This window comes from Emys orbicularis, chromosome 17, assembly GCF_028017835.1.
Source record: "Emys orbicularis isolate rEmyOrb1 chromosome 17, rEmyOrb1.hap1, whole genome shotgun sequence".
NCBI lineage: Eukaryota > Metazoa > Chordata > Testudines > Emydidae > Emys > Emys orbicularis.
Window position 1 is genome coordinate 22,547,587 of NC_088699.1, and position 281,570 is coordinate 22,829,156.

General features: G+C 53.1%; 6 protein-coding genes across 7 annotated transcripts in view; 3 read left to right on the forward strand and 3 right to left on the reverse strand.

Moving 5' to 3' along the window:
* LOC135890796 (E3 ubiquitin-protein ligase TRIM39-like) overlaps window positions 1-393 on the reverse strand; it is a 14,386-nt gene extending 13,993 nt beyond the window's left edge. Inside the window, exon 1 of the mRNA XM_065418225.1 lies at window positions 1-393. This exon is cut by the window's left edge and continues 45 nt beyond it. Coding sequence (XP_065274297.1) covers window positions 1-381 — 381 coding nt within the window. The 5' untranslated portion in view covers window positions 382-393.
* A 7,752-nt stretch (window positions 394-8,145) lies between these two features.
* Window positions 8,146-9,364, reverse strand: LOC135891085 (C-C motif chemokine 3-like). Its single transcript, XM_065418575.1, has 3 exons — window positions 9,289-9,364; window positions 8,844-8,958; window positions 8,146-8,260 (listed from the first exon to the last, which is right to left on the reverse strand). The coding sequence occupies exons 1-3, from the start codon at window positions 9,362-9,364 to the stop codon at window positions 8,146-8,148; spliced, it is 306 nt and encodes a 101-aa protein (XP_065274647.1).
* Window positions 9,365-25,553: 16,189 nt separating this feature from the next.
* HIP1 (huntingtin interacting protein 1) lies at window positions 25,554-158,057 on the forward strand. The gene is made up of 31 exons (XM_065418527.1): window positions 25,554-25,679; window positions 109,617-109,680; window positions 113,526-113,668; window positions 114,872-114,928; window positions 119,682-119,762; window positions 125,613-125,689; window positions 126,099-126,160; window positions 133,267-133,407; window positions 135,800-135,857; window positions 137,384-137,459; window positions 139,654-139,788; window positions 141,066-141,163; window positions 142,470-142,542; window positions 144,357-144,540; window positions 145,233-145,321; window positions 145,652-145,768; window positions 146,062-146,163; window positions 146,475-146,669; window positions 147,186-147,333; window positions 149,112-149,198; window positions 149,973-150,080; window positions 150,168-150,304; window positions 150,639-150,749; window positions 151,437-151,495; window positions 154,129-154,222; window positions 155,349-155,449; window positions 155,773-155,878; window positions 156,511-156,634; window positions 156,861-156,922; window positions 157,147-157,258; window positions 158,047-158,057. The coding sequence occupies exons 1-31, from the start codon at window positions 25,554-25,556 to the stop codon at window positions 158,055-158,057; spliced, it is 3,138 nt and encodes a 1,045-aa protein (XP_065274599.1).
* A 33,247-nt stretch (window positions 158,058-191,304) lies between these two features.
* Window positions 191,305-206,491, forward strand: LOC135890729 (nuclear envelope pore membrane protein POM 121-like). Of its 2 annotated transcripts, none has more exons than XM_065418131.1 (12): window positions 191,305-191,400; window positions 192,073-192,228; window positions 194,129-194,209; window positions 195,023-195,194; window positions 198,155-198,246; window positions 199,317-199,387; window positions 200,150-200,274; window positions 200,673-200,775; window positions 201,441-201,617; window positions 202,053-203,744; window positions 204,563-204,691; window positions 205,177-206,491. In XM_065418131.1, exons 1-12 carry the CDS (start codon window positions 191,336-191,338, stop codon window positions 205,269-205,271), a joined length of 2,958 nt encoding a protein of 985 aa, XP_065274203.1. In that variant the 5' UTR covers window positions 191,305-191,335; the 3' UTR covers window positions 205,272-206,491. The 2 variants fall into 2 exon arrangements, with proteins under 2 accessions (XP_065274203.1, XP_065274204.1); XM_065418132.1 differs by having other exon boundaries at window positions 191,306-191,400; window positions 201,438-201,617.
* A 9,556-nt stretch (window positions 206,492-216,047) lies between these two features.
* On the reverse strand, window positions 216,048-222,277 carry NSUN5 (NOP2/Sun RNA methyltransferase 5). The gene is made up of 10 exons (XM_065418418.1): window positions 222,185-222,277; window positions 221,089-221,211; window positions 220,828-220,999; window positions 220,298-220,406; window positions 219,703-219,841; window positions 218,862-218,977; window positions 217,696-217,874; window positions 217,255-217,459; window positions 216,721-216,879; window positions 216,048-216,165 (listed from the first exon to the last, which is right to left on the reverse strand). The coding sequence occupies exons 1-10, from the start codon at window positions 222,275-222,277 to the stop codon at window positions 216,048-216,050; spliced, it is 1,413 nt and encodes a 470-aa protein (XP_065274490.1).
* A 12,634-nt stretch (window positions 222,278-234,911) lies between these two features.
* Window positions 234,912-275,810, forward strand: LOC135891040 (maestro heat-like repeat-containing protein family member 2A). Its single transcript, XM_065418528.1, has 41 exons — window positions 234,912-234,942; window positions 239,804-239,946; window positions 240,657-240,785; window positions 241,808-241,970; window positions 242,100-242,198; window positions 243,866-244,017; window positions 244,386-244,529; window positions 245,691-245,780; window positions 246,280-246,358; window positions 247,110-247,183; window positions 251,716-251,835; window positions 252,182-252,292; window positions 253,050-253,188; window positions 253,734-253,774; window positions 254,056-254,197; window positions 254,810-254,862; window positions 256,850-256,957; window positions 257,199-257,318; window positions 257,758-257,880; window positions 258,383-258,535; window positions 259,616-259,642; window positions 260,050-260,172; window positions 260,565-260,644; window positions 261,176-261,290; window positions 261,444-261,539; window positions 262,319-262,423; window positions 262,775-262,898; window positions 263,899-264,020; window positions 264,477-264,629; window positions 265,152-265,306; window positions 266,007-266,151; window positions 266,795-266,991; window positions 267,763-267,897; window positions 268,686-268,800; window positions 269,906-270,052; window positions 271,636-271,818; window positions 272,047-272,202; window positions 274,065-274,202; window positions 274,556-274,658; window positions 275,067-275,132; window positions 275,572-275,810. Exons 1-41 carry the CDS (start codon window positions 234,912-234,914, stop codon window positions 275,808-275,810), a joined length of 4,938 nt encoding a protein of 1,645 aa, XP_065274600.1.
* The last annotated feature ends 5,760 nt before the right edge of the window (window positions 275,811-281,570 follow it).

Genomic DNA, 281,570 nt, shown 5'->3' on the forward strand with positions numbered 1-281,570 from the left:
CCGGTGTTCCAGGGACTCTCGACACACCACACAGATGGCCTCCCCGTCCTCTTCGCAGAAGAGCTTGAGCTTCTCCTCGTGTTTCCTGCAGAGCGCCTCTGGCTGCCCCTTGGCCGGCGGCTGCCCCAGCTGCTTGATGGTCTCCACAATATTGGCCAGCTGCTTGTTGGGCCTGACGTTGCTCTTGTGAAAGGCCGCCCGGCACTGAGGGCAGGACCCGGGCCCGCTGGCCCCGAGCCCCTTCTCCTGGCAGTAGGTGGCGATGCATGCCCTGCAGAAGTTGTGCCCGCAGTCTATGCTCACGGGGTCACTCATGTACTCCAGGCAGATGGAGCAAATTGTCTCCTCCTGCAGCTTCTCCAGCGGGTTCGCCAAGGCCATGGTGGCAGCTGCTGTGTGGCAGTTTCCGGGTCACTTTCACTTTCTCACTGCCCAGGGGAGGAGTCACATTACTGGTGGGGGCGGGACTATGCTAATACCATGAGCTAGCTCCAGCCCCGGGGGAGCTGTTACACTCGCTCTAACAGCCAGCGGTGCTCAGATCAGAGACCTGGCCAGCCAGGGCAGTAGTTAGAGCAGCGTTGGCTGTCAGTGCCACAAAACTGCACTCCGAGATCTCAGAGCGGGGCTCATGGTGCCTGGAGGAGGATGCTGCCTTACGACAGATGAGTGGCTGATTCCAATGACCCGGCCAGACAGGAAAATTCCTTTTGGCCTGAGGGAGGCTTTTTTAAAAAAGTGATCTTGATAATATGAGCAATTTGGGAACGGCTGAGACGGTAGCGCATCCGTGCACTAGGTTAGTCATGTGTCTATAACTGAAAAGCCAAATGAGGTCTGGCTATGCCTCGATCCCTGTGATTTAAATTCAACGTGGGCATTAGTCAGTGAACATGATTGAAGCAAGGGGTGGCAGATAAGAAAAGACATGCTGGGTATCAGACAAAGAACCGGCATTCTGCAAATGAACTTAGACTGGTCAAGCTCCAATTAGTGTATTTTAATTAATCACTTGAACATTATGGGCCAGAACCTCAGATGGTGTAAATCAGCATCCCTCCATTGAAGACAAGGCAGCTGGGCTGATTTTCACTGGCTGAGGATCTAGCCCTGAAGGTGTCAGCGAATGCTTTTAGGTACTTATTGGGCTTCCAAAGGGCTTTGAAAAGTGCTTTACCCTGATTTCTAAGGGATGCTGCAGTGAGAATGGATGACGTCATAATGTGAGCGAGGGACCACACACTGCACAGTGACCAGTGTCGGTGGCATTGCAGAGAATGAGAAAACGACACATAACACCCTATGTAAAAGTCAAAAATTGGTCATACAGAAATTCTCTAAATTGGACATAAATTGAGCATGTTCAGTTTAACCAATGAAGCAGATGAAATAAAAGCAATAGTCGAAGTGCCCACTTCACAGGATCAACAGGGATGGGGGAGAGTGGGATGATAAGCTATTAAGCAAAATCTATTCTGTATGGGCGCTAAGGCCCAGAGCCACAAAGGGACTTAGGTGTCTAAACCCCAGATTTAGGAGTTAGGCACGTAAACCCCAGATTTAGGCACCGCTGTGATCCCCAAAACTCCTCCTCGGCTGCCTCAGTCGCTGCTGGTGAAGCTGTTCCACTGTGGATAAACATGTGATGCTGGGTAAAAAGGAAGATAACTAGTTGCACAGATCCGGTCCCCACTCTTACAGAGTTGCAATAAATCTTGTACAAGGTATGTCAATGGCCAAATTATACATTGTTCAGTGTGATTATCCTGTTTAACTCTATGTGTCGCCCTTGTAGCTGAGGAGATGAATATTGGCTACGTGTTTGTATCTCAACTATGCCTTGTTCAGGGGTGACACCCACCAGGCAAATTTACATCCGGACTAGCCATCCCTGGTTTGATGGGCCATTATCTACAATCAGCTGGGCCAATGAGCCTCTCCTGGAGACATTTCAGGCAGTGGCTGCCCCAGGACTCAAGGCATGTTAGGACATGTGATCCAAGACTCCATCTTTGGCCAGTAACTTTCCAGGCACTTGGGCTGAAAGTATAAAAGGAGACTGTGACATCACTGCGTTGTCTTCAGGCCTGTTCCTCACCTCTGGACTCTGATTTTCTAACAAACGGAAGCTTTGGACAATGGCCTGATGACCCCAATCCGTTTGGGTGAACCAGAGAGACTAGCAGACGTCCATCCCTGCTATGAACCTGATCTGCAGACTCTGAAGTCACTTGTAATGTATGATTCCTTTAACCATTTAATTGCTCTCTTCTTTTCTTTTTAGTAATGAACCTTTAGCTTGTAGCTCCTAAAGGATTGGCTACAAATGTGGCATTTGGTAAGATCTAAAGTATGTACATGAGGATGGATCTAGACTGTTCTCAGTGGTACCAGATGACAGAACAAGGAGCAATGGTCTCAAGTTGCAGTGGGGAAGGTCTGGTTGATATTAGGAAACACTTTTTCACTAGGAGGGTGGTGAAGCACTGGAATGGGTTCCCTAGGGAGGTGGTGGAATCTCCTTCCTTAGAGGTTTTTAAGGCCTGGCTTGACAAAGCCCTGGCTGGGACGATTTAGTGGGGGTTGGTCCTGCTTTGAGCAGGGGGTTGGACTAGATGACCTCCTGAGGTCCCTTCCAACCCTGATATTCTATGATTCTATATATACATTGACCTGGGGGAGTGGCTGATCCTTTGGGATTAGGGGAACTTTATGTATAGTGAATCTGGTTTTCAGTAACCGTTCACCATGAAGACCAGCTGTCTGGGTGGTGATAGGGCCTGGATTGCCTAAGGGGACTGTGGTTTTAGTGTCTTGTTCACCAGAGTGATGATACAAGAGCTCACTTTGGTTGCTGGCTTGGTGAATTCTAATGTGAGAATAACCCCCAGTTTTGGGGGGTGTCTGCCCTGTTTCTTGTGGTCTGCCCTGAATTTGGCAGCTGAGACCCACAATAGGCACGGTCACCAAATACTTTAAAAGTAGGTGGCTGAGAGAGAGAGACTGTATAGCATGGTGGTTACGGTACCCACCTGGGAGGTGGAAGACCCAGGGCCCCATCTCTCTGCTCCAGTAATTTTTTCATTATATATCCACAGTGGAACAGCTTCAACAGGAGAGATGGATTGATGGATGGATGGACACCCCCCCCCCCTCATCAGAGTGTCCCATAGCCCAGTGATTAAAGCAGTGTTTTCTCCAGGAATTGAAATTGGGGGGGGGTGTTCGAATTTACAGGGGGGGGGGGTCAGGGCTGATGAGGGGTGAGACCGTGAGGGTGAAGGTGGGCTTTATGGCACCATAGTAAAAACTGAAAAATGTTTCATTACCATTTTATTAGATTTAACTCATGTTTTAAAAATCATCACACAAATTAAAGTTGGCTACTCAAGCCTTCTATGAAGCACTACGTCTACATCCTTCTTGGTTTTTTGTTATAATTTTGCACAACTTTGTTAATGAACTTCTTGAATGCAGTGCGTGCATCTTCGGTGGCTTCTCGTGTGTTCGGTACTTCCATTCCTTCAATTGATATGCTCATTAGTTCATTCACATGATCAAGCAGAAGGCGACTTCTTTCAGAACACAAAATTCTATTCAATGATGAAAAAGAACGCTCAGCTTTAGCTGTTGTGACTGGGAGTGGCAAGAGATGAATTCCTACTTCTTCGTCCCAGGAAACAGAGCATAAAGATCGGGTCAAGCCACTAGTGATGATAAAAAAGAAGTTGAAATCAAATTCGTTCATCATATGATATTCCACTCTGTGTTCAAATTCTCTATTCTGTCCTGAGCACATGGCAGCCCCATTGCTAGTAATGCCTCACTCCACTCAACTGTTGGTGTTTTATAGGACGGGGATCTGTAAAAGCTACGTAGAGGTTGAGTAGAATCTAGAAGTCGCTGTTGTAGATTTTTAAGACTCAAGTCTGTGTACTTTTTCAGTTGTCTTAACAAACACTTCTTGTCCTCTTCACTTAAGTATTCAATATAAATGCCTTCATTAGTCAACCTCTGGACTGAAGTCTTTGCTTCTTCCAGTACTTTTTCAATGGATAGCTCTCTGATTTATCCAAATATAGCTTCTATTGCTGGACAAAGATCTACTACTGTTGTAGCAGATGCCTGGATGGCATTGTTTAATGACCCAAGTGGTTTCAACAGTAGACTCACAAGAGAGAGAATGGCAATAGTCTTCTCTGAACATAGTAGCAAAAGTAATCCACCAGCCGCACTACTTAGATACATCCCATCTTGGTAGATACTTTCCAAAGCCAGTAATAACGGCTGGAGTAATTTTAAGACAGGGGTCGGCAGCCTTTCAGAAGTTGTGTGCCGAGTCTTCATTTAATCACTCTAATATAAGGTTTCGGGTGCCAGTAATATATTTTAACGTTTTTAGAAGGTCTCTTTCTATAAGTCTATAATATATAACTAAACTATTGTTGTATGTAAAGTAAATAAGGTTTTTAAAATGTTTAAGAAGCTTCATTTAAAATTAAATTAAAATGCAGAGCCCCCCAGACTGGTGGCCAGGACCCGGGCAGTGTGAGTGCCACTGAGAATCAGCTTGTGTGCCACCTTCAGCACGCGTGCCATAGGTTGCCTACCCCTGTTTTAAGACAACAGCCAAGGATCGCTCACAAGAAAGCCAGAGGGTTTTCCCAGGTTGGACTAATTTGAACTTCAGTCCCAGTGTATCGTCTATATTTTCCAAGATATTCAGTCTTTTTGGACTCTTGCTGAAAAAAGAATATAATGAAGACATTAAATCTTAGCTTTTTAAATGTCTTTTGAAGAGTCTGCAGCTCGTACTAGCGCTAGTTGGAGTAGATGGCCTCTGCAGTGTGTATAGGAGAGATTAGGGTTACACTTTCTCTGAGCAAAGCTTGTGCTCCACCATGTCTTCCGGAGAAGTTTGCAGCTCCATCAAATGCACAAGTAGCCAACTGTTTGGGGTCCAGTTGACAAGCATTTAACTCTTCTAAGATGTGGGTTGTCACAGATGCAGCCGATGTGTCTTCTATAACTTGAACATCTAGAAATGCATCTACTGGCCTACCACTGACATCAAGATAACATACATAATGATTCAATACTTGATGTGCATTTGCATTGGCGCAGTCATCAGCCATGTATGCAAATTTTTTGAATGTGGTGAGAGAGTTCTTCAGTTTTTCAACTGTTGAGTCTTTCACTGTTGCAGAGTTTCTTGCAGAAAGACAGTGAGCATTTGCTGGTCTTGTTCGGAACCAGTGTTCAACTTCAGGATGAACAAGTGACAATGCACTTAACATTGGCCTCCAGTTTGTAGTGTGTGGTATCTCTTGCTTAAATAGAAAGTAGGATGCCACAACCATGTGTGTTCGCATGAACTGTGTTGTGTCTCCAGCATTCTTAACAGCCTCATTAACACTCACCGGTGTTGTCCTTAGTCAGTGGAGACTCAGAGTTCAGAGGTGCTCAGAGTTCACCTCCCAGGTGGGGGGCCAGAAGGCACCTTGCTCGTTCCTCCAGCTGCTCACCGTTTGCTCGGGCCATTGTTGTTCATTGTGCCACCGTTCACTCCATTGATTTGCTGCCAATGGCCCTGCGCTGTCACCTTCTGCTGCCACTGTGACCTCTGTGAGTTGGTCTCTTGAGGTTGCACTCAGCTCTCAGTGATTTCAGCTCGCGGTGGGGGAACCTCGCTGCTAGTGCAGGCTGGGCCGTCTCTTCCACAGAAACACTGTCCCACAGCAGGTCTAAGCACTTAGACCTGATTATCAGTGATTTCAGCTGTAGTGGTCACTTAACAAAACAAAAGACTCTCTATGGAGCCTCTCTTGATGCCCTCAATCAGCTCAGGCTAAGTACAGTTCTACTGCCCTTTACTCATACAATAAGAACAACATTTAATTACCCCCCCCCCCCCGCATTCAAGTGATTTGTAACCCAACCCCAGCCAAAATCTATCACTTGGGCAACACCGCTCTGTTTGCTGGATACCTAGGTAGATTAGGTGTGAATGTAAATACAATCTGGTCCTTTCCTCCAGCCCCCAGTTCATCACTAGCTGTCAGGGAGAGCTCCTTTAGACTTTGCTTACAAATCATCATTTGAAATGATTAGATTGGCCAACATCACCGAAATGAATGCACTGACATTGTCATTAAAAACAGCAGCTGTATAAGGAAGCGAGTCTATGTTCATACTTTTCAAATGTATGATACTTTTTCAGATACACGTATTTTCTCATACACTGTCTATGCTTTTAAAGTATGCATTAATGTTTCAATTTCAATTCAAATTTCCAAACAATCACTACATTGGCAACACTGCATGTAACTAGTTCACAAAACTGAGGTGCGGGGGTGTTGGGGAAATTCAGGGGGGGTGTAGGGTAATCCCTGATTCTGAGGCAGCAGCAACCCTATGCATCATCCCACGGAGTTCATATGCAGCAGTGGCTGTTTCCGGTGGTACTGATCTATTTCCCATGCTGCTAGGTGTAGCTTCTTAACCAATTTACATGCCACCTGGAGATCCTGGCTTGGCAGCGTCCATTCCCCCATGTAGATGCAAGGTGGCACTACGAGACAGAGGGTTTTTAAAACCAGCTTTCCAGTGGTTTGTGATCTTTCACCACAGGAGTCTGTCTTTCCTCTCTTTCCATTAAGAGCCAGAGGCCATTACCAGCATCTCCTCTTTGATCTGGTTGTAGCTTCTTTGTCTCCGATCCGCGAAGGGACTTAGGTGTTGGAACGCTCAGCGTCACCTCACTTATAGTCACCTAGAAACATCTCAGGAACAACATTGCGATCCGCAGCCCTAAGTTGGACACTCAGGCTCCCTGTGCCCTGACGGGGGGAGAGACACCCCTTGCCTGTGAGCCGCAGGACCCAGCACACTAGGCAGGGAGTTCCCTACGCTAGCCACCGGGAGATGCTGATCAGAGCTAGGCACCTGCGTCTGGGCTGCAGGAAAGCTATAGCTCTATTTAGCGATCCACGAATGGGAACCCGCTGCCTGGAATCAGGTGGCTCAGGCACCTATGTAGTTTCTTGCGGGAACAAGGGAGGCGCCTGCCTTGCTCCACCCAAAGTGGCTAGAGGAGGAGGCCCCCATGCTATAACTTTTAGTCCAGCGGTTAGAGCACTCACCTGGGGGGGGGGAGTCCCAGGTTCAATTCCCCTCCCTGCCCGAGAGGGACAAACAATTTGAACCGGGGTCTCCCACCTCTCAGGTGGGTGCTGTAACCCAGTAACCCAGGGAAACAAACTACATTCAGCAATCTGCAGCACCTGCACCCTCGGGATGGGTCTTAGCAAGAGTTAAATATTGGCAGCACCTTGCCGCGCCTCATCCTGTCCTGCCCCTTCCCCTCCTCTGTCCCATTAATTCTGCTCCTCAGTTGCAATGCGTGCTCCCTCCCATGCAACCATAAATGCTCCCAGTGCTCAAACTGACTCCACAGTGCAGCTCCAGACCCAGCCTGTTGCACGGGCGCCCGCCTCCCAGCCAGAGAGAAAGACGTCCAGCTGTTTTGCGTGCAGAAAGATTTACTAGTCATGGCGCCCTCAGAAGCCTTCAATAGCAGCCTTAATGCTTATGATTTACTCATAGCACAGTAGTGCCTAGAGACCCTGATCCGGTTCGGCACCCTCTTGTCCTCGGTGCTGTATAAACACAGAGTAAGACACCCCCCACCCCCGCCCAGAAGAACCTCCAGTCTAATGTCCTGGTCCTGCAAACACATGGCATTTGCGTAGCTTTAAGCATGTGTTGTCCCACTGACTCCAATGGGACGAGTGCTTTCGAGTTAAACACGTGTTTGCAGGCTTGGGGTCTGAATAGAAAAGACAGAGGGGATGCCTGCAGCAGGAGAATTAGCCCAAGAGTTTCCATTTTTTGTTTTATTTTTCTTTTTTTGTAAAATAAATAATAAACTTAAACCCAACAAATACAAAGGAGAATAAAATAGTTCACAGTTCACATGCCAAATATATTAAAATTCTCTTAAATACAATTCAGAGCCATTAGAATCTTTTGCAGTTCAACGCTAATTGGGTCAAATAACCCATAAGGATTCAAAGGCTGAGAGCAGGTAAAGTGCTTCCTGGAAATCCGTTTGGGAAGGTGCTTGGCAGGAAGTGATGTCAGCCCCTAGGCTAAGGGTGCCTTTGAAACGGCTTCCCTCGCTCTCAGCTGCGTCACCATATCCTGGACCCATTTCTCATCTGGATTGGTGCATAATGCTTTGCCTTTGATGGTGGTGAAGCTGCAGAGAGAAAATCCCAGTTAGAAAAGCCTGGTACCTGCTCTGAAGGGCAGCGGGGGGAAACGGGGCTTGTTTTCAGAGCAAACACATGACGGCCGCACAGGGGATGAATGGTCCTAATGACACAATGGCCAGCTCTGCTGGCCCATTGGATTGCTGGGTGTCCACCCACTGTTCACTACTAACAGGTTTTTCAAAAATCTTCAGCCAATCAGAAACCAGCTTATTCATAACGCTCGGGAAGAGTTTCACTACAATTGGCTGAATTTCACCAAAAGGTTCTCTCAGCCAGTCAGAGGAGGAAATCCACCCTCCAGCCCCACCACTGCTTCCCCAGCTGTGACACTGCCCTATAGCTGTATGGGCTCAACATCTGGGGGCGGGGCGGAGGGATGAAAACCCCCTTGAGCCTAGCCTGTTTCTAATGGAGAGAACCATAAAACTAGCCAAGGGCTCAGGACTGTCTCTCTCACAGGCTGCGCTCATGATATCTCAAACTACTCGGTGCCCCAGGAGGCACTTTCCTGTGGGGTGGGGTGGGGTCTCCTGGAGCATATGGTATCTGGCTGGGTATTATACTCACATCACAGCCGGCTTGGAGCAGCCACTGCTGGTGTATTCATACTTCACCACGCGGCTCCGCGAAATTGGGTTGGGAGAGTATTTATAGCAGCAGACCCCTGGGGTGTCGAGTGCCTCTGAAAGAGAAGACAAGAGAATCATGGTTGGTCTTTCTCATCGCTGGCTTGGAGAGCTCCCTTCCTGTAGGTGCAAAGGGGCTCCTGCTAACCCCTAGCTCCGAGGGAGGTTCCCAGAGAGATCTCTGGGCTGTCTGGCGTGGGGGCTACCTCGCATCATGGCTTCATCCTTCAGTAAGGCAGCGAGAAGGGGCAAGCCTGCCTCTCCTTACTGGCAATGAAAACTCAGAAGGAGCGTGTGCCCAGGCATTGCCTGCTGTCACTGTCTCGCTAGCCTGGGGAGATGTTGGGGAAAGCGGTCACAGCTCCACAGAGTGAACTTGGACTCACGTGGACCAGCAGCTGAGGCCTGCGAGCAGAAGGCAGCAATGAGGAGAACAGCGAGGGCAGCCACAGAGACCTTCATGTTGCTGTCGGGTGGGGACGAGCTGCAGGAGCAGAGCCAGAGATGGGATTCCTTCAAACCCTCCTTGTGCGGCTGACACCGAACCCTGGATTCTTCCCTCTTTTTATGGGGGGAGACACTGAGCGATGGTGTCAATGCTGTCACCTCCCAGGAAATGCCGTGATAGGACAGTGGTGATACAATGGAACAAAGTCTGCTGAATCAAGAGAAGCAGAAGAGGGAAGTGCGGACTATGACTGGGCAATTCCATCCCGTTGCTGCAAGGCATGGTGCAAGTGACAGAGGAAAAAGGATGTGAGCCCATTCAGCACCTTATCCGCTGCTTTTTCTTTTAAATCACCCACCAGTCTTTACACGGAGAAGAGGCCAGGGGGATGCATGTCTCGTTAGTAACTAGCAGAAATATGGGACCTTTCATGTAGAAGTTGCTGGATCTAATGAAGCTATCAATCAAGGGTCATTACCTTGTAACAGCTTCTTCATGCTCTTAGGGTATGTCTACACTACAGGATTAATCCGAATTTATATAATTCAAATTTAGGAAACCGATTTTATAAATTCGAATGTATTCGGCCACACTAGGCACCATTAATTCGGTGGTGTGCGTCCAAGCTACCGTAGTAGCATCGATTTCCAGAGCGTTGCATTGTGGGTAGCCAATAACATCTAATTGCCAATAACATCGAATTGCGGCCACACTAACCTTAATTCGGATTAACAATACCGATTTTGACGCTACTCCTCTCGTCGAGGAGGAGTACAGAAATCGAATTAAAGGGCTCTTTAATTCGAATTAAATGGCTTCGTTGTGTGGACGGGTCAAGCGTTAATTCGAATTAAAGCAGCTAAATCCGAATTAAAGTCGTAGTGTAGACCAGGCCTTAGTTCTAAGAACAGCATCTGCATCACAGAAGAAACCAACTCAGTCAGCCTTCTTGGTGACAGCCCCAGCAGAGACACCAAAATCCCATGCCTCACAGAGGCTGACCTGTCCTCTCACCACTTGAAATGCAGGTCCCTTCAGACCAAGGTTGAGGAATGTGGGGGACGCTTGCCCTGACATTCTGCATACCTACCTTTGGCACCTTCTCCCATGAAAAGAGAAGGGGACCCCAAACACCATTCATGTTCAACTACTACTTCCAGAGGAACCAGGGTTGAGTGGTTGGAGCACAGGGCTGGGAGCCAGGAGATCTGGATTCTGTACCCACTTTGCCACTGACTCATTGTGCATCTTTGGGCAAGTCATTTCCCTTCCCTGTGCCTCACCTTTCCCACTTGGCATTGCAGACAATCCTACAGACCTGTCACCCAGGGGGCAGTGAGGCTCAATTCTGTAAGTGTTTATAGAGAGCTTTGGAAGCCTTGGATGGAACAGTCTAGAGAAAAGCAAAATATGGTTATGCTGCAGCATGTGGTTAGCTGCCAGCAGGTGTATCATTGCTCTCTGGGCAGTCACAGATCTCACTGAAAGCTTCTGGGTATGCTAGCTACCCTTCATTCAGGTTAAATGGAGAAAGCAACTAAGCTCCTTTATGGAGTAAGATAGCTGAAACAATAGAAGCCACCACTCAAAGCACTGACCTGAGCAAGAACTAACTGAGGGATAACAAGAGGGGTTTCCCTGGAAACTGATTGAAAATGCCTGGGCTGAGCCTTCGACTGGATTGCAGCTGTGTGTGTCAGAAGGAGAGAGCCAGAGAAGTGCTAGTAGCATGGCCCTGAGAGGAAGCCAAGAGAGTGAGCTTCTTTTGGGCAGAGAGCTGGCTGGAAAGGCAGGCTTGGAATTATGAGCAAAGAAGCTGCTCTTTGTTCCTATTGTGCTGAGAGAAACAGGCCATTGTGTGCGTTCTTTGTAATTAAACAAGATTGCACCAAAGAAACACCTGACTGGATCCTTAATTTCTCCTCCTAACAAAAACAACCAAGCTAAGCCCTAAATATTGGAAAACTGTTCAGGTTAGAGGGGCAATGATATTATCATAATTTTGCTCACCCAAATATTATCCAGGTGAAACTAGCGCAGCAGTGAGGTGCTCCAGCCCTTTCTGAGTCTACCAGGAAAGGGTAGTTGAATGATGCATAATTCAGCTTCATGCTTCATGTCTCCTTACCCACCAACTTACTGGGAGAACCTGCCCGCCTGAGTGCACTCTAGGTAGACTGACCTTGGGACACCCAGATGCTGGGTTTTCCAAGAGGCCTCAGGGAGTTAGGTGCTTGCCTCCCATTGGAGTTCAAAGGGATTTGGGTGCCTCCTTAGACTAAGCGCTTTGGGGCAGGGACTGTGTGTTTGTTCTGTGTTTGTAAACAGCATCCAGCATAACGGGGTCCCAGGCCATGACTGGGTCTGCGAGACACTATCGCAATACAACTATTTCATAGTAATAGGTCCCTGAGGCTACTTTGCAAATCCCAGTCAGAGTCTTAGGGTACGTCTACAAGCCTATATAAGAAAAAGACCCAAAAATTGGGACTGTCCCTATAAAAACATCTGGTCACCCTACACACAATGCACAGTCAACCTGTGGAACTCCTTACCAGAGCATGTTCTGAAGGATAAAGCTATAACTGGGTTCAAAAAATAACTAGATACGTTCCTGGAGGATCGGTCCATCAATGACTATTAGCCAGGATGGGCAGGGATGGTGTCCCTAGCCTCTGTTTGCCAGAAGCTGGGAATGGGCGAGAGGTGATGGATCACTTGGTGATTGCCTGTTCTGTTCATACCCTCTGGGTACCTGGCACATACCCTCTGGGCCACTGTCGAAAGACAGGATACTGGGCTGGATGGACCTTTGGTCTGACCCAAAGTGACCGTTCTTATGTACATAGCAGCAACAAAGCAGGGATATGTGTGTGGAGAGTTACCACGTAACAGCTGTGGAAGGAAAGTCCTCACAAGTAATCCAAATGTTGGTTGCGGATGTTTATGTGCATTAAATTTTATTCCTTAAGAAATCATCTGGTTCTCTCCCTCGGTGATTTGACTCTGCGTGATGAGTTCTGAAAGGACCGAGCACCATGCTTCGTAGAATGAAGTGCAGGGAAAAAGGGGGTTTATTAGTCAGACCTAACACCATCTCTGCACCCGTGACAGCTGTCCACCCAGGAAGTGCGGCAGTTAAAAGAGTCTCGGTGACTCTGCGATGGTTTTACCTTGTGAGAATTCAGCTGCACGGGGGAGCTGACTGTTGATTGTGCATCAGCCCTGATCTCTCGGAAACCACACTGGCAGCACTGTGGGTACTCCACCCACCGGGGTGAGCAGCAGGCTGGCTTCCCCACTGTCCGGGCAGCATGCCAGCACTGGGGCAACGTAGCAGCAGTGCAAGCAAACTGCCCCAAGAAGTGCCGTATCCTCCCCACCTGGCGGACCCTTCCCGAGGGCACCTCGAGGGGCCCTGATGACCTGGGTCCTGTGACGGAAGGATGCTGTCACATGACTTGCCCCCTGTCGTCAGAGAGGCTGATTCTATAGCTCTTCTCTTCCAACCCCTTGGGGAAACCCCATTCTTCTACTACGCCAGCACTTGGGCCCTGGAGGAACTGGACAGCTTCCCTATCTCGAGGGCCCAGATGCCCTATGAGTGTCCCCTAGGGAGCCCCCCAGCACCCTCACATCTCCAGGGAGAGCTGAGCTGTAGCAGCACAGTGCCTAAGGCACAGTCACTCTGCTGAGCTCATTATCAGGGTGGGGGTGGGGGTGTATTCACTGCCCTCCTGAGTCAGAGTTTCCTTGCTGAGTTGACACCCAGCCAGATTCCTCTCACCCTTATTTGGCCAGCATGATCCACTGTCATGCCATCCACGTGGGGCTGGAAAGAGCGTGGGATTCTGCCTGCCCATTGGGTGTGATTCAAAGTGCTGCCGGTCACTCTGAATGGTCTGGGAGGCAGCTGTCTGAGAGATCTCCCCCTTCTCATCCTGTCCTGGCAGATATGCAGAGAGATTCTGCTGCCAGCCCCTAGGGGTTAAACTCTCCACACCCAGCAGTAGGATTTACTCATTGAGCATCCTGGTCTATGAAACTTGCTGTCTGCCAGAACACAAGTCTGGCAGCCTTCTGAGTGTGGTATAGCCAAGTCAGCATTTGGCGGTGATGTATACTGTGATGGTAGGAGTCACCAGGTGGCACTGTTACACATAGTTACACTGCTACACATAGTCATACAGATGCTTGTCTTTTCTTGAGTGAGGTGAGATTTTTTGAGCACTGCCAATAATTAATTCATTTCTATTAATATAAAGATTGTATACTTAGATTGTTTCTTACATTAGTAACCAGTTATAGCATCATATAACCTTGCTATATATGGACATAAAACATCTTACTATTCATATAACAGTGATATCAGGCAGTTATTGTATGAAGACTTGCATTTAGATACAAAATATTTGCAAATATATGTCTCAAAAGAAGCATATTTCCTGAAGCTTATGGCCTCTATAGAAGCTCTGTGTGGCTCGAAAGCTTCTCTCTCTCACCAGCAAAAGCTGGTCCAATAAAATATATTACCTCCTCCACCTTGTCTCTCCAACAAAGGTTTAAAACACTTCCAACTACATGTGTTTTTCCTAGGAGGTTTCCTGAATGAAGATTTTTAGAGTGCTGTGGTTATAAAATTCATTTCAATTAAGTTATTTCTACAATTCTCTGTGTGAGTTTACTCAGATTTATTACTCTGAAAGCCCACTCTCCACTCCTTTCACAATCAGATCTCTTCCTAAAACATGAATGTTTTACAAAATCTGTTTTCTTGATATAAAGATCATATCTATACCAAACTGGTATCATATACAAGAGGGATGTGTCCTAGGCTATGATAAGACACTCCGATCTTTCTGGTTACTTTTCCCCTAGATTTACAATCTACCATCTGCAGTATATTTACAGTTTGTAATTACAGACTTGTATCAAACATTCTGTACCAGGCACAGTAATTAACTTATATACATCTTTCAAAACATAGTATAAAACAAAACAGGATAGAATATTAAAGTCAAATAGAAGTTATAAAGCTGCATTACAGAGTCTGTGTAAACACACACTTTGAGGTAATAAACATTTTATGGCTATAAAGCCATATTTACCTTCTCTGATATTTGCTTGTCCTTGGAAAACAAGGTAGAAACCTCCTTGCTTGAATGTGTCATATAATTAAATAAACAAAACATATATGCATGTGAGGAACGTTTCTCAAAGCACCATATTTATGAAAATAATGTGAAATATATTGTAAACGTCAGTAAAGGCGCAGGCAAGTTGAATGACCCAATATTTAAACATTTGTATTCATTTCATTTTTATATCAATATCAAGGTCTCTCCCTATGGTGGGCAAAGGGAGCTGGGGAGGGAAAGGAGGCAGGGGTGTATCACCCAGAACAATAAGTGGTGCTTTCACCACCTGCCGTGTCACTTTGCGTGTCTGAATGCCACGTTGGCTCTGACACCAGTACACAGCCTGCACGGGGCTGTGGGACCCACCCTGGTAGCTAGATTCCCTTTTCTGCTCCAAGTTACTCCAGCCTCTGAACAACTTCCCAGCATGCCCCCTGCCCTAGAGGAGCTCCGCGGACAACACCCCACTTAGATGCTGGCCCTGAGTTTCTGGAGAGCCTGCACTTCAAATCCCTTCTTTTTTAACAGGGTTTGCAGGCGGTTTTTTTCCTTTTTTTCAGACTCTCTGGTCATTCCTGGTTACACAGAGCAGGGGGTTCCGAGACGGGGTTTTTGTTGCAGTTGCAAGCTGTGATGGTCCTCCTTTGTCTCTTCCTGGCTGGACAATGCTAGGTGCTTAGAGCCAGTTTCATGTAAACAGCTGGCCTGAGCAGTGCCTTCCCTGCCTGATTGCCTCACCACACTGCTGGGAGGTGATGCCCTAGTTGCGCTCCAGTTACAATTACAATGTTCTACTCATGCACACATCCATTACCATAACCTGGATATAGATCTTCTAATGTCCAGCAAGATCAGGACATTACAAGCTTCCATACAAGACCTTACCTGACATATTTCTATACACAATAACATTGTCTACAAGCAGTGGATTCAATTTACGGTTGCCACTAGGGCTGTCAATTAATCGCCGTTAACTCACGCGATTAATTCAAAAAAATTTATTGTGATTTAAAATATTAATCCCAATTAATTGCCATTTCAATCATACTGTTAAACAATAATAGAATACCAATTGAAACGTATTAAACATTTTAGGGTTTTTTTTACATTTTCAAATACACCTCTACCCCGATATAATGCGACCCGATATAACACGAATTCGGATATAACGTGGTAAAGCAGCGCTCCGGAGGGGCGAGGCTGCGTACTCCGGCGGATCAAAGCAAGTTCGATATAATGCGGTTTCACCTATAACGTGGTAAGATTTTTTGGCTCCTGAGGACAGCGTTATATCGGGGTAGAGGTGTATATTGATTTCAATTACAACACAAAATACGAAGTGTATAGTACTCACTTTACATTATTTTTTATTACACATATTTGTGCTGTAAAAAAGGTAAACAAAAGAAATAGTATTTTTCAACTCACCTCACACACGTACTGTAGTGCAATCTCTTTATTGTGAACGTGCAACTTACAAATGTAGATTTTTTTGTTACATAACTGCACTCAAAAACAAAACAATGTAAAACAAGTCCACTCAGTCCTACTTCTTGTTCAGCCAATCGCTAAGACAAACAAGTTTGTTTACATTTACAGGAGATAATACTGCCCGCTTCTTATTTACAATGTCACCTGAAAGTGAGAACAGGTATTAGCATGGCACTTTTGTAGCCGGCGTTGCAAGATATTTACGTGCCAGATATGCTAAACATTCGTATGCCCCTTCATGCTTCAGCCAACATTCCAGAGGACACACTTCCATGCTGATGATGCTCCTTAAAAAAAAGGTGTTAATTAAATTTGTGACGGAACTTCTTGGGGGAGAATTGTATGTCTCTGGCTCTGTGTTTTACCCACACTCTGCCATATATTTCAGTTATAGCAGTCTCGGATGATGACCCAGCACATGTTGTTCATTTTAAGAACACTTTCACTGCAAATTTGACAAAACACAAAGGTACCAATGTGAGCTTTCTAAAGATAGCTACAGCACTTGAGCCAAGATTTAAGAATCTGAAGTGCCGTCCAAAATCTGATTGGGACGGGGTGTGGCGCATGCTTTCAGAAGTCTTAAAAGAGCAACACTCCAATGCGGAAACTACAGAACCCGAACCACCAAAAAAGAAAATCAGCCTTCTGCTGGTGGCATCTGACTCAGATGCTGACAATGAACATGCGTCAGTCCGCACTGCTTTGGATCATTATCAAGCAGAACCCGTCATCAGCCTGTACACATGTCCTCTGGAATGGTGAGCGAAGCATGAAGGGACATATGAATCTTTAGCGCATCTGGCACGTAAATATCTTGAGACACCAGATACAACAGTGCCAAGCGAATGCCTGTTCTCACTTTCAGATGACATAGTAAACAAGAAGTGAGCAGCATTATCTCCCGCAAATGTAAACAAACTTGTTTGTCTGAGCAATTGGCTGAACAAGAAGTAGGACTGAGTGGACTTTCTAGGCTCTAAAGTTTTACATTGTTTTATGTTTGAGTCCAGTTAATTCTTGTACATTATTCTACATTTGTAAGTTCAACTTTCATGATAAAGAGATTGCACTACAGTACTTGTGTTAAGTGAATTGAAATACTATTTCCTTTGTTTCTTTTTTGCAGTGCAAATATTTGTAATAAAAAATAAATATACAATGAGCACTGTACACTTTGTATTCTGTGTTGTAATTGAAAATCAATATATTTGAAAATGTGGAAAACATCCAAAATATTTAAATAAATGGTATTCTATTATTGTTTGACAGCACGATTAATCACAATTGATTTTTTTAATGGCTTGTCAGCCCTAGTTGCCACCTTTCTAATGACTGGTAACCAGACTGTCAAGGCCCCACCCCTGTTCCACCTCTTCCACCAAGGCTCTGCCCCTGCTCTGCCTCTTCCCCAGGCCTTGCCCCTGTTCCACCTCTCCCCCCCCCCCGATTAAAAAAAACAGACATCAGGGCTTATCAAATGGCACCCGGCGACACAAGCTGAAACCTGGACTGTCCAGGTGAAACCCAGAGAGGTGGCAACCCTAATGCAATACTTATGGGGAGGGTTCAGAACCCCCGTTATCACCTTGAGGTGTCTGGACCTTGATTGTCACAGGGTGACAGATCGGATGAGGAGCTGGGGGGAGGTATTGGGAACCAGTGGGGTAGGGGGGATACAGATCAGATAAGGAGGCAGGATGTGGGTGGAGAACTGGGACTAGCTGGGCAAAGAGATGGGGGCAAGAAGCCAGAAGGCACGGACACTGAGACTGGGCAAGGCGCCTGTGGCGGGAACTAGGCGGATGGGGAATGAGGGGAGGAGGGGCAGACTGGAGGCCAGGCTGAGGTAGAGAGACGGATTGGATGAAGAGCTGGCGGGGGAACTGGGACTGATGGCCAAGAGATTGAGCCTGGGATGAGAAAGCTGAGGAGTGGTGCTTTGGGCTGGCTAGGTGACGAACAGGGGACTGGGATGAGGAGCCAGGGGTGAGGCAGAGACAGGGACAGGTCGGAGGGAATGGGGCAGACGGGATCACACTGGGGAGAAATGGGCAGCAGAGCCAATGCCCACAAGCGCACACTCCCCTAGAGTTGGTGTTAGTTACATGTAGAGGACAAGCTGGCACAGCAATCGCTAAGGGTCGCCAGCAGATGGCGACCGTTTCCTGCCTTTGGGCCAGCGCCCGGCCCAGTAACCAGCCCAGCCTACTGGTTTGATGTCGCTTTCTGCAGGTCCGAAGGACAGCGGCACCAGTGGGGCTGTGGGAAGGGCCTGTCCCCTCGCCCTGAGGCATGCCGCAGGGGCCAACAAGACCCCCGCAACCTCTCTGTCATGCACGCTCTGCCTGGTTTGGCAGGGGAGAGGGGGGCTCCTGGGACAGAGGGGATGGTATCCACCTTCCAGTGTTTCCCCAAAGGAGGTTACGGGGACAGGGTCGCAGGACAGATCATAGGAGCTGTGGAAATTAACCCTTTCTGTCCCTCTACTACAAGCCCTAATGGTCTCTCAGGTCGCCCTCCCTCTCTCTCAATCCTTTACCCTCCTCTAGCCCCTTTAAGGTGAGGATCTCAAGGGGCTTCACAAACCATCATTAACTGACCCTCAAGCCTCCCCTACCTCGGGACATTTTACATGTAGGGAAACTGAGGCACAGAGCAGTGACGTGGTACTGCTCCCTGGGCCAGGGCATGGCTCAGTGTCACAAGGCAAATCAATCCCAGAGCCAGGAACACAAGCCAGGAGTCTTGACCCCCCAGTCCCCACATCTAACCGAGGGTTGCCAGTTTTGATTGGACGTATTCCTAGAGGTTTTCTCACATGACATAATCTTTAATCAAAGATGAATATTTAATTCCCGGTGACTTCAGGACAATCCTGGAGGGTTGGCAACCCCAGTCTGACCCCTAGGCCCCAGTCATACCCTGTACGCGGTGGGACCTAGGCCGTGTCCTTGGGAAAAAGAGGAAGGGCTGTAGATCCAGATGGACCCCTGCAGCCAGGAAGGGAGGTGTCAGGGGCTTGCCCCTGGCTGGTATCCGAGGGTTACTGAGGCTAGCAGGCAGGGCTGGAAGCTTGTCCCCTGGGTGGGGTGATCAGGGAGAAGGATCTGATACCCTGTGCACACAGACTCAGCTGTAACAGAGGAAGGACTGTGGTTGTCTCTCTCTGTTTTCTCCCTGAAACAAGGAGGATCTGTGCTGTCTCTGAGCCGGGGCCAGGCCAGGGGAGGGAGTGCATAGAGGCAGCACCTGGGAATCTCACAGCTCTAGAAGGGGTAGGGGGCCAGGTAGGGGGCCTGGCTGGAGAGCAAACTCCTTCGCTCCCAGGATGTTAGCAGAGCCGGTCTCCACGGGGCTGCTTCTACCTCACCCCGATGTTATTTTCCCAGCTCCAGTCACTTCCAGAGGCTTTTTTGACCAGCTAAACTCCTCCTCCTTCACTCAGCCCCTCTCTGCCCCTTCTGCGGCTGCTTTATGTCTCCCTTTGCTGCGGGGGGGGGGGGAGGAGTGTTCTTTGGGGTAAACCCAGCTGTGATCAAATTGCCAGTCACCCCCCAAATCAGAGCAACCTAGCTGGACCAGGGCAGAAGGGGCGGCAGGCAGCGAGGGGAGAGTCACATTAATGAATCCTGCTGCCAGAGAGGAAATAGCTGGTTCAGCTCCATGGGACCTGATCCTGCGAGGCACCGAGCGCCCTCCTCGTCAATGGGAGTCAAGCACTGGAATGAGTTCATGTGCATCTCCTGGCCTGATCCTGCCCCAACCAGGCCCTTTCCTGTCCCTGAGCACTGCATCTGCCCTGGGAAGGGGTGAGGGGCAAGGGATGATCAGGAGGCTGGTAGGGGATGCAGGCGGCTGTCAGCCCTTCCCAGACCAGGACCCCATGTCGTGACAGATACAAGTTTAACCCCTTCTCACCCCCCCCATAAGGAGAAGGAGAAGGAGAAGGAGAAGGCTCATGCAGAGGGTGACCAGATGTCCCATTTTTAAAGGGACGGTCCCGTATTTAAGCCCTCCTGCAGGCGTCCCAACTTTTTCTTAAAAACGGGCAAATTGTCCCGTATTTTCTGTCTCTCTCCCCCTCTCCCCCCCAATCAGTACTGGTGGGTCCTGCTGCTGGCTGGATCCCTGCTCGCCAGCTGCCCACCCACTAGCGGTGAGTGGGGGGTCCCAGTGGCTGACGATGGGGGTGGGTGTGCAAGGCTGGTGGCAGGGCGAAGGTGCAGCGCAGAGGGAGGGGCCATTCCCCCTGCTGGTCCATCAGCGCAGCCCCCACTGCGTGCCAGCGGCCAGCAGGGCCCCGCCCCCCGGTCCTGTTTCCGGCCGGGGCTAGCTGTGAGCTGCGGTGGCTGGTGAGTGCAGGCAAGTGCCAGGTGACAGCTGGTTACGTGTCACCTCTGCTGCCCACCCATCGGCCCTTTGCGTGCTCCCCCCTCCCTGTCCTCTCTCTGCTTTGCTCCTTTGCCCCCACAGCGAGGCATGTCTCACTCCTAGCGCTGTGCGGAGAACCAGCCCCTGGTCAGAGTGCTCAGCTCACCAGCAGCCTGGCCGGCAGGCTCCTTCCTTCCCCTACTGCCTCTGGCTGGGCCGGTGCCCTGGGAAAGCCCAAGACCCTCCGTCCCGGGGCACTGGCCAGGAGGAGTCAAGTCCTGCATGTGCCAAAGCCCCGCAGAGCACTGGCATGGGGCAGCAGCTCCGCCCCTCAGCTAAGCTCTGGACTGGCGGCGGTGGGGTGTGTGTGAGCGATTTCCAGTCTGTTCATATCCCAGCCCTGCTCACTCCACAGCAGCTCCCCGGGCAGGGGCTTAGCACCCTCTTCACCCCCCTCCCCACTCTGGGTCCTGCCCTCAGGGAGCCTGAGGCTGCTCCCTCCCCTAGGCACCCTCCCCTGCTGGGCCACCTCTCTGGCAGGGTTCGCTGAAGCCCCTGCAGTCCGGTTCCCTGGGTCCTGGTACACAATGCAGCCTTAGGGCTTAACCCCTTCCGGCCCATGCTGCAGCCAGGGGACAGGAGGCGACTGGGTTATGTCGGTGGCCAGCAGCAGCCTGGAGGTGTTAGCTGCCTTTCGACACTGGGCAGGAAGGGACAAGCTGCTTCCAGCCACATGGGGGTGGGGGGAAGAGATGAGCTCTGCAAAGACATGGGTCAGGTCATCCCTTCCCCCCTCCCCTGCAGCTGGAAGCAGCTCCCATCCCTTCCCTCACGCAAAGTGTCAAGAAGCTGCTGCTGGCCACATTCTGGTGTGAACCTGGCAGAAATCTGGGGAGGGGGGGCATGTGACCCTGCATGCCCCTCCACGTGTTATCCCAGGAAGACGTGGTGCCAGGTACCAGGAGAGGCAGGTCTGTCCTGGGGGCCCAGCCAAGCATGGAGGGTGGAGGGCACCAGGCAGGGAGGGCTGGTTGGTCGATCGGTCATCCCCCCTGTGTGAGAGAGGTGTATGGGAGTGTGTGTGTCACCTCTCCCTGTGTGAACCCTTCTTAAAGCTCAGAAGGGAAATAAAAAGAATCTAACTAGGCAGTATTTCTTTTTAACAGGGGCTCGAATACGAGTAATTTTACCAGGTGTCCCGTATTCAGCTCAGGGAAATATGGTCACCCTACTCATGCCTCACAGCACGGGAGCCATCCCACTGGTGATCCTGGCTTGAGGAATTGCCCTTCTCCCAGCAGGAAGACATTTGAGAACCACCACGCTGGAGCATTAAGGGGGAAAAGTGGAACCTCTTTGGAGCCTAAGAGATGGGGTTTCCCCTGCTTCCCCATCCCCCCATCAGGAGCTGCTTCATGGGAACGAGCTAGTTAGGGGCCAGCGCGCAGGGTCAAAGGGCACAGTCGTGTGAGGCGCTGAAGTCAGTGGTGGCTGAGCACTGGATCAGGCCCTAAGAGAGGATTGGGAGGGACTCGTCCACTAACCTAGAAGCCAGGCCCATACCCACAGAGACTCCCCAACCCAAGCCCCTTCACCCCCAGAACTCAGACAGACACCATGGACTGGCTGCATGGAGCATGGACAGAAGAGGAGCTGAGCATTTGTGGGGCTGAAACCATGAAAAGGGCCATCAGTAGGAAACACTTAGATCTGAAGGGGTGACAACCAACCCCCCCCCCCCCACCCGCCTGCCCTCTCCACTTCCACCCAGGGCGCTTGCTGTGTCATCTGCTGGGGGCACATGAACCTTAGCCCCTCTGCTGCTGACTGGGAAAATCATGTCACCAGCACATCCAAGAATATCCCCAAACCACGCACCAAGCTGTCCTTGAGCATCCTTGGTCTGCCAAAGAGAAAGGGGACCTGCTGCATTGCAGGAACCTCTCTGGATCCTGAGCTGAGCAGAGCAGCCCGGCTGGTGCCACAGCGTGAAGGCACGGTCCAGCTCAGCCACTCAGTGGATTGGTTTAGGCAAGCAGCACCCAACTTTACCCCCCCCCCCGCCGAGAGCCATATTAGCAACTTGCCAGAAACTCACAGGTAGCCCCATGTGTATGAAATGGACCAGATTGCTGCGGCCTGCCTCCTCTTTAATAAACAGGTGCAGCTGACAGATGGTACAGATCCCATCATGCCATGCTCCTCTCCCCTGCACCCGAGATCAAGATACACCTCCCTCCCAAACCTGCATGCGGGGACATGTGGTCTCTGCGGGCCATGCCCAGAGTAGGCTGCATGTGTGCACTCTGTGTGAAAAGGATGATAGTCAGCCAGGTGGAACGGTCTTTGCTCTCCTTTGTCAGGTACTTTTCTCCACCTCTCCTCCTCGTCGCTGTTCAGCAGTGACTTCGCCTCCTCAATTATTAATCCTCTTTTTGCAGCCCCAGCTGTGGCTGGATTAAGCCCATTAAACCTCCTGTGGGACTGGCCCCAGAGAAGGAGGCAGGTTTCCAGGAAGCGCATTAGAGACAGAGGACAGACAGGGAGCCGAGACAAACAGAAGGGGAGGAGATGGCCTCTCTGAACAGCCTCCTCCATTTCCCATCAGCTGTGGTATCGGTAGCCAAGGCAGAAGCAATGATGAGTAAAAGGGGCATCATGTGAACCATCTCCCTGCAGATTGCACCAGCCGAGCTGGAGCCTGGGAGAGCATGACTCAGGATGCATTTTGGCTGTGAAATTAGCCATGGGACTCAGCCAGCTGGGGAGAAACATCTAGAACGAAGCCCAGGACAATTTAGCTCTCAAATCTGGATGTCTGACAAAGCATGCTTGACCTTTCTTCCCCCTTGGCTGTCCCCATTGCTTTTGGTAGCAGAGTAAGGGGATTTGGACTACATGGCTGTCCCCTCGGTCAGGGAGAAGCTGCTGATCTCATCTGACTTGCACTTTCAAATCCTGGGGGTTCTGACTAGCTGGTGTGTCTCTGATGAAGTCACCGCTGTTCCCTTGTAATCACCACTGATTAGCAGATGGGATGACCCATCCCTCCTACTCTGCTCAGCCAGCGGTGCTCCATAGTGCACTGTGGCCATGTGGGCACACGGCGATGGCTGTGGGGCAATTCTCCCCTTTACACCACTCTGGTGACATAAAGAAGGCAGAAATGGCCCCTGAATACCCACTGCAAATGGGAGCTCTCCAGCTGGGGTAAGGTTGCGCAGCCCCACTCCTAGGCCCCAACATAGTAGTGGGTGTGTCAGAAGCATGCTACAGGAGTGTCTGCTGCTCTCCATGCTGAGGTACAGCCCTGCCATGGCAGTGTAAATGGCCCAGGGACATCTCCATGCTCCTGACCAGGACTTTGGCACAGCTCTAAAGTAGGCTGTCGGCAGAGAATCCATCCTAGGTTTTACACAGGGCCCAATGCATGCTGGGAGTGTAGTGACTGCTGTGTGAACACTCATGCAGTGCATGTAAGTCTGATAAAGCTCATAGGGCTGGGATCACTATAGAGTCTAGAGTTTTCAGTAATCTGGGAGGAAACATAGAAGAAGTCAGGGTCTTCGCCCATTGAACTCTCTGCCTCTTGGCTCTCCACCAATGAATGTGCATCTCTGGCATCCTGCAGGATGAAACCTCATTCCTTCTGGGACCGATTTGAGTTGTGAGTTCACTCAGTGTGTTTTTTATTTGCTATGAGCCACGGGCAGGGGCCAGGCGTGGGACCTGTTACCGTTTCCTCCCTCTGTTCCTGCGCTGGGGCTTTACTAGGGTAGAATACATTTTAAAAACAGTTTTGTTTCCTTTCTAGCTTGTCAAAGTGCCCAAAGGCCTGGGGGCAGAGGCATCACATTTATGAGTGGTTGGTTGATCTCTTTCTGCCTGTCCCTGCCTGTTTCCTCTGTGCATGTCTGCATCACTGTTTCTCAAAGGCTGTGGCTTCCAACCAAAGAGCAGCTTAGTCAATAATACTTTGAGATTGTAGGAGCGGGGGACACGGGGGTGGGGTGGGGAGGTGGAGAGGCACCGCTGCCTGCTCAGGGCACTGGGCTGGCACTGGTGCCCCCAGAAGGGGCCTAGAGCAGCTCATGTCCTCTGGTGGCTGGGATCCTGTTGGAGGGCATAGGGAATGGCAGGCTTGGCTGAGAATCTGTACAGCCACCCCACAGGGCTAAGCATCACTATCTGTGTCTAAGGGCAAGGGGGGATGCTGGGGACTGGCTGAGGTACCCACAGTGCTCCACTCCTACTGCCCTGGCTGATGTACCCACAATGCTCTACTCCTACTGCCCTGGCCCGGTACCCACAATGATACTGCTCTGGCCGAGATACCCACAATGCTCTACTCCTATTGCCCTGGCCAAGATACCCACAATGCTCTACTCCTACTGCCCTGGCTACCTACAATGCTCTACTCCTACTGCCCTGGCCAAGATACCCACAATGCTCTACTCCTACTGCCCTGGCCAAGATACCCACAATGCTCTACTCCTATTGCCCTGGTCAACGTACCCACAATACTCTACTCCTACTGCCCTGGCCAAGCTACCCACAATGCTCTACTCAGGATGGCCTGACTGAGGTACCCACAGCGCTCTACTCCTATTGGTACAGCTATACGCTGGCTGTACATGGTGGACACGCCCAGCAGCCAATGAGATGGCCTTCTTTGACTGAGGGGCCCTGATTTAGGTATCCGGGGCAAGAAAAACAAGGGGGTGGGGTGGGGTGGGGGGGTTGATTGGCAGAAGGTGGGTCTAGGGGGCAGGATCTGGAGGTAAGCAGCAGGGGCCGGGGCCAATGAGTGAAGAGTAGGCGGGGTAAGAGGAAGGTCTGTAAAGCTGGGGGCGGGTCGAAGGTGCAAAGGGCCAATGAGCGAGGAGGAGGCGGGAGAAAGGGGCGGGTCTTGGGGGGGCAGTTCTCTTTGGAGTAGCAGCTGCCTAGACCTGTGAGCATGGAGTAGGCTCGGTAAGGGGCGGGACCGTGAGGCTCCGGACGGGTCCCACTGGGAGTTCAGTTCGAGTAGCATTCGCACTGGCCAATGAGAGGCGGCAGGGCCGCGGGGCGGGAGGCGGCTCCCGGGGGGCGTGGCTGCCGTGTGAGCGGCAGGGGCGGGGGCCAATGTCGCGGGCGTGGGTCCCGCTAGCGGCGGGTAGCGGCTGCGGGGCGCGCGGCTGGCGGGCCGGGGCGAGCCGGGATGGACCGGGTGAGCAGCTCCATGAAGCAGGTGCCCAACCCGCTGCCCAAGGTGCTGAGCCGGCGCGGGGGTGGCGGCGGCGGCGGCGGCCTGGAGGCGGAGCGCGAGGGCTTCGAGCGCAGCCAGGTACCGTAGGTGGGACCGGGAAGGGCGGGGCGCCGAGGAGGGGAGGGGGGATGAGTGAGTGGGGCTGGTTGAGGGGAGGGGCGTTGAGGGGGCTGGTGGAGGGGTGGGGATGTTGTAGGGGTGGGGGACAAGGGGAGATGGTGTTGAGCAGTGGGGGCTTGGGGGAGTTGGAGGGGGCATTGGGGGGATGCTGGGGGATGAGGAGTAGGGGTATTGGGGGGCTGGGGGGATGAGGAGTAGGAGCATTGTGAGGAGTGGGGGCATTGGGTTGGGGGATGCTGGGGGGGCTGAGTAGTGGGGGCTGGGGGGCCTGAGTAGTGGGGGCATTGGGGGGATGCTGGGGGATGAGTAGTGGGGGCATTGAGGGGTTGGGGGGATGCTGGGGGGGATTAGGAGTGGGGGCTGGGGGGGATGAGGAGTAGGGGATTGGGGGGCTGGTGGGGGCATTGGGGGGGAAGCTCTGGGCCATGCAATACCAAGATACCCAGTTCCCCTGAGAGCCAGGGGGATGAGATACCAGTGGGCAGAGAAGGCAAGACACAGACATGACCAGTTTGGGAATCCAGCCCCAAATGCTGTCCCCTCCCCAGTCTGTCTGTCCATCCATCTAGGTGCCTTCTCTACCTGCAGTGGCTGCTGATAACCAACTGCTGTTATTCATATGCACTGAGATGGCACCATGCCTTTGCCCGGAAGAGCCTGATCTAAATTAGACCTGCAATAAACAGACAGATGAAGCAAAGGGAGGGGCAGGGGAAGAAGCAGTGAGGCCCAGATATATAAAAGTATTGTTCCATCACACAGACAGCGAATCATCTACCTTCTGGTATTTTTAAGCATGCTCTGAGATGGGGCAGAAGCTGAAAGTCTGAAACTGTAGCTCAGATGTGAGAGGCACAAGTTTAGGAGAAGAGATGATTTTTGACAGACAGACACAAGCGCAGCAACTGGAGTCCACAGTTGTTGCAGTGTGTCAGAGCAATGAGAAAAAGAAGGCAGCTTCCTGGCCCCTTCATTGGGAGAGTTTTGCTCAAGTTAGGGGAGTCAAGTGAAGGAAGCTAAGATTAACCCTTGGTCTATCCTACATAGGACTAGCTCAGGCAGATCTTATTGGTCAAAGATTTCAAGTTTCCAGGAGTTTTATCTACAGTTGGATGTTTCAAAAATTGTAGCTGAACAGATGCTACAGTGGTGGGTAAAATAATGGCAGCCAGGGTGAAAATATGTGTCTATAGGTCTTGTAAAGATGAGCGTAATGTCCTTTAAAAGGAGAGATTCCCATCTTGCAATTAACTCCAAATGCATATGCCTCACTGGTAATGCACACCAAGGTGCCCTCTCACATTTCACCTGTATCATTACATTGGTTTCCAGAGCAATTCCAGATAGGCATTAAATGTCCCTTAACCTTCAAGGCTCCTAGCTTTCATACAATGGCCTGTTTAATGGAATCAGTGATGCTTTTGATTCTGAATCTTCCCCGTTGCTTCGAAGCATTTATTTCAGTAGCTGTTCCACTATGCAGCAGGATTTATTATATGCCTTTTGCTTTGAAATGTCTTATACCTTGAGATTTGTGCAATTCACTAATATTCTAAAAGAAAACCCCACTCTAGTTATCCTTGTAGGGGGCATTTTTTTTCTTTTTTGCACAGCATGCACTTTGTTTTGTATAGACTAGAGGGTCTTGTGTTGGCTTAAATAGCATTGCACCCCCATATAGGCAATGCCAATATGCTAGCAGATTGTTATAATCTGAGTAGCTCTGTAATTGTGTATGTTAATATACATAAGGAACCATGTTCCAACGCAAATTACAACGTCCCCGCCTTTCAGCCTAAAGTCATGAGCAACCAGCACAGAGTGGCATGTGGTCTTTGTAGCTGTAATGCTTCTTGGAACAGGCAGGTTTTTCAGAAGGTTTTCTGGAAGAGAAGAGGAAGGAGACCTGGATGCTAATTGGGTGGCTGCTTTAGGCATAAGTGGGTCGGGGTGGCATGCAAGAAGGCTCAGACTCGGAAGCAGCAGAAAGTAACAGAGGGATCGGTTGGGAGAGATGCTTGGCCAGCCCAAAGGGATTATGTAGCAGGAGAGCAGAGCAGAGTCAGGGGGAGAGTGCTGCAACTGATGTAAAGTATCAGGGGGTAGCCGTGTTAGTCTGTATCTACAAAAACAACAAGGAGTCTGGTGGCACCTTAAAGACTAACAGATTTATTTGGGCATAAGCTTTCGTGGGTAAAAACCTCACTTCTTCGGATCCAAAGAAGTGAGGTTTTTACCCATGAAAGCTTATGCCCAAATAAATCTGTTAGTCTTTAAGGTGCCACCAGACTCCTTGTTGTTGATGTAAAGTAGGAACTTTGGGGAAGCTTCCCTATTGCTCTGCTCTTCGTGGAGTCGTTTGCACCAGTGCAAACTGCTACCATTTTGATCTAGTAGCATTTTATACCCACTTGCACTCACTGGTGTAAATGATTGCACAAGGGGCAGGGCAACAAAGAATCTGGCCCTCTGTGGGGAATAAGAGGTAAAGCCAAGGCAGAGATTTGAGGAAGGAATGGAGGTAGCGCAGGCAGGGGATTGGGATTGCTGGTCAGAGCAGTAGAAGAGGAGGGGATCTGGCCAACAGTATTATTTGTATTATTGTTGTGGCTAAGAGCACCAGTCGTGAACCAGGGCCCCAGTGTGCTAGGTGCTGTACAAACACAGAACAAAAAGACGGTCTCTGCCCCTGAGAGCTAAGTATAGGACAAGACACGAGATGGATAGACAGACCGAGGGGGGAGTGCAAGGAAATAATGGACAGTATTGATCAGTGTGGTAGGCTGTGGTTTCAGCACACAAGCAGCCTAACAGTTGTCAAAAACTGCCTGTGAAAGGATGGGATAGAGGGTGAGACCACAGAAAAAGCAGTAGTGGTTGCTGAGGTGGGAGACAACCAGAGTATGGGTTAATGTCCTGATGGTAGAGACATAGAGTAAGGCTCAGTGTTGGATTTATGAGGTTTTGAGTAAGGACTCCTGTTCTATTGGAAGCTACCTAGAAAAAATACTTAAAGCCCTAAATTTGGAACCGGGACTAGCTTTGCAATCTAACAGGTCCTAAAGGGGATTGAGTGCAATCATCACTCGAGACCAGTGTCTCCAGTGTGATCCAGAGCCTGTAGAAAACAGTGAAGCCTATTTATTTCAGATTTGAAAGCCTTTATTCCAACTAAAGTGCTGTGTTTCACTAAATGGCCTCACTCTGCCCAGACTAATGGGGTCCTTTCATCAAATATGTAGTATAAGTATTCCCTTGAGAGCCTCTTCTTCCCCACAGAGAGTGAACATTACTGGACGGGTAATGGCGCTAATACTTGTATGTTAGTGCAGATAGCAAAGCATCAGAAGATGGTAATTCATGCCATCAACAACAAAAGTCTGTGCCAAACTTGGAACATCTGTATCACCTGAGTTTCATTTTCTTGAGGATATTATAAGTTCTAAATGGGAGGACACAATATGTGAACATCAGGGTCTCAAGCACAAACTAGCAAGGTCCAGAAAGCTGGTTATAGGACCAAATTATTCAGCATTTGTTTCTAAGCAAGTACTTATCAGCACCGAGCAAGATGTTGTCTCTTTTCCTGTTCTTACTTGATCTTTCCAAATCTTTTGGTAGCTGGAAATCTCAGGGCACTGTGATGGAGACTCTTTAACTCCATGACAGGATGCATGATCCCATTCCAGTTTATGGTGAAGTCTCTGAAATATGCCAAGATGACTGAAGGTTAACTATGATTTTTCTAAACACTGGTTATTCAACACTTTTCTGATCTGTGCTTCCAGATTTTGCATAGAACCTGATATGCATTTATTTGAAATAGTGATTTTTTTTTAATACAAAAGTTTTATCTGATTCCCAAGACGTTTATAAAATCAAGGTTTACCTGTATTTCTGTATCCCCAGCTCACTCCCAGTGTACCTCAGTATCTGCCTTGTCTTCTGGCAGCAGAGCATTTACGAAGAGGAGTATCCCAAGTGGAAAAGCCATGTCAAAATGGTTATTCTGTCCTGTTGGGTGACTGACATCTGTTTCTTGTCATGGCTCATCCTATGTGGTGTGGGATCAGTATTGGGGTACTCTGCGAATATGATGAGAATGTTTCATTAGCCGCTACACAAGGATCCTGAATTTAATAGTTTTTCCTCTGACAAAGCTAATTTGTTGCTTTTGGGCCAGATAGGAATGAAGCTTGTAGTGGCAGAAGTGCTGTCTCCGTTTCCCTGGCCTTGGTAGGTGAGTTCCTCAGGTTGCTTTGTGACGCAAACATAAAGATAGATCCAAATAACTTTATTTTTACACTGTTTCAGTGCGTGTTTGCCAACTCTTGCTGGACTTCCTGCTGGATGAAAGAACCTCTCCTAGAACAGCTGAGATTAGACTGCCTGCTGTGGCTTTTTACATACCGGAATGGCCCTGCTTTTCTTCAGCCATCAACACAGATGGTTTTTAATGGAAAAGCTGAGCAGTAGAGACATTGAGATCCTATAGATCCTGCTGTTTTACAGATACAAAACCAGATAGGAGTTTATAATTGCATGTGGATGTGAGGGCTTTTAAAACAACTGCCTAGCTTAACGTCTGTATTTCACTTGTTTGGATCTGCTAGTGCTTGTTACAGCTGCTGAAATGGAACAAATTTTAAGAGCTGAGCAACAACACTGGCTGGGGGGAGGGGACCAACAAAAAAAATAATGAATCATGACATATGTTGTTAGAAATGTTGTTACTTGTGTTTCCTGTAGCATTTAATTCAGTCTGACATCTGTATCCTCTGGAAATGATTCTTTTGCTGTCAAGGAGTCTGCTACAGTAGTAACTATTCCGGATGAACCTTTAAAATGCTTGTCAGGGTTAAAGCTCTAGCGGCAAGGTTTGAAGCTAAAGGTCTGGAATCTCCTTGGTTAGGTTAGGCATAGCACTGCAATCTAATCCACTGTGATTTCCCGTCTCCCTTCCATTGCATTTGTCCTCAGGGGATGCAGTTGTGATGCTGGGGACAGAGAAGTGATTCATGCTCTGTACTAACTGAATTTTTGCCTAGCAAACTAGCAGAGACAAGATGTTCAGCTGTTGGATAAGCCAAATATTTAACAACAACAAAAAAAAGAGAGTGAGAATGGAAGAAGGATGCATGTGTGGTGGGCAAGATGCACGCAGATGGTGCTACATTCTGAGATATACCACGGAGCAATAAAGGATCACAGAAAACTCCAGGTGCTTCTCTCAGGATGGTACCAATTACTCTCAAAGGAAAATGGATACAAGGAGATAACGTAAGTGAGGAGGGGGAAATGTGCACTCAGAATAGCAACTTCACTTGACAGAGCAGCTTCAAAACATGATCTGCTTTTTGCCTACATTTAAATGACCTGTCCTTCAAAGCAGTGGTTTTCTGAAGGATTTGTGTTCTGTTACAGGAGCACTGCATTTCTACACAGACTGTTTAAACCTCAGCACACCACTCTAATCACAAAAGCCTTGTCTACACTGGTGTTTGCAGTGTTGCTGCAGCTGTGTTAGTCCCAGGATATGAGAGAGACAGGAAAAGTTATTACCTCACCCACCTTGTCTCTTTTGTCCATACAGGTGCATTGAGGCACTTACAATTGGAAAGATATGCTATGTATCAAAGACACAATGTATTTGCCCCTGGGAGCTGTGCAGGGCGTTGTAGGGTAACAATCCCTGCAATACTTGCTGCAGGTATTGTGTATGGACTTGGTGCCCTGTATGCACCCAATGCATCACTGTTGTCACTTGCACCAGTTCTCACACACCAATGAATGTTCCAGTAGTGCAGCTGTCTAGTGTAGACAAGCCTACTGAGGAGAAGCAGGCTCCTAGGCTTTGTCCACACTACACCCACATTTCCTTCTCTGTATCACAACCATGGGAAACTTTAGGAAAATACAGCTAATGAAGGCAGAGCCTTCCTCACATGATTCAGGTTGGCCCTTTTAAACACAAGCACGCTGCAAGCCCCAGGTGAAATAAGGGTAGACACCCACTCCCAGTTGTTCTTTCTGTCTAGCCTTAATACCAGGGTGGTTTATTCAAGTAGGGAAGGAAGCAGTGGGAAAAGATACTACTTCCCCAAGGCAAGCCTTCCTCCAGAAATCTGGAAAAATGGGATTTCAGGCCTTCCCTCAGAATATATAGGAAAGGCGCTGAATAGTAGAGGGAGAGACAGAGTGGATTGTAAGCTGTTTGGGGCAGGGACCTCTTTTTGTTCTCTGGATGTGCAATGCAGTGCCCAGCATGGCGGGGTCCTAATCCGTAACTAGAGCTCCTAGGCTCTACTGCAGTACAAACAACAATAATCAACACTAATGACTGTTGACAATTTTGGATGAGAGACAAATCTAGAAGACCTTCACTGAGCTTGTGGACCACCATAGGGCTTGATTCACCGTTGCCGTGCACCACGTTTATGCTGGTGCACTGTGGTTGTAAAATGCTGCCAAATCGGAACAGTAGAGTTTTACTCCCCCTGTGCACTCACTGTGCATTGGTGTAAATCACTGCACAAGACACAGGACGATGGTGAACTGGGCCGCAGGCTGAAAGCTCTGCTGAGAAGTGAGGAACTTTTCTGGGTTGTAAAGTAGCTACCATTGCATATGTAGTCACTAGAGTCTGTTTACTTTAAGAGAAAACTGGCTAGCAAATTAACATCTGACCCTACGTGAATTTCAGGAGTCCAGTCAGCTGTCAGTAATGCATCTCCAGGCTAGAAGTACAGTTGAATCCCTGAGTATGGCCTGATCTACACTTAAAAGTTAGTTTGACATAGCTACAATGGTTGGGGTTGTGAAAAAATCACACCCTAGAGTGCCGTAGTTAAGCCAACCTAACCCTGCTGTAGATGTGCTGTGTTGACCTAGATACCACCTCTTGGAGAGGTGGATTATCAACAGCAACAGAAAACCCCCCTCCATCGCTGTAGCAAGCATCTGCACTATGGCTCTACTATGGCACACAGCAGTACCACAGCTGGGTTGCTGGAGCACCCATAGTGTCGACATGCCCTTTGTCTGCACTGCGGGCAGGAGGTGTGATTGCAGCCTCAGCTAGATCAAAGCTAGCTTGAATAACAGAAACAGTGTTGCCACAGTAGCATGCATGGTGGCACAGGCTAGCTGCCGTAGTATGTTCTTGGGTAGGGTTGTACTTTGGTAGACCAAAGCTAGCTCAGGAATGTCTACAGGTGCTGCAATCGCACCTCCTGATTGCAGTGTAGACACAATCTTAAAGTTTTAATTTCCATTTAGAAGACATACTGAAGTGCATTTTCTCTGTCCCTGTCCTGTTTCTCTCTTTACAATGTATTGTTTGACTGCTGTCCCCCTGGGATCCTTGAGAGGACAAAATGTGCCTCTCATAAGGCTATCCCTCACTGAGCAAAATCATGTAAACAAATGTTTATTGCCCTTAGACTGTAAGGTCTTTGTGACGAGGACTTATTGGTTGGCTCAGTTCGCATGTTGTACATCACTGTGTGCACTTATGGCACTACATAAATAATGATATATTGCATCAAACATCAATCTGGCATCTGGTTTAGGAAAGAGGGAGCAGGCATGCATACAACATTAATTGCTGGGACAGGAGTTTAATGTGTCCATCTTGCAACATAATTCATTTTACAGGGAATGTAAGAGAGAAGATGTCTTTTGGTGTGATCCTTGGAGAATATAGAGTAAGAACATGGTTGGCTGGAACTGGAGTGAGGATGAAGAACTGTTGTTCCTGTAGAGGGAGCCTGCTTTGTCACTGTAAGAGCTGATGTGCTCTGAATGTGAATGTAAGGGCTGGTCTACACTGGGGGGGGATCGATCTAAGATACGCAACTTCAGCTACGAGAATAGCGTAGCTGAAGTCGACGTATCTTAGATCGACTTACCTCACATCCTCACGGTGCGGAATTGACGGCCGCGGCTCCCCCGTCGACTCTGCTTCCGCCTCTCGCTCTGGTGGAGTTTCGGAGTCAATGGGGAGCGCGTTCGGGGATCGATTTATCGCGTCTAGACGAGATGCGATAAATCGATCCCCGATAGATCGATTACTACCCGCCGATCCGGGTAGGTAGTGAAGATGTACCCCTAGTTGCATTGGATAGGGGAACTTTGAGACATAGTGTTTGAGCACCTTCCAGTCGTGCATGACTAATATCCGTCACATGTGGTTTGTTCTTTTGCTGAGTGTTTGTGAAAGTGTCCCATTGCCAGTGCTTGATTAAGGCCAAGAAGGGGTGTTCAGTATCTGTGTCCATTTTGGTTTGGGGCTATCTTCTTAGAGTGCCAACAGCCCATGGTTTTTTGTTTGTTTTTGTGGAGGGAGGGAGGGAGGGCTGGTACCTTTTTGTTAGTCAATGGACTGAGATCACTAGCTTGCTTCACATAGTCACTCGACAGCCGTTGGATGGTGGTAACATTTGGTGCTACTGATGTGTGCATGGTTCAAGCTGGTGATGGAGAGGTAGAAGCCAAGTATCCCCTTTCCTTTCTCTTGAACCATCCAGTCCTTGCTGATTCTTTTTAAGTGAAAATGGCATAGACTGAAGGACTAGAAAGTGTAAGAGCTTTGTTCTTTGTTTTAAGTCTGTTGATCACTTTAAAAACCCGGTAACACAACTGTAATGCATAGAAGTAGCATCATTGCTGATTGGCTAGCTCAGGTATCTGGAGAGCTTCACCTGTTCTAAGCTATGAATTCTCCTTTAGAGACCCAGAATTATTCCTCTACCAGGAGCAACTCTGTTTCAGAGCCTGCAGCAGAGAAACCTCTTCCTGTTCTGCAGTTCAGAGGATGTGGGACTTTGGAGTCCCAGAGGGGGATGTGGTCAAACAGTTCACAAGAAGGTGTGAGTATCAGTAGGGGGAAATTAGTTTTCTTGTCAGCTGTTTGAAATGGGCCATCCTGATTACATTGGCCTCATTACCCTGATTTTTCCTCCCTTGGTATTCTACTGTTGAGAATAGCCCACTTCCACTGTAATTGAATTGGCTCGTTAGCACTGACCCCCCCACTTGGTAAGGCAACTCCAATTTTTTCATGTACTGTGTATTTATACCTGCCTACTGTATTTTCCACTCCGTGCATCTGATGAAGTGGGTTTTAGCCCACGAAAGCTTATGCCCAAATAAATTTGTTAGTCTCTAAGGTGCCACAAGGACTCCTCGTTGTTTTTGCTGATACAGACTAACATGGCTACCACTCTGAAACCTGCCACTCCTGAATGTTCCCCTTTTCTAGTGAATGTCCAGTTTCAGAGATCCATCTTCCTCCACTGCTTGCTGACTGAGCTAGGGGAGAAAGGCAGAAATTTCTCTAAAGTGTAGTGGGGTTGGCACAGTGTACAAAACTCAAATAGAAATACCGTCTTCATTCCAAAAGGCCACATTATGCCATCCTTACTCACAGTGAGTAGTACATGTTTGCCCATGGATTTCAGTGGAACTAGTGGGTAGTAAATGGGAGTGAGGGGGGAGAATGTACTCCATCACCATTAATATTCTGTACATGTGCATCTCCCTGATGTGTCCTCCCAGTCCAGCTTTGGCACCCTGCACTTAATGGGCTGCATTAAGAGAACACTTGCACTCAAAAAGCTGATTTGGAATCTCCCAATTTCAAGGTACACATGAACGTGAAAACTATCCAGGCAAAAAGATTTGAAAGTAGTTTCAGGTACCATGCCTGCCCCTGAGTCCTTCTGCCAACATCTCCAGTTTTTCAGTCAAATTTCCCTATATTTAAAAAAAAAATTCCTCTGGTGCTGTGCAAAAGACCCTCACAAACAGCATAAACAGACTGACTGCGCTGGAGAAAGTGGGAACCTGACTAGACACAAAGTGATAACAAATGCACTAAGTAAACTGAATAAAAAGAGAATATTTGTGATTTTTTTTTAAGTATTAATAATCGAAGGTGTTACTTATAACCACGGAAGGTAAAATCTTATGACATGGAAGTGTGATTTCTTTTTTTAAGTTGGTGGTCTAACTTTAATTTCTTTAGTAAAAAACTTGAAAGCAGCTCACTGCAAAGCACGATGGCTGGGCTGGAGAGTGCTGTCCTTGGTTGCCTTTGCAGCCAAAAACAATAATATTTAATAAAATACTGTATGGGGGAGATTACTGTCTCCCCTGCCCCTCTTCTTTCTCGTCTCATGTGCATAATGGGCCAAATTGTCTTCCCACTTGGCCCTGAGCAGCCCTGTTAATTGGAGTGGACTTGCGTGGAAGAGGTACATTGGCACAAAATGGGCCCAGTCACAGGCATGATGGGAAATACTGGTTTACTGCTAGCAGAACATTTTAAAAACCTGTTCTTTTCTCAGTGGTTCAGATGCTGTAGCTATCCATCAGTTTTGCTAAGAACATCAACTCTTACACAGGAAATGAGGCTCCTTTTAAAGTGCCAGAGTGTTACTATATATAGCCTTGGCGAGCAGATATTTAAAGAATTGTGTTGACACTTGCAGAGAACAGGGGAAAAAATAGCTCTTGTCTGTGGAAAGTGACAAATTAAGCCAGATGAACCCATCCTAAGGGAGTAGGTGATACAGTGGATTAGTTCACTAGACTTTCACCTTTGGAAAAATGAGCTCTTGCGATCTGGAGGCTGAATGCCCTCAATTTCCAGTGACTTAAATAGAAATTGAGGGTGCTTAGGACTGGAATTGTAGTTGGCTTCCGTAACTAATGAACATGAGTCATCTGGTCTGTTTTGAGTCCCTGTTAGAGATTTATTTATATCCCAATGGTTTCACTAACGTGAATGAAAATATTTTAATTCTTAACAATTTACTGTAACATGTGGCTTCTTCCCCTTTTCCTGTGCTTTTGGGTGCTTTTATATATATGCAGAGCTCACAATGAATTTTTTACATACTGATGCACTCTGGAAACTAACACGTGCTGTGAAAATCACGGGTCTGATCCTGCTCCCCCTGAAGTCAAGGGAATTTTGCCACTGACCTCAGTGGGCGCAGGACTGGGGCCTGTATTTTCAGGCTGTTGTTTGATTAGTGCTGCTATAGTAGGGCATGTGATGTGTCTGTATTTGAGTGAATTTCAGGCCATCTGGTAACAGGCAGAGGTCCTCTCACAGTGAATACAAGGGTCTGCAAAATGATAGTGACCGCCTGAGGCCAAGGGAAGTCTGCAGTAGTTGTGAAAAAGCTTTGTCATAGAGTTCAGCAAGTGCAGTTTGAAATGAGCCTGAGGTTCTGATAAAGTAGGGATCAATATAAAACGTTCTAATGGTGACCGGTTTAAATTGGATGGATTCTGTATTCAAGTAAAGGATTTTCCAGTGAGTAGTTCACTGGTTTAATGAAAATAGGAATTGCTTCTATTTCTTCTAAAACTTGGTAGCAATAAAGACCATTTATAATCCTCAACCTCCTTGTTGTCCATTTTTAGTGACAGTTCAGCCTTGCAAACTAGACTAAATGATTTTTCTCAAGGTCTCTCTGAAGCGGAAGATGCCATTTGCTCTTCAGTATTTCAGCCGGGTTTGCCAAGGCTGCAGGGATTTATTGCCAGGCACAGAATGGAAAGCAGTGTTCAGTGGTAAAAGGAGGAGAGAGTTAAAAGATACACATTGATTCTAGTGAGTGCATCAGCCACAGAGGATGTGATGTGCCTGCTCACTGGGAGCCCAGGATGAGAGGGAACTACAGGTAGTTTTTATATAGGAAATAAACAGTTTCCCTTGTTGTCCTGACCAATCTGTATTAACGATGCTTGTCACAAACTCTGCTCTTCCTCTGCATGACTGCTGTCAATTGTATCTGCCAATGGAGTGTCCCTTCCCCCACCACACCTGGACTCATGCAGGAATGAGATTGTGCCCCACAGCTAAGTTGCCTGCTGATCTGAGCATTTTAGCATCTCATTGGAGCCAGAGCAAGAGCAATGTCAGATAAAAACAACCCTTACAGGATGGGGAGTGTGCTAGAATTCAGGGTAGCTTATTTTGACTGCTGTGGAACTGGAAACAGCCATCTGTGTGTTCTCTCCAATGCAGACAGTTGAAAAGATCCTGCAAAATATGATGTGAGGTACTTTCACAGCGATAGCTAAAGCAAACACATGAAACACATTTGGGACATTTAGTCCTTAACCTTTGACTTTTCAGATAGTCCCTGGGCAGTTCCAGGGGACACAGGAAATCAAAGGAATGGGAATTGGATGAAACTGGATACATACCTGGCTAGGAAATCCAACAAGGAGTAATGAATGGTTCAGTGATGGGTGGAGTCCCTGAAGGTCTGCATGCAATACTAGATATTTTCAGTACTTGAGGAGAGAATGAAGAATACACCAATCAGATTCACAGTTAATGCAAAACAAGGAGGACTCACAAATATGTTGGAGGATAGTATCAAAATACTTGACAGCAGGATCACAGAGGGGAGGATATGGGTGTTCTAGTGAATGTTGCCACAGAACCAGCAAATGCCCTATTGCTGTGTGATATTGACAGGCATCTCACAGAGCAACTAGACAACTGTTCTGCTCAGTCCTGGCTAGGCTTCACTTGGGCCCCACATTCTTTTTAAAAAGACATAAACAAAATGGCAAAAGTTCAGAATCCGAGGGGCAGCCGTGTTAGTCTGTATCTGCAAAAACAACGAGTCTGGTGGCACCTTAAAGACTAACAGATTTATTTGGGCATAAGCTTTCAGTGGTAAAAAACCCACTTCAGATGCAAAAGTTCAGAGGAGAGCAATAAAATGTTTGTGAAAGAAGACGTGAGGAAAGGGCAAGGGAAGGGGAGCGCAGGCTGGAGGAGATGACGGAGGTCTCTCTGCAATATAGAAAGGGGACGGGGATTAGTTGTTCTTATTAGTCTGCTAGGACAGAACTGGAGCTAATGGGCTTAAGCTACAGGGGGGAAAACTTAGGTTGAATATTGAGAAAATCTTTAACTCTGAACAGTTCAGGGAATGGAACAAGTTTTTGAAGAGGCTCTGGAGACACCATGACTGGAAAGATTCAGGGTGGAAAATACACCCCCATCTATGAGGGATGGCTTTGTAAGAATGAACCAATCCCAGCGGGAGGGGATGTCTAGGTAATGTACTCTATATAAGGGAATCTGATATTTGTATATACTCTTTCTGGGTTCATGTATGTCCTCTGGGATCTCTTTGCCCTAATCCAGGGCTCCATGTCAACACTCCTCTGAGAGTTGGACCAGGCTCCTGCTGGAGCCACTCATTGCTGCTCTAAGTGCTTGCCAGAGCAGGTGACTCTAGCCTAGGAGGTCTAGGTTGGTAGTTGGTTATATTAAGTCGCATTGTTTGACCCTTGGAACTGTTTCAGATTTCAGCCTCCTCTCGTGTGGGTTGAACCTTCCAGGGTTTGTTCTGCTAAGTGTTAAGTTGCATATTTGCACTGGTTACTCTGAGTTTCCAACTGCAGGGGTTGGACCTATCACTGTATTTGGGACTCTTGGGGAGACAGTGTGGGCCCCTCAGGTATTGGCACCAGCAGTTCCAGTGAGATGAAACATTGTCGGAGAAGGATATTGTGTTTCCAGTTCCTGTAGCTGTGGGTCTCTTTGTGTGTCTGAGAGGGAGTTCCTAGTGTGTAATCATGGGTTTGCTTGCATGTTACCCAGCCAAGTCGAAACACTAATAGAGGGCACCATTATTCAATTGCCTGGCAGTGTTAGCCCAGTAGGTGCAATGGAGGGTGTGAAGGTGCCATTGGGCACCGTAACCAAAGCAGCACTGCTCATGAAGCTGTAATGCAGGTAGTATTAGTTTCCTTTATAATCCTTTTTTTTTTTTTTTTTAAACATGCCTTAAGGCTGTAAACTGACTTAAGGAACAATGTGTTTAGATTAGATTTTTCTTTTTTTCCCCCCTTGCATTTGTAAATATCTGACTTTAAATATTTCAACGATAAAGAAAAGAAGAAGGCACAAGTTAAAGCTGCTATTCCATCCTTCATAGACTTTAAGGCCAGAAGGGACCATCATGATCATCTGTCAGACCTCCTGCACAGTGCCTCCCCCACCCACTCCTGTAGTAGGCCCAACAACTCTGGCTGAGTTTCTGAAGTCCTCAAATCTTGATTTAGACTTCAAGTTACAGAGAATCCACCAACAGCCAGGCTGTTGACCACAACAAATTGTCAGTCTCTTGAAAGTTTTGTTACAGTCTTAGGTGTCTACACTACCACTTCTGTCAGTTTAACTGATGTTGCTTGGGGGGGGGGGGGGGTGGAAAAAAAACACCCTCCTGAGCGACATAAGTTACACTGTCAGAAGCGCCGGTGTGGACAGCACTATGATGGCAGGAGGGCTTTTCCTGTCGACACAGCTACTGCCGTTCGTGGAGGTGGTTTTATGATGTTGACGGGAGAGCTCTCTCCCGCTGACATAGAGCAGCTACATGAGTACAGTGGTGCAGTTGCATCAGTACAGTCGTGCCACTGTAAACTCGCTAGTGTAGGCATGGCCTTAGCTGAAAAACCTGGTTTATTTGTCGTTCCCTGAAGGTAGGGAGCACTGGTTAAAGCCACGCACAATACAGTATAGGTTTTATGCAAATTTATCTTATGCAGTTCTGCCAGTGTAACTCAGTCCTGGCTTCCAGCATCTCCTGCTGTTCCAGTCCAGTCCCTTCTGGACTAGATTCTAATCCAGGAGTTTATACTGACTCATCACCTTGGTAGGTATCTAAGGCCGTGTCTACACTATGAACTTTTCCTGACACAAGTTATATTGGCATAAAGGTGCCACAGTTAATGCAGGGAATCCTCGACTTCACGACGTTTGACCTACAGTGAACGGCACTTACGTTTCTCAGTTGACACCCTGATTCGATTTACGACAATGGTTTCGACTTTATGATGCTCTGTCCCGCAATGGAGTGAATTGTGGTTCCAAGTTACGACGTTTCGACTTACGGCGCCATTTTCAGGAACCAATTGTGTTGTAAGTCCGAGGACTGCCTGTATATCGCTTGGCTCCTTGCATCAGCACTGCGCGTGCTCACTAGGGGTGCTCGTGTCATTGCACGGTGCGGTGCAGCATGGGTAGGTAACCCAGTGGGCAACCTGTCACTGCGTGATGCTGCAGAAATGAGTCACGCCGGGTGACTTGGAGCAAGGGCTCAACTTCCCAGCATGCAGCTGTCTCCTTTCCATAATGTCATCTATATCCCGAAATTTTTGTGCCTTTTATAACAATTCCTCAAACTGCGTGAGCCTTGTTGCCGTTCTCCCTCTCTGACTGAAGCATGGAACCTGCACAGCTCTGTGCTATTGTCATGAGTGTTGCAAGCACAGGACCCACCATCCTCTGGTATTTGCAGAGCTACAAGAAGAACTGAGTCAACGGGGAACGTGACAGTTTTTTGGAGAACAGATTGCTCTGGAACATAGCGAGAATCCATTAAAGGTTGTTGGCATTCATGGAGCAGCTGCAAATGGTGGAATGCTGCTTTTGGGCCCAAGAAACAAGCACCGACTGGTGGGATTACATCGTAACGCAGGCTTGGGATGATAAGCGGCGGCTGCAGAACTTTCAGATGGGCAGGACTGCATTCCTGGATCTGTGTGCTGAATTCACTCCAGCCCTCAGAATGAGAGCTGCAGTGACAGTGGAGAAGCAAGTGGCAAACTTGCAATGCTGGACTGCTGCTGGTCAGTGGGAAATCATTTTGGAGTTGGAAAATCCACTGTGAGGGCCGTTGTCATGCAGGTGTGCAGGGCCATTAGTTGTCTCCTGCTCTGCAGCGCTGGGACTCTCAGCAACGTGCAGGCCTTAGTTGATGGATTTGCTGAAGTGGGATTCACGTACTCCAGTGGAGCAGTAGATGGCATACATATCCCTATTTTGGCACCAGCCCTCCTTCTCATAGGGTATGTCTACACTATGGGAGTACTCCGATTTTACAGAATTCAACTTTTGGCAAACGATTGTATAAAGTCGAGTGCATGCAGCCACACTAAGCACATTAATTCGGCGGTGTGCGTCCATGTACAGAGGCTAGCGTCGACTTCTGGAGCACTGTGGGTGGCTATCCCATAGTTCCCGCAGTCTCCCCCGCCCATTGGAATTCTGGGTTGAGATCCCAATGCCTGATGGGGCAAAAACATTGTCGCAGGTGGTTCTGGGTACATGTCGTCAGGCCCCTCTCCCCCCCCCCCTCCCCCCCGTGAAAGCAACGGCAGACAACTGTTTCGCGCCATTTTTTCTGGGTTACCTGTGCAGACGCCATACCACGGCAAGCATGGAGCCCGCTCAGCTCAAGGCAGCAGTTATGAGCATTGTAAACACTTCGCGCATTATCGTGCAGTTCATGCTGAACCAGGCGAGGAGGAGGCTGCGACGGAAGCGCGGCGATGAGAGTGATGAGGACATGGACACAGAATTCTCTCAACCGCGGGCCCTGGCACTTTGGAGATCATGCTGTTAATGGGGCAGGTTCATGCTGTGGAACGCCGATTCTGGGCCCAGGAAACAAGCACAGACTGGTGAGACCGCATAGTGTTGCTGGTGTGCGACGATTCCCAGTGGCTGCGAAACTTTCGCATGCGTAAGGGCGCTTTCATGGAACGTTGTGACTTGCTTTCCCCTGCCCTGAAGCGCCAGAATACCAAGATGAGAGCAGCCCTCACAGTTGAGAAGCGAGTGGCGATAGCCCTGTGGAAGCTTGCAACGCCAGACAGCTACCGGTCAGTCGGGAATCAATTTGGAGTGGGCAAATCTACTGTGGGGGCTGCTGTGATGCAAGTAGCCAAAGCAATCACTGAGCTGCTGCTACCAAAGGTAGTGACTCTGGGAAATGTGCAGGTCATAGTGGATGGCTTTGCTGCAATGGGATTCCCTAACTGTGGTGGGGCGATAGATGGAACCCATTTCCCTATCTTGGCACCGGAGCACCAGGGCAGCCAGTACATAAACCGCAAGGGGTACTTTTCAATGGTGCTACAAGCACTGGTGGATCACAAGGGACGTTTCACCAACATCAATGTGGGCTGGTCAGGGAAGGTGCATGACACTCGCATCTTCAAGAACACAGGACTGTATAGAAAGCTATAAGCAGGGACTTTCTTTCCCCACTGGTAGATTGCCATTGGCAGTGTTGAAATGCCAGTTGTGATCCTCCGGGACCCATCCTGCCCCTTGCTCTCTTGTATACCAGCCACCCGGACAGCACCAAGAAATGATTCAACTACCAGCTTAGCAGGTGCAGAATGACAGTTGAATGTGCATTTAGTAGATTGACGGGACGCTGGCATTGTTTACTCACAAGATTGGATCTCCGTGCAAAAACATCCTAGTGGTTATAGCTGCCTGCTGTGTCCTGTATAATATCTGTGAAGCACGGGGGGGGGACATTTCTGCGAGGGCGAAGGTGGAGTGGCTGTCTACTGAGGTTGAAGAGCTAGACACAATTGCTATTAGAAAAGCTCAACGTGGAGCTATACAGCTCAGGGAGGCTTTGTTAAAGTGCTCTTTCAGTGAGTCACCGTAATGTGTCGTGGTGTACTGTGCTCTACCTGACCCTGCTGTTTTGGGGCCTGTTAAGAATTGTGTGGTGCTTGCTGTACATCTATGAATATAACACTAACAATGCACCTATTAATTTTGTGGTGCTTGTTGTACATTTATGATTATTACACTGTGTTTGTCACTGATCCTATGAGTTGTTATTGCACAGTGTGACCCAAGTAAGTGGGTGTTTTCAGTACTGCTAGGCGCTCTGCAGCGTATGTTGGGAACTAATAACGATGGATTGTTTTCCAAAATATAGAATTTTGAGTTATAAAATCAATGCAAAGAAAAGACTGCAACTTAAAAGCAAATACATAAAAAACTTAATAAGTTAATGGAACAGAAGTTAACAGAGGGAAGGAACATTCATGTCCATTTTATCTGCACATACACTGACCTGTGAGTGTCATGGTTGCTGTATGTGAAGCTGTGGTTGTCCTCAGTGTCCACCGGGGTGGAGTGGTAGGAATAGAGATGCAGCCCCTGATGCCATGTGTAATGTTGAGAGGCGGGTAGGGAGGTGCCATAATGGAGTTCTCCATGGACTGCAAAGGGAGGCGAGTCTGTGATTGTTGAACCTGTAGATTCACAAGCGTGTGCAGCATCTGTGTTTGCTGCTAGAGAAGCCCCATTATGTCTTGGTACATCTCCCTCTCCTTTTGCTGCTGGGATGCCTTCTTCTGTCTGCTCTTTTCTTCACCAGGCTGTCTGCAATATTGATCCCCAGGGCTTTGTGCTCACAATCTGATGCAGCACTGGCTTGCAGGATCTCACTGAACATGTAATCCTGAGTCCTCTTCTTTCTCCTCCTTATTTGGCTCAGGCGTTCCATGGGTGTGGAGGGGGAACCCCTCAAGGCCACAATGGCAGCAGCCTCAGGTAAAACACACAGAGTAGAGTTGTCAGTAGAGTCACAACAGGAAGCAAAAGTTAAGATTCAGAACTTCCATCCCTTGCTCCCCTAAAGTTTTACACAAGACATGCTGATTGACACTTCTGCTTTGGAATGCTTGTGCACGGCACCACTCACGGCACCAGGCCTGCCAGAGGCTAGGGAAGTTGCTCAGTTGCATGAAACTATGAGCCATTCAGGCAGTGGCACTGAATACTGGCACCATTTTCCACAGGCAGTGGTGATTTTAGCGGCTATCTCACTCTTGAGGGAGACAAAGGCACAGAGAGCCCAGCTGCTGCTGCTGTCCTGAAGCTGGGTGGGCCTGCATGCTGGTAGCCTGTGCACTGCAATGATGCCTACAAAAGTTATCGCTGAGCGGCATGGGACAGTGTCCTACCGCAGAGGAAGAAGTAAGGCTGCCATCCCTAGAAGCTGTGGGGAGAGGATTGCAGAGCACCTCCATGAACGTTTCATTGAGAATAGCAGGAGGATTCAAGGGACATCCCTGTGCGCATAAACAAATTGCCCTGCTTGGCCCCTCCTGCCTAAGTGTGCAGGGGAATGATAACCAGATAACACTACCTCTCGTGGTTGTCCCACTGCCTCGTCTAATAGTAGGAAATTACTGAAAAGTCAATAGCTGTGTCCCATTAAGTTGGGGACTCCATCAGTACATCATTGTAATGGGAAATACACGTACCTGAGGTTCCTTCCTCTGTATCCGGCTCACCCATGTTCCACTGACTGGACTGCGGTGAAGTCTCAAACGGGTTCTGGCTCACGGCATAGATGGATCCACCAGTTGCATGTCCCGCCTCTTCATCCTCACTATTCACAGCAGGGGTCAGTGCCTCCGGCTCCTCCGAGTACTCACGTTGGGGGGAGGGGAAGGGAGTGGCGTCTCCGCCAACTATGCATGCAGCTCTTTGTAAAAGCAGTAGGTCTGCAGCTTGGCATTGGATTGACTGTTGGCTTCCTGATACGCCTGCCGCAGTTCCTTCTCTTTCATGCAGCACCGCTGCCGATCCCCGTCTTGCCCTGTGCAATGTCCTCGTTTCTACGGCTGGTCCGTAGCTGTGCCTGCACAGCCTCTAGGCTGGAGTGCACTGGCATGTGTAGCCAGCATGGTCGTCTGGGCAGATGCACATAACAATGGAGAGCAGCTAGATGTACCTGCCAAGATGGACAATCAGGAAAAGACATTTCAAAAATTCCCAGGCTTTAAAGTGAGGGGGCTTCTGGTCTCTGTGACCTCTGGGCAGTGGAGTTCACAAATGTGACCAGAGCAGTCAGTGTCTGCTGGAGTGTCGTCGACATAGGTAACGCAGTGTCCGTGCCTCTGTGGGAGGTGGAGTTCTACGTCCCTGTAATTGGGTGTCTAGGAGGGTTGGAGACAAATTTAAGTGTAGACACGTGCCCAACTAGGTCGCCGCAAGGCGGCTTATGTCGACCTCACTTGGTAGTGTAGACCAGGCTTGCGTGCCTCATGGTAAGGAACTTCACTTCATAAGTGTTACTTGTTCAAGGATCCCAAAGTGCTTTGGAAACTCTAATTAAGCTTCACGGCTCTCCTGTGTGATAGGAAAATACTTGTTATCATCCCCTTCTTACAGATAGAACAACTGAGGCACAGATCCCTTGCCTACACTAGGGACACTTGAAAATTTCCCCACGGTTAACATCAGTTCAGCTCAGTGTTTGTAATGATGAGAGTCCTAGGGCAGACTGCTCTTCGATTACTCCATCTGTCCATCGTTGGTACTTATCTGATACACACCCACCCACCCCGCCCACCCACATTACTGCAGTATCTGAGTGTCTCACTATTTTTAATGCACTTGTCCTCATACCACCCTTCTGAGGTAGGGAACTGCTGTTATCTGTTTGAAGATGGAGAATGAGGCACAGAGAATCTAAGGGCTAGTCTGCACAGTGGGCGGGGGGGGGGGGGGGGTTAAACTGGATTAAGTTGAGTTAATCTGGTTTGAAGATGCTTGCATACACACGATGCAATTCATATAGCGCACTCACTCCACATTTGTCATGAACTCTGAAGTCCTCTTTCAAAGTGACTTTGGTCTGTTGTTCGTGTGCACACAGTGCTGTTGCTCACTACTTTGTAGTCTTCCAACTGCTATCCCATGCTGCCTTGTGGGCATCTGTTACTGACCCAGCTGTGTACCTGCTGTGTGCCCTACACTGCTGTGGTGGCAAGTTAACTGGATGTCCTCTCCCCGTTTTAAAAACTGGTGTGGGGCCAGAATTTGTTCTTTTGCTCCTGGATTTGAGTATATCCGCATTGCTGCGACATTACTCCAGAAGCCGTACAGCATCCCTTGAGAAGCTGCTTGGAGATCTCATCGCCATCTGGGGAGAAGTGTTGGGGCAGGAAGCCAGCCGCCAGAGTAAAGATCTTTTTGTGGCTATTGCAAAGCCGTTGTCCGTGAGGACACAACCGGGACGCCAACAGTACAGGATGAAGAACAAACAGCTCAGTAGAATGTACATTAAAACCAAGATCTGACAGTGGAAATGGGACCTTTCCTTTTTTGAGGAGCTAGACAGGATTTTGCTCAGTGACACCACTACCGACCCCAAGAAGGAGTCCCAATTCCTAGCCAGAATCCCAGGCTGGGACTGAGGGGTCAGATCCTGTCAAGGGAACCTCGTCATGTCAGTTATCTTTAAAATTTCGTATTATTTTTATTATGCTACACTGCTGTGCTAGCTTCTGTCTGGGTGTCCCACGGCCACAGCCATTTTAAGTGGATGTGATGTAGAAGCTTTTCTGAACCTCCAGCCCCTGCCCTCCTCCCTCTCTGAGCCCAAACAATCTGTTCGCTCCCCAACTCTGTCTTCAAAATGCGGCTGCTCTGTCCAAGCAATTGACCTCTCTCTTATGCTAAAGCCCTGACTATCAACTGTTTTTAAGCCCATGCTCCAGAGGACACCTGCCTATGTATATATTTTTCCTTTCATTTCCTTCATCTGTCCTGCCCAACTAATGTCGGGGTGGCCAGCTTCCAGATGGCAAAGGCGACCCGCTTCTCAATGGGTATGGAGCACCACATGTCGGTACGTTGTCACTGTAGCTCCAAGGCTGCATGTATGCCTTCACCATCCTGAAATTCTCTCGTCACTGCTGGTCATCACAGGTCTGCAGAATGATCCTTTTCACCTACTGATGCTGGTTTTCCAAATCAGAAACATCGTTGCATGGTGTGAAGCTGCTCCAGGAACAGCTCCTGTAGTAGTAGTTGTTCAGTATCGGCCTTTTCCTCGTCTTCATTCTGCTTCCTCTGCTGCTGCTGAAACTCCTGCTACTGCTGCTGCCACATCATCTGCTCATGCCGTGGTGGGCAAAGTCCAAAACTGAATCACCTGGCTTTGAGAGCTGAAATACAACCCAACCAGCCTCTGCATACACATGGTTGTCAGCGTAGTGGTGCTGCTGGGTCCATGCTGGCTGATAGCAATTTGAAAATGGCACTAGCCTGCTTGATTTCCACTCTTGTATGCAGTGTAATTGTAGCTGTGTTGGTCCCAGCATATTAGAGAGACAAAGTGGGTCAGGTAAGATCTTTTATTGGACCAACTTCTGTTGGTGAGAGAGACAAGCCATAAATTCGGTCTCTCTGTTCAGACTATGATTTTAAGTGTCTAGCAGAGTTATGAATTTAAGCTTCCAGGCTTGCCTTTTGAAAGTGTTGTGCAGGTTTCTTTTGAGGATGAGGACTGAGAGGTCAGACCTAGAACGATCCCTTTGTGAAGTGTTCACTCCCATGTGTTAGGGTGTTTTTGTCTTTTATCATTTTCCTGTGTGAGTTCATTCAAAAGCGTAGTGACTGGTTTCACCCACATAGATGATGTTGGGGGCATTTAGTGCACTGGATGAGGTACACCCTATATTGTGATAGGTATGTGTAGGACCCATGGATCTTGGAAGGTGTGTTGTGGGAGGTGTTGATCATTGGCGCAGTGGAGATATGTCTGCAGATTTTTTTATCTGTTGTTCTGGCAGGGTCTGGTGCCGCTTTGAGTTATGTCCCAGTCTGTGGGGAGCTTGTGTGGGGGGTGTGGGTTATGCTTGCTTGTGATGATGAGCCTGGAGAGGTTGTGGGATTGTTTGAAGGCCATAAATGAGGATTCAGGAAAGATTTCTTTCAGGATGGGGTCCCCATTGAGTATGGGCTGTAGATGTTTGATGATACCCCATATGGATTCTAGTGTGGGGTAGTAGGTGACAAGTAGGGATATGCAATCAGAGAGGGGTTTTATTTCTGTATTGAAACAGATTTTCTTGGGATATTTGGATGGTCATTCCCCAAGCAAGCTCCCTACAGACCAGGACATACCAACTCGAAGCAGCGCCAGACCCTGCCAGAACAACAGTTGCAAAACCTGCAGACATATCTCCACTGCTACAATAATCAACACCCCCCACAACACACTTTTCAAGATCCCCGGGTCCTACACATGCCTATCACAATATAGGGTGTACCTCATCCAGTGCACTAAATGCCCCAACAACAACTATGTGGGTGAAACCAGACACTCGCTACGCTTTCGAATGAACTCTCACAGGAAAAGGATAAAAGACAAAAACACCCTAACACTTGTGAAAAGTGTTCAACCACAAAGTGATCCTCTGTCAGACCTCTCAGTCCTCATTCTCGAAGGAAACCCGCACAACACTTTGAAAAGGCGAGCCAGGGAGCTTAAATTCATTACTCTGCTCGACACTAAAAATGATAGACTGAACAGAAACCCTGGATTTATGACTTATTACAACAATCTGGACCCCACTAATCACCTCTTTTTGTCCCATGACCGCAGAGGTGTTAACAGGCCACTCGGCCTTGAATGGTCCTTTACAGTATGTGCTATCTTCTTATGATAAACAATTTGTTCCAGACTTCCATTTAGCTGTGACCTTTCCCAGACCCGAAGAAGAGCTCTGTGTGGCTCGGAAGCTTGTCTCACCAACAAAAGTTGGTCCAATAAAAGATATTACATCACCCACCTTGTGTCTCTGGTTTCCACTATGTATCCCACAATACACAGCGAGAAAAATCCCAGAATGCACACACTCAGCAGCAAAGCAAAGGATAATGGGATACCCTCCAAGAACGTCCCATGCTTAGTACAAAGAAAGCTGCCACCATGTGTACACAGTGATCCAAACTGAAAGAGGGCATGGCCATCCCATGTGCACACTGTCAGTGCAGCTTGCATTTGCATGCGCGTCAAATCTATCTGGTTTAACCCTCCATGTAGACAAGTCCTAAGTTACTTGCTCAAGATCACACTGGAAATCTGGTGGAACAGGGATTTGACACTGGGTCTCCTGGGTGCCAGGCTACTGCTCCTACCGCAGTACACCGTTTGCACCAGGTCTGCTAGACCTGTGCCAGGCTGATCCTAACATTGCTAACACCAGAAGGAATTTTTAGAAAATGTCCCTAGTGTAAATAGAGCCAGCGATGTTAAATGGCTTGCCAAAAGCCACATATAAAGTCAGTGAGTTTTGTGTCTAAGGACGTGCAGCTCTCACTAGACTTCATTCCTTCCTTGTAGGGTTTATCTGCGGGAGACTTTTTTTTTTTAAATTTCCCACTGTTGCTACCACCAGTGCTGGTCTCTCGGTGCTAGCAACATGGAGAGCTGTCGTGTGGACTGGCTGCTGCCACTGTAACTACCATGTTGTCTAACCCTGCTCAGGGCAGGTCTAGACACCATGGTGGCTAAAACACCAGTGTCGTTTGTGACGTCATCAGAAACTGTCCAACTCAGGTATTGTAAAGGTTCTCCTCCAAACTGAAGTAGGAAGTTGGGGTTTGTTTGTTTTGTTTTGTTTTTTGTTTTAAACACACAAACAAATAACCCTGGTTCATTATTAAACTTGATTTCTAGTTGCAGATCTGAGTGAAAGGTTTGTGGTTTCTGCAATTGTCCTAGGAGTTTCATAGCCTCAGGCTCTACTTTTGCATGCTCTCTGATTGCTAGCTCAGTTTCAAACAGTTCCAATAAGACCACAGCTGAGTGGCAACCCTGCTGTAAGCTGTGGTCTTGCCAGATTCTCCAGAACATGGGTGGCTGCTGATCCTGCTGCAGTGAGTCCTCTGTAAAGGGTGCTGCATTCGAGTTTGCAGTTCTCCAGGGGCTGTCTCAGAGTACAGCTTTCACTGCCTGGCTCTCGCTTTGCAGAGTGACCTAATTCCTTTGTAGTACGGCTGCAGCCCATAAAAACTGTGCGAATAGCTCTATTATTCTGGCAGCTGTTATCGGCAGCCTCAATTTCTCTGCAGTGGAAGATGGCACATTAAATATTTACCATGCAGAAACAAGGCAAGTCACAGCAAACAAAGGGATCCATTGCAGAGATGGGATTCTGTCATCAGGGCCATGCTAGCAACTTTCTATGTATTGTTAACGGGGTTTTTTATTCTATACAAGCAGCTTGGAGCTCTGTAGAATCAGAATATCAGGGTTGGAAGGGACCTCAGGAGGTCATCTAGTCCAACCCCCTGCTCAGAGTGGGTGGCATTGCTTTTAATTTTACTTTTCAGACGTTGGCTGGGAAATAAGGGTTTCTAAGACATCATTTTCACATTAAAATTAACAAGAGCTTGGGGTATTATGAGCCCGAATGGTGTCTGAAGGTGCTTGTAACGGTATAGCAGGGGTGAGTAAATGTGCATACACTGACAGCAAGGAGTCCGGTGGCACCTTAAAGACTAACCGATTTATTTGGGCATAAGCTTTCGTGGGTAAAAACCTCACTTCTTCAGATGCATAGCACGAAAGCTTATGCCCAAATAAATCGGTTAGTCTTTAAGGTGCCACCAGACTCCTTGTTGTTTTTGTAGATACAGACTAACACGGCTACCCCCTGATACTTGTGCATACACTGGGCACTGTTTGCAGGAAACATCAATTACGTTCATTGGTTGTTAAATGTACCACGGTGTTGGATTTCCCATTTTCAGTATGGGATAGCCACCCATAGTGTGGTTAAATTTAAATACAGTGGTGTGAAAACGCTAATGCCCAATGTATGATTAGGGCCCTACCAAATTCACGGCCATGAAAAACGCGTCACAGACCATGAAATCTGGTCTCCCATAGGGTGACCAGGTGTCCAGTTTTCCACTGGAACACCCGGTTGAAAAGGGATCCTGGTGGCTCTGGTCAGCACCACTGACCAGACCTTTGACTGTCGCGTTGGCAGCTCCAGACGGTGGGGCTGGCAGGCTCCCAGGAAGCAGCCACCATGTCCCCCCGCTGCCTCCATCCCAAGCATCACTCCCACAGCTCTCATTGGCTGGGAACCACGGCTAACGGCAGATGTGGGGGCGGTGCCTGTGGACGGGGCGGCGCGCAGAGCCACCTGGCCGCACCTCTGTGTAGGAGCCAGAGAAAGGACATGTCACTGCTTCCAGGAGCTACTTGAGGTAAGTGCTGCCCGGAGCCTGCATCCCGTCCCGCACCCCAGCCCCCTGAGCCAGCCCAGTGAAAATGAGCAAGTGAGTGAGGATGGGGTGAGCGAGTGGCAGAGGGAAGGGGGGAATGGAGTGAGTGGGGGCAGGGCTAGGGTGTTCAGTTTTGTGCGAGTAGAAAGTTGGCAACCCTAGTCTCTCAGATTGGGGGTTCTGACCCAAATTGGGGGTTCTGTGGGGGGTCACAAGGATATTTTAGTGGGGCTGCCCTTACTTCTGCACTGCCTTCAGAGCTAGGTGGCCGGAGAGTGGCGGCTCTGAAGGCAGCCGAGCACTAGTAAGGGGGCAATACCACACCATGCCATCCTAATGCACTGCTGCTTGCGGAGGCTCTGCCGTCCGAGCTGGGCTCCCGGCCAGCAGCCTCCGCTCTCTAGCTGCCCAGTTCTCAAGGCAGCACTGCCGCCAGCAGCAGCGCAGAAGTAAGGGTAGCAGTACCGCAACCCCCCCCCCACACACACACACAATAACCTCGCCACCCCTCCACAACTCCTTTTTGTGTCAGGACCAACTCCTACAATTACAACACCGTGAAATTTCAAATTTAAATAGCTGAAATCATGAAATTTGCGATTTTTAAAACACTATGACTGTGAAATTGTCCAAAATGGACCGTGAATTTGGTAGGGCCCTATGTCTAATGTAACCCACAGCCCACAGTCTCCTCTTCACTATTGAGATGTAGCCCATGGAGATTGAAGGTTCCTGCAGGCAGTGCTCCATCATGGTCTGAACAGCTTGGCCACTCATACTATGAAGGAGCATTGTGTGTTGAAATCCATAGTCTCTCTGGACTGAATTGCTTCTGGACTGAATTGCTGTACTAAAAAGGCTGGGATTGATCTGCCTCCTCTTATGCAAATTTGAGGTAGTCATAGGGTTCCTGGCAAGTTCCCAATTTGGTTCTTAACTGGGCAAAGTTTGTGTCCCTGCAATGTGGGAAATAAAGTAAGAAATCAGACAGTACTTGACTCCGACTTGGTTAAGTATTTTTAAATCGCATGCATCTGGCTGGTGGAGTAGCTTTGTGATTGCCCACTCTATTGATGACCTGAGGACCTTATGATCACCCCCTTTTATCATTAACCACTGATAATGTGGCTCCATGTCCAATTATGTTTGCTGACTAATTATTCTTGCGGGCCACACTGATATACAGGATGACCTGCAACAAGTGTGCTGATAGCAAAAATCACACTGTTTCATGGTAACATAAAAATTTTTGGAAGCCCTGTTATAATAATAATTAAATAATAATTAATGGAGATATCCCATCTCCTAGAACTGGAAGGGACCTTGAAAGGTCATCGAGTCCAGCCCCCTGCCTTCACTAGCAGGACCAAGTACTGATTTTGCCCCAGATACCCAAGTGGCCCCCTCAAGGATTGAACTCACAACCCTGGGTTTAGCAGGCCAATGCTCAAACCACTGAGCTATCCCTCCCCCCCGTTAAATGGCGGCAAAGAAAGATTTCTTCTTTTCTTACTGTAGTTTTTGAAAAAAATCTCATGTCGTATGGCAGCCTGGCTCCACTTGGAAAAATTTGGATCTTTACGCTGTGAGGAATTTTCTGTTTTCTTCACAGGCAGAAACAATCATGTTCCTGCTGCATTTGCGGGGTTTAACTGCTTTTGTAGAGGCAAATCCATGTCTGGAAAGGGCAAAGTTGGATATTTCTGAGTTCAGGGCAGCTTTGTTGTTGTGCTGCATTTTCTAGGGTCACTTTGTCCTGTGTTATGTAGCTTGGATATTGGCTCTGGTTGGCTAGAGTGTAATCAAGTTGGGAGATGTTAGGTCTATTGTTAAAACCCTTGCACAAGAATCTATCTCTGGATGCTGTTAGTTTCTACAGTTATCACCCTGTTTCTACTCTTCCCTATTGTGAGTGGTTAATTGAGAAAGTGGAAATGAAACAACTTTGGAGCCATCTGGAATCAGCAGCTTTCCTTGATCCCTTTTGCTTTGTCTTTTGGCCCAGCTATGGCATGGAGACAGTACAGGTCTGGTTGGCCGGTAATCTCCTGATGTACAAAGGTCACATTCTTTTAGATCAGATACCATTGATCATAAAGTTTTGTTGACTCACCTGCAGCCCTGAGTTGGGGGATCCATAGAAAGAATGCAACCATACTGGAATAGGCTAAGAAGTCTTAGAAGGTGGTTTATTATTATTTGTTTCCATTATGTATTAGGCGCTTTCCAAACACTTGAGAACAGACACTGCTTCAAGGAGCTTTAAGGTTTGGGGCACTTGTTCTGTTAAAGGCTCTTTCCCCCATGCAGGAGGTCATGGGGCAGTATTTTTGCCATCCTTCTGTTCAATGTGTATGGGAAGCTGTTGTAGGAGATAACTTGAGCTATGGAGCCATCAGTGTGCTGATGACACACAGCTCTGCCTCACGTTCATCAGACCTAGCTGGTGCACTGCCTTTGCTGTCAAAGTGCCGAGCCAAGATTGGGACATAATGAAAGCAAGCTGGCTAAAGCTTAATCTGGATAAAACAGAGGTAATGCTAATGGGTTGGGGAAGGATGGGCGGCGTTCCAGCCTCCATTTATTGAAGGGTCTTAGCTACCCATCTTCTAAGAACTTTGTGATTTGGATGGAATTACAAGATGCCATCTGCGTCTGGAGTTGCCAGTGGTGTAGGTAGCCAGAAGCATCTCTTTCTCTCTCTCTCTCTCTCTCTCTCTCTCTCTCTCTCTCTTTTCCCCCTTATCTGCATCTGGTTAGATATTTGCAAACTCTTCTCTTGATACTGTGATCTTGCCTTGGCTGTGGTCTGTGACTTTGTGGCTTGCAGATTAAATCTCATGGCACTCTCCATGGCGCTTCACATGAACACCACTCTGGGCTACATTTGGTGCCAACTATGCCAACATTATCCTCAGAGAACCTGTTACACCGATTTTTCACCAATTGCATTGGGCGTAAGTCAAGTTGTTAACTTTGTTCTATAAAGCCCTAAATGATTTGGGACTCAGCTATGGGCGAGATCCCTTACTCTACCTCACTTGCGTGCAGATACAGAAGTTGAAGCTTCCCTGGATTTAATCTAGTGGAGTAGTCTCAGCTCTTGACTCTAGAATTCCTGTACCTAGCTGACCCAAAAAAGGTCATGTTTGCTGATTTTTGTGATGCTCGTCTCTCGTTCCAAGTTTTCTCCTTTCCTGCAGTTATTGCAGTGCCATTTGGGCTCTTTTTATAAATCAAAAAAGAAATGTGTCTCATGACCTAAATCATGAGGAGGCCAAATATTCTGGCATTTTATATCTAGCAATAGCAAGGCATTTGACTTATATATCCCAGACACAAATATTTTTATAAACCAGGCTTGTCCAACTTTGAAATGACTAAAGCGCCCACAAGAATCCACTGCTACAAATGCCTAGTTAGGAAAGGCACATAACATATCTTTTCTAATTTAATCAGATTTTCTTTCTTTCTTCGGTTTCCTCACTACTCCCTGGGGTTGGGGTGTGTTTTGAAGCCATCTGAGAGGCACTAAATGTTTTCTAGCCTGCATTGTCCCAGCCTCATCCACCCAGCAGAAATAATGTGAAATTATCTGCTGTGTCAGTCTTGGCAGAGCTGTGTGTCTGTTCACTGGACAGGAAGGTTCATTGAAGGCCCTTTGCTGAGAGGACAGTAATGAAGGAAGATTGTGTTGGTCCCCCCACCCCTTGTTAAACAGCAAGAGATGGGAGAGGTCTGCTTGGAGAGAGAGTGGGGGACGCTTCTTGATCTTTGGCTTAGGTCCATTGTAAACTGCATCTGTGTCCTCTCTCCAGGGCAGTATCCTGTCTTTCCAAGGCATGGACTATGATCAGAACCCTTTCTTTGCCACAGCCTCGGCCTCAAACGTTGCCACATCTAAATTGTGCTCCACATCTAAATGTTCTTCCTTTTTAAAAAAAACTGAAGTGTCTGGTCCTTGTGGTTGCAAAGAAAACCAGAATGCGAAATAAGTGTAACTGATAGTACAGTGATGTCTGCAAAAAGCCTGAAACAGTAGCTCTATCAAGAGGTGAATTGCTTCCATCTGTTTGGGGGGCAGGGGTGAGGGGGGTGCTGGCCCTGAAGCCTAATAATGATGATGCAAATGTCAGCATTAACTATTTCACTGCTGATCATTGTTAGCAGAAGTGTTCAGTGCACACGCCATCCTTATTTACTGAAGATGCAGAGATTGGGGTGGGGACAGTTGAAGCAGCTGATTGCCGGTAAGGTTTGTCTGCGTGGAGAACTAGGAGTTCATGCCCCAAAACTCATGTGCCCAGGGGATGGAAAGAGAATTGTCCTCTGATGGGGGAAGCTGGAAGGAATGCTAATCGGCTTCTCCAGTGCAGTTAAACATCATCACTATAGAAATCTGCAGCACCTGGAGGATTCACCATGTGGCGGCACCATAAAATAAACTGAAATTAATAAACAGATAAAAAGCCCATAGGAGGTTGAGCTGATTGCAGAATTCACTTGCATATTTAATTCTGTTTAAAAAAACCAAAACACATGGGTCCTTGTTTATTGTCTAAGATATTTTCTTCTCTTACTGTTAGCATCCTGTAAGCCCAGAAACTTCCATTCTCTATCTGTCTAGTGTCTCTTGCCATCTGCAGACAGAAAAATGTGACTCCTGCTGATTCCCATATCAATGGGTGTATTTAGAAAGTGAGGCTTTCCAGCCTTGGCTTGCTGGGGATTAAGTTGCTGAGTTTGCTTCCATGTACACAAGAGTGAGTGAAGTGGAACATATTTCACTCCTGCCTCTTGAGTGGAGCAGTAAATTTCTTATTCTGTAAAGTAGCAAAAGCTCTGTGTGGAGTTGGTATGGGAAAACTTCATTCTGCTTCCACATTGCACAGATCAGACATGACTAGAGCTCATTACCACAATACTTGCATTTTGGATTCCTTTCCAATCCTACAAGTTAATAACATTTCTGTGCTCAGCATTCTACTCCTAAGCAGTGTGGACCACCAGTGGAGTTCCTCGGGCTGCAGCACTATTGGGAGGCTTGAAGATAAAGCTCAGTGTAGACACAGCAGTGAGATCCAAAACCCTTGTCATATTAACTGCAAAATACACCAATTTACTGTGCAGCAGGAATAAAGCACTGGTTAAAAGAACCTCAGTACAAAACTAGTATAAATCCATCTTGGGAGGCATCATCAGTGTAGTAAGGTGCTTTGCTGTGTGAAAGAAACGTCTTCCATCACTCCAGGTTTTAGCTGTGTTCTTCACTGAAGGAGAAAAAGGATGTGAAACCATCAGTTGTTAGAATGCTCATGTTGATTTTACTTGTTAAGGAGAGAGTATGATATTGCCGATCAGACACACTCTGTTAGTGCCAAGGTGAAGTATCTGAGTCTCAATTAGTCCTTGTGTGCTATTGTATGTTCAGCGTTTCTGAAGCAAGGAAATGGGGTTATGCAGTTTTTAGACTTTGGTGTGTGTGTGTGTGTGTGTGTGTGTGTGTGTGTGTGTGTGTGTGTGTGTGTGTGTGTGTGTGTGTGTGTGTAAAAGTAAACAACTGCTTTCTCTGCTACACTAATGGCTGGTTGCTAACATTTAAGTTCTGCCTAGTGTATACTGCATTCTTCACCGGGGTATCTAGGTGCCGTACAAATTTTCAAATGTATTCACACAAGGATCTCTCTTTTTTTTTCTTCTTCTTCTCTTTACCCTCATCAGTGGGAATTTAAAAATAATATTGTTGTCCCTTTGACTTGAGGTGTTAGTTGAAGTTCAGGACCTTGCAGGGTTGTTTCTATTAGGAGGAGAAATTGGGGATCTGGGTCAAGCATATTCTTGATGGTCTAGGTCAGTGATACTCTGACCTTACTGGTTCAGGAGCTAAATTAGCGATCAGCATTACGCAAAAGAGCCACAGTCGTGTGAATTCATTGTTTCATTTATATAGTACTATACACTGTAAAACCCTGTTTCACCAAGCCTCCTTTATCCGGCTCTCTGTATTAACCAAACCACCAGCCGCCCAAGGCTGACAGCAGCTGGGGCTCGGGCTGTCAGCCCTGGGCAGCGGGAGCCCCGCCATGCGGGCCTGACAGCAGGAGTCCCGCTGCTCATTCTCCGGTTTATCCAGGTTTTTGGTTATTCGATCTGGCCCTGGTCCCAATTAGATTGGATAATTGGGGTTCTGCTGTATTCATATATAACAGTATGACGGGGACATATTTAGTGTGTATCTATTTATATATGTGTGTGATATATACATATTATAATATTATATACATTATATAATACAATATTCTTTTGTGTGTGTATATAATTCTCACAACAAAATGACTCAGTATTATTATTATATGAACTACAATTGATTAATAACATAGTAAAAGCATCCAGATTGGTTAACAATTAAATCATACAGTGTTTTAATATCATGTGCTGAAAGAGCCGCAGGAGACACGTTAAAGAGCTGCTTGCGAGACTCAGTCTGAGTATCATTGGTCTAGGTATACTTAATCATGCCTCTGCACGGGGGGGATGGGACTAGATGACCTGGGTCATTTCTATGAGTCTGTGACTGATGTAATCTTGTTTATTAACAAAAAATATACACCCAGTCCTGTTTTTCTGAACTTGGTAGAAACATCAGCAGGCAGTTTCCTTGCTAAGAAATCCCCAAGTCTGCTCTTCAGCGAGTTCTGTACCCAAGAAGCTGTCAGTCCACTCAGCTTAGCTCTGACCTGCTGTATGGTCTAGTGCTTTGGGCAGTAACCCTCCAGCCCCAGCTATTTGTTACTCCTTCTGTTGAGCCTGAAATAGTGTGTGGGCTATCTATGGACTTTAACAAGGTCTATGATTCTTTGGATCCAAGACTCACCTGTTGGTAGCCATTAGAACCTTTCAGCATAACAATATTATTTGGGGAAATGGGGGCATTTTGTCTTGTAGGTGTTTAGGTTAGTGGCAATTCTGATTTCCTTTGGCAGGTCATTCCACAATGTTGGGCCAGTTGTGCAGCATGGCAGGGTGGTGGCATGATCTGCCAATTCAGTATGGAATAATCCCTTCTAAAAAACCTGAGGTGGCTTTACTTGTGCACCCGTGCTTCCAAGTGCTCTGCAAACGTAATGGATTTACTACACTGGCTGGGCAAGTTACTGCCATTCCACACCCTGAGCCCAAAGACCCCAGAAAGAAGAGAACTGCATAGAATGGGCATTCCCTTTAGGAGAGCCAAGGTGGATTGATTTCAATCACAGGGATGTGAATCACTGATTTTAGTCATGATTTAAATCAGCAGGCAGGAAACTTTGATTTAAATAATTGATTTCAATTGTGTTTTTGCATTTGGAAAGGTTGATTCTCATTAGTTGGTAACCATTGAAACAAGTTGATATGTAATTAAATACAGCCCTTACGCTAAATTTGATGTTTCTTTTTTGCTAACCAGGAGGATATACTATGTCTATTTACATTTATTTAAGTAACCATATGGCTTACCTTACATTTATTCCAATTTTTAATTTTTACATCTTTTATTATGTTAGAAAATGGTGAATGATGCATTTTTTATTGACTAGATGATTCGTTTTTTTACTTCCAATTTGTGTCAAGCTCTATTTGAATGGAAATTGAAATTCAATTAAAATGCACAAAAACAGCATTTTAATTTTTTTGTTAAGTAATACTACCTTAAAAGTGATGGATACATAACATTTTTTTATCAAAACACGTTTTGCATTTAAAATTAACTGATTTATTTAAAAAAGGCAGTATTGTCTGTATTTACTGAATTGAACTGATTGTTTCTGGTCACCATGTCCTTCAGGATTTTAGAACTAGTAGATCTCACCCTCTCACGCATACTTTTTATTTGTAGATTGGAAGAGGAAAACAAGTTTACTGCTTTTTCAACACCCAGTTGGTTCCTTAATTTTGAATGAACTAGTCATTGACCTGAACTAGTTGAATAAATTGAAATGAAGAAAATATTCTCTCTGCGCCTGCAGAAGAGGCTACTGCTGTGAAAAGCTGGGTTAGCACTTCAGCAAACTCTGGTTCTAGGGTCTCAGCTAGTGACTCCCACCAGTTGAGTGGTTTGCCTTTCTTTAAGCAGCGAACATGTATTTCTTAATATTATTTTGTTGTATTTCATTGAAATGATTTTAATAATAAGTTAAGGCCTTAACGTAGGTTGTTCATTTCAATTTTAATTTTAAATTGGTTTATATTTTTAAAAAACTGTGCTTAATTTAAATGTAAAAAAGATTTAAATACAAATATCTGATTTTAATATTTGTATTTTTAAAATCCATTTTTTTATTCACCCTAAGGAGAGCAGAACTGTTGTGTGTTAGATTGTGTTCCCCCTGTATCTCTAGTGTTTTGCTTTGAGAGTCAGTGTTGTATCACAAATGCATGGTGAGTTGAGGACTTGTGTGAGCTGGCTGTTTACATTTCATTTCTAGATCAGCTGTTTAATGTATGTTTCCATGAACAGTCTTTCTTTTGCTTTCTTTCTGAATTGCTCTCTAATCTCTTCCTTTGGTCTCCTGCGTGTGGTGTCCCTTTGTTTGTTCAGTGAACTGCATATCTGATGAACAGGAGATTCTGTCTGTGTTGCATGATGGGATCTTGCACTTGTCTCTCTCCAGAGCGGGCTATGTGGAGAGCGAGAGAAGGGAATGCTATACCTGAGGCGACAGCTCTGTAACAAACGAAAGCAGAGAATACTGGCTATATGACTACAAATGATCTTTCCAAAGACTGATTTAAAACCATGAGCTCATCTGGAAGGGCTGTCCTGACACCAACTCCTCCTTTGCTTTTGCTTTGCTAGCCTGCAAAGGGAAAACAGCTTTATTAGTTTGGTTTCTTGCCACCATTGGCCTGGATCTTCCTCTCACCCTGTGAGAAATGGCTCTGGGGGAGGACTCTCCCCAAGGGCCTCCTCACAGAGTTCCTCCCCATCATTCCATTTAACGTGGGCTGAGGGGGGGATGTGTGGCTCCATGAAATAGACCACAGGACCCCCGGATCCAAACCTTCCAGATTGCTGGCAAGGTGCAGGAGTTAAGGCCATCTGCATGGAGGCTGTGCCTCCATATCAGATACACTTCCTAGCCACGCAACCCGTGTCCCCAGAAGCATGACTGCACCGGAGTTGCTCTAGCAGGGAACTTCCCAGGGCACCTGCACCATGGAGGTCCCTGCCACTATACTATCTTTTCTGACTATAGTCAGTTGGGGTGGGGGGAGACAGTGTCTTCCCAAGCCTCACTGCTTGTTCTCCGCTCCTTCCTTTGCTATCTCATGGAGTCTTTCTGTGGATTCAGGAGAAATAGAATGCCTAGGTAGCAGGAAGAGATCTGAGCACACAGGGTCTCTGTTGCATGATCTTTTGCATCCCAGTGTGCAGAAAGAATAGCAAATATGGCAGGCAACCAGCTTGGCTTAACAGTGGAATCTTCGGTGAGCTTAAACTCAAAAAGGAAGCTTACAAGAAGTGGAAATTTGGACAGATGATTAGGGAGGAGTATAAAAATATTGCTAGAGCGTGCAGGGGTGTAATCGGGAAGGTCAAGGCACAATTGGAGTTGCAGCTAGCAAGCAGGGCCGGCTCCAGCATTTCTGCCGCCCCAAGCAAAAAAAAAAAAAAAAAAAGCCGCGATCGGCGGCGGCAGTTCAGCGGCAGGTCCTTCGCTCCTAGAGGGAGTGAGAGACCTGCCGCCCCCGAATTGCCGCAGGTGCCGTCCCTCTCCCTTGGCTGCCCCAAGCACCTGCTTGTTAAGCTGGTGCCTGGAGCCGGCCCTGCTAGCAAGGGATATGAAGGGTAACAAGAAGGGTTTCTACAGGTATGTTATCAACAAGGAGGAGGACAGGGAAAGTGTAGGACCCTTACTGAATTGGGGAGGCAAAATAGTGACAGATAATGTGGAAAAAGTTGAAGTACTCAATGCTTTTTTTGCCTCAGTCTTTACAGACAAGGTCAGCTCCTAGACTGCTGCATTGGACAGCACAGTATGGGGAGGAGGTGAGCAGCCCTCAGTGGTGAAAGAACAGGTTAAGGACTATTTAGAAAAGCTGGACATGCACAGGTCGATGGGTCCAGATCTAATGCATCCAAGAGTGCTGAGGAAGCTGGCTGATGTGCTTGCAGAGCCATTGGCCACTATCTTTGAAAATTCGTGGCAATCGGGGGAGGTCAAGGACGATTGGAAAAAGGCAAATATAGTGCCCATATTTAAAAAAGGGAAGAAAGAGAACTCGGGGAGCTACAGCCTCACGTCAGTCCCTGGCAAAATCATGGAGCAGGTCCTCAAGGAATCCATTTTGAAGCACTTGGAGGAGAGGAAGGTGATCAGGAACAGTCAACATGGATTCACCAAGGGCAAGTCATGCCTGACCAACCTGATTGCCTTCTATGATGAGATAATTGGATCTGTGGATGTGGGGAAAGTGGTGGATGTGATATATCTTGACTTTAGCAAAGCTTTTGATACAGTCTCCCCCAGTATTCTTGCCAGCAAGTTAAAAAAGTATGGATTGGATGAATGGACTATAAGGTGGATAGAAAGCTGGCTAGATTGTTGGGCTCAATGGGTAGTGATCAACAGCTCAATGTCTAGTTGACAGCCGGTATCAAGCGGAGTGCCCCAGGGGTCAGTTCTGGGGCCGGTTTTGTTCAACATCTTTATTAATGATCTGGATGATGGGATGAATTGCACCCTCGGAAAGTTTGCAGATGGAGGGAGAGGTAGATATGCAGGAGGGTAGGGATAGGGTCCAGAGTGACCTAGACAAATTGGAGGATTGGGCCAAAAGAAATCTGATGAGGTTCAACAAGGACAGGTGCAGAGTCCTGCACTTAGGAAGGAAGAATCCCATGCATGACTACAGGCTGTGTACTGACTGGCTAAGCAGCAGTTCTGCAGAAAAGGATCTGGGGATTACAGTGGACAAGAAGCTGGATATGAGTCAGCAGTGTGCACTTGTTGCCAAGAAGGCCAATGGCATATTGGGCTGTATTAGTAGGAGCATTGCCAGCAGATCGAGGGAAGTGATTTTACCCCTCTATTCAGCACTGGTGAGGCCACACCTGGAGTATTGCGTCCAGTTTTGGTCCCCCCACTACAGAAGGGAGGTGGACAAATTGGAGAGAGTCCAGCGGAGGGCAACAAAAATGATTAGGGGGCTGGGGCACATGACTTACAAGGAGAGGCTGAGGGAACTGGGGTTATTTAGTCTTCAGAAGAGAAGAGTGAGGGGGGATTTGATAGCTGCTTTCAACTACCTGAAAGGGGGTTCCAAAGAGGATGGATCTAGACTGTTCTCAGTGGTGGCAGATGACAGAAAAAGAAGCAATGGTCTCAAGTTGCAGTGGGGGAGGTCTAGGTTGGATATTACGAAAAACTATTTCACTAGGAGTGTGGTGAAGCACTGGAATGGGTTACCTAGGGAGGTGGTGGAATCTCCTTTCTTAGAGGTTTTTAAGGTCAGGCTTGACAAAGCCCTGGCTGGGATGATTTAGTTGGTGTTGGTCCTGCTTTGAGCAGGGGGTTGGACTAGATGACCTCCTGAGGTCTCTTCCAACCCTAGTAGTCTATGATTCTGTGCTCTAGGGAGGATGAATCCAGGTGACTAATTTAAAGCTCTGATTAGCAACTACTACTTTTAGGCTGGGCAAATGATGTGTTGAGAATATATGTGCTGATAATGAACTGCTATCTGCGCGGCGTTGAAGATAAAATGGTGAGTAATGAGGGAAGGAGCAGTGACGGCACTATCCAGATTCTGCATACAATCTCTGAGTAGCTGAGTGGTTTTGGCTAAAATGATCAGCGGTGAGATCTGACTAAGTGAGTAGTCACCCACGAAAGCTTATGCTCCAATACGTCTGTTAGTCTATAAGGTGCCACAGGACTCTTTGTCGCTTCTTTCAGCAGTGAAATGTGTATGTTACCATGTAAATTGCCATAGACTACACAGGAGAGCTAGGTGGGAAACTGTTTTCTCATCCCGTGAGCATTTTCAGGATTTCAAAAAAGTTTCCCATCCTGAATTGGTGCAAAAAGTTTAAATCTTGAAAAATTTTGCAAACCAATAATTGAAAATAACTTTCAAATTGGGTCAACTGAAATGTTGATTTTGACCTTTTAAAGATACAGTTTACTTTTTTAGTATAACTTAACTAAAATTTCCAAATGAAAAGTTGCTTCACATTAAGACAAAACTTTGTTTTGAAAATGTCAAAGTGGATGGTTTAGAGTAGACAATTTAGAAACTTTTTTTCTCCATTTTTTTTCAAAATGGGAAATTTTGTCAAAACCAACCCTTTCCTAAAACAGTTTCAATGAATCCCCCAACTCAAAAATATTTTGAAAATACAAAATTTTCATCAGAAAATTCCTGACAGGCTCTACTACAGAGTTAACACTCACTGAGAAAAATACGGGGTGGATCACATCTCTCAGGGCAACTTTTCTGTCTGTCTGCAGACTCAGTCAGGCAGCACTGTGTCTGGTCCCATTTGGAAGGTTTTCTTTGCAATATACCAGTGTGACTTTTAAATGAAACATTTGAGTTAGCCCCAGCCAAATTTCTTCAATGCCACTAGTTACCAGCTCCGTGTGACTACTGGGTTGGTGGTGTGCCTTTGATTGTTGCTTCAATCTGCTATGGAGAGGTTTTAGGGCCATCTAGGGAGAGGGGCTATAGATGGGTTATTAGACTCACTCCAGCAGGGAAAACTAATTAAAAAAGAAATGTGACAGAACCAGCATGCGCTGCCTGAGTCATAAATACCCAGGAGCTATGATCCATTTGTATTTAAAAGTCTAAACCTAGTTCTCTGATTATTTCAGGAAATTAAACTATATATATGCAGATTTGGTATCTCTTGTCTACTACTCATCTGATGAACTGTCTGAGGCTAGTTAAAACTGAGGGACATTCTCTTGTGCACTTCGCTAAACCACAGTAATTTACAAATAGTGCAAGTCTTAGGCAGACCTCATGGTCCCCAGCACTCAGTTTTATCGGCCTTACTTTCTGTTTCTTTATAGAGTGTAGAGTGGAACCAACTTTTAAATCTACATCTTTATAAGGTCAAATGATGGAATGCTCCTTTTGAGCATTCCACCCAAAGTGCCTCTCATCCATTTTCCACATCCTGTTGGATGGCATATGGATGTTTTCCACACCCTTAGCAGGGTTTTCATTTTCTACAGCAAGAGTCCCAGAGCTGGTACTCAAACTAGATGCTTTTGCTGCATACAGGTCTGGTAAATAAAATGGAACACTAATGTAAGTTTCAGGCCAGTAGTATTTTTCCATTTTTGGGAAAGGATAATGTGTCAAAAATAGGGTTTAGAATGGACTAAACTTGTAACTTTAAGGGGTCATGACTGATTCCCAGATTCAGAGTTCATAGACCTTAAAGCCAGCAGCTGTGAAATAAAGTTTCCTTTATAAATTTTTTCCGTGTCATTTGTTTTCCTGAATTACTTTGTATCCCACCCTGGATCCTCTGTAGCGATTCTATCTCAGTGGCAGCCTCCTGTGTGTGTTTAGGATTTTTAGCAATTGGACAAGGGATAGTCTGTCAGGTGAACCCAAGTGATGCCAAAACATTCGGTTTACAGCCAGGCCCTCTCCAGCTCTGCTTTGGAAGATCATTTGCTCTGCATGTGTGCAAAGCTTTACCTGAACTCAGATGCATTCTCTGAAGTGTGTGGCCAGTTGCTTGGGAAAGGGGAAATAATCACAGTTCAAAGCAAGGATCTGTTAATAAGATCACCGTTCACAGGTGCCAGTTTGTGAAATGAGTACTTTTAAAAGCAGCAGGGATGAGATGGTCTATGCTCACCCCCAGAATGGGATTGAAAGTCTCATTGCAAGGGTGATTTGTACCCCAGAAGTGTAAAGCCGCTTGTCTTAGATGTCTTAGAATGTCCCTTCTTGCCTCTCCCCCTCCTTAGAGAGCATCCGGTCCTGGGAGTGCAGAGTTGAGATCCTCACATAACTTAGTTGAGCTATTGAACGGGATAATTAAATGACTACGTGAAGTATGCAGAGTCCCTGGAATGTGCAGCCTTGCAAAAGCGCTTGTTTTGAGCTTTGTAATGTTAGAGAGTTCACACTGTGCTGAGACCCCTTTTCTGTCCACCCTGGGATGTAGGAACTAGTGTCTGGCTTCACTTTGAGCAGCTTTGTACTAGAGAAGTATTTAGTTTCTCCAACTTGCTAAGCGTGCCCTTAGCATCACTCTTCTAAACCGTGGAACTGAATTATTTATGAGTAGCCAGATTCTGAGCTGTTCACCCTGAACCATCACACTCCCGTTAGCCGACACTTCCAAGGAGTGATGGGTTTTAAGGCTTGAATTGCAAGTGCCAGGGAAGCCAGAGGACTAATACTGAGCTCCCAGACCACTGTCTGCTGTGATGCTTTAGATTGCCTCTGGTAGCAGGGAAAAACCACTCTGAAGCTGTTCTATGGCTAAGTGGTGTGAAGTATCTAACCCATAGTGTAGAGCTCCTTAGTTGGAATTGATAACCGTGACATTCACATGCTGCAGAGCTAAAAGGCCAGTTAGTTTCAGGGGAAGAGGAAGGGTCTCTGGGATTGGAGTTCAGGAACTGCGCTGCAAATTAGGAGCCCATCTTTGGTATAGTCTCCTGCCTTGGGTGTATTTAACCTCTCTGCCTGTTTCCCCACATGTAAAATTGGGCTGCTAATATCTGTCTAATGGGGGTGTTAGATCATGTTTGTAATGTTCTGTGGGGCAAATCTCAGTCTCCATGAAGTCCATTGGAAAACTTCCACTGACTTCAGGGGGAATCGGATTAGGTCCTATATAAATACTAAATATTATTTGTTATTGTCATTGCTTCCAAACAGGAAAGATTGGACTCCAGAGTGAGTTATTTCCTTGTTGGGAGAGAAATAAGTGGAACAGACACGAGATATTTTTTCCTAGCCTTTGTGTGTTTATGGTATGTGCGTAGTTCCTGTTTTTCCTTTTAAGCAGGGGTGGATATTAACCAGCAAATCAACTCTAAAGCTGACAGCTCACCGGCTTGAGAGAGTCGCTGTGTTCAAACCCTCAGTCAGCCAGCACTTTCTCTCAGTGTCCCAGCTGCTGAGCGACTTCTGTGGCTCTTAATCTCGCCACCGAAACATTACGATAATTTCTTTTACTCAGACTCACGACGCTCATGCAGCCTTGGCTGCTTTGCAGAACGAAAGGAAATCCTACCTGAACGCCAGACTCAGACCCTCCTGCACATCTCTGCCTCATTCCATGGACAGACTGCCCTCGGCCCTTTTCTTTACTTACTGTTGTTTACCTGTAACACCTGCCATGACTGTATCGTTTTTGTAGTTTGTTTCCTTGGTGTATTTGGCTGCACATTCTGCATAGACAGTTCCACTCTGTCCCTTGTATAGTCAGTTTCTCCCTCTGTTTGTATGAGGTTTTTCACACAGCTTCAGGGGAAAGAAAAGCACTTAAAATATTGTCGTTGTAACGCCACTAGAAGTGTAGGGAGACTCAGGCAGGAGTGGTATCTGAAACTATTTTTTAACTGAAAAATTGAATTTCGCTAGAGTTCAAGTTGTTTGTGTCCCTTTAAATTGAAATAGTCTTCTTGACTCTTGCTGGACCTCACTGGCTGAGTAACTGAATCTCTTCCTATCCTGGCTTTTGTTCCCAGCGAATAATACTTTGCATTTCTGCAGCACCTTCCATCTGAGGATGCACTTAACAGGTAAGCATTGTATCCATTTTAGAGATGGAAAAACTGAGGTACAGACGTTGAGAGACATGCCCAAGGACACACAGTAAATTGGTGTCAGAGCTGAGAATAGAGCCAAGGCGTGAATTCTGATCTCATGCTCCACTAGCTTTTTTTTTTTTTTATATGCACTGTGATATGTTATCCCCTGCCCACCTTCTAGACTGTCAATTCAAAGACATCAAGATTTTTACTAGGACTTTTTATCCTATAGAAATGTCAGCAGTTCCACAAGCAGTTTTCTTGAGAGCACGGAAATGGGAAGGCCTCTCTGTGGGGGAATCAGTGACTGAAGCCCGAGTAGCTAACGTAAGGCCTGATCACTGACATCAATGGAAAAACTCCTGATGGGCATTGGATCGGACACTGTAAGAAGAAGTAGATGGCAGGCTGTATGTTTGTATGCTATGGTCTGCCGTCTGTTGAGGGCAATGGATCTGGTTGCTGTTGTTGCTTTAGAAGCCCTGCACTGCAAAGCGGTTCTGGCAGTCTCTCTCCAAACATTCCCCAGATCTTTGATAAAGAACTAACCAGCCCTCCGTTTTGGCGGCAAGCACTGCTGTGGTACTGCAAGTGCTCTTTTGGAAATGCTGACAAGGAGCCGCCTTTTCACACCATCCTCCTGGGAACTGCGACTGACTCCACAGTGTCTGTGGAATCAAAGGGGAAAGTGGTTTGAAAGGACTTGTTTCCCCATGACAGTGCAATACGGAGGAGCTTATTTCTTCCTTTCTCTCGTGCTTCTGCTTCTTGCTATGCAGAACGGGTCTGTCTGAGCTGAGCCATCTAGTCCTTGTGAGTATATTCAGACTTTACTTTCCTGGGGCTGAAAATATGTTGCTTGTTTACTATAAATATTTTTCCCGTTACCCAAATCTTATAAACCAGCGTAGCGGCCCACGAGCTCATCTCATCCTCTCATGCTGCTTCCAAAATTGCAAACTTTGCCTAGCATGGGATCCGGTTCATGCAGCTTCCTGACGCTGGGGGAAGCCACAGTGACAAAGTGCAGCCATTGTAGTTGTTCTCCAGCCAGACCAGTAACATATTACTGGTTTCAAATGAAACCAACTTTTGTCTATTCGATTTAACTCGTGTTAAGAAATAGCTACAATCAGTGCAGCTTTACGAAGATCCGTACAAAACACACATGCACACTTAGATTTAACGCAGCAGCTGCCATATGGGAAGTAAATAAACACTGGCGATTGAGTCAGCAAACCTGTCACTTAACAGTTAGACTCCTTTGTAAATCTGACAGTCTCTGACTTTAAATCTATCCCCAAAATGAATACAAAGTTATTGCCCTTAGTGAGCTTGGTTTGAGAAGGATTCCTGAGCTTGTTAGGCTGAAATCGCTTCTGGCACTTCTCCATTTTCAACCTATCTCCATACGAATCTGCAGAGACGGCTCCCCTCCCCCATAAATAGAGCAAGTACCCCTGAGGCTGTTTCAGGGAATTTAAAGGAAATTGATAGAGACCATGCTGTATTGACTATTTCCTGAATAATTCATTGCAATAATCCAATTATGGGAGGCCTGCAAAGTGGAAAAGTGAGGCCAAAGTGGAGGCCATTGATTTTTGGACAGGCGTATTTAGCCAGGGTAACCCTCCAGGGCTCATATAAGGAACAGGATGATTGCAGCTGATTACAGAAATAATACACAAGGACAACTAAATAGCATACATAGTAGCGCAGGGACGGCCAATTCCCCGCTGTGCACACCTCGGCAGGGAGCACAGCGATCAGCCCATAGCCCTAAGAAGTTTGGAAGCACATGTTTGGGAAGATATTTAACCCACATGTGTCCTTCGAAAGGTACTGTTTTTGTCTTGCATATTGTAGTATTTATGTACCTAAAGACTCTGCAAGGAAGCACGCCACTGGAACAGTATGGACTGGACTGTCTCTGCACAAAGTCCTCATAGGAGGAACGTTGCAGAAGTCAGGAAGGCTGGAAGTGGCACCTAGAGTCGAGGGCAGATTCCAAATAGCCTGAAGAGTATGGCACAAGGGATTCATAGATTCATAGATTCTAGGACTGGAAGGGACCTCGAGAGGTCACCGAGTCCAGTCCCCTGCCCGCATGGCAGGACCAAATACTGTCTAGACCATCCCTGATAGACATTTATCTAACCTACTCTTAAATATCTCCAGAGATGGAGATTCCACAACCTCCCTAGGCAATTTATTCCAGTGTTTAACCACCCTGACAGTTAGGAACTTTTTCCTAATGTCCAACCTAGACCTCCCTTGCTGCAGTTTAAGCCCATTGCTTCTTGTTCTATCCTTAGAGGCTAAGGTGAACAAGTTTTCTCCCTCCTCCTTATGACACCCTTTTAGATACCTGAAAACTGCTATCATGTACAGAACATCATCCAGAATGGACAAGCAAGTGATCACGTACGCAATATCTGAGCCTTCTAGGGGTGCGGAGTTAGTTCCATCAGTTACATTCATTTTTTAATTCTCTTTACTAAATGCTGTACTTTCAGTTTGAGCACGTAAATCAGGGATTTCCCTAATTGTCTTTGTGTTTCTTCACAAATCAGCCTCCGTGAAAAGAAGTATGACGGCATCTGACAGAAATGGCCGAGCCTGGGTGAAAGTAACATACGGCTGAGGCTTTCCCAGCACTTGGATGCTAGGAGCTGTAACCCGAAAGCACAAATGAAAGGCAAACTGCACACGTTTGGCACAGCTCAGAAATGTGAAGGTTGTTTTTGATGCCTGTTAAAACAGCACGGAAACTGGTTCACACTTCCTTCCCTTGGGCTCCCACGACTCCAGGGTCAGTAATGAGCAAGATGACAGCCCCAAGCGTTCAGCAGAGAAATGCCAATTGGAATTAAGAGCGCCGGGAAATTATACCTGGTGACAAGCACTGCTGCCCTCTGAGGCTTCATGCTGTGGCACTAAGGAAAGTGAGTGTGGGTTTCCTTTAGGTAAAATGTGCACCTCTTGTGGAAATAACTCCCAATCTACACATTTAAAGCATTTACAAATTCTGCTTCTGGAACTTACAGACATAGTGAGATAGGCGCCTTCGATCTAGCTATCGTAGGGTATGTGTACACTGGAGCTGGAGAGATAATTTCCAGCTCATATGGACATACCCGTGCTGGCTGTGATCAAGCTAGCCTGCTAAAAATAGAAGCGTAAGAGTGGTGGGATGGGCTATCCACCCTGAGCACGATCCCATCTGAAACCCTAGGTGCATACTTGAGCGCCTCCCTCGCCCGTCCTGCTGCTCTAGCCGCCGTGACTACACTTTTGTTTTTAGTGCCCTAACTTGATCAGAGCTTACGCAGGTATGTCTACCCCAGCTGGAAATTAGACCTCCATCTCATGTGTAGCCATTATACTGCCGCCTATCACCATAGTATTCAAGTGCCTTCCATGTAAAGTCAAAAGTAAAAAAAAAACCAAGGGTGAATTCCCTAGTGGACTTCATGGATTCTCTGGTCTTTCTGTCTTTTCAGGATGAAAACTCTGCTTGGGGGGAGGAATAGCTCAGTGGTTTGAGCATTGGCCTGCTAAATCTAGGGTTGTGAGTTCAGTCCTTGAGGGGGCCACTTAGGGATCTGGGGCAAAATCAGTACTTGGTCCTGCTAGTGAAGGCAGGGGGCTGGACTCAATGACCTTTCAAGGTCCCTTCCAGTTCTAGGAGATAGGATATCTCCATTAATTTATTTTATTTATTATTATTTACTGGAGGTTTGGGGTTTTTTTATTTTATTTTTTGGCTTGGTTAGAGTTTAAGGATGGAAAGGGGTGCCAGTGTTGTGAGCGTCATTCTTTGGTGGGAGGGCTTTCTCAAAGAGGAAGGTTTTGCAGCATTTCCTAAAGATAGTCAGACTCTGTATTTGCCTGATCTCCTCTGAAAGTTGGTTCTCTAGCCAGATCCCCTGGACTGAAAATGCTGATCTCTACCATCAGATCACCACCCATTCTCATTCAACAGTGGTGGACAGTTCTTGCTATCCGATGGCTCTTTGGTGACCTGTTTTGGAATGAATTGGTGGGTCCCAGTCCAGTTCTAAGTAAACTGGTTTCCCCATCACGGAAACCACAAGTGCAATTGGCACAAATGGCGCCCTGCTTGTTGACAGTTTCTGGAGACTGAATGTGCGGCGGGCCCCTCTTATTCTTGGAGTGTAACCTTCCAGGGAAAGGTTGAGGCATGTTGGCAGAGGACGGCATGGAGAGGCTTTTATGTTAGCTGCAGGGGTGGAGATGCCTTTTTTGTTTGGGGTGGACTAGGGTTGAAAAAAGAATAAAGTAACAGCTGTTGAATGTGGCTTTAATGAGTAGTTTTGTACCATGACTAAATCCGTCCACTTTAATCAAATGAGATAAACGAGCTTCTGTTCCAAACTCAGTGTTGCCTTTATTACTGCGGTGCCTACATTCCCCAGTTGGTTATGCCCATACCTGCTTTGTGGCTAAATAAAGGTCTTCAGTCTGCAGAGCTGGAGACCCTGCCCCCTTTTACCAGCCTCAGTTGCAATCTGAAAAATTAATGAGCATCACCCACTGCTGGGGAACTGGGTCACGAAAAACCTGAGCCCTTGGAAGTCCCAAAGCTATAAAACCACAATCTGTCTGCTTTGTATGTGGGCAAGGGGATTTAAAAGGAAATCCTCTTCACCCCTTAGCCAGGCAATTCATTGGCTTACTCTGCAGAGGAACCCCTCTCTGGTGAATAGCAGTGTCTCCTACAGATCGGACAGGAGGAGTCTGCTTTGTCTCCTTGCAACAGGAGCAGTAGTATCTATCTGGGGGGTTTCTGTTTTTTCTGCCTAACGCCTTTCCTCTTAAATGTTTTTCCTCCAGTTCCCTTTGCACCCTTGCTGCCCAGAGGCTTCTACTAGCCCTGGATTGGCCCTGCTTGCCGCTAGCTATCTTCCAAGTGGTTTTTACACGAAGCTTGTGTTGTGACTCTAAGAAGAATGTGTGGTGCGAGCAGGAGGCTAAAAATAGCTGAGGATCAATAATTATAGCACAAGCTGTGCTTCTGTTTATTTAAAAAAGTAATGTGTATATTGACAACACAGCAAGGTGGCTTCCCCTAGCCCTGTGCTAATACAGAGTGAGGCTCTGTGCCTGCACTCCGCCACGCTGGGGAGGGGTGCACTGAGAACTGAAGATGAGCCAAAAGCTCGCTGATCTTTCGCCTACATCTGTCAAGAGATGGGAATGCTCTGCATTTTTGCCGTTCTGGGGCCTGGGTTTATCTTCTGCTTTTTGGTGTCTGTGAGAGACGAGTTCCTGGGCTTTGACTAGCACATAGATTCATAGATTCTAGGACTGGAAGGGACCTCGAGAGGTCATCGAGTCCAGTCCCCTGCCCGCATGGCAGGACCAAATACTGTCTAGACCATCCCTGATAGACATTTATCTAACCTACTCTTAAATATCTCCAGAGATGGAGATTCCACAACCTCCCTAGGCAATTTATTCCAGTGTTTAACCACCCTGACAGTTAGGAACTTTTTCCTAATGTCCAACCTAGACCTCCCTTGCTGCAGTTTAAGCCCATTGCTTCTTGTTCTATCCTTAGAGGCTAAGGTGAACAAGTTTTCTCCCTCCTCCTTATGACACCCTTTTAGATACCTGAAAACTGCTATCATGTCCCCTCTCAGTCTTCTCTTTTCCAAACTAAACAAACCCAATTCTTTCAGTCTTCCTTCATAGGTCATGTTCTCAAGACCTTTAATCATTCTTGTTGCTCTTCTCTGGACCCTTTCCAATTTCTCCACATCTTTCTTGAAATGCGGTGCCCAAAACTGGACACAATACTCCAGCTGAGGCCTAACCAGAGCAGAGTAGAGCGGAAGAATGACTTCTCGTGTCTTGCTCACAACACACCTGTTAATACATCCCAGAATCATGTTTGCTTTTTTTGCAACAGCATCACACTGTTGACTCATATTTAGCTTGTGGTCCACTATAACCCCTAGATCCCTTTCTGCCGTACTCCTTCCTAGACAGTCTCTTCCCATTCTGTATGTGTGAAACTGATTTTTTTTCTTCCTAAGTGGAGCACTTTGCATTTGTCTTTGTTAAACTTCATCCTGTTTAATTCAGACCATTTCTCCAATTTGTCCAGATCATTTTGAATTATGACCCTGTCCTCCAAAGCAGTTGCAATCCCTCCCAGTTTGGTATCATCCGCAAACTTAATAAGCGTACTTTCTATGCCAATATCTAAGTCGTTAATGAAGATATTGAACAGAGCCGGTCCCAAAACAGACCCCTGCGGAACCCCACTCGTTATGCCTTTCCAGCAGGATTGGGAACCATTAATAACAACTCTCTGAGTACGGTTATCCAGCCAGTTATGCACCCACCTTATAGTAGCCCCATCTAAATTGTATTTGCCTAGTTTATCGATAAGAATATCATGCGAGACCGTATCAAATGCCTTACTAAAGTCTAGGTATACCACATCCACAGCTTCTCCCTTATCCACAAGACTCGTTATCCTATCGAAGAAAGCTATCAGATTGGTTTGACATGATTTGTTCTTTACAAATCCATGCTGGCTGTTCCCTATCACCTTACCACCTTCCAAGTGTTTGCAGATGATTTCCTTAATTACTTGCTCCATTATCTTCCCTGGCACAGAAGTTAAACTAACTGGTCTGTAGTTTCCTGGGTTGTTTTTATTTCCCTTTTTATAGATGGGCACTATATTTGCCCTTTTCCAGTCTTCTGGAATCTCTCCCGTCTCCCATGATTTTCCAAAGATAACCTCAGCCTAACTCGCCCATTGGCCAAGGAGACTGCTGGCCAGTCGTGGGCCCCATAGGGGGAAAGTCAGCCCTGGGCAGAGGGCCACCCCCAGGCCTACACCTAATTTATGTCCCATTTAAGCTTTGCAAGTGGTGCAGTGCTTAAATGGGACTTAACTGGTGCCTAGTTTGTGCTGGTCCTTTGCACAGGGGGAAACACCACCCTTTTAGAGTAGGGCCCTCATTTAAGAAAAAATTTAAGCACATGCTTAGCGCTGTCCTGAATAGGGCCAGGTTTTCAGAGCTCTTTAGGCACCTAAAGATGTGGATTGTCACCTAGTGGGCTGTTCAGCAGGGTCCAGCTGCCTAACTCCTATGGGAAGCAGCGAGAGTGAGGCACCCAGCTGCTTTTGAAAATTCCACCTATCCACATCTCTAGGTGCCTAAATAGCTTTGCAAACCTGGCCCCAAATGCCTGGCTCTGAGTCCTGTCTGCCGTCAAACTGTACTGAGAAGTGACGAGCCAAGGACAGTGTAAAGATTTCATGAATATTTTTTCCATCAAATACTTCCATTGGCACAGGAGTGTGTGGATTTGGCATTCCTTTGGTGGTGGTGATAGATTTCTTTTGAAAGCCTGAGACCCTCACTAGCAAGTTTATTGGAGCTGAATCCTTAGTGTAGCACAAGTCTGGAGGTATTGCAGCTTGATTCTGTAGTGAGTCAAGAGGATTAAGTTTGTCTTGGATTTCCATTGGTAAAGCTGATCCACCACTGTAATCTTGAGGAAACTGAAGAATTAAATCTGTGATATCAGACTCTGCCTTCAGTACAGTCGGGATGTTAGCTGGTCAAGCAGCAGGGGACTAGAATACAGATCAGGAGCGAGTGAGGTAGCGGTGTACAAAGTGTGTGTGTTTGGGGGGAGAGAGGGCTCTGGAGCACTGGGGGCAGTTTTCAGTCCTTTATTTCAGGAAGAAATGGAAAAAGGCGACAGGGCTGATCAAAGGTCTCAAGGGTTGTAACTAGGAAGAGGATCAGAATGTTGTTACATTCACAAGAAAATAAGCAAGTGAGAAGACGTTCAGAAAGAGAAGATGCCGCAAAACCTGTAACAAGAATAACGTTCAAACTGAAACCAGCTACTGAACGCTGCTCCATTTCCCCCTGTGACCAAGTGGGAATTTTTGGTAGTAGTTTTTATTAAGCCTGTGTGCGCCTCGGTTTCACCCTATATTTTGCATTGCTAACCACCCAGTGGAGGGAAAGGGGATTAAATTTGCTCTCAGGGCAGAGTTAGGGCATGGCTACATTAGAGAGTTTAATGTAGCTCTCTAAGGTAGCCAGTCTAAGGCCTGCTCTACACTACGGGATTAGGTCGAATTTAGCCGCGTTAGGTCGATTTTAAAATGAATGCGTCCACACAACCAACCCCGTTCCGTCGACCTAAAGGGCTCTGAAAAACCAACTTCTGTACTCCTCCGCGGCGAGGGGAGTAGCGCTAAAATCGACTTTGCTGGGTCGAATTTGGGGTAATGCGGACGCAAATCGACAGTATTGGCCTCCGGGAGCTATCCCAGGCTGCTCCCTTGTGACCGCTCTGGACAGCACTTTGATCTCCAATGCGCTAGCCAGGTACACAGGAAAAGCCCGGGAACTTTGGAATTTCATTTCCTGTTTGGTCAGCGTGGTGAACTCAGCAGCACGGGTGACCATGCAGTCCCCCCAGAATCATAGAGCGTAGAATGTTTCTACGCTCCCCCTATCATCTCCGTCCCTGAGGTTATCGCAGATTAGAAGGTGAAAAAAATGCACTCGCGGTGACAAGTTTTCCGAGCTCATGCAGTCCTCCCGCACTGATAGGGCACAGCTTAATGCATGGAGGCATTTGGTGGCAGAGGCCAGAAAAGAATAAAGTGAGCGCGAAGAGCAGAGGCAGGACGCGATGCTGAGGCTAATGGGGGAGCAAATGGACATGATGAAGCGTCTGTTGGAGCTGCAGGAAAGCCAACAAGAGCACAGACCCCCGCTGCATCCACTGTATAACGGCCTACCCTCCTCCCCATGTTCCACAGCCTCCTCTCCCAGATGCCCAAGAACACAGGGGAGGAGGGGAGGGAGGCTCCGGGCACCCAGCCACTCTACTCCAGAGGATGGCCCAAGCAACAGAAGGCTGTCATTCAAAAAGTTTGATTTTTAGTGTGGCTACAATAAGCAATGTGGCCTTGTCCTTCCCTCCTCCCCCACCCCACCCAGGCTACCTTGTCCGTTATCTCTTTTTTTTTTTTAATTAATAAAGAATGCATGGTTTCAAAACAATAGTTACTTTATTTCGAAGGGGGGAGGGTGGTTAGCTTACAGGGAATTAAAATCAACAAAGGAGGTGGGTTTGCATCAAGGAGGAACACACACAACTGTCATACCGAAGCCTGGCCAGTCATGAAACTGGCTTTCAAAGCCTCTCTGATGCGCAGCGCGCCTTGCTGTGCTCTTCTAATTGCCCTGGTGTCTGGCGCGAAACGATTGTCTGCCGTTACTTTCACGGAAGGAGGGGCGACTGACGACATGTACCCAAAACCACCCGTGACAATGTTTTTGCCCCATCAGGCATTGGGAGCTTAACCCAGAATTCCAGTGGGCGGCAGAGACTGCGGGAACTGTGGGATAGCTACCCACAGTGCACTGCTCCCGTAAGTCTATGCTAGCCTCTGCTGATAAGTGCAAAGCTCTGAAATAGGTATCTATATTTGCACAGTAATGCCCTGCTGACTTCTTTGGATGATAGACTAAGGAGTCAAAGATTGGCTAATGTGAGTTCCCGGTTAGGCCCTGTCACAGCACGCCTCTGAAAATAGCATTGGGGTATTTTTTGCCAGTAAATTGATATGAGTTTTAAAAATCATTGTCCGGGTGCTGAAATTCTACCATATCAAAAGGGAGATTATGGGCTATTGTATCAATAACTCAAGTGCAAGAGGAGGATCATAAACTCCAGAAAGTCCTAACAAAAGTAGGTATTTGGACAATACAGTGGTAGTTGAAACTGGCTCCAGTCAGGAGCTGGGTAACATGCATTGAGAGGAGCAGCTTAAACTGTTCATCCACAGAGATGGGTCTGGAAGTAAGTGTCTCTGCAGAGGAAAGTGGCCTAGGTGGCCATGGTGTGGTGATGCGGTTTGCTTAGGTTAAATTCACCCCTGTGCACGGGCCAGTTCAAGGTGTGCGAACCACCTAAATCCTGCATAAGACCAACTTTGCGCAGAGGCGAATCTCACCCACACTGCATGATGAAGGTAGAACAGGAAATAACATGTTCGCCTGTATTAAAAAGGGACAAAGAAGAATATGAAAAGTATTCTAATGTCTGTTCTGCAAATCCACAGGATGTCCTCGCCTTGGGAGCAGCCTTCAGTTTCAGGTCTCTCATCTCAAAAAAAGACTCAAGAAATACAGCAAAGATTGAGAGGGCAACAAAGATTATTAGTCACCCAGGAGGTAGGAGCCCTCCATTGGAGGAGGGTTGAAAAGGCCTAGAACTATTTTTAGATCTGGAATAGTGAAAAGTGAGACCAGAGATGAGAGAGCATAGAAAGTCATGGATGGATGGTATAGTAAAGGCCAGCTGGGCTTTCAATTTATTCCATCCCATAAAGAGGAGCACAGAGGGGCACTCAGTCAAATAGAGGCAAGAACTGTAAAACTGATCAAAGGAAATATTTTTAAAAATAACGTATGATTAACTTGTCAAACTTGCTGCCAAAGGCTATAATTGAGACAAAGATCTCTGTAAGATTCAAGGAAGGTGTTGAACGCTCCCTGCCCTTATTAATGGCAATCAGAATTTTGTGTGCCCTCCCTTACCCCCTTCCAATCTTGTTGGTGCTCCAGGGGAGGTGTGAAGGGTGGGAGAGAGGTGGGAGGGTTCTGGGTGTGTTTCTTTTCCAGCGTTTGTTTTGGCAGCTGCTACGTGGCCGGGGCCGTGTCTTTTGACCAAGATACTGACTGATCTGCATCAGGGCGAATAAATCCATAGTAGAGGCTGTGAACTTTGGGGATATGTGGTAAGGGGTCTCTGTGCCCCAGGCTTAGGGAGTAAACTGACCTCCTGCTGGGAGCAGGAAGAAATTTCCTTATGTGGTTTGAGTTGCATAGTTAGATGCATAATAAGGCTTCTCTGCTTTCCTCTGAAGCAGGTGGGCCATTGTCCGATAGGATGTTGGATGGGGTGGCCCAGTGATCTGAGGTGGAGCCCATACTGCAGTCTTTGAGTTCCTGGAGGATAGGACATCCTCAGCCTCTGCTGTTGGTTTTCTAGGGTATGCTTTCCGGATTGTTGGTAATCCATGTGCATTGCTTTCACCCCTGCCGCTGAAGGGAGTGCTAATTACAAAGGTTAGTACTGTACATCATGAGGACCAACACGAACACTTCAGCTGGAGGGAGAGCAGATGTGCCAAGAGAGGAGCAGCTGTTTTGAATTGCTGGAGGGCAAGAGGGGAAGACTGGCAACTCTCTTCAGTGAAGCTGTTTTGCAGCTGTCGCTGCCATTGTCATCTGAGCCATGGATGTAATTACAGTGTGCGTGGGGGGAACCTGCCCCTATTTTCCCAGTGGGCAGAGGAGGTCACAGTGTCTCAGCCTTCCCCTCAGCCAGCACTTGGTCCAAGGTTATTCCACTGATCTGAGAACAAGCTTCCCCCTCAGCCACCTACCCTGACCAAGAGCATGTGGCAAAAGGCCCCTGAGGCCTGGCTGGAAATAGGTCAGTGTCAGTGGGGTTGTAAGGGCATTCCCTCCCCCCTCCAAGTCACGGCTGTTCTAAATGAGCCATGCAGGAATGTGTGTCATGTAGCCTGTTTTCTGTGGTGGAGATTCCACTCCTCATGTTTAGATCCCGCTCCTTTCTGTTTTCTATGCTGACTTTAATCTCTGCTTACTTTACTGTCTCTCACATTCCCTTATTTGAATATTCACACATTTTTCAGAGCATCTTCTTTGTCTTCATGCACAGTTCTCTTTCCTCTCCGTTGATGATCTGCTGCGTGTATATGTCGACCGTTCCACCTACTTGTCCATAGCTGCACTGGTTTGTGTGGTTGGCTGAAGGACACTGACTAGAACGTACTGATTCTGAATGGCAGTTTGAGTGGGCTAGTCGTAATGGACCTCAGCCTGGGCTGTCTGGAGGAGCCAAGGCTCTTATTGGAAAAGTAGCTTTCCATAGTCTTGAAATAATGTGGCAGATTACATGTATGATCTTCAATGCTCAGGAAAACGTTGGCAATCTTTATCTAATCCACACCCCTGGTAACATAACATCTCTGAAGGGGTTGCTGGTAGTGGGGATTGAACCCAGCACCTCTGGATCGAAAATCTTGAGTCTCTACTGCTTGAGTTAAAAGACCCACTTCTATTAGCCAAGGCTGTACCATCTGTATGTGGCCCAGCTACCACTAGAGGGGGGAAGAGCAGCACACTGAGTGGGTGTGGGTTACACTCCCACCCCACCCCAGCTGGGAAAAACAGCCTGCTCAAATCCCCCTATAGGCCCCCACTTACAACATTATGCCCCTGCAGCAGTCAGTGGCGGCAGCAAGTATTGAACCTAGGACCTCTAGATCTAAAACCATGAGCATTTACTAAAAGATCCACCTCTGTTAGCTCACAACTAGTAGCCCCTGTGTGTGGCCCAGCCACTAGAGGGAGACAGAGCACCACACGAGGAAGTGTGTTACCTGCACTTTGAACGAAAAGATCCATGGTCACCAGTGAGTTTCACGGTATAGGATGTGATATGAAGAAAGTTCAAGGAAACGAAGCAATGCAGGGCATCTGTGAATGCAGGGAGCAGAGCCAATAACGAGTGGCTGGGTGAGCGTAAGTTGCCGCTACTGAGATTTAGACAAGCCATCACGCAGTGCACACTCCTAGAGGGATTTGTGCTGTGTGTCAGGCTAGTGCATTAGTATAAAATTGCATTGTGTGTATAGCACCACAAGAAAAACATATTCCAAACAATGCTAATAGTCTGACAAAACAGCAAATCCCCAGAGATTCACGCCTCCGCGCTGCAGACTCTATAATACGTGAGATGATCCCGTCCCCAAGGCTCTCATACTAACCATCCCCTGCTAGGTGCATTTCGGACATTGCCTCTACTTAGGCTTTCTAGGTGCTTTGTAGACTTTTTTGAAGGGGAGTAGGTGATTTAAAAAATGATTAATGGGGCAAATGGCATGACGATTAACCTCCCTCTGAAATTTAGTGGTGCTGCTAGAATAACCCTTGGCTTCCCCTCTCCGGATGTATGGGGTCAGGCCCAGGGGATTGGTGCGCTGTGACCAGTGACGTAGTCAGGTTCTAAGAGCGGGGGGAACAAACATTAAAAAGGCGCCCCCCCCTTGGCTCCTCCTCTGGCCACGCCCCCTTGGCTCCTCCGGCCGCTCTGCGCCCCCCCCTTGGCTCCTCCTCCGGCCACTCCGCACCCCCGGCCCTTGGCTGGCTCCTCCGGCTGCGCCGTGCTGCCCCCGTGCCCCCCCCCATGGCTCCTCCGGCCGTGCTGCCCCCTCCCCATGGCTCCTCCAGCTGTGCTGCCCCTCCCTTGCCTGCAGGAGCCCAGCGCCGGCCTGGCAGGCCAAGCTTCAGAGCGGTGCGTGGGCCCCACCCGCTGGCGCCATGGTAACCCCTAACTAAGGCGCCGCTTTTGGAAAATGTGCTGAGGGGAAGCGGCTGCTTCCCCTGCACCCCCCCCCCCCCCCCCAGCTACGCTACTGGCTGTGACCTCTCAGGTTGTTCAGTCGCTTTTTGTACCTCCAGCCTCTGGCAGTGCCTCACCATTCATTTGTCAAAAAGTAACCCAGGAGTAGGGATGCCCTACACTGCCCGGTTCTTTCTCTTTCATTGCCCCTGTTACACACCACGGTGGCCTGACAGATTCTGCGGACTCTCCCACAGCCTTCCCACAGTTGATGTATTTTTATTTTATGATTTGCCCTTGTTTTTGCCATTTGATCTTTAGATCTCCTCTTGACCCGCTAAATCTCCATCATGCAGTTTGCCTGCCCAGCTGTATGTTTAATTCTATCAGCATTGTGAATGGGAGAGAGATACTTTTTTGCTTTTCCTTGAGAAACTCTTTTGGCCTCAGTAAACTAGCATATTGCCATTTAATTGTAATGGGTTATTTTCTGTTGTGTTTTTGGTTCCTGGTTTGACACTCTCGCATAAGAGATTTTCAGTACCCTCCATGCAGAGAAGTGATATGGATTTTAATTTCTAAACTTTTTTCCCTTTCACAGTGTTTTCTAACTTATTTCCTCACATTTTCAAATTCCTTCTCCTTGAAGTTTCCTTTCATCATATAAGCCATTCTTGGGTTCCCACCATGAGCTATGAATGGGGTACGTGCACAGTGTGCTTACACAACCCCGCCCACTGTGTGTCTGTTCCAGGCCTTTAGAATCCTTTGCTGTGTACCCTGCCATCAGTGGTTTGGCCTTCTTCACAGTAGTATTGCATTGTTGATGTGATCTCATGAGAGACCCCGTAGCCAGCTATGTGCTGGCCACCCCTTTGAGCTCCTGGAAATGAAAGGGTGGCTGAGGAATAAATCAGCAGCCCACATCCGAGCAGGCTGGGATATGAATTCAGATTTTCTCTCCGATGTACTCAGTGGAAACTGGGGCTCCCCGAAGGGCACTAAATCATAGCATCTGAGTTAAGGACTCTGGGAGCCCGGCTTTGATTTTTGTGTTGGGGTGTGCATGGGAGAAACAGGCTGTCTCATCTATTTGAGTGTTCATATCCCATTGGCAGGGACGTTCCCATCAGTGCTCCAATTATTGGGGGGGGGGGTAGGGGCCCCTGAATGTCAAGTGGCGTGCTTTAAACCATAGTGAGCAGGAATTGGGCCATGCCACAGAAGTGAGGTGGCCCCTAGCAGTAGAAAGGGGCTCAGCCCCCACAACTCCTAGCCGTAATTTGAGCACTGGTTCCCATACATCCCTCCCAAACTCATTTGGGCATAAAGATGACAAATCTTTCTTTAGGGCATCATTGTGGAAGGTCTTTATCACCAGCAGCCCAGAGGGACAGCAGAGTGCAGTTCAGAAGGCTGAGATGCACTTTACCTTCCTGCCCTTTTTATGGTCTTCACCAGGCTCCAGACACACCTGCATGCTGCCGGAGAGCTGCCGGGAAGCACTCATGCCAAGTAGCCTATCAGTGTATTGGGTAGCTTCTCAGTCCTGTATCTTCTCCTACATGAATGTGCTGACTCTGCATGGAGAGGAGAAATGCAGGGCTGGCAGATGTCCGACTCTGGCACATACTGGTCTCCTGATTTCAGTCCAGGGCTGGTGGCAATATGCAGGGCCGGATTAACTCTCCTGTGGGCCCGGGGCTATTAGATTTTGTGGGGCTCCTCTATACATGTCTTTTTCCTAATTTAAAACAAAATGATCACAATTATGGCATCGAGGCTATTAACGTTATACTAAACTTGCCTTTTAATTAACAGAAAGCCGTTCTGTGGTTACATTTCAGACTTAAAACATGTAGAATAGAGTTAATTCAAAATAGCCTCCTTCTTACCTTAGAACAGCTGTTCTATTAGTTTCTTTCTGGGAGGGAGTTTGGGTGCAGGAGGGGGCTCCAGGCTGGGGCAGGGGGTTGGGGTGCAGGAGAGGGTGAGGGGTGCGGGCTCTGTGAGGGAGTTTGGGTGCAGGAGGGGGCTCCAGGCTGGGGCAGCGTTGGGGTGCAGGAGAGGGTGAGGGGTGCGGGCTCTGGGACGGAGTTTGGGTGCAGGAGGGGGCTCCAGGCTGGGGCAGCGTTGGGGTGCAGGAGAGGGTGAGGGGTGCGGGCTCTGGGAGGGAGTTTGGGTGCAGGAGGGGATTCTGACCTGGGGCAGGGGGTTGGGGTGCAGGAGGGGGTTTGAGGTGCAGGCTCTGGCCGGCGGCGCAGCAGGGCTCAGGCAGGCTGCCTGCATGCCGTGGCCCCATGCCAGTCCCGGAAGCAGCCGGCTGCTGGCACGTCTTTGCGCGCCCCTGAGGGGAGGGGGACAGTGTGTCTCCGTGCTCTGCCCGTGACTAAAACGTAGCTTTACTCATAAGTTAAATGTGTCAACAAAGTTGTGATCCTAGTTAGCTGCTGTGCTGCGTGCCATGGCCTCTTGAACTTTCACAGCAACAGCAGGGCCAGAACCTGGATCCTCTTACACCAAAAGCATAGAACCAATTAAGCTAAAGAAGAATCTGTTAGCTGTGTAGGACCTATGTTACAAAGTTGAGAAGTTCTCATACCATCCAGTAGAGGGCAGTGATACACATACACTAGAACTAGAGACATTTATATTAATATTATGTAAACTACATAGGGTAATTCTGCACTTCAAGCTGAAGGTGTCATTCCCAGTGTGAGGAGACAGATCTGCGCTAGCTCTGACTGAGCTAGTGTGCTAAAAGAAGAGTGTAGCTATGGCAAAGCAAACAGTGGGAGGGGCTAGCCACCTCGAGTACACACCTAGTATGGTGGACGGGTACTCGGGGAGCTGGCACTTGCACTCTATTTTTATGGGGGGTGGCTCAGTCAGAGCTAACTCAGGAACATCACCTTGCAGCTTGAAGTTCTGCTGTACTCAGAGACATTAGTTACTAAGCCAAGGAGGGCATTGAGGCCGGAGGACTAGCTGTTCATGTACAAACTGGGAGAGCAGAAACCGCCAAAGCTGATGTCCTTCATACTCCGGTTCTAAGTTCAGTTTACTGAATGGATTTCCCATATTTTGATATCCTACCTGCCAGCCATCAGTGGTGGGGGATTCTCCCATTCTGAGGCTGTCATCAGACAGGCTGCAGTGAGAAGGAACTTAAAAGTGGAAACTTGTATGAATTTACCTCTAAAACCCGTGATCACCTCGTAACTTAACAGGTTGTCTTCTGTACTTCCTGTGCACGTTTGGACCAGTTCCCAGCAGATTTTTGATGACAAAAGCACTCTGTGGGGTGCTTACTCTAAAACAGTGACCTACATAAAGTAAAGCAAAGCAACTGAATGCATCACAGTGTGCCTGGGGCTATGTGAAATTTCAAGTGGCTATGGAATCTGAGTGGTTTTCAGCTACAGTATACACACCGTTTTAGATCTGGAGTGAAATGGGTGGGATCCTTTACTGCAGTGGTTCTCAATTAGGGGTACTTGTACCCCTGGGGGTACACAGAGGTCTTACAGGGGGTACATCAACACATCTAGATATTTGCCTAATTTTACAACAGGCTACATAAAAAGCACTAGTGAAATCAATACACACTAAAATACCATACAGACAATGACTTGTTTATACTGTAAATACAATATTTATATTCCAATTGATTTATTTTATAATTATATGGTAAAAATGAGAAAGTAAGCAATTTGTCAGTAATTGTGTGCTATCACATTCTTGTATTTTGATGTCTGATTTTGTAAGCAGGTATTTTTTAAGTGACGTGAAACTTGGGATACACAAGAAAAATCAGACCCCTGAAAGGGGTACAGGAACCTGGAAAGGATCAGAACCACTGCTTTACTGGCTGGAAATCACTCATCTAGGAAGCTTCAGAGAGAAGTGTGTGGCTAAAACTGCTTATACTTTCTTTTTAAGCCAAAATTGCCAACTGCCTGCTGGTGCTGGTGCCTGCTTAGCTTCCCCCCGCCCCAGACTGTGTCATTATTCATAGTCCATCAAGTAAACAGCTCATCTTAGTCCCTCTGATGATCAACAAGGCTCAGATGGGAGGCACAGACACTGCCACACTCTTGGCAGGTCCAGTCAGGGGTGACTTCCTTGTCATTGCTGCATCCCCCTTTGTACCTGGCATGTGGGATGCAGATTTCGTCGCCCGGAGTGGTGCCATAGATGCATTTGTAGGCTGCAGGGAGAGGCAATCTAAATGAGGGGTGCTGTGCAATGATTTTGCAGAGCTGCCTTTTGCAATCAAGCTACGTATGCCAGCAAAAGTGGAAGAAAAATTACTGCTCTTGGTGGTAGTGTGCTACTGCAACCCAATTATCTCAAGTAGTCGTAATGAGTATCTAATTCTCATTTAGTGTTCCTGCCAAAATGTATACTTCAAAGGACAGATCCCAGTAAAACCACATACTCATGGGCTGGTTGCAGACTGCAGAGGATTATGGAATCCTCTGTTGATGTCCTACCAGGATTATGGAATGAGGATCCCGTGAGTTAAAATTAGGGGCTCTACTCCTTGAACTAAGGTTCTGTCTACACTAGAAGTACAACCTTAGTTTTGTAGCCAAGTTGTGATCTGCTCGTCAAACATGACTGAGTTATCTACATGCACGGGTCTTACTTCTCAGCCCAATTGTGTGCGTGTCAGTACCCATCCCACTTGCAGAACCATGTCAACACCAGTTCATTGTGGGGAAAAACTGGACAGCTGTCCCATTATGGCTATCACTGACTTCACTGCCAAAAAAGGTGTGTGTTTCGAGGGAGATAACTAATGTGAGTTCGCTATCTTGCTGTAAAATCCAAGTGGAGACAAGTATAGGAAGTTTTTTCCTTGATGAGGCAAGGTCCCCCCTAGATGGGGGCACAGTGTTAACTCACAGTCTGACCAAATTCTTCTTGTCTAAAACCACTCCTTGCTAATGTTCTGTGCTGGGTGCTTCAGGTGGATTCCTGAAGGTCTGTAGGAACCTGTCAACATTTACTTACTAGGAACAGAAGACATTTCATTTGATGGGACGTGCTTCACCTTGAGCAGCCATAATTCTTGTGTTTGAGCTGACGTTGAATGAGGGATTGGGGCCAGGAGAGAGGAAGATGTAGTTCTGGTATCTCTTCCAGAGCCACCTTCCCTTTAATTTTCCAGTTCATTTGCTGTGGGAGAGCAAGGGGCATTGTGCACCATCTCAAGCACCTTTGCAAGCCTCTTCTGTGCCTTTTAGGGTGAAAAAGAGCTGTGAAGTACAGTGCCAATATCCAGTTGCTGTTGAGCTGTTCTGTATGGACATCCAGACTAAGTTGCCCTCTAACTGAACTGGAGGGATACAAAGGAGAGTTATATGCCCTGATGCTAGAGAACACAGCAGTCTTGGAGGGGTCAGCTTTCAAATGAGATGTAAAATTGAGGACCTGAACGCCTGAGGACTCCTGAAGATCTCAGAACTGGGGGGATGAGGGACTAAATGCGAAGATGGGTGATTGCATTCTGCCTCCCTGGATTCTCTCTGCAGTGTGAGTGGGATATGGGATTCTTCACCGCCTTATTATTAACCATACCATTTTCTCTGGTGCTCCTCATGAACAGTAGGGAGTTTCATGGCAGGGGAGGAAGGTAGTGGCATTCTTCTTTTCCAGCTGGGGTCACTGAGGACCACTGAGCTGAGTGATTTCTCATGGTCACATAGTAAGTGGCATACTCAGAACCACAAGACTGTATTTTTCTTTCAACAAGACCATCCTTCCTTTTACTTCCTTCCTGTTCCTGCACCTTCTTTTTCACTATAAGCGGCAACTGCGGGTGCCAAATGACTGCTCTGTTTCTTCTCCACCCCTCCACCTTCCCCAAAGCAGGGGCAGCATGTCAGTGGTGGGTTCGGTTTCCTCCCATCTACTTTCGGGCTATTTTTAGGGCATTTAAGGAAGCACAATAATAAGCCTTTTTCCTTCTCTAATGCCCCCCAGCTGAGGATTTCAAAGCGCTGTCTGAACACTAATTAAGTCGCTCAGCCCCCCCACCCTAGGCAGGTAAATATTTTCTCTGTTTCTTTACTGCATTTTCTCTCCTCTGTTTGTTGCTCCACAAGCCTGCTCCTTTGAGGGATGCACCTTCCAGTCAGAAATGTTGGGCGAGGACTGTGCAGCCAGTCAGTAGCAAACTGTGTCGAAAGCATTAGGACTCTAGTAGCCAGCCCAATTGCCTCTTTGTTCCCGTGAAGATTGCTCCTGGGCTGAAGAGACCTTTGATTGTTGGCCCTCCCCACGAGAGGACATCCAGGCCACTTGCAAAAACCTAAGTGTGGGATCGAGCGTGTTCCGAGAATGCTCAGCCAAGGCATTGAGACTGGAGTGACTGTAAAAAGCCCGAGGAGTCCTTGTGGCACCTTAGAGACTAACACATTTATTTGGGCGTAAGCTTTCGTGGGCTACAGCCCACTTCATCAGAGTGACTGTGTGGATCAGCCTCCGAAGGGCTGCCCAGCCCCCTCATTATGCTGCTCCTCTGCACTTTCTCCTCCCCTCGCGTCTGTTTTTTGGCTTAGAAGACTCCGCAATAAACACTCTTAGAAGGGAAGGTGTCGTGGTATTTTATTTTGTAGCACCCCATGTAGTTTTCCTGGAAAGACACTGCTAACCCTTGCAAGCCCCTGTCTGGGCGAGTGAGTATGTGGTAAGGAGAGAGCATCTGTGCAGAGGGAGACCAAATCCATCCCACTTTTTGGAGAGCCCTGCCTCCACTTCCTGCGTCTGATTGTCAGTAGCCCCGGTCCCCTCGCCACACACACACCCGCTCACGCCCTCTCTCTCCCACCACTGGCTCTCTGAATAGCAGAGAGAGGAGCTCTTTTGTTATTCAAATCACACACTCCAGCGTGTGGCTGAGTGCAGCAGGCAGGCTCTTTTCCTCCTCCTGCTATCGGATGAGCCCCAGCGAGCGAGCAGCCAGAGCATTTCTGGTTTCCTTGTCGAAGGGGCTGTGCCATCCCTGGGCTGGTTGGAGCGCGTGGGAGTTGGTGCTTTGTTGCCCCTCACTTCGCCTTTGCTTCCAGCAGAAGCTTCCAGCTCCATTCTGCCTTTTTCTGGGCACTCCTCAGCCTGCAAGCTGGCCCTGCTTTCAGACCTTCCTCTCTGCATGCTTGCTCTGCCCCGGCATTTCCATTCGGACGGCGCTTGTTGCTGATTTGCAAGGTTGCCAGTATGGGCTTTTCAGAACCGTATTAACCGGCCGAGCCTCTGAGCATTCAGAGAACGGGGGGTGGGGGGGAAGCTCTGTCTTCTTCTTGGATATTGTGATCTTCAGGATTTCTGAGCCGGCTCTCTCCTCGAGGGTAGGGAGCCAGGAGCAGCCCTTGGCCATGGAGGTGGGCAAGATGGTAAGTGAACAGCTGCTCTTAATGCATGTTTCCAGTTCCAGCATCCCTTTAGCCTGGCCGCCCACTGAGCTCATTTTAATCCCCTTTCTCCACTTGGAGCTGTCGGAGCACCTGCCTCTCAAAGTGCTTTTCCCTTTAAGTCCAGTCCATTTAGCCCCTGTTGTGTGTGCTTGTGTTTGGGCAAACTCAGAAGACTGATAATTGTGAGAGTGCAAGGGAAGGAGGGGGCGGGGGGGCTTGTGAAGGGAGATCTCAGGAGTTTGCCTACAAGTTACCCAACTACATCTCACCCTCCAGTTCCATAGGTACTTAGTTTCTCAGGACCACATTCTGGGGGCTTTAATCAAGCAAAACTCTTTTCCAGTGGAGTCACGGGGAGTTCTTCTAGATTAAAGACCCCAGAATTGGGCTCCCATTGTTTTAATATGTGGGGAAAACAACAAGTGCCTTTTTTTTGAGGGGGCAATTGTTCTAATACAAGCCTTGTGCTCTCTGCAGTCGGGAGTTATTTTGGGATCGATCCTCAGACGAAATCTTATTATTGTGTTTGAGTTTCTGCCCCTCTGCCTGAATCAAGTGGAGTGCTGGGAATTGGGATTTACTCACCTCCACCCATCTGAACTTGTTTTTCCCTGTTGCTCTGCCTTCTAGTTTAACACCATTCAGGTTGTGCCTTAGGGACTTGAGTCTCCATGTATGGTGCTGCTGTGAGCTCTTTATGCACATTTGGGCAAGGTTCAGACACATTCTGTGCTTTGCAGAGAGATCTTTGTGTACAACAGAAGAGGGGAGCTGATCCATGGTGCCTGCCTTTTGTTCAGAGCAAAGGCAAGTGCTGGATGCAAATGTACTTTCCGCTCGAAAATAGCTTTGTGGGGTAATTACTAGGTGGTGCATTCGGTTAATACACTAACCTTTCATAGTGCAAATAATAATGGTAATCTTTGCAAAGCAGGCTTTCATTTGCATAGTGATGGTAGCTCTGAACTGGAATAGCAGGGGCCAGCGTGGGTCAGGACACCAGTGCATTGGCAGAGCTGAGTGGGGGGAGGGAGCACTGTCTGCAGCCCTAATAACTATTCTTGATCCGTCTCCCTTTCAAGATCATAAAAATCCAAACAGAGCGCTCTGAAAAGGCACTGGGGCACTTCTGGGGATCAGACCCATGGCTCCCACAGTCACCCAGCACGAGCCTTCCTCAGGGTTGCAGCTCAGAGTTATTGGCACCTATCAGCTGCCAGGCATTAGGTTGAATGATTCTTGGTACCTTAATTAGACAAATGTATGCACTATGCACTCTCCTCTCATTTTCTCACGTCTGCCTGCTGTGGCGAGGGATTCCTTTTTCTTTTAAGAAGACCTGCCTCTCGTTTGCTTCTCGGCAGAAGTTTGGGGGGAAGGAGTTTGACAAAAACTCCAGTTGCTACCCTCACAGTCTGACTGTCTGTGTACTGGATTAGATGTCAGGTTTTTTTCACATCTGGGACCTTGCATTCTTCTGTTTGGATTCAAGCTTAGGACCTGCTTAATTCACAGGCATGCTGCTCACCCACATGAATGAAACATATTCTCTAGCAAGGGGAAATCTGCAGTTACTTGCTTGAAATTTAACTAATGTGTGGTGAAATTGGAGCGTAAGGTCATCATGCACCGCTCGATTTTTACCTTCCTCTTGGAAAGGTATTTTCAGGCAGCATCCTTCAGAATATGCACTTGGTGAGAGAATATGACTGGCTACCCCAAAGGGCAAGTTTCATCCTGAGTGGAAGGTTCTGTAAGGACTGAAATATCATTTCCTTTCTCAGCAAAATTTTCCTTTGATCGTAGAATCATAGGGTTAGAAGGGACTACAAGGGTCATCTAGTCTAACCCCCTGCCAAAATGCAGGATTTGTTGTGATACCAAATTGCTGCAGAAATTTTCCTCTAGAGATTAGATTCTTGGGTACAGAGAGTTTGAGGGATCTCCACGCCAGCCTTTTCCAGTAGTGCACACCCTAAAGCCAGGGGACAGAGCCAGAACGACTCTGGCTCCTGTTGTGTCCTATAAATACCAAGAATGCCCAAACGCTTATTTTTGCAGCACACTCCAGCTACTTGGTGTGATCGAATATTGAGAGTTTCTCGAGGCTGTGGGAGACTTGTCGTTACACGCTGTGCGTAGAAAACACAGGGGACCAGTGACCTTCTGTCCTGCCAGCACAGAGATTAAGCAAAGAAGTGTTCTGTGAAAGGTTATTGTTGCATGAAATCCCCCCATAAAATACAAAACCCTGCTACCACAGAGAAGGCTTCTGGGCATGCTTGTGAACTGGCTCTGCAACACGGGCCACCAGCTTAACTGATTGGCTGCTAGTGACGTCAGACTCATATCAGTATTTAAGCAATAAGACCAATGGGTGCTTTTCTGGGGAAACAGCTGCTCAAGACGTGCAGTAATTCCCCAGGATGCACTGCCTGGGAATATCCTAGCTTGTGCCAGTCAAAAATAAGGCGCAGGTTTTATCCGTGTCTTTACTGGCTTGTTTCAGGAGTTGTATGCTGACTTCTGAAAGTTCAAAGCTGTGATGGGTAAAAACAATACTCAGCAATTGTGTCGTACTCCTAATTGAAGTGCTGTAGAAATGTTAACTGACGGATGCTCACAGGCCCCTGCGAGGTAGTTAAATATCGTCATCCTCACTTGACAGGTGGGGATGCTGAGGCTTAGAGGTTAATTGACTTGCTGTTTGGTGACAGTAGGAGTTGGTACCAGAGCCAAAAGTACCTCTGCAGATCCCCCTTCTAGGAGTTACAGCCTTACCTAACAAGTCAACAAACTATTGAGAGCAGTAAGAAATTAATAGACCATGCCTGTATCCCCCACCATTGCGGTGTTCTGGAATGGAGGGTGTAAACGGGTCTGCTCTCTAACCATCCCTCAGTTCCACTCTTTCTGCCAGCTCTCATGGTCTCCCACACACACCAGTTTTAGTCTGAATTTGGCAGTTGTAGGGGTGTATTGATACCTGTTTGTGGCCATTTGTTGCAATGTGTCTAGCAAAGTCCAAGATGTGCTCATAGCCTCTGTTGAGGAGCACCATAGGAAAGCCCATAATAAGAGCAGTGTTTAAAAAATAAAAAGTGTAGCTTGATCCCCTCATGCTTGCATGGCTTTTATGCCTTGGGTTTGTGAAGGGGGGATGGAGGGGTTGAGTTTCCTTAATGGATGAAATTTGGATAGTCTCTGTATTTGACCAGGATGCTGTGAGTCTGAAATCTCAGCTTGCCGTTCTAGTGTCTCAGCTGAAGAGGAAGAAATCTCCCTCTGGTCCAGATTTGGAGGATTTATTGAGGGCTCTGGAGTCCCAGAGTGCCGTTGTCTGGCACACTTGAGACTAGGTGCAGCCTCCACTCTGAGGGCACTGGGAGCAACATTGCTGCTTTAGAAGTATGCTGATGGAGTACAGTCACGCCCCAGCACGTTTGTTTCTTCAGAACCTAGGCGGTCAGAGGGGCAGGATAAGGTTATCTTTGGATCTAAGGTGTCTGGAGTCTCTGGTTTCTGAGATGCTTTCTGAACAGATCACGTGCTGGATTCACCCTTGGGAGCGCCGTGCACTCAGAACTTCTGCAGGACCCAGCTCAGTCTCTGGAGTCAAGTCCCACTTGTTTCCTAATTGGGGGCATTTGGGCTTCGGGAAAGTTCCTTCTCTCTGAGCTTGTATTCTCTGGTTTAGAGCTCCTGTGTCTTTGAACCTGGCTCTGTTCAGTGGGAGCAAGTCATGAAGTAAGAAATGTGCTTTATTTGTAGTACAGGTGGACCCTTCTGCTTCTAGAGGGCCTCGTGGTTGGGAAGCTCCCAAGACTAGGTGGCCTTGACGTTCTGTTTGACCTACGGCCACCTGTTAGCCTCCCTTATAAAGTTTGTGGCCCACAGGAAATGTGGCTCTGGAACTCTCCTTCCTCCTTCCTCCCACCTCTTATTCTTATGATGTGACCGCTGTTGGGAAGATGATGGAGAGCATGCAGGGACACGTGCTCATTCCGCTTCACCCAAAAGATCAAGGGCTGGTAAGGAGGCGGGTTCCGCTCTAGAATGAACAGGAATCTGAACTTGCATGTTTTTCTGGCAGATGCAGCTTTCCCCGTTCCCTTTCCAAAGTCTTGAGGAAGATTCAACAAGAGAACCATGAGCAGATTTTGGCTCTGCTAGCCCTATCCAGAGACCCCTCTGTTCATCCTCCCTCAGATCCCAGGTCACCTTTCATGTACTGATATTTCACCCAGAGCAGACGTCTCTTCAGCAGGCTGCTTGCTTTGTGGGTACTTACTGGTTCAGTTCTCTGCATAGGTTGGAAAGTACTGTTTTGGGTCCAGGAAACCTTCCAGTTTGAAGAGGCGATATTCCCAAGATTTGTCCATGCTTTAAAATGTTGATCCTGCTACTTGTCTGATCCCAGTTTCATCCTTCGTTTACTTTTTATTTCTGCTGGGGCTAGGATGATCTCTGGCCACTGTCAGGGTCTGTCTGGCAGTGCTTGCAGCTTACCATGCTTCTGTACTGACTCCTCAATCTTCTTGCGTCCATGAGGGAAAGTTTCTAATGAGGTTGTGACATATTTATTCATCAATTCATTACTCTGCTGCTTTATAAAGCATACCCAGGCTGCTCTACTTTATACAAGGAAGCACATCAGCCCCATTGAGAAGCTCAGAACTTGACTCACACAAAGGTGGCTTAAAAGCCACCCTCGCCCCATCTCCTTGGGCTGCACTTAGTCTCAGCTGGCATTTGTAGTGGCTTCAGCTACACGGTCAATGAAATCTGAGCCCTTCTGACAGAAACTCCCGAGAGAGGCCTAGACTGCAAGGACATGATGCCTTTGTGACTTCATCTTAAGTTTTTACCCACTGTGGCCACAAAATCCCACCTAAATCAATCTGTTTTGCCTCCAGTCTTTTTTCCTAAGCCTCATGATGCATCAACGGAGGCCAGATTCCATAAGCTGGAGTAAGGACACTTGTTTATTACTTGGACAGAATCCAAGCCCTTCAGTAAATTGGATAGATTGTTTGTTGCATTTCAGAAATCTAATGGCCCTAACCATTTTGGTTCAGAGACTATCACAATGGGTTAAATTGTGTATTCAGATTTATTAGGGTCTAGCGTCCATCTTTTATTATCTCTGTAACCCATCTCCTTTCCTTCCCATCACCTCTCAATTCACTGAGTGCTCTGATAACAACAATTGCCTTGAGTTCTCTTCCAGTCTGTATTCCCTCCTGATTTCTGTCCCGCCACACTCCACCAAAACTGTTCTCACTAAGGTCTCCAGAGACCTCTTCCTAGCCAAAATTTCATGGCCTTTACATCATCCTCATCTTCCTGGACCTCTTTGCTGCATTTGACACAGTCATTCATAGTCTCCATCTCAAAATCTTGTCCTCAGTTTTTGTGGTGCGGTTCCTCCATGCAATCCAGTCCAGGCTACTTACCAGAACTTGAATACCTTGCCTCTGCAGATCCACACTGATCCCTTCCTTCTTCTTTGGTGCTACTATGATTGGGCTCTGCTGAGGTTAATAAGAATGTGCAGATGATTAGAAGGGAGGGTCTTTCTAGAATTCCTCAAGGGGTAAGGATGTATGTGCTTCTTACTACTTCTTGGACAGCTGTGGATCATTCTGCGGCTCACAGACAAAGCCCACAAGTCTTACACGGCAGAGGCAATGTATACAGAAATTTCCTATTACTGGTAAGTAACCTTACTTCTCCTGATGCCCAGTCCCAGGCACAAACCTGTAGCCCTCATCTCTCGATATTGCCATGGGTTCACATCCTCCTTAGAGTGACATTTACTGTAATCATTGTTATGACCGTTCATGGGGTGGATGAACAGTTCTGTTTCACGATTCACAGTTCTCACATCTTGCATTGTCTTTTGCATTAAGACATATGGTGGTGATTGGTAGGTGAAAGATTAAATTAACCTTAGAAGTCAGTAATCTCTTCACAAGCAGCATGATATCGGAACTGAAACCCCGATATCTTCTCCACAATCTACAATATCTTCTTATCACAGGCATGGGTTCTTCTTGCCATGCCCACCCAGTTGTTTGTTTTGGAGATCTTTACCTGGGGTAAGTTAAAATGCAATGGCTGTACCTGTCCCTGTTAGAGTGCCCACCTCCCTCTGCAGTGTTTTTAAGATTCTGTTAAGCCCTGCTAAACTTAGTTGTATTTCTCGCTCTTGAGACATGCATGCACACACACCATCATCATCTTCATATGGCGAGAGTAGGATTTGCCCCAAGTGAATCTGACCGGCAGTCTCTTCTGACCCCCACCAGATATTTTCCAACACTTGCCACTGGGTTGGGGAGCCCTCTGCCCCAACTGGCATGAAGCAGAAGCATGAGCCATGTCCCAGCTCTTCCAAAGTGCCGTCGCAGATGCTGAGTCACCAGCGAGAAGTGGGGACTGCGGATTGGAAGTGCTGTTTGAAAGCCAGATGCGAATACAAGCACACTACTGCCCATGCATATCTGCCTGGCAGGATTCCTTTCAGAAATCTGCCTGAGCTGGACAGGGTCCTACCAATGGTGGGAAAAACACAGCAGCCAAAGGAAGGGTCAAAGCCCAAATACCTGTCAGGTGACCTCTGTTGCCCCGTGACAGGAGGCACTTATCTCGCTTCTCTGTACCTGTCCTCCCAGTCCCCAATTTGCCTCTCCCTTTTTCTTCTCGCTCCTAAGCTCTGCTAGCAACAAGAGCTGGTACCACGAGCAGCATTAACGTTCCTCCCTTAATCAGATGGTGTTCCAGCTGTCCCTGGAGCTTTACATGCTGGGAGCAGGGCTCAAAGGGGGCAGCTCATAGCCACTCAGTGCGGGGGCTCTTTTGGAGGCTGCCGTTTTGGTTCATTTGCATCTGCAGGCCTTACAGTTGTGAAGTAAAGATTCAGATTGTGAGCCAACCATCAGCCGATTCAGTAATAGCTGCATGAGTCTTCAGGCAGCCTGAAACCGTAGCTCTGAGAGACATGTGAGTGCCCCGCTCATCTGAATGGTGTGTTCACTCTGAAGCCTAATGTTGATTATGTACAGGTCAGCAGTATTCACTATTTCACTGCTGATCAAAGCAGGCAAGTTAGAAGAGGGACAATCATATTATGAAGATCTACAGTGAGTGGCTTCTCATTATGCTGTCTCAAGTGCACAGAGCTTGGTTTCTGGGAGGGGCCTGGAAGAATGCAATTTTTTTTTCATTTCCAAATTCATCCTGTGGCTGGGACCTGGGGAGAAATGGCCAGGAAAGAATGGTACCTTTTTGTGTCCCTCACTATTGCTGTTTCTTCTTGGAGAGCAATTGTTACAACTTCATTGGAAGGTTGTGGGTTATTCTTCATCTGCAGCAGGCCACTGTGCAGGCCACCTGCCTCTGGTCTGCTCTGGCTGCACACTCCTTCTTTCTCCATTTCCTTTCTGCTCACATTGTGTACAGGAACAGGGCTGTGCTCTTTTTGCTGCTACTGTATAAGGTCATCACGGCTGTGCTGCTGAGCGCTCTCATGCTTCATAAGACGTTCCTTTGAGGAGAGAGCAGAGCAGCTCTACTTTCCGAAGGATGAGGGAGGGCACCCCCTTAGTACCAAAAGAGCACTCCGCTCCCATTCATGTTGTTAATCATGCCGAGATTTATTCAGCACTCGATGGAGGAAAACCTTTTCTGAGACTGCGTTAACTTGGACAGCTGCCTGTGTGTGTTTGTGTGGTTTTGCCTTTTGCCGCTTATTTAAAGAGGGAAACATTAAATCGGAGAAATTGTCCTTTGCACCCAATTAAAAAGAGAGCCCCTTCCTCCCTCCCAACCTCCCCCCCCCCACACACACCTGCCCTTACTCTTAAATGTCCCTTCCACACCCAGCGCTACCTTACTCCAGTGTGATTAGAGAGAGACAGCTGTGTGGCCGTAACTGAACTGTCCTGTCTCCTTTTATTTCATAGATTATCGTTTTACTGGGAACTTCTGTGGGACCCTATCTTTCTCATGGCTTGAGGCCCCTAATACTGTGGTGTGCCATGCGGCTTGATTGAAAAATTTTCTGAGAGTTTGCATAACCTTTAGCAAGCCATTTTTAGAAAAGAATTAAGGAGAAACGAGGAGCATTACTAAGAGGATTTGCCCTGGAACTTACTTAGTTTTTCCAAATCATTTGCGATGGTGCAGGATTCCATAGTCGACATTCATTTCCTTTTTGGAATGAAAGGAGACCCGAGAAATCTCCGTGCAGCCGCTGGCTAGACCGGAACAATTCTTTGCCTAGTGGTAGATTTGCAATTCAAAGTACACTAAGCTGGTCATTTTGTGGGGTTGTGCTGGCAGATTTGAGACCTCTGCCAGTGCGTGCCATGTGTGTATGAGAGAGATCTATTTTAGAAATCTCGCTGCAATTCTGCATTGGTTGTGATCCTGCTTGTGGCTCTGGGTCTTTGCTGTCACACTAATGGTTGCTCTGAGCTTTGTCTCTTGTGTTTCCCATGCTGGATACAGATACGTTTTGACCTTGCAGCCATGGTCCCCTGCTCCGTCCTGCTGTGATGATTGATTTGGATGTGTGTATCTTCCACGTGACCTGTATGTAGGGCTGGTTTTAGGCGATGGCCACCATGTTTTTACCTTTTGTATAATTTTTATTTCAGCAGAATAGTTGGGTCACGGCTGCTTCCACACCCACTAGTTACTTCCTTCTCTGTCCCCCCAGCTAGCCAATCAGCACCCTCCATTCCCCACCATCTCGTCTGGCCCCCAGAGCTATTGGCACTGATTGGCTGGAGAGAATGGAATGTTCCAGGACATTTCCAGAAGGGGATTTCTGTCCATTCCACTACATTTATCATGTATGCAAATTCTGCAAGATGCCGAGTACCTCTACTCCCACTGATGTCAATGGGATTTAAGGTTCTCAGCACCTGGCAGGCTTTGGCCCTCAGTAGTTTATACTAAGTGAACACATGCTGGTAGAGTTAGTCTTACGGCTTGAGTCTGCCATCTTGTTCAGGTTGCCCTCACAGTTCTGATGTCTAAACTACTCAAAAAAGGACCCTGACACAGCAAATGTAATGCTGATAGACTAGAGGTTGGAGCAAGGGGGGGTGGGTGTCAGGACTCCTGGGTTCTCCCACTAGCTTGCTGTGTAACCCAGGGAACATCTCTTAGACCAAAATTTTTAAGTGTCCACTAATTCTGATGCCTTCATTTTTGTGTCCAACATGAAATGTCTTAGGACTGATTCCCAAAAGTCACTGCGGAGGCTCAGCTCTTTTGAAACGTCATGGGGAGGGGCTGAGGTTGTCAAACAAACCACATCAAAACCAATTTACCCAGAAAGGGAGAATACTGCTTCCACACACTTCCTGTAACACATGCTAATGAAGTGGACAGGAAGCAAATGCACGCAACATTGGCAACCCAACAGCATGCTGGCCAGGTTCTACACATGCTGCACCAGAGCAAGGAGTTTTAGACAAAATATTTCCTACCCTGTTTCCTGTGACTTCCTGCCTGGACTCTTCACTACAGGGTGATAATTTCTACACCTGTAGCATTGGCCATTCCTTATTCTGCTTCGGGTGTACCTGCAGCTTTCACAGTGCTTCTGGCACGCTGAGACCCCATGTACATGACAGGTATAACACAATCGGGGTCCTGCCTTGACTTGGGTAGAATACTGTTAAAAGTGCTGCTGTGTTCTGGGCCCAACAGTGAACTCACACCGGACTATAACTCAGTTCTGGGAATGTTAAGTTTTGATTACATTACAGCTCTTCACTATGTTGTAACCCTGTCCCTTGGCTCAGAAGTTGTACGTGTTGCATAAATGGAGCCTGAGTCACATGATAAGATTTCTACTCTCTCTTCCCTTTCAGGGTTTCTGAGTTGTTTGCACCATTGCCTGAAAAGAGGAACTGATTTGCAACATCTCTCCTTCATAAAAGGGGGAGGTATGCAATGGTTATGAAAGCTGCCCCACTGCAGAAGAGCTGATAACCCCCAATCTGCCAGGGCTCTCTAAACAGGTTACTGCAGTGCGGAGCATACCTTTCACGTCCAGATTTCCCCCTGCGATGGTTTTCACAGGAAACTGACTGAGATTTTGTCCAGTTGTGCCTGGATTCCTGACCACATGCCAGAAGCTCATGGTCCTGTTGTAAACATCCCACTAATAAAAGCGCTGAGCAGCTCCAGTTCCATCCCAGTTCTGAGGGGCCTGTGAGCACTTAGAAAGACTTGGGCTTCCCAGACGCCAGCACAAATGCTCCTCCGCATTAATGTCTAGTATTTAACAGCCCGGTCAGGAGAGATGCTCTCCCCAGGGAGCTCGGTCTAACAGTCAGTCTGACACACATTTGGAGTTGCCCTGGAGAGTGAAGCATCTTCTAGCAACTAGGACAGGATTAAAACTGGAGCAAGGAGCTTCCTGGTCCACAGAGCTAGGCAGGGAACTCTCCCAGAATGGAAGCAGTGGCGGTGAAGGGAGGCAGCAGGAGCAGCTGTACATCAATGAGCAAAGCCAGGCACCTTTCTGCCACTCCCGAAAATGAAGGCAGTGGAGCAGGCATCCCTTCATCATTCTTAGGAAAAGGTGCTACTATGCGGGGGATTTATTCATGGTCTGGCAGTGCCTGAAATAGCCACCTGCTCTTTGCAGTGTGGTAGCTTGCAATTGAAATGTGCTCCCCCTTGATGGCTGGCTGATGGCCTGTCAGTCAGGGAGTTGGACGAAAGGCTGTGTGTCTAGTGAGAGGAGGCTTATTTTGCTTTTAAGACCGAACAAGATCTGCTATGAGATACCTCAGCCTTTTTTGACCTAGTTTTGCAGCACTAATCACTAGGGCTAGTTTTGTACCACTGTTGCTAGCCGTGAGCACGGTGCTATCCTTGGGCTACATCCTTTGAGATGCCCCGTCTGCCTGCTCCATAGCTAGCAACTCCAGCCCCTTTGCCTTCTCACTGCAAGTGCCACACAACATTGTCCAGACAGGAAGCCTGTGGCAGTTAGGTGCACTTTGGTCCTGTGGGCAGACAGCATTTTGAAATGCGTGTGCCTCTTGAACTTGGGTGGCTGAAATAAAACCGCTCTCCTCCCAAGCTCTGTATCCTGAGATGTCCTCCCCATGGTCTGGTGGTGGTGCTTTGAGTTGGGATAAATTCTTTGCAAAACTGGCAAATGCAGCTTTGTCGCTTCCCCACAACATTCAGCTCATACCTCCTGCCAAGTGTCTGGCTTTGGAACTCTCCGAGGAGGTAGCTGGAGTCTAGAAGGGAAGTACTGAGAAGAGATGAATACTAGTAACATCCAGTGGTTTTGAGGGCCTCTGAATGCATTTGGCATCGAGTTGGGATGCTGTGCTGAATGGGAAACCCACAGTGTGTACAGGAGACAGCTGCAGTGAAAGAGCAAATGTAGCCACAGCCTGACTGAAAGGTGCAGAATGCGTAAAGCCCGACGCACCAAACCTCGTGACTCCGTAGATAATTAAAGGCAGAGGGTATGTACCTCATAGGCTTCAGCTTCACCTGAAGGTCAAGGTTCCACCAGCTTTGTATTGCCTTACAGGATGTAATTGACTGCTTCTGCCGATGTTGGCCCTGTCTCTTTCTCCAGACTGAAGGCCTTTGCCTGCTCTGGACCAGTCTGGCCGATTGTCTCGGTCTCACCCAGAAATTAGGTCTCTGGAGGCGAGATGATAGAAGTATGTAAAATAACAAAGGCCACATCATGGACCTTGCTCTGAAGCCTCAAATGCTGGTCGCTGCCAGAGCATCGCTGGTCGTGCTGTGTTCAAACATCAGAGCTGCCAATCGGCGTTGTCCTCCTGCAGCAGGTTTGTTAGGAGTCACTTCAGAGGCTCCTGGTTCCCCTCCAGGAGCTCTGTTGGAAGGTGCTGGAATTATATGAACTTCTATTTGTTACCTTGCTTCTGTGAATCGGGGCCAGGGGGGGGGAGGGAGAAGTTGCATGTGGTGTCACTTCAGGGTGGAGGTGAGTTGCCAGTTCTGCGTTGTCTTCCCTATATTGTTGATCTGTTCGGGGATCTTACTTTAAAGGAAAATTCTTCCTTACTTTAACAGGAAAACCCAGTGGGAACCAGCCCTGGAACTTTTAGCTTGGAATTTAGCTTCCAATTTGGCCGAGGGACACTTGTCATGCTGTAGGAATGGATGGCTGAGGTGCCTTAGTGAGGCACAAGATGGGAGGAATTTGGGAGGCACCGATTCCCCCTCTCACTTTTCTCCACACATCAGCAGACTGGAGAGGCCAGTGCTCCAGGGACTTCAGTCTGTGAGCTTGTACCAGCTGTGGCCTTGGGGCTTTGCCAAGAGATTTGATGGGGGTGTGACTGTGCAGAACTCTGTCTGCACTTAGTGGACAGTTCCTGTGCCCTGCTGCCCCTAGGAATACACTCAGCATTTTCTTCAGTAGAGACACTATTTTGGGGGGATGTGGGAGGGGCTGGTGGGATAAAGCGTGCCTTCCTGTGTGTTGCTGCCGATAATTGCCTCTCCGGAACCAGCTTCATACAGAGCTGCTGGAGCAGGAAGTGCTTTACAATGCTGCTCTTTCAGGGAGCGTTGAAAGGTCCCAGCCCCTTGCGGCTCCAGGAAACTCTTGGCCTTAAGAATGCCGAGTCCCATGCATGTTCTTCCTTAACCTTCCGGGAAAGAGCGCGCCTCTTGAACTGCCTTGGAGGCGAGAAAAGGAGGCTCCCTGTGCCCCAGATTCCCTGGCTTTTGCTTTCCGCAACACGCAGCCAGAGAGACCTCATTCACCAAAGCACAGCTGCACCGAGGAGTCCCTTTAGGCAAAGCTCTTTCAAAGTGATACTGTGTCTGTCAGCTGTGCTTGTGGCCTCAGTCAGCCAGGAGCCCTAACTAGCAGCATCACGCTCTCCAGCCACTGCTATTTGTGTTGCTGAGGAAATGAAAAAGGGTGCGCTGAACTGAGGTGGTGGCTGGACAGCTTCATACTTAATCCCACTGGGTCAGATAGAAATGTACAGTACCCTAGATTTCCGTGCTCCAAGCAGCCCTAGTTCATAGTGCCTCCTATCGGATCAGGTGGCAGGATCGGGGAAGGGGGTGTTTTGGCACAGCATTTAAATGACAAAGCCTGGTATGATTTTCCTTAAAACTTGCAGCCAACAGTAGCACATTGGCAACAGTGAGATTACAGTACTGGGGTCTGGATGCTGCAATCAGGGTTGAGATTTCACTCTAAACTCTATTTTCAGGTACTTGATTATTACCTTTTGGTCTGAAATTTCTCCTGCTCCTCCTCAGCCCAGTTTGAACTATTTTTGGGGGAGGGAATGTGAAGAAACTCTGTTCAGCCATATTTGAGTTAGTGGAGCAGCTCTCTAACCCACGCCCCTCTGGTCCTACACTCTGCCTTCTCCCCTCTTCAATACTTCTCTCCCACCTGCACTGAATGCCTTTTTATCACGCTGCCCTCTACAGTTAAAGCACCATCCTCTTCCTGGGTGACATCTGTCCTTGTCCCGTTGGGAGTCAGTGGGAGCTGCAGGTCCTCCTCACCTTTGGAAATCTGACTATTTATTTAGGTGCCTAGATATGGATTTATGAACCTCGCTTTAGGTTGACAAAAGCCAGCCAGTAACACTTGCAGCTCAGAGCTTGGAATGAATGTGAAGTTTAATGATCACACAATTAGATAAAGGACCTTGTCTGTCTATTTGAATTAACCCAACTAAAACCCTGGGCACACTCTTACCTCACACTTCGGGGAAACATAGAGTGTGATCCACTCTTGCTGGCCCATCTCTGATTTGATTGGACAGCCTTAGATTTCACACTCCAGTGGTCAGACCCAAACACCGGCTACCTTCCTTTGCGAAGTTGGTTTTATTTTCCTTATTCGTCTTCGTGTTTTAAAAAAGAGAGAGTGAGCAAAGTAAATACAAAAGCAGTGAATGTGAGGCTGGAACAGTCAGGTTGAAATTTCACATGCACTGAAGTCCGTTTCCTGCAGTGACAGTGTACGCACGTGAAGTCTTCTGCTGCTAAACGTAAAGCTCAGATCCTAGTGCTGGTGTTAAATGCAGGCTGTGAGCTGTCTGGGAAGGACCCTGTGTGCCCCTTGTACCAGTGCAGGAGATACCTCTCCTGAGCTGCATGAGCTAATCCCTCACACTTAGTGTTGCATTACCTGTAGTTCTTGCAGTTAATTGCTTTCTATAAATACAAGTTAGATGCGTGGAAAGGGAAGAACGGTGTTTTAAAGGTGTCCCTTGACTCCAGCTGGACCCCGCTACCTATGCTCTTCTTCCTCGGGGCATAAGCTGACTGCAAACTGAGCAGCCTAGGAGGAAGTTTCCCCTACAGCCAGGTTATTCCATAATTGTCCACTGCAGGGTTTCTTTCAGCTGCCCCTAAAGCATCTGGTGCTGCTGGCCACTATCACAATCCGGATACTGAGCTAGGGGGGCCCCTGGTATGATCCAGTTTGGTGGCTCCTATGCTGACTAGTTCCTCCCATCACCTGTCTACTGAACTGCTCCAGAGGGAGCTCAGTGTAGTTTAAGCGTGTTGACAGTGAGCCACGCTGAAAGATGCTCAAGGGAGGATTGGGTGGGTAGGCTATGAGGGGAGGCAGAAGGGAACAGTCACCACACGGTAAAGGGCAAGGCATCCCTGGAGCCGGGCAGGTGCCTCTGAAGGATGTCTGAGTGGCTGCCCAGGTCCCACAAATGCTGCAGGTTTAAAGGCACCCTAAACATTTTGACAATGTATTGCATGGGGGAATTGGATGACATTCTGCGACCTGAGTTCTACAGGAGGTCAGAAGAGAGGATCTAATGATCCCTTCTGGTCTTAAAATCTACGAATCCGTGAATCTGTACTACCTTAAAAATCCTAAGCACCCTTTCTCCCAGGCTGGCTTGCTTGTCCTCCCTCGCTGAGGAGAACAGTCCTGATGAGCCACAGTTCACCTATGAGTGCATTATATGAGACGCAAGAGGGAGAGAACCTTTGCACAGTGGTGGGGTGGGGGGCATTTCAACCCTAAAAGGAATTCCTTTGCAGTATTTGAGTAACTGTAAACTGTGGGTTAGACTGGAAACTGCTTCTCAGCTTTGACTGGAGTTTTTGCTACCTGTAAATGCTAGGCTGTTGCAAGGGGCAGAGAGATGTTTGCTGTGAGCAGCACTTGGCCGGTGCTTGTGCAGAAGGGTCTGTATGTCTGCTGTGCCTTGGGACATATGTTTTGTGTAAGTGCTAAAGCCCCCAGTGCACTCTCCTCAGTCCTTTTCTGTTGTGATGAAGCCACAGTGGGGCCATCCTGAGACTGATGATGTTAGTAACATGTGGGGAGGATTGTAAGTACATCAGGCATTAGGAGGGAATTAGTCCCACCACTTTAATTGGCGGAGTCGATAATTATCTCCTGACTGTGCTGAGCCAGCCTGTTTCTCCCATTAATGTACCGTGAGGTTAATGGAGGACAAATTTCGGCTGCTAGGTAAGAGATTGAAGTCCAGGACCTCCATGGTAGCATTTTCTGAAATGCTTCCAGCGCCACACGCAGGGCCAGTTAGGCAAACTGCAGGGTCTCAATGCAAGGATGAGACGATGGTGTAAGGGGGAGGGGTTTAGATTTATTAGGAACTGGGGAAACTTGTGGGAAAGGGGGAGCTTATACAGGAAGGATGGGCTCCACCTAAACCAAAATGGAACCGGATTAATGGCAGTTAAAATTAAAAAGGTCAGAGAGCAATTTTTAAACTAGGGCTGGGGGAAAGCTGACAGATGCGGAGGAGCACGTGGTTCGGACAGAGACATCCCTTAGGGGAGGATCTATTAATGGAGATTATCTATGTCCTAGTAAGGAGGAGAGGATGGAAGATGATAAAATATGGGTAGGATGTGATGAGAAACAGTCAAATGAAAGAGTCCCACTCAATTACATCACAACATGTTAGACAGCTAAAAAGTGACAAGTTTTTAAAATGCTTATATACAAAGGCTAGAAGACTAAATAATAAGCTAGGTGAACTAGAGGGCCTCATATTAAATGAGGATATTGATATAATAGGCATCACAGAAACTTGGTGGAATGAGGAATATCAATGGGACACGGTAATACCAGGGTACAAAATATATCGGAAGCACAGAACAGGTCGTGCGGAGGGGGTGGCACTATATGTGAAAGAAAGCGTAGAATCAAACAAAGTAAAAATCTTAAATGAAGCAAACTGTACCATGAAATCTCTCTGGATAGTAATTCCATGCTTGGATAATAAGAATATAGCAGTAGGGATATATTACTGAGCACCTGGCCAGGATGGTGATAGTGACTATGAAATGCTCAGGGAGATTAGAGAGGCTATAAAAATAAAAACATCAATAATAATGGGGGATTTCAACTCTCCCCATATGGACTGGGTACAGTCACCTCAGGACGGGATGCTGAGGTAAACTTTCTTGACACCTTAAATGACTGCTTCTTGGAGCAGCTAGTCCTGGACCCACCAGAGGTGAGGCAATTCTTGATTTAGTCCTAAGTGGAGCACAGGATCAGGTCCAAGAGGTGAATGTAGCTAGACCGCTTGGTAATAGTGACTATAATATAATTAAATTTAACATCCCTGTGGCAGGGAAAACACCACAGCAGCCCAACACTGTAGCATTTAATTTCAGAAAGGGGAACTACACAAAAATGAGGAAGTTTGTTAAATAGAAATTAAAAGGTGCAGTGCCAAAATCCCTGCAAGCTGCATGGAATGTTTTTAAAGACACCATAACAGAGGCTCAAAGTATAACCCAAATTAAACAACATCGTCAGAGAACCAAAAAAGTGCCTCTGTAGCTAAACAAGCATGTAAAAGAAGCAGTGAGAGACAAAAAGGCATCCTTTAAAAAGTGGAAGTTATATCTTATAAACTCTGGCAAATGAAGTGCAAAAATATAATTAGGAAGACCAAAAAAGAATTTGAAGAACAGCTAGCCAAAGACTCAAAAAGTAATAGCAAAAAAATTTGTAAGTACATCAGAAGCAGGAAGCCTGCTAAACAGCCCAGTGGGGCCACTTGATGATTGAGACTCTAAAGGAGCGCTCAAGGACGATAAGGCCATTGCGGAGAAACTACGTGAATTTTTTGCATTGGTCTTCACGGCTGAGGATGTGAGGGAGATTCCTAAACCTGAGCCATTCTTTCTAGGTGACAAATCTGAGGAACTGTCCCAGATTGAGGTATCATTAGAGGAGATTTTGGAACAAATTGATAAATTAAGCAGTAATAAGTCACCAGGACCGGATGGTATTGACCCAAGAGTTCTGAAGGAGCTCAAATGTGAAATTGCAGAACTACTAATTGTAGTCTGTAACCTACCATTTAAATCAGCTTCTGTACCAAATGGCTGGAGGATAGCTAAGGTGATGCCAATTTTTAAAAAGGGCTCCAGAGGTGATCCCGAAAATTACAGGCTGGTGAGCCTGACTTCAGTACCAGGCAAACTGGTTGAAACTATAGTAAAGAACAAAATTGTCAGACACATAGATGAACATAATTTGTTGAGAAAAAGTCAACATGGTTTTTGTAACGGGAAATTATGCCTCACCAATCTACTAGAATTCTTTGAGGGGGTCAACAAGCATGTGGACAAGGGGGATTCAGTGGATATAGTGTACTTAGATTTTCAGAAAGCCTTTGACAAGGTCCTTCACCAAAGGCTCTTAAGCAAAGTAAGCTGTCATGGGATAAGAGGGAAGGTTCTCTCATGGATCGGTAACTGGTTAAAAGACAGGAAACAAAAGGTAGGAATAAATGGTCAGTTTTCAGAATGGAGAGAGGTAAATAGTGGTGTCCCCCAGGGGTCTGTACTGGGCCCAGTCCTATTCAACATATTCATAAATGATCTGGAAAAAGGTGTAAACAGTGAGGTGGCAAAATTTGCAGATGATACAAAACTACTCAAGATAGTTAAGTCCCAGGCAGACTGCGAAGAGCTACAAAGGGATCTCACAAAACTGGGTGACTAGGCAACAAAATGGCAGATGAAATTCAATGTTGATAAATGCAAAGTAATGCACATTGGAAAACATAATCCCAACTATACATAGGAAATGATGGCATCTAAATTAGCTGTTACCCCTCAAGAAAGAGATCTTGGAGTCACTGTGGATAGTTCTCTGAGAACATCCACTCAATGTGCAGCGGCAGCCAAAAAAGCGAACAGAATGTTGGGAATCCTTAAGAAAGGGATAGATAATAAGACAGAAAATATCATATTGCCTCTATATAAATCCATGGTTCGCCCACATCTTGAATACTGCGTGCAGATGTGGTCACCCCATCTCAAAAAAGATATATTGGACTTGGAAAAGGTTCAGAAAAGGGCAATAAAAATGATTAGGGATATGGAACAGCTTCCGTATGAGGCGAGATTAATAAGACTGAGCAGGGATAAGGACCCGGGGTCCTGACGCCGAGGTTCACTATAATACTTCTCACTACCACAGCTGAGCAGGTGTTTAGTCCCCTCCTCGAACTCTCTGGAAGCAGATCCTCCCAGGGTTCGCAGGCTGATCTTGCCTATTATGTCATTGAGAACCTCCCCTTCCCTGGGGGTGGGCTCAGGATGCTATGGGCACCCCCAGGCTAGAGTGAACTCTGCACTGCACTCCCTGGTCCTGCGAGGGAGGACCTACTGTAGCTATTGTTGGAGAGGCAAGTACCAAGGCAGCTCCTCTGTGTGTGTTCCCCGAGCGCTGTCACTGCTGCGGGAGAGCACTGTGCCCTGCCCTGCACGGTTCCTGCTGGGCTGTGGAGCAGATCCTTCTTGCTAGCGTATGCGCAGCGCGCCTCAGGATTCGTCACCGAATTTGGTCCACTGGTTGGATCACTAGCTTTCCTGGCTTGGGCTGGGTACTGGTGGGGAGTACGGCATGAACGCTGATCCATGGCGAGCAGATTTACCCATGCTTAGCAGTGTGGGCAGGCACTAGCTCTTCAGGCAGCCTGTGGTTTGGAGACCACACTGAGCAGAGCTGAGCTGGCGCTGTTGAACTGACAGGGATGCTGCTGTGTCGGGGGACAGCTGAATCCAGAAGGAATCTGCCCCTCTCCCCGTCGTTTCACTGTCTGTACCTGGGGAGGGATGTAAAATCCCGTCCGTGCTGCCCGTTTGGTACAGCGCTAGGACTGTGCTGTGCCCCGGTGGGTGCATCCGCCCAGCACAAGCTGCGTCCCGTTAGCGGGCAGGGATGGGCAGGCCCAAGCAGTGCCTTGGCCCAATTCCTCAAGGCTGGTGTGGTCACTGGGGAGAAGCACTGCCTTGTATGGGTGGAAGCTCTCCCAAGGTGGGGGAGTTTCTTCTGGCAGCTGGGGCTGCGAGGAGGGCAGGGCTAGAGCAGGGAGCTGCCACCTTATCCTGTTTAAATCCCTCCTGTAAAGCTCACCTCCCCCGACAGATCACTCCAGTCGGGCCTTGGTTGGGCGTGTGGCAAACTGAGACCTCAGCTTTGCTGCCAAACTCCACTGGGCTGATCACAACCGCAGCCTCCTGCCTCACCCCCTTGCCAGATTCCCCTGGGGGTTGTGGCCTGTCTGCCATGCAGATTGGCTTATTCATCACGTCTGTACAGCCTCTAGCACAGTGGGGCTCTGGTCCTCGATTGGGGTTCCCAAGCATTACCGTAATATAACTGATGGGAGGCAGGGGGAAGCGTGTGGCAGGCATGTCAGAGAGCCCCAGCTGCCCCTAATGGCCATTACCCTGCCAGGCTCAGGGGCTGCTCCCCAGGGCCGGTCAGCAAGCCCTCCCTCCCACAGCTAGGGGACAGGGCAGTGAAACTGATTTGTGGAGACTCCGGAGGGAGCCAACAAAGGGTTGAGCCAAAGCTGGATCTGGGCTCTTGGGCTCTGGAAGGCAGCAGCAGAGGATCAAGGACTAGCTCAGTCCCCTGTGGAAGGCCCAAAGAGGGAAAGCGGGGGAAGGGTGTAAATGCTCGGGAGGATCTGCCCAGACTACGTGAGAGGGTGAAAGCAGGAGAGATGGGACCGTGTGAAGGAAAGAGGAACGTGGATTGACTAACCAAACCCATTCCTCTGGCAGGAGGGGTTCCCTCTTCATCTCCTCAGGGAGCAGTGGGAGCCCTGCCCCTGGAGTGGAATCGATCCCTGAGAGACAGAGCACTGGGGCTAAGTGGGACCTGCCAGATCTCTGCTCTCTGAGTCCCCTGCCCTGGGGACCCCTTGTTGGACTGGGTCTGGCTCAGACTTCAAAGCACTGCCCTGTCTTGGTTTTGTGTGCAGGGCTCTTCCTCACCACAGGGGCAGGGAGTTTTCAGATTTAGAAGTGGAGGAGCCCAGCAGGCTGTGAGCCAAGCCGTGGGTTGCGTGGCTCTCTGAGCTTAGAGGAGTGTGGCGGATCAGGAGGAGGGTGTCAGACAGACAGGTGGCCCCTGCTGCTGCTCCCTCTCCTTCCCTTGAGTCTCCCTGTTTTGGGGATTGCCCCAGGCGCCAGGTGAGCAGTGTGTGGAGGAGGGGACTTTGCCCAGTGGTTTGGGGGTTTATCTGCTTCCCTGTGCAGGCTTGGGTGGAAGCTGAGCGACAGCATCACCATTGGCTCCCCTCCTTGCCCCTCTTTGGGGAAGGTTAACGGGGTGGTTCCTGCCCTGCCTCATCTCCCAGTGCATAGTGGACAACCCGTGGCCAGGAGCTGGGTTCTCTCCTCCATCCCTGCCCCGGGCTCCATTACCCCACTTTTGCATTTTGAAGCTTACGTTGCCAGCACTAGAGAACTAGCCTGTCTCCTCCCCAATGTGCCAGGGGATCCGAGGGCTGGGTTCCCTGGGTGCCCAACCTGGACTAGGACTGGGCCCTTGCTATCCTGGGCAGCTGCCCTCTGCATTTGGCACCAACAGCATGGTGACTCCCAGCCCCAACATGAGCCAGAGCCCGCTGGCTCCATGACCGTTGTCCCAGGGCAGGGAAGTGGGTCTGACTCTGGCTTCATTTCCCTTTGCCCTTCCCTTGCCGGAGAGGGGCAGGTTTGGGGGATTATTCTTTGTAGTCTCTGCTTAATTGCCTCGTTATTGTGCTGAGCAAATGAATCCTGGCATCAGCTGAGCGTGGCCGCTCCTAGAAATGCATTTGGGAGTTGGTAGAGTCCAGCTGGCATGGGAGAGCGGCCGCGTCCAGAGACAGGCGCCTGGATCGATACCAGCCATCAACAGGTGCAGGAAGCAAAGGGAGCTGTGTACGTGGCTGTGGGAGGATTTGAATCAGCCTGTGACCCTGACCACCCCCCATGCCCTTCACAGCTAATGCTCACATACCCCTTTTCTGTTTTTCAGACCGTCAGCATCAATAAGGCCATTAACACACAGGAAGTGGCTGTCAAGGAGAAGCACGCCAGAAATATCCTTTTCAGAGTTGGCGGCAGGACAAGCGAGCGTGGGAGTCGACTGGAGACTGGCTGGAAGGCAGGTGGAGGTACAGGTGTGGAAGTGGGCAGAGAGCAGCCATCATAGCAAGAGCCCCTCATGGATTGGCGGCGACCGACGTCGCGGGGTTCCCCTCTGCTGAATGGAGGGCTTAGAGCCCAAATCCCACTGGGATCCCCTCTGCCCAGCAGGAGGAAGAGTGGGATTCCTGAAGGGAAGCGTCCGAGTGGGCAAGGGAGGGTGGTGGTGAGTGATTCTGGCACGGCACTACCCTTTCTCTCCCGGTGCTGTAGCCTTGCTCTGAGCAGGTCTGTGCCCGCTGCTGCTTGGAGTTGTGTCCATGCTTGGTGCTTCCACCACTGACATCCCCCCCGGAGCTGCCCCAATGGTAGCAATGGTGGGAAATGTTAGCGTGGAAAGGCCTAGCCAGGCAGAGGGGCCGGAGCTGCAAGGGGGAGGGTGTTGCCATTCCTCGCTGGTTACCGCCACCCTACTGAGCTTTAGTGTGGTTATAAATACCAGGTGTGCTTAAGCTGAACGGCCCAAAGGTCTGAATAGTGAAGATCCCGCTGAAGAAGAACGTATTTTGGCAGCTCTGCAGCTGACCGGGAGCCAGGAACGTGCAGCAGGTGCAGCCTCCAAATCACTCCACTTTGTAGGAAGAACTGGGGAGCGTTTTGCTTTCTGAACCCATGGGGTTCTGCATCGCCCAGCTCCCAGCTCCAGGGCCAGGCAAGTGGGGGCGGGAGAGAGTCCAGCCTAGAGGCTCTGGGGACTGGTGGATCCTCTGAGAGCTGTCGCTGAAGCTCCTGGGCCATTGCTGTCAACGCATGGAAGGGTTCAGGACAAGTGATACCTGCCAGTGCTGGGAATGGGGAGCTGGAGAGACCAGGGCCCCAGACCAGCCTGGACTCAGTGACAGACCGAATTCTCCTAGGCGCTCTGGGGACTCCGCCTCAGTGTGGGTGTGGGGGGGATCTTCCTGAGGGGGTCTCTTTGGAGGGGAGAGGGCGTGGTGCTGGAAGGGGGTCTGCTTGGTTTGAACCCCCATGGCACAGTGTGTCCCTGGCCTGAGGCAGTGATTTGGGAACGGCCCGTCGCCTCTCCCTCGCTGGGAAAGAGCAGCACGTCCCCAGCCGTTTGAAGTTCTCTGCTGCCTAGCTGAGGCTTGAGCTCTGGGCTGCAGGTTGGCTGTCTGGTATGGGGGAGCTCAGCTGGTGGGGGGGATGCTCATTCCACCTTCTTGAAGAGAAACAAGCTCCAGCGGCTTACAGGAGCAGCCGCCTTGATTTATCTGACGGTGGAATGTCTGTTGCAGCGTCCTTCCAGGCTAGCATTCTGCATGGGGCCCTTTTGTTTTTGTCTCAGGCCTGTTTTCAATGGGAAAGCTGTTAGTGCACGGGGATCCCAGGCCTGGAGATAAAGCTCCGCTGCAGTCCTGTTGGCTGTTAGCTTCTTGATGCAGCAGGCTACCTGCCACGCCGATCCCCTTTCTGCATTCCTAGTCTATAGCAAGAGTTAGCGTGGCTGTTCTGCTCCCCAAAGCATTATGCAGGGGTCTGTAGAAAACAGCCCTGCGCCGGCCTCATGTGACAGGACCTAGATGGCCTGTAGGCAGAGCTCTCGAGTGTACCAGATTTAGGGGGACATTCTGTATTTCCACTTTATCGGGATGCCTGATCCACTGCCCACTGAGGTGGGCAATGAGAAACTGCTTCACCTCCCCTGCAGAACAGCTGTAGTCAAGGGAGATCCTGAGTTCAAGCCTCATCTCTTCCATGCACTACTACTTCTACTTCTGTGCATTTCCTACCCAGGCTTCAGCCCCCTGCCTTATGAGACCGACAAGTATCAGCCTGTAAAAGGGTTTGCGCCGGGGCTCAACCCTTCAGGACAGGAGGGGAGCCACACCGGCTCCCTACTTCACGAATTAAACAGTCAGCTAGCTCCGGGCTCAGGCCCTCTGGTCCAGGGGGGCTGAGTACGCCACAGTCAGAGAACCCAGGCCCTCTGGCGCAGGGCTGGGCGAGCAAGTAGTTTGGGGGCCCAGGCCCTCTGATGCAGGGGCTGAGCACAGACAGTCAATAAGCTCAGGCCCTTTGTAGCAGGGGCTGAGCACAACAGTCAATTAGCTCAGGCCCTTGGGAGCAGGGGCTGAGCACAACAGTTAATTAGCTCAGGCCCTTGGGAGCAGGGGCTGAGCACAAGCAGTCAATAAGCTCAGGCCCTTTGGAGCAGGGGCTGAGCACAAGTAGGTAAGGGGCTCAGGTCCCTACCTGAGCGTTGGGTGAGGGGGAAGCCTGCCACCCGTGAGTGCGGGTGGCAGGGGGGGACACAGGCCCACCCACTCCACTGTGTCCCAGCCCGGGGCCCTAGCAGCGATTAGTGTCGCTGCCGGTCAGTGGGGTATCCTGACCGAAACACACTGCCATGGGCTCACAGGCCTCTGTAGCCTGACTGGGGTCAGCTACCCCCGGGCTACTTCCATTATCCCCCTCGGGGCCTACCTCGTCTGTGGCACCAGGTGCGGTCCAGTCCATCAGTGGAGCCTCCTCTTAGCCGGGGCTTGGTGGCAGATCCGGTAGCTCTGTAGGGAAATCCGGCCCCTGGCCCTCGGGCGGCTCCTCCGGATAACAGCAGGGCTGCAAGGGTTCTGGCGGGGCCTCCCCTTCGGGGTTGCTGTGGGGGAGTTCCAAGGGCGTCTCCCAGCGACGGGAGCGGACGGGCTCCGGCGGCTCCTCCTCGTAATGAGCTCTGGGCAGCTCCGGCCAGCTAGGGCATCCACCTCGGGCCTCCGAGGTATCCTGGCGGGGAGCTCCCGACCGCATGTCTGCTCCCTGCGGTGGCCGGGGCCTGACTGAGCTCTGGCTGCCGGCCTTTATACTTCCTGTCCCGCCCCGTGACTTCCGGGGGGCGGGGACAGGCGGCGGTGGCTCCGCCCACTTGGGTGCTTGCGCCGGGGCTCCCTCTTCAGGACAGGAGGGGAGCCACACCGACTCACTACACAGCCCCTCCCAATTTGACTAAGAAATTGCACAAGGTCACTGGAGGTAGAACTGGTGTGGACCCTAGATCTTTAATCTAGCACACCCAAATTTCAGCCACTCAGCCATGCTGCCTTTAGACTGACTGTGCCCAGTCTGTGTGCTTGGCTGTCCTAGCTGCAGCTACCCTTCTGTCCTCCCTGAGCCAGGAATCAAACCCAGGAATCGTGGCGTCCTCCCCCGCCCTTTTGCTCTAGCAAATAGTTGAGTAATCCACTGGCCGTGTGTGTCACATTCTCCCTCTAGTGGCTGGTCCACACAGAGGGGAGCAGCTGCTGCTTTAGCTCAGCGGTCTGGGCTGGGGATCTGAAGGCCCAGGACGGATGAGGGGCAGAAGGTGCATAGCAGATGTGTTCTGGGCAGTTCCAGTGACAGCTGGGGAAGAAAGCAGCCAGGAGAGAGGAAGAGCAGCCGCTGGTTCCAGCAGCTCTGCTGGCTGGTTCTGATTTGGAAGCACATTGTTGGCTGGCGCCCTGAAAGGATCCTGCTTCCTTTCCCCAGCACAGCGGGGCCTGTGCACTCCAGGTACCTAGTGCCTTTTGCTGATGCATGCTGGTTGTCTCATTGCGTGGGTAGAAACCTCTCCGCAGGAGGGGAGTTCCCAGTTGCTCTCTACCACTTCGCACTGCCTTTGGGATCCAGAACAGGGTGAGGGGATAACTTGGGAACAGCCAGCAAGCCTCACTGTCTCTGAGCGATTGTGGTTTGTGGGTGTCCCTGTCACTTCTGTGCACTCCGAGCTAAGGGATTGGCTTTTCCTTAGCCCGCCTCTCACCATGCATCCTGGGAACCCACCACGAGAAAGGAGCTCAGACCTTCTGGTCCGTCGTGAACCGACTCCCCCTCTCCAGCAACGCCGTGCTCTGTTGGAAGTTCTGCCACGTGTTCCACAAGCTCCTCCGCGATGGACACCCAAATGTACGTGCACGGCCGTGTCGCTAATAGTGCCAGATGGGGGGCGGCACAGGAGAGGAATACTGTGAATGCCTCAAGTCCTTTCAGCCCCTATTGGGCCAGGAATAGGAAGACCTGAGAGGCCACCTAAGTGTTGCCAACTCTTGTGACTTTTATTGTGGGCTTTGCAATATTTTGGTGTTTTTCTTAAGGCCCCAGCTCCTGGAGTCCTGTGACTATGTGAGAATCTCAGCTTGCATTTAAAAAAAAAAAATACCGGTTGCAGAGCAAAGCACAAATCCTAAAGGTCCCAAAGCCGGGAAGGTCCATAAAAACACCAACCATTTATTATTAAAAAATATTGTGATTTTAAGCTGTTCTCATGATTTGTGTCCTCCTGGAGTTGCCAATGTGCACTCGTCACTGGAAAGTGGGGGGAGTGAGGGGTGATGAACAGGGTGGGAATATGTCGGCATTTATTGCCTCTGTTCCCCCCACCCCCAGCTTTCTAGCCTGCCCCACATCATATCTGTTTCCCACCCCTACTTCCTTAAAGAGTCTGATGAGCCCCAGCCTGTCTGTCCTGCTGTGCCGTGGCCCCTGCGCGCTCCTGGGTGCTGTCAAGCCCAGCTCTGCAGAAGACCAATGGCAAGAGTAGAAAGGGTTAATGCATCACCGCCCCCCCCCCCATCCAAAAGCTGAGCCCTGGGAAGGGAGACAAGTATTCACCCCAGGACTAACCCTGCAGCCCTCACCATTCCCTGCCAGTCAGCCAGCGCTCCGCTCATCCCCATTCTCTCCTCTCCTCTCCTCTCTGCTAGAGGCCTAGGAAACCCACTCCCTCTGCCATGTGGATTTAAACAGCAGTAATGCTGTGCCTCCCTCCCCCTTCCGTCAGAGAGCCTCAATCCAGTTACAGTCAGGGACAAATTAAGCCCTGTATGAGGTGGGTAAGACGGGATGGTCCTTTCCACTGTACAGATGGGGAAACCGAGGCACAGAATATCACTGACTTGCCAATGATGACACAACTAGTCTGGGACAGAGCTGGGACTAGAACCCAGGAGTCCTGATCCTCATTTCTTGCTCTAATCACAAGATCAAACTTGCCCCACTAGCTAGAGCTTTCCCCTCTAGGGCCAGGAGCCTGTGAACGTGGCTGGCTCTCTGGCAGCTTCTGTGCCCCTTCTTTGCTCTCCAATGGCCTCCTCTCAATTTCCCTTCCAGGTCCTGAAAGACTCTGTGAGGTACAAGAACGAGCTGAACGACATGAGCAGGATGTGGGTGAGTGGCTGGCTTGCCGTGGGGGAATTTCCTGCTGGACGCCAACTGGCGCTCATGCTGGGAGGTGGTGCTAGTAAGTGCTGCGCCTCTTAAGGGAAGAACAGCAGTCCCTGGTGATGGTTTGCCAGGTACTTTGTCCATGGAGCAATAGGCAGAGCCTGACTGAAGCTAGGCAGACAGCTGCCTTCCTCCTTCCCCTGCCCTAAGGCTACCCAGAGCGTGTCTCTCCCCCAGCTGCAAGCGGTGGAAGCCTGTATCACAGAGAAGCAGTTTCAAGCTGAAGCTAGCTCCCCGTTGTCAGCGTCTCCCCCCAGAGAGACCAGGCTCGGGATCGTTGTGCCCTTGGTGTCGCGTCTCGAGGAAGCGGGGTGGAAACCAGAGATGTACAGTCAGCGCTGTTTGGAAATCAGAGCTCTGCTTGACTTTCTAAAATCTTGGCTCCTCGTTGCTCCAGAATGGCTTGGCCTAGAAATGCCAGATCTGTCTGCCTGGGTTGGCCTTGCTGAGAGGAGGGACCCAGCCTGAGAGATTGCATTGAGCTGAGTTTATTATGAAGAACATTTCTAACAGAGCTCCTGCTGCTAGGCCCCAGCAAGTGGAAAGGTGGCGAGGCTGGCCTCCAAGAAGGGGGTTGGAGAGTGGCAGGGTCACAAGTGCAGCTGGAGTAGCCCGGAGCCTGAGCTTGCCCATATCATGTGGAGGAGCGCAGGGAGCCCCAGCAGCCTAGTGGAGATGGGGACATGCAGTGGGGCAGGTGAGAGAGGCCGTGGCAGGTGGGGAGTGCAGGGAAAGGCCTGGGGTTTAAAATGTTCAGTGTGGATAGATGCCTCTTCCCCTGAACCATTGCCCTATACGCTGTCCACTAAGCCGATATGCTGCCCAGGGGCCTTCATGCACACCTCCCCTGGGCTTGCGAACGTCTGGCCAAGGGAAATCCTTTGAGGAGCCTCACAAAATCTGTAAAAAATCCTAAATGGAGCAGAGCTCCTCTCCTGCAGAGGTCAGACAGAAACTCAGGGTGAGCTGTGGGAGCTCATTTGAAATAGGTGGGGGCAGTACAAGAAATTCATAAACAAAAACCACGTGAAAGGCGAGTTATGGTTGAAAGTTAGTTTCGCTGGAGTCCAGCGAACACCCATAATATTACCCTGGCTTCACAAAAACACCCCAGCCCCTTCTCCACCCAGACGCTAGACAGGCTGGATGCTAGCAGCTAAAGGACCTGGCCACCCAGTTCTTTACTCTTTGTCCTTCACATTGTCCACCCAGCCTTAACTTTGCCTCCTGATGCACTGGGCAAAAATATACACAGAGGTCAAGATGACACAATTGTATAATCCCAATTCTCATTCCCGGGATCCATGTCCAGTCAGTTCACCCTGGAAAAGGGGTGAGTTTTGACTCTACACAGGGTGTGGACTGTTTTTGTTGGAGGAGGCTGGGAAAGGCACCAGCTCATTCTTAATACGTGAATGGCGATTATTTTGGTTTGACATATTCCTGATGTATCTGCTAGCGGTTTTCAGTCTCTCCTGAGTGACTGTGAAGGCAGGAGCGTCTCTGTCTCGAGACCCCCTGTCTCGTTGGGGACAGTATGGGTGTTTTCCCATTTGGGGTGGGGGCGGGGGTTCCCTAATAATCAGTTACAAAAGATTCCAATCCCAACAGCTAATTTCACACAACACAGAGTTTTGAGAGGGTAAGGGTCCATACTCACAACCTAAGGTGCTTTGTGAAGGCCAAATATGGCCACTGGGCATTCTGTTACCTGGCAGAAAACAAGTAAAACCCAACCAGCAACTGGGGGGAACCTATTGACTTCAGTAATGGCTCTTTGCACAGGGGGCTGCATGAACAGAGCCCTATGGAAGTCAGTGGGGCTCCACAAAGGCACAGGTGTCAGCCCCATAGGCGCTATTGCAGGACTGGGGCCCAGTACACTAGCCATGGTGCCTGCTGTTGGTGTAAGGGCTGAGATGGGACCTGTTTAGAATGAGCCATGCTTGCCCTGCAGCCCCCTCTAGCCACATCACAAGGAGTGTGTTGTCCGGTTGGATGTGGTTCAAAGCTGATGTGGGCAGATCAGGAGCCCTGTAGCAAACACAATTGGTTGTGCAGGATCCCCTTTGGGAGGGGGCGGCGTTAGGAGATTCCCCTCCCCACTGCTGAGTACAGTTATTTAATATCGTAAGATCTCCTCGGTACCTGAGCCAGGGTGGCAGGAGAGCCCACTGGGCTGCTGCCAGTTCCATAGCAGCTTGTGGAGTTCCACCACCAACCGTCCAAGCGAATCTGGCAGACGAGATTTCAGAGGGAAGACCAAGGAGCTACGTGAGCAGGTGCTGAGCCAACTGACGCCATGAAAATGCCTGTGGTTGACTTGGGATATGAAGCAGAACTGTCAGGAGAATGAAAAGCAACAAGCAGGATCCACACACTGCAGCCAGAGAGAGCAATAGGCGCCTGGGGCAGAGGCAGCCCTGTCTTAGGCTCTGTCTGGGAAGTCCTTGTCATCAGCAACACCCAGTTCTTTTGGCAGCTTTGCCTATACCATGCTTTAGAGAAATGGGCTGCAGCTAGATGAACACTCTCTTTCCACAGACCAGGGATGAATTCACTTGTTGCTAATAGACTAAACCTGTCCCCACAAAGGCTCCTGGGTGCTGTACGGTACGTCAAATAAGAAATTCACTAAGTAACAAAAATAGTTCTCTGTGATTCTGCTATAACCTCCCTCCCCCTCGCCCCCAACCCCAGCACCCTCTGTGCAGAATGGGGAGCTGGAGCTGGGAGAGGTTAAGTGGCTGTCATTAAAATGAGTCCAACAGGAAGGATTACGAATTCCGAAAAGAGGCAAATGAATTGGCAGCGTGCACACCCAGACAGACGTGCAGGCAGTGTCCTACGTGCCCAGGCGCACAGACACACACACAACTTTTTGTCTTGCTTTGGGTTCCGCTCTGTCCTTCGACAGGTTCCATTCATTGGGGTTTTCCCTTCTGGTCCCAGGGATGTGTTTGTATGATGCTAACCAGCGGGCAGCAGATTTCGTGTGCTCCCAGCACATCTCTGCTGGCCCTCCCTCTCCACACCACGCCCAAGCAACACCAGTGACTCCTCTCAGCTGGGGCAGAATTTGGCACCTGTCCTTTTTCTTTGATTGCAAATACTTTCCCATCCCCCTCCTTGGGCAGTAGGCATTATGCACTCGCTGCCTGCTTTGGTTAGCATTAAACCAGCCCTGTGCAAGTTGCTGCCATTGGAAACAGGTGAGTTGCCATCTTGTCTCTGTGTAAGTTCAGCCATTTGTTCCCTGCCCACACCTGTGAGCCTTGTGCCTCTAGGTAGCTATGGAACCCCTTGAAATGGTGGAGTATAGCACTGCTAGGGAACCAAGCGGTGGGGTTAGCCCAGAAGCAACAGATGCTCAAAGGGGGCCCACTGTGAACTGTAACCTGGCAGGCTGGGGGGCCACCTGCTCTCAGAGCTAAGCATGCACGTAGGGCCAGAGCCAGTCTCAGATGCTCCAACTCACTTCAGTGGCAGAATTTTGCATTCAGTATGAACTGTTAAAATAAATAAAAATCTAGGGTATTTCAACCCCCTCCCCTGTACCGAGGTGGTGGTTAAACCCCAGCTCTGCAGAAGCAGGAGACTTACAATTGCAACGCTGGTACCAAGGCCAGCTAGTCTGGTTAGGGATTCTGCCAGTCCAGCAGCTAACTTGGCTGAGTGTCCCAGTTATTGGCTGAATAATGCTTCATGCAGAAGGGGGCCATGCCAGTTAGTCTCTGATTGAATACATCTGCTGCACACCTCACCCTGAGACCCCCCCAGAGGCTGCCTGAGCCGGTTCACCCTGATTTTTAAACATGGTATCAAGATCTTCAGGGATATGTTGGGGGTAGAGGTCAGATATCAGAGCCTAACTCTTCTGAGCCTTATCATGCCATAGTCCAGGGTATCTACAAAGGTGACAACAGCCCACTTGCCAAGATGCATCCCAGCTTGTGGGTAATGTTCTCCTAGTGGATGGGAGGATATTCCGGATCAGTGATGTGTGGTCTGGTGTATGCCACGTGCTGTAAAGATTCATTCCCTCCTTGCTGTGAGGTTTCCCCCCCCTTCCCTGGGGTTTTTAACAACATGCTGATCAGTCTGTCTAGCAGACCGAGATGAGCATGGTATAAGGACCAATCCTTTTGGCTTGGTCTGGCACTGTCAGCGATTGTGTTGCATGCAGCGACCTGGCTAGCTTGGGAAACAATGGGGGAAATGCTATTGTGTGTGTCCAGTACTGAAACAGCAGCAGCCCTGCTCGGCGGGCAGCCAGTAGAGCCCAGGAGCTGGGAGCAAAGGGACCTTGTCCTGCAGCGAGTGCCTCGGGAAACAGGGAGCCCTGGGAACGCAGAATGTGGGCTGCAGATAGTTATTTAATGGTGTCGAAAGATTAGTGACTTGAAATGTGCAACGTACGTAAATACAGGGGGTGACGCACCCAGTGGCTGAGCCAAGTGAGCCGTTTGTGTACTGGGGCGAATAAACAAACCCAAACAAGAGGGACGACAGGAATGTATAAAGCACAGGGGGAGATTTTGTAGGCCTGAGTCCTAAAGGCGTCATGCGAATGCAGAAGCTGCCGGCCTCTCCAGTAGGGAAGGTGCAAACCTCAGCATCCCAGAGCAGCCGGGGGCAGGCTTCTCACCAGCATCAGACCCTGGTGCCTCATTTTCTGCTTTCTTCTGTTCCACAGAGTCATCTGAGTGAGGGCTACGGGCAGCTGTGCAGCATCTACCTCAAACTGCTGAGAACCAAAATGGAGTTCCATACGAAAGTAAGGCCGCTTCTCGTCCCCGCCTCCTTTCTTCCCTCCTCCCCTCCAAAGAGACCAGGCTCTTCCCACCCACATCTGATCCATTGATTTAGTTAGGGATTGGTCCTGCTTTGAGCAGGGGGTTGGACTAGATGACCTCCTGAGGTCCCTTCCAACCCTGATATTCTATGATCCATTCCAGGAAGCTGAGGTCTGGTGATGGGGTCTCCTGCAGCTCCACCCGTTCAGTCCCCCAGGGGTACATTCTCCTCTGTGAGCTAGGCTGGGAAGCAGAATTATCACTCTGGAGACATCTAGGCTGCACGCTAAGCCTGGGTCTGTGGGCTCAGTGCTTCCGTCCGCCCGGCAGTGGAAATGTGGGTTTACGATTGCTAGGCCCCGGTCACACAGCCGTGTCCAGACTGCACCACGCAGACCTGCTGACTCGGGTCTGCAGCCTGAGCACAATGACAGGGCTTGGTCCTGAGCCTCAGTGGGGCTCGGGGTCTCACCCACCCCTTAGCGGGGTCCTAGGCCCTGGGTCCTGAGCGCTTGCTGGCCTGAGTCAGACTGATCTGTGTGTGCACGTAAGGGGGGCTTGGGCTCAAACCTGAGCCAGAGCCTGGGCTTAATGTGCCGTGTAGACGCACCTTCAGTGCCCCTTGTGTCACATGCTTCCAGCCAGCTGGTTGTGCTGGCAGGACACAGAACTAATGTCAGGACTGAGCTCTGGAGATCCCAGGAGTGACCCGTTCACTAACCTCCCACCCAGGAGGCCTAGAGCTGGTCGTTGCCACCCCTTGAATTAGCACTGCATTGCTGCTGGGAGGCTTGTGTGCCCCCCACCCCACCACCTTGGCAGCATCTCTCCCACTGCTGGACGTGGCGCTCTGGCTGGGCCCCGGAGTCAGGCCTTGTCTTTCACTTGCTGGCCGGGGCCCGGCTGCCCCAGGGTACAGGACTGTGAAATAAACTGTCAGCTCCTTGTGTCGCCGCAGTGTTCCTTAGCTGGAGTCTCGGCTAGGAAATGCCAGACCCTGCCGGGAGCTGCCTGCCTTTGTCTTGGGGTGCAGTAGTCCCACCAGCCCTGCACTGGGAAAGGTGGCAGCTCCGTCCTGCTTGCTGAGCGGGGCAGTGTGGAGCAGGCAGTGGCAGGCCCCTCTGGGTGCTGAGAGCTCCCTGCAACACACACAGGTGGGAGGAGGGCTTGAGTAGCTGGGAAATGGGAGCATGAGGCCTGCCTCTCCTCCTCGGGACGGCCATGGTGGCAAATGCTCTCCAGGACTGTGTGAACATGGCCTTCGGATCCCAAAGCAGGGCCGTGGGCTTTGCAGGAGTGAGGCTGTTAGACCCAGACTCAAGAGCCGCTGTCTTGTTCCCCAGAGCTGCGGCAGCGAGGAGGCAGAGTCGCAGGGGGAAGAGGAGACCCTACTGGCTGTGTAAAGGGGCCTCATCAATGAGCTCCCAAAGCGGTTCCCTCCAGAGGGGCCCTTGGGCTACCCCCGAGGGAGCTGCAGGCAGAGCATTCGCAGCGGGAGGAATTTGCTTCCTCTCTGGCTCTGCCAGAGCTTTGGCTTTGAGGCAGGCTGCAAAGCTCCTCCTTTTCTCTCAGCGATGGGCTGAGATGCATGAGGGGTTACTGCAGTACGCTACCCTGGCGGGTTGGTGTTACTGGCCAGTTACAGACCCTAATCTTGAGAAAGTGAATGCTGCAGTGCTCAGATCCTGTGGTGATGGGACATGGGCCGTACCTCTGTCCCCCCAAGGGCACTCTCGTGGGCAGACAGAGTCCTGCATTTCTCCCATGTTTCTTTCAGTGGCCCCTTGCCAGGCAGCGCCTGTGTTGCCTTGTATCTCCCCCCCTCCAGCTCCTGCGGGGGGGGCTGAGCAGCTGGCGAACGCGAGGCCTGCTCAGCCCTTGGGCTCTCCCGGCCCATTTGCCTCATGGAGCTGGTGACTAGCATGTGCTGTGTGGGCGAGGGCGCCCGTTACGCAGTGCAGCTCCTCGGCGTGAATCCAGCCTTGCCAGGTAGCTGACTGCTGGATTTAAAGTGTAAGTGCAGTAAAAACCGCTCCCTTTGGGGAGTGGACAGGGCTGGACGGGAGCTAGTGTGATGTGGGGCTGGTGCAGTGGGGAAAGCTGTACCAGTTCCCCACACTGGGTAGAGTTATCCCGGGGTGGCCCCGAGTGGACACTCGCAGTCCGGTAGAAGAGCAGCCTTTTCCCCCCCCCCTTCATTTTAGCTTAACCCCTTCCCGTGTCATGAGCGAAAGGGGGGTTATAGTAGAGTAGCTGCACTGCTTTAAATTCACCCCGAAGTTAGATCAGAACAACTTTCCCATGTAGCCGAGGCCTAAGGCTTTGCCCTTGCAGCTTGTCTAAGGTAAAGGGAGAGTTAGCAGGTGCCTGGGTGTAACGGCTTTATGGGCGGGGAATGGAGGCCTTCTCCTCAGAGCCTTCCACTGGGGCTGTGGTGGGTCGGAGCACTCTGGACTCGCGCAGAGATGGGGCAGTCACAGTGGGACTCCATGGCTTCCTCTGGAGATGACCCTGCCCCCACAGTCCCCCTCCCAAGCACGGGACCTAGGGCAGGTTGTGCTGGCTGGATTGGCAACAAGCTCCCGGGAGGAAACGCATGTGGATTTGTGCAGAGCTGATGCCACGGAGAGCAGCCTTGTCCCTGTACAGCTGCGAAGCCTGGAACCTGTGGAGGGTGCTGGTGTGTGGCCTTCTGCGAGGTTGGGGGAAGCCTCCCATGGAGCCACTGCTCCTCTCCTGCCGTGCTCTGTGGCTGGCTCATGCGGGCAGAGAGACACGCGTGGCTTCTAGGGTTGAAGGGGAAGTGAAACCTAACCCAAGTGCCTGTGGCCAGGTGTGAATAACATGGGAGCTGAGACGCAGATGGGAATGGCCAGGTGCAGTCAGCACGGCTTTTCCTTGAGGGGGGCTGTTTATCAGCAGAGAGCAATACAAGCTAACACAAGAACACGTCCTCGGGCCCGGGGTTCAACCCAGCATGAGCAGCCCAGCCTCCCTGTAAGCATCCCCTGCCTGCTGGCTCCCAAGCCGGCCGTCTGTAATCAACCAGGGTGCCTCTGCAAGGGGGAGCTGAGCTGAGCTCCAGCCCTTGTTCCCCAGGGGCAGGCAGTGCCCAGTCCATGCCTTGCTCTGTGACTCCCCACTCAGTGCTCCGAGATCTCTTCGCCCGGCTGGATTTGTGGGTTAGATTTCATTTCAGGGGGGAAAATAGCGTTTTGGTCAAATCTGCTGCAGCTTGAATGCAGGCTGTTGTGCTGCCCTGAAGCCAGCCTGGAAATAAGATTTACTTGTGCTCATTAAACAGTGCAGAGCACCTGGTACAAGAGTTGGGGTGATAGCCCCGTGGTCCTGGCCCATTACACAATGGCTAATCCCATGCTGCCCAACCTGGCCCAAGCTCTTGTGCATTGTGAGCTGTTTAAGGTGAGTGGCTGCATGGATGAAATCATCTCTGTACGTCATTTTCTAATCCGAGTGTGCAGGTGCGCTCTGGGCTCCTGGGCTGAAAGGTGCTGAGCGAACGTTGGGTTTTATAGCTGGTGCCCTGCGGGAGGGTGGGGAACCAGCCCGGACTAGGGTTTTCCTGTCTCCGGTCTGTCTGCATCACAAGCTCCTCCTGAATCTGATTAGAATGCGACTCCTCACAGGTTTGCTGGCTCCCGGCCTGCCGTTGTACCTCCAGCCAGCTCACCACCGCTGCAGCCCTTTTAGCAACGATCTCGGAGGGTGACGGAGAGAGTATTCTAGAAAGGAGTCTGGCATGGTACTGGGAAGGAATGTGTGGATTGAGCATATCGTTAAGGCAGCTGCTTTCTTATGCCTATGATATTAAAATAAAGGATTGTCTTTTATAAAAGAATGTACCGTGCCGTCTCTGTATATGTGTGTAAAAAACGAATGCTGAGCGCTTACATAGCTACTGTCATCCCTGTGATCCCTGGATCTTCAAGTGCAATAACAGGAATAATACCTGGCTATAATTTACTTGGTACTTGGAGGGTTTCCCTCTTTAAAGCTCTGTACAAACATGCGTGCCCCCTACATTGTGGCTTTTGTATCTGCGCTGTGGTGCAGGTGAGCTCTGCAGCAGGGGCAGAGTGCAGCTGCTTCTCGGGTGTGTAAACCTCTGGGCTGCGGTCTGGGGCATGCTGGAGCTGTGAAGCTTACTGCTCCACCTGATGGTGATGGGGTGGTGGTTGCTGGTTTGGCCTCTCGTTCTCTCTCTCGGGACTCTTGATTATAATTACCTCTGAATGACTTTTTTAAAGCTGCCTTGATGCCAAGCCTATATTATCTACCCAAGATCTAAATCTAATTAGGACTGTAATTTAGTCCTCCCTGAAAACAACCTGGAGATGATAATTTGGTTACCAAGGTGGCATGTAGAAAAGGCTTCATCTTCTGGAGCGGTGATACCAGCCATCCCCTCCCCCGTGCGCGTGGGACAGATGAGGTTACAGATTCTCTGCTTGGCTCTCTGCAGCTAGGAAGATCATGTGTCCTACATGCTCCATCATCTTCCACTCTAACCCAGGAGTGTCCAACATACAGGCCAGCTGCAGATACTGATCCTACCTCCATGGCCGTATCTCTCTTCCCCAGGAGACAGAGCCGCTAGGCAGAGGAATAGAGGCGCCCTGCCTAGGATGGGGAGGCTGGGGGGCTCAGGGCAGTAGTAATGAGATAAGGAGCTGTTAGATTCTAGTCCACTGGTTTGAACCTGAAGTAGGGCAATGGGAACCAAAGTTGCTGCCTGCTACTGGCTGTCTGGTGCCTCTTTGAAGAGTTGGTGGCCTCTGAGTGAACAGGTGTCCAAAGCACAGTTAAACCTCTGAGCCTGCATCAGAGAGGCCAAGGAATCAGGGGCCCATGGGGAATGTCCCTCCCTTCTGGCCCCTAGAGGGCAGGGTCAGGCAGCCACGTGCTGCTGTTGTTTGGCAGATGTGCCTGCTGGTTCCCGTCAGTTGCCAGAGGCCTCACCTCAAGCCTCCTGAAATAGCAGCCAGTCCCAGCGCTCAGCCGTGCAGTGCCCCTCTCCCAGAGGTGGGGTCTGGACCTAGGTTGGCTGGCCTAGTGGTGAGGGTCTGCCCCTGCCTGTGAGCTACTCCCTGTCATCTGGCAGGAGTGGGAGCAGCTGTGTGGCCAGCTGGAGGAGGTGGGGGCAGCCAGCAGCAGATGGGGCGCAGTACTTGCGGGGCACGAGAGGAGGCAGCTGCCAGGGTCGCCCCAGAGCCCTTCTCCTGTAAGTCGCTGCCCAGGTCAGAGCAGCTGAGCCACATGAAGTGTGGCCTTGCTGTGAAACTTCGGCATGAGGTTGTGGTGTGCAGCTGTGAAAGCTGCTGGCCCGGTGTGCCTCGCTGGGTGGAAACTAGATGGATGTGTGACCGTTCGTCACTGTTCAGTGCCTTTGAAGCCCATCGTGTGACTGTGTATGTGTAAACTGCAGCGGCATTTTCCTGCACTGGACACTGCCCTTGGGCGCTTAGATGGGAGCCAGCGGGGTGGCTTTTCAAATCCAGAGAGCTGAGGGCGGTGAGCAGTGAGCCTAGCTTGTCACTGAGGGGGTCTGCGCACCTGGGCAAAGCATGGCAAGAGAAATACAATCCCTCTCCCACACCGTGGGGCTGTAGGGAACCAGCTCTGAGCCATCCCTCCAGTTCTGTGACCTGAGCCCCTTCCGTTGGGTGTTTGGAGATCCCTGCCGGGCGCACACAGCCACTCCTTCAAATACCCCCTGGGGCATCTGGGATCTGCCTCTAATCAGAGATGGCTACTTGGTCTCCAGTGTGGGGGCCCCTTGCTCTGACTACTCCCTCTCTCTCCTCATGCAGAACCCCCGGTTCCCAGGCAATCTCCAGATGTCTGACCGGCAGCTTGACGAGGCAGGAGAAAACGACGTCAATAACTTGTAAGTCCAGAGCACGTGAATCTGGGCACGTCCATGATGGGAATTACTCCTGCCGTAGCTGAGAACCCAGCCACAGGAGACGTAAGGGGAAATCTCCAGGAGTGGCAAAGGGCTGGCAGGGCCATGGAACCCATCAGGGTCTCTTCATGGCATTGCTGTGTGAGCCACGGGCAGAGGACAAGGCCACACTAACAGGAACTCTGGTCCCATGTGTGCCCATTGGCTGGGGCTGGGACATCCCTCCTGACCACCCCTTATAAAACAGTACTCCACAGCAATGGTTGGCTGGATTTCCCCCCCACCCGCCCCCCCGGGCTGTTGGCCAACCCCCCCCCCCCCCCCGGGGTTTGTGGGAGGGGGCTGGGTGGCCTCTGTTTTGTTTGTAACATTCTTGTGCCCTCTTTCCTAGCTTCCAGCTGACGGTGGAGATGTTTGACTATTTGGAGTGTGAGCTGAACCTGTTCCAGACGGGTAAGGCTCTCACTTGTTCTGCACTGCTGACATTCAGCTGTGGGGCAGGAGCAGCCCCCCCGGGTGCTGCGGTGACATCCCTCTCTGCCCGGCTGAGCGCAGCCCCGACGGCCAGCGTGTATGTGTGTGTGCGGGGGGTCAGAGTGTTTGGGGTCCCAGTCCAAAGCTGCTGTTCGCTCTGTGTGTGTGTCCGTCTGTCCTGCCGAGGTGCAGGAAGGGAGTTGGCTGAGGACGTCTGAGCTCATCTGTTTTCCATGCACTCCACCAGAGTTATTATTAGCTGAAATTATTTCATGTCAGACCAAATGTGCCTGGCTCCTCCCAGTCTGCCCAGCCACAGCCTGCCTGCCCTCCGTTCCAGCCGGCCGTGCCAAGCCTCCAGGAACCACCTCCACCCTGTGGCACGCTGCACTTCCTCCCCGAACCCCTCCTTGCTTTGCTTCCCATCTCTGAGTTCTCCCGGGCTTGAATGTCTTCCTTTGCCCTTAGCTCTGGGGTTTATGGCTTTCATGACTGGAGAGAGCAGCTTTCCCCTTGCAGACCCATCACAGAGATGCTGTGTGCTTCAGGGCTTGCTGTGGCGGGGGAGCGACTGGCTCGGCGATGTGCGCTCCTACGGGTCGCAGTGGAGCAGAGAGAAAATAACGAACCAGTCTCCACAACGTACACTCGGGTGCTCAACTGCCACGGGCTTCCGTGTAGCGCTGTAGGATTCTGCTTGTTGGGCTGAGTTAGAGCAGGGTGATAACTGCTCGCGCTGTGCCACGTCGGGTCTTGGGTGCGGTGGCTGTAATAGAGTGGAGGTGTTTGCTTGCGTTGGAGCAGGAGTGAAGCAATATGTCAGGGGACGGCGGTTCCTGGCTGCTGCGATTTCATCGGAGAGGTGCTACGGTTGGGTCCTAGCACGGAGGGTTCCCCAAGGATGGGCTTTAATCGAGTCAGCGTGGTGCCGCTGTCTCGCAGTGCTAAAGGCACGTACAGCCGATGGAATCCGGTTGTGCCCCAGTGTTGAAGGGCTCTGTTGCAACGGACTGTTGTGATAGGCTTTACTCCACTGGCGTTACTGCATCTCTAGCAGGGCAGTTACGCACATGTGCTGGAATACAGTAGGGGGGAGGCAGCTGTGTCTCCAGACTGCAGGTGGCCTGGGTCTGTGCTGGGATGTAGCCTGGGTGATCCCGTCGTGTCTGTTACTGGCTCACGCACGGTGATAGAGCAGGATAAGGGCAGTCACATCTGTGGGACAGGCAAGATGGTGCCCTTGTGTCTCGTGGGCTAGCACGGGTAATGCAGTGATCCTTGGAGGGCAGGCCTGGCGTGCTGGGCTGCAGTCACAGGGCCAATCCGGGGGTAACACCATGCCCCAATATATGCAACCTGCCACCCGAACGGAAACCGAGAGTAACGACAATTGAACACATGGGATCAAAGCCCAAACAGGGTGGGACTCCATAATGGGGGGGCCCGTACCCACTCCTGACAGAAACCTGCGGGGTGAGTCTCTTTCTTTCATAAACTCTGGTAGCATTTGTACAGTTTGTCACATCAGAGTCTCATTGTCAGCATCTAGCGTCGCCATGGTGGCTCACGAACACCCGTGAACCGAGCCCCCTTCACTAGCCCCGCTGTACAGACGGGGAAGGTGAGGCACAAGGCTTATCAATGACTTGCCAAGGGTCATAAGACAGGTCTGTGGCAGCCCTGGAAGCAGAGCCTCCATCTCCTGACTACCAGTCCAGGGCTTCAGCCACGTACCCTTCCTCGGTGTCTGCAAGGGAGCAGTACGGTGCTGCTGTGCCTCTGAGCGAGACAGGGCTCTGTGCGCTGGCATCTCTGGAGCCGTGCGCAGGTACTTGTCTGATCCATCAGCTTCATAGCCCCACTGGGAAGGAGGGAGGCCCTGTAATGAACTTGGCTTTGTTTTTCGGCTGCTAGCTTAAGTGAATTAAGCAGGGCTAATATCAGCTCTGCCTATTTACATCTCATTAGTGTAGCTTAGTTTCTGATTTACTCTTAAATCGCTGCTCAACTTCCCTGCTAATTACCGGGGACGTCACTTGATTATCCGAATGGGAGGGGAGGCAGACAAGCTGGTGGAAATCCAAACTGACTCCCTGCCTCCCGCTGCCTGGGCGAGGATGACATTGCTAATTGTTCCATTGTGTGCATCCCCTGCTAAGGAGAGAGCAGGCTAGCGCGGTCCCCAGGGAAAGGCCCAGTGCTCCCCCTCGGGGGCGTAGATGCTTCAGCTATCAAAGGAAGGAGATGACGAGCCTGCAAGTCTCTAGTTGATGCCTGTGTACAGAGCACAGCTGCAGGTGTGATGTGAACGGGTTCCCACTGCAGCAAGGCCTGCAGAAGGCACGAGAGGGTGTTCTTGGGGATGTGGAGAAACGTGGAGCCTGCCTGCCTTTCAAACTCCATCGCTGCTCCCTGTTCATCTTCCCTTTGGGGTCCTGCACTCCCCTTGGATCCCACAGGTCTTTGTGATTCCACCCACCACTGACGTGCAGCCCCCTTTGAGGCAGAGCACAGCAGCTGTTCATTACTTTGGCCTTCCTTTGGTTCGGGAGCAGGATGGGTGTTGTCAGTGGGGCCTGCCGCCGAGGAGGGAGATAGGGACAGATCCGTGTGTCCTTAAAGCTCTGTTGTCCCACCCAGTGCCTGCCTCGTTTAGGAATAACACATTACAGAGGAGCAGGGGTTGTCTCTGTCCAGCGTAGACGGACTCGAACCCGACTAGGGATCTCTCTAGCGTTCGCTGGGGGCGCATCTGGCATTCAGCACGGGGATTCTGGGGTGAATTCTTGAGCCGTTGGCACTGGACTCAGTAAATGGGCAGACACCAGGGGAAGGGGACCTTTCTCCAGGTCCTCCCTATCTCTTCTCCCGTCTCTCCAGGCACCCATGCTCCAGCAGGAGTTTAGAGGATGTGCATAGCGAGGATGTCCCTCCAGGCAGGTGGCTCGGCAGGTATGAGTGCCCCACGGAGAAAGATGTAGGACCCCAAAGCTAGCAGCTCGACGCCCGTATGGAGAAACAGAAGGGCACGCCCTCGCTAGCCCTGTCAGCCAGGTCTGGGCTGCAGGGGGAGAGCGGTGATCATCGCCAAGCGCTGGTGCACTCCGAAGGATTTCCTTGTGCCATTGGTGCACTGATGAAGTCTATCCCTCCCTTTCCTAGCATCCCCGGAGGGAGGCTGCTGTCTGCCCCTAGATTCCTGCTCTAGCTTGACAAGAGTGGAATGGCTGGACCCCGACTACCTGGCATTGGCCGGGTGGCTCTGCACTGCCACATGGGAGAGCGGGGTGCTCTCAGGCAGAGGCCACTCTTGGAAGCAGCATATTCATCCTCTGGGAAAGGAGGAGATGTCTCATAGAGCTCCCTGCCTCCACTCCTAAGGGCTGGGAGCCCTGCACACAGCCTGTGGGAGTTCTAGGCCTCAAGTCACTGAACAGCGACCCTTCCAGCCAGCCAAAGAACGGCACTGAGGGGGTGCGGAGGGCAGCTGGGAGGGGCAGGGGTGAAAGGAGAGGAAATATGGAACTCCGGAGCGCTCCAGCAGGAAGGGGAGAGGAGTGACTTGCTTTGGGTGCCTGATGAGATAGGACCAGGAAGGAGACCTGGGCCCTGGTGAGGATGTCTGTGCAGTGCCCTGTGCCCACACGCAGCGGCAGGCCCAGCTTTCTGGGGGGAGTGGTACCTTCCACTCGGAGCCAGCTGACCCACCCCCATCTGCAGCAGGTACTCCCTAGGAAGCCACAAAGGTCCCAGCTGCTCCATTGCAGCCAGCTTCTCTAGCTGCGGTGCGTTTGGAAAGTACCCTGCAGCCCTTGCGTCCAGGCGCAGTGCTGTGCTGCGTGGGAGAGGAATCGGAGTGCGCTGGCAGAGCGAGCCGGCAACCAGGCGAGAACCACCGTCAAGGCGCCGGCAGTGGCCTCCTTGCTTAGTGCAGATGCAGCCACAGACCGGAGCCATGCAACGACTGGGGAGATCGCTGGCAGCCATCAGTCTGAGAGGCTCTGGAGAGACCTGCATAGACAGCAGAGTTCTCCAACTGTCCATTTAATTAAGCCAAGGGCAATGGGGAACACGGGGCCTCGCCCACCTCCAGCCGGCTGCCTCTAGCAGCCTGGGAGTGCCGCCGTCGTGGTGGCACCGTGCCCTGCTGCCTGCAGCATGTAAACAGACGCTTGTCTCCCCTTCCGGACGCAGGACCCAATCCTTCAATTGATCCAGGCTGGGGGAGGCAGACGTGGAAGAGAGATACGGTATAATCCCGGTCCCACTGAAGTCAATGGGAGATTTTCCGTGATTTCTATGAGCCCAGGATTTTGCCTGTTGTCTTTCTTCTCTGTCTATTGCAAATCAGCGTAGACATGAGCCAGCATTCTGCTCGCTCTGAGATGTTTCTGGAGCCTCCTCACGTTAGCATGCACGGTGCATCTCGGAGCCAGAGCAGCCTGCACGCTCATTACAAACCAGGGGCACGTTTCTGTGAGCAGTTCTCCCCTCACCGGCTCCCTCCCCACCTAGCATCGTCCAATGCTTTGCCTTTCTGATCAGTGAGAAACAAAGGGCAGGCAGAGAATGATTGCTGGGGACAAGTGAGGGGTGACTGATGCTCTGCCTGAAGACTGAGCAGGCAGGAGCTATGGACTGTGGACGGGATCAGAGCTCCAGATGAAGTAAAATCCCTTCCAGGCTGCCTTTACCCCTTAGGAGGGAGCAGAGAAGGACATGGCGCCAGTGCTTTCGGCCCGGATCCTCAGAGGGAATTAGGCACCAAACTCCCTTTGATTTTCCTTTGCAGCTCACCTTAAAGCAAAGTTGCTCAGGTCACCTGAGCACAGACAAAGCAGCTGAGAAATGTCCTAGACAGTTACTGCAAAATGGTTTGTCTGCAGTATTGACTCAGGGAAGTAACTGTCCCTAGTAGGACGGTGCTGCCCTCGCACCATGGGCCAGTCAGAGCCTCTGTGAGGGGTGGAGTTGGACCCACTCCCATGGTGTCAGTGCAGCTGGTCCGGTTGGTGGTTGTATTGGCAGATGGTGCTAACGGGGCGACCTGTTCAGAGCTCTGTTCATTTGGAACCAGTTCCCTTCAGGGCTGAGACCGAGCATAGAATCATAGGGTTGGAAGGGACCTCAGGAGGTCATCTAGTCCAACCCCCTGCTCAAAGCAGGACCAATCCCCAGACAGATTTTTGCCCCAGATCCCTAAATGGCCCCCTCAAGGATTGACCTCACAACCCTGGGTTTAGCAGGCCAATGCTCAAACCACTGAGCTACCCCTCCCCCCTAAAAAAAAATAAAACTCCACTAATGTAAGTGAGAGCTTTGCTTCAGATCACAGTCCTGAGCCCACTGTTGAGTGACCCTGGGTATTTTATGATTTCAGGATCGAGCCATATGAATGTTGCGTTCCTCTGTGGGTAAATACTGAAATGGTCATTGAGCGGGAGGGAGAGCATGAGACATTCCAGCCCCCAAGGGCTAGTCTGTTAAACCTCAGGAGCACTGGGATGGGATAGACACTGGGCTCCATTCTTGCCTCAGCTACAGCTGTGCTGGGCCTGATATACCTGAATGGGGGAAGAATTTGGCCCATTACCTTTGGGGCCCTGCCTGCTTCTCCCCTTGTGACCCATCTCCAGAGGCAGGTTCTTCGGTGGGGCACACATCTGCTAGCCCATGGGTTTGCAGGTGGCTTAGCATTGTGCTTTCAATGCTTCTCCCATGAAACTAAGGTTCGAACATTGCAACCGCTGAACCCTGGTGGATACACTGAGCATCTGAGATTGGAATGGGGATTGAGGACTAACCTACAAGCCTGCTCAGTGAGGGGCTGGATATAATGTATTGTCCCACCTGATCGGGTTGCTGAGTGCTGTGTTACATCAGACCTCTTGGTAGCACACCAGATGTACCATGATTCAAATGCAAGCACTGAAGATATCTTAGCTGCTAGGCCCTATTGGCTCTAGCACCTGGCAGTCCCAGGAGGCACTCAGATGAAAGGGTGACGTACTAGGGCAGGCAGAAGAGGTCACGTGCTCTATGCTCAGTGGCTCAAAAGTAATTCCTAGCGTGGCCCTTTGGGGACACCCACCAGAGTTAGGACTTCTCGGGCTTGGGGGAGTGCCCCTTTTAGTCCATTGCCCTGTGATAAGCAATGAGGTATCCCTGCAGGTCCCCGGCCTGGATTCTGTTCCATAGTGAGTCTCGTTGGGGGGCCACTCACATTGTCCTGTCCCAGTGCACCAGCTCCTCCCAGCAGGTATCCAACCTGGGGCAGCCGCTCCAGCTCCTTGCACAGGGGCTGTCACACCTCAGCTGCCTTCAAACGCTGCACTCCTCCCAGCCCACAAGATACCCTGCTGGCCTGAATCACTCTTGAGCAACCCTGCTGCCAGCAGACATGGAAACGTCCTCCTCCTGCCGCACTACGACCCCCCAGCCATAGAGGGGGACAGCAGTGAATCTCCTCTCAGCAAATTGATCACAACGTGTGTAATATACACATGGGAGAGCTCCCTCCTCGGTGTCCAATGCTTAACCAGCTTTGTCCACTGAAAACTGGTTTTGCTAGTGAACTATCTGAATGTCCCTTAGCTATAAATGTCTGTCATCTGGTTACCAGGTGTTCTGACCATGGCCGTGTGGCTCACAGTACAGGACTATGGTTCATGCAGCTCCCCTGTGCACAGATTACCTTAGCAAAGCCATGGATAACGGTGGGGCTAGTGCGGTTTTCTGTCGGCTCCCTCGTTCGCTTTCCTCCTTTTGGTTTAAAACCAATGGAATTTGGTTTGTCCAATCATTCCTGTGAAATGAGGATAGAGACTCTTAGGCTAGCATGGAGGGGAGGAAAGGTACAACAGCCGAGATGTACAAGTGTCCTGTAATGGTCTGGATGCTTCAGTGTAGTGATATGAGCAGCTGTGCAGAATAGTGTGTGTGTGTGCGCGCGCGCGTACAACAGCAAAGCGTACTTATATGAGCAGCTGTGCAGAATGACCTCATGGGATGGGTGTGTGTGTGAGAGAGAGTTCAGTGAATTTCATGGACCAAGCCCTGAGTGCGCTGTGTCTCTCTCCTGTTAGTATTCAGCTCCTTGGACATGTCTCGCTCCGTGTCGGTCACTGCTGCTGGCCAGTGCCGGTTGGCCCCGCTGATACAGGTGATACTGGACTGCAGCCATCTCTATGACTACACTGTTAAACTCCTCTTCAAGCTGCACTCCTGTAAGTACACCGCAAGCAGCTGCCATTTCACTGCTGGGACGTGCTGAGAAGTTCTGATGGAGCAGATGTAAAGTTTCTGTTTCAGAGACGGAGCCCTGTCCCAAGGCTGTGCGTGTAACAGGTGTGCCAAGCACAGGGAAATGCCCTGTCTGTGTTTCCTCTGCTCCCAGAGCGAGGGGTGCCCAGGCAAAGGGCTGGTTTAAAACACTGGCGGGGGCTGGCTCGGAAGCATGACCCAGTGGCTTGCTCTGTGTCATGCGCGGAGACCAGGCCAGGTTTGACGCCTGCCTGTAGTCTCAGACTGGTAGTGTATGGAAGCGCTGATGAGTCAGGGCAGGCTGGAGATCAGTGGCTCCCTCTAGCTGATGAGGAAGCTGTGTTAATGGGTGTCAACGGCAACCCAGCCTGATCTGTGATCAGTGCAGAGAGAATCCTCCCCAGGGAGAGGGATGTGGCACATTAACTGCTGATGTGCCCTGTGGATTGATGCAGAACCGCCTGGTCTGGGCCAGTGGAGCATTAGCCTCATGGCTGGGCCCTGCATTTGCTGAAGCCCCTGCTGCACCAGCTGTGCCCTTCCCTGGGGAGGGGAGGGGGGGGATACTTGACTGGCAGCCCCCTCCCGGGAGAAGGGAACAAGGCATCCCCTTTCTACCCTTCAGGGCAGGGCATAGGAGACCCCAAGGGCCAGGGGAGGCTAATCCAAACACCAGCATGCTTCCCCCTCTGTTCCCAAGACTGGATGCTGGGCTAGCCACTGGGGCCCTTCCCCCACCATAGCTGGAGAGTTGGAGCGGGGCAGGCGGGGGGGATTGAACAGAGAAGTGGTGAGATTGTGGGGGCGGGAAGAGTGAGGGAGAGGGAAAGGGGAGGCAGGGAAAGAGATGATGGGGAGAGAGGGAGCAGCCAGGAGGAGCGAGAGAAGGGGAAAGAGGGCACAGAGGAAGGGAAGCAGGGAGGCCGGGTCAGTGAGGTTGGCCAGGTGCAGGTGGAAGCCCAAGAAGCAGTAAAAGGCATGGGGGGGGGGGATCCCTCTGCATGCCCCCGGAGGGGACTTGTGCTCGTGTCTCATAAAGCGACCCCCAAGGAGCACGTTTCTCTTTAGAATGCCCCAGCCCGCCCCTTCCCCCGCAAGGGTGCTGGCCTCCCTCCCTGCCCGCGCCAAGGTACTCAGCAGCTGTGTCTAGGCCAGGACCCTGTGGCCTCGCCAGGCCAGCCCTGAAGGAATCGTAGCCACAAGGGGGTTTCTGCATCTGGAGGAGTAAAAGCAGAGAGCCGTGGGAAATGTTCACCCTCCCCACACCTTAGCTACCCCGCGTCCTCCAGGGCGCAGCTCCCAGGACGTGCCGAGCTGTTTCATTTCTTCCTGGGCAAGTCCCGGGGCACAGGTCCAAGCAAAGATCACTTCAGGCCCTTTGACTTCGGCGAGGTTGGCTTAATAGCTTCAAATGGATTCCTGCAGTATGAGAAAGTGGCACCTCAGTGATCCTGGATTGAGCCTGCTGCTGCCAGCTCCCCGGCTGAGTGCAAACGAAGGCCTTTCCCTTCCATGAGTGAGCCCCCGGGGATCCGCCCCAGCCAAGGGACATTTCCTCCGCCAGTCCCCCCAGCTCCTCCAGCTGGGAGCCGCCTCCGAGCCAGTGCTCCTGCCCTGCAGTGCCACCTGCTGGGAGCGTCTGAGCAGTGCTCGAATTACGGGGGAGAAGTGGGGGTGCCCTTAGGGAACGCGGACAGGCCTGGAGGTGCCAGGGTGCCCCTTGGCGGCTCCTGTGCTGGCATCCTCTGTGCTGAGGCCAGCTGCAGCAGGAGTCTCTTCTCCTCTCTGCCCTTACCCCCTCCCCGCCTTCTGCCCCGCTTCCTCCCCTCCCCCTGCCCATTACCCTGCACCTTGTGCCCCTCCCCCTTCCCTACCCCTCTCGCTTCCTGTTGGGATGAAAGGGGCTTCTCCAGCGCCGGGCATTGGAGCCTGGGTTACGCCAGTGAAGAGACAAGCCCAGGCAGTGGGACCTGCTGTGGCTACGGGACACGCACCCTCCCCTCTCGCCACAGACCGACCCCTCATTGTGCCCTGGCTCCTTCCACAGGACAGCAGCGGTGGCTGCCGTCACGGTTCTCTGCAGCTGAGCACAGGGAGAAGTAAGGGGCCAAAACACACCCTCTACACCCCTTCCAATAAGTCAGAAGTGGGGTAGCCCCTAAAAGTAGTAGGGGGCCCGCCCCCAGGCCCTTCCGTAAGTCAGGCCCTGAGGCTGAGGCTGCAGTGATGAACTGTTCTCGGACTGGCTGCTCCCTCTGTGCGGTGCTGCTCGGCTGTCTGGAAATGAGCGCGGTGCTCGAGGCGACCTGGGAGCTGAGCATTCCCTTTGCATTCCATTCTGTGTCTCTTCCTCAGGCCTCCCCGCTGACACACTGCAGGGCCACAGGGACCGTTTCCTGGAGCAGTTCAGAAAGTAAGTGCCCTGAATGCCCAGCCTGTCCCCTTTGGCACTGAGCCTTTGCATGCTGACGTTAGCTCAAAGCGGCTATTCCTACGTTCATTATTGGTTAGGTAACTCCAGCCACTCAGACCCAGTCTGCAGGCAGCTCAGCGCTGACAAGAGCCCCCTGGGTTTGAAATGAACCGTCTCTGGCTGAGAAATGAAAAAAGTCCTGATTTCAGGGTCCCCCGGCTCACAAATGTTTATCCTGGAGCTGGGCTGGCCTCTTCTCTGCCCCCATGCTGTTGGGATAACCCATTGGCACTGAATAATAATCACTTTATTAAATCCAAGGAGGCTTTGGGGCTCTACTGGCAATGTATGGGAGGTGCCAGCCATTGAACTGCGGTTTGGCTGCCATGTGCAGTCGTCACACTGAGGTGAAAATGGGCAGGTGCAGCCCTACTCTGGGCTTTCCTGGAGTCTCAGAGCCATTTCGTAGAAAGGCCCTTTGGGGGTAAGGTAATCAGGGTTTAACCAGGGTTGTCAAGCGTGGCCGCAGCCCAGCTGTGCGCCAAAGGGTACTGCTGGGGCTGGCTCCTCGGCTGATGGTGCGCACATGCTGCAGCCGTGTGTTGCTGGGTCCATCAATCCTTCCTCCCTTGGAAATGTACCGAGCGAGCAGCGTTTTCTGTTCCGAGACGCTCTGGCTTTCATTCCCCCTTCACCTTCCCCAGCCTGGAGGGAGGGGCAGGCTGTGATATGCTGAACGGATCCTGGGAGGACCTTATTCACAGGGGTAGGAAACCAACAAGGGAAGCAGGAAACTCGGGGGAGATGGATCTGGTGGCTGGTTCTTCTAGGATTTAGCTGGTAAATTCTTTCCCCTTCATTCTTAGGCCTGGTCTACACTACCCGCCTGAATCGGCGGGTAGAAATCGACCTCTCGGGGATCGATTTATCGCGTCCCGTCAGGACGCGACAATCGATCCCCGAATCGACGCTCTTACTCCACCAGCGGAGGTGGGAGTAAGAGCCGTCGACGGGAAGCCGCGGAGGTCGATTTTGCCGCCGTCCTCACAGCGGGGTAAGTCGGCTGCAATACGTCGAATTCAGCTACGCTATTCGCGTAGCTGAATTTGCGTATCTTAAATCGACCCCCCCCTGTAGTGTAGATGTAGCCTGAGTCACAGCTGCAATTTGCATCAGTGACGGCCCCTTCCTCCCTAGGTGTATGGGGCAGGGGCCCCACCCTCCTGGATTCACCTTTTACCAGTGTGTTCGCCACTTGGCTTGAGGCAGATGTCCGGGTACTGTCCCAAGGAGCAGAGCCGGTGGCTCTCTTCCCAGGGTCCCCGTCTTGAGTTGTATGGCAAGATGGCGTCCATGTGACTGAGGTCCAGGGCTGCCTTTCCCTCTCTGCGTGGGATGCCTGGTTTGGAACCACAAGTGATGGGCTCTGTTAAATGAGTGTGGCAGGGAAGCCACCTGCATCCCGCGACTGCCTGGTTCTGCCCCAGCCGGCAGAGTCCCCTCCCTTACGTCCCATTTCCTTCCAGGTTGAAAGATTTGTTCTATCGCTCCAGCAACCTGCAGTACTTTAAACGGCTGATTCAGATCCCACAGCTCCCAGAGGTGAGACCCGAATGGCTTCTCTCTTGCCCTTGGGCACAGGCTAGGAGGGAGGGGTTGCAGTGACCATTGGCGTGACTAGGCAGTGGTATCTAGTGGTTAGAACAGGGCCCCAGCAGTCAGGACTCCTGGGTTCTATTCCCAGCTCCACTGCGGTTTCTGGGCAAGTCAGTTGAACCCCAGCGTTGAATGCTGGGTGCCTGCAGCCAAGCCCTGGAAGCCATATTTGCACTTACAGGGGATTGCTTTTCAGATATCCCTACTAGAGCTGGGCAAAATTTTGTTGGTAAAGAATAAATTCATTGAAAAATGCACTGCGAGGCACCAAAACTATTCACTAACTCGGCCACCCTTTGTGCTAGACATAGGCGTACGCAGCACATTTCATTAGGGTGTGCACCCAGGGAATTTTTTTTTTTTTTTTTAAGGCAAACATTTATTGAATACTCAGTCATAAAGGACATTATTTTTATTCATCAAACTAAAGAAACTAAAACTTAACTAAACTTAATATTTTTTAAATTAATAACTAACCTTTACTTAAAAAATGAGACACAAAATACCAAATTTTTGCTGTAGTGATAACCAGGCGTATACAAAGATACAGTCAATTTTCATGATCTTAACCAGATAATGAGCTCACCCAAACTGACCCAAACAGATTAAGGTTTCTTCATCTTCCTGTCCTAGAGAATGAGACGTCGCTCACCCGGTGTGATGGACTTAAATTCCTCAATCACATCCTTGTATTTAACTGACGAAGCCAATTCTTGGTCAATGTACAAAATCATGAGTGAGTCGAGGCGCTGTTGGGACATTGTACTACTTAGTTTGTTTTTTACGTGTGCTAGTTTCGAAAAGGCTCTTCCACATGAACGGCTTGTCTGCTCCTTTTCTTATCTTAACAACGAACCGATCTATATTTGAAAATTACAAGGGGGTATCATACGATTGAATTAAAACGTAAAGCCACGGGCTTGTTAGGCTAGTTCAGTAGAGTACATGCGACAAAGATTACAAACACTGTAGACACGGCGCTGGGTATGCCTGACACAGCCGCTTATATAGGTCAAAGAATTTTCTAGAATAGTAGTCGGAGGGGAGGGGAGGACCAACAGTAATGCGGCGCCGCAGTAGTGGGGACGCATGCTGCGAGCGAACGCGGATATAGAGCGTATCACGCGATTAAATTAAAACGCAAAGCCACTTTTGTTTTTGAGACATTAGGGCAGGCGCGGGCAAACTTTTTGGCCCGCGGGCCACATTGAGGTTCCAAAATTGTATGAAGGGCCAGGTAGGGAAGGCTGTGCCTCCCCAAACAGCCTGGCCCTGCCCCCTATCCGACCCCCACCCACTTCCTGCCCCCAACTGCTCCCCTCAGAATCACCGACCCATTCTGCTCCTTGTCCCCGACCTCCCCCCCCCCCCGACACCCTCCCAACCACCACGCCGGGACCCCACCCCCCCACCAACCGCCCCCTGCTCCCTGTCCCCTGACTGCTCCGACCCCTGTCCACCCCCCCCCCGCCTCCTGACAGACCCCCGGAACTCCCATGATCCAGCCCCCCGTCCCCTGACCGCCCCCCCCCAGAACCTCTGCCCCATCCAGCCCCCCACCTCCCTGTCCCCTGATTGTCCCAGGGACTCCCTGCCCCTTATCCAACCCCCCGGCCCCTTTACCATGCCGCTTACCCCCGCCTCTCCCGGAGCCTCAGCACACTGCGTCCAGGAGCGGCCCTGGACAGCGCTGCAGCGGTGTGGCTCCGGCGGGACCTGAGCTCCTGTCGCTCGGCCCGCTGGAGCTCGCAGCCCCGCCCCCTTACCACGCCGCTCCGAGAGGCAGGAGCTCAAGTCCCGCCAGAGCCACGCCGCTGCAGTGCTGTCCAGGGCCGCTCCTGGACGCGGCGCACTGAGGCGCCGGGGGAAGGCGGGGGTGGGGCCGGGGGGATCCTTCCTGGCTAGGAGCTCAGGCGGGCCGGGCAGGATGAGCGTGCCCACCCCGGATTAGGGTGTGCCTGGGCACACCCCATACACACACCTGTGGTGCTAGAGAAGGGAGGCGAAGCGCTGCCTCATAGCACCATTACGACCCCACTAGGGCTGCCTGGGGTGGTGCGGAGGGCGGATTTGGGCCCCTTATGTCCCACAGAGCCGCTTTTCTCAAGATCCTGCCATCAGTTCTCCCTTTCCACTCTAGAATCCGCCCAACTTTCTGCGGGCCTCGGCTCTGTCGGAGCACATCAGTCCCGTGGTGGTGATCCCGGCTGAGGCCTCGTCCCCAGACAGCGAGCCCATCACCGATCTAGTGGAGACGGACACAGCGTCACAACAGGTGAGCGCCTGGCCCCCTGACGTCGGTCTCTCTCTTTGAGCTCACAACTGGCTCTGCCTATGTCTGGCCAGGTTTTCAGCTGCCAAGAGAATATGCCTGGCCTTTGCATGCCCTGCCATGGCTCTGGGGCTGTGCTGCCAGGACTGTGATCTCCTTAGCTCATAACATACTCAAGGCCTGGTGCCTGTTTGGCTGTACGGCACATGGAAAAGCCAGGGCATCAACGCTGCTTATTCCCATGGGTTTAGTACTGAGTCAGCGCCCTTGGGGGTGCCGTGCTGCTAAAGGTGCTGTCTGGCTAATCGGACATGAAACCAAGAGTCAGGGAAGAAATCCAGGGAGTAATTCTGGTGCCCTGGCCAGGTGACGATTGATTGATTGATTGATTGATTGCATTTGGCTTCCCCTGCATTTCCCCTCCAGTTCTAGATCCCCATTTCCTGTCCTAATACACCAGCCCAGAGGTGGCTCCATTTCGGTGGCTGGTGAAGTGGTCCCTACATCTCCTGTTAACGTAATGGCTTTTGCGGCTGTGGGTGGTAAATACATCCCTGTAATGTTGTTAATTTAGGCAGTACCATTTGGAGCAGACAATAGATTGCCCTAGTTGCAGCTCTTGGGTTTGAGTCTCTGCATCTTGGGGAGTCTACTGCACCAGCGTGGAGCACGGCCATTCTGCTGTGGTGGGATTTTAAACCCACTTTGCACTAGGGTAAATGACTGCCCAGCTGCAGGGCATCAAATTTGGCCCATTGCCTCTTGTGGTGGCTAATGGTGATATTTCACATGAAGAGAACCGGGGATTTCTGTCGTGCCAGTAACTCCTTTGGCAGCTAGTGGTTGCCTGCTGGTAAATGCAGCTAACTCGCACCACTACAAGTACCTCGTAAGTAACTGCTCCGCTTACAGTTCCAGACAGGGTTGGCCTTCTGCCCGCTGCAGTTGTCTGTCTGTCCCAGTCAGACCCCAGCTGAATTAACTAGTTGCAGTTAATAAAGCAAGTAGAACTGCCCTCAGCTGCGTCAGGCTGCATAGAAGACGGGGGCCCGTGCCTGATGGGAGCTGTCCGTCTGCAAGGGGAAGGGATAGCTGTCCCTTAGAGGGCATGGGGCAGCTGCCATTCTTGCTAAGGGGTGGGGTCCTGGTGTATGGGGGAGGGGTCTTCTCTTGTGAGGGGGTCGGGCTGAGACGGGGGTGGGTGGGTACGTGCGCCCCTGGCCATGTGCAGGGCAGCAGTAGATTTGACTCCAGGGATCTGTATTTGTTTCCCCCTCCAGAGCTTGTTTGACAATAAGTTTGATGACATCTTTGGCAGTTCGTTCAGTAACGATCCTTTCAACTTCAGCAGTCAGAATGGGATGAACAAGGATGACAAGTGAGTGCTGGCTCAGGGGCCCCATAGCTGCTGGTGGGGCGTGTTTGGTGTCAGGGGAAGGAGCTGTGAATGCGGAGGCAAGGCAGGGGCCAGCTCTGTGGGGAAGGCCTGGGCCTCCCTTGGAAGGGGCACCCTGGGGTTGACTGGTGAGGGCTCTCCTGCCCTGGGGTTCATCTGTGAAGGGCACTGAGCGGCGGGCCGAGCTCTCTGAGTCCGGGCTGGCTCTGTGATAGGCGTTTGATGCCTGGCCATAGGCTGGACCCTGGGCAAGTGGGCTAGGAGCTGCAGCACGTAATCAGCAGCTGGCAATGGCCCCCGCACTTCGCACAGCGTGGCCTCCTGCAGCTCCTTGTGGTGTTCTAGGCAAGGAAAGGCTCCTCCAGCCCCAGACACTTGCCCCTGCGAGCTGGCAGTCAGCAGGAGCGGTGGGTCATTTCGGAACGGCCCAGGGGTCCTTCCAGCCCAGTATCCTGTCTCTGACAATGCCCAGCTCCAGCTGCTGCAAAGGATAAAACCCTGCAGGGGGCAGTGATCGGATAAGTTGCCCCCAGGGGAGGTTCTCTCCTAACCCCAGGAGTTAGATCTGCTCATGCCCTGAAGCAGGAGGGCTGAGATCCTTTCCAGCGCTCTTGTTCATGGTTAAATCTTTACTATTACAGCTCTTCTCTGTATTCACGGAATGGTCCAACCCTTTTTTTGCAACCTGTTTAGCTCTTGCCTTCAGTTCCATCTTATGGCAATGAGTTCCACAGGCTAACAATGCATTGGAGGACAATATACTTCCTTTGAACAGTTTTGAATTTTGAATGCCCCCGTGCTCTTGTGTTATGAGACCCCCTCCTCTAGACCAGTGGTTTTCAACCTGTGGTCCGCAGACCCCTGGGGGTCCACAGACTGTGTCTAAGATTTCCAAAGGGGTCCGCACCACCATTTGAAATGTGTTAGGTTGAAAACCTCTGTTCTAGACCATTCGTTATTTTGTATACCCCCATCCTGTCCTCTCTGAACTGTCTCTTTCTAAGGCAAACAACCCTGTTCTTTCTCTCTCTCTCGATATGAGAGTTCCAGGCTCCTGACCATTGCTCGTCCCTGAACCCCCTCCTCTTCTGCACTATCCTTTGAGACAGGGGGACCAGTGCTGCACGCAGGATCCCAGGGGAGGGCACCCCTGGGTCGATGTATTGGCCTCATCATATTTTTGGTGTAATTCCCATCTGATCCCCAAACCTCCTCTGCTCGGGGTGGCAGGGGCACGGGCTAAGGGGCACAGCACGGAGGAAGCAACTGGTGTCATTCTCCTTGCCAGGGACCGGTTGATCGAGCAGCTGTACCGGGAGATCGGTGCGCTGAAGGAGGAGCTGGAGAACTTCAAGGCAGAGGTGAATGTATAGCCCATATTACTCCCGTGAACACAGTGTGCGGGCTGTGCACTCTGCGGCCAGTGATGTGCAGATCTGGGACCTCGCTGGTGTGATCGCTGTGTCTCAGGGCAGGGTCAGACCCATTAGCCCGTACGTTGGATGGGAAACACGCACCTCCTGCTGAGTCACACTGAACCAGGGGCCCAGCCTGGCTCTAGGGAGCACCGAGCTCCAGAGATGCCACCTTTCCAAGACCCTGGGGCTGTTACTCTCCCAGTTGCGGAGACTGTTTCTGTGCCCAGGGCCTGCGCCAGGGGTGGTATTTCTGCTCTGCCACCTTAGGGAGGAGTTGGGTTTCCTCGTCGTCCCAGGGATACCAGTAGGGTGACCAGATGAGAATTCCAAAATATTGGGACCGCCGCAGGGGGAGCACCTTTTCAGTTGTTATGCTCACCCGTCCGAGTCTTCGGCGGCTCTGCGGCGGCGGGTCCCTCAGTCGCCGACGGTATTCGGTGGCATTTCGGCGGCGGGTAATAAACCTTGCCACCAAAGAAGGGAGTACCCTCTGCCGAAATGCTGCCGAATACCGTCGGCGACTGAGGGACCCACCGCCCAAGTGCTGGGTGAGTGTAACAATTGAAAAGGTGCTCCCCCTGCTGGTCACGGAGAGAAGGGGGGGGGAAGCGCCCGAAACAAAATATCGGGACAAATGGCGTCCCGACCATACTTCGGTCGGGACATGGGACAAACTGCTCGATATCGGGACAGTGCCGATTTTATCGGGACATCTGGTCACCCTAGATACCAGGGCTGTCAAGTGATAGCTGCTTAGACAACTGCCAGTCAGGCACTGGCTTATGCTGAGTTGTCAAGGCTGAATCCCCACTCTGTCACTTCGAGTGCAGAAGGTGGGGGCCCGCAAGGATTTTAAAAATTAATACTGGCCACTCCAGGCTTGTATTAAACTCCCAAGGTTACAGCTTTTCTCTGACCTTGGCTTGGTAAACGGTGCCACCACCCAAATGCAAAAAAACGCCTTTGAACCCAGGAAGGTACCCTCAAGCCTCTCCCCCCCCCCCCCCCCCCCACACACACACACACACACACACACTGAGAAAGAAAACAAAGGAAATTTTAAAAGAGCAATTCCAAAAATTAAGCACCCAAAAGAGCTTTCTGGGGGGTTCAGCTTAAAGGTTACAAGCAAACAAAAGCATCTGGGGTTAGCACAAAGGAGAGCCACAAGCCAAAACAAGAAATAATCCTGATCGCATCTAACTAAACATTTCCTATCCAAATCATTTCTTCTAGGTATGGAAGATGAATTTTCATACCTGGTTCAAACCTTACACAGCATTGCTGCTCCATCCCTGCAGCCCAGAGAACAACAGACAAAGGGAAAGTTTCTTTCCCAATTTTAAAAGTTCTACCTTCCCATTGGCTCTTTTGGTGAGGTGCCCACTCCTTTTCTTTTACCTGTGGGCTTGTTAACCCTTTACAGGTAAAGCAAGCAGAGGATAGACACCAAGAGAGATTTTGCAGCTGGCTGGGTGTCTATAAGGGAGCTCCCCCCTTCAGTTATTACACGAGTGCTGTTGTTTTATAACTCACCACAGAATCCCTGCGTGCTGAGTCGTTGGTGCTTTTGTTAATGGGTTTCTTAGAATTATGGGCCTTGGGCACTTTGATTGGCTGGCCCAGGTCTAATTAGCTACAGCAGTGTCAGAGCTGTGTTTCAGACTGTCCTTTCAAAGGGCAGCTGGCATCGAGGCAGCTAGGGCTAGAAGGGTGTTTGACCCATCGGCCCACCTCTCCCCCTTGGTGACCTGCAGAGCCATCGCCTAGGGGTGCAGCTGAGGGGACGGATCAGCGAGCTGGAGGCAGAGCTAGCGGAGCAGCAGCACCTCAAGCAGCAGGCCCTGGACGAGAGCGATTTCCTGCACACCGAGTTGGAGGAGCTGAAGAAGCAGTGGGAGGACACTGAGAAAGCACAGAGGAGCCTGACGGAGATTGAGAGTGAGGAGAGACCTCTGCTTTGCTTCGGGGGCTGCCCCCTGAGTCCCCAGCCCAGCCTCTTCTGCAGGGTTGGCTGTAGGGGGAGCTTGCAGCTACTCCAGCCCCAGCCTCTATCAACAGGGAGCACGGCGGGCTGGCTGTGGGGGGAGATCCAGACCACCCCAATCCCAGGCTCCCTCAACAGGGGGTGCAGTAGGGGGCAGGCTGGCTGTGGGGTGGAGATTCAGGTCAGTCCAGTCCTGGGCTCCCTCAGCAGGGGGTGCTGTCGGGGGCAGGCTGGCTGGGGGCAGGAGCTCCAGGTCAGTCCAGTCCTGGGCTCCCTCAGCAGTGGGTGCTGTAGGGGGCAGGCTGGCTGTGGGGCGGAGCTCCAGGTCAGTCCAGTCCTGGGCTCCCTCAGCAGGGGGTGATGTAGGGGGCAGGCTGGCTGTGGGGCAGAGCTCCAGGTCACTCCAGTCCTGGGCTCCCTCAGCAGGGGGTGCTGTAGGGGGCAGGCTAGCTGGGGGCAGGAGCTCCAGGTCAGTCCAGTCCTGGGCTCCCTCAGCAGGGGGTGCTGTGGGGACCCATGTTTCACAGCTGGAATGGCTATAGGAATGGGGTGACTCATTTGCCCTAGTGAGACGGGATTTTCCTTGGGAGACGTCCTTGGCACGTGTGTTCCCAGGTCGCTCACCCTGTGTGTGTCTGTGTTGCAGGGAAGGCGCAGGCTAACGAGCAGCGGTACACCAAGCTGAAGGAGAAGTACAGCGAGCTGGTGCAGAACCATGCTGACCTGCTGCGCAAGGTAGGGCCCGGCTCCCCTCTCCTGCATTCCACCCCTGCCAAGCCTCCTGCTGGCTTTGGGTCAGTTCTCATGCCCAGGAGTAGCAGGGATCTGCCACTGTAGATCCATGGGCCATCGTGCCCTGTGGCGAGCCAGCTCTGCTGTTGTTCCGGAGGCTAGTGGGCGAAGATCCCCCGTGGGGAATCCCCTACCCCTACCCCACACCAGGGAACAGGATTGTGCTCTGAGAGCAGGATGGGGGCAGAGGTGAGGCATCGGCCCCGTCCAGTGACTGGGTGGGTGACGAGCAGGGGCTGACGCAGCTGATGAGTTCTTGCTGATGTTCCCCAGAACGCAGAGGTCACCAAGCAGGTAACGGTAGCGAGACAGGCCCAAGGCGATGTGGAGCGGGAGAAGAAAGAGTTAGAGGACTCCTTCCAGCGCGTGAGCGAGCAGGCCCAGAGGAAGGTGAGTCCGAGTGTGCAGAGCGGAGCAGGGAAGGCCCGGAGCGTGGGAGTGTCAGCTGGGGGTGCTGGGCGGGTTAGAGCCCAGCGTGAGGGAGTCCGTGCAGTAGACAGGTCTACAGCGTTGTGCCCGTGGGACGGTACAAGCGAGGAGTGAGGGGAGAAGGCTGCAGATTGGTGATGTGATCAGATCCTGAGCTCTCAGCTCAGGTCTGCAGTGGGTAACGAACAGCCCAGGGGCAGGGAGTGCCACCCTGTGATGTGCACACTCAAGGGTTACTTCTGCTCTGTCTGCAGGCTCAGGAACAGGCAGAGGTCTTGGAAACCTTGAAGAGAGAGCTCACAGCCAGCAAGCAGGAGCAGCAGGCCCTCCAAAGCACTCTGAAATCCAGTTTGCAGGTGAGCACGTGCTTCCCTCAGTGAGATCTCCTCCTCTGAGACTCGGTCTGGCCCTCGCCCTGGCTGGACGTGAGTGGGTATCTACTGGTAAGTGTGGCTGTGCTCAGCCTGCCAGCGGGACGGGCTGTCTCGCTGCGCTGGGAGCAGTGCCAGCATCGCGGGCGGCAGGAACTCGCTGCCCCAGCACACCGGGCTCTGAGGTGGTTTAATTTTGGAATATAGTAGGGGAAGCGGGATCCCAGAATGAGGGCGCTTGATCCACCCTCATCTTTTCTTTCCCCGTTCCTCCCTCTGTTCCCTTTGCCCTGCAGTCGGAAGCAGAGCGTAGCACCAGGACAGCGGGCTTGGAGCAGGAGAGGGACACCCTGGTGGTGGCAGTGGCCCAGCGCAGCCAGGAGGTGGCGGCATTGCAGGCCGAGTTGCAGCAGCTGAAGGACACTCTAGACAGCGAGAAGGAGAGCAGCAGTAAAACGCTGGAGACACTGCAGACCCGGCTGGGAGAGAAGGTACTCCTGTCTGCCAGTTTGGGGGTGCCCAAGGTGGGCAGCAACATTGCAACAGCCACACTCCATCCCCTGGGCACCCTGACTTCACCCCGTGCATTGACAGAAGTCCAACGCAGCTCTTGTGTGAAATGCAGTAAACCTAATGCCGTGGAGCTGTGATCTGCAGAGGCTGCATGTCCCAGCATGCCATGCTGTTGGACTCCTCCTTGCTTGGTTGCTCGGGTCAAGATGGAGCATTGCATGCTAGGAACTGATAGCCCCAAACTGTTCTTCCTTAAATGCAAAGATATGGGGAACACCCCATGGGTGTGGCGTTATGGTCCCCATCTGCCCCCTTTCCTCCTGCTGGAAGGAACTGGGGCCAGAGCAGCCAGGGACAGCCCTTACTCTTTCAATTACATGGCTCTGGCATGTCAGTGGCCTTGCGTTCTTGCCCAGAGCCTCCTGGGTGCCAGGGTGGCCTGGCTGGGGCTTGGGAAGGCCCTGACCTCTCTCCTGTCTTTGTGTGTCCCTCAGGAGAGCCGTGAGCAAGCCCTCCAGCAGCGGCTCCTGGACGAGCAGTTTGCCTTGCTGAAGTGCACGGTGCAGGAGGCTGAGCAGATGGTGCAGGACTCCCTGAACCGACTCGACGACCCCGCCCACATCAGCTGCACAAGCTCTGCAGGTATGGCCTAGCTGCCCTGCCATCAGGGTTGGGCTGGCTCCTCCCTCTGCTGGGTGTATCCAGCTGCACTGACCTCTAGCTGCTCTCACACACGGCGTGAAAGCTCTTATGAATCGGGGTTGGGTGCCACTCGGGGCACCGGCCTGGAATTCAGTCAGTGTTTGGCGAGCCACATGCCTCTCCTAGGAACTGCTGAGGATAAAGCCTTGGGACTGCTCCCAGGCAGCTGAGCTGGCCCAGAGCTAGTGCCACTGACTGCAGCTTCCAGGGTCATAACCCCACTCACCCTCACCCGGGCGGTGCTTGGCCAGTGCCAGGTATTTCAGGGGTGTCTCACCAAGTGTTCCATAGCTCTGGAGTTGCACTAGAGTGTGTGTGCACATACAGACCCGTGTGCGTCCAGTAAACTGAGTCAGTTACATTCGGGGGGGTTTCCCAAGGAATCATTTGCTGTCCCTCCCTAAAATCTTCAGCACAGATGGGTGCAAAGGCTACTCCTGGGGTAATTCTGCGCCTCTGTGTGTGCGCAGAATTCATGTTCCCCGCAGATTTCTCTGCTTCCCCGCAGAAAAATGACTTTCTGACAAGGAAGCAAAGGGAAGCTGCAAGAGCTGACTCAGTTTCCTGGACGCTCCCAACAAGCCTCTGTGCATCCAGATTCCCCCCCACACCTAGACCCCCCACTGAGCTGCCTGCAACCAGATTGTCCCACATAGAATTTTCTCACCCCACACCTGGATCCCCCCACACTGAGCCCCTTCACACTTGGATCCTGCCTGGCTGAGCCTGCCTGCCCCACACCTGGTGCACCTAGCGCAGCAGGGCAGGACCCCAAGGTGTTTCTGGGGCAGGCCCAGGTCTTGTGCTGTGTCAGGGTCGGGTGCAGCCTCACCGCTGAGTCCGTGTCCCGGGGTGGGGGAGCTGCACAGTGATCTCCCACCTTCATGCAGCCAGTGCCCTGTGCTCCCCACTGCCCTGCTGGAGCCTCTGCATTGATTTATTGACAAATAAAACGTGCAGAATTTTGCAGAATTTTAAAATATTGTGTGCAGAATTTTTTATTTTTTGTCGCAGAATGCCCTCAGGAGTAAAAGAAGGGGGCTCCAGCCATAGTGTGGAGATTTGGCTGAGGGCAGAAATCAGGAGGCCAGGAGCAGGGGTGGGGTGGGGGCTCTCAGGAGCCCTTTGTTCATATTCTGCCCCAGCCTGCAGGGAAGGTTGGGGTGACCGCCCTTCCCGTGATGGAGTCCCGCCTCCCCGCCGCCACCCCCGCACTGGGGAGCCCTGTCCGAGGCGACATCTCCTCAGGGCTCGTAGTAACTCTTCTGGAGAGCAAACGTTTTGCCTTTGGAAAGGACCCCAGTGCACTGAAGTCCAGTATTCCCAGAGGTGGGCAGACTCCCTGCAGGGCCTTTCCCTTTGCCCTTGCTCCAGAGCGCCCGTGCCGAGTGCTGTGCTGTGCTCTGCTCCAGCGGGGGCAGGAGCAAAATGCAGCCAGCTGGAGCTGACTGGCCGTGCGGTGCTGTCTCCCTCTCTGGTTTTAAGGGGGTTTCGTTGTGTAACTGGGGGAACCAGAGACTGTATCGCAGAGCCCAGCCCCTCCGGGCAGCATTCTCCACTGCTCAGTCGGGGGCTTCTTGTAACTCAGGGGCAGGCTCTGCGCGGGAGCCCCTGGGGCAGTGTTGGCAGCACACGGATGGGCAGGGGATGAGTCTGTGTGTAGCCCCGGACCCTGCGCAGACCGCTGAGTTCCTTCTGGGTCTCTCTTGTGTGTGCAGATTATCTCCTGTGCAGAACGTTGGCTGCCTCCGACTGCATAGAGCGGCTCCAGGGCGCGCATGGCAAATACCTTTCCAACCGCTCAGGTGAGAGAGCTGCCGGGGCCCTGAGCCCCCTCACTGCGGGCTCACAGTGCACCTTCCTCTGCACGCCATCGGCAGGGGCTGCTCAGGGCTGAGGAGTGCTGGCAGAGCGAATGGTGGGGGCTTCCACAGGGGTCCCTCCAGAAGATCCCATCCTCTCTCCTTCCGGACATGCCAAGCCTCAGACCCCGCAGCCCACGGGCCACCCGTGTGTGTGAGGGACACAGCGCCCCCTCTTGGAGCCCTGCTGTCAGCGTGTCACATGATGCACTTGACCCTTCCCCCTTCCCACAGCACCCAAGCAGCAAAGCAACAGCAGCCCTTGGATCCCCTGGCCGCAGCAGGGCAGCAGCTAGCTCAGCTGCAGTGCAGACTGTGGGAAACTGAGTCGAGAGGGGGCTGGGCTGTAGTTCCCGAAGCCACAGCAGTGCCAGGGCGCAGCGAGGCCACGTGCACTGGGGCTGCACACGCCCTCCAGGCCTGTACTGACCTGACGCTTGACGGCATGTGCACGCACGGCTGCTGCGGACATCATCCTGGGAAGGGGATCTCTGAGCTGCGGCGAGTGAGGGCTCAGGGCTGGGTCTGCGCCTGGCTCTGGTGCCCTGAGGGGGTGAGGAACGTACCTGCTCAGCTCCCTTTGAATCTGACTCTCTCAAACCCGCGAGTCTTGTTTGCCTGAGGGACTGAGAGGGCAGCGATGGGGCTGGTTGAACCGCTGAGGTGGCCAGTGACTTAGCAGGGGCCGTCTCCCCCTTCTCTCTCCTTTGCCCGCAGATGTAAGCAGCCTGCTGCCATGCGTGGCCCTGTTTGCCCACCTCATCAGCGACACCATCTTGCAGGGCAGCGCCACCTCCCACATGGTCCCTATGGAGCTTGCTGACTGTAAGTATCCCTGCCGGGGCAAGGGGTGGGGCTGTTCCCGCTGGGCGCTCCTGCCTTCCTCACCGGCTCTTGCCCGGCTGGTTTCAGTGCTGTCGGAGATGTGTAAGCAGTGCGGGAGCGAGGCCCTGAGCTACCTTGGTGCCCTGAAAGATGAGGCCTCCCTGGGGGGCGCCGACTGCACCGCCGTGAGAAACTGCCTGAGCCGAATCAGCGCCATCGGAGAGGTGAGAGGGCTGGGGACTGGAACGCGCTGGAATCAGCCCCCTCTCTGGGCAGGGGGGCCTGTCGCGTACTGAACGGCTGCGGCCTAGGACAGGGCCGTAGGAGACTGACTGCTCCAGAGTGGGCAATGGGCAGCAAGAAGGAGGTTGGGAGGATCCCTCTGGGGCGGGGTTGAGGGTCTCTACGGTCCAAGAGGGGAACTCCTGGGATATGCGTCTGCCCTGCTCTGTGTCCCGTCCCCCTCTGACTTGGCTGTGTCAGTGTGTGCGGCCTGCCTTTCAGCCCTCCGCTGCCCCTTCCTGCTCAGCTGTTCACTCTCCTGAGTTCTCCTCCCAGGAGCTTCGGCCCAAAGGCCTGGACGTCGAGCAGGAGGAGCTGGGGGACCTGGTGGACAAGGAGATGGCAGCTACGTCAGCAGCTGTCGAGATGGCAGTTGCCAGGATAGAGGTGAGACCGGAGAGTGGCTTGGGTGAGGGATGGGGGGGGCTGTTCCTTCACTCCCAGCAACCCCTGCCCTGCAGTGACTCAGACCAGCGGCCCCAGGGTCACCAAAGCAACACAGCAAGGGCCACACAGACGCCACGGGGCAGGCTCCAGCCAGTCAGCAGCCCACACTGAGCAACCGAAAGCTGCACCACCAGGAGCCTCCCAGACTCCTGCTTGTCTCAGGGAGCTGCACCCACTGGAGGTCGCTGACCGGCCAGATGTTGCAGCCAGGTGGTGTCAGCGGCTGGAATCTGGTATGTTCCCTTGTGGGCCCGGGCCCACTGCGGCACCACAGGCTAATGCTGCACTGGCAGAATCGGAGCCATTGGAGGGCTGCTTCAGACCCGTCTCCCATCTCCTGCTCCCTCGAGCTCTGCTCAGGTGTGCAGCCCGGTGCCATCAGCTCAGGAAAGCACTTGCAGGTCGAGCTGCAGGAGAGCAGTGGGGCAAGGGAATGCGGCTCGCAGGCCCTTGCCATGGGCTCTCAGTACCAGCGCCTGGAACTGGTCCCCATGTGGGGTGATAAGGGCCGTGGGTGGGCGGGCTTGGTGATAGATGAGAATCTGCCTTGTCCTGTGTAACCGGGTGTCTGCGCACGCGCACACCCTGACCGTGAGTTTCACAGCATGGCTCTGTCGCTCTAAACAGGATATGCTCAGCAAGTCTCGGGCTGGGGACACCGGGGTCAAGCTGGAGGTCAATGAGAGGTTAGTACAAAGCCAAGATCTACCCCTGCTTGCTGTCCGCAGTCAGAGCGGCTCCGTGGGCTGGTGCCATGAGCACAGGAACTGCAGGCTTCTAATGCCGAGCCCGCCGCTGACTTGCGAGGGGACTGTCTGCCTGCCTCTGCAAACAGGGATTGGGGCCCTGGCCTGGTGCCCAGCGTGGCTGGGAGGGCTTCTGCCTGTGAAGCGCGGTGCAAGGGCTGATTCATGCTGAGCAACAGTAAAACCATTAAAACGTCACAGTCAAGCAGCGAAAGCAAAGGAAGATGCCACATACAACAAGAGGAACGGCAGGGGGAAGGGCCAGCGGTGCTTGTAATAAAGACAAAAGCGCTTGGGGTTTCCCACGACCTCGCTATGTTCCAGGGAAAGTGGGGAGGCTATCGGGGGGAGCGTGCTCCCCGCAGGCCCTCCGCCGTGTGTTGCAGCGCTGGTACCGCTGCGAGGCACACAGTATCCAAGCCCTGAACAAGGCCTAGGCACCCTCGACCCAATGGGGAATTCCACCCCGAGGGAACGAGCGCGCCCCCTCAGAGCGCCTGCCCGCCGGAGCCCTCTTCGCTCGCAGCGGGCTGAGGGCACTGAGGAGCCCGTCATGAGGGGAGGGTGATGTTGCCGGGTGCTCATCCTCTGAGTGGGCAGTGCTTGGGAGAGTTGTGCCCAGCGGAGGAGCCCCATGGGCACTGTCTTTCCTGCCAGTCTAACTGTTGGGGGAGGGGAGTCTGTGGAGCCATGAGGGTGTGACTGGGAATTCGCTTTTTACCTAGTGGTAGCAATGTGGGACTGGAAGGTCCTCAGTCCAGCCCCCTGCACTGACCAGCCCTGACAGGTGTTGTCCAACCCGTTCCTAAAAGCCACCAGTGGCGGGGATTCCACAGCCTCCCTTGGACGCCTGTTCCAGAGCTTAACCACCCTGAGAACTAGAAACATTTTCCTAATATTGAACCTAAGTCTCCCTGGCTGCAGATTAAGCCCGTTGCTTCTTTTCGTTCCTTCAATGGATGAAGAATGACTGAGCACCGGCCTCTATAGCAGCCCTTAATGTATTTGAAGAATGTATCAGGTCCCCCCTCAGTCTCCTTTTCTCCAGACTAAACATGCCCAGTTTTCTAACCTTTCCTCACACGTCAGGTTTTCAACCTTTGAGCATTTTTGTTGCTGTCCTCTGGACCCTCTCCAGTTTGTCCACATCTTTCCTAAAGCGCGGGGCCCAGAACTGGACTCAGTGTTCCAGCTGATGCCTCCCCAGTGCTGAGCAGAGAGGGAGAATTACCTCCTCAGTCTTAAAATACAACACTCCGGTTAAAACACCCCCAAATGATATTCGCCTTTTTCACAGCTCCGTCACATTAACTCCTATTCAGTTTGTGTTCCACTATAACCGCAGGTGCTTTTCAGCAATACTGCAGCCTAGCCAGTTATTCCCCAGTTTGTAGTTGTGTATTTGATTTTTCTTTCCGAAGTGCAGTACTTTGCACTTGTCCATATTGAATTTCATCTAGTTCATTTCAGATCAGTTCTCCATTTTGTTTTGAATTCTAATCCTGTTGTCCAACGCGCTTACAACCTCTCCCAGCCTGGTGTCATCTGCAGGTTTTATAAGCTCTCCATTATCCAAGTAATTAATGCAGATATTGAATAGTACCAGACCCAGGACTGACCACTGCGGGACCCCACTAGATATGCCCTCCCAGTTTGACAGCAAACCATTGATAACTACTCTTTGAGTACAGTCTTTCAACCAGTTGTGCACCCACCTGATAGTAATTTCATCTAGACCACATTTCTCTAGGTCAGTGGTTCTCAACTTTTCCAGACTACTGTACCCCTTTCAGGAGACTGGTTTCTCTTGTGTACCCCAAATTTCACTTCACTTAAAAACTACTTGCTTACAAAATCAGACATAAAAATACAAGAGTCACAGCCACACTAGTACTGACAAATTGTTTACTTTCTCCTTTTGTCCGTCTGAAATTCTAGTTTGTACTGACTTTGCTAGTGCTTTTTATGTAGCCTGTTGTAAAACTAAGCAAATAACTAGATGAGTTCATGTATCCCTGGAATTCCTCTGCGTACCCCAAGGGGTATACATACCACTGGTTGAGAACCACCGGTCTAGCTTGCTCAGGAGAATGTCATGTGGGACTGTGTAAAAAGCCTGACCCAAATCGAGATGTATCACATCTACTGCTTACCCCATGCCCATTAGGCCAGTAGCCCTGTCAGAAAAGGACATTCGATTGGTTTGGCAGGATTTATCCAGGACAAATCCATGCTGGCTACTCCTTATAACCCTAGTATCCTCTAGGCGCTTACAAATGGATTGTTTAATAATTTGTTCCAGTATCTGTCCAGGTACTGAAGTTAGGTTGACTGATCTATAATCCCCCAGGTCCTCTTTGTTCCCCTTGTTAAAGCCAGATGCTATATTTGCCCTTCTCCAGTTCTCGGGGGGCCTCTCCTCCAGGAGGTCTCGAAAATAATCCTGATGGTTCCTCAAGTGCCCTAGGATGAATTTCATCAGGCTCTGCCAACTTGATTACATCTAACTTAGCTAAATAGTCTTTAGCCTGTTTGTTCCCTGCCTTCTCGCGAGCTGCCTTTCTCTCTTGCAGGATTCTGGGCTCCTGCACGGACCTGATGCAGGCTATCCAGGTGCTAGTCCTGGCTTCTAAGGACCTCCAGAGGGAGATTGTGGAGAGCGGAAGGGTAAGCAGGGCACTCGCTAGCATGCACCCATTGGGAGAGCTGCTCTTGGCAGCCCTGTGTCAGTCACTCCATGGCCTAACACCAGCTCCCAGCCTTCTCTGGCAGCTGGGGCAGATTAGGGACTCCATAGTAGCTGGAGGCCACTAATTCAGAGCGCCAGAGAGAGGTGTTTCCTCAAGATTTGGGAGTGTGAGCTCCACACACCCTGTAGCTATGGAGCCAGCTACCGGAAGTGGGGGGGCACCAGCCGGGAACCTGGCTGTTAGTGGAAGCCCAGAGGCACTTTCCAACATGGCCAACTTCATGCTCCAGAGATGTTTGGGAGAGATCCGGTTCCCAAAGAGCGAGGCCAAGACCTCTGCTGCGCCCGTCAGAGTCTGTCCCCGCCCCTGAGCTGTGTGGGTCCGGACCTGCCCTGCAGCTGCTTCCCCAGCCGTGGCGGGTTTGAATGCAATTGAATGGAATGGCCACAGAGCCAATAGACACATCGCTAAGGGAGTGATGGGGAGCCTACTGTAGCAGCCGAAGCAGCTGGGGGACCCGCTGGCCTTAGACACCATGGTCTTTCCATGGCTAGCAGCATCCTTCGATTTGGGGCAAGGTTCCCCGGCTCCATTGAGTCTCCTGCTGCGAGTGGCAGCGGGGCGCTCAGGGCTGGGTCCTGAGGGTCTGACAGACGACATGCTGCTCTGAGCCGTGGCAGGGACCTCCCCAGAGAAGCAAGTCGGGGTTTAGAAGAGGAGTGAAGCAGATCCAGGGCTTGGGTGGCCAGGAGAGCCGGGGGGGAGCAGAACTGTAGGCCAGGGCAGGCTGGTCAGAGAGCCGAAGGCTGTAAACCCCTCCCCGCTGCCATGGAAGGGCTGCTGTCCGTGGAGTCCTCACTCCTGGGTCCGTGTGTCTGGGACATAAACTCTGCTCAGCTTCTTCCCCAAACCTCCGCCCTAGCTGCTCTGGGAGCTCCTGACTCTTCCTTCTCCTCGACCATGGTGCTTCTCCCCAGCCTGGTCACCATCCCCGCGGGCTAGGGACAAGGCAGGGCTAGCTAGGGGCCAGAGAGACTGAGCTGCATCTGCCGCTCCCTGGCCTCCCGTGCGTGACCCTTGGGCGTTTCTCCTTTGAACGACAGGGCGCAGCGTCCCCCAAGGAGTTCTACGCCAGGAATTCCCGCTGGACGGAGGGCCTGATCTCCGCATCCAAAGCCGTGGGCTGGGGAGCCACCGTCATGGTGTAAGTGCCCGTTGGGGCAGCGGCGGCTTCGCATTGTGGGGACTCTGAGCGAGACACCCCGGGGTCTGAGATGGGCGGTGAACGTGTGAAGTCACTGGGAAGTTCAGTGCCAGTCCCGGCTGAGTCCGTCCCATGAGTTCCCATGTGATGCCCAGTGAACCGCTGCCAGAGAGCTGGGGGCAGGCCTGTGCCCTGCCGGTGCCTCGGCTCTGGGGAGCTGAGTGCCACAATGGCATCCCCTTGCCCAGGCTGGGGAGAGCGTGGGGTTTCTGGTGTAGCCTGCACATTGGGGTCCCAGCCGCTCCATCTGCTGCCTTCCATAGTGACGCCGCTGACCTGGTGGTGCAAGGAAAAGGCAAATTCGAGGAGCTGATGGTGTGCTCTCATGAGATCGCGGCTAGCACTGCCCAGCTGGTGGCTGCCTCCAAGGTAGGAGCTTTGCCCAGCCGCTCTCCTCTGTAAACAGCCTGGTCTTATGTGTGGGGTGCCAGCTGGTTTGCCTGCTTGGAATAGGGGGCTCCAGTGGTGGGGGTGGGAGGAGTGGCCAGTTGATACCCCGTGGACTGTCCCCTGGTCAGCTCCTGTGCTCAGAGCATGGATGCAGGAGCAAGCAAGTGAGAGCACCAAACTCCCAAAGTCAGCTACTCGCTGTGGGCTAGCGGCACGACTCCTCCCCCTGGGGCAGGGGGCGGGGCTAGCGGCACGACTCCTCCCCCTGGGGCAGGGGGCGGGGCTAGCGGCACGACTCCTCCCCCTGGGGCAGGGGGCGGGGCTAGCGGCACGACTCCCACCCCCACACAATCCTTGCTCTTGGTGAGCGATTCTCCCGTGCAAAGAGGAGGCTCTTTACACCTTCCCCCCACCAGCTCAGTGGCAGGCCTCGGTCTGGCCCTGTGTGCTAACCACTGACGTTGCTTTGGGCTCCTGGCGGCTCCCCGGAGCACTGAGCGTGCAGTGCTGTGATCACACGGCCCCTGGAGCCAGCCCAGCAGACGGGTTGTTTCCTTTCCTGGCCCGTCCTCTGCGTGAGGCGCGTGTGACCCTTCTCTTTGATCCGGCAGGTGAAAGCGGATAAGGACAGTGCTAACCTGGCCAGGCTCCGGCAGGCATCTCGAGGAGTCAACCAGGCCACCGCCGGGGTGGTGGCCTCCACCAAGTCAGGGAAGTCTCAGATTGAGGAGAAAGGTGAGTGCCAGGCCCATCTGGGTGGGGGAATCTCTGCCCAGCTTCCCTAAAGGGCTCGTCACTTCTCCAGCCGCTGTGCAGATCAGAGCCCCTCCCATTTCACTGTCTCCTGTTCACCCATCGGGCCCATCCTTCATCTCGGTGTGCTCAGCACAGCGTCTGGGGGAGTCCTGGGCGCGGGGGAGCAGCTCCTAATGGGTACAACTCGTCTGTTCTTCCCCCGCAGACAGTATGGACTTCTCCAGCATGACACTAACTCAGATCAAGCGCCAGGAAATGGACTCGCAGGTAGGGGCATCGTCTCTTAGGCTGGCTAAAGCCTGCATCATTGTTTCTGGCCTGTTGAGGGTTAACGAGGGCAGGTTTAGCAGACAGATGCGCTGCTGGGGAGCTGAGGGTGGCTCAGAGAGGCTGGGGAGAGTCCCAGAGTGGGCTGGGGCCAGGATGGGGTGGGGATGGGGAGGCCCAGCTGCTGGCCTAGGTGATGAGAAGGCCTTCTCCTTCCCTACTAGGTGCGAGTGTTGGAGCTGGAAAACCAGCTGCAGAAGGAGCGCCAGAAGCTGGGAGAACTCCGCAAGAAGCATTATAAGCTAGCGGGCGTGGCGGAGGGCTGGGATGAGGACGGTAAGTGCCCGGGGATGGGGGTGGGGGGGGCAGGGAAGCGTACAGCCTGAGCTCAGCCGGGGGTGGCAGGGGGCAAGAAGCAGACCAGCTGGGAGGATTCACTCCCTGCCTCTTTCCCTGGTACCCTGGAGAAATCTGATACAAGCCCAGGCAGCAGCACCACTGCCTTTCCTGGGGCCTCCTGCAGCATCTGTCCCTGCCGGAAAACTCCCGCCCCGGGACGCAGGGGTCAGGGATCATTAGCCCACAGTCCTCATGAGGAAACTGAGGCAGAGAGGTTGTGGTTTGCCCAGGCCCACCCAAAGAGTCTGAGCTGGGAGTAGCATCCAGGAGTGTCTGCGTCCCTTGCTTAACCCACTAGACGGCACCGCAAAATTACACCGCAAAACAGACTTCTGCTTGGGGTGCTGTGGGAGCTGTAGGGTGACTCCCGGCTACTCCCTTTCAGCCTCTGCCAGCAGGGGGCGCTGTGGGGAGCAGGGCAGGAGCTGGCTGTGGGGGAGCTCCCAGCTACTCCAGTCCTGCCTCTGCCAGCAGGGGGCGCTGTGGGGAGCGGGGCAGGAGCTGGCTGTGGGGGACTCCTGGCAACTCCCTTCCAGCCTCTGCCAGCAGGGGGCGCTGTGGGGAGCAGGGCAGGGACGGTGGCTGAGGAGACCACACATTTCCTCTGAGGAGGAGTCCCTAGAGCCTGGCAGGGATAGTATTTGTTCTCTTCTAATGCCTGGGAGCCCCAGTCCCAGAGGCCTCTGACCCTCTGTCCGCCCTTGCTGGCGTTCCTCCCCCTCCAGCTGCAGAGTAGCTTCCCACGCCTGAATCAGCGACTGACGGACGCCCCTTCAGTTGGCCGGGACCCAGCTTGGTGCAGCTCTTTCTGAAGATACAAAATAAACCGGTGCAAAATCCGCCTTGAAGCACACGTCCTCTGCGTTCCCAAGGACCCTCCTCCAGCACGCCCGGCCGGGCAGCCGCCCCACCCTCGACTGGGCAAGTAGAAAGTGCGGAGGCCTGAAGTGCCCGGAGCCATGGCAGCGCCGGCTCCCCACAGCCACGGGACACACAGACTCTGCCCGCGTGTTTAGTGCAGCTGCTTTGGGTTCCGACTGTAAACCTCGGTTCGCTCTTGCACAGACTCTGAACCGGTTCTGCCTCGGCGACACGAGCCAGGACGCACCCCGGGCCCTGGCGGCGGCAGCTCCGATCTGGCGTGGGGTACTAGGGCTTTGACCCCACTGTGCTTCTCCAGCCCGGTTCAGAGCCAGCGTCGCGCTGGGCAGGGCGTGGAAATGCAGCCAAGCTGGTTCTCCTGCTGGCGAGGCTGGGCGGGCTCTGGGCTCGGTGCTGGGCACACCGCCCTCCCCACCCCCATGCTTCCCCTCCCACTTGCTGTTCTAAGCTGGCCCTGTGCAGCTGAGAGCCCGTGGGGGGCGTGCTGCACCCGGGGGGTGGACAACGAGTGCCTTTCACTGCTGGAAGAGGGCCAGCGTGCCTCAATAACACCTCAGCCGCGAGTGTCTTACTGCACTTCGAACGGGGCCATCCCAGGGCGGCCGGCCTCCAGCCGCGGGGAGCTGCCAGCAGAACCCCAGCACGCAGGCCGGGGGAGCCCTGGTCCCTTAAAGCCATGTGTTAGACAGCCGGTGGGGGCAGCGCCCGAGCTACCAGTCTGCCAGCTCCTGCCCCCCCGGTGGGAGAGGGTCCTAGCCTGGTCCTGGGAGCCGACCCATCCCCACCCCAGAGCAGGGAGCTGTCCCAGCCTCGTGCCTGGGCAGATCACTGTGTTAGTGCCAGCAATAAACCACTGTCAAAGGTGCTTGGCCGGGCGCAGGTGAGAAGCGTCTTTCCGAGCTGCCGCTCCATCACAGCCTCTGCCTTTGCCAGCGGGGAGAGTTACCCAGGCTGCCCCAGCGGGTAATACGTGAAGCTGCCCCACCGGCTCTGATCCCTGCCCAGTGGGAAGGGGGCACTTGGACCCTGGCTCCAGCCAGCTTGCAACAGAGCTCTGCAGGGCACCCAGCTGCCGGTTCTCCTCACTGATCTGAGCCCCATGGCTGGTGTAGACTGCAGGCGTCTGGTGCTGGACTGATCCTCGGTGCCCTCCGGGGGCTGCTACGGAGCAGAAAGCTGCTTTAGAATTTGGAACAAGCACGGTCCCCTTCGCTGCCTCTGTGCCCTCCTTGCTGGTGCACAGCTGGGCATCTTCTGGGCACTGTGAGCCCGCGGGGGCAGCCCATGGCCGGGTTTGCTTGGGAAGCGAGGGATGGGAGCAGAGGAGTGACCCCTGGGAACGCCTCCCTTCCCTTCTAGACGGGGCAGAGGAGGCTGAAGACGCTTGGTGGCCTGTGTCATTTCACCCCTTTCGAGGCAGCGAATCCAAAGGCAACCCGGGGTCTGAGCTCACCCCTCCCTGGGAGCCCAGCCAGCTGCTCAGAACATGGCCACCCCATCACTTAGATCCTCCCCCCTCCCGGCTCAGGCAGCACCAGCTGGGGATGGAGGGGCAGTCTGCCCCTAGCAGAAACAAAACACCGTCCTGCTCTGGGCTTTCAGGTGCTGCCTCTCAGCCAGTGCTGACAAAGGAGTCGGTGAAATACCCTCCCTGCTGACACAGCCGGGCAGTCCTGGGCTGCTCGTACCCAGCGGACAGCCTGCACTGGGGCAGTTCATGCAAATCGGGGCCCGTTTCATCCCAGGGGAATCCCACTGCAGTGAGATGTGGAGGCGAATTTGCCTTGGCGTGTGCTTGGCCGGTCCCCCTCCCCCTGCCAGGGCTAGTGGCTGCGGGTTGGTGCCCGGTGCACAGGGCCAGTTCCCCTCCCCCTGCCAGGGCTAGTGGCTGCGGGTTGGTGCCCGGTGCACAGGGCTAGTTCCCCTCCCCCTGCCAGGGCTAGTGGCTGCGGGTCGGTGCCCAGGGCCAGTTCCCCTCCCCCTGCCAGGGCTAGGGGCTGTGGGTCAGTGCCCAGGGCCAGTTCCCCTCCCCCTGCCAGGGCTAGGGGCTGTGGGTCAGTGCCCAGTCTCACATGTCTCTGGCTGGGATGGGGTTGCCACCTAGTTGGTGCCCCGTGTCTAATTTGAAAACCAGCTGGTTCAAGCAGTGGCGATAATTGGGCCCGATTCAGACCTAGTCTGTGTCCTACTCCGCAGAAGCCATTGCTGCCCCCCCAGGGGCTGAGTCTGTCCCTTTGGGCAGTGGCTGTTCCCCCTTGTCAGCAATGGCTGCAGACGGGCCCTGGGGCAGGTCTAAGCCAGATCTGCATGGGATGCCCAGGGCCTTGGGAGAGGCGCTCTTACAGCCTGGCCGGTGAAATCCAGTCTGGCCAGTAACCTGCCTTTTCAGACAGGACTGAAGTTTGTCCTCCCGAAGCTGCCAATCACCCAATCACCCGGCAGCGCTGGCTCCCCTCTCCCAGGAGCCGGCCACGGCCCAGCCGCCTCCGGCTAAGCTGACAGCCATGGCCCAGCCCAAGCCATAGCAGGACAAGCCGGGACAGCCCAGCCTCTGTCCACACTGGCTCTGGCGTGTGGCACCACGTGCCAATCTGGGCGTCTGTCGTGCCCGTGTAGGAGAAAACAGAGCCCCGGCCTTCGGACAGGCAGCATGTGGGTCTGTGGCTGTTCACCATGTGGGCCCCAGCCCCGGAGCTCTGCTCTGGGACACTAAACACTAACCCTTGCTCCTGGCGGAGCCCATGTGGTGCTATGGCCTGCAGGGGCGCCCAGCCCTGTAGGACTTTGTGTCTGGTGCTTTCACTGCTTCCAAGTCAGCGTGATCCACCCCCGCGCCACCGACAGACCAAATACAGCCCCTTGGCCTGCCACTACCTCCGAAGCAATAGGAGCTGCAGCAGGCAGGCGGGGGGTGGGGGACGTGCTTACACCCCCTTCCTCCGGTGCGGGGTCCCACCTGGGCGGCTCAACCCCAGCTACCTCAGCTCTCCGGGCTGGTGCCACAGGGACAGAGCCAGGAGGAAGAGCAGGGATAGAGGGGTTGGAGGAGGAGGAGGGGCTGATGGGAGGGGTTCTGGGGATGGAGGAGATGGGGGGCTGATGGGAGGGGTTCTCGGCAGGATAGAAGTGGGGGGCTGACGGAGGGGTTCTGGCTGGCAGAGGAGGGAGGGGGCTGACAGGTTCTTGGCAGGACGGAGGTGGCGGGGGCTGACGGATCTCAGATGAATCTCGGGGAAATCCACCGTTTGTTTCCAAGTGAAGTGAGTTTTCCTCGTTTCTTTTTGAACTGTCCCAAGCCCAGGTGACCGAGCGTCCCTGGGAGCCGGTCCCGGAACAGCTGACCGCTCCCTGCGCCGTCTGGCCCGCACAGGGCTAAGGCAGCCAGCTGCTGCTAACAGAACTTTTAATGATTGTATGGAGGGAGGGTTCATGGTCTCGGATGTTGACTGTTTGGTCTCAATTTTTAAATAAATCTTTCAGCCCAGCGGTGGCAGTCGCTCTGCAGCGTCCGGTTCAGTTTGGGGTTCAGCTGAAGTGACTTGTTCGGGCCACACTGCATTTTCTGTGTGGCTTCACATGGAATATTATGGGCTGTTCTGCTCACCCCTGGTGGAAAAAACTAGCAGCGAAAAAGGGGCTCTGTAGCCGGGCATGCGGGTGTCTGTAGGGAGGCAGTGTGGCCTAAAGGAGAGTGCACTGGCAGTCGGGAGACCTGGGTTCTAGTCCTGGCTCTGCTGGGTGACCTTGAGCAAGTAACATCGTTGTGTCTCTGTGCCTCAGTTTCCCCATCTTTAAAATGGGGATCAGGATTCTACCCTCCTTCGTAAAGCCCTGTGATATCTGCAGATGAAAAGTCCTAGGTGATAATAGTATCCAGCCCTTACATAGCAGTTTTCATCCATAGATCGCAAAGGAGGTCAGTGTGCTTAGCCCCATTGTACAGATGGGGAAACTGAGACACAGAGGGGAAGTGACTTGCCCAAGGTCAGCCAGCAGGCCAGTGGCAGAGCTGGGCATTAAACTCAATTTCCTGAGTGCCAGTGCTCTGTCTACTAGGCCACACTGCCTCCCCTAAGAAGTAGATATTACTATATGTTCCTGCCTGACCCCCTCACTGTCTGAGCACATGTCAGCTTCCATCTGAAGGGAGATGGAAAAGACTGGGCGAGAAGGAGAAAGACGTGATGAAACAGGCATGCCAGGTGCTCGTACAAGAGCAAGAGACACTGAACCAGAACGGCAGCATGTTTAAAACTGATAAATGGACATTTGCAGCCAATGCATCGTTAACCTGTGGAACTGACTGCCACAAGCTAGCAAGGCCAACGCCTACAGCCTGTACATTGACATGGACAATGAGGCGGGCTAGAGATCTGTGAGATGACGTACAAATGTACAAAGGCTATGAACACGCAGCCTTTCGCATATGAGCCACCCACTAGCTGCCTGGAGCCAGGAGGCCTCCCCTCTGGGAAAGCTCCTTGCATAACTGTCTTTGGGGTTCCCTGGCCTCTGTTGGCGACAGGAGCCAGGCCTGCCTGGGGGGCCGCACTCTGCAGCTATTAGCGAGGGGCAGGGGCCTCGGGGCCGTAACCCAGTGCCCCTGCTGAGTAAATGTCTGGGCTTCATTTGTTGCAGTCACAAGTGACGCCCCGTATCTCCCAGCAGCTGGGGTGGGTGGAGCCAGCTCCAGCCTCGCGCCTCCCCTGCACTGTGGCACTACCGGGTCCCTTCCTTGCTCTTCTGTTGCATCCTTGCTCCCGGGGTTTAGCTCCCACCTCTTGGGTTCTCGTCCAAGGAGTCCTCTGGCAGTGGACTAGGGCTCTCTCCAGCTTGGGCATGTCCTTGAGCCCGCAGGTTCGATGCAGTGGGGTTATTTCCTTGGGCTTGGGACGTTATTACACTTTCTGGCCTAACCCATGCAGGGTTTGAGTTGCATCCCGTTTCCGGCTCTGGCTCACAAGGCTGCAGGCATTGGTTGCTGAGGGCGCTGTGCGCTCCCTTCTCGCTGGACCTGGTACCAACATGAGTTCACCCCAGGGCGGGGCAGGATCCCCTGGGAAAGGGACGAACCTGACAGTGCCGCACTGCAATCTCAGCAACCTGCCCTGCTCCCAGGCTGGCACTGCCCGAGAGCATGGAAGTGGGTGAACGTCTTGGGACTAAACGGCAGCAGAAACGAGGACACTCGCTGAGGCTGATGTGCCACCCCGCGTTCGTGGCACGGGCGTCTCCGAGCGGGGAGGTGACGAGGTGAACAGGACCCACTGCTCGGAGCTGCTCCTCTCTCCTCCCAGGAGAAGCTGAGGGCGAGGAGCCGCGTGTCCTGGGGGTGAAGGCCTGCGTTTGCATTTCCCTCCCGCAGCGCAGGGGGTCCTGCGTCCCATGGGCCCCTCCGCTGTGACTTGTACAGAGCCAAGGGCTTAGTTCGCCGGTGAAAACCTCCCCCGGCTCCAGCCTGGAGCCCTTCCTTTCTCCCGGCAGGCTCCGGATCAGTCCCTGGATTTAAGCCAGGGTGCAGTAACAGCTGGTGCACGCGGTCAGGGACCCGCAGCTTTGGAACAGTCCCTGGGAGGCCCCTTCACTGTGCCAGAGCCCCCAGGCGTCTCTCTCTTCCGCCAAGGGCAGCCACGCGGCTTCACCACCTCTGGGCCGTCAGCATCCCGCCTCACCCCCAGACAGCCCTGCAGAGCCCCATCCATCAGGGATCCGTGCGTCAGGAAGCATTGGCAGTGACACTCAAGCAGCGTTGCCAAAGCCGGCGGCTTTGTTAGGGAACGGGCACACAGCCCCGGGGGGAGCACTGACGGGTAAAGCAGGGTCAGCCCAGAGCCCAGCCAGGCTGTAGTGACCCCCTTTCTGCAAGCTCTGTGTCTCTGTCTGACCTTGGTCCGGCTCCAGGTGAGAGCCCCCATCTCCTTCCAGCAGCCAACTCTTCTCCTCCCACCTCTGCAGCGCTTTGTTCTCCAGCTGGGGGCGCTGCTCAGCCTCCCTGCAGAGAGGTGGGGAAATCTAGGGCGTTGGGTGCTGGGGGCACGGGCCTGGCGATTGAGTTTGCCATTGTCTTCTCAAATGCTCCACTGATAGGGGGATTAAGGCCCAGCCAGCTGGGTGCCACCCAGACCCATGTCTCCTAGCCTGGTGCGAGAGCAGAGTCCCTTTCCCGCCCCCATTGGGTAACAATGCAGTGTTTAGGGGAAACCGAGGCACAAACAGGGCTCATAAGAGAACATTCCTTCTTTGTCTCACACACCCATAGATCAGCCTGGCACCTCCAGATCCTCCACTTTACCAGCCAGTCTCAGCACAGCGCCCAGCCCTGTCCTGGGCTGGGCCAAGGGCTGGCCGTTCAGTTAATAATGTTCTCCCCGCTGCTGTGGGCAGGCAGGGCAGGGGCTGGACTCACCCCTTTCTTTGGCAGTTGGGAAGGGGCAGGGGATTGAACGCATTAGGCGGCTGGCGGGAGGAGCAGGAAAGCGCAGTGAGGCTGTGGGGTCGGTGGGAAGGAGAGGAAAGGGGCAGGGATGGGGACTGGTTACAGAGCTGAGACCGGGGAGTAGCCAGTGGAGCTGGAGAAGGAGGCAGAAGTGCCCAGTGAAAATTCATGGGAGATGGAGTCTAGCAAGGGAGCCCAGCCCCCAGGAGGAAACTGAAAACTACAACTCCCATGAGGCTCAGCAGCACCAGTTCCAAATCAAATTAGTTTGGCCTTTGAGTGATCAGGTTTTCAACCAAAACCAATTTTTTCCCCACGGGAAGCGATGCTGTTTGCCAAAAACGGGTCATACTCAACAGCGCCAGTTTTCATCAGAAACCAGTTTCAATGGAAAAACTTTGGCCAGGCCTAATCCCCCGTTTAAACAACGCAACAACTATTGGAGAAGAAAAAAAACCCACTGAATAACTGGACCAAAATTGTCAAACTCGGGCTCTTCAGGTCGTACGTGGGCCCTTAAATCCGGGGGCTGATTGTCCCCGGTGCTGCTGTTGGCAGAGCCGAGAGCGTATCACACACAGGAGCGGTGAGGTGAGGGCTAGAGAGCAGCATTAAACCTCCTCTTCCGTAGGGCACCGCCTGAGCCCCTCGCCCGCCTTGAGCACAACGACTTGACTCGTCCTGCTGAAATCGACGGGACTTACGGAGAAATAAGGGATGAATCAGAGGGAGCTACCAGGCCCTTAGTGATCTGCAGTGGTTCTCAACCAGGGGCCCGGGGCCCCCTGGGGGGCCGTAAGTAGGTTTCAGGGGGTCTGCTAAGCAGGGCTGGCATTAGACTTGCTGGGGCCCAGGGCAGAAAGCCAAAGCTCCACCACATGGGGCTGAAGCCCGAGGTCCCGAGCGCCGCCGCCCAGGGGGCCCCTGGGCCAGCCGTTGCAGAAGTCCCGGAGGTCCCGGAAAGTCACGGAATAAGAACATAAGAATCCGTGACTTCTGTGACCTCCGTGACAAACTCGGAGCCTTAGTTATAAGATTCCACTGTGTGGTGTCACTAAGCCATGTTCCAAGTCTGGGGAGTGGCCACGCCAGCTCCTCAGAAACAAGGTGTGATGATGCGGTTCTGGCGGAACCCAACTGAGAGGGCCAACTAAGGACAAATTGCTCAAACAGGGCAGTTACAGCCCAAGCCTGGGGTTTTCCCACCTCTAAGGCAAACCAAACCAAACCAGCCAGACAGTGAAGACTTTGATTTCACCCCACTGGCTAACCACAAGTCTCACAAGCAATTTCCTTAGACACTCCAGTTTCCCAGTATCACCACCAGTGCCACTCGTTATGGGGACAAATGGTTATGAAAACCAATACCCCAATAAAAGAAAAAAGGTTCTCCTGATCCCAAAGGACCAAGCCCCAGACCCAGGTCAATATACAAATCAGATCTTACCCACAAATCACGCTGTTGCCAATCCCTTAGAATCTAAAATCTAAAGGTTTATTGATAAAAGAAAAAAGAGATGAGAGTTAGAATTGGTTAAATGGAATCAATTACATACAGTAATGGCAAAGTTCTTGGTTCAGGCTTGCAGCAGCGATAGAATAAACTGCAGGTTCAAATCAAGTCTCTGGAATACATCCCCAGCTGGGATGGGTCCTCAGTCCTTTGTTCAAAGCTTCAGCTTGTAGCAAAGTCCCTCCAAAGGTATGAAGCAGGACTGAAGACAAAATGGAGATGAGGCATCAGCCTTATATAGTCTTTTCCAGGTGTAAGAACACCTCTTTGTTCTTACTGGGAAAATTACAGCAAAATGGAGCCTGGAGTCACATGGGCCAGTCCCTGCATACTTTGCTGAGTCTCAAGGCATATCTGCCTTCTCTCAATGGGTCCATTGTATAGCTGATGGTCCTTAATGGGCCATCAAGCAGGCTAGGCACAGCTAATCCCAGCTTGTCTGGGATGTCACCCAGAAGCATAACATAAGTTTGCCGTACAGACAGTATAGAGCCAATATTCATAACTTCAACTACAAAATTGATACACACATACAGACAGCATAATCATAACCAGTAAACCATAACCTTGTCTTAGACACCCCCTTTGACCCCCTTTATACAAGATTTGGTGCCACTACAGGACCTTGGTTGCAACAATGATCTATATGGTCCCAGTTTATGTCAATAACGTCACACAAGGGCAAACTGACCCCTCAGCCAGGTGTAAGCAAGGTCAATGGGCCAGCACCTGCTAAGTCTCTGTTCTCTGGCAGGAAAAGGGACACGGGCAAAAAAAATCTGCCTCTTAGCGAAGAAATAGCCTGAGGTTCCCATCCACACCCTCTGGCTGTTGCCATGCTCCCAGTTGGAGATGCTTCTCCAAGGGAGGGGGAGGACCATAAAAAGGAGGGGGAGACGCCCCAAAGGTTCCCCCCCTTTCTCTCTGCCCACGGCCTTCACGACACGGGAAGAAAAAAAAGCAGCAGCGTTGAACTAGGGGGATCCCGACTGAAAGGCACTCGGCCTGTCAAGCTGCTGGAACGTGGGGAGAGTGACTTTGCTTTGAATTGACCCTGGTTTGGTACGTTAGGCACTGGTGGCATTTTACTTGGTTTTTCTTGTAACCAATTCTGATTTTTAGGCCTCCTAGTTTTGAAGTGAACACAAGCTCTCTCGCTGTAGTTAATAAACTCGTTTGACTGTTTTATCTAAACCAGCGTGTTTGGCTTGAAGTGGCTGGGAAGCTCCATTTGGGAGAACAGGATTTGCGCATATCATTTCTAGTAATAAAATGACAGCGGGCTGGGCAGTACAGGATGTCATTTCTGGGGGAAGTCTGGGACGGGGAGTGTGCTGGGGTCACCCTGCCGTGTAATTCAGGCTCGGGAAAGCCTGCCTGTGGCGGCACACAGACATAGCTGAGAGTGACTTACATGCTAGAGGCTGTTTGTGACAGTCCAGGAGTGGACACAACAGGTGCAGAGCAGTGTGAAGGACATCCCCTGTTACAGGGCAGGGGTGACACAGCTACTCACTAGTCTAGATTGTACCCCGGGTACATCACACTTTGTCTGACTGTTTCATAGATGGTATCAAAGAAGGCGATAACTGTCCTCTGGAGAAAAGAGAAGTTAGTTGAGCTGCGCTGGAGCTGTCCTCGATGATGATGTTGTTGTTAAACTCCGATCCCAGTTCCTAAGACAACAAAACGAGACAAACTCACACAAAAGGGGAGAGAACAAAACAGCAACGAGAGAAAATGCAGCTTCTGTCTTGGGTGTTGACTTTGACTTGCAGCCTTGCTGCTGGAGAGACACAGACCCAGCACACGGTCTGATCAGCCACTTCAAGACCTGGCAAACTCGTACCGCTGTTGGGCTGTGTAGGGCGTTGCTTTTAGCTACATCTTTGGCCACAGGCTTACAGCAGTGCTGCAAAATATACAGTGATGGCCTGCTAAGCCAGACTTATTCAACAGAAGTGATTGGAAAGAGAACATGCAAGGTGAGAGGGGCGGGTGACGAAGTCTCACATCGCAGGAGGTGTTTGGGAGTTAGCCGGGGTGGTGACAATGTCATCTGGGTCCCTCTCTCTGGCCCGGTCTGGTCAGGAGGTTTCTCAGGAGGAGAAAGGAGGTGGTCCAGGGTCCCAGGAGATGGGGGGCTGGCAGGCATGAAGGTGAAGCTCCTGCCTTGTGGTTCTCTCGTCTGTCAGTCAGTCAGCAACGCAGCAGCCAGCTTTTCTTCTCAGTGCACGTCCCTGTGACAGGGCAGGTCCCTCCTCTGGCCTTTTATGCAACAAACCACTCGGAGACCCTCTTCTGGGCAAACACCTCGTGGCTGAGGTCACCGTGTTCTCTCCACCACCTACACACAGGCGAGCAGCTCTGTATTCAGTGTCACACAGGCCTTAGCTCACTCGGCCAAGCCGGGGGGAGACGAACGCTATCTCCCCCTGGCAAAACTCTCCTCAGTCCCTTCTCACCTGCCTGCGGCTTGAGACGGAGACCTGACGCCCGCTGTTCTACGGCTTCCCGCCTTTCCGCGCTCACTCGGAACATTTCCCGCGCTCTTTATTTAGTAGTTTCGTTTCTTTCAGCACAGTTGTGCTTTCAGGGAGGTTCCCCCCTCTTCAGGGCTCTCTCTTAGTGCATCGGCACACCGGGGCTTGCGCCCTGCCAGACCTGCTACAGCTCTAGAGACAGGTACAACGCCCGTCACGGGGGTTTGGGAGACACCCACATCCCATCAAAGCACAGTGTCTGCTTAGGATGTAAAGGCAGGTCTACATCCTCAACATCCTTGGTTGCTTCGGGGATGGCTGGAATCTCAACAGCAGCCTCTGAGACTAAACCCTCCCAGAGCAAGAGCCCTGGATCCTTACACCATTTACTGCTCCCTGGGCATTTACGCCACGCCCCTGAAGAGGAAACGTTACTGTCTGGAGTGGCTCACGACCATGAGTGTCAACCTCCGGGCAGACACCCCACACTGGTGTGTTCTGTCATTAGATTACACCAGGGGTAGGCAACCTACGGCACGCGAGCTGATTTTCAGTGGCACTCACACTGCCCGGGTCCTGGCCACCGGTCCGGGGGGCTCTGCATTTTAATTTAATTTCAAATGAAGCTTCTTAAACATTTTAAAAACCTTATTTACCTTACATACAAGAATAGTTTAGTTACATATTATAGACTTGTAGAAAGAGACCTTCTAAAAAAGTTAAAATGTATGACTGGCACGCGAAACTTTAAATCAGAGTGAATAAATGAAGACTTGGCACACCGCTTCTGACAGGTTGCCGACCCCTGAATTACACCAAGCCAGTGACTAATGTGAGCACCTGGATCACACCAACCGTCTCACCATGGAGTCACAGACAGTCCCCGTAGACTCTCCAGCCTATCTTGCCACCCAGGCAAACTGGACTTACTGACAAATGGTCACTTACACCAAAAATCACCCCCATTCAGGGTGCTTCCAGTCCCAAGAGACCAGTCACTTACCCCGGATCAACCGGTACCTTAGATCTCACACCAAAGACGCCGGTAGCCAATCCTGTAATAAACTATCTAAAGGTTTATTAACTAGGAAAAGGAAATCAGAGAGTTATTTACAGGTTCAAGCAAGCAACCATCGACACACCAATGAGTTACCATCGAAATCCTAAGAGTGACGGAGTTGTAGTGAGCAACAGAGAGTTCTGTGGCACCTTTAAGACTAACAGATGTATTGGAGCATAAGCTTTTGTGGGTGAATGCCCACTTCGTCGGATGCATGTAATGGAAATTTCTGTCAATCCAAAGCGTCTTTCCGGGCGGACCCAGGAGGTGACCCCTGGGCGCTCTGGCTGCAGTTGGGCGGCTCTGGCCCTGTGCGAGTCAAACAATAAAGAAAGATGGAAAATGTTCCTGTGACTTTGTTTCATTTCCTTCATTCAGGTTCCAAGTCCACAAGATGAGCTTCCTTGCATTTCCCAGGTGCGGTAGGGTCAATAAGCAACCCTTTGTATTGCAATGTTCCTTGATGGCCCATCCGATTTTGATAATCCTTCTGGATGGGCCAGGAGGGCGGGAGAAGACGACTCCCGGGCCTGGGTTCACAAGTTCAGGGCAAACATTCTCGAAGTTATAAAGCAAAACTAACACATGTTCTTACAGCCTGGAATCCAGACATTACAAGTGAGATTAATGCAGGCAGCAACTTCCAAGCATTTCCTAGTCTAAACCAGGGATCTCAAACTCAAATCACCAGGAGGGCCACATGAGGGCCGCATCACTGACACCCCCGGCCCTGCCGCCACTCCACCCCTTTCATGAGGCCCCGCCCCTGCCCCTCCTGTTACCACCCCTTCCCCGCCCCCATTCCAACCCCTTCCCCAAATCCCCGCCCCTGCCCCGCCTCTTCTCTGCCTCCTCCCCTGAGTGCACGGCTCCCCGCTCCTCCCCCCTCCCTCCCTCCCTCCTGGAAAGCGCTAAGCGCCACCAAACAGCTGTTTGGTGGCGTGAAGCACCTGGAGGTAGGCAGAGGAGCGGGGACGCGGCGTGCTGGGACGGCAGGGGAGGGGAGCTTGGTGGCTGCAGGAAATAACTCATTGGGGGTAGGGGGGGCTGTAGCGGGGTGGTTACCCCGCTCCTGCCCTGAAAGGCTTAAAGCAGCCAGGGAGAGGGCTGTGGCAGGGAAAAGCTAGGCTGATTGGGGAAGTAGCCACAGCTGGGCTATGCCCCAATCAGGCCCAGCTGGTCCCCATAAAAGGCTGTGAGCCAGAGGCCCAGAAGAAGTCTCTTTCTGCGTTCAGAGAGAGAAGGGCCTGGCTGCAGGGAGCAGAGACGGGGTACCTGAACGGAGCAGGGCTGGGGAAAGGCTGGGGAGCTCCAGCCTGGAAAGCCCCAGGCTGCAACCTAGTATTGGGCTAATAGGTGCTGGGGGTTGCAGAGGGCAGTCCTGGGGTAGGCCAAGGCAGCAGGTCCAAACCCAACCTTGCCAGTGATGAATGGCTTATATACTGCAGTCTGCCCCAGGGCGCGGGGGCTAGTTGGTGACTGGCAGTAGCCTTATACTGAGGCGAGGTGGGGATTAGAGGGCTGGGGGTTCCCCTGGGAGGGGAGACCCTGAGATTGGGGGTTACTTCCAGAGGGGCAGCAACCCCAGATAACGGGGCACCGGGGTCCTGGGTGGGACACGGGGGCCAAGCAGTAGCTGGACACCAGCCTGCAGAGGGCACTCCAATGGCTGGAGAGCTAATTCCCGGAGACGACCAGCAGGAGGTGCCGCAGGGGTGAGTCCGCTTGGCTACAGGGGCACAGGGAGCTTGGCGGGCCGCACCAAATAACTCCGCGGTCCGCATGTGGCCCATGAGCCGCGTGTTTGAGACCCCTGGTCTCAACACTAAATACATTCTTAAAAAAATAATTCCTATTTTGAGCAAAACTAACATCCAGGGGAACAGGTCTGGTCTCCAGCTATGAGTTTGTTAGTTCTTAGCTAACACCTGTGGTCTTGGCAAGAGCTGGCACCTAGATTGCCAGCGTCACAATCACCAGCAACCCTATAGGCCCAGACCACGTCCTCAGGGCTTCTATCGGCAATGCCTACGTAAATCCCCAAGTAAGAAGCAAAGGGCGCAAAGAACCAGATATACAGTGTCTTCTGCTGCCACAACCCACCCCCACCCACCATCCAAGGGGTTATTTTGATGGTACGGTCAAGGACTGTGTGCCAACATCAATGCCATGTCTCATTGCTCCCTGACGCTTTGGTGGCCACCTGCTGCCCTGGGGCCCACATGGCTGTTGGCTGGCCTGAACAGTCATGGCCCCCCCTAGAAAGGGATGGCTGAGGTTTACGACACCACTTTTTATCCTATTGAGAACACATTAGAACCCACTGTGCGTAAGTTGTGGCATTGTTTGACCTTGTTAACTTTTTTTTCCCCCCAGTTACAGCACCAGTATTAAACAAATTGTGAGCCTAAATATAAGATGTAGAATTTGTTATTTTGAATTATATATTTAAATTAAATAAATACATTATGGAATGAAATTAATTAATATATCAAATATTTAAGGAAACACAAAGTAAGAAACCACCTAAAGTATCAAGTAGGCTAATTAAATACCTAATCGTGATTCATGTGTAACCTAAAGACAAGGAAAAAACTGATTCACAAGATGTAACTCAATATGACCAACAACGTTAAAATATACAATACAATACAATACTTGCGCTGCTGGTACTGTGGGACATTGTAACGATGCTGATTCTGGCGGGACCCAACTGAGAGTGCCAATTCAGGACAAATTGCTCAAACAGGGCACTTACAGCCCAAGGCTGGGGTTTTTCCACCTCTAAGGCAAACCAAACCAGCCAGCCAAAGAGGACTTCGGTCTCACCCTACTGGCTAACCACAAGTCACACAAGCAATTCCCTTAGACACTCCAGTTTCCCAATATCACCACCAGTGCCACTTGTTATGGGGACAAATGGTTATGAAAACCAATATCCCAATATACACAAAAAAGGTTCTCTCGATCTCCCGAAGGACCAAGCCCCAGACCCAGGTCAATAAACAAATCAGATCTTACCCACAAATCACGCTGTTGCCAATCCTTTAGAATCTAAAATCTAAAGGTTTGTTCATAAAAGGAAAAAGATAGAGATGAGAGTTAGAATTGGTTAAATGGAATCAATTACATACAGTGATGGCAAAGTTCTTGGTTCAGGCTTGTAGCAGTGATGAAATAAACTGCAGGTTCAAATCAAGTCTCTGGAACATCCCCAGCTGGGATGGGTCATGTAGTCCTTTGTGTAGAGCTTCCATTCGTAGCAAAGTTAGGGTTACCATTTTTTAAAATAACAAAAAGAGGACACTCCAAGGGCCCCCGCCCCCGCCCCAACTCCGCCCCCTTCCCCGCCCCACCCCCACCCCAACTCTGCCCCTTTCCCAAAGTCCCCACCCTAACTCCGCCCCCTCCCCTGAACGCTCCGCCCCCTGCTCCTCCCCCTCCCCTGCTTCCCGCGAATCAAATGTTTGCGGGAAGCCTGAAACAGGGAGGCAGGCAGCAGGTAAGCTGGGGCGGGGGGGGGGGCGCGAAGAGGCCCCCTGGCCGAGCGGCTCGGGCCCAGCTCGGCTCGGGCCCTGGGGCGCCGCCCCGGCCCGCCCCGGCGGTTCCAGCTCGGCTCGGGCCCCGGGGCACCGGCCCCGGCCGAGTGGCTCTGGCCCCGGCGGCTCCGGCCCCGGCGGAGCGCGCCAGCCCCGGCCTGCCCCGGCCCCAGTGGCTCCAGCTCGGCTCGGGCCCCGGGACACAGGCACCGGCCCTGGCCGAGCGGCTCCGGCCCCGGCGGCTCCGGCTCCGGCCCTGGTTCCGGCCGAGCGCGCTGGCCCCAGCTGAGCGGCTCCGGCCCACCCCGGCCCCAGCGGCTCCAGCTCGGCTCGGGCCCCGGGGCACGGGCACCGGCCCCAGCCGAGCGGCTCCGGCCCCAGCGACTCCAGCTCGGATCGGGCCCCGGCGACTCCAGCTCGGATCGGGCCCCGGGGCCCCGGCCCCAGCCCCGGCCGAGCGGCTCCGGCCCCAGCGGCTCCGGCTCCGGCCCCAGCGCGGATCCAAGCCCCACGACCCCTCCCTATTTTCCCAGACATGTTCGGCTTTTTGGAATTTCCCCCCGGACGGGGATTTGACGACCAAAAAGCCGGACACGTCCGGGAAAATCCGGACGTATGGTAACCCTAAGCAAAGTCCCTCCAGAGGTAAGAAGCAGGATTGAAGACAAGATGGAGATGAGGCATCAGCCTTTTAATAGTCTTTTCCAGGTGCAAGAACACCTCTTTGTCCTTACTGTGGAAAATTACAGCAAAATGGAGTCTGGAGTCACATGGGCCAGTTCCTGCATACTTTGCTGAGTTGCAAGGCGTATCTGCCTTCTCTCCATGGGTCAATTTTATAGCTGATGGTCCTTAATGGGCCATGAAGCAGGCTAGGCAGAGCTAACACCAACTTGTCTGGGATCTCATCCAGAAGCATAGCGTAAGTTTGAAATACAGACAGTATAGAGCCAATATTCATAACTTCAACTACAAAATTGATACACACATATAGACAGCATAATCATAACCAGCCAACCATAACCTTGTCTTAGACACCTCATTTGACCCCCTTTATACAAGATTTGGTGCCACTACAGGACCATGGTTGCAACAATGATCTATATGGTCCCAGATTATATCAATAATGTCACAGACATCAACACCCAGAGCAATGCGGAGACGGCAGGCCTAGTGCGCCACATCTACGGGAGATCTCCGAGGAGGCGGCCAGGGGCAAAGGCAGAGGGAAAACCCGCGCCTTGTTCCCTGACCCCTCATCCTGCGCTTGGGATAGCGGCTCATCAGCCAGTGCTAGCGGCAGCGAAGGGGGGCCTAGCCCCGGCTGCCTCTCGGCAAACTTAGGGCGGCTCGATTGGGTGGCTGAACTTGCTGGCTTGGGTTTGGCGAGGAGCCGCAGCCCCGGGGGAGGAAATCGGGTAGCGCAGAGGGAGCTTGTTCCTCTTTCAAGTCTCCCTGTCCTCAGCCCCGCAGCCGGAGAGCCAGCACGGCAGCACCGCGGCTCCCAAGCAGCCAGAGGAGGCAGCAAGCTCCGCGGTTCCCAGGCTGCTGTTGCTGACGCTCTGCCAGACCAGCAGTGCACTGGCAGATGGTTACTGCCACAGCGAGGGAGGGCGCGCTGCATAGATGCTGCCTTTTGTTTTGCCAGTGGGTGCTTTTGAAGAGGGGGGGGTGTTGGGGGAGGAGGGGAGGCTATTTTCAGCATATTTATAAACTTCTTTCATATTCTAGTTTTTGATTGTGTCTGTCATTGGGACCTTTACTGTTTTAACAATGATTCAATTGTTATGAACGGCATAATTACATTCTCCTGAATTACAGTATATTAAAATCACTGCGATCCCTACAAGCAGTCTTGGCTAACGTCCCAGTTTAAAAACATGACGTCTCACTGTAGCTTTCTGGATGAAGCTGTCAGCAATCTTATTCACATCTAGTTCCCTGGTGTGGTCTTGACGCACACTAAGGACAGCTACACTATTCAGTGGTGTCTGTCCCATTGATGATTGGAGATAATTTTTAAGACTCCTGAAGCTGGAGATTGAGCATTCCGCAGTTCAGGATGATACAGGCAGTGAGAAGGATTTTTCTACACTTCCAGAGTACTGCAAGTGACTCCAAGATCTCTTTCTTGAGGGGTAACAGCTAATTTAGGCCCCATCATTTGTATGTATAGTTGGGATTATATTTTGCAACGTGCATTTAACATTGAATTTCATCTGCCATTTTGTTGCCCAGTCACCCAGTTTTGTGAGATCCCTTGGTAACTCTTCGTAGTCTGCTTTGGAGGGACGGGAGCGGCAGTTTGGGGGGTTTTAGAGACATCAGAACTCATCTCGGGGCCATTTAAAAAAATACTTTTCTGTGCCTGTGAGCACCTGTTCCCAGGGATTGTTTCTGGCCATTTCCAGAGATGCCGAGAACCAGCAGTTCCCTTTAGCTCCAGTTCAATTTCATACATTCCAAGGAAAAAAGGGACCATTGTGACCTTGTATTGTGACCTCCCGTAGAGCACAGGCCAGAGACCTGCCCGAACAGAATTCCTAGAGCAGAGCTTTGAGAAAAGCATCCCGTCTTGGCTGAAAAATTGCCAGCGATGAACAATCCACCAGGACTCTTGGTAAAACGTTCCAAGTTCAGCTGTGGGTGCTCAGCCCTCCTAGAAATCAAGCCCTTGGTGCCTCCCAGACCGGTCTGATTGTATTCCCAAAGCAGAGCTAGGAGAACCTGGGGCTCCATGCGGAGTATTTCTCCCTGAAACAGCCCCTAAGGGACCATGAAGTGGTGCAAGGACATCAGCCTCTGCAGTGCAGGCTCCAGCGCAGCCCCCGCTTGGTGCTATGGCATTAGAAGCCCTAACCTGGCAGCTAAATCCCCAGCTGTCTTAACCCACTTCTGCTGCAACACCTAAAGAGTCATCCCAGTCCCTCTCTCCTGCCATCGAGGGGCTGCAAGGAACACTCGATATTTACTAATCACACTCAATTCAGTGCCTGCGAGGCCAACGGCTACAGCGTAGGACTAAGGTGGCAGAAAAAAAGGGAAGAGCTGGGGAAGCATTAGAGTAATTCCTAGGTGAATATAATGGCCAGACTGGGTCAGACCAATGGTCCGTCCAGGCCAGTATTCTGTCTCTGACAATGGCCAATGCCAGGTGCTTCAGAGGGCATGAACAGAACAGGGCAATTATCCAGTGATCCATCCCCTGTCGCCCATCCCCGGCTTCTGGCAGATGGACGGTTAGGGACACCCGGCACATGGGTTGTGTCCCTGACCATCTTGGTTAATAGCCATTATTGCTCATCCTCTAGGAACTTACCTAATTAGTTTTTAATCCAGTTATGCTTTGGCCTTCACAACATCCGATGGCAAAGAGTTCCACAGGTTGACTGTGCGTTGTGTGAAGAAACACTTCCTTTTGTTTGTTTTAAATCTGCTGCCTATTAATTTCATTGGATGATCCCTAGTTCTTGTGTTATGTCAAGGGTTAAATAACACTTCCCTATTCACTTTCTCCATACGTTCACGATTTTATAGACTTCTATTATAACCCCCCCAGTCATCTCTTTTCTAAAATAAACAATCCCAGTTTTTTTAATCTCTCCTTCTATGCCCTGGACCAGCCCAGCTCCTTGTCTTTGAATCTGTGGACATGATTCCTAGATGGTTCTTGGGCACGAAGCTGACCTGTTTGGAGAATATCCAGTCTCTTACCCAGCAGGAACCCTACCAGAAGTGGAAGTGTTTCCATTCCTGCTGTTCTCCCCAAGACCCTAGACTACCTATTGGATTTAAAGACACAAGGTCTGTCAATGAGCTCAGTCAGAGTACATCTGGCCACAATCACAGCCTTCCACTCACCCATTCAGGGCTCCTCCGTTTTTGCCCACCCAGCCCTGGCCTGGTATCTTCCATGCTTACACAACTTGCTTCCCACTGCATGGAGCTCTGCTCTCCCACAGGACCATAATTTCATTCTCAGTGCCTTTAGGAACTGCCCCCCTTAGAACCAACCCCTGCCTGTTCTCGCCTCCATCTCTCTCATCACTTCATTCCTCATAGTTCTAACTTTGGCTAGACAAATGGGAGAGCTCGGTGTGCTCATGGCAGACCCACCATTCGCTACCTTCTACAGAGACAGGGTCATACTATTTCCTTGCTTTCCCCCAAAGGTGTCTTCAGAATGCCATATTAATCAGGAAAAGCCGTCTACCAGTGTTCTATCCAATGCCTCACGCCTCCAGAGAAGAATCTGGCCTACGCACGCTAGATGCCAAAAGGGCTCTCGCCATATACTGAACCAGAACCAGAACCTTTAGGGTTTCTCCCAGACTCTTTTTCCTTTGCTGAAAGGAAGAAGGGCCAGCCCATTTCCACACAGAGGCAGGGGCGGCGAGTTGTATAGTGCACATTGTATGGTGCCCGTGCTCCAGGAATATTCAGAGCACGGTGGCCTGGCTTCACTAATGTTCGGGGCCAGGTCTCTCCCCCGGCCCCGCCTGCCTCCCCCGTGCACCTCCCCCGGAGCGTCTCCCGGCCCCACCTTCCAACTCCAGGCAATTAAAAGGGTCTGGGGGCCCCCACAGCCACCACTGACAGCGCAACGGGGCTAAAGTGGCTTCCTGCCTGCCCTCGCTCCGCACCACTCCAGGAAGCGGCCGGCACGTCCCTGCAGCCCCTGGGGGTGTATGTCTCCGCGCGCTGCCCCCGCCCTGAGCACCGACTCTGCCATTGGAGCTGCGGGGGCAGTGCCTGCAGGCAGCAGCGCGCAGAGATCCCTGGCCCTCCTGCCTAGGTGCTGCTGCCAGAGGGGTGTGCGAGTCACTTTCAGGAGCTGCCCGAGGTAAGCGCCGCACCCCTCACTCCCTCCCACACCCCAACCCCCTGCCCCAGCCCAGAGCCTGCATCCCACACCCATACTCCCTCCCGGAGCCCGACTCCTCACCTCTCCCACACTCAAACTCCCTCCCAGACCCTGCACCCCAACCCCCCTCCCAGACCCAAACTCCCTCCTGCACCCCAACCCCCTGCCCCAGCCCAGAGCCTGCACCCAAACTCCCTCCCTGAGCCGGACCCCTCACTCCCTCCTGCACCCAAACTCCCTCCCAGACCCTGCACCCCAAACCCCCTCCCTCATCCAAACTCCCTCCCAGAGCCCGCACTCCCTCCTGCACCCCAACCCCCACCCCAGCCCGCATCCAAACTCCCTCCCAGAGCCCGCACTCCCTCCTGCACCCCAACCCCCGCCCCAGCCCACACCCAAACTCCCTCCCAGAGCCGTAGGCAGGTGTGGGTTGGGGGCGGGACTTGGACCTGTTCTGGGCACCACCAAACTTTATACAAACCTGCCGCCCCTGCACAGAGGCTGTCAAAGTGGGCTTTGGATTGTATTCTAACATGCTACAACGCTGCCAGAATACACCCCCTAGCAGAGTGACAGCACACTCCACTAGGACTCAGTCCACATCTAGAGCTCTCCTGAAGGATGTTCCCATAGCACAGCGGTTCTCAAACGTTTGTACTGGGGCCCCCTTTCACACAGCAAGCCTCTGAGTGCGACCCCCATTAAAAACACGTTTTACTATATTTAACACCATTATAAATGCTGGAGGCAAAGCAGGGCTTGGGGTGGAAGCTGACAGCTCGTGACCCCCCCATGTAATAACCTCACGACCCCCGGAGGGGTCCTGACCCCCAGTTTGAGAACCCCTGCATTAGCAGAACTGGTCCTCCATGCATACATTTGCCAAGCATGACGTTATCTTATCTGCATCCAGAGCTGATGCCATGTAGTGCACAGCAGCTACTCATTGAGCTACTGCTCGGGAGTCTCCTACAGCGGAGCGCTCCTAGGGACACGCACTCCAAGGAGGAGGGGAGGTTACTTACGTGCACCGTAACTTGAGTTCTTCAAGATGTTTTGTCCCTGTGAGTGCTCCATCTTCCACCCTCCTTCCCTACTGCTGCAGTGGGGCTGGTTTCATGGTCCAGAAGGAACTGACTAGCAGTGGGGCCGCACCCCTGTCTGGCCTCAGGCAGGAGCACAAGGAGGTGCTCAGGCAGGTGCAGGCCCTTGGACGCTGCTTTGCAGTCTCCGGTCACGAGCGCCTGGGTCCGTGCGTGTCCTTGGGTGCAGCACCCATAAGGGCAAAACAGCATGAAGAACTGAAGCTACTGTTCAAGTAAGTGACCTCTCCTTCCCCTCTGCTAATTTTCCTCTCCGAGTCTCTTTTTCCCTCCCAAGAACCACAAAGGGAGCAATGGGCAGAATAGCCCAACCCCTCAGTATTTCGTCCCCCAATAGGCCTAAACTTCCAACACACCCATTTGGGTTCATTGATGTTTGGTCTCACGCTGTTCGGGTTTACCAGGCGTGATCTTAACCCAGTCCCTGAGTTACAGCAGATGGCCTTGGTTGGAGTCATTCAGTCTGTCTCCCTTTCCCCTCAGCATTTGTTACTGTAGGTTATTGACACACTTTATAATCGGACACTTGCTTTTTACAGCTGAGCCCTCAAGTAGGGTAAATTTGTAGGACCAACTATCACCACACCTCCTGCTCTCTCCCCTGCCCCCACCCCCCTCTATCCCTCCTGCTCTCGCTCCCCATCTATCCCCCTCCTCCTGTCCCCTCCCCCGGTTTCTCCCCATCCCCTCCCCAGTTGCCTCCAATGTCCCCTGCTCTCTCTGTTTTTCTTCCCCTCCCCCTGCTCCCAGCTCTGATCCCCCCAAACCCCTTCCCCTTTCTTCCTCCTCCATCGCCCCTCCTCCAGGTTTTCGACCAGAACACCCAGTCAAAAAGGGACCCTAGCAGCTCCAGTCAGTACCGCCAACAGGGCCGTTAAAGGGCCGGTCAGCAGTGCTGCAGGGCTAAGGCAGGCTAATCCCTACCTGTCCTGGCTGGCACCGCGCTGCGCCCCGGAAGTGGCCAGCAGGTCTGGCTCCTAGGCGGGGGGGCACCGGCTTCGCGTGCTGCCCCCGCCCCGAGCACCGGCTCCGCACTCCGATCGGGGGGGGGGGGGTGCCTGCGGGCAAGAGCAAGTGGAGTCTCCTGCCCCCCTCCGCCTAGGACCCGGACCTGCTGGCCACTTCTGGGGCAGAGCGCGGTGCCAGGACAGGCAGGGAGCTGCCCTAGGTAAGCCCGTGCCCAACCCCCTACCCCAGCCCAGAGCTCCCCCCCCACCCCAGCCCACTCCCTGAATCCCTCATCCCCAGCCTCACCCCAGAGCCCTCAGCCCCTCCTGCACCCCACCCCCTGCCTCAACCCACAGCCCCCTCCTGCTCTCTGAATCCCTCTGCCCCACCCCCCAGCCCAGAGCCCCCTCCTGCACCCCAAACCCCTCATCCCCAGCCCCACCCCAGAGCCCTCAGCCCCTCCTGCACCCCACCCCCTGCCTCAACCCACAGCCCCCTCCTGCTCTCCGAATCCCTCTGCCCCACCCCCCAGCCCAGAGCCCCCTCCTGCACCCCAAACCCCTCATCCCCAGCCCCACCCCAGAGCTCCCCCCCCACCCCAGCCCACTCCCTGAATCCCTCATCCCCAGCCCCACCCCAGAGCCCTCAGCCCCTCCTGCACCCCACCCCCTGCCTCAACCCACAGCCCCCTCCTGCTCTCCGAATCTCTCTGCCCCACCCCCCAGCCCAGAGCCCCCTCCCGCACCCCAAATCCCTTGGCCCCAACCTGGAGCACCCCTCCTGCATCCCAATCCCCCGCCCCACCCCAGAGCCCACACCCCCAGCCAAAGCCCTCACCCCCTCTCACACCCCAACCCCCTGCCCCAGCCCAGTGAAGTGAGCGAGCCACTGACTGAGGGGGAATGTAGTGAGTGGGGGCGGGGCCTCGGGGAAGGGGCGGGGCAGGGGTGTTTGGTTTTGTGTCACTAGAAAGTTGGCAACCCTCCCCTCCCCCTAAACCCCTTCCCTCCCCCCATCACCCCTCCCCCAGCTCCCGAACCCCTTCCCTCCCGAACACCTCCCCATCGCCCCTCCCCCGCTCCCCCATCGCCCCTCCCCCCGCATCTCGCTCCCCTCCCCCTAAACCCCTTCCCTCCCCCCATCACCCCTCCCCCAGCTCCCGAACCCCTTCCCTCCCGAACACCTCCCCATCGCCCCTCCCCCGCTCCCCCATCGCCCCTCCCCCCGCATCTCGCTCCCCTCCCCCTAAACCCCTTCCCTCCCCCCATCACCCCTCCCCCAGCTCCCGAACCCCTTCCCTCCCGAACACCTCCCCATCGCCCTCCCCCGCTCCCCCATCGCCCCTCCCCCCGCATCTCGCTCCCCTCCCCCTAAACCCCTTCCCTCCCCCCATCACCCCTCCCCCAGCTCCCGAACCCCTTCCCTCCCGAACACCTCCCCATCGCCCCTCCCCCCGCATCTCGCTCCCCTCCCCCTGAACCCCTTCCCTCCCCCATCACCCCTCCCCCAGCTCCCGAACCCCTCCCCATCGCCCCTCCCCCGCTCCCCCATCCTTCCCGCCCCTCCCCCTCCCCCATCGCCCCTCCCCCAGCTCCCGAACCCCTTCCCTCCCGAACCCCTCCCCATCGCCCTCCCCCGCTCCCCCATCCTTCCCGCCCCTCCCCCTCCCCCATCGCCCCTCCCCCCGCATCTCGCTCCCCTCCCCCGGCTCGCAGGCCCGCCCCGCCCCGCGCCGCGCGGTGCATGCCGGGCGGGGTGCTGCGGCGGGCGGCGCGGGGCCGCCATGTCTCGGGGCGGGCCGTGGCCGTGGCCGCGGCGGCGGGGCTGGCTCTGGCTGCGGGGCGCGGCGGCGGGGCTGGCGCTGGCGCTGCTGGGCCTGGCCTGCCTGGTGCTGCGGGGCCTGGGGCCGGGCGCGGCGCTGCTGGGCGCGGCGGGGGCCTGGTGCGCCCTGAGGCCCGGCCCGGGGGGGCCGCGCAGGCCGGGGCCCCGGGGCGCCCACAAGCCGCCGGCCAAGACCGCGGCCAACGGGGGCCCGTTCGCTATGGGCGGCCAGCTGGGCCGGGCCGAGCCGCGCCTCGCCGGGGGAGCCGGGACCGCGCTGCCCGGCGCGAGCCGCCGCCTCGCCTCGGGGTAAGCGCGGATCGATCCCTCCGGGTCCTCCCGACCCCCCCCCCCCCGGCCCCCACTGACACTGACCCCCCCTCTCCCGGCCCGAGCCGCCGCCTCGCCTCGGGGTAAGCGCGGATCGACCCCCCCGGGTCCTCCCGACCCCCCCCACTATCCTCCCGCCTCCCCTCACCCTGACCCCCCCACTGACCCCCGACCCCCCCACAATCCTCCCACTGACCCCCCCCACTATCCTCCCGCCTCCCCTCACCCTGACCCCCCCACTGACTCCCCGACCCCCCCACAATCCTCCCACTGACCCCCCCCACTATCCTCCCGCCTCCCCTCACCCTGACCCCCCCACTGACTCCCCGACCCCCCCACAATCCTCCCACTGACCCCCCCCACTATCCTCCCGCCTCCCCTCACACTGACCCCCCGACCCCCCCACAATCCTCCCGCTGACCCCCCCGGCCCCCACTGACACTGACCCCCCCCTCACTCCGACCCACTCCCCATCTCCCAGCCCGAGCCGCCGCCTTGCCTCGGGGTAAGCACGGATCGACCCCCCCCCGGGTCCTCCCGACCCCCCCACTATCCTCCCGCCCCCCCTTACCCTGACCCACTCCCCATCTCCCGGCCCGAGCCGCTGCCTCGCCTTGGCGTAAGTGCGGACCCCTCCCCACCCCCTCATTGACCCCCCCCCACTATCCTCCCCACTGACCCCGCTCCCCACTGACTCCTCCAGCCCCTACTGACCCCCCCCATCCTCCCTGCCTCCCCTCACCCTGTCCCCCCATCGATCCCCCCGGCCTCCCCTCAGTCCATTTCCCTCACCCCAACCCCCCCCACTGACCCTCCCGGCCTCTCCTCACCCTGACCCCCCACCGATCCCCCTGGCCTCCCCTCACTCCATCTCCCTCACCCCAACCCCCCCCACTGACCCTCCCGGCCTCCCCTCACCCTGTCCCCCCACCGATCCCCCCGGCCTCTCCTCAGTCCATCTCCCTCACCCCAACCCCCCCCACTGACCCTCCCGGCCTCCCCTCACCCTGACCCCCCCACCCCTTCACTCTGTCCCCCCTCACCCCAGCCCCTCCACTATCCTCCCCGCCTCCCCTCACCCTGTCCCCCCACCGATCCCCCCGGCCTCCCCTCACTCCATCTCCCTCACCCCAACCCCCCCCACTGACCCTCCCGGCCTCCCCTCACCCTGTCCCCCCACCAATCCCCCCGGCCTCCCCTCAGTCCATCTCCCTCACCCCAACCCCCCCCACTGACCCTCCCGGCCTCCCCTCACCCTGACCCCCCACCGATCCCCCTGGCCTCCCCTCACTCCATCTCCCTCACCCCAACCCCCCCCACTGACCCTCCCGGCCTCCCCTCACCCTGACCCCCCCACCCCTTCACTCTGTCCCCCCTCACCCCAGCCCCCCCACTATCCTCCCCGCCTCCCCTCACCCAGAGCTCCATGGCCTCCCTTCACTCCGTCCCCCTCCGATCCCCCCCCCGGGCCTTCCCCCTGTGACCCCCCCACTATCCTCCCTGCCCCCGTACTGACCCCCCTCAGCTTCCCCTCACCCCAACCTACTCTCCATCTCCTGGCCCGCCACCTTGCATTGGGGTAAGGGCTAACTTCCCCCCTGCCCTTCCTCCTTGCCCCCCACAACCTCCCTCCGAGGCACCCAGCCCTTTTCCCTTATCCTGCCCCCCCACTCTTGACCTGTCTAGTTCCCCTCACCAGCCCAACACACCTCAGCCCTTCCCCTTCACCCCCCACAATCTCCCCCTCCCTGACTCACCCCCTCCCCCGGGCCCACCATGCCACCTCGTTTGGGATAAGAACGGACCACCCCCCTTACCTTCCTCCGACCCACCCAGCCCTTCCCCCTCATCCTGTCCACCCCCCCCCCCCACTGAGCCCCCGAGCCTTCCCTGACCCATCTCCCAGCCTGCCCCGCAGCCTCACCTTGGGGTACGTGCGGACTGACCCCCCCACCTCTCCCCAACACCCTGCCCACTGACACCCCCCCAGCCTCCCCTCTCCCACCCCTCATCCCCCAGCCTGCCATGTCTCCTTGCCTTGGGATAAGAGTGGACCGACTCCACCTGCCAGCCATTCCTTCCCTTGCCTCGACTCACTGACCCCTCCCAGCCTCCCCTCACCCCTGCTCACCCCCCATCTCCCAGCCTGTCCCGCCGCCTCATCTTGGGATACCACCCCCACACCAGCCCTTCCCCCCACCCTGACCCCCCCGGATCCCTGATCCACCCAGCCTCCCCTCACCTGCCCGACACCACCCTGCCCAGCCCTTGCCCCTCACCCTGACTCACCCTTTGACCATCCCATCTTCCCTCCAGCCCGACCCCACTTCTCACCTTGGGGTAAGAGTGGACTGACCCTCCCCAGCCTTCCCCCTCACCCATTGATCCCCCCAGCCCAACCTGCTGCCTTGCCCCTTCACCTCTGATCCCTGAGCCTGACCTGCCCCTCCAACGCCCCCTGCAGTTTCTCAGCTATGACTCCCCCATCGCCCCCTAGCCCAGCCTGCCACCTCGCCTTTGGTAAGGACTGGACAGACCACCCCCACAGCCCAACCTGCCTCCTCAGGCCCCCTCACTCCTGCCTGCCCCATCAGCCCCGGCTGGCCAGCTCCCCCTTCAGTCTGCTACACTCCCCCCAATACCCTCCCACCCCTTCCCCTGCTCCCATTCTCAGCCTGGACCACTGCCTTGCCTTGCCTTGCCCCAGCCCTCCCTGACCCTGCTCAGCCCATCCACTCCCACCACCCCTGTAGGCTGATCCACTCCTTGGCCTTTGGGTAAAGACCAGACTGCCCCCTCACCCCCAGCTTGACCTGCCAACTCTCCTTCAGGAAAGGACCAGACCTGCCCCCAGAGCCTCCTAGCCCAGCCCCCAGACTCCCAACCCACTGCCTTTCTTTCCGGTAAAGATGGGACCGACCTGCCCCAGCCGCCTCCTCCCAACCTCCCCATTCTTCCTGATGCGTCTCCTTTGGGTAAGGATAGGACTGAACCCCCTCTCAGCCCTGCTCCGTGGGCTGCTCCATCCCAGCCCAACTCCTCATCCCCAACCCAATCCATGCTGCCCCCTCGCTATCCTTCAAGTAAGGACAAGATGAATCCCTCCTCCCCATTGCTCCCTCCCCAACCCCCATTTGAAGGGGGGGCAGCCCCCTCTCCATTATCCTCCTGTCCTTGCTGTCCCTCCTGGCCCCCTCAACCCAACTCCCATTCAGCTTTCCTTCGCCCTGCTACCCCCAACCCTTCTGGGGAATGCCCCCCTTCCCTCCCCACAGTCTGATCTCCCCCCCTCCTGTGCTGCTCCTGGGGCACCCCTTCTTCCAGCATTGGGCAGCAGGCCCCACCTTGGAGCTGGGGGGCGGGTAGGCTCCCTGCTTTTGGTGGGTTCTGGGGCTAGGTCTCTCCCCAAGCACATGTCTCTGCTCTGAAGGTACCAACTTGGGAAGAACATCCAGATGGTTTACCTCCCTCCTAGTATCAGGTCTGGGGAATGCAGGCAGGTAGCAGAGAGCTGGCACCACAGTGTGTGAAGCCCCCTTTTCCAGGCAGGAGAGGAAACCTTTTTGCAGAGCATTCTCCATGCGGCTCTGTGGGGCGCTTGGGCTGTGTGGGGTTCTACCCCACTCCATACAAGTTCCTAAGCAGTCAGCTGGTTCAGGAGGGGATGGGTGGAGCAACTGGGAGGGGGGGAACTCCCCCACTTCTCTCTGTGATTTTGGTCAGGTTTCATGGGGATTTTTTGCATTTCTGCAGCATGTTGCAATGGATACTCTGCATGTGTACACGGAAGTCTAGAGCTCCAGGGCATTATCCCAACATGTGCAGGGAGTGGGTAATGCTTTGGGCCCTCAAGTTGCTGTCTCCTTAGGCTGGCATGGGTGGGCAAAAATGGGCTGAGCACAGCAGCATCTTAGGGAAGGAATGGTCTTAGCATCCACATGTAAGCTCTTTGGGGTAGGGAGTAGACCACCTTGTGGTGTGTGTGTACAGCGCCTAGCACAATGGGGTCCTGGCCTTTGACTTGGGCTCCCAGTAACACATGCTGCTGTTACTACTAATGATGTAAATAGCGATGGCCTCTCACTCCTGTTCTCTAAGGTCTTGGCCACACTTACTACTTATAGGTTCTTAAAGCACAAAAACTGTTTATAATGGCTAACAGAGTTTGTGCCCGTTACATGGGTCTCCTGCAGCCTACTTACCAGCACGTTAACCATGTTTGAGTCCTGGCTGTTGAAAATAGATTCGCTGTAGTATGGCAGGGCACAAACTTTGTTAACTAGTTCTTAGAATTGGGTCTGATTTGTGCTTGGTGGGGCTGGGGCATTGCTGAGATGCAGGCTTGATGACTGGTGCAGCCCCACGGTAGGAGCTGGTAGCGGTTGCAGAAAGGAACCATGTGCCCATCCCCTCCCTTGTGATTATTACAGAGGAGTAGAGGCTGGGAAACAAATCTAAGGGAGGCAGAGACCCCATTCCCCTTTCAGCCAAGACAGCAGGACTGGGAAATTCCCTTTGAAAAACATCCTGGGATTGCTGCTGTGTCTGGGCTGTATTGTTACTCCTGGGGGAATTCTGCACCACTACGCATGCGCAGAATATATGTCCCCCACAGATTTATTTGATTCCCTGCAGAAAAATGACTTTCTGATGGGGAAGCAAAGGGAAGTCACAAGAGTGGTCATGCGACCCTTCTCAGCAATATGTTTCAGGTGCCCAGGGCAGCTGGCAGAGAGGTAAATCACTGTGGGGCAGGAGGCAGGACTGGGGAAGACCCAGATGACGGCTCCTACCCTACGCCGGCTCAGCTGCTAGTCTGGGCTGGGGAGGACTGGACTTTCTCTTCCCCTGCATGGCAACTGGGGCCGGGTCAGACCTACCCCCAGATTTCTCCCCGGGCTGCAGGAAGCTCTGCAAACTCCCCGCCACCGCTTCCTGCATGCATTGCTCCTCAGTTACGGGGGAGGGATCCCTGTATGGGGAGTAGCTCCCCCATCTGCCCAACCCCATACATCCAGACCCCCTCATACTCAGACCCCCACGCCGAGCCTCACCCCCCTGCACTCAGAACCCCCATGATGAGCCCCACTCCCCCAGCATCTGGACCCCCCAGATCCGCCCCTGCTGAGCCCCAACCACCTTCACCTGGATCCCTCTGCAGAGTCCCATTACCATTGCACCCAGAACCCCCGTCCCCATGTATCCCGATCCCCTCTGTACCCAGATCCCCCACTGAGCCGCCCGCACCCAGATTGCCCCAAACAGAACCCTCTCAACCCCCAACTAGATCCCCCCACACTAAGCCCCTCCACACTTGGATCCCGCCTTGCTGAGCCTACTTGCCCACACCTGGTGCACCTGGCATGGAAGTGCAGGGCCCTGGGGTGTTTCTGGGGCAGGCCGGGTCCTTGTGCCGTGTCAGGGTTGGGTGCAGCCTCACTGCTGAGTCTGTGTCCCGGGGAGGAGCTGCACAGTGATTTCCCACCTCCATGCAGCCAGGGGCCTGTGCTCCCCAAGGCCATGCTGGAGCCTCCACATTTATTTGACAAATAAAATTTGCAGAATTTTAAAATATTGTGCGCAGAATTTTAATTATTTGGCACAGAATGCCCTCAGGAGTATATTGTGGAAACAGACGGTATGGAGTGAATTCACATCCTGCCCAGAGACTGCAAGACTGGCCTAGGGTCAAGGCACCTTGGTTTATTTTGGAGTGGCTCCTCTCTCCACTTAGTTCAAGCCAAAACGTAGATTTTGCAAGAGACTACTATAGAGGTTGAAATCTGAGGTTCTGTTTTCAGAGCTGCATTTTTCTCCTGTTCCTAGCAGTGAGGCAACTTTCATAAACTATTCCTCCCCACCTCATGAGTAACAGTGACTGGGTTGCAGCTGGAATGTTTGTCTCTCTGAAGTTGGTGGGAGAACTGCTTACCCAGAGTTACTGCCAAGTGATGTTTCATTGGCTTCCTATTAAATAAGCTGGAGGGGGGAATCTCCAAATAGATTAGTATTGGTTTGGTGCTGCCACATGCTAATGGTTCTGTGGATGTTTTCCCTGCTGTCTGCCCCAAATTCTGAAGCTGGAAATAGACGATCCTGATGGATTTTACTGCACCAACATCTCTTCTACAAAGAAAGTGTAGTTCCGAAGGGTAGTTCTCACCAAAAATGGCTGATTTGCCCCAATCCCCTACTGTAGCAGAACCGTTCCAGTTTTTAGGACGTCACACCCCCTACCCATACAGCTCAATCTGCCCATCCCAGAGAGCATAAATCCACACGAGGTCTGCCTTCTTCTGAGGATGGTTTAAAAGGATTGGCAGTTGGATTTTAGGAGTGTAGACAAACTGGAGTATTAGGTCATTAGGTGCACATGAGGAGTGGGGAGTGGATAATTACTGCTTTGCACTGGAATATTTAAAGGCCTGTAAATCCTCTTCACTGACAGAGGGCTCAGTATGGCCTTGATGCTTGCTTGTAACTCTGGCTGGCTCTTCAGAAGGTTGAGGGGGGAGATTGGGGGATTGCATGGACGACCCCCCCCCCCCCCTGCGTGTTTGTAATGTACTCAATGATTTTTTTGCCTCTGTCTTCACGAACAAGGTCAGCTCCCAGACTGTTACACTGGGCAGCACAGTATGGGGAGAAGGTGACCAGCCCTCTGTGGAGAAAGAAGTGGTTCGGGACTATTTAGAAAAACTGGACGAGCACAAGTCCATGGGGCTGGATGCGCTGCATCCGAGGGTGCTAAAGGAGTTGGCGGATGTGATTGCAGAGCCATTGGCCATTATCTTTGAAAACTCATGGCGATCGGGGGAGGTCCCGGATGACTGGAAAAAGGCTAATGTAGTGCCCATCTTTAAAAAAGGGAAGAAGGAGGATCTGGGGAACTACAGGCCAGTCAGCCTCCCCTCAGTCCCTGGAAAAATCATGGAGCAGGTCCTCAAGGAATCAATTCTGAAGCACTTAGAGGAGAGGAAAGTGATCAGGAACAGTCAGCATTGATTCACCAAGGGCAAGTCATGCCTGACTAACCTAATTGCCTTCTATGAGGAGATAACTGGGTCTGTGGATGAGGAGAAAGCAGTGGATGTGTTATTCCTTGACTTTAGCAAAGCTTTGATGCACTCTCCCACAGTATTCTTGCCAGCAAGTTAAAGAAGTATGGGCTGGATGAATGGACTACAAGGTGGATAGAAAGCTGGCTAGATCGTCAGGCTCAACGGGTAGTGATCAACGGCTCCATGTCTAGTTGGCAGCCGGTTTCAAGTGGAGTGCCCCAAGGGTCGGTCCTGGGGCCGGTTTGTTCAGTATCTTCATTAATGATCTGGAGGATGGCGTGGACTGCACTCTCAGCAAGTTTGCAGATGACACTAAACTGGGAGGAGTGGTAGATACGCTGGAGGGTAGGGATAGGATACAGAGGGACCTAGACAAATTAGAGGATTGGGCCAAAAGAAACCTGATGAGGTTCAACAAGGACAAGTGCAGAGTCCTGCACTTAGGATGGAAGAATCCCATGCACTGTTACAGACTAGGGACCGAATGGCTAGGAAGCAGTTCTGCAGAAAAGGACCTAGGGGATACAGTGGACGAGAAGCTGGATATGAGTCAACAGTGTGCCCTTGTTGCCAAGAAGGCTAATGGCATTTTGGGCTGTATAAGTAGGGGCATTGCCAGCAGATCGAGGGACGTGATCGTTCCCCTCTATTCGACATTGGTGAGGCCTCACCTGGAGTACTGTGTCCAGTTTTGGGCCCCACACTACAAAAAGGATGTGGAAAAATTGGAAAGAGTCCAGCGGAGGGCAACAAAAATGATTAGGGGGCTGGAGCACATGACTTATGAGGAGAGGCTGAGGGAACTGGGATTGTTTAGTCTGCAGAAGAGAAGAATGAGGGGGGATTTGATAGCTGCTTTCAACTACCTGAAAGGGGGTTCCAAAGAGGATGGATCTAGACTGTTCTCAGTGGTACCTGATGACAGAACAAGGAGTAATGGTCTCAAGTTGTAGTTGAGGAGGTTTAGGTTGGATATTAGGAAAAACTTTTTCACTAGGAGGGTGGTGAAGCACTGGAACGGGTTACCTAGGGAGGTGGTGGAATCTCCTTCCTTAGAGGTTTTTGAGGTCAGGTTTGACAAAGCCCTGGCTGGGATGATTTAGTTGGGAATTGGTCCTGCTTTGAGCAGGGGGTTGGACTAGATGACCTCCTGAGGTCCCTTCCAACCCTGATATTCTATGATTCTATGATGCTGACAGTGTTAAAGCATTAATCAGAATTATAATAAGAACTCAACTATTTAATGCCTTCACACCTCTCCTGCTCTTGAGAAAGGGTCACAGAGCCAAGATGATTCACAGAAAGATAAAAACTGAGGTCCTCATCACTTAGGCCATGTCCATATTGACCAAGGGCACCTTGTTTTAGTACCCCTCTGGCAAGAATACTGCTGTTACCCAAGGTCGTCTTGACCAGTATGGGTATGACTTTGTGGTTACTGGCTTTTGGAAGAGGATGGTTGTTAGCCTTAGTGCCCAGGCCAGATTCCAAAGTATTGATCACACTTTGCTTCCCTAAATTCTCCTTGAAGTTTAAACTGGTATGGTATTTTCTTGCTGTTGTGTGTCGTTGCTGTATGGAGATGCACGCTCCGCCTGTGTAGATAGTGTGTAATTCTGGTCACTTACAAATTGTTGGGGGTAACTATTTGTAATAACTAAAGCAGCCCTTTTCTGAACCTTTCTAGTTTTTCCTTGCAACAAATAATTGCAGCTTCATAGGCTTAAACTCATTTGATCCCTTGCAATGCGTGGAGTGTCTTGGGGTTAGCAAGAGGTACATTAGCTGGCCGGCCACTTATACCCTGTGTTCTTTCTCTGCAGGGATCACCTGACTCCACCAACTCCCTTTGCGCTGACTCCTCGGCGCCGGTATCCAATTCAGCAGGCCCAATACTCCTCGTTGGGGGCCCTGCCCTCGGTATGCCTGGATGGCTACCAGAGGAAAAGCCTGCTATCTGCTCGCAACTCCAACATGGTGCACAGCCCGGTGACAGTGAAGATTGCTCGGCCGGACAGCAACCTGGCCCGCTCTCCACTGTGAGTACAGCTTCATCAGTGGCCCTTCAGCATCCCACTGCACACGTGGTGCACATGTGGTGCACGCGTACAGCCAGTGCTCACAAACACACTTGTATCTTATGTGTTAGAGGCACTGAGTGCTGTGCAGAGTAGTAGGGGCCCTCTCACCTGCAGATCCCTGCTTCTCCCAGATCCGGCACTTACTGGTAGCAAGCAGATTCTATCTCCTGCGTGGTGACTTGCTCTGGATGCACTGAGGGAGTGTGCGCACTGGTGGTTGCACTTATGCATCACTTCACACTACTTACAGCCCTGTAAAACCTCCCCTTAATTAATCGCAGAGGGGAGAGTAGCCTGCTTGGGGAAAATGGGTTGTTCGCTCTTCCGTTTGGTCGCTTGATGCGCTCTTCCCTGAGGGAGTGTCTGTAGCTCATGGCCCTGTAGTGACCTTTTAATCCCCATCTCAAGCATCGCTTTCTTGCCATGGAAAGGATTATGAGGTCACAAGCTAGTCCTGAAGCTGCATTGGTGATGCTGCCTAGATTATTTCTCTTTCTTTAGAGGGGGGCCAGTCTTCAGATGTGCTGGGCTGTTGGGGTTCAAGGCGCAGGGGAGCTCAGCACATGCAGCACCACTAATGGGGAGGAGGTGGGTGCTCACTCTCCCTTAACTCATGGCTTTACATTGCAGCTTGGAGCAGCTGGTTTCGCCAATGGCCTTGTCATGCAATAGCACCCTGGACCCATGTGCAAAGGAGACTGTACTGAGTGCCCTCAAAGAGAGCAGGAAGAGGGCTGTGGAGGAGGAGGACCAGAGTTTCCCCAGTGGTCAGGAGAACAAAAGAAGGTAATAAGTTAGTGGGCCTGGGTGCTAGCTTTGTGTGTCTGAAGCAGTGCTGTAGATGTGCCAGGTGCTTCACTATCTTCATAATGGATATACAGGCAGCACGCCGGCTGTGAACATGAGAACAAACAGCTGGCCTTTCCAGTGTGGCTAGTAATCTGAAACGGAACTTTGGTTTCCTCTTGCTGACCAGCTTTAATAGCAATCTGGTATCTGTGCCCTTCCAATTACCTTCAGAAAGCCTAGAAGACTTCTCTTTTGAGGAAGAGGAAAAACATTCTGTTTGGGTTTCTATCGTGGAAGTTTCAAATGCCAAGCCTGGTCTGCCCTGCTTTGGTGGAGGTCTTTGACAGAGGCCTGGTGTGTGGATTGAAGGCTATCTCAGCACTTGGTTGAAGGGGTAGAGGAGTTGGAATCCTAAAACAATCACTTCCAACTGCTCAGATTCTCAAGTCTGGTTTATTAACTTCCATTTAAACATAACCACCCCTTCCTCTCACTTCACCAGGTCTCGCTTCCATATTATTTTTATCATAAACCAATCAGTTCTCCAGTCAGCCTCTTTCTTTGGAGAGAAATGGGATACACGTGTCCTGAATTTCTGATGTAAAACAAAACATGACCATTTAAAATCTGTTGAGATCTCCTTTATATATCTCAGTGAGCAAAAAAAGCATGCGTGTTTTTCCTTCAAGAAATGATGGGGGAAAATATTCCCCAGTTTCCATTCGTTAAGGTTAACGAGAACACCAGACCTTAGGTCTCAGACACATAGCTGCAGCAGTATCTTTCCCCAGGATTTTAGGAAGGAGTAGGATATAAATCAGTGGATGCCATCGTCTTTCTGGTGGAGCCCTCCTGCAACTGCCCTAGCACAGCTGTTTTCCTTCTGTCCGTTTCTGTATGTGTGGGTTTAATTTGTCTTGTGGCTCCCCATGTCTGTCCCTTGCTTGCCATGAGGCTGCAGGCTGCTTGCAGTGGGGAAGTCCATTGGGGCTGGGTTATATGGGCTCTTGCAGATGAATTGAGTGCGAGAGAACCAGAGAAGAGAAGCTTGGGCTCATGAGATACTGTTTGAGTCTGTCATCCTGTATGCTGCTCCTGACCCCACTGTTAGATGTCAGTTTGAGAGCCCGGGTGATGAGTGGCTTTCAGGGAGCAACCAGTTGCTTTTCCCACTGCTGCAAGAGCACACTTTCAATTGGAGTTGTAGTGGCTTATGCAGCTTTCTCCTCTCTCATTGCTTGGACTGGTGAATGTCTGGTCCCACCTCCCAAGGTGTGTGTGGCGGGGGACACAGGATGAATATGATCCTATAAAGAGTGGTAGAGGGTGAGCATGGATGTTGACACTGTATTCTCCTTTCTGACATTGGCTCCACAGCTGTGTAACAGTAACCCATTTCAAAGCACTTAACCTCCTCACGCTCCCCCGCTGGCTATGTAGGCAGAAAGCTCACTGCTCAGTGACTTGTGTCAGCTACGTCCTATCTTAGTACCAACACTCTGAGGCCGCCTTTGTGCTGCCAGCGGTTATGCCTGGCACGTGGGCAGCACCTGGTGTGGCTTGCACTTGGGAGAAATGCAGTCAAGCTCAGCAGTAGAACTGACCAGAGGATGACGATTCTGTTTCAAGGCAACTTCCAAGGTTTTGACATTTGTTTTCATTCCACGTTGGAACAAAAACTAAAACTTCTGGACGTTTTCATGAAAACAGAATTCTGTCAGTGTTGATTTCCAGATGAAAACATGGGTGGGGCGGTCTGTCTGGTCATATGTCTGTCTAGTTAGGGCAATGGGTGGGATGTAGGAGTTCTGGTTTCAGAGTGGAGATTTTCCTCAGATTGCTGGATTGTGTGGGTCCTTCTGAATGCTGAGGATTTCCTCATGTCTTTTTCTTGTAGACGCCATGACAGCAGTGGCAGTGGGCAGTCTGCGTTTGAGCCTCTGGTAGCCAATGGAGCCCCAGCTTCTCTGGTACCCAAGTAAGTGCCTGTCAAACTGTAAAGGGTCTAGTGTTTGCTAAAGGGCAAACTTTGTCTGCAGACTTGGCCAGTCGAGTGGAGGCCAGAGGAAAAAGCACTGTGCATTTCCTTCCTGAAGTGCACTTTATTGAAATAGCAGGCAGGGCTAGAGCTGGGGTTCCTGTCCTGTGACCCAAGCTCTGCACCCTGACTGGGGGAGAAAAGACCTCTGGGAGGTGTCCAGTGCTGTGCTGAATTCTCTCTGTATGGAGTGGAGCTTGGCCTGAGCTGCTGGCAGCCCCCTTGTCAAGATCTCGGTTGCACAAGCTGAAAAAGGAAAACTGAAAACCCTGCCCCTCCCTCAAAAAAAACATCCAGACTAACCCATCAGAGAGAGGGGCTGGGTGGGAGACTCCCAAAACATGTGGATTTGGGGATTGCATGAAATTAGAACTGGGCAAAACTGTGGTTTTGGTGAATAGTATTAACTGAAAAACACATTTTTCAGGGCACCAAAATTGTGTGTGAATTTAAGTTAAATTCAGTGAATAGTTTCAGCCAGGAAAAATGGAAAATCTTGAAAGTCAAAGCTGTTTTTTTTAATAGTTAAATCTCTAAACAAAACATCAAGTGCTAAACACCTGAGAATAAAACATTTTTCTGTGAAATGAGACAAACGCCTGAGATGAGACTCTCCGTTTTTTGTTTTGATGAGAAAAACAAAAAATTAAGCTTTGGTTCAAATCAAAGCAACCTTTTTTGGTTCAGCCCCCAAACTGAAAATTCAGTGATTTACTTAGCTTCATTAGTAACCTTCTCTCCCTCTTTCTCTAGGCCAGGCACTTTGAAGAGGGCCCTCGTTTCCCAGTGCCTAGATGATTGCTTGAGCAAGAGATCGCGTACTTCTTCCATCAGCTCCATGAACAACACATATGCTGGTGGGATTCCCAGCTCCATCCGCAATGCCATCGCTAGCTCCTACAGCTCCACCCGGGGACTCTCGAAGGTAGGTCACAGCATTTCTAATAAAACACCTGGAATTCACAGGAGACACGGTGGTTTGGGGTGGCATGGCCTTATGAGAATAAGGCAGCATTGCCAGGTGCCTGGCAGTAAACCTGAGTAGTCTTTCTCCAGCTTCATGCAGCACAAACACCTTCCGCAGAGCATCTCAAGCAAAATGTAAACTGTAGCCACTGCCTGTCTGCAACATGCCCACCAGGAGGCAGTGCTTCGCCATCCTCCAGCATTGGCTAAAGCCAAGGGGTGTCATGGAATAGAGCCCCCTCAAACAGACCAGAACACACTAGGATTTCCTTATGATTTAGTTTCAGTTGGATGGTGCTCAATTTGGATTGTTCTAGGTAAAACAAAACGTAAAATCAGAACCATTCTCCTGTCATGCCACCCTCTTTCAGGCTGCAGTTGGCTAATGTTTGAGTCCAGCATTTTCAGCTTTGATCCAGGGCTCTTAAGCAACTGCTAATTTACCAAAAAAAAAAAGTGTTGAAATGACTCCTTTGTCATCAGACAGGACTGTAAAATTGCTGATGCAGCATAAGGGGAAAAAGGGGTAAACAGTGAGGTGGCAACATTTGCAGCTGATACTACTCAAGATAGTTAAGTCCCAGGCAGATTGCGAAGAGTTACAAAGGGATCTCTCAAAACTGGGTGACTGGGCAACAAAATGGCAGATGAAATTCAGTGTTGATAAATGAAAGTAATGCACATTGGAAAGCATAATCCCAACTATACATATAAAATGATGGGGTCTAAATTAGCTGTTACCACTCAAGAAAGAGATCTTGGAGTCATGGATAGTTCTCTGAAGACATCCACTCAATGGGCAGCGGCTGTCAAAAAAGCGAACAGAACGCTGGGAATAATTAAGAAAGGGATAGATAATACAGAAAATATCATGTTGCCTCTATATAAATCCATGGTACACCCACATCTTGAATACTGTGTGCAGATGTGGTCGCCCCATCTCAAAAAAGATATATTGGAATTGGAAAAGGTTCAGAAAAGGGCAACAAAAATGATTAGGGGTATGGAACGGCTTCCGTATGAGGAGAGATTAATAAAACTGGGACTTGGAAAAGAGATGGCTAAGGGGAGATGTGATTGAGGTCTATGAAATCATGACTTGTGTGGAGAAAGTAAATAAGGAAGTGTTATTTACGCCTTCTCATAACACAAGTACTAGAGGTCACCAAATGAAATTAATAGGCAGCAGGTTTAAAACAAACAAAAGGAAGTATTTCTTCACACAATGCACAGTCAATCTGTGGAACTCCTTGCCAGAGGATGTTGTGAAGGCCAGGACCACCACAAGATTCAAAAAAGAACTAGATAAATTCATGGAGGATAGGTCCATCAATGGCTATTAGCCAGGTTGGGCAGGGATGGTGTCCCTAGCCTCTGTTTGCCAGAAGCTGGGATTGAGCGACGGGATGGATCACTTGATGATGACCTGTTCTGTTCATTCCCTCTGGGGCACCTGGCACTGGCCACTGTTGGAAGACAGGATACTGGGCTAGATGGACCTTTGGTCTGACCCAGTAGGGCCTTTCTTATGTTCTTATAAGAGCAGATAACTGAACTTTACTAGCTAGTTGCCTATCCTTGTGCGGGCTTAACTGCTGCTGTTCTACCCTCTTTCTTTTTACCTCCTTGTCTCCTGAGCCAGAGGGGACCCTGGGCATCAAACCTGATACACCTTTTTAAAATAAATCCATGGGAAAATCACACATTGAATAATGCATGCAGTTCTGATCTCCCCATCAAAAAAAATATTAGATTTGGAAAAGATACAGAAAAGGGCAACAAAAATGATTAGGGGTTCCATATGAGGAGAGATTAAAAAGACTGGGACTTTTCAGCTTGGAAAAGAGACGACTAATATGATAGAGATCTACAGGATCATGAATGGTGTGGAGAAAGGGAATAAGGAAGTGTAGTTTACCTCTTCACATAACACAAGAACCAGGCCTCACCCAATGCAATTAACAGGTAGAATGTTTAAAACAAACAAAAGGAAGTATTTCTTCACGCAACGCAGTCAACCTGTGGAACTCATTGCCAAGGGATGTTGTGAAGGCCAAGACTATTACAGGGTTCAAAAAGGAATTAGATAAGTTCATGGAGGATAGGTCCATCAGTGGCTGTAAGCCAAGATGGTCCGGGATGCAACCCCATGCTCTGAGTATCCCTAAGCCTCTGACTGCCAGAAACTGGGGCTGGACGACGGGATGAATCACTTGATAATTGCCATGTTCTGTTCATTCCCTCTGAAGTATTTGGCACTGGCCACTGTTAGAAGACAGGATACTGGGCTAGATGGACCATTGCTGTGACCCAGTATGGCCATTCCTGTTACGATTCCTGTAGGAAATGTTCCCTAGGTTCAGTCTCACCTGAAATGTGTCCCTTTCAATGGAAAAACGCTACAGTCAATGAGGTAGGAGTGACGGTATCTTGTGCGGTGTTGCTGAGAACACAGCCTGCTCTTGCCAGAGTAACTCGATGTGTGCTCATGGGTCTAGGGTATGTCTACACCGCAGTGAAAAACCTGCGGCAGGCCTGTGCCGCTTACTCAGGCTCTCAGGGCGCCAGCTAAGAGGCAATTGTGGTGTTGACATTCGGGCTCAGACCGTGGAGCCCAGGCTCTAGGACCCTGCAGAGTGGGAGGCCCCAGAGCTCTGGTTGCAGCCCAATCCCTAACCTCTCCACCACAAATAAACAGCTCTGTGAGCCCAAGTCACCTGGCACGGGCCAGCCAGGGGTGTCTAATTGCAGCATACACATATCCTAAGGCTCTAGTCTCTTCACCAGCCAGATCATTGTTGCTTTATTCCTTACAAAGGGGACCAATACAGCCTGTGGGGCTGGCCAGGAACACAGGGCATTTAGCTTCCTGGTGTGAATTACCTTTTAATGGTCTGTCTCTCTCTCTCTGGGTTCCAGCTGTGGAAGAGAAGTGGCCTGAATACTTCCCCTCTCTCCAGTCCGGCATCTTCCCGCTCTCAGACACCGGAGAGGCCTAGCAAGAAAGCCAGGTAACCAAGCTGTGCTTCCAGTTCAGTGCAGCTCGCGTTCGTTGCTGATTCAGTCTAAACAGATGTTGGGGGTATCGTTCTAGTGGTATCCTGTGTGCAGACTCCAGTCGGGAGGGGGCAAGGCATGTCCAGGTGGGGCTGGTGAGGCGTTTTGGACTGCCCTCTTCTCTCTCCCCAAGTCTTAAGCTCTGTGTAAGCCACCCACCTTGGGGCACTCCAACCCTTTCCTTCCAAGCTGTCTTGTCCCCTGAAGTCTGGCTAACTCTACTCTCCCTTGTCTTCCTGCTGGCGGCCTAAGGAGGCATTGCACTCGTTCCATTCTCTAGTGTCCGTAACTGTGTCCTGCCTGCCCTGCGGCTTATACGGGTTACTGGGCTGGTGACTTCCCATGCTGAGCACAACCTGCTGCTTTTGCCCATTTCCTTGACCTGGATTGTTCCCATGTCTGGGGCTGGGAGAGAAGAAAGGGCCCATTGCCATTTCGTTAACTTAACGCCCACCTCTGCTGCTCCTAAGGACTCCGACATAGCTGTCCAAGGGATACAGAGGCACCTGTCTACTTCCAGTATTAGTGCTCATCCCTCTTCAGCAAGGGTGTGTGTGTGTGTCTGCAGTCAGAGTGTGTGGCACATCAGTCGTAAAACAAATGTTGAAACAGGCTGTTTTCCCAGAATATTCACTGTGAATGTTTGGGTCTAAAGCAAAATGACTCACAGGCCAGCAAAATGTGGGCCCCTCAGTGATGCTCTGAGGTTAGCTTTGCCTCTGCAAAGTGCTGGAGGGTTTGTGTGCAATTCTTCCTTTGCTGATATGCCAGACCTCTCCATTGTCCCAAGCTGTGGCGCACGAGTGTTCGCCTTTTGTCTCCAGGCACTGTCAAACTGGGCTAGAGGCAGCGCTGTACTCAAGGCATTGGTCTTACCAGTGGTTGGGTATTTTGCTTGTGGCTTTCAAGATGATCATTCATGGCTCGTGGGTTGTGTTAAATCTGTCCTGAAATGTTTGCAGCCCTCAGAGAGGTGGTGCGTCGGTGTGAACTGGGCCTAACGGGCTTTCTCCTGTCTCTGCAGGGAGGAGGATGCTCACTGGTCCAGCACTTCTACCCCTGTAAAATCTGACAAGGAGCTGCAGACAGAAAAGGGTGAGTGGGGACAGGGTAGGGCTTGCAAAGCCACTGGGGATGCCGGTTTGGCTCAGGCTCTGCAGCTGCCTTGTAAAGGAAAGGCTGCTGGAGAGTAAGAGGAGGCAAAAGTGAGAACCTTCTCTGGACGTAAGATTTGACTGATCTAGAAACGGGGTAAGTAGGTACAAGGCACAGCAGAGGGGACAGGACGATGCGTCTCCACCAGGTTCCAAGCTGAGCAATGCTAGGCCCCTCCCTGTTTCCTCTTGCTGGTTAAATTGAACAGCGTTCATCATTTGCTGTCCTAAGTGGTTAAACAGCTCCCAGGCTTCACCCCACTGGGGGCTGAGTGTGGGTGATAGAAGAGGAACCTCAGGTCTGGTTTGTCTGTTGGTTAGTGGAGCACTTTGAGAGGATGGTGGACAGCTGCTCGGAGTTACTGAATGGGCTCTTCAATGTAAGCAGGACCACGTCCTGGAGCAGTCTGTTCCACATCCCTGGGAGTCTTCGCACAAGCTGCCGCCTCAGTTTGCAGGTGTGGCCAGCCATTCATCCAGGAATCCTGAGTCCTGTACTCAGCTTGGCCCTCTGTCTGTGGCTCTGTGCTCCGAGGCAGGGTTATCTGGAGGCAAGTCTCTCTCCCCCCCCCCTCCCCCCCCCCCCCCACTCTGACAGAAGGGCGGTGAAAGCATCGGTAAGCAAGTTCCTATGACAGGGTGTGCGAACTGACCCCCTCCTCCATCTGGAATCCCCACTTTTGATTGGTTCCTCCCATACTAGCTTTGGAGACTCCTGTGCGGAAGAAGCAGAGTTCCTTGACCTCGCCGTCCATATCGGGGAGCAGTGGGAAACGCAAGCGGAAGATCCAGCTGCTTTCTTCTCGCCGAGGAGACCAGCTTACCCTGGTACGTTGCCTCCACGTAGCCCTTCCTGGGCACCTCTGGCAGTGGAATACCCTGCTGTAGGTCCTCCAGGAGTGGGGGGAAGCCTAACCTGGCTGCCCTAGGGATAGGAGCACCTGCCCTTTGTGGGATGGGAAGTGAAGCCAACCCCAGCTCCTGGTGTCTGGGGAGCTGCTTACTGCTGGGCCTTTCCTGGGCAATACTCTGGCCCACTCAGCACCAAGCTAAAAACAACCCCAGACCATGTGCAATTAGTGGGCAAAACAGAGGAGTAGGGATTTGAGTGGCAGACTCTGCTTTATAGCAGTTGCTGCTCAGTGGCTTTACCATGAGTTTGGCTGGGTTCTGCCTGCCTCCTTGAGGAAGGGACTAAGCTCACGCTGTTGTTCTTCCCTTGGCAGCCCCCACCCCCTCAGCTGGGTTATGCTGTCACAGCAGAGGACTTGGATGCAGAAAAGAAGGCAGCACTGCAATGGTTCAACAAAGTCTTGGAGGATAAGACGGGTAAGGACCCCCTCTCATTTAGGAGGTGCGGTTAGTAGGATACTTACAGTAACTTAATGCTGTAAGCAAGAAACTGAAGGAAACACCCATCCCATAGATGTCCAAGGCCAGAAAGGACCATTATGGTTAAGGATACGAGTCCATCACGGATTCCATGACTTTTGGTGACCTCTGCAACTTCAGCCCCAGGCGGCGTGGGGCTTGGGCGGTGCGGGCCTCGGGCTTCTATGAATTGTTTATTGACTGTGACCTTACTAAAAATAACCCTGACAAAATCTTAACCTTAATTATGGTCATCTGGTGTGATCACCTGTGTAACACAGGCCAGAGAACATCACCATGTGAGTCATGCATCATACCCAGAGAGCTGCCTTCTCCCAGCGGCTAATGAAGTTAGATTTTCTGCCACTCTGGGTCCTAAGGAGAACTTCATGAATGACCCCTTACCCCCCCTCCCTCCCCCCCAAACCTGGGGCTTTTATGTGAGTCCTCCAGATCCTGGAGTGGGGGTGAAGTCCTTGGATCCTTTCAGGAATGTGGAGTGTCCTCCTAATGTCACTTGACTGCGTCAGGCTCTGGTTCCATCTGTAGCTGCCCCTGCATAGTTGGGAAGCCCTGCTAATAGCAAACTGTCTAAGCATGTTGTTTTTCTTGCTCCCCAGCAGTAGATGCCACCCCAAGCACTGCTGCAGAAACCACCCCTGCCTCCAGGCCTGTGTCATTCACACTGACATCTACTGGGCCTACATCTGTTTCATCGGCCCCCCTGGTCGCCGGCACTGGGTCACTCCTGGAGAGTCTGAAGAAGATGCAGAGCAGGCAGGGTGCTCTTGTGCTTTCAGGTTAGTGCTCCATGGGGCTCTAGTGTGGTGAGGGGAGATGGGAGAGCCGTGGGAATGGCCTCTGGGGGTCACTAGTCAGTCCCGGCTGGGAGTTGCAATGTTGCTTCTCCCTGACACAGCTTATAAACAGCTGAGTGCAGGAAATCCCAAATGGCATTTGATTTAGTGCATCCATAACACCTCTCCAACCCAGAGTGGAACAAGAGTGGCGCAGGAGGGACTCTAGGGGAAGCCATCAGGGTTCTAACTTGGTGGCTCACCTCGTCACGCAGAGCAGTGCTCTGTTTGGGTCTGGGGTTTTGCTCCAGGTAAGTCTGTCTTGGTGGCAACTTGATCATCTCTCCCAGCCCACCAAGTCGACTTCCTTCATCACACAAATCAAACTCTGGTAATAAGCCATCTGTTCATCTGTAAATGATTTTCCCTCTTCCACAGATTCGACTGGGGCTGCAGTGACCTCTCAGCTGCCTCTGACAGTTCCCATGGTATTGCTGGATTCAGGTTCACTCCCTGCAACTGTGTCTGACTCCAAGCCTGCTCCGACACTAAACTTGCTGGCTCCCTTGGCCCCTCCCTCCTCCACTGCTCCGCCTGCCAGCAGTGTGAGCAACCTGGCGATTCCTGCTTCATCTGACCTGGGCCAGACCCCCACCAAGACGCCCTCCCCCCCTAAACCCAGCATTCTCTTTGGGATGCTGAGTACACCGCCAGCCAGCCAGCCTGGACCAGCGGCAGCATCCGCCGCGCCCGCAGCCACCCCCATGTTCAAACCCATCTTTGGCACCCTGCCAAAAAGCGAGAGCGTGGCGCTCTCTGCAGCTGGCACCTCTCTGGCAGTCGCAGCATCTACCAGCTCTGTGCCTCCCTCGACAGCGTCTTCCTCCGCCACCACCGCCACATTCAAGCCCGTCTTTGGGAACTTAGCAGCTGCTGCTGCACCTATAGCAACAGCGTCTCCTTTCACATTCAAGCAGACACCTCAGCCAGCCCCAGCTGCTGATCTGACAGCAGCTTCCACTACAGACACCACCTCTGTCTTCACCGGCCTCCCCAGTGCTGTCTTTACTACTGCAGCTACCGCTGCCAGCACCCTGAGTGCCACCACTGACGCCACCACAAAGCCAGCCTTCAGCTTTGGACTTGGCGTGCCACTCGCCACCAATGCATCCAACAGCACAACTGTCACTGCGCCCACCTCCACCAGAGCAACCCAGCCGTTCCTGTTCGGAGCCTCTCCAAACCCCGCCCCCAGCACAGCAGCAAGCTTCACGCCTACCGCTCCTGTCTTCCAGTTTGGAAAGCCTGCAGCCCCCACCGCCCCCACTACCAGCGTTCCAGCAGGCTCCACCTTCGGCCCAGCACCCTTGAATGCAGCACAGGCTGCTCCCAGCACCACTGCTGGCTTTAGTATCTTTGGGGGCACAAATCTGACCTCTTCTACCCCACCAACCACCAGTCAGTCAACGCTGTCGTTTGGTTCCTCCACTGCTGCATTCGGCGGTTCCTTTGGAACAGGTGCAAAACCGCCCCCTCCGTATCCTGGTGCAGCTGGTCAGCCTGCGTTTGCCACTGGAACCCCGGAGAGTCAGCAGCCCACCAGCAAACCTGCCGCTGGCCCCGCGAGCTTTAGTACCCCCGCTTTCGGCTTTGGGGCCTCCGCGGCACCGCCGGCATTTGGGAACAGCTCCCAGCCAGTTTTCGGAGGGACTAATACCCAAGTTTCCTTTGGCACCAACAGCTCCCAGCCAGCTTTTGGAGGCACTACATCGGTGTTCTCCTTTGGAACAGCCACCACTTCAACCGCATCAAGTTTTGGCTCCAACACCCAGCCTACAAAGAGCAGTACAGGTAGCATGGTATTTGGCGGAACCACCCCCTCTCCATTCCCCTTTGGGGTGTCCAACCAGCAGAGCACTGGTGCCAGTGCCTTTGCCATGGGAGCGTCTGCCCTGAGCGGGGGCACCCCCTCAGTGGCATTCAATTTTGGGGCTGGACAGAACGGATCGGCAAGCACAGCAACCCCCTTTGGTTCTTCCTTGACACAGAACACGTTGGGTGGCCAAAACCAGAGTGCGCCATTCGCCTTCGCTGTGCCTGGCACTCCTGACAGCAAGCCTGTGTTTGGAGGTAAGGTTCAGGGGAGGAAAGTCTGCTTAGCCGTGCTTGGGTCGAAGGCTGGGCCTCTCATTGGAGCTGGCTTGGGGAGGAAGTGGGAGGCTTGAGTGGATCTAGGCAGTGACCTTGCTGTGCTTTATTCTCCCTTTATTCCTCACCCCTCTAAACTTAGGGCTGGCGCTGTTGATATTTTGCCCCTCTGCCATGAGCCATTCCTTGGGATCAGGAGAATCCCAGATGACTGCGTTTCCAGTCTTTGCATAGACCGGGGACCACTCCGGCTTCTAGCAGTGTGTCTGCGAGGGCTGCATCCACATAGCTCAGCTCCACTGGGGAAGGAGTGGGCTGGGGTCACTCTTCTAACGTACAAAGGTTTTCTGCCCCAGCCAGTAGAGTAAGCTCCCCCCAGACTCTGCGAATCCCAGTCTGTTCTGTCTCATGGGTCTGCTGAATGGAGGCTTCAGGAAGTAGGAAGGGAGTCGATGGGAGATGCAGGAGTCAGTTTTCCCAGGAACTCAAGTGTTTCAGGGGGAGCGGGGAGGTTGTCGCCTTGGGAAAGGGGGAAATGGAAACCCTCTGGGGCTTGGGGGAGTGCACATCACCTCTGCCTGTTGGGAGGCTGGGTGGGGATGTTCCAGCCCTTCCTGTAGGACCTGTGCAGTCTGTTCTCATCTTCTCCTTCTTCCCCTGGCTGAGCTGTACCCCTCCACCCCCGCACGCTGGAGCAGAAGCTTCCCCGAAGTGCACAGGCTCCGATCCTGCTGTGGCCTTGACACAAACTCCGCGTCCTGCTCCTCTAGCCAAGGCTGACAGTGGTGTGTTGTTTTCAGGAACTCCCACTCCCTCCTTTGGGCAGACCACGCCTGCTCCAGGAGCAGGGCCTGTCGGGAGCAACAGCCTTTCCTTCGGGACCCCCAGCACTCCTGGGTCGGGCTTCGGAGGAGCAAGGCCTCCATTTGGTAAGAGACTTTCCTCATGGCTTCCTCTTCCCCCAGGCCTGCAACATGGGGGGTGGTTGGGGTGTCAGTAGGAGCCCTGCCTCCAAAGCAGAGCCTGCTGTGGGCTGCACTGACTTCAGACAGGCTCCCAGAGGTGAGTGTCTGTGGGCTGGCTGTTGGATGGCTAGAAATACATCTCTGACAGCCAGTCCTGGAAGACAGCCTTTGCCTCCCTGCCTGCTCCCTGGGATGGTGGGGAAGGTTGGGTCGGGGGGAGGACCGCATCCCCCTCGGAAACAGAACCTCGGTTCTCTGTTTGGGGGGTGGAGGGGTGAGCTAGACTGGAGGAGAGTTCATTGCTTCACTTTAGCAATGTGATAATGCGCGCTCACGTTCACAGGCCCCTGGGAAGTTAATGCTGCAATGGGCTTCTTGTGTAGCAGTGTCCACGTCAGACAGACAGGGTAAAGGCTGGCAGTCGCTCATGCAATCTCTCTTGCCTCTAGGACCATCAACCCCTGCATTTTCCATCGGGGCAGGATCCAAGACTGGGCCCCGTCAGCGGCTGCAGGCGCGAAGGCAGCACCCCCGCAAAAAGTAGCCTCTTGGGTCTTCTGTTGGATCTTAGTTCCGGCCCAGCCACCCGAGCCAAGGATATCCGAGTTCTGAGTAACCCTTCTGACAAGGAGCCCGGGCCCTTGGGTCAGGCGCTCGTTTCTGAAATCGGTTGGAGACACTTCTGGGTGGCAGCGACTCCGACGCAGGACAGGATAAACCAAACCCTTCGTACTTGAACAGTTCCACAGCCGAGACTGGATAAACTCTGTACATATCAGCAGCGTTCCTTTCCTCCCTTATTTCTCCAGGGCTCACAATGTGTAATTTCTCCATGGCTTCATCTAGCTGCTCCTGTGCTCTCCTGACCATACTGACAGTTCAGCCTTGCCCATCCACCATGTACCGAGTGCATGGAGTGCGAGCTGGCTGGGGGCAAGGGGAGGTGCCCATATGCACGTTCCCTGTCTGCCTGAATGGAAACCCGCGTTCTGTTCCTTCGCTTGCTGTGTCCCTGCATTCCCCCTTGTAGCTTTGCTGTAAGCGAGGCTCTTCCCTCCAGGCAGATGCGTTCCCAGTCTGCCTCGTGGCTGCTGGTCCTGGAGGGGGGGTGTCTTCGCTGGCTCCAGAGGCCTTTCCCTGCACGGTGATCTCATGACCTGGTAAATGCACCTCTCCCCCTCCTAAGGGACTCCAGCCTCTGGTTTGAACTGGCAGGTACTGGCTTGCCAGCCATCTGGCCTGGGCAAATCTAGTAGGTGGGATGGGCCCAAGTCCCTGTGTGTTAGGGAGTAACTCTTGGTGCTCCAGACAGACCATCATCCAGCTCCTGCATCTGCGCCCAATGACCCGCTGTGAGCAATCTGCCTTTCCGTGCTCCTACGCAGACCCTGCAACTCAGCGTCTTGCCTCTGCTCGGGAACCCAGCCCATTGCAGGGGTAACCTAGCCTCTGCATCCGGAAGAGCAGGAGGGTGGTGCCTTTGGTGCACCAGACATGTTCTGCCTGGCCCAGGAATGAGCAGAACCCCTGCCCAGAGGAGGTGGGACGCTGCCACTTACTGCCCTCGCCCATCGTGATGCTCCTGTCTGTTGTGCGCTTTGTATGTTTGCTCCTGTTTGTTCGCTCATTGAATCGAGCTTGGAGGAAGAATTGAACCGTGTGAGTGGCGGCATGTTGGTAATGCCGGATTTGCTGTGTAAAGATTTTGCGGGGAGGCTGTCTCCTAGTGGGGGATGCGCCCTGCCTAATTGGGTGTTGAGAGTAGCATCATTGTGTGGCTACTAGTGCTGCGTGAACTCTGTATCTTAAATGTGATGACTGAAAGGATGGCAGCCTGGGGCGTGGGGGGGCACAGGGCCCTCGGGGTGCAGGGGGCTGGAAGGGTTCCCTAGGTCCTGGGCTGGCAGCCTCTTTGCTGTCCTGCCCTGCTCCAAGTCTAGCTCTTCTCTCCCTGTGTCAGACTCAGCCGGCTCTTGTTACCCAGCCAGGGGTGTGTAGCACACGTCCCTTCAGTGCCGGGCTTGCCGAGGGCTGCACGGGGCTGTTGGCCCTGCCCGAAGCCACTAAAGGGAAAGAATCCCCAACTGACACGCTTAGGACTCTGCTTCTTGCCCCCTGCTCCTCCCTTCGCCCGGCTCCAGGGGCTGGGTGCTCATTTCCAGCCAGCGGGGGGCGCTCACGGGGCTGCCCCTGTATCTTGGAGCTCGGAGGGGAGAGGGCCAGGGCTTCTATTCCCTCTACTGCCCGCAGCCTCTGGGGAGCTCTCACTGGGAGGACGCCTTGTGTGCCTCGGGGAGAGGGGCTGACACCCCAAGGCCTAGGCCCCTTTGACCCCCCACGTTCCAAGAGTGACTCTGGCTGCCAGATCTTTTTACTACTCAGAGGTGTGAGTGTGTGTCTGCCGAGTCCTAAATTAACAGATATTTAAACATTTTTTAAGAAAATAAAAATTTATTTTTATATTTAAGCTAAATTGCCTTTGAATTCCTTCAAGCTTGGTTCACTGAGGTGGTCAAAAGTTCAAAGCTGTCGACTAGGATTAGCTGTGCAGTTACCTCTGGGGAGGGGCCTGGAACCCCCCTGCCAGCCATGGCAGGCTGGGCTAGCAGCCGGGAAGGGCAGCTAGCCCGTGGGGCAGGAAGGCTGGCCTGCTCTGTTCGAGTGGGTGCATTCTCTTCCTGCTGGCAGGAGCTGCTCCTCCCCTGACAGTCAATGTTACATGAAATGTACTTAATTCTTTTATAATGTGATGTATGTGGATGTGACTAAACTTTTTTATTTTTCCTTGAGACTGAGGCTTAGGAGCTCTCGCACGTCCGAGAGAGTTGGGGGTTTTTATTGTTTTCTACCAGGAACAATGAGCCGCTCCTGGCTGGGGAGGTGGGACATGGGTGGAAAGTCTCTGGGCTCTAGCAGCTGGGAGGTGGCTTCCTTTAGAGTGTGCGGGGTGGGGGTGTACTGCACTCACCCCTGCCCCTTCGGAGGGCTGTAGCTGCCTGGTGTTGGGCTATTTTTCTCCAGCCGTTCCCTAGGATACCAAAGCAGCCGTAGTGGGCTGTGGCGGAGCTCTGCCCGGTTGAGGGGCACTGCCCAGCCATGTAAATAGCACCAGCCCGGCCTTGCTGGAGTCTCATTTCAGTCAGACTCTTCGCACAGGTTTGGAAAATCGGGTGAAGGGGCTCGTACCTTAAAACTGCTCCCGAACCCCCGCCCCCAGCAGAGCCGTCTGGGCTCATGTGCTGTCATGTGGGGCGACCATTCGTTCAGTGCTGGTGTCAGGCCTGTGCTTTCCCAGCCTGCTGCTTTCGGGGGCGGGGGGGGGGGGGGGGGCGGGTGTTCAGAGGCTCTGGAGCTTCCCAAATCCACTGGGAATTGGGGCAGTTTGGCTCTGATACGCTGTGACTAATCCGTGGCTGTTGGTTCGTGCCGGCCTTGTAAGCGGGTGTCTTTGCTCACTGGCTTAGATACGAGAATTGCTGCTCCTATCCAGAAGCAAGGGGAGTAGTTCAGTGTCAACCAGCAAGCAAAGCTCAGGTAGGTGTCGGTAGCTGCTATGCACTCTGCTGGCAGGCCTGCTCCCACACTCCTGTATTCCTTCGAGACAGGCCGGGAGGGAACCACCCGTCTGGTTACCTCAGCTGACTTTCCTCCACCACAAACCCATTCTGCCCAGCCTCCCATCTACCTTCAGTCCTGGCGGTGCTCGGCTAGAGGTGACGCACGAGGCAGAGGCCACGTATTCGTTTTCTGGCCATGTGTTATGCTGCATTGGTGTGTAACTTACTGCAATTCGAACGCCCTGCAGCAGAATATAAGGAGGAGGCCTCTTGCTCCTCCGACACAGCCGGGCTCCTGCAGGCTAAACTCTGTTGGGAGTATATTGCGTCTGAGGCCCTGTTCACACCAATGCAGTGCAAGGCATTTCAGAGCTGATCTCCAAGCTGTCTTAGTGGTCCACATCCGAGGCAGGTTGCTGGGGCTGGTGGAAGAGCCGAAGAGACAAAGGGTGGGCTGATGGTATGTATTTATGGAACAAATTATCAGCAGCTCAAAAGCCCCTAGCTGTGGTTTGTGCCCTGAAACAAACCATGTTCAGAATCCGTCTTCAGGGCGTGGAGGTTTACTTTGAAGCCTCTTTCAGGCTAGTCCAGTGAAAGAACCAGGGTAGGAAGAAGTAATAGGGTCCAGGTACCACCACAGACTGGTGGGCTGCTTCAGACACTTTCCTAGAGTGTTACACTGGCCCTGTTCTAGTGCTGGTGCTCTAAACTACCAAGCAACGTAGCAGCAGTAAGGGGTCACTTTGCGGTACCTTGGTTGGGTTTGTGTTTGTAAAGGGCCCTTTCCTCGTTCTCGAACCCAGTTACACCGGGCCTGAGTCTTCTCAGCTCTCCCACCGTTCTCTGCTGTGATGCACAAATACCAAAGCTGCCTAGTGACCAGGCCGCTGCTCTAAAGGACCCCGTCTGCGTATTGCACAGAGACCTTCCGCAGCCCGGCTTCCTCTTTAGCTGGGTGAGAACTCTGCGTTGCAAACCCGAGTGGGCTGCAGTATATGAATGTTGGGGGGGCGGGCGCCTGGGTTTTTTTATTACAAATGAAAACTTAAGAGCATTCCTGGGGCCGCTGGTGGGGATTTTTAGTGTGAATGTGCAATTTTTTCCTTGCTTATGTCATTGATTTAAAATAAAAACAAAATTGTGCTCGGTTCTGGCTGTTCGTGCACCAATTGCTTTGTGTTGCAGGCAGCCCCAGCTCTGCCCTAGCTGTCTATGCCTGTGAGATGGAAAGGGCCGGCTCAGGCAGTGATACCCATGCTGTGGTGTTCTAGAGCAGTATTTCTCCAATGTGGCCACCAGGGGCTTCCAGCAGTGGGCTTCAGCCCCCCTCCCCTGGTTCAGCCAGAGGCTCTGGTGATGGGCTTAGCCGCCCCCTCCCCCCTCAGCTGCAGGGTTCTGGGGGCAAGCTTAACCCTGGCAGTGGGACCCATGACTCAGCACCCCTCCCCCACAGCTTCAACTGCAGGGCTCCGGGCTTCAGCCTCCCACCCCAGATCCAGCTGTGGGGCTCTGGGCTTCAGCAGGGCTGGCCTTACTGGCCACTGTAGTCAAGCGGCAAGGAGCGGGGTGAGGCTGGAGTGCAAGGCTGCAAAAGGGAGCTTGGCAATGGAGGGGGGGGGGGAAGCAGTGGGAACCCAGGTGAGGATGGAGAGGCAGTGGAGGCCTAAGGGGGTGGGGGAGCAGGGAGAGGCATTGGGGGCCCGAGGTGATAGGTGGGGAGCCAGTGGGGACCAAAGGCACCAAACTACATTTTTATTATTGAGTCTGCAAAAATGCCCACATCCATCAGCGACAATGATTTGGACATGTGTGTATTTATTTGTTTTTCCTAAAGTTAAATAGTTTAGGAAAATGTCAGAGCGGCCACCAGCAAGAGTTGGTGGCCGCACTCTGAGGTCACCAAAAAGTGTTGTGAGAACCCCTGAGGCTGCCTAGTGCTCATCAGACTGGCCATCCCCTTGGTGTCAGTGCACCTTGCTCCCAGCTGGGGTGAGGTGATCCTGTCAGCTGCTGGATTGCTCTCATGCTGCTGCTGTTCACAAATCAATCCTTGTGTGTGGTTAATACAGCAAAATTGGTAGAACTTTCCTGCCCTGGCTCGATCCTGCCCTCACTACAATATGCAGCTAAGCTCAAGAGCTGTCTAGTAGGATGCCATTTACCCGTAGTCTGCAGATAGTACAGAAGAGTGGGCCCTAGCCTGGCCCCGTGGGAATGCATCACACATCAACTGTGGGAAGAGGGGCTCTGTGCCCCTTAGTCGGGTGGTAAAAGCGGCTGTAGGTGTGGGGCTGTGCTACAGCTGAAGGTCCCCTGGTTCCAGCTAGAAACAATCCACGCTGCCTGGAGGAGGCAGTGAAAGCACCTTGCTGAGAGCAAGTTCTATAAATAGACAAGGCAACCTCAAAAGCACTTCACCCTTGGAACAGCCCTAGCCTGGGTCTAGACCAGCGCTGCGGTGACACTGCCCTTCCACTTTCATCTAGAAGTACTGGGAGGGTCCAAGTTTCTGAAGCAAAACCTTAGCCATGTGCATGCTGTCCATAACATGCTCCTACGGCCCTGCACATAATACTGGCTCTGACCTTCGCTGCCCCTGACAGAATGAGCCTCTAGCAACAGGAATTCAGAATGTTTGTAGTACATCTTACTAGCGCTAGCCAGTACCACAGAAACCAAGCAGAACCGTGGAAGGACTTTGCCAGCAGATCTAAATTCCAGAGCCAGCTCAGTCCTAGACTAGGGAAGAGCTTGGTAACATCGCAATTGCCAGATGCTCAGACCTGAGGCTCATCAAAGCCAGTGTCCTGTCTGCCAGCAGCCAGTACAGTACCAGACACTTCACAGGGAAGTGCAAGAAACTGCCCCTTAAGTACAAATGGGATAATCTGTCCTCCACATGAGGTTTCCTCCTAATCCATCAGGCTGGTCTCTCTCTGTTAATGCATTAACTAGAATAAGAACAGCCATACGGGGTCAGACCAAAGGTCCATCTAGCCCCATATCCTGTCTTCTGACAGCAGCCAATGCCAGGTGCCCCAAAGGGAATGAACAGAACAGGGAATCATCAAGTGATCCATCCCGTCACCCATTCCCAGCTTCTGGCAAACAGAGGCTAGGGCCACCATCCCTGCCCATCCTGGCTAATAGCCATTGATGGACCTATCCGCCATGAACTTATCTAGTTCTTTTTTTAATCCTGTTATCGTTTTGGCCTTCACAACATCCTCTGGCAAAGAGTTCCACAGGTTGACTGTGCGTTGTGTGGAGAAATACTTCCTTTTGTTTGGTTTCAGAGTAGCAGCCGTGTTAGTCTGTACCCGCAAAAAGAACAGGAGTACTTGTGGCACCTTAGAGACTAACAAATTTATTAGAGCATAAGCTTTCGTGGGCTACAGCCCACTTCTTCGGATGCATATAGAATGGAACATATATTGAGGAGATATATATACACACATACAGAGAGCATGAACAGGTGGGAGTTGTCTTACCAACTCTGAGAGGCCAACTAAGTAAGAGAAAAAAAACTTCTGAAGTGATAATCAAGATAGCCCAGTACAGACAGTTTGATAAGAAGTGTGAGAATACTTACAAGGGGAGATAGATTCAATGTTTGTAATGGCTCAGCCATTCCCAGTCCTTATTCAATCCTAAATTGATTGTATCTAGTTTGCATATCAATTCCAGCTCAGCAGTCTCTCGTTGGAGTCTGTTTTTGAAGTGTTTCTGTTGTAAAATAGCCACCCGCAGGTCTGTCATTGAATGGCCAGACAGGTTAAAGTGTTCTCCCACTGGTTTTTGAGTATTATGATTCCTGATGTCAGATTTGTGTCCATTAATTCTTTTGCATAGAGACTGCCCGGTTTGGCCAATGTACATGGCAGAGGGGCATTGCTGGCACATGATGGCATATATCACATTGGTAGATGTGCAGGTGAACGAGCCCCTGATGGTATGGCTGATGTGATTAGGTCCTATGATGATGTCACTTGAATAGATATGTGGACAGAGTTGGCATCAGGCTTTGTTACAAGGATAGGTTCCTGGGTCAGTGTTTTTGTTCAGTGATGTGTGGTTGCTGGTGAGTATTTGCTTTAGGTTGGGGGGTTGTCTGTAAGCGAGGACAGGTCTGTCTCCCAAGATCTGTGGGAGTGAGGGATCATCTTTCAGGATAGGTTGTAGATCTCTGATGATGCGCTAGAGAGGTTTTAGTTGGGGACTGAAGGTGACAGCTAGTGGTGTTCTGTTATTTTCTTTGTTGGGCCTGTCTTGTAGGAGGTGACTTCTGGGTACGCGTCTGGCTCGGTCAATGTTTTTTTGTTTGTTTTAAACCTAATGCCTATTAATTTCATTTGGTGATCCCTTGTTCTTGTGTTATGAAAAGGGGTAAATAACACTTCCTTATTTACTTTCTCCACACCAGTCATGATTTTATAGACCTCTATCATATCCCCCCTTAGTCATCTTTTCCAAACTGAATAGTCCCAGTCTTATTAATCTCTCCTCAGACAGAAGCTATCCCATAACCCTAATAATTTTGTTGCCCTTTTCCAATTCCAATATACATTTTTGAGATGGGGCGACCACATCTGCACGCAGTATTCAAGATGTGGGCGTACCACAGATTTATATAGAGGAAATCAGATATTTTCTGTCTTATCTATCCCTTTGCTAATGATTTTCTACACTATTTGCGTTTTTGACTGCTGCTGCACCGTGAGCAGATGTTTTCAGAGAACTATCCACAATGACTCCAATATCTCTTTCTTGAAGGTTAACAGATAATTTAGACCCTATCATTTTATTTATATATATATATATATATAGTTGGGATTATGTTTTCCAATGTGTATTAATTTGCATTTATCAACTTAGAATTTTATCTGCCATTTTGTTGCCCAACCACCCAGTTTTGTGAGATCCTTTTGTAGCTCTTCGCAGTCTGCCTGGGACTTACTATCTTGAGTAGTTTTGTATCATCTGCAAATTTTGCCACCTCACTTTTTAGCCCTTTTTCCAGATCATTTATGAATATGTTGAATAGGACTGGGCCCAGTACAGACCTCTGAGGACATCACTATTTTCCTCTCTCTATTCTGAAAACGGACCATTTATTCCTACCCTTTGTTTCCTAGCTTTTAACCAGTTACTGATCCATGAGAGAACCTTCCCTCTTATCCCAGGACAGCTCTCTGAAAATCTCAGTGCACTTTATCCACTGGATCCCCCTTATCCACATGCTTATTGACCACCTCAAAAAATTCTAGTAGATTGGTGAGGCATAGATTACTAAAATCATGTTGACTCTTCCCCAACAAATTACATTTATCTCTGTGTCTGACAATTCTGTTCTTTACTATAGTTTTAACCAGTTTGCCTGGTACTGAAGTCAGACTTACCTGGAGCCCTTTTTAAAAATTGGCATCACCTTAGCTATCCTCCAGTCCTTGGGTACAGAAGCAGATTTAAATGATAGGTTATAAGTCACATTTAGTAGTTCTGCAATTTCACATTTGAGTTCCTTCCGAACTCTTGGGTGAATACCATCTGGTCCTGGTGACTTATGATAAATTAAATAGTAAATTTGTTCCAAAACCTCTTCTAATGACACCTCAATCTGGGACAGTTCCTCAGATTGGTCACCTAAAACGAACAGCTCAGGTGTGGGAATTTACCTCACATCCTCAGCCATGAAGACTGATGCAAAAAATTCACGTAGCTTCTCTGCTGTGGCCTACTCAACCTTGAGTGCTCCTTTAGTAGCTCGATTGGCCAGTGGTCCCACTGGTTGTGTAGCAAGCTTCCTGCTTGTGATGTACTTAAAACATTTTTTGCTATTACTTTTTGAGGCGTTTGGCTAGCTGTTCTTCACATTCGTTTTTGGCCTGCTAATTATAACTTTGGATAGTTCTGTTAAATGTCCACTGCCTTTTAATTTTACTAAATCTGTGGCCTCATTTCATCCCTTGGGACTGAGTTCACAGCTTCGGTACAAATTGTGAGGAAAAAAAAAAATCTTATCAGAGTTGAATTGGCCATTTTTAATATAATTAATAGAATGGGCCCTGCTCGTGGGAGACAGGATGAAAAAGGAAGCCAGAAGCCAAGGCTGGTGTTTTGAGCTAGGTCCTACCCTTAGAGACCTGCTGAAAAATCAAGAGCACTTGTGTGAAGTACTGAACTCTCAGCTATCAGTGGGAGTGCTGGCTTCCCTACCTCCACTCCAGTCACCCAGCCTGTAGTTGTTAAGTGAGGCGGCATTTCAAGTATAACTTGAGACATGTTGAAAATCAGGGTCCTCTAAGGCATCAAGTGAAACACCCAAGTGAAAAACCAGGGCTTGAAGTTTTGGCCCTTCCGGGTGGTGCCTTGGTTTCCAAAGTTCTGCACAGTCCCTTAACTCAGCTGGCCGGACGGCTACAGGCAGAAAGAATGCAAATTCCTCACTGAGCTCATTTTAGCCAGGTGAGCAAACTCCTGTCCCCTGGAACACAAGCATAGAAATAATACTGGCTGTGCGCCTCTGAGAGGTGGGGAGCCTAGAATCCTCTGCACTGGAACAGTTGCAGCGCTTCTGAGGGAGCAGATTGCGTTGTTCAAGCTAAACACACCCACATCACTAGCACATCTACCCCAAAGCAGAGTTTCGCCCACTGGGTGCCGGTGGGCTGGGGCTTAGGCAGTAGCCCAGGATTCTTCAATGTAACCGGCGCGTCTCTCAGGCACTGCCCTGCTGTACCGAGGGAGGCTGCGTTGTGCTCACGTGTAGCCAGTGCAGGAGGAGCGATGATGTGGGGGGCTGCAGGAGGTAGCCCAGTGTGCAGCGCTGACCGAACTCTACACAGGCATGGGGCAGGGAAGCATTGAGGGGGGTCATCTGGCAGTTGAAACGCCTCCTCCTGAGGCTGGCTGCTAAGGACAGGAGCAGTGCTCACGGCTCGCAGAGAAAGGGGTGGTGCTTTCATGAGCCTCTCACAGCAGCCACGGATCTGCCCCCTTTGAGTTCAGCTTCTCTCGACCCAGCTGTAATTCCTCACCCCAACCCACTGCACTGCTGCTTCCCAGCTAGTGACAGTGTCACTTTTCTCCCCCTCCAAAGCAGCCAAGCTCTCACCTCCAGGCTTTGCTGGCCTCCAGCCACAGAAAAGACCAGTAAGAGTCAGACAAAGTTGATGCTCAACCCCTCACAGGAGCAAAAGTCCGGGTGGCCAGAAAGCAGTTCCCGACAGAGAGACAAGAAGGCCCAAACAACAACGTAGCCTGGCCCATGCCGGTCTACGGGCCAAGACACCGGCTTGCCAAGGGGAGCTGATGGATTGCGTAGAGTCATGGTTTGTATGCTACCCTCATGAAAGAGCCAATCGGAGAGAGCAGGTAGGAGTCTGAGCCCATGCTCAGGTGGTGGCCCCGGGGCCCACACTGCAGCACAGGCTGGGGCTTAGAGAAACTCACTCAAGACAAAACCTGAAACAGGTTGGAAAGCTTTACTTCCACACTGACCCAGGCTGGGTGCACTGCTGGGGCCAGAGCACCCTCCAGCAGCTAGGCTGGCAGCGGGTTAGACATCCCCCTTCGCCAGCACCACGTGCTGCCCGAACAGCCTGCTCTGACCGGCCACGTGGAGGGAAAGCTTGCCAGCAGCACAGGCCCGACGCCTCAGGGCTCCGAGCTCTGGCAGCGGGACAGGCAGGCAGGCAGCTGGCAGAAGCTTGGCTCTAAGGCTGCCACCACAGGGCCATCGCAGCTCCCCTCACGAGTCCTTATTTCACACACCGGGTCTTCTTCCGCCTCTTCTTGCAGGCAGCGCGAGGGCCCCTTCCCTCTCCATCCTGGGATCTCTCTGCTCCACCGTCCACCTCAGCCTCGGCAGGAAGGGAGCTGGAAGCAACAGCCGGAGGAGAGCCCAAAGCGGCGTGAGTTACTGGCAGGACAAAGTCACCTTCCCAACACAGCAGTGTCCCAGCTGCTGCTCCAACAGACTGGCCACCTCGCCACCAGACTTCATTGCCCAGCCTCGCTTCCATCGACACTGACAACTCCGCTAGTCTGGCACCCGACTCCTCCTGCCCAGCCCCGCCCCTGGAGTCAGCACAATCTGAGCCAGGCTCTTGCTGCTGTTCCCATCTCCCCCCAACCCCACCCCAAGCTACTTTCTCTCCATCACCTCCCATCTACGTCCTTCCCTAAGGCCCTGCGGCTAACTGCCTCCTGCTGCCCCTCCCCACAGCTAGATGGTAACCTCGCCTCAGGGTCAACGAGCTCCTTCAAACCCACTTCTTCCGGAATCCCGCCCCTGTGAGTCCCCCCAGCCCAAGGGCCTTGTCTGACAGCCTGCACAATGGAAATGACTCAGCCCAGGGCACGGTGCTGCCAGCCATGTGCCACACCACATCAAATGGAGGATTTCTAACCAGGGCAAGCCCCAGCTCTCACCTGGAGGAGCCCTGGCTGGTGCATTCCTGCTGCCTCTCCAGCACGGCAACAAAGAAGCCGTTTGTCAGCGTGGCTGCAGGGCAGGCTCGGAGGCAGCACTCCGCACCTGGGAAGGTGGCGAGGCCTCGATGGGGCCAGGAAGGCAGTACGTTTACCAACCTGTGAACGGGGGCAAGATCACAACAAAGCTCAGTGACCCAGCCAGCCACGGCCCGCTCCACTGCAGGGCACCAACCCAGAGCCCTAAGCGCCCAGCTGGCCAGCGGCCTGTGACGGTGAGGCGGGGGAAACCTGCCTCTTCTCACTGTGCTCTGCCACGGGAACCACTGGCTACAGTCCTTGGGCCTCAGAGCTGCCCCAAACGATGCCTTCAGTCCCCTTCCCCCGCCAAACAGGAAAACACAGTGAGCAGATACTAACAATGCTGCCTGGCTCGTCCCCCACCCAGTGGACAATTCCACTTCCATCTCGCCACAGGCACCCACACACACTGCCTGGTTATTGCAGAGCCAGCTACAGCCCAAGTGTCTGTACCTGAACGCTGGGCCGTGCTCCTGGAGCACATCCCACACCACGTCCTCGTTCTCCTCCTGCTGCACCGAGCACGTGGAGTAAGCCAGGCGCTGGAGGGCAGGGAAGCGCAGAGCATGGCTCAGGGCCTTGCGCTGGAACCTAGCCAGTGCCCGCAGCCGCTCCGAGCTGGGGGCACTCTCCTCAGCTGGCAGCCGGTTCACCATTCCTGGGGGGAAGAGACTATCAGAGAGGCCTGGACAAGCTGGGCTCCAATTCAGGCACCTGTATCACCCAGCTGCTGGGCTCCCCCCTGCTCCAGGCTCTGCATCCAAAGGTCCATTCTCCACCAACCCCACGGACTTCAGCGTATCCTTTAGAGAGACTCACAGACAGGTACACCAGGTGGGTATAACCATCACCCTGTTTGTACTGCACAGGCCTGGCCTACCCCCCACCCCTTACCTGAGCCGCTGCACGAGGGGTCCAGGAGGATGTAGGTCACATTGCTGTACTTTGGGTCACTGGGGTCAACTGTCAGGAAGTCCTGATTGGCCAGTTCACAGCAGCTAGCCCCAGCCCGCACCAGCATGGTGCTCATGGTGGCCAAGCGGTTGGGGTCCAGGTCAAAGGCGAAGATCTGCCTGAATGTAATGCCCCAAAGAGGAATACAGGAATCATTACCCAGCAGACCGGGCCCTGCCTTCACTGCCAGGCCCACCACCCCAGACACGCAGAAAACCTCGGACAACCAAAAGCAGTTTTGGCCGAGTGCATCCCTAAGTCGGTTAACCCGCTTCCCCCCGGAGTACAGCACGTCCTTCCCACCACTGCAGGAGGAGCCGGAGCACAGCCGGCAGCATGCTGGGGGAGGAGGGGGGGGGGGTCACCTCTCTCTGCAGTGGGTGGGTACAGGTCACTTGCCAGGAACATCTGGGTATATCTTAATAGTTTCCCTGCCATTGCAGGGGCCTCGGGCACTGCTGCATCTCGGTCCCTCCTACCCTCTCCCCGTGACACAGAACAGTCGAGTCTCCGACGGGCTGTAATGCTTCGGTCTCATTCTGGCTGTTGCGTTAGTGTGCAGGTGGTCTGTGACGTACAGGAAGCCAGAGTAGATGATCTGATGGTCCCGTTTGACTCTATTAATGGCTGCCAATCGGAGTCTTTGGTTGCCAAGCCTCACTCTCCAGCTGGTGCTCTGCCACCAGTCCCCGCAGACGCTGCCCAGTCCCAGACTGATTTCAGGCAAGGACAGAGCTAACAAGACAAGCTGACAACAACTCCCAGTTCCCACATGCGAGGCAAAATGCCCGCTCCCCAAGTACTTGCCCCTTTCCCTTGTGTAGTCCTGCTTTTAACCCCATGATAGGTGCAGTTCCTACTCGTGTTCCCTGCCAGAGAAATCAGGCTGAGCTACAGAATCAACACCTCGGTTGTCGCAGGACCCAGAGGGCGCTGAGCAGAACTGAGGCCAAAGACAGCATGTGTCCCTCCCTCCCAAGGCTCCTTTCCTCATCAGAACGGCTGCTAGGGTAGAGCGTCAGCGCCCTGCCCTGGGAAAACTGCTTATCACAGCAGCAGGCAGCCCTCACCCACACAGCTCCGTCCTGCTGTGAGCTCGCACTCACCCCTTGTTCTTCAGGATGGCAGCCGTGTGGCTGGTCTTGTTCCCGGGGGCAGCGCAGGCATCGATTACATGAGCCCCCGAGGGGGGACTCAGAAGGAAGGCAGGAAGGCAGCTGGCCTGGAAGAGACACCACCAGTCACAGCTCTGCCCCTGCAGTACCTACCTCCTCAATACAGACGCACCCCCATCTCTTCAGACCCCTCCCCTAAGTCATTCCACAGCCACAGAATCCACCCCCGGCTGGGGATCAAAATACGACTTGGTCACCCTCGTGGTTACGGAGACAGCCTTCCAACACAGAGGAACCAACGCAGTGCCAGCTGCCTCAGTCTGCAGTAAGCCTGAGACTGACACCAATTGCTCCCATTTGTCTCGATGGGGTGTTGGCATTTAACTAGCATCATTAGGTTTCAGAGTTGATAAGCTTAACTATTTCATTGCTCTTTAGCAGAAACACCCAGCTGGGGTCCTTATCCCACAACCCCAAACGGCCTCCTGCATCTCCCAGTTTGCCCCAGGCAATTTCTACAGTGCCGTTAGGAGCTGTCAGTACAAAAATCTGCAGCATGTTGAGAACTATGGGAACCGCGTGATCTTTCAGGGTCGTATCTAGGCCATTCTGCCCCATTATAGGTCACCACTTCTTAGATCTATCTTAAGTTGTTGCACCAGAAACCCACAGAATTTAGCTCTAGTTTGCTACAAAGTATGTGGGGGTTGTGGCCTAAAAACAACATTCATCCTTCCTGTATAGCCTTGTGACATCCATCACCGCGCCTCACTCCATTCCACAGCAGAACCACCCCCTGGCACTTCTCTCTTCTCGCCCCAGCGCCCCACACCTTGTCCTGCAGTATGATATGCCCTGCGACGTACAGCCGGTTCTCATGGAAGTCTGTCTGCGGCGGGAAGACAAGCAGCTCCGGCAGGTGGGGATCCAAGAGGAATTGCTTCCCTGAGAGGGAGCTCAGCTCCTCCATTCTGCCCAGAGACAGCAGGGAGTGGGGAGGGAGAAGACGGGTTTAGTGGAACACACATCCTGATTCCCCCAAGCTCAAAAGTCCTTCAGAGGCCAGCTACAGATTTCCCCCTTTCTCATGAGCCAACTAAAGCCCATACCCAACCCTATCTTAAGGCCAGCCGAGTAGCTGAGCAGAATCCAGGGCAGAGAGCATCACTCTAGAAGCTCCAACCCATCCACTGCCAATACTGAAGATAGTGTCCCTACCCCTCTCATTCTCTTCCACACACAAGGCTCTGCTCCTCCCCTTCACAAAGAGGATGGCTTATGGCTTCCTGCGGTGCCAACCCTTGATTGTCTGGAAGGTCACTACAGTAGGTGCAAGGACTCCCCCATCTCCCATCTGGGGCTATCAGCTTGGCAGGTCAGTGAAGACCAGAGCGCAGGGTCCAGGGACAGGCCAGGAATGGCTTTACCTGGCTGCCCTGCCCAGGTAGGAGTAGCCCTGGCGTTTGAAGTAGTCGACCACATCATCCTTGCAAGTTTTCAGGGTGTTCACTCGGACATAGCGTGGCACTTGAAGGGCTGGGGAAGGAAAACAAACAGGTTAGACACACACAATCCCTTTTCCCAAATCACCTGAGATACAAGAATACTCCAGCTGGTTCCAAGCATCAGACAGAGATGGAAGAGACAGATCAGGTCAGGCCTAGCCCAGTCTGCAGGTCCATTTACTAAGTCACAGGTTAACCAGGAGCTCAGCGCAAACAGACCCAATGCCCCAAAGAATGAACCTGGAAATCACTGCCCCATACATGACCCGTATCCCTAGTGAAATGATGGCACAAGTACAGAGAATACCCTTAAAGAAGCCAGGAACTACAGCACACCCTCCCACTGCAGAAGCAGTCACAAGCCACCATCCAGGCAGAGGTGGGCATAGGAATCCTGCAGGGTCTCACCCCAATCTAGAGGCCCACCTGCTGGGGACAGCCCCCACACTCACCTTGGATCACCCCCTCTGTGGGCGCCAGCAGATCCTCGTTGCAGCTCACCTTCCTGCGCACCTTGAGACGGGCAAGCTCTGCCTGCAGCCGGGCCCGGTGCTTCAACACCAGCACTTTCCAGTGGCCCCCGCACTTCAGACCCTTGCCAAAGAGCAGGTCGTACACCAGCACCTGCAGCAAGACAGAGTGGGTCAGGCCCAGCCCAGGGCCACCAGCCAAGAGCATCCCCACAAGACAGGCTGGGCAGGGCCAGGCCTTACCTTGGCCAGGTGTGGGGGCAGCTTCTTCTCAGCCTTCAGCAGGGCAGCCCCGTCCATGATGGAGTCCAGCACGGGTGAGTAGCGCAGGGTCTCTGACACCAGGGCATAGAGCTGCTTCACGTTCTGTGGGGACAGACCCGGTGAGCCTGGGGGCCCAGCCCCCCTGCCCGGCTCGGCCACCAACATCCCCAACCCCTGCCTAGCTCTGCCCCCAATATCCCCAATACCTGCCCCCAGCCCCCCTGCCCGGCTCTGCCACCAATATCCGCAATACCTGCCCCCTGCCCCAAATATCCCCAACCCCTGCCTAGCTCTGCCCCCAGCCCTGTGAGCCAGGGGGCTGGGCCCCCCTGCCTGGCCCTGCCCCCAATATCCCCGACACCTGCCCCCAGCCCGGCTCTGTCCCCCAATATCCCCAATACCTGCCCCCCGCCCCAATTATCCCCAACCCCTGCCTAGCTCTGCCCCCAATATCCCCAACCCCTGCCTAGCTCTGCCCCCAATATCCCCAATACCTGCCTAGCTCTGCCCCCAATATCCCCAATACCTGCCCCCTGCCCCAAATATCCCCAACCCCTGCCTAGCTCTACCCCCCAGCCCTGTGAGCCAGGGGGCTGGGCCCCCCTGCCTGGCCCTGCCCCCAATATCCCCAACCCCTGCCCCCAGCCCCCCTGCCCAGCTCTGCCCCCAATATCCCCAATACCTGCCCCCCGCCCCAAATATCCCCGACTCCTGCCTAGCTCTGCCCCCCAGCCCTGTGAGCCAGGGGGCTGGGCCCCCCTGCCTGGCCCTGCCCCCAATATCCCCAACCCCTGCCCCCAGCCCCCCTGCCCGGCTCTGCCCCCAATATCCCCAATACCTGCCCCCCGCCCCAAATATCCCCGACTCCTGCCTAGCTCTGCCCCCCAGCCCTGTGAGCCAGGGGGCAGGGCCCCTCTGCCTGGCCCTGCCCCCAATATCCCCAACCCCTGCCCGGCTCTGCCCCCAATATCCCCAACCCCTGCCCGGCTCTGCCCCCAATATCCCCAATACCTGCCCCCCGCCCCAAATATCCCCGACTCCTGCCTAGCTCTGCCCCCCAGCCCGGCCCCGCTACCTGGAAGCGGCTCTTGTACACCAGAGTCTTGAGGGCGCCGTCCCGGCGCTGCAGCCCGGCCAGGACAGAGGCGGCCGCGGTGTAGAGCGCCATGGCCCGTCCCGGTCCCCGTACCGGCAGTGCGACCCACGCGCCACAGCCAGCGGGCCCGACTTCCGGCACGGCTGCTCCGCGAGGCCCCGCCCCTCTCCTGTTGCTCCGCCCCCGCGAAACGCGCGACAGGGGCGTGATCGGCGAGGACATGCGCGCGAGCCCCGTGCATTGTGGGTAACAGCGGGCACCGCGTGCTGGGGCCTGGTCTGGTGCATTGTGGGTAACAGCGGGCACCGCGTGCTGGGGCCTGGTCTGGTGCATTGTGGGTAACAGCGGGCACCGCGTGCTGGGGCCTGTCTGGTGCATTGTGGGTAACAGCGGGCACCGCGTGCTGGGGCCTGGTCTGGGGCATTGTGGGTAAGAGCGGTCACTGCACGCTGGGGCCTGGCCTGGTGCATTGTGGGTAACAGCGGGCACCGCGTGCTGGGGCCTGTCTGGTGCATTGTGGGTAACAGCGGGCACCGCGTGCTGGGGCCTGGTCTGGTGCATTGTGGGTAACAGCGGGCACCGCGTGCTGGGGCCTGGTCTGGGGCATTGTGGGTAAGAGCGGTCACTGCACGCTGGGGCCTGGCCTGGTGCATTGTGGGTATCCAGCGGGCACTGCACGCTGGGGCCTGGCCTGGTGCATTGTGGGTAATAGCGGGCACCCTGCGTTGGGGCCTGGTCTGGTGCCTTGTGGGTAATAGCGGGCACCGCGTGCTGGGGCCTGTCTGGTGCATTGTGGGTAACAGCGGGCACCGCGTGCTGGGGCCTGGTCTGGGGCATTGTGGGTAAGAGCGGTCACTGCACGCTGGGGCCTGGTCTGGTGCATTGTGGGTAATAGCGGGCACCCTGCGTTGGGGCCTGGTCTGGTGCATTGTGGGTAATAGCGGGCACCCTGCGTTGGGGCCTGGTCTGGTGCATTGTGGGTAATAGCGGGCACCCTGCGTTGGGGCCTGGTCTGGTGCATTGTGGGTAACAGCGGGCACCGCGTGCTGGGGCCTGGTCTGGGGCATTGTGGGTAATAGCGAGCACCCCGTGCTTCCAGCTTAGCGTTGGGGATCGCACTCCCAGCTCCACGTGTAGACGTACCCAAACACTGCTCAGTTCACCTTCTGCCCAAGGCCAACACACACAGCGAGCCCTGCCAGGGACACAGGGTCACCCCTCTGTACCAACAAGCCGTGGTGGGGGCTTTGCCTCTCATGGGCAGGAAGTAGGTATGAAGGTTCATTTTTTATATAAAAATCAAGGTTCATACCTGTCCTTAGCGCTTCCAAGGAATTTCGACTCCAGTGCTGCACGTGAGAATCTTAGCCCTAGACTAGCAACAATTGTGCCTCACCCTGTCTTCCATTCCAACCACACACCCGACAGGAAGGGAAAGAGCCCCAGACATCGCTCCATCCTTGCTTTCTCTCCTCCAGAAGCATCCAGAACTCTTCCAGCCAGCAATCTTCACTGCTCTGTAAATCCGGACAGCCACAATGGGGCTGGGAATTCTTATGGGTAACAACGGACACTCCGCACTGGGACCTGGCCTGGTGCATTGTGTCTAACAGCAGGGGACCTCCGCAAATGCTCATGGTGTCAACTATGCCACAAATGGCAGAGTCACAGTCATAATGAAGCTGACTGTGCCCCGTGTCACTCACCAGCACTGCACCACTGGCTCCTCTTCAGGAAACAGGCCAGAATCCACCTGCTAGGAGAGCTGGTTAGATAAGTCTGGCAGCTGCTTGATTATTGAAGAGACAAACCATTAATATTGTTCCATACTCTCCTCCAGCCCTTCCCCCCCATAGTCTTCGTTGATTCTTTGTCCATGTGGATCCCACTTGTCATGCATTTGAGATTGAAACCCTCATACCAGCAGGGTCTGGTGGGGCCATACTGGAAAGAGCCAAATCAACACCAGGGTGTGTAGCAGAGGCCTTACTGTGGGGTCTGTTCCCTGGAGAGACCTCTTTACCCAATGGCCATTGACTCATATGAAATTTGCAGCATGTATGGAGCCAGCAGCTCATGTTTCAATTAGTTCATTCCCATCGCTACCCCTCACAAGTTAGACTAATGCACAAGTTAGAAATAACCCCCAGGGATGGGGGAATCGCCAGATCTCACTGAGTGATGAGAAGGGGGATCATTCTGTGGAGAGGATCCCACGGCAGAAGAAGAACAGAACTCCAGTCAAGGAGAGGAGAGGAACATGGCCTTGGGGAGCTGGAAAAACCTCTGTCTGATGACCTGCTCTATCTCAGCCCATCCAAAGCTAGCGAGCTTACAGCAAGGCGCAGATTCACTCTGTGCCTCCCTTGTGCTCTCAGCTATTCCCCATACCAGTCCCTGTGCAGAGAGGAGCTGGCCACAAAACTGCTGAGATGCAGGTGACGTGCCCCATCCCCTCTGTCCTTCTGGCCTAGGCTGGGCCTGAGCTGTTCTTCTGAACCCAGCTTTTATCTAGCAACTAGTGAGTCTCACCTCAATGAAGAGAGTCATCACAATGATTCTCTCCTGTCCACCCTCCCCCTCCTCATCCTGAGGATCTGGCTGTCTCAGGAAGTGGAGGTCAATCAAAATCATGTCTCTGGAACATGAAACAGAAGGTTCCTCGTGATTATCAAGAGGCAGAGTAAGATCTACTCCAGTTGCTGGGGCCAAGATGGCAACCTGGAATGGAGGAATATTTCACACTGAAATTCCACTACCAAGAGTGGCACCGTGAAGGGAAATCTTTAGGCTTCTACTTTGCAATCAGGCAAACACCTTGCATGTAATAATGTGGGGCAGATAACATGGCCTATCCTTGCTGGAACTGGATACAGGCAAACTCCTTCCAATAGCCAAGCACAGAAAAACGGCTCTGCACAGCCTTCACTTTTGCTAAAGACAAAAAAATGCCAGGATCCTGGAATGAGATCAGCCCCAAGTACAGCAACTCAACGGGAATTGACATGAGGCCTATGCCACATGGCATGCTCTGCAATAGAAAATGTAAATACCAGCTCCCCGCAGGGCGTACTTCCAGGGAGCTTAACGGGGCAGCCCCCTCCCTATGGGCCTTGTCCACACTACAGCTTCTAACCGAGTTTGTAACCAATTAGTGATATAGTAGATTCTAAAGCTGGACCAGGTGCATACACAACGTGGTGAAATACTCCATTTTTGTGGCAGATAGAACACCCTCACCGGCATGTGGGGCCCACTCCTTAAATGCTGTGCATTTGTACTGACACCCTATGGGACATTGTACTCATGGCTGAGTTCCAGAGAAGGGTCTTTGTGGTTTGCAAAGGAACCCAGAGGTTCTCCCCTTTCTGTGCCATGGTCCCATCAAAGCCACAAGCAGCAGGTGTTGTGAGAGTCACTTTCATCTCTTTGTATCTCTGTCTCCGTGTACATGCCTCTAAGTGGAGGCAGCGCAGACCTCTATCAATAAAACAGCACCTCACCCTTTGGCCTTTCTGTGGCAGCAAATATTACATCAAATATCTGGTGTGATTATTCTCCCTGAATGTTTGGGCAACTTTGCCTGTGTCTAGACTTGACCCTCCGTTGGCTCTTCCCTCACATTTTGTATAAACAAGGGCACTTTCATCCCTGCTTAAAAGCTGTGGGGTCATTGAAGCCTTGACATATTCCAGATATGCAAACTTCCCTGCAGTAAACAGGTTCTTTAATGGTGTCATTATGAGATAGCTTTAACACGAGGCTGTCTGAGGCCTTGGCAGGGCTGCTCAAGACAATCGTGCTCCTTCTTGACACTAGGAACACCTGAGCTACAATGTCTCAGTACTTTTAAGATGCTATATTGTGTAAGAGGGCTAGAGCATGCTCTCCAGGGTGTTCTATTATCACCTTCTTGCCATGTGCAGTAATAGCCCGAGATGGCGGTGAGGATCATTCACTTTGATCTCCAGCCGCTCCTGTCATGGGGTGCCCTGCTCACCGCTGGAGCACCTCCTTCTGGCTGCATTTGGGGATTAGCTCTGCCAGGCCGATGCCCCTTCCTTTGGTGGCACTCGTCACTCTCTCGGGACTCAGCTGCTCTCACTTCGTGGCTTGGCTCTCCACTGTAGCTCCCCCTTCCAGAGGATCATGTGCATCAAAGTCTCTCTAGATCCACTGTCCCAGGCACTCTTCTTTCACTGCCCCTTTAATGGTCCCACTTCTCCAGTGGCTGGGAGGGGAACCGAGGGCCTCCCTCTACACTTTTTTTCAGTCCAAAGCAGTCAAGGTCTGCCCAGTCCTCTCCTTTACTGATGTATCCCTGGGCTATTTCCTACCTTGCCTTCTCTCACCCTAACAGTTACTGCAGTTTCTCTCTCAGCAGCCTCCTTCTACAGTCAGCTGCTGGGCTTTATACAGGCCTCTCCTGTTCCTGTCCACCTGAGCTTCCTCTTTAATTAGTCCTCCTTGCTCCCTGGGTCCTCCTCCAGGTGCAGCTGGTCTGACCTGGTCCCCTTAACCCCCTAAGGCATTGTATGGAGTGGGCACCACATCACAGCTCCACACAGAGGTTCTGGAGCTGAGCGCTGGTTCTCTGACCTGCCAAGCTTTATGAAACCCGAATCTGTCTGAATTCTGGTGGACAGCATATGGGAACGTGTTACACAGACTGCTAAAGAGGGGTTTGCTCTAGCCAGTTGTGCCAGGGAAATGTCCTGTTGGTAAAGTTCAGTATCCTCATTGGGAGGATCCAATGTCTTATCTACTGGGAAAGAGCATGTACTGACAGGTCCTACAGGCAGAGTTGTCGCTCAACAGGAAAAATGCTCCATCAAAGGCTCTAGTATTGTCTGTTTTACTGTAAGTGAGTGGGGTAAACACCAGTTAAGTCTTTTCCCCGCAGGGATAACACGCTAATCTAGGGTTCTGATTCGAGGAGAAGCCAGATCTAGGGTGAACTGCAAAGAATGGGGCAGATAATCCCCCAAACTGGTGGATATTTTCAATACTTGGATTTACCAAGGCATCATAAAACAGCTTCTTTATTACCTCACTGGTTGTCCAGAAACCAACAACACAGTTCCCTTAAAGTAACCCAGCCTCAGGCCTCCGTCCAGGTTCCCACGTCAAATATGATGAAGCTTTCTGAAAATCTTATTTCATCATATACAAGAAAAGGTTCTACCAATCCCAAAGGATCGGACACATTTCCTGCCAGGTTAATGAATATTCCAGATCTTACCCAACTACCCGCTATAGCCAGTTCTTATTAACGAAACTAAAATTTATTAAAAAGAAAAGAGAGTGTGGTTAAAAGATCAATATACACACAGACATGAGTTCAGTTCTTGAGGTTCAGGTACATAGCAGAGATGGTGAGTTTCGTAGTTGCAAAGAGTTCTTTCAGAAATAGTTCATAGGTTATAGTCCAATGTCCAGTATCATTGCAGGGCGTTCCAGTTTAGGACTGGGATCTCAGTCCTCATGGCTTAAGCTTCCTCTGTATGAAGCCTCAAGCAGATCTGAAATAAACAGGATCAGGACTCAAGGATCTTTTGTACAATTTCAGGTCGTCTTGACAAGTTGGAGGCCCTTGGGGAACAATAGGCCCCATTTCCTAAGCATCGTTGTTAATTATTCACACAGATTAACACAAGGCAATTTATCCATCAGGCAGTCATATGGAAATGCACAAAAACTCAAACGTTATCTCCCCACGTCTTTAAAGCTTGGCTTTGGGTTAGTTAGCCTGCAAGCTGTTTAACCCTTTCTGGCCATAAGTTATATTTTTGTTGCAATCATATAACAGTGGTAGCAATAATGATTTGCATGATTATATTTTAATTAGACAATGTCACACCATCATTTTTCCTTCACCCATTAGATTCAATTGAAGGACAAAGAAGATTTTAGTTTCAGTATGTATAGGGCAGTAAATATAGAGGTGCACACAAACAGGCTTTTGATTAGTATATAAAAGAATTATGAGAGTTTAACATACAAAACTCATAAAAATTACATACATAAATACACATATTAACATACATAAATCGTGATATTTGCTAACGTATGGATGGAAGGGTGAAATGGATGGGTTGATTGGATGGATTAGATTAGAGAGATGGATGGGTAGGAATGGAAGTGATTCTAGGCTTGGTATACAGCCAGTATCCCCTCCCATGTTCACAGCAGGGTCAGGGCAGGTCTCCAAGGAGAGACAGGAGTTGTTGCTTGCCTGTTTCTTCTCAGTGCTGAAGATCCATGTGGGTGACTCAGTGGGAAGCAGCAGGGGAAGTCTATTCTTGCCCTGATGCCCTGTCAATGTGCCTCAGCCCCACCCTGGATGGACCCCTCTAGGGGCAAGAGGGGTGTTCTGTCTCTGCACTGACTTGAGGGGAGTCAATCAGAGTCAGTTGTGATCACGGTTCTTGTGTGGTGAGCTCCTGCCCACTCCAAACTGGACTGAGCCCATAATGCATTTGGGGGTGTCTGGATCTGGGGTTTTGGTTTGATCTGTTACAGAGAAAGGGGAGAACCATGAAACTTGGAGCCAGATCCCAGTTTGGATCCCAAACTTCTCCAGCATTCAGGCGCTCGGGTCAGGGGCACTTCTGTAATTATTCTCCCTTGTGATACACAGAGAAACTCTCTGAACTCACCACTAGCCAGTGCTACTGATCAAGTATCTATTCGTACGGAGTGTGGAGTGGAGGAGGAGGAATGGCTGACACAGTGGGACAGCCCAATGGAGGTAAGAGGAACCACTCCAAGAAGTGACATCAGGAGGGGTCGGGGCAGGGGGCAGGGTCTCTCCTGCTTTGTTCCCCAGCTGGTTTAGGGATACCCTCTAGATCCCATCTCAGAAGCAGGGCCCTGCGTGTGCCAGGAATCGGGGCCCCTGCTCCACAATCGCTGCCCCGAGTTTTGGCTTTTGCCACAAAACACTTGGTTTCTAGCACTTATGGGTGCAAAGGAATCTTGGAAGCATCTGTCCTCTCTTACCCTTGCCAAGGGCATCGTGTGCATAGAATCATAGAATATCAGGGTTGGAAGGGACCTCAGGAGGCCATCTAGTCCAACCCCCTGCTCAAAGCAATACCAATTCCCAACTAAATCATCCCAGCCAGGGCTTTGTCAAGCCAGGCCTTAAAAACCTCTAAGGAAGGAGATTCCACCACCTCCCTAAGTAACCCATTCCAGTGTTTCACCACCCTCCTAGTGAAAAAGTTTTTCCTAATGTCCAACCTAAACCTCCCCCACTGCAACTTGAGACCATTGCTCCTTGTTCTGTCTTCTGCCACCACTGAGAACAGCCAAGCTCCATCCTCTTTGGAACCCCGTTTCAGGTAGTTGAAAGCAGCTATCAAATCCCCCCTCACTCTTCTCTTCTGCAGACTAAACAATCCCAGTTCCCTCAGCCTCTCCTCATAAGTCATGTGCTCCAGCCCCCTAATCATTTTTGTTGCCCTCCGCTGGACTCTTTCCAATTTTTCCACATCCTTCTTGTAGTGTGGGGCCCAAAACTGGACACAGTGCTCCAGATGAGGCCTCACCAATGTCGAATAGAGGGGAATGATCACATCCCTTGATCTGCTGGCAATGCCCCTACTCAACAGGAAAAATGCTCCATCAAAGGCTCTAGTATTGTCTGTTTTACTGTAAGTGAGTGGGGTAAACACCAGTTAAGTCTTTTCCCCGCAGGGATAACACGCTAATCTAGGGTTCTGATTCGAGGAGAAGCCAGATCTAACATCAGTATTGCATTCCTTTTCAGGCAACAAGGCAGGAACTTCTCTCTGTTTCCTCTGATTCTGTTGAATTGTGAAGGCTTTTGAATGTTGGTCAAGTTGGTCCCAAGTTGCTGTCAGTAGCCATGGTCGGAGAGTGGCAGATTTGTCATTCAATGTCAAGGATATAATCTTAATATCCGTTAAGTCCTGCTTTCCAAACTACTGGATTTCCTGCCTCTGAGTTGAGGTGGGTGTCTCCACTCAGGTCTGAAGTTTCTCTGGTTGGTAGCCTGAGTCTTGATTAGGAGCGTAAAGATGAGGTCTAAAAGATCTTATTGAAAAGCTGGAGTCTTTGATCTGTCCAGTTTATTTTATGAATTGAATGAGATTCCCCATCTGAGCAGCTCTCAGGTGGGTGGACCTAACAAGGTCTTACTTAACGTTAATTTAGAGCAGTATTTCTCAACGGGTGGGTCCAGTCCCCAGGAAGAGTCACAAAAGGCAATCAGGAGGGTCATGTGGCATTGAAATCTGTTACAACCTAAAGCAAAGAAAATCTCCCTCTCCCTGCACATACTTACCCTTCAAGATCAAGTCTTCCTGGTCCACCATTCCAGACACACACACAAAGCAATTCTATTATTGCCTTATGACTGCTGTCACAGATATCATTTTACAGGAAATGTTGGTGGGGGAGAGCGAGTTGTAAAACACTTTGACTTTGTAGAAGGGGTCGCCAGCCTGAAGAGGGTGAGAAACACTGACTTGGGTTGGACTTTCCTGCTTTTCCCCTGTAAAATGAAGCCTTCAGCCTCTTTACTGAGGTTTGGTCTACATTCAAAACTTGACCCAGCATAGCAATGTCAGTCAGGGTGTGGAAACCCCCCACCCCCCTGGGACATAGCCCTGCCGACAAAACCCCCATAGACGCAGCTATGCCAAGAGAAGAGTGCTTTGGTTGGCGTAGCTAATGTCATTTGGGGAGGGGAGGAGGTGTTCCTGCACCAGCAGCTGAGCTCCTTCTGTCAGTTTATGCCACATCTAGGCTAGAGGACTATGCCGACATAACTGTGATGGCACAGGTGTGGTAGCTGGTGGTAACAAACCCCCACGGGAGGGGAGGGCCCTTCATCAGGACTGCACTGGGGTGGGGCCAGGCTGGGCAGCAGCATCCCTCCAGGTGTTGTGGTGACCCCACCAGCCGTCGCCACGGGGACCACATCACAAAGCATCTCTGGGTGAAATCACACTGGGGGCAGGTTGGGTGGGCGTGGCCATGGGCGGAGCCACAATATAAATGAGGGGGAGCAGCCCCAGCTCTGTGCCTGTTGGCTCGGTGGTGTGGAGGGAGCAGCAGGATCTTGGGTTTCTTGAGACCCAAGGGCTACAGAGAGAGCAGGGTTAGTGAGTACAGCTCAGAGAGACCTTCTGTGGGTAAGAGCCTGAGCCAGGGGCTTCTGGAAGGGGCCATGTGAATTAGTGGCTATTTACTGACAAGGGCAGGGGTTTGGGGGTGCAGGTTTGGGAGACATTCCATGACAGAGCACACAGGCAGGCTGGTAGGTTGGACAATGGCCCATTGGCTTTGAGCAGTGACTGTAGAGCAGAGAAAGATCAAAGCCAACTCCTCAAACCTTTGGGTGTTTGAAATCTGAACCTGGATCCAGATTTCACAATTACCCTTCTTTTTATAATGGACCGAATCCGATCCTCAGATCCAAACAACCCCTGAACTTGGGGGCGGGGATGAAAATCTGGATCCAGATTTGAATTCTGTGGCTTGAGTCCATCTCTATTAGATGAGGGGCTTGGGGCAGGGAGAGGAGGTGGGGGATGCTGTATCCTTTTTTCCTTATATTTTTCTCCATCAGGATATCTTGTTCTGAACAAAATACGCTCGCCCATTGAGCCTATGGATTTTCTCTTTTTTAAATGTTTTGACCCATAATTAATAAGTATCATAATTATTAAATGATTTTAAAAAACCAGAACCATCTGTAAAGAAGCCCCAGGACAGACCCCTAGATACAAATTCACTCGGGATGACAGGACAATGGTCACTAAGGGCCCAACTGTGAAAACTTTACTCACCTTGGGGCTCACTCCACAGCGGGGTAGTCCTGCTGCAGTCGGTGGGCTTACTCGAGTGAGTAAGTGGTCATCATTAGTGGCTGGGTGCGTTGCATGTTTGAATTTAATAATGATTTGCGACTGTCAAATAACAGGGGCAAATTGATTTACTTAATGAAAGGTTAATGCAGCACTATACAGACTGCAGAAAGAAGATACACTCTACCACCCCTGGTAGATGGCAAAGAGAAGGTAGTTTGGGCCTTTCCTCTGTACCTAGTGGAATACTGGCAGTGTTCATTCACAAATTAGCTATCCAACCTACTTTCCTTTTCTAGGGTGCGAGATAAAGATACTTCTTTTTGGAGGGAAAAATACCTTTCTGTGATTAATTTTACCATGTGTTCTGTTTTCCTAGTTACTCATGGAATCTCTTTTATGTTCCTCAGTTTACCTGATCGATGAGCAAAAAGGAATCTCTAACCAAGTCATTAATAACAGCTGTGACAACCGAGAGTTCTTAATGAGTTAAAAACATCCTTCAGTGGGTCATTATCACATCCATTACAGAATCCATCTGCAATAAGAATGACCTCTTCTCAATCACAAAACATAACTGGATCATAAGCACCCGTATCAATTTCCCAGTCTTGTTTATTATAACATACTTCTGTAGACGCCTGTCATTCGTTTTGAGGGGTCCCTTCCCTGGGTGTCTGGGCTATATTAGGAAGGTCAGGGTAAAAGATTGCCCACATTCCATCTGTGACCATGGTTCCAATGGGGGCCAGCTGAGGTTACCCAGTTAGGGTGAACTGCAAAGAATGGGGCAGATAATCCCCCAAACTGGTGGATATTTTCAATACTTGGATTTACCAAGCCATCATAAAACAGCTTCTTTATTACTATTATTATTATCTACTGGGAAAGAGCATGTACTGACAGGTCCTACAGGCAGAGTTGTCGCTCAACAGGAAAAATGCTCCATCAAAGGCTCTAGTATTGTCTGTTTTACTGTAAGTGAGTGGGGTAAACACCAGTTAAGTCTTTTCCCCGCAGGGATAACACGCTAATCTAGGGTTCTGATTCGAGGAGAAGCCAGATCTAGGGTGAACTGCAAAGAATGGGGCAGATAATCCCCCAAACTGGTGGATATTTTCAATACTTGGATTTACCAAGGCATCATAAAACAGCTTCTTTATTACCTCACTGGTTGTCCAGAAACCAACAACACAGTTCCCTTAAAGTAACCCAGCCTCAGGCCTCCGTCCAGGTTCCCACGTCAAATATGATGAAGCTTTCTGAAAATCTTATTTCATCATATACAAGAAAAGGTTCTACCAATCCCAAAGGATCGGACACATTTCCTGCCAGGTTAATGAATATTCCAGATCTTACCCAACTACCCGCTATAGCCAGTTCTTATTAACGAAACTAAAATTTATTAAAAAGAAAAGAGAGTGTGGTTAAAAGATCAATATACACACAGACATGAGTTCAGTTCTTGAGGTTCAGGTACATAGCAGAGATGGTGAGTTTCGTAGTTGCAAAGAGTTCTTTCAGAAATAGTTCATAGGTTATAGTCCAATGTCCAGTATCATTGCAGGGCGTTCCAGTTTAGGACTGGGATCTCAGTCCTCATGGCTTAAGCTTCCTCTGTATGAAGCCTCAAGCAGATCTGAAATAAACAGGATCAGGACTCAAGGATCTTTTGTACAATTTCAGGTCGTCTTGACAAGTTGGAGGCCCTTGGGGAACAATAGGCCCCATTTCCTAAGCATCGTTGTTAATTATTCACACAGATTAACACAAGGCAATTTATCCATCAGGCAGTCATATGGAAATGCACAAAAACTCAAACGTTATCTCCCCACGTCTTTAAAGCTTGGCTTTGGGTTAGTTAGCCTGCAAGCTGTTTAACCCTTTCTGGCCATAAGTTATATTTTTGTTGCAATCATATAACAGTGGTAGCAATAATGATTTGCATGATTATATTTTAATTAGACAATGTCACACCATCATTTTTCCTTCACCCATTAGATTCAATTGAAGGACAAAGAAGATTTTAGTTTCAGTATGTATAGGGCAGTAAATATAGAGGTGCACACAAACAGGCTTTTGATTAGTATATAAAAGAATTATGAGAGTTTAACATACAAAACTCATAAAAATTACATACATAAATACACATATTAACATACATAAATCGTGATATTTGCTAACGTATGGATGGAAGGGTGAAATGGATGGGTTGATTGGATGGGATAATTGGATGGATGAGGTGATTGGATGGATTAGATTAGAGAGATGGATGGGTAGGAATGGAAGTGATTCTAGGCTTGGTATACAGCCAGTATCCCCTCCCATGTTCACAGCAGGGTCAGGGCAGGTCTCCAAGGAGAGACAGGAGTTGTTGCTTGCCTGTTTCTTCTCAGTGCTGAAGATCCATGTGGGTGACTCAGTGGGAAGCAGCAGGGGAAGTCTATTCTTGCCCTGATGCCCTGTCAATGTGCCTCAGCCCCACCCTGGATGGACCCCTCTAGGGGCAAGAGGGGTGTTCTGTCTCTGCACTGACTTGAGGGGAGTCAATCAGTGTCAGTTGTGATCACGGTTCTTGTGTGGTGAGCTCCTGCCCACTCCAAACTGGACTGAGCCCATAATGCATTTGGGGGTGTCTGGATCTGGGGTTTTGGTTTGATCTGTTACAGAGAAAGGGGAGAACCATGAAACTTGGAGCCAGATCCCAGTTTGGATCCCAAACTTCTCCAGCATTCAGGCGCTCGGGTCAGGGGCACTTCTGTAATTATTCTCCCTTGTGATACACAGAGAAACTCTCTGAACTCACCACTAGCCAGTGCTACTGATCAAGTATCTATTCGTACGGAGTGTGGAGTGGAGGAGGAGGAATGGCTGACACAGTGGGACAGCCCAATGGAGGTAAGAGGAACCACTCCAAGAAGTGACATCAGGAGGGGTCGGGGCAGGGTCTCTCCTGCTTTGTTCCCCAGCTGGTTTAGGGATACCCTCTAGATCCCATCTCAGAAGCAGGGCCCTGCGTGTGCCAGGAATCGGGGCCCCTGCTCCACAATCGCTGCCCCGAGTTTTGGCTTTTGCCACAAAACACTTGGTTTCTAGCACTTATGGGTGCAAAGGAATCTTGGAAGCATCTGTCCTCTCTTACCCTTGCCAAGGGCATCGTGTGCATAGAATCATAGAATATCAGGGTTGGAAGGGACCTCAGGAGGCCATCTAGTCCAACCCCCTGCTCAAAGCAATACCAATTCCCAACTAAATCATCCCAGCCAGGGCTTTGTCAAGCCAGGCCTTAAAAACCTCTAAGGAAGGAGATTCCACCACCTCCCTAAGTAACCCATTCCAGTGTTTCACCACCCTCCTAGTGAAAAAGTTTTTCCTAATGTCCAACCTAAACCTCCCCCACTGCAACTTGAGACCATTGCTCCTTGTTCTGTCTTCTGCCACCACTGAGAACAGCCAAGCTCCATCCTCTTTGGAACCCCGTTTCAGGTAGTTGAAAGCAGCTATCAAATCCCCCCTCACTCTTCTCTTCTGCAGACTAAACAATCCCAGTTCCCTCAGCCTCTCCTCATAAGTCATGTGCTCCAGCCCCCTAATCATTTTTGTTGCCCTCCGCTGGACTCTTTCCAATTTTTCCACATCCTTCTTGTAGTGTGGGGCCCAAAACTGGACACAGTGCTCCAGATGAGGCCTCACCAATGTCGAATAGAGGGGAATGATCACATCCCTTGATCTGCTGGCAATGCCCCTACTCAACAGGAAAAATGCTCCATCAAAGGCTCTAGTATTGTCTGTTTTACTGTAAGTGAGTGGGGTAAACACCAGTTAAGTCTTTTCCCCGCAGGGATAACACGCTAATCTAGGGTTCTGATTCGAGGAGAAGCCAGATCTAACATCAGTATTGCATTCCTTTTCAGGCAACAAGGCAGGAACTTCTCTCTGTTTCCTCTGATTCTGTTGAATTGTGAAGGCTTTTGAATGTTGGTCAAGTTGGTCCCAAGTTGCTGTCAGTAGCCATGGTCGGAGAGTGGCAGATTTGTCATTCAATGTCAAGGATATAATCTTAATATCCGTTAAGTCCTGCTTTCCAAACTACTGGATTTCCTGCCTCTGAGTTGAGGTGGGTGTCTCCACTCAGGTCTGAAGTTTCTCTGGTTGGTAGCCTGAGTCTTGATTAGGAGCGTAAAGATGAGGTCTAAAAGATCTTATTGAAAAGCTGGAGTCTTTGATCTGTCCAGTTTACTTTATGAATTGAATGAGATTCCCCATCTGAGCAGCTCTCAGGTGGGTGGACCTAACAAGGTCTTACTTAACGTTAATTTAGAGCAGTATTTCTCAACGGGTGGGTCCAGTCCCCAGGAAGAGTCACAAAAGGCAATCAGGAGGGTCATGTGGCATTGAAATCTGTTACAACCTAAAGCAAAGAAAATCTCCCTTTCCCTGCACATACTTACCCTTCAAGATCAAGTCTTCCTGGTCCACCATTCCAGACACACACACAAAGCAATTCTATTATTGCCTTATGACTGCTGTCACAGATATCATTTTACAGGAAATGTTGGTGGGGGAGAGCGAGTTGTAAAACACTTTGACTTTGTAGAAGGGGTCGCCAGCCTGAAGAGGGTGAGAAACACTGACTTGGGTTGGACTTTCCTGCTTTTCCCCTGTAAAATGAAGCCTTCAGCCTCTTTACTGAGGTTTGGTCTACATTCAAAACTTGACCCAGCATAGCAATGTCAGTCAGGGTGTGGAAACCCCCCACCCCCCTGGGACATAGCCCTGCCGACAAAACCCCCATAGACGCAGCTATGCCAAGAGAAGAGTGCTTTGGTTGGCGTAGCTAATGTCATTTGGGGAGGGGAGGAGGTGTTCCTGCACCAGCAGCTGAGCTCCTTCTGTCAGTTTATGCCACATCTAGGCTAGAGGACTATGCCGACATAACTGTGATGGCACAGGTGTGGTAGCTGGTGGTAACAAACCCCCACGGGAGGGGAGGGCCCTTCATCAGGACTGCACTGGGGTGGGGCCAGGCTGGGCAGCAGCATCCCTCCAGGTGTTGTGGTGACCCCACCAGCCGTCGCCACGGGGACCACATCACAAAGCATCTCTGGGTGAAATCACACTGGGGGCAGGTTGGGTGGGCGTGGCCATGGGCGGAGCCACAATATAAATGAGGGGGAGCAGCCCCAGCTCTGTGCCTGTTGGCTCGGTGGTGTGGAGGGAGCAGCAGGATCTTGGGTTTCTTGAGACCCAAGGGCTACAGAGAGAGCAGGGTTAGTGAGTACAGCTCAGAGAGACCTTCTGTGGGTAAGAGCCTGAGCCAGGGGCTTCTGGAAGGGGCCATGTGAATTAGTGGCTATTTACTGACAAGGGCAGGGGTTTGGGGGTGCAGGTTTGGGAGACATTCCATGACAGAGCACACAGGCAGGCTGGTAGGTTGGACAATGGCCCATTGGCTTTGAGCAGTGACTGTAGAGCAGAGAAAGATCAAAGCCAACTCCTCAAACCTTTGGGTGTTTGAAATCTGAACCTGGATCCAGATTTCACAATTACCCTTCTTTTTATAATGGACCGAATCCGATCCTCAGATCCAAACAACCCCTGAACTTGGGGGCGGGGATGGAAATCTGGATCCAGATTTGAATTCTGTGGCTTGAGTCCATCTCTATTAGATGAGGGGCTTGGGGCAGGGAGAGGAGGTGGGGGATGCTGTATCCTTTTTTCCTTATATTTTTCTCCATCAGGATATCTTGTTCTGAACAAAATACGCTCGCCCATTGAGCCTATGGATTTTCTCTTTTTTAAATGTTTTGACCCATAATTAATAAGTATCATAATTATTAAATGATTTTAAAAAACCAGAACCATCTGTAAAGAAGCCCCAGGACAGACCCCTAGATACAAATTCACTCGGGATGACAGGACAATGGTCACTAAGGGCCCAACTGTGAAAACTTTACAGTTTTATGTTCCCTTCTTCCCTTTTTTAAAGATGGGCACTACATTAGCCTTTTTCCAGTCATCCGGGACCTCCCCGGATCGCCATGAGTTTTCAAAGATAATGGCCAATAGTTCTGCAATCACATCCGCCAACTCCTTTAGCACCCTCGGATGAAGTGCATCAGGCCCCATGGACTTGTGCTCGTCCAGCTTTTATAAATAGTCCTGAACCACTTCTTTCTCCACAGAGGGCTGGTCACCTCCTCCCCATACTGTGCTGCCCAGTGCAGCAGTCTGGGAGCTGACCTTGTTCGTGAAGACAGAGACAAAAAAAGCATTGAGTACATTAGCTTTTTCCACATCCTCTCTCACTAGGTTGCCTCCCTCATTCAATAAGGGGCCCACACTTTCCTTGACTTTCTTCTTGTTGCTAACATACCTGAAGAAACCCTTCTTGTTACTCTTAACATCCCTTGCTAGCTGCAACTCCAAGTGTGATTTGCCCTTCCTGATTTCACTCCTGCATGCCTGAGCAATATTTTTATACTGCTCCCTGGTCATTTGTCCAATCTTCCACTTCTTGTAAGCTTCTTTTTTGTGTTTAAGATCAGCAAGGATTTCACTGTTAAGCCAAGCTGGTCGCCTGCCATATTTACTATTCTTTCTACACATCGGGATGGTTTGTTCCTGCAACCTCAATAAGGATTCTTTAAAATACAGCCAGCTCTCCTGGACTCCTTTCCCCCTCATGTTATTCTCCCAGGGGATCCTGCCCATCAGTTCCCTGAGGGAGTCAAAGTCTGCTTTTCTGAAGTCCAGGGTCCGTATTCTGCTGCTCTCCTTTCTTCCTTGTGTCAGGATCCTGAACTCGACCATCTCATGGTCACTGCCTCCCAGGTTCCCATCCACTTTTGCTTCCCGGTTTGTAAGCAGCAGGTCAAGAAGAGCTCTGCCCCTAGTTGGTTCTTCCAGCACTTGCAGCAGGAAATTGTCCCCTACACTTTCCAAAAACTTCCTGGATTGTCTGTGCACCGCTGTATTGCTCTCCCAGAAGATATCACAATGATTGAAGTCCCCCATGAGAACCAGGGCCTGCGATCTAGTAACTTCTGTTTGTTGCCGGAAGAAAGCCTCGTCCACCTCATCCCCCTGGTCTGGTGGTCTATAGCAGACTCCCACCACGACATCACCCTTGTTGCTCACACTTCTAAACTTAATCCAGAGACTCACAGGTTTTTCTGCAGTTTCATACCAGAGCTCTGAGCAGTCATACTCCTCTCTTACATACAGTGCAACTCCTCCACCATTTCTGCCCCGCCTGTCCTTCCTGAACAGTTTATATCCATCCATAACAGTACTCCAGTCACGTGCACTGCAGGCCCTGGTTCCCAACCTCACGGAGTGGCCTCTGCCCAGCCCAGGGATACCCAGCGACCAGGGCAGAAGAATTTCCAACTGCCCAAAGCAGCTCCCAGGGGCTACCAGCGTCCCCAAAGGTGGGATCTGGCCCTGGGTGTCCGGTTGGGGAGGGGAGTGAGGGAGGAATCGGGTCAGACTCACCCCTGGGCTTTAGCTGTTTGAGGGGAACCGAACCCATCCCAAGTGCAGGGTCAGTTTGGATCGAGGTTCCATTTAACCCAGAGCTGGGGGAGTCTGAGGGCAGGTCACCCTCCAGGCCTATCTCTAGCTGATAGGCTGAGTGATGCTGAGCTGAGATCTCAGGGCCTGTCCCTTGGTTACCAGGGTAACACTGGCCCCTTCCCAGCCCCCTGCAGCTCCGGGGGTAATAATCAGCTGCATGCCTCATGTCAACGCTCTGCAGGTGTGCACCATCGGATCTCCAACCTCCTGCGGCTGGCAGACGAGGGAGGTCACAAGGACATTGCGGCAGGCGTCATGCAGGCAGCCAGGGTCCAGCCAGCTGCTGTGGCCTCCCTCCTAGTCCAGATCCTCCAGCAGGACGAGGTAAGGCAGCTCCTTTAGTCACACACAGCAAAGGATAATGCCCCCAAGCACTGTGTGTCTCACCAGGACACTTCCTGTTCTTCCTTATGTTGCTGTGAGCAGTTAAACAGTGCTTGTCCTCCCCAGAGGTGGCTGCACTTCAGTGGCGGGTGAAGTGACCCCTACAGACGAGGACCAAACGCTGCTCCCCTCCCTGCTGCCAGCCGTGCAGTTGGAGCCAGTGGGCTGCTGGTGTCAGAAGAGTCGGGATTGTCCCTGTGTTTGGAAATCACTTTGAGTCCCCCCCATGGAAGGAGCTTTAGAAACAAAGGGCCACATCCTGCTCCGGGTTCCAGCCGCTCAATCTGGAGTGACTCCATGCACTCCAGTGGGGCTACTCTGGATTCACACCAGCGTCACAGGCAGCAGACAGTGGCCAAAGGGGTTGATTTGAATGTGGGTGCATTATCCCCCAAGCTCCTCATGGCCTGTTGGTGCCAGGTGTTGGGCAGTCAGGGCCCGACCCTGATCCCCGTAATGCAGGGGGAGTCCGCAGGGAGTCCCCGGAGCTTCCTGGTGTAAGTGGGAGCTGAATCCAGCCCAGCTTCACACATGCCGCCATTTCCTGGCCTGACTGGAGCCCTGCGGGCGTCCCTGGGAGCTGACTCCGTGTCCCAAGCCACAGGCCACTTTCCACTGACCTCCCCCCGCCCCTCGGCTCTCCGCCCCAGGTGTCTGTCAGGCAGAAGGTGGCAGCATATGAGGGCCTCAGGACCATGCCGCTGGAGCAGGGGATGGAGGCAGGACTTATCGGCAGCCTCATTGCAGTGGCCTCCCAGCAGATGAGGGCTGCTCCAGAGGTGAGTAACTCTCCCAGGGCAGCTACAGGGGACTCCCGTGGTGAAAGCTTCCCTCCGTGGGTCTGGGGGAGCCGAGCCCCAGGCCCCACGTGGGATACAGGCCTCTGGAGAGGGCTCCCAGCTCCCTCAGCAAGAGCTGCCCCTGGGCCCGTATGGATCCTACCAGGAGATGCACCGTGCTAGGCACAGAGACCAGAAGAGGGGGCGGCCCACAGCTCCCCCGAGAACCTCCCCTGAGCCAGAGGCTCCTTCAGGGGACACAGAGTGAGTGGGTGCAGTGCCAGTGGGGTCGTGCCAGGCTCCCATCTGGGGTGAGCGGGTGCAGTGCCAATGGGGTTGTGCCAGGCTCCCATCTGGGGTGAGCAGGTGCAGTGCCAGTGGGGTCAGTGGGGTTGTGTTCTGTCACACCAGTTCTGCTCACCCACAGGATCAGGTTCAGGGTAAAGTGCCTCTGCCCAGAGGAAAAGCCCAGGAGTTTGCTTGGAAGAGCCACATCCCCTGCTCCAAAGAGACGTCTGACCGGGACCTCCTGTCTGGGGTGGGGTCTCTCCAGGGCACTCTCTGGGCTGGGGCTGAGATTTTCAAAGCCCCCTAGGGGTTTTAGACACACAAGTCCCATTGGGTTCAGAGGAGCTGTATGTAAATCCCCTTGGTGGCTCTGAGAGTCTTGGCTCTTGGCCTGAGACGATGCACCGACCCCAACGGTGGCTTCAGACAGGCTGGAAGAGGGGCACTTACAGGGCTGCATGTCGGGGTGCTCTGGCCCGGTGGGACAGCTTCACTGAAGGGAGAAGGCAAGGTGGGAGGTCACCCAGGAAGAGAAGGAGACCCATCCTAGGCAGAGGCCATACCAAATATTCTCTGCCTTGCGGGGTCAGTAACTCTCATGGTGTTCGGAGAGTGCCCCCTCTAGTACCTGAGCCCCTGCCACCTCAGCCAGGGCACGTTCCCCACCTTGGGGCTGGTGCCCTTATGTCCCCCCGGCTCTGGATCACTAATGGGCTCTGCCGTTCCTTCTTCAGGAGGCCTTGAGCGAGCTCCAGGCGGCTGCCAGTGATACCTTGGCTGCCCTCGCTGGCAGCTACTTCGGGCCGGTGATGCGGGAGCTCCAGAAACACCTGAGGCCCTTTGTGCTGCCAGCGGAGTTCACCCTCCTCACCCTGGGCAAGGTCATGGCGGCCAGCGGTACAGTACCACCCCATCCCCCGCGTGGGCCCATTGCTTCGGGGTTCTCGCACCCTGCAGTGTCCCTGGGCCTGCAATTGGCTGAGAGCCAGTCCCTTCCATCTCTGATTGGATCTTCTCTCTGTGCAGTGTACAGGTGCGTCCCTTTCCTGGGCATCACCCTGACCACCATGCAGACCGTGATGCGAGGGATAGAGAACAGCAGGAGACGAGGGGCCTTCTGCACCGGTGAGGGGACCACTTGGGCCAAGCTTTGTTCTAGATGCTGGGTAGAGATGGAGCTGGTTCGGCCCCAGATCCTGGCACCCCATGACCCTGAGATTGAACAGCCCTGGACTCTGAGTGTGTAACCCTGATCCAGACCCGAGCGTTGCCTCTTGGCCCCGTCTCTAGTCTGTGGAGGTGGAGGAAAGGGAGGGAGGGTATGGTCTGGATGCCTGGGTTCTTCTCCCTGCTGGGGGAAGGGGGGGCTGGCAGGTTAATTCATTGGGCAGGGATGCGCTCCAGTTACTCTGATGGTGGGAGCCATAGAAACACCTGTACATGGAAGGCAGTTTTTAGCAGAGGTCTTGGTTCCCTCCAGTGTCTTGGGGAAAGGGTGTGTAGGTGTTGGATCTCAGCACACTGACGGGGCATCACCATTGGCTCCATGGCATCAGGGCCAGGGCTTGTCTCTGTCACGCCTGCTGCCTTCAGGGACTCATGTCCTGCCCCGAGGACCCTCACTTAGGGTTGCCAATTTGGTTGAATGTATTCCTGGAGGTTTCATCACATGACATAATCTTTAATTAAAGATTAATCTTTGATTCCTGGAGATCCAGGGCAATCCTGGAGGGTTGGCAACCCTACGTCACTGTCTGCGGAGACCCACGTGTCCTGGCCGCTGGCGGCTGCAGCAAGAACCCTGGGAAGGAGGGGGCGGAGTCTGCAGCATGAACCCCAGGGGGCAGGGGGCGGAGTCTGCAGCATGAACCCCAGAGGGCAGGGGGTGGAGTCTGAACCCCAGGGGACAGGGGGTGGAGTCTGCAGCATGAACCCCAGGGGGCAGGGGGCGGAGTCTGCAGCATGAACCCCAGGGGGCAGGGGGTGGAGTCTGAACCCCAGGGGACAGGGGGCGGAGTCTGCAGCATGAACCCCAGAGGGCAGGGGGTGGAGTCTGAACCCCAGGGGACAGGGGGTGGAGTCTGCAGCATGAACCCCAGGGGGCAGGGGGCGGAGTCTGCAGCATGAACCCCAGGGGGCAGGGGGTGGAGTCTGAACCCCAGGGGACAGGGGGCGGAGTCTGCAGCATGAACCTCAGAGGGCAGGGGGCGGAGTCTGCAGCATGAACCTCAGAGGGCAGGGGGCGGAGTCTGCAGCATGAACCCCAGGGGGCAGGGGGTGGAGTCTGAACCCCAGGGGACAGGGGGTGGAGTCTGCAGCATGAACCCCAGGGGGCAGGGGGCGGAGTCTGCAGCATGAACCCCAGGGGGCAGGGGGTGGAGTCTGAACCCCAGGGGACAGGGGGCGGAGTCTGCAGCATGAACCCCAGAGGGCAGGGGGTGGAGTCTGAACCCCAGGGGACAGGGGGTGGAGTCTGCAGCATGAACCCCAGGGGGCAGGGGGCGGAGTCTGCAGCATGAACCCCAGGGGGCAGGGGGTGGAGTCTGAACCCCAGGGGACAGGGGGCGGAGTCTGCAGCATGAACCTCAGAGGGCAGGGGGCGGAGTCTGCAGCATGAACCTCAGAGGGCAGGGGGCGGAGTCTGCAGCATGGATCCCGGCGCACAGGGGGCTAGGTGGAAAATGACCCCTGCAGAGACTGAAGTTCCTGAGAGTGGCAGAGTTTGAGCTGCTCTGTAATGAACAATGTCTCAGCCCCGGACTGAGCTGCCCTTTGCCCCCCCCCCCCACCAGCCCTGGAGTGCATGTGTGGGGCAATCAGCACTTACCTGAGGAGCTGGGAGAGGAGCACCTATCCACAAATCACGCTCCAGCGCTTCTCTGCATACCTGCTCCCCATGTACCAGTACCTCATCAGCGCCTGGCTGCCCAGCGAGGACATGGAGGTGAGGGGCTCGCACAGGCGATGTGGCCACGGGTCGCTCGCTCTGCATCTCCCCCACAAGCCCTTTCGCCTGTGGCCCCTTTGTAAGGAGGTGGAAATCTCTCCTGTCTTGGGGTGGGTAATGTCACCGGATGCTAGGGGCTGTGGGGGTGGAGGGCTGAGCAATGGGCTAAGAGCCAGGGTTCCTTGGCCAATGTCCTCCTGCAACCTAGAGGCCAAACTGGTCTCCCTGCATCTCAGGCTGGTCCCTACCCCTCTCGGTGCCTGAGCCAGGGCAGGAAGGAGAAGTACTGGATCCAATGAGTAGTGCCAAGTGACTGAGCCGCAGCGGACCAAGCCAGCAGTCACCCTGTACCCATCTCTCGACAGGTCAAACTGGCTGTCCTCAAGGCCCTGGGGCCAATGCTGAACATCCTGCTGCCCAGGAAGGATCTGCAAAACCAGATCCACGGGGACATCCCCCTGCTCCTGGCTCAGTATGGGGAGAACATTGAGGCCTTTTACATCACCCAGGTGAGGAGGTGGGGGGCGCTCCCTGCAGGGCCCATGGACTATGGCAGGCTCCGTGGGCCAGCAAGTGAGCTGTCAGATCAGCTGCAGTATGTCGGATGGGGGTCCCAGGTCTGGGAAGGGGTCCCAGGTCTCCACCACATGCCTTTGCGCAAACACCAACCCCCCTCCTAGGGGGTCAGAGTTAGCCCCTGGAATGACCATCACACATAACAACAGCACAACACTGTTCTGTGACCCGGAGCAGACCCAGACCAGGATCCCCAGTAGGGGTTACACAGCAAAGCTTACAGCAAAACAGCTGCCCCCCGCCCCCCACACGCCTGGCTCGACACACACAGACTCTCTGCCCCGTGCCAATGCAACCCCCTCCCCCTGGGGTCAGCCCAGCCGGACTGTGCTCTGGGTGGTGCTGGCGGGCTGGGTGAGCTCAGCCTGGTGGGTCGGTTACTGGTCTCAGCTCCTGTCTGCTGAAGGCGGAGAGTTTACACAAATCCCCTTTTGCCAGCAGCCGGCTCTCCTGCCAGCAGCTACCGCCCTGCCCCAGCTCAGGGCTCCTGTCCTGCAGCTTCTCTGTTTTCTTTCTGCCCCACACCATTCGTTCAACCCCCCACCCCCAGGGTCAGAGTTAACGCTGTGTGTTTGAGTGACACTCCCCCCAGCCAATCAGGTTTGTGCAGAGAAGCCAGGGAGGGAGGAAGGGAAGGAGGTCTCACCAGCTCCACAAGTGTGCATAGCATACACCCAGCCAGCACCCAGGCTGCAGAGCGCTGAGGCTCTCGCTGTGTGGAGAAGGGCTGGCTGAGAGGCTGACTCTGGACCAGGATCCAGAACTCCAACAGTCCATGTGTCAGGGCTGCTCAGATCTGGGGCTCCGGCAGCCCAGGGGCCCAATTCCCCAATCCCACCCATGTCAGGCAGGAGTGACTCCATCATGGCCAGTGAGCTGCTGCCCCAGGGTCAGAGCAGAATCTGGACTTCTGCACTAAGCAGAATTCCCCCCTTCACCACCTGCCCAGGGTGATGAGAACCTCCTTTCTCCCCAGAGCCTTCAGCCAGGGGTGAAGCAGACACCTCTGTGGCTGATGAGTTGATGTCAGTGCAGCTGGGACCTGCTGCTCCCCTGTGCCGGCTCTGGCTGACATCTCTCCCTGTCTGTTGCAGGTTCTGGGACAGATCTTGCAGGCCTCTTCCTCCAACAACCCGATCCCAGAGGTGCATGTGGAGGCCATCTCCCATACACTGAGCTACCAGGTATGGGGAAGTGGGGCTGGCATGGGTGTGCTGGGGCCAGTAGATCTCAGGGCATCCGTAGAGTGCACAGTGCTCCCCGACCCCTGTACTGGAGACCTCCCTGTGCCCTCAGCATTCCATACAGCCGGAGTCGACAGCGCTCAGCACCTCGCAGGATCAGGCCCTTAGTGTCTGTGGGCCCAGTTCTCCTCTCTTGTGTGGAGTCCAGGGGCGTTTCTCCTGATTTACCCTGGTATAAGTGAGAGCAGGATCAGGCCCTTTAGTCCCTTCTCAGGGCTCTGGCTATGTCATACACAGTACATACCACAGGGCCTTTGCCATTAATTCTTAAGTGTCTGTGATGGTCACATGACCCAATCCAGTTCTCAATCCTACTCCCAGCCCCATCAGTGTGAATCTGCACTGGAGTCTGAGGAGTTATAGAATCGGGCCCTGGACCCTTTGGGAGGCTCCTGTTTGAGTGAGCAGGCTCCTCTGACCTGTTCCCATCTCCTTGCAGGTCACTTCCAAAGCGCAGCGGCCCTATCGGCTCTGCAGGGAGAACCACACGGAGATTTCCCACGTCTTCCTGCAGCTGGGTAAGCGGGTGGTGGGGAGAGGCTGCAGCCCAGACGAGCCGTGCATGGGGTGCCTTGAAGCTCCAGCTGCTGGGTCAGGATCCCTGATTCAGCACGGGAGAGGAGAGCTCACTCCTCACTGTCCATCATTCTGCTTCCTATTCCCGGTAGCCTGTTCCCATCCATCAGAGCTGTTGGGGATTTTCCATCGAAAACTGGAGATGGGCAGGGGAGATACCCGTGTGGGGATCCTGGCCCTGATGTCATACGTTATTGGTGCTGAAGGTAGGAGCAGGGGAGCTGGAGCTCAGAGACTTCCCCTTATATCATGTCAGTGCGAGTGCCTGGTGCAACACGGGGCCCGCTTTGCAGCTTCAGGGCCCGTGGGTCTGGCTGCAGGGCTCTGGGCGTGACCTGCTCCCTGTAGCAATGGACAGTCCCCCCGTGCTCCTATGCTGTGCTGGGCAGACACATCCCAAAGCTCTGCACACTCGGACAATGACGGTGAGCCTGCCTGCACCAGCCATGGCTGGGAACAGGTGTGGGTGTGGTGCCCCTGCCTGGGCCCAGCCTTCAAGGGGCACTCAGAGATGGGGAGGAGGGGAGTGAGGATGAGCATGGGAGCCCTCGCCAGGCGGCCTTGTTGGTGACACACGGGTACATTGTTCCAATGAGGCGGGGGGGGGGGCAGACTCTGTGATCCTGCCCCAGGCCATGAGGAGCTAGTCTGTGGCTCTGGTTCAGTGATGCTGTGTGTCTTTGTCTCTTCCAGTTCCGGGGATGGCCAGCTGGAAACACCTGTGCATCAAATCAGTGAAATCAGTTCTTACCGACGGGAGTCCCAGGGTGAGAGAACAACAGTGCTGGCTGTGGGAGAGGCGGGCAGTGCTGGGTGCGGGTGAGGCGGTCAGTGCTGGGTGCGGGTGAGGCGGGCAGTGCTGGGTGTGGGAGAGGCGGTCAGTGCTGGGTGCGGGTGAGGCGGTCAGTGCTGGGTGCGGGTGAGGCGGTCAGTGCTGGGTGCGGGAGAGGCAGGCAGTGCTGGGTGCAGGTGAGGCGGGCAGTGCTGGCTGTGGGAGAGGCAGGCAGTGCTGGCTGTGGGAGAGGCAGGCAGTGCTGGCTGCGGGTGAGGTGGGCAGTGGTGGCTGCGGGTGAGGCGGGCAGTGCTGGGTGCGGGTGAGGCAGGCAGTGCTGGCTGCGGGAGAGGCGGGCAGTGCTGGGTGTGGGAGAGGCGGGCAGTGCTGGGTGTGGGAGAGGCGGGCAGTGCTGGCTGCGGGTGAGGCGGTCAGTGCTGGGTGTGGGAGAGGCGGGAAGTGCTGGCTGCGGGAGAGGCGGGCAGTGCTGGCTGCGGGAGAGGCGGGCAGTGCTGGGTGCGGGTGAGGCGGGCAGTGCTGGGTGTGGGAGAGGCGGGAAGTGCTGGCTGCGGGAGAGGCAGGCAGTGCTGGGTGCGGGTGAGGCAGGCAGTGCTGGGTGCGGGAGAGGCGGGCAGTGCTGGGTGTGGGAGAGGCAGGCAGTGCTGGCTGCGGGTGAGGCGGGCAGTGCTGGGTGTGGGAGAGGTGGGAAGTGCTGGCTGCGGGTGAGGCGGGCAGTGCTGGGTGTGGGAGAGGCGGGCAGTGCTGGCTGCGGGAGAGGCGGGCAGTGCTGGCTGCGGGAGAGGCGGGCAGTGCTGGCTGCGGGAGAGGCGGGCAGTGGTGGCTGCGGGTGAGGCGGGCAGTGCTGGCTGCGGGAGAGGCGGGCAGTGGTGGCTGCGGGTGAGGCGGTCAGTGCTGGGTGTGGGAGAGGCGGGAAGTGCTGGCTGCGGGTGAGGCGGGCAGTGCTGGGTGTGGGAGAGGCGGGAAGTGCTGGCTGCGGGTGAGGCGGGCAGTGCTGGGTGTGGGAGAGGCGGGCAGTGCTGAGCACGGGAGAGGCGGGCAGTGCTGGGTGCAGGTGAGGCGGGCAGTGCTGGCTGTGGGAGAGGCAGGCAGTGCTGGGTGCGGGTGAGGCGGGCAGTGCTGGGTGCAGGTGAGGTGGGCAGTGCTGGGTGTGGGAGAGGCGGGCAGTGCTGGCTGCGGGTGAGGCGGTCAGTGCTGGGTGCGGGTGAGGCGGGCAGTGCTGGGTGTGGGAGAGGCGGTCAGTGCTGGGTGCGGGTGAGGCGGTCAGTGCTGGGTGTGGGAGAGGCGGGAAGTGCTGGCTGTGGGAGAGGCAGGCAGTGCTGGGTGCGGGTGAGGCGGGCAGTGCTGGGTGTGGGAGAGGCGGGCAGTGCTGGCTGTGGGAGAGGCAGGCAGTGCTGGCTCCGGGGGAGGCGGGCAGTGCTGGCTGTGGGAGAGGCAGGCAGTGCTGGCTCCGGGGGAGGCGGGCAGTGCTGGGTGCAGGTGAGGCGGGCAGTGCTGGCTGTGGGAGAGGCGGGAAGTGCTGGGTGTGGGAGAGGCGGGCAGTGCTGGGTGTGGGAGAGGCGGGAAGTGCTGGGTGTGGGTGAGGCGGGCAGTGCTGGGTGCGGGTGAGGTGGGCAGTGCTGGGTGTGGGAGAGGCGGGCAGTGCTGGCTGCGGGAGAGGCGGGCAGTGCTGGCTGCGGGAGAGGCGGGCAGTGGTGGCTGCGGGTGAGGCGGGCAGTGCTGGCTGCGGGAGAGGCGGGCAGTGGTGGCTGCGGGTGAGGCGGTCAGTGCTGGGTGTGGGAGAGGCGGGAAGTGCTGGCTGCGGGTGAGGCGGGCAGTGCTGGGTGTGGGAGAGGCGGGAAGTGCTGGCTGCGGGTGAGGCGGGCAGTGCTGGGTGTGGGAGAGGCGGGCAGTGCTGAGCACGGGAGAGGCGGGCAGTGCTGGGTGCAGGTGAGGCGGGCAGTGCTGGCTGTGGGAGAGGCAGGCAGTGCTGGGTGCGGGTGAGGCGGGCAGTGCTGGGTGCAGGTGAGGTGGGCAGTGCTGGGTGCGGGAGAGGCGGGCAGTGCTGGCTGCGGGTGAGGCGGTCAGTGCTGGGTGCGGGTGAGGCGGGCAGTGCTGGGTGTGGGAGAGGCGGTCAGTGCTGGGTGCGGGTGAGGCGGTCAGTGCTGGGTGTGGGAGAGGCGGGAAGTGCTGGCTGTGGGAGAGGCAGGCAGTGCTGGGTGCGGGTGAGGCGGGCAGTGCTGGGTGTGGGAGAGGCGGGCAGTGCTGGCTGTGGGAGAGGCAGGCAGTGCTGGCTCCGGGGGAGGCGGGCAGTGCTGGCTGTGGGAGAGGCAGGCAGTGCTGGCTCCGGGGGAGGCGGGCAGTGCTGGGTGCAGGTGAGGCGGGCAGTGCTGGCTGTGGGAGAGGCGGGAAGTGCTGGGTGTGGGAGAGGCGGGCAGTGCTGGGTGTGGGAGAGGCGGGAAGTGCTGGGTGTGGGTGAGGCGGGCAGTGCTGGGTGCGGGTGAGGTGGGCAGTGCTGGGTGTGGGAGAGGCAGGCAGTGCTGGGTGCAGGTGAGGCGGGCAGTGCTGGGTGTGGGAGAGGCGGGCAGTGCTGGCTGCGGGGGAGGCGGTCAGTGCTGGGTGTGGGAGAGGTGGGAAGTGCTGGCTGCGGGTGAGGCGGTCAGTGCTGGGTGTGGGAGAGGCGGGAAGTGCTGGCTGCGGGAGTGGCAGGCAGAGAGTGGGCAGCTCAGGCTGAGATTCTCTGACCCAGCATAAACGTCACAGGCCCCATTCCCCTCCCAACCACACCAGCATCTCTCCATTGACTCAGTAGTTACTCTTGATTCTCACCGTGGTGAGTGAGAATCTGGCTCTGTGGGCCGAGGGCAGGGTCCTTAGTGCCTACTCACTGAGGGGTTAACTCCAGCTCAGTTCCCCCTCCCCATGCGCAGGTGTCATGGTGGGGCTATAAACTGGCTGCTGGGGAAGCAGAGGGGGCAGGTGGCCTGGGGGCAGGCCACAGGTACAGGGACCCAAGGGGAGGGGAGCCAAGCCCCAGGCAGGGTTGTGTGCTGGTTATTTTCTGATCATGTGAAATTTGGCTTTCTCTTTATTCACATGACCCCAAGGAGAGACCCTGCTGAGTTCTGGCCTTTGCACTGAGTCACCCGCTGCCTTCCACAGCCAAACCCGGCCCTGTCCGGTGAGCGCGGGCAGCAGGGCAGGGCTGGTAGGCACATCAGCCCTGCACGGCTCCCCGCTGATGCTGGCTTGGAGGAGCTGTCTGTGGTGCTGAAGGCAGCTCCGTCCCCATGTGCGGGGACCAGGAAGGGCTTGGATCTGGGCAAAAGGTTCAGGCCCTGATCCCATGGAAAGATGCCCATTGACTCTAGTGGGCTGTGGATCAGGCTCTCCGTTGGGTTCCAGGGGAAATCCTGCTCTAGCCCCCTGGGGCAGGGACTCTCTCTGGACTCCCAGTGGCTCAGTGAGGCAGGGTCTGGAGCCAGAGGCTCAGGAATCTCCCCAGTTGACTGCTGTTCTATAGGCTGGTCCCAGTCCCTTTGGTGCTGTTCTGCAAAGAGAACCAGCTGATCCCCAGAGTCCCACTGAACCTTTCCACCATTCTGTCAGACTGGGGCTGGGCTGGGGTGAGTTTGTGGAACCCTAGAATCTCACCAAGCTGGATTCCAAGTTTCTCCCTTGATCTGTGTGTAGCTCACCCGGGCCCAAACCCAGTAAAGAATCCAGTCCCTAGGACCCCTACTACTGTCCCAGCTTCTTGCGTTCTTATTGGGTAAGCCTCAGGCCATTTGGTGAAACAATCCTTCGCTACCAGCAGAGACTGCCTGCCTGCTTCTGTCTCCGGCCAGGGCCCAGCACAGTCAGTGGCAATTCATTCCACTGGTGCCACCACGAGATACTGCAGCAAAGGGGCTCTCCCAGTTTTAGAGGGACCCGTCTTTGCTATGCACGTTGGTCCTGTCACAGCGCAGGGGCTGGATTTAATACTTCCTTGAGGTCCCTTCCAACCTTCCACGGTGATTTCTATGATTTCCTGCACCAATTTTCTCCCGTCTGCCTGCATTTTACCCAATAGAAAGTCTCTCTTTGCTTGGCTAAGGTTTTTGCAACCCCAGAATGTGCAACCGTTTTGAGACCATAACATAACCTCAGCACCTCCTTTTTCAGTATATCTGGTACAAGCAGCTGATACCTGTACCCATCACCCACTGGTTTCCCCATGTCCTATACAATATTTCATCTTTAAACTCCACGCTTTCCCACTGTGACCAGAAAGTTTTTACTGTGGTGTTGTGAGGGGACACAACGTTCCAGGGTGGCTGTGTTTGCCTGTTGATTTGCCAATCACACGCTATCATGAGATCAGGATCTTGTCTGTCTCCTTCTCCGGTCCAGCGGGGCCTAGTGTTGGTCTGTGCAGGGACAGTGCCCAGCACTGCTGCAGGGACACGCTGGTGCCTGTGCTGCTGCCAGCCGTCTCGCCCTATATCTCACCACCACCTGTGACAGTGTCTCCTCCTGGCCCTGCAGGTGAGGGTGGCTGTCCTGCAGGCCATTGGCACCCTGGTCTCAGCAGGGTACCTGGATAAGGTGGAGGGATGGCCTCTCAATTACATTGCCCTGCAGCTTGCTGTGTCGACCAACTCGCTGGTAAGGGGCAAGGTCAGCTCTCTGCCCATCAGACCTGGATTCATCCCCCTTCTCCCCTCCCACTAGTTGCTCTTCCTGTCACTCACCTCCATCCCCATGGCATGTGAGTCCCTCCCCCCAGTGTCAAATTGGTGCAAATTGCACTTTGCCACTTACAACCAGTCCTGGCCAGCTCGTCCCCAGCATGGAATGCACTCACCCCCCGATCCCTGGCTAATGGGTTCGCCCCAGAGATGCCGTCAGGACCCTCCCCCCACTCCACGCCGAGTGTCACCCTCCCCCCCACCTCCCAGGCATGGGAGCTGCTCCCCCACGCAGAGAGTGACCCTGTGCTCATCTTTTCCAGGAGCGTCCAATGCGGAGCCTTCCCCTGGGGGGGCTGCTGGAAAAAATGGTCCAGAAAACCAGCCTGGCCACGTTAGAAATAATCATTGCCTCGGGCAGGGGGATCAGCCAGGTGAGGGACGCCATTGGCTTAAGTGCCGTTACCCCGGATTTACACCAGGCTGAGTGAGAGCAGGACCAGGCCTGGGAGACCAGGGCAACTGATTTCAGTGGTCACTGCTGATTTACATCAGTGCAAGGGGAGAATCAGAGCCCGGGGTACAGGCTGTTGATTTTACTGGAAGCAGAATTGGGCCTTGGCCCGTAATTGAACAGTGATAGCATATGGGTGTTGAGGGGGAGGGAGCAGGGCTCGGAGGGGGGTGATGGGGGAGGGGCAGAGCAGGACTCGGAAGGGGTGAGGGGGAGGGGCAGAGCGGGGCTCTGAGGTGCGGGGAGGGGAGAGGCAGAGCTGGGCTCTGAAGGGGTGTGAGGGGGAGGGCAGAGCGGGGCTCTGAGGGGGTGTGAGGGGGAGGGGCAGAGCAGGGCTCTGAGAGGGAGGGCAGAGCTGGGCTCTGAGGTGCGGGGAGAGGCAGAGCTGGGCTCTGAAGGGGTGTGAGGGGGAGGGCAGAGCTGGGCTCTGAGGGGATGAGGGGTAGGGGCATAGAGGGGGTCTGAGGGGGTGATGGGGAGGGCAGAGCAGGGCTCGGAGGGGGTGAGGGGGAGGGGCAGAGCTGGGCTCGGAGGGGGTAAGAGTGCGGGGCATAGAGGGGCTCTGAAAGGGGTGATGAGTCAGTCCACCAGCAGGGACACAGGCTGAGACTGCTTGGGGGGGAGCTGGTGGGACAGGATTCACCTAGCCCTGGGCTCTCTCACCCTCGTCTCTGCAGGAGCTCTGGGTACGGCTCCTGGGGTACGTTCCCCGCACCCCTTACACTGATTCCATGACCCCCCTGTGCGGCTGCCTCAGGATCCTGGCCGCGAAGCGGCAGCAGCACAGACAAGCAGCCCACGACTGCAGGGAGCCAGGTCAGTGCAGCAATGCTCAGCCCCTGGGATCACAGCCCCAAGCTGCCCCAATCACGGGCATGGGGGCCCTGGGGTACCAGCGGGGATCTGCTAGGGGAGAGCAGGCCCCAGGGAGCCCCTCGAGGAGCCTCTCCCACAGCACAATGGGAGCTGTTCTCCGTGGGATGTATCCGGGGAGCAGAGGCAGGGGCGGCATGGGGGTCATGAGGGCGATCCCTGGGGGAGAAGGCCACATGTCTGCACCTCTGCATGTGCTCTGCAGCGCTGATGCCGGTCAGACATGCCCACCCCTGCCTCCAGCACGCTCTGCTAGTGGCTGCCCCACTGCTCTGCCCCTGCCCAGGTTCCGGGCAATCCCCCTGTGTGGCGTGGGGGTCATGGAGCAGCCTGGGCAGCGGGGGAGATGCAAAGCCCGGTCCCACTGATGCAGCTGACCCATTCCACTCCCCTCCGGCTGGCCCTGCCCCCATCAGGAGGGTACACTGGGTCTGGAAGAGCAGAGCCCCAAACCTGACTGCTCACAGCCTTTTCCCCTCTTTTCCCAGTGGCATCTCCGACTCCCCAGCAGCTGCTGGCCCGGCTCCTGGTGAGTGACTCACACCGAGGGAGGGCCCCATCACTGGGGAGTAGCCCCTGCGAAGCTCAGGTCCTCATCGCCCTGGAGCGAGGGGCAGCCATGATGGGGTCCCTTATCCAGAGCTGCCCATATGGGGACTCCCTGACTCCACCGTCTGGGCCCCGTGTTCAGGAGGAAGATGCTTAGCACATGTTTCTTGCATGGTCCCCATGCTGAACAGGGGCCGTTCTCTCCCCTCCCCAGTATGGAGGAGGCTCAGCTGGTGCAAATCACCTCCTTTTCGTTCTCAGGTGCTGTCAGCATCCCCCTTCGAGGGAGAAGGGCGCGGAGTGGCTGCGCTGCTCCTGCTGAACGCCCTGCGCCCTGAGATGTATGGGGACGAGGCAGAGCAGTGGTGGATGGAGATTCCAGCTATGGTCCAGTATCTTGACGGTAAGGGGTGGGGGTGGGAGCAGCTGGGATGGGGCAAAGGGAGTGCAGCAGGCAGCGCCGTTCTGCCAATGCCCTTTCCTGCCTGCAGCAGTGGAGCCAGGGAGAGCACGAGGCCTCTTGGATTGTCACACCTGCAGCCTGATGCTGCATGGTTAGGTCCCCGGATGTCCCATGGGAGGGGTTGGGATGGATCTGTAGAGCGGAGTCAAGAAAATAATGGGTGAGCAAGCAGAGTGAGGGACGGAGCAGGGAGAATGAGGTGCGATCAGAGCTGAGCTGTGGGAGAGAGAGCTGCTGAGGGCACAGCCAGCACCCTGCAGCCAGACAGGCTAGAGTTGGCTCCTGGGAAACCCAGATGGGACACGTCTTCCCTACGAGGCCGTGCCACATTGGACTAGGGTACCCCTGTCGTGGGAGGAAGGGCAGGAACTCCGTGCGGATGGGATCCCTATGGAGGGACCTGCACAGTGGGAAGGGCAGGAGCGTCAGTGTGGATGGGACCGTGGTGTTGGGTCCCCTGGGAAGGGCAGGATGCCAGTGTAGTCAAGGGGATCCAGAAGGGCCTCCCTGGGGCGCTTGGTTAATGGCCACTCTCTGTACCACTCTCTCTAGGACATAGCAAGTTCTCTCTGGACCAGACCGCGTGGGAGCACAAGCTGTTGGAGGTAACACGAGGGCTTCTGTTCATTCTCCCAGCCCCAGAGTGGAGCAGCCCTGGGCTAGTTCCTCATGGAGGGACCTGCGTTCGAGAGTCAGAGTTTGGCTTGGTGTCCTTGGCCAGAATTTCCTGTTGCCCACACTGTTGGGCTGTTAAGCAGCTGCCATGCTCCACCCCAGAGAGGGTTGCATTTCACTGAAAAGGGCGTTCCTGTGTGTGGCTGGAAAGAGCGTTGGGACGAGCGTTAGTTCCTGGGCCAGGGCTGTCCCTGCTGGCAGTCGGGAGAGTTGCCCCAGCAGGTGTTTTAGCTGCTCTGCCAGTTCTAAAATGCTCAGCTCCTCAGTGCCCAGCCGTGAGAGCCCCCTCCTCACTCACCCCCCTTGCATTTATCTGTGGGGGGAGCCCCTGCACTGGGAGTGGCAGCTGGAAGCCCCTGGGCTGGGCTCACTCAATGCTGGCCCCAGTGTCCTCCGTCTAGGACCGCAGGCCAGGAGGGCTCTGGGGAGGCTGGAGGCCAGGATCCCTCGTCGGGGTGAGAGCAGGGGAGGAGACTCTGCCCTTAAATGACCCCCTGTGATGGGTTCGGTCACAGAGATCCCTTGGGACTGTCACCTTATGTGCTGAAATTACCTCTGAGCCCGTTTTCCCTGCCAGTTTGGGACTTCCAGAACCACGTCTTGTTGAGCCAGACATGCTAGCCTGCTGCAACACAGACCCAGGGTCTGGTCCACGCCCCCAAAGCTGCAGACTTAACTGAAGACAGCTCAGCAGGTCACCTATCTCCAGCACCCAGACACCCAGTTCCCAATGGGATCCAAACCCCAAATAAATCTGTTTTACTCTGTATAAAACTTATACAGGGTAAATTCATAAATTGTTCGCCCTCTATAACACTGAGAGAGAGATATGCACCACTGTTTGCTCCCCCACGTATTAATCACTTACTCTGGGTTTATTAATAAACAAAAGTGATTTTATTAAGTATAAAGAGTAGGATTTAAGTGGTTTCAAGTAATAACAGCCAGAACAAAGTATCAGAGGGGTAGCTGTGTTAGTCTGGATCTGTAAAAAGCAACAGAGAGTCCTGTGGCACCTTTAAGACTAACAGATGTATTGGTGCATAAGCTTTCGTGGGTGAATACCCACTTCGTCAGACGCATGTCTGACGAAGTGGGTATTCACCCACGAAAGCTTATGCTCCAATACATCTGTTAGTCTTAAAGGTGCCACAGGACAGCCAGAACAAAGTAAGTCACCAAGCAAAATAAAGCAAAAACACACAAGTCTAAGCCCAATACATTAAGAAACTGATTACAGGTAATATCTCATCCTCAGAGATGTTCCAATAAGCTGCTTTTACAGACGAGACTCCTTCCTAGTCTGGGCCCAATCCTTTCCCCTGGTACAGTCCTTGTTAGTTCCAGCAGACATCTCAGGTGGTACGGGGTTTTCTCATGACTGGCAGCCCCCTTTGTCCTGCTCCATCCCCTTTTATAGCTTTGGCACAAGATGGGAATCTTTTGTCTCTCTGGGTCCGCACCCTTCCTTCTAAATGGAAAAGTACCAGATTAAGATGGATTCCAGTATCATGTGACATGAGCACATGTCATTGTAAGACCCCTAGTCTCCATTCTTCCTGGGTTGGCCCACATGTACACAGGAAGGCTTGCAGGTAAATAAACCATTTACAACCAATGGTCCTAGTCAATGGGAGCCATCAAGATTCTAAACCACCATTAATGGCCCACACTTTGCATAATTACAATAGGACTTCAGAGTTATACTTCATATTTCTAGCTTCAGATACAAGAATGATACATGCATACAAATAGGAGGAACATATTCAGTAGGTTATAACCTTTGTTATGATACCTTACAAGAGACCTTTTGCATAAAGCATGTTTCAGTTACATCATATTCACACTCATAAGCATATTTCCATAAAACATATGGAGTGCAACGTCACCCCCTCCCCCCGGCTCCTTTCCACACAGTTCCTCCAAAAGACCTTGGGGAGGAGCAAAGAGGGCGGCTGGAGCCAGGATCTGAGCCGCGAGCTGGGCCGGCAGATGGGCAGCTATGCCAACGCCTCCGTGGAGAAGGTCAGTTCCCAGAGAAGGCCTCTCTGGTGCTGGGGGGCTCTGGGGAGGGGCAGGGGGCACTGGGGCAGTCCCACGCCAGTGAAACCAAGCCCTGCAGTTCCCCCTGTGCAGGCGGGGCCAGCCCCTGCCTGAAGCTAGGGGTCCTGATCCTGGCCCAGGCTGGCCTGGCCTTCACCCCAGCAATGGCACAGACCGCCCTCCCTGAGGCTGGGGCTCACCCCTCCCTTGCACTCTCTTTCAGGCTTTCCTCTGCAAGGCGCTGGGCACAGCCCTGGCCATGAACAAGGATGTGGCTTCAGTGACAGGGCAGCTCCGGGAGCTGCTGCGCATGGCCGACTATCTGAATGGTGCAGAGACGGAGGTGAGGGGCCGAGACCGCCTGCACCCCAGGGCACCCAGCAGCTTTGGAGGGCCCTTCCCCCAGGCAGAGGCCTGTGGCCTTTGTGTGTGATTGGAGCTCCTGGGGGTGACTAAGGAGGGACTGGAGCACTGGGCCCAGGGACTGGGAAGACTAGTTGTGACTGGGAGTGTTGGGCCTGGAGACTGGTTGTGACTGGGAGTGTTGGGCCCAGGAACTGGGGAGACTGGCTGTGACTGGGAGCGTTGGGCCTACAGACTGGGGAGACTGGTTTTCACTGGGAGTGTTGGGTCTGGGGAGACTGGCTGTGACTGGGAGTTCTTGGCCCGGGGACTGGGGAGACTGGCTGTGACTGGAAGTGCTGGGATGGGGACTGGGGAGACTCCGGGCTGTTCTGGAGTTGCTGATGGCTTTCGACTGACCCCGAGTTCTCTGCTCCCAGTGCCTTGACTCCTGCCTGCAGCTCTGTGCCAGGGACCAGCTGGATGCGATCCTGAGAGCTCTGGGCGACTTTGAGGAGGAAATGGCAGAGGGGGAGGATTCCTGGCATCTCAGCCTATGTAAGGTACAGCACCCCGCTTGTCCCAGCCCCCGGCCCTGTCTGCATGGGGCTGTTGGCTGGGGTCCGGGCTAGCAAGGCACAGGCTGGCGGTGCAGAGGGGCTGGGCTGGGTTAACCAAGTTTCTGATTGTCAGAGCCCAAAGCTGGCCCAGGCAGAACCATGGTTCTGATCCAAGTGGTCCCTGTCTGGATTTAGAGATGAAGCCACTCTGTAGCCACATGGGGGAACTGGGTAACTAGGCAGGGGTGAGGCTCGGGGATCACCCCCGGGGCATGTGGGGAGCACAGGTCTGGGGGCTCATTCTACCCGGAGGAGGATATGGAGAGCCAGAGGTTTGTTCTTGGGGGTGGGGGTTGGAGCTGGACAGGGTCAATGTTTATAGAATCTAGGGAACAATCTTCCCAGCCCGTGAGCCCCAAGGAAGCGCCTGCCGTGGGCCGTCGGGAGCTGGGGAGGGAAAGGCCTTTCCCCAGTGACATCCCTGCTCTTCTCTTCATTGCCCCAGGGCCTGGCCCCACAGGAGAGGGACAGAGTGAAGAGCACCCTCCTGCTGTTCTACAGCAGTGCAGCAGCCCAGGCGCCCCCCCAGCAGCTGCTCCCTCGGCTGGCGGAAGAGATCGTACCCAAAATCCTGCACCATTACAGCACCAGCTCCCAGGTATCTGCCTGCAGAAGTTGGTCCCAACCTCCCTGCCATGCCTTCGGCCCTCTGAGATTGGGCTCCCAGGACCTCACAGGATCAGGCCTCAGGCCATGGGGAGAGGGCACCATGGATTGAAGGGGTCACTGATGAGTCCAGGACAGCCGGGGCGAGGGGGAGAGAGATGACTTTAGCAAAGCTTTTGATACAGTCTCCCACAGTATTCTTGCCAGCAAGTTAAAGAAGTATGGATTGGATGAATGGACTATGAGGTGGATAGAAAGCTGGCTAGATTGTCAGGTTCAACGGGTAGTGATCAATGGCTCCATGTCTAGTTGGCAGCCGGTATCAAGCGGAGTGCCCCAGGGGTCAGTTCTGGGGCCGGTTTTGTTCAATATCTTTATTAATGATCTGGATGATGGGATGGATTGCACCCTCAGCAAGTTCGCAGATGACACTAAACTAGAGGGAGTGGTAGATACGCTGGAGGGTAGGGATAGGGTCCGGAGTGACCTAGACAAATTGGAGGATTGGGCCAAAAGAAATCTGATGAGGTTCAACAAGGACAAGTGCAGAGTCCTGCACTTAGAACGGAAGAATCCCATGCACTGCTACAGGCTGGGGACCGACTGGCTAAACAGCAGTTCGGGAGGGGAGGGAGAGCTCAGTGGTTTGAGCATTGGCCTGCTAAACCCAGGGTTGTGAGCTCAATCCTTGAGGGGATCTGGGGCAAAAATCTGTCTGGGGATTGGTCCTGCTTTGAGCAGGGGGTTGGACTAGATACCTCCTGAGGTCCCTTCCAACCCTGAGATTCCATGATGGATGGATCGATGGGAGAATAGCGCGGATGGAAGGAGTCAGCTGGGGCCCTGCTCACCTCTTAGGGCCCTGTGGCTCCCAGCCCAGTCCTCCTCCTTTCCCTGGGCCCTATAGCTTTAAACCTGCCCAGGGACTGGAGGGGGATGGGTCCGAGGGCCCCTGGAACAATGCGCAGGGCTCCATGCTGCCTCCTGCAGGGGGAGGTGGCTCTGGGGCCCTGGCATAGCCCAGGGGGCTTCAGTGCTGATGTTTGACAGCTGCTGCCATTTTGTCTTTCAGGCGCTGGGACTAAACGCCAGGCAGATGGTAAGGGGCAGCGAGTGTGATCCTCCCGTGTCCCCCGGGGGCCCATGAAGTTCGGGCTGGGGCATCTGCCAGAATTGCGGGAAGGCTAGGGCTGGGCCAGGCTGTGGGCTGCAGGCAGCCAGGCTCAGTCTAAGCCCCAGCCCCGGGGATGCTGGGGCCTGGGACTAGTTTATGCTGCTGTTCCATGAATCTGGTTCTCTCCTGTGGGGTGGGGGTATTCCTAAACTTCTGGGCCCATCCCCATAAGGGTGCCATATGACTTTGGGCCCTTCCTATGAGGGGAGCGGTGCGGCGGCCAGGGGCCTCTCCGGGGTGGGGTGGCCAGAGTGGGAGCCTGTGCTCACCCCAAAGGGCTGGGGAGGCTGCATCCAACTCTCATTCCCACTCTCCTCTCTGCGGGCATGTAGGACACGGCCCTTACTCTGCGCTTCATTGAGAGCATCTCCGCAGTCAGCCTGGCCGTCCAGAGGAGCGGGGAATCCCAGCCCCACCAGCTTCCCCACAAACAGGTGCTGCTCAGCCAGCTGCTGGTGAGTGGGGGGATCCCCAGTCCTGGAGGAGCGGCCTCATGGCCTCAGGGTTGCCCTGAGCTGGGGTCGCATTGCCCTGGCTCCAGCAGGCTGCGGCACTGGGATAGAACTGGATAACTGTGTCCTTGGGAGTCACTGGGGAGTGGGCTGCTCTCTTGAGGTCATCCCCATGCTCTCCAAACCTGCCCTGAGGCTGCTGGCAGGACGCAGGGGCTGTCTTGGGGTCAGGGGACCCAGCCCCATGGGAACTGGGAGGTTCCATCAGCTTCCCCACCCCCGGCATTTCTGGGCGTTATGTCAGTCCCCCGGAGGTGGGTAGGAGGTCCCATTGTTGCCCCCAGGGATACCATGGCCTCCCCCCATGTTCTTGGTCTCTCTGTGTGTCTCCTCAGGAGATCATTAAGGCCGAGCCACGGAGCTCCCTGCTCTCCCCAGTTCGCCAGGAGGCAATGGTGGCCATCGGGCACCTGAGGTGGGTATAGCTCTGCCCCTGGCCCCCTCCATGCCAGCTGGCACTTTGGCCATCCTTACGCACAGAGACCAGCATGGGCAAGCCCTGACATGGGCTGTGCAGGGCAGTGTATGAGGCAGGAGTGTGACCCCCATGGTGGCACTAGTGTGGGGAGAGCTGCCCAGCCTTCCTAGAGCCAGGGGTCAGTTCCCAGGGTGTCATGGCCCCCAGAGCTCAGCCCTGGTGGTGCTTCGAGCTCACTGGGACTCAGACCACTGCAGATTGTTCCTGATCTCCGCAGGAGAGCCCTGCTGGGCACAGAGCCCCTGCGGCTGGCAGAGCAACCCCTGCACACCCCAGAGAGCAAGGGGAGAGCCCTGGGGAGAGGGGGGCAGAGATGGGGGCCCCGGGAGAGCCCCAGGAGGAGGAGGAAGGCAGAGAAGGAAGCAGGGGGAAGGGGTGTTGGCCTGGAGAGGTCTCTGGGTCTCTCCGTGCCCACCGGCAGGGGAATGCCCAGCCTCTAACGCCTCCCGCCATGCTCTCTCCTGCCAGTAAAGTGAAGCAGCCACTGAGCTGCGAGAAGAATCAGGAGTTGATGGAGCAGTGTCTTGATAGTGTCTTCTCCCTGCCTCCCCAGGAGTTCACTGAGGACATGGGGCCCATCCAGGTATGTGACAGCCCATCCTCCCTGCCGCTGACCGGGTACCCCCACAGGGTCATGGTGCCTAGGCATCACTCCCTGCAGGGCTGGGCCTAGGTACCAGCCCCCTCTGCCTCTTGCCAGCCCCATCAGGGCCTCACTCCTCCCTCTGGGTTGCAGACTCTTTATGCCAGCACCATGGCCACCCTGGAGGGGCTGATGCAGATGTTGCTGGAGGAGGAGGAGACGCCAGAGCGACTCCAGGGAACCTTCCGGGTGAGTGGGGGCTGGGCAGGGAGGTCTCCTGTCCATCTGTCCAGACTCCTCGACGGCCCCTGTCACCTCAGGGACAAGACCCACCTCCCAGCCTCCTGCCCACCCCAGGGTCAGAGCCTGCCTGGGTATGAGCCCTGTGATGTGGGGAGCAGGGGTGAGGAGTGGGGTTGTGGGGGGGGGTGTTGTGGGTCTGTGGAGATGCACTAGGGGAGAGCGAAGTCCCAGACTCCAGTCCAGTGTTTCAGGGCTCAGGCATCCCCCGGAAGGAGGAGGGGTGATTTCCCGTCAGGAGGGCTGTCAGAGCCCCCTGCCTTCAGGAGACACACCAGGGATGGGTCTGGCCTGAGGCCTTGGCCCAACATTGCTGGGCCACGTGTACCCTGGGGATTGGGAGGGTCAGGCTCAGCCTTTGCCGAACATGGGGCTCATTTCAGACAGAAGCTAGAGGGGGGAAGGGCCCCACAGAAAAACCTCCTTGTCTGAGCAGAAACACTCCCTGGAGCGCTGCACCCCAGAGGGAAGGGGGGTTGGACTGCCCCCACTTCCCTGGTCTCCATCCCTTTGAAGACCTGCACCATGAGGGGAGAGGAGCCACAGGCTGTTCACCCAGCCCCTCCCTCTTCAGGGGGCTGGGAGCCGAGCACGGCTCTGGGCATGGCCCAGGAGGTGCCATGCGGAGGCCTCTCCGGGTTCCATTCCCCCCCCCCCCCCCCGCTGGACCCCTCCTCCCCCAGGTGCAATTGGTGGGGGGCTTGCTCATTGCCCTGCTCTGCCCACAGCTCCTGCAGAGATGGCTGGTGTCAGAGCAGGTGTGGGAGCGTGCCCGCGCCATGCGGGTCAGCACCCACCTGCTGAAGGCATATCTCCAGACGGTCACCATCACCGTGAGTACTGCCCCACCTGCCTCGCCCAGTGCCCGCCTGCAGCAGGCTCAGGCACTCTGCCTCTGCCCCAGGGCGTCCCCACGGGTCCCATATGGGGAAGGGCAGAGCGGGATCCCTGGGCCCCAGCAGCCCCGGCACAGCAGAGAGTGGCCCGGGGGCAGCCCCTCAGTACCTCCCTGGCTGTGGGCACACTCAGTCCCTGCGGGGAAAGGGCTGGTCCCTGGGAGCAGGCAGCTGTTGGCAGAGTGAGGTCGCTTCCTGGTATGGACCAGATCCTGGGCCAAGGCGAGGCAAGGGGCTGGTTGCACCCAGGCCAAGCCCATTTGTTGTTCTCTTTCTTTTCCCAATCAGACACAGATCCCTCCTGGCCAGTTCAGCACTCTGGCTGGGACGCTGGGCCCCTACACCTGTGACTCACTGGGCAGCATCCGCCAGGGCGCAGGGGACGCCATTGGGTGCCTGCTGGACATACAAGGTGCGGAGGCCTCAGGGGCAGCGGGTGCCCTGGGGCGAATACGGGGCCTGGTCAGAACACAATGCAGCGGGTATCCTGGGGTGAATAGAGGGCATGGCCCAGGGGTGGTGGGGGGCATGGCCCAGGGGTGCCATGGGGCAAATAGAGGGCATGACCCAGGGGTGGCATGGCGTGAATAGAGGGCATGACCCAGAGGTGGCATGGGCCCTGGCCCAGGGGTGTCCTGGGGTGACTAGAGGGCATGGCCCAGAGGTGGCATGGGGCCTGGCCCAGGGGTGTCCTGGGGTGACTAGAGGACATGGCCCAGGGGTGTCCTGGGGTGAATAGAGGGCATGGCCCAGAGGTGGCATGGGGCCTGGCCCAGGGGTGCTGTGGGGCGAATAGAGGGCATGGCCCAGGGGTGTCCTGGGGCCTGGCCCAGGGGTGCTGTGGGGCGAGTAGAGGGCATGGCCCAGGGGTGGCATGGGGCCTGGCCCAGGGGTGCTGTGGGGCGAATAGAGGGCATGGCCCAGGGGTGGCATGGGGTCTGGCCCAGGGGTGCTGTGGGGCGAATAGAGGGCATGGCCCAGGGGTGTCCTGGGGTGAATAGAGGGCATGGCCCAGAGGTGGCATGGGGCCTGGCCCAGGGGTGTCCTGGGGTGACTAGAGGGCATGGCCCAGGGGTGGTGTGGGGCCTGGCCCAGGGGTGTCCTGGGGTGAATAGAGGGCATGGCATGGGGCCTGGCCCAGGGGTGCTGTGGGGCGAATAGAGGGCATGGCACAGGGATGGTGTGGGGCCTGGCCCGGGGTGTCCTGGGGTGACTAGAGGGCCCATTCAGGGTACGGCATTGCAGGTGCTTTGAGGTGAATAGAGGGCCAGTAAGCGTGTGCCGGGCTCAGTGTCATGAGGGGCTGGGCCCTCAGTCTCAGCAGCTCCGAGTGCACTAGTAATGGCACCCAAGGGGCAGTGGCTCAGGCCCACAGGCCAGGCTAAGCATCTTCCCCTGGCTGATCCCTGCAGTTGCCAAGCAGCCCTGGACCCTGAGGGGCCGAGACAAGGCGTGGGCGCTGAGGCGCGTGTGTCAGGAGCTGCAGAGTGCAGATCCCGAGGAGGTGTGGGACGCGTCTATCAAACTGGCCAAAGTAAGGACTCCAAGAGCTGGGACAGGCAGCTACCGGGCTGGGCCACCTGGGGAGGGGGCTACTGGGCTGAGCTGCTTGGGGGAGGCCTCAGGGGCTGGGGCAATGAGCTGGCAACTGGGAGGCTCCTTGTCAGTAATCAGGAGGGGGTTCATAGGGCCACAGGGGTGTGCTGGGTGACAGTATGGATCTCCCATGGGCAACAGCAAGGGGCAGAACCAGGAACTCCACTACCTGGATGCGGGATGCCCCAGCACTGCGCAGACTTCCCACGCCCCTCCCAGCTGGCTCTGGCTGGATCTCTGGGGCAGGGATTCTCCCCAGAGGGGCCAGGAGCCTGCAGGGGAGCACAACCAGGGCCAGCCCCGCTCCCTGCTCATGGCCAAACTCTCCCTGGGGCCCTGCCTGGTTGAGGAGTTGGGCTGATCCCAGGCCGTGGCTGTGCCCTTCTCTCTGCAGCTTGTCAGCAGGGCCCTGCCCAAGGCGGAGATCCTGCCCTTCACCCAGACCCTGCTGGAGAGCCTGGGGGCCGTGAGCCAGGCCTGTGACCAGGCCAGTGTCCTGTGGTTTCACACGCTCCTGACAGACCGCGCCAGTGACCTGACGGACACAGTAAAGCTGGGCTGGCCGTGGGTGTTCGGGGCTGGGTTTGTGGGCAGCGGGACTCCCTGAGACTGTCTGCCAGGGGCTCTGATTGAGAGCTGCAGGGAGGCAGCAGCCCCTTCCCCCAGGCACGGGGGTGGTGGTGAGGGGGGCTGGGTGAGTGGAGGGAGATATGTGGTGGGGAGGGGCCGGCTGGGGGGCCGGGTGAGTGGAGGGAGATATGTGGTGGGGAGGGGCCGGCTGGGGGGCCGGGTGAGTGGAGGATGATATGTGATGGGAAGGGGCCGGCTGGGGGGCCGGGTGAGTGGAGGGAGATATGTGGTGGGGAGGGGCTGGCTGGGGGGCCGGGTGAGTGGAGGATGATATGTGATGGGGGGGCCGGCTGGGGGGCTGGGTGAGTGGAGGGAGATATGTGGTGGGGAGGGGCCGGCTGGGGGGCTGGGTGAGTGGAGGGAGATATGTGGTGGGGAGGCTCCTCCTGTGCTGGCAATCCCGAGGAGTGGGTCAGGGTAACCTCTCTGTCGCGGGCAGGTCCAGGCCATCCTGAGCATCACCAGCACCTACCTGCGCTGCCTGGAGGACCCTGAGCCGAGAGGGCTCCTGGCCCAGGCAGTCTCACTGCTGGCTCAGCACCACCAGGAGGCTGTGGTCACCTACCTGCTCCAGCACCCCCTGCCGTTGGATAAGTGAGTGCAGCGCCTGGCCCAGCACAGGTCTCCTAGTGGTGGGGTGAGCCACATGTACTTGGGAGCAACCCAGGAGGTGCCCTTTGCCCCACATCCTGGTCCAAGGGCTGATGTGATTCCACAGCTTGGGCAGGACTCCTCGGCTCTTTCCTAGCGAGGTTTATCACACGCACCCCCTGATCTCTGGGGCAAGGGCGGGGGGAACAGGCGCAGGCTGGTCCTAAACACAAGCCAGGTGTGTGCCCAGATTTGGCCCAACATTTCTGGGGTCCTGCTGAGTCAGCCTCACTTCCTGCTCCACATGCACGGCCCCCTGCACTTCAAGGGGATGGGTCCAAGTTCAGACCCCCAAGCTCCCCCAGCCATCGGGGGTGCGGGGCTGCCTGGGGAGTCCCCGTCCTTTGTCTGGAAGCCCAGCCTGCAGAAGGAGAGGTCTGACCCGCTCTGGCCTGGGACTCAGGAGAAGTCCTTTTGCAGCTGAGAATCCCCAGGGCCAGGCCCTGACTCCCGAGGGAGCATTAGAGGGGCAGTAAGGCCAGAGACTGGTCTCTAACCTCCTCTTTGAGCTGCCCACACCTTTCACCCCAGGGCCTTAGGGCGGGCGCTGCCCACGAAAAGGGCCCCAGCTGCAGCGAGGTGGCGGCTGGGCCAGGAGCAGGGGCTCCCACTGATGGGTGTCTCTGGGTCTGCTATGCTCTAGGGACAGCAAGGAGCTCTGGGCAGCTCTGGCTGCTGAGGATTTCTTCCAGGACATCCTAAAGGATTTGCTAGACCGGATCCCCAGGGGGCCAGCAGCAGAGCAAGGGGCTGAGACCCAGGAGGTAGCAGTTACCAATCCCCTCTCGGTGAGTGCAGGGGGGCTGTGGGTGTGGCAGCTACGGGGAGGGGGCAGCCAGCCCCCCACCCTCCACCAGCATGGGGCTGTGGGACAACTACCTGAAGGGGGGTTCCAGAGAGGATGGAGCTCGGCTCAAGGAGTAATGGTCTCAGATTGCAGTGAGGGAGGTCTAGGTTGGATATTAGGAAACACTATTTCAGTAGGAGGGTAGTGAAGCACTGGAATGGGTTACCTAGGGAGGTGGTGGAATCTCCTTCCTTAGAGGTTTTTAAGGTCAGGCTTGACAAAGCCCTGGCTGGGATGATTTAGTTGGGGATTGGCCCTGCTTTGAGCAGGGGTTGGACTAGATACCTCCTGAGGTCTCTTCCAACCCTGATATTCTATGATCCTATGACACAGTTCATGGGCTGCTGGATCCCATTGCTGGCTGGGCTGGGAGCTGCTAGGTCCTTCCAGGGCAGATTTCATGGAAGGAAGAGGGCCCTGGACTGGCATAAGGCACAGACCCCTTTGGGGCAGGCTCTGCCCCCTCCACTCTCCGCAGACCCTTCTGGGGCAGAGAAGGGCCCATGGGCCATGTCAGCCAGGGGAGCGGAGCTGGGGGGGGGGGGGCGTAGCTCCTGTTAACGCCGTGTGGGCCCATCCCACAGGTGGTCTGTGCCATCGGTGAGGTGGTGATGGGGACAGCGGTCGGGGATGCGCTGGGCTCGCTGCTCCCTGAGCTCTGCTATGCCCTCCTGTACCAGCTCAGCTGCACCCCGGACAGCGACACGCCATTGCCCTCCAGGGCTGGGAGACCCCTGGCCAGCCCAAAGGGAGCTGCACCGCCACCCTCCACCCCCCGCAGGTAACGTCTGGGGCAAGGGCACCCCAGCCCCTCAGGTAGAGTCTGGGGCAAGGGCACCCCACCCCCATCTCCCATTGTAACGTCTGGGGCAAGGGCACACCACTCCATCCCCGCAGGTAACATCTGGGGAAAGGGCACCCCAGCCCCTCAGGTAGAGTCTGGGGAAAGGGCACCCTGCTCCCACACTCCACAGGTAGTGTCTGGGGCAAGGCATCGCAAACCGACCCCAGCCCCCCACCCCTCACCAGCAATGCCCAAGGATAAGGCCACCCCCACCCCAGCCCCCCGCCCGGCACCCACCATCCGTCATAGGTAAGCCCAAGAACAAGGACACCCCTTCCCATTCCCCACCAGCCACCCCTCAGAGGAAACACCCAGGGGGAAGGACACCCCCCAGGCCCCCATCCGTCCCGTCCTGCAGTCAGTGCCCAGGAAGGATCTGGTGCTGCCAGCCCCACGGTCTGCCGCTGACAGGATCCCTCTGGCCTCTGCCCTCCCCCATCTCTGCTCTGTTCCCCCTCCCCCGCTTCAGCTGTGCCCCTTAGCCTGGGCAGTGGGGCTGGGCCCTGGGATTCAGGCAGCTGGGTTCTGATCTCAGTCCTGCCTCATTCTCTAGGCATCCCTGGCCAAGTCCCAGCCCCTCTCTGGGCCTCAGTTTCCCTCTCTGTCCATGGGGGTTAGCGACACATGGGGGGCACAGGGCTGCGGAGGGCCAGGCATTAGCTGGATCCCGCAGCCCCGTTCACTAGAGCAGGCCTGCTGTCTCCCCAGCCTGACAGTGGCGGCACTCAGAGCCGTGCTCGCCAAGGGCCTGCAGGACGTGGCCAGGATCCTGGACAAGGAGCGAGGCTGGTGCCTCCTGGAGGATCCCCGCAGCTTCCCCGAGGGTGTCTCCCTGCTGGCAAGGTGAGGAGTGGGGGGCGATGTGGGGCAGGGGTACAGCCTGGAGTGGGTGACTGTCACAAATCCACAGGGCAGGCTGAGCCTCCAGCCCTTCCGCTGTCTCTCTGCAGAGTCCCCAGCGGTGCGCTAGACCCTGGGCCTCCACTTTCTGAGCTCAGGCCCCTGTGAAGTGAGGCAGCGACGCAGGCCAGTGACTAGTGGCCGGGGATACAAGACTGCATGGCAAAGCAGAGCTCCTCTGGGGGTCTGTGCTGGCCAGCACCTCCCTCTCTGGTGCCAAGACTCCTGGACTCCGTCTGTCCCTGCCTGGCTAGTAGAGCTCTCATACCCCAGTCTGCCACGTGGCAGCCCCCCATCTCCCAGCACCGTCCCCCTGTGATCACTGCTCCCTTTGGCTGCCAGGCTCCCACTGCATCTCCCAGGCAGTGTCTTTCTGACGGGCACTTTTCCTGAGAGTTCATTCCTACCAGCCCGGACAGGCTGCAGTCTACGGGCCGTTTACCCAACTCTTGCTGCTCCCCAGTCCAGAGAGGAAGGGAACCCCTTCACACCAGTGGGTAGCAATCCAGAGTGAGAGGGGAAACTGAGTCACACATCCTTTGCAGAAAAATATTCCAAACCTTTCTGCCTCCTCTACAGTGCCTCTGGGGCCCTTGGGCGGAGGAGCTGGTTTGGGCCCACTCACCCCCTCTCCCCCCGGGGTGCTCAGAGCCTCTGCAGGCAGCTCTTGCTTAGCTCTGCCAGCCCAGACTCATCCCCACTGCTCTGTACACTGTCCTTGCCTCCCCCAGGGCTCTGGTGCAGGTGGGCGATGCACCGCTGGATAGGATCCTGCAGCTCCTGTCCCCATCCCTGAGCTCCCCATGTGAGGACTGGAGAGTCACCGGCACGGCCTTCTACGCCGAGGTGAGACGGGCCCCAGACAGGCGCTCCCCTGGGCAGGTGATGGAGTGGGCACGGGGGGGGAGGGGACAGCTGGGCAGGCAGTGGGATGGGCCCAGGGGCTCTGTTCGCCCCTCCATTTTACATAGAACCCCCTGAGAGCCATCACCCCCGGCAGTTCTGCTGCACCCCTCGTTTTCCTGGCCAACAGTGGCACACGGAGGGCACGTTCTGCCCCTCCTTTCAGGGGAGCAGGGCCCCGCTGCCCATAACATGGGGGACAGGATTTTGGGAGGCTGGGCAGAAGCTGAGCAACCCCGCTCTAGGCCCCGCTCCCTTGCACCCTAGGGCCCCTTGCTGCACCTTTGCTTCCTTCCGGCTGGAAGTAGCCCCTGTTCATTGTGCTGGGAATCAGAACCGACACCAGGGCAGGCCTTGCTCTCCCTTCCCTGCTCCACCCCGCTTGACACCCCTTGGGGAGATCAGAGTCCAGCCCCAATTAGCTCGCCCTCCAGTCCAGGCTGCCCGGCTCGCCCTCCTCCTCTGGGCGGATGAGCAGCCAGACAGCACCCTGAGGTCACAGGCCGGCACTGGCCATGGGCCCAAATGGCTGCCCTGAGCCAAAGCCCCACGGACTGTGGGAAAGGAGGATCCCAGCCCTGGGACTGGCCCATTCAGTGCACTCCGCCCCTCCCAGCAGGCCAGGCCAGGCCTTGGCAGACCCCGGGCAGCAGCAGAGGCAGGGTCTGGCCCTGTCCAGCAGGCTCTGGAGAAACTCCCTGCAGAGCCAGCCCAGCCATGCCCATCTCCTCTCCAGCCAGGCTGGGACAGACTGGAGGGCTGGGTCCTGTGCCCACTCTGCCACTGGCCCCTCAGTGAGTCACTTCCCCGCTCGCTGCCTCAGTTTCCCCAGCCGCTAAGGGGACAGCGAGACCCAAGCACCCCCTGCGTGCAGTGCGCTGAGCCCGGGGGAGTCACCCCACCCCATGAGAGCGTTGAGAGGCCCTGCGGTGCCTGGCAGAGCTGAACCCCCAGCCCGGAGCCTGAGGGAGCTGGGGCTTGGCTCTGCCCCCGAACTGCCCGACGAGTGACTCCGGCCCTGGCCGTGATCTGCTCCCTTGTCCCTCAGCTCCTGGGTCACCCCGGGCTGCAGCAGAGGAAGCTGCTGAGACCCGTCCTGGAGCAGCTGGTGGCAGGGGTCAGCGATGAGAGTGACAGCATCCGCTGGCTGGCGGTGCGCGGGCTGGGGAACATGGCCCAGGGGCAGCCGCACAAGGTGGGCAGAGGGCAGTGGGGCTGGGCTGGGGCAAGGGGAGCAGCGCGGCCGGGGGAGGGAGCGAGTCCAGGGGCTGCATTTTTGGTTTACAGCAACCCCCCTCGCCCTGGGCTCTAGCACTAGAGGCAGTCAGGTCTGGGGGGGTCCCCAGTGTGGCTGGTGCCACCTCCCCTGCACCTGGGGCAGAGACGGAAGCAGGAGGACCCCCAGCCGGCCCCTCTTCATTACATATCACCCTCCACTCACCCAGCCCCTCCCGACTGCACCCCCCAACTCACCCAGCTCCCCAGCCGACCCCTCCCGACTGCACCCCCCCCAACTCACCCAGCCCCCCCAGCCGGCCCCTCCAGACTGCCCCCCAACTCACCCGCCCCCCCAGCAGGCCCCTCCCCATCACATATCACCCTCCACTTGGCCCCCCAGCCGGCCCCTCCCCATCACATATCACCCTCCACTCGGCCCCCCAGCCGACCCCTCCCCATCACATATCACCCTTCACTCACCCGGACCCCCAGCCGACCCCTCCCGACTGCACCCCCCCAACTCACCCAGCCCCCCCAGCTGGCCCCTCCCCATCACATATCAGCCTTCACTCACCCGGACCCCCAGTCGACCCCTCCCGACTTCACCCCCAACTCACCCGCCCCCCCAGCCGGCCCCTCCCCATTACATATCACCCTTCACTCACCCGGACCCCCAGCCGACCCCTCCCGACTGCACCCCCAACTCACCCAGCCCCCCCAGCCAGCCCCTCCCCATTACATATCACCCTTCACTCATCCGGCCCCCCAGCCGACCCCTCCTGACTGCACCCCCCCCAACTCACCCAGCCCCCCCAGCCGGCCCCTCCCCATCACATATCACCCTCCACTCACCCGGCCCCCCAGCCGACCCCTCCCGACTGCACCCCCAACTCACCCAGCCCCCCCAGCCGGCCCCTCCCCATCACATATCACCCTCCACTCACCCGGCCCCCCCAGCCGGCCCCTCCCCATTGCATATCACCCTCCACTCACCCGGCCCCCCAGCTGACCCCTCCCGACTGCACCCCCAACTCATCCAGCCCCCGCAGCCGACCCCTCCCCATCACATATCACCCTCCACTCACCTGGCCCCCCAGCCGACCCCTCCCGACTGCACCCCCAACTCACCCAGCCCCCCCAGCCGGCCCCTCCCCATTGCATATCACCCTTCACTCACCCAGCCCCCCCAGCCAGCCCCTCCCCATCACATATCACCCTCCACTCATCCGGCCCCCCAGCCGACCCCTCCCGACTGCACCCCCCGCAACTCACCCAGCCCCCCCCAGCTGGCCCCTCCCCATCACATTCCGCCCTCCTCTCACCTGGCCCCCCCCAGCGGGGCCTGCACATCCCGCCCACTCACCCAGGCCCCTCAGCCAGCCCCTCCCCATCACATATCATCTTCCAGTCACCAGGCCTCCAGCCAGCCCCTCCCCTCCCCACCGCACAGCCCCCCCACTCACCTGGCCCTCCAGCTGCCCCCTTCCCATCACATTCTGCCCTCCACTCACCCGGCCCCGGGGGGCACTGGGGTGTGTCTGATAGTTGGGTCCCATTCAGGTGAAGACGCACAGGCAGCTCCTGCTGGACACCCTGCGCCACCCCCTGGCTGAGCCCAGCAGCCCCCAGGTCGTGGGCGAGAGCATGCGGGCCCTGTCCAAGACGCTGGGGCAGTTGAGCGAGAGCGACGTGGGCCGCCTTTCCCAGCCCATGGCCGCGCAGGCCCGGGCTCACTTCCCACACGTGAGTCACCCCGGGGCACGGACAGAGCTCTCCCCCTGCACCCCCAGAGCAGGGGCTCAGGGAACCGGGTCGCAGGGACGCCCCCATTGCCCGGTTCCCCCGGCCAGCTCCAGCTCTCCAGGCACCGGACCTGGGAGCAGGGAGTGCTCGCTGCCCCTCCCCTGGGGCTGCCATTGCCCAGCAGCTCTCGGGCGTGCCACTGACCCTGCCCTCTGCTCCCTGCGGCAGGAGGACGGCGCCGTGCGCGCGGCAGCATTTGGCCTCTTCGGGGCCCTGGCCGGCTCGGCCCAGCACAAGCACCGGCAGCTCTTCGCAGGGGAAGTGAGGAGCAGCTGGGCCGCTCTGATGCTCCATGTGCGGGACCCAAGCCCCGAGGCAGCCACGGTGAGATGCAGGGAGAGCCCCCCGCCGGGCCTGATCCTGAGACACGGGCGCAGAGTCACCGACAGGGACAGAGCCCCCCGCCGGGCCTGATCCTGAGACACGGGCGCAGAGTCACCGACAGGGACAGAGCCCCCCGCCGGGCCTGATCCTGAGACACGGGCGCAGAGTCACCGACAGGGACAGAGCCCCCCGCCGGGCCTGATCCTGAGACACGGGCGCAGAGTCACCGACAGGGACAGAGCCCCCCCGCCGGGCCTGATCCTGAGACACGGGCGCAGAGTCACCGACAGGGACAGAGCCCCCCGCCGGGCCTGATCCTGAGACACGGGCGCAGAGTCACCGACAGGGACAGAGCCCCCCCGCCGGGCCTGATCCTGAGACACGGGCGCAGAGTCACCGACAGGGACAGAGCCCCCCCGCCGGGCCTGATCCTGAGACACGGGCGCAGAGTCACCGACAGGGACAGAGCCCCCCGCCGGGCCTGATCCTGAGACACGGGCGCAGAGTCACCGACAGGGACAGAGCCCCCCGCCGCGGGCCTGATCCTGAGACACGGGCGCAGAGTCACCGACAGGGACAGAGCCCCCCGCCGGGCCTGATCCTGAGACGCGGGCGCAGAGTCACCGACAGGGACAGAGCCCCCCGCCGGGCCTGATCCTGAGACACGGGCGCAGAGTCACCGACAGGGACAGAGCCCCCCGCCGGGCCTGATCCTGAGACGCGGGCGCAGAGTCACCGACAGGGACAGAGCCCCCCGCCGGGCCTGATCCTGAGACACGGGCGCAGAGTCACCGACAGGGACAGAGCCCCCCGCCGGGTCTGATCCTGAGACGCGGGCGCAGACTGGGACAGAGCCCACCGCCGGGCCTGATCCTGAGACACGGGCGCAGAGTCACCGACAGGGACAGAACCCCCCCCCCCCCCCCGCCGGGCCTGATCCTGAGACGCGGGCGCAGAGTCACCGACAGGGACAGAGCCCCCTGCCGGGCCTGATCCTGAGACGCGGGCGCAGAGTCACCGACAGGGACAGAGCCCCCCTGCCGGGCCTGATCCTGAGGTGCGGGCGCAGAGTCACTGACAGGGACAGAGCCCCCCTGCTGGGCCTGATCCTGAGACGCCGGCGCAGAGTCACTGACAGGGACAGAGCCCCCCGCCGGGCCTGATCCTGAGGTGCGGGCGCAGAGTCACTGACAGGGACAGAGCCCCCCCTGCTGGGCCTGATCCTGAGACGCCGGCGCAGAGTCACTGACAGGGACAGAGCCCCCTGCCGGGCCTGATCCTGAGACGCGGGCGCAGAGTCACCGACAGGGACAGAGCCCCCCTGCCAGGCCTGATCCTGAGGCACAGGCGCAGACAGGGAAAAGGCCCCATCTCAACCTGCTCGCACCGTTTTGCCAAGGAGGGAGGCTGAAAAGTGATGGGCGATCCTGGGCCAAGGGCTGCCCTCAGAGGAACCCCCGTGAGCTGGGGGTGATTGGGAGCAGAACTGAGGGTGCATTGAGGGGGGCTGGATGGGGCTTTGGGGGCACCTGGGTGTATCCCATTGGAGGGGTGTCACAAGTCTGTCCGTGGTGGGGCACCCCATTTAGGCTACATGGGGGTGCACACGCGGGAGTCCAGTTACTCCACCCATGATGTGTCAGTGTGGGGGCTGGACCTCTCCAGCCCAGGGCAGCTCCTTAGCCCCGTCCATGCTAGGGTGGGGTGAGTGACCCCCTCACAAGAGGGTTGTGCAGGGGTCACTGTGTAGCGGACCCCCCTTGTGTACCCGATCCCCGTCCCAGCAGGGTCCCCACACCCACCTGTCTGGAATCGACTGTCCCTGTGGATGGGGCCCTGACTCACCACCTCTCTGCTTCCAGGCCTGCTACACTGCCTTCCAGGCGTGCGCCCCGTTCATAGGCCTCACGGGGCTCGAGGGAGCCTTTGACAGCGGGCTCCTGACAGGCGCCTCCGGGGAGAGGCACAGACACTTGATGGGACACGTCTGCAAACAGCTGGTGAGAGCTGCTGAGGCTGGGCCATTCTCTGTGACTGCTTTAGACCCCAGAGCGGGGTAGCCCATGGGGGCCCAGGCTGACCCCTCCCTCCCTCCTGCTCATGCCCTTGCTAAGGGCCTCAGGAGCAGCTCCGAGAGGCAGGCTCTGGGCACATCCCTGTGTCATGGGAGCTCAGGGCTCTACCGCTCTGTCGTTTAGGATTTAGCCTCCCCAGCCCCAGGCGGGGTTTGGTCTGATTTCCCCAGCCCCCGCCTCTCCCCCTCATTCCCAGGATCAGGCTGTGGTGAGCGGGTGGGGCTGACGTCTCTAGGTCAGGAGGAACTCATGCCATCTCTGTCGCTGGTCCCTCCTAGGCCCAGAAGGACCCTGCGCTGCTGGAGAGTCTCGTCACTGAGACCAGCCTGCACCTTCACAGCCGCTGGGAGGGGATCAGACTGGCAGCAGCCAAGCTGGCAGGTGAGACGGTGCCCAGTGATCAGCACCCCGATGGCGACAGGGAACAGGGTGGAGTGACCCTGCCCTCGTGGCCAGGTTGCAGCTCCGGAGCCAGCCCCACGAGGGTGGTGGTGTGACTCCAGGGAAAGCCGGGAGACGGGCCCAAGACAGGGCCATTCATCTGACCCCTTTTGAATGCCGTGGGAGGGTCTGATTTGAACCCCTGGCTCTGAATCGGCCCCTGTGGCTTGGGCCCAGGTTGTCTCCAGCCCCAGGAGGTGCCATGTTGTGGTTCTGGTCCAGACAGTCTCATGAGAACAGCCATTCTCGTGAGCCCCTGGACCAAAGCCTAGGGCTTGGGTGCAAGGTGTCAGGAACCCACCCTGCCTTGCAGTGCCCTGGGACAACATGCTCCTCTTGTGTCTCCAGGGATCCTTGCAGAGAACATGGAGGCCCAGCATGTCCAGCAGCTGGATCTGGGAACGCTTCTGTGCTGTAAGTTCCCCAGGCCACCCCAGCCAGCTCCTGCCCAAGGAGCCACCCACCAGGGCCCATCCAGCTGGCACAGAGCAGAGGGGGCAAACACCACGAGAACTGCTGATGCCGAGGGCCACGGGGAACAATGCCCTTGGGTCATGGGGCAGCTGGCAGGTGAGCGTGGCTGGAAGCACACGGGCTGGACAGTGGGGGCCAAACCCCCACTCCCAGTGGGACAGCGTGTCCAGCCTCAGCAAGCGACGCCAGTGAGCTGGGCAGGCGCTGCCATTGCGCGCGCACACAAACAAACCCAGGACTGAAGGAAATGCCCCTGGTGCTGTCAGTGCCTGGTCCGCGTGCTGGGGGCTCAGCCCATGGTCAGTGTGGTCCTTGCCCCAGGGATCTGTGTTGCTGCACAGGTATCTCATCCCAAAGGGGTTTCTCTTCCTCCCCCCAGCTCTCCGAGCGCTGCATGGTGACCCCAGCACTGCTGTCGAGATTGCTGCGGCAGAAGCCGTCAGCACCATCAGCCAGAAGCAGCGGGTAGCCCTGCAGGAGCCAGGTCCCAGCCACACAGCCCCCAGAGGCCAAGGGAGGCTGCTCTTTGTGAGGAAGCTCTTCAAGAGGAAGGGGAAGGGGAGACCCCCGGCAGGGCCCCTCGACACTGCAGAGTCAGAGAGCGTCTCCAGCAGCTGATGTCGGAAGGAGATGGGTGCTGCTGTCAGAGCAGAGGATCGGGGCCTTTGGAGCCACGTTCCCCTCGCTCAAGGGGCTCTGGACAGTGATGTGTATATGTGTGTATATATTCTGTGCCTTTCCAGCCGTGGTCTGGGCTTTGCTATCTCAGAGTCTGAGTCCAGGGCCCCAGGCAGTCGGAGCTGGGAGCGTGGGCAGCTCACAGACTGGGCTGCTGAAGGCGCAGGGGCCATAAATATGGGGACGATGGGGAATATCCCCCGGCACAATTGGATGCCCATGGGGTGAGATGGCGGCTGGGTGGTGCTATTGGCCAGGTGAGTCGCAGGCCGGCCTGCGCCAGGAGAGGAGGTGGTGATTTGGCCCAGGCTTTTTATCTAGAGCGTTTCCCTCCTCCCTTACCTTTCCCTGCTCTCCTGGGTGAAGAACAGCTCCTGCCACGGCCCCTGAAATGCTGCTCCGGGTAGGACAGTGCTCTTGCGTGGGGGAGCGCAATGGAATTCCATAGGGGGATTCTTTGCTACTTCCAGGCTCCGGGGTTTGCTTATTTGACCTGATAAAAGCTCCTTTGAGGCTATTCTTTTAAACCCCAAACCCCTCTAAAGAGACTCTCTCAGCCTCCCCTCTCCCACACCGTCTCCCAGCCTACTCCCACCCTATCAGGCTACCAGAGGTTAGCAGAGGCTCCCGAAATGGCCACCAGCACTGCCTTGCTCTGCTGTGATGGAGAGAGAAGCGAGCTTCACAGCCCTTAGGGCCTAGGGGACATTTTGACCTGGAAAAGGCTAGTGTTAGGTGCTGCAAGTAACACTGGCTCTCCGTGCGCATCTGTCCCCGTGGCTGGCTCACAGCGAGAGCAGCAGCCTGCTCCTTCCGGCTAAAGAAGGGTAGGACTGGAAGGGACCTCGAGAGATCATCTAGTCCAGTCCCCTGCACTCAAGACAGGACTTAGTATTATTCTAGACCATCCCTGACAGGTGTTTGTCCAACCTGCTCTTAAAAACCTCCAGTGTCGAGATTCCACAACCAGCCGTGGCAATTTGTTCCTGTGCTTAACTACCAAGACAGGAAGTGTTTCCTAGTGTCCAACCTAAACTTCCCTGGCTGCAATTGAAGCCCATTGCTTGTCCTATCCTCAAAATTTAACAAGAACCATTTTTCTCCCTCCTCCTTGTAACAACTTTTATGTACTTGAAAACTGTTATCAGGTCCCCCCTCAGTCTTCTCTTTTCCAGACTAAACAAACCCAATTTTTCAATCTTCCCTCATAGGTCATGTTTTCTAGTGTTACCGAAATGTTGGGTCCGCCTAGCTGAGCGCCAGTAACAGCTAGACAGGGATAAGGAAAAGGTTGCTTTATTCTGCAGAAGAAAGGAGAGCTTTGCACCTTGGTACAAAAACTTTAACTTATACAAAAGCTAAAGATTTTTTATACACTTAAACACAGGCCCTGGTTATGTTAACATTTGATTGGTGGTTAACAGACCCTGTCCTTCTGCTATTTGGTTAGTGAAAACCAGTTTGGGACCAGCTCCAACTACCTCAAGGCCTTGAAGGGAAGACAGTTGAACAGTTCAGGCTACTGTGTACTTGAGGTGTCTGCTTCCCCCTAATGGCTGCTGGCTGCCATAACGGCTGCTAGCTGTTAAGGCTGGGGGGGGGTGGGGGGGTCGCTGCTGACTGTCACACTAGCACTTTAATCATTTTTGTTGCTCTCCTCTGGACTTTCTCCAATTTGTCCACATCTTTCCCAAAATGTGGTGCCCAGAACTGGACACAGTACTCCAGCTAGAACTGGACACAGTACTCCAGCTGAGGCCGTATCAGCGCCGAGTAGAGCGGAAGAATTACTTCTCCTGTCTTGCTTACAACACTCCTGCTAATACATCCCAGAACGGTTTGATTTTTTTGCGATTTTGTTACACAGTTGACTCATATTTAGCTTGTGCTCCACTATGACCCCCAGATCCCTTTCCTCAGTACTCCTTCCTAGGCAGTCACTTCCTGGGAGACCTTATATTCTAGGTCCCAGCCTGCGGTGGTCTTTGCATGTTATTCTTCTGCAGAGACATTAAACTTCCGAGAGTACACGAGAGTCTGGCCTTGGTTTGCCCCAACAGCAGGGCCTTGGTGACCTTTAACTTTAAAAACAATAAGCTAAAAAGCCATTGTATGGTGCCTCTCTAATGGGCTCACGGGACTGTGTGATGGTCTGTACTATTATGGTCACCACTTTTACAAGACTGTAATAAATGTTGTGCAAAGTAAGCCTTGTGAGGTATCATTTGAAAACTCATAATCTGATGAACATTAGTGTTCTGGTGAAATATGTGATGGGGGGGATGTAGATAAGAAACAGGGGAGATGTAAACAGGAACAGCTGTTCTGACAGCACAGCAGTATAAAAGGCACCCCAGGCTAGAGAATTAAGGAGCCACAGCTGATCAACAGTCCAGATATCATAGACCGTTCAGTGCAGCAGAGGAGGCAGCTTGGAAAAGGAACCACACCTGAATATTGCAGCTGGATCATGGAGCGAGGCTGTAGGGATGTGAGTAGTCACTCCCCACCTGAGACTGGGCTCTGCTCAGGTTCAAAGCGTTGGCAGACAGTGCTTTCTCCTTACAGTGTGTTTCCGGCACAATCATTGGTTCAGCCAAGCACTGAGGCGGCAGCCCTGGGGGAGTTTATTGCAGGTGTCTGGGAGGTGTCCGCTCATTGAGTGGGACTGGGAAGGACCTTCCTGCAGACTGATATTCGCTCCAAGACGTGCCCTGAGCCCCAGCCTACCATCCAAGGCTACAGAAAAGTCTGGTTAAAAATAAAGCTACATGCAGTTACCCTGCTGTGGGGGTGGGGGGGAACAGGCAGTGCCACAATCCCTGCACTCAGGAACAATATGGATTGGATGCTCCAGCTGTTGAGAAAGCAATTTACTGCAAAGCAAACAGATGTAAGCTGTTCTTCAGTGTGATTAGATGTTGATAGATGTTTGGCTGTGTGTGCGTGTTCCCTCTGTGTGCTGCCCCAGCCCTGCGCAGACAGCTGGCACGGCAGACTTCAAGCGAATCACCCAATGACCACAAGATCCGTTAAGGTACGAAGGCATCCAGCCAGGTTTATTGTTGACAAAGCCTGGTATTAGTATCCCGCAGACTCTACAGGACCACTAATACATGTATGCCTGTAATAATGTACCAGCTCAGTGAACGGCGGGACTTTCCGTTCCTCTCTAAGGCCAGACAAAGATACTCCCTCTGATATACATCTTTATACCCTGATACAAATAAGTTAGTACTGCCCCTCTGACATAGTTAGTTACCGCCCCCAATGTGGCTAGTTCTTACCCATTACCTTGTACATGTTGGTTCGATCAAACATCTTTTATTACGTACTGTCATCCTGACCTTATCTTTTAGGAGGGGTCAGTGTGTTCCTGTTATCCTTGGGGAATGTTTTTGTACCATCCTTGATATCGGGATGTTCTGGTATCACTGGATATCGGGATGTGTTTGTGTGAGCACTCTGTGCCTAGCACTTCTTAGGAATGTGTATTTCTGCAATATCAGCCTTGTTCTTGCCAAATTCTGTGAGCAGGTCCTGCCTCATACCAGGCCTCTGATACGAGGGCGTATGTCAGGCTCTCTTCCTACTACATCTAGGATTTAGGCCAAAGCAATCGAGCACGTGAGCCACTGAGTCAGGCTGGCCCTGCTGACCCATGTTCCAGGCCTGTGCGCAGGGCTGGGGCTGGGGTTTAAATGGGGACTTGTTCCTTTTCCAGTTCCCCTACCCTCCTCCTTAGGGAGCGTGCCTTGGTCAGGTTTGGAATCCAGGCTGGCCACATACTGTGAGCTCCTGTTGTCACAACGCTGTCACCCTTTGCCCTGGCTCTAGTCTCACGGGCTCTGAGGCAGGGTGGAATGTGCTGGCTGGATCTCGGGGTGCTGTTTACAGTATTGACTCCGTCCTTGACTCCGCATTTGCTGTGTTGATCCCACCGTGGCAGAGTGACATTTTGGCACCTGGTCTTGCTGCCTTATTGCTGTGGAATTTTGATGCCACTTCCTCCCCACTATGTGGTGATGACAGCATGACCCCTCCCATGCGGCATCGCGCTGGGTTTCGAGGACATTTCATCTCGTGGCGTCACAGCAATAGTTTGATGCTGCCACATGAAGGCGTTTTGGGGATCACATTTGTATCACCCTGGAACTGAAACGGGTGCCCCAGCTCTTCCCCATAGAGCTCTAGTGAGTATAATGTGACCCAAATCCAGCTGGCTGGGCCTGGCCTTACAGCTCCCCATGTATCTGAAGCCTGAACTTGGCAGCAGCTGCAGGAGCAGCGAAATCTTGTGTTGATCCAAATCCAATGGCTATTCTGTGCCTGTGTTTGTCAGGAACACGCCTGGGAGCCAGGAAAGCCGGAAATAAGGGAACTAAAGAATGAGCGACAACTGTGCACCTGTGACGCTGGGTCACTGATGCCCCATGAAGGAGAGAGTGCAGGGGTATTGCCACACCAAAGGGCTGGGGCACAAGGCATCAGCAGGGGTTTGAGGGAAGGACCCTTAACTCTGAGCAGCGCTGCCAGGATTCGCACTATTCTTGTGTTGTGATTTGGGTCCATTTTTTCCAGGCTCCTTCTGGCGAGGTGAGACGCTGCAGGTGGCTCAGTTACTCTGGCTCAACTGTTGGCAGTTCCAGCCCCTGGACCCAGGTGAAATCCCCCTCCCTGCAGAAGCAAGCGCCATGGCCTGCCCCCACCCCTGTGATAAGGGGGGTGGGGTATATAACCCAGGGAAGTGGAAAGGCAGGGGAAGGAAGGCAGGACTTACCTGGGGAAGGAGTAGGAGAGGTGTAGGGGGCAGGCACTGGAGCCTACCTGTTTGGGGGTGGGTGGAGAGGATGGGACTTCCTGGGCTAGAAGGAGAGCGCTGGAGGGCCTGCTGCTAGGGTCTGGGAGGTGGGGATGGGAAGCTGCCGAGGGCTGATGTTTTGCTGGGGGCAAAGGAGGGGGACTGTTGTGTTGCAGAGGGGCAGAAGGGGAAGGTCAGGAGGAGACAGGCTTTGCCACCAGGGGAAATTACCTGCCTCCCCCCGGGAATGGGGAGCCACTGGTGTGGGGGCTGGGAGAGATGGGAGGGAATGGGGGAGGCTAAGACAGGAGCCCTAGGGAAGGGGGAGGGAATGAGTCCCAGGTTGGGACAGTTCAACCAACAAGAAGCTGCCCTGAGTGACTGACAGGAGCCTCCTCCAATGGGAGGCTTCCCATGGAGCAGGGGGGAAAGCGGGGGGAAGCTGTGCTGGGGGGTGTGGCTGTGTGAGGGGCAGTCACCCCCCCACACACAGACACAGTGCCCAGAGCCATGGGGTGGCGGGCAGGAGGCTGCAGCCGGGGAGGGGGAAACGGGGTTCTCTAAGCTGCCTAGGCAGGGAGGGAGATCAGAGCCCCCTGGGGGCAGTGCCCCTGCCCCCATGCTCAGGTTGGGGCGGGGTAGGATCTTGGGAGCAGTCACTGCCCTGAGAGGGAAGGGCTGGGTTAGTCAGTCCTGGGCACCCCAGGTACCCCGGGGGGATTGGGGTCCCCCAGTGCTGGGCTGGCCCAGGTACCCTGGGGGGGGGGGGGTTGGGGTTTGGTACCCAGGGGGCTGGTATTCCTCAGTGTTGGGCAGGCCCAGGTACCCGGGGGGTGGGTGGGTTGGGGTCCCTCAGTGCTGCCAGGCTCAGGTACCTGGGGTGGTGGTGGTGGTTGGGG

Coding starts and splice junctions, on each gene's coding strand:
- LOC135891085 (XM_065418575.1), bottom strand. CDS start 9,364: ATGAAGGTCTCTGTGGCTGCCCTCGCTGTTCTCCTCATTGCTGCCTTC. Junction 8,959..9,288: donor GGCCTCAGCTGCTGGTCCAC/GTGAGTCCAAGT, acceptor CTTCTCTTTCAG/AGGCACTCGACACCCCAGGG. Junction 8,261..8,843: donor TGCTCCAAGCCGGCTGTGAT/GTGAGTATAATA, acceptor TTCTCTCTGCAG/CTTCACCACCATCAAAGGCA.
- HIP1 (XM_065418527.1), top strand. CDS start 25,554: ATGGACCGGGTGAGCAGCTCCATGAAGCAGGTGCCCAACCCGCTGCCC. Junction 137,460..139,653: donor AGATCCCACAGCTCCCAGAG/GTGAGACCCGAA, acceptor TTTCCACTCTAG/AATCCGCCCAACTTTCTGCG. Junction 147,334..149,111: donor CAGCTGCACAAGCTCTGCAG/GTATGGCCTAGC, acceptor TTGTGTGTGCAG/ATTATCTCCTGTGCAGAACG.
- LOC135890729 (XM_065418132.1), top strand. CDS start 191,336: ATGGTGCACAGCCCGGTGACAGTGAAGATTGCTCGGCCGGACAGCAAC. Junction 200,275..200,672: donor GAGGAGACCAGCTTACCCTG/GTACGTTGCCTC, acceptor TTCCCTTGGCAG/CCCCCACCCCCTCAGCTGGG. Junction 204,692..205,176: donor AGGAGCAAGGCCTCCATTTG/GTAAGAGACTTT, acceptor TCTTGCCTCTAG/GACCATCAACCCCTGCATTT.
- NSUN5 (XM_065418418.1), bottom strand. CDS start 222,277: ATGGCGCTCTACACCGCGGCCGCCTCTGTCCTGGCCGGGCTGCAGCGC. Junction 220,407..220,827: donor CACAGAGGGGGTGATCCAAG/GTGAGTGTGGGG, acceptor TTCCTTCCCCAG/CCCTTCAAGTGCCACGCTAT. Junction 219,842..220,297: donor TACCTGGGCAGGGCAGCCAG/GTAAAGCCATTC, acceptor GTCTCTGGGCAG/AATGGAGGAGCTGAGCTCCC.
- LOC135891040 (XM_065418528.1), top strand. CDS start 234,912: ATGGCTGACACAGTGGGACAGCCCAATGGAG. Junction 265,307..266,006: donor CACCCCCTGCCGTTGGATAA/GTGAGTGCAGCG, acceptor GCTATGCTCTAG/GGACAGCAAGGAGCTCTGGG. Junction 266,152..266,794: donor CAGTTACCAATCCCCTCTCG/GTGAGTGCAGGG, acceptor CCCATCCCACAG/GTGGTCTGTGCCATCGGTGA.